At 46.2% G+C, this 226,320-nt stretch overlaps 4 protein-coding genes and 1 pseudogene across 11 annotated transcripts; 1 reads left to right on the top strand and 4 right to left on the bottom strand.

The window, feature by feature from the left end:
* Positions 1-351: 351 nt before the first annotated feature.
* Positions 352-5,804, bottom strand: FGF17 (fibroblast growth factor 17). 2 transcript variants are annotated; one of them, XM_032635742.1, is made up of 5 exons: positions 5,773-5,804; positions 5,567-5,603; positions 2,379-2,556; positions 2,038-2,144; positions 352-1,001 (listed from the first exon to the last, which is right to left on the bottom strand). In XM_032635742.1, exons 1-5 carry the CDS (start codon positions 5,802-5,804, stop codon positions 708-710), a joined length of 648 nt encoding a protein of 215 aa, XP_032491633.1. In that variant the 3' UTR covers positions 352-707. The 2 variants fall into 2 exon arrangements, with proteins under 2 accessions (XP_032491633.1, XP_032491634.1); XM_032635743.1 differs by having other exon boundaries at positions 2,379-2,523.
* Positions 5,805-11,268: 5,464 nt separating this feature from the next.
* On the bottom strand, positions 11,269-28,483 carry NPM2 (nucleophosmin/nucleoplasmin 2). Of its 4 annotated transcripts, none has more exons than XR_004350544.1 (7): positions 28,310-28,483; positions 27,963-28,043; positions 27,722-27,807; positions 27,430-27,555; positions 14,068-14,161; positions 11,608-13,275; positions 11,269-11,497 (listed from the first exon to the last, which is right to left on the bottom strand). XR_004350544.1 is itself a non-coding variant. In XM_032636449.1 (7 exons), exons 1-6 carry the CDS (start codon positions 28,018-28,020, stop codon positions 11,630-11,632), a joined length of 549 nt encoding a protein of 182 aa, XP_032492340.1. In that variant the 5' UTR covers positions 28,021-28,129; the 3' UTR covers positions 11,275-11,497; positions 11,608-11,629. The 4 variants fall into 4 exon arrangements, 2 of the variants coding, with proteins under 2 accessions (XP_032492340.1, XP_032492339.1); XM_032636449.1 differs by lacking the exon at positions 28,310-28,483 and having other exon boundaries at positions 11,275-11,497; positions 11,608-11,641; positions 13,103-13,275; positions 27,963-28,129; XR_004350543.1 differs by lacking the exon at positions 28,310-28,483 and having other exon boundaries at positions 27,963-28,129.
* An 8,055-nt stretch (positions 28,484-36,538) lies between these two features.
* XPO7 (exportin 7) lies at positions 36,539-123,437 on the bottom strand. 4 transcript variants are annotated; one of them, XM_032634794.1, is made up of 28 exons: positions 123,325-123,437; positions 74,313-74,459; positions 72,489-72,582; positions 71,784-71,950; positions 70,685-70,777; positions 68,049-68,153; positions 66,260-66,425; positions 64,340-64,413; positions 62,437-62,556; positions 60,586-60,732; positions 59,661-59,833; positions 57,135-57,328; positions 56,578-56,683; positions 54,138-54,273; positions 53,548-53,621; positions 52,301-52,381; positions 51,309-51,372; positions 50,788-50,896; positions 49,708-49,814; positions 47,347-47,435; positions 46,501-46,608; positions 44,254-44,336; positions 43,866-44,080; positions 43,491-43,629; positions 41,503-41,663; positions 40,059-40,157; positions 39,393-39,520; positions 36,539-38,150 (listed from the first exon to the last, which is right to left on the bottom strand). In XM_032634794.1, exons 1-28 carry the CDS (start codon positions 123,340-123,342, stop codon positions 38,057-38,059), a joined length of 3,291 nt encoding a protein of 1,096 aa, XP_032490685.1. In that variant the 5' UTR covers positions 123,343-123,437; the 3' UTR covers positions 36,539-38,056. The 4 variants fall into 4 exon arrangements, with proteins under 4 accessions (XP_032490685.1, XP_032490687.1, XP_032490683.1 ...); XM_032634796.1 differs by having other exon boundaries at positions 70,712-70,777; XM_032634792.1 differs by lacking the exon at positions 123,325-123,437 and adding an exon at positions 74,978-75,043.
* On the bottom strand, positions 64,643-65,578 carry LOC116755384 (annotated as a pseudogene).
* Positions 123,438-128,475: 5,038 nt separating the features above from the next.
* Positions 128,476-133,167, top strand: DOK2 (docking protein 2). The gene is made up of 5 exons (XM_032636128.1): positions 128,476-128,841; positions 129,851-130,132; positions 130,366-130,444; positions 131,331-131,515; positions 132,014-133,167. The coding sequence occupies exons 1-5, from the start codon at positions 128,779-128,781 to the stop codon at positions 132,638-132,640; spliced, it is 1,236 nt and encodes a 411-aa protein (XP_032492019.1). The 5' UTR covers positions 128,476-128,778; the 3' UTR covers positions 132,641-133,167.
* The last annotated feature ends 93,153 nt before the right edge of the window (positions 133,168-226,320 follow it).

Here is a 226,320-nt window from a genome sequence, read left to right as displayed (position 1 = left end):
GGACGTGCGGGGCCCGGCCTGGCCTCCACCTGCCGCGCCACCCCCGGGCCTGCGCGCCGGCCTCCTCTTCTCTCGGAGGAGCAAGTTTGTCCCCAGTTCAGCTTTGCAGTTGTTTCCCCCACCCCCCCCACCCCGCTTCAGATAACCCGTTTGCAGGAAAATGGTTTTATTCCGGGGCTGGGAGTTGGGGGAGAGGGTGCAGGCCTGGGCAGTGGAATGTGAAGAATGGCCAGCCCTCTTTTTTTTTTTTCTCCCTCTTTTTTTTCCTGAAACCAAAACAAAAGTCCCTTCCTACAGTCTGGCCAGGAGGAATTTGGAGGCTGGGGGGCAGACTGAGGGAGACAGGGGCAGCAGAGTTCGAGGAGAGCCACCTCCAGACCGTGTCTGCAGAGCCTTGAATCCGCTGACTTTGCCCACTTGGTTCAGGGGAGCCTGACCTCGGGTTATTCTACCTTCCCCTTCTGGGGGGCCTGCCCCGCCCCCAGGGGGCCACGCCAGGGTGGGGCCCTGAGGAGCCAGCCCGGGTTAGTGGCAGTCCTCCACCTTTCCGGTGGGGGGGCTCTGATGCTCGGTGGTCCTCAGCATCCTCCTTGGGGCCTCTGGCTCCCCTGCCTCCACCCCAGCCCTGTCTTTGGATTAGGAAGGGAAGGGGATGGGAAGGCCCATGAGTGAGGGGCGGCTGCCCGCCCCCCCGGGGTTGTCCCTAACTATGTCAGGGGCTGTGGCCTCCGAGTGCGCTTGGTCCGGCGGGTGGGGGCTGAGCCCACAAACTCGAACTGCTTCTGCCTCTCGGCATGGTTGGGGAAGGGCAGCTGGCCCTGGTAGAGGCGCTTGATGAAGTGAGCCTCTCGCTGGTTCTGGCGGCTGCGGGAGGCCTGGCGGGGCCGGCCCTGCCGCGTGAAGGCCATGAACCAGCCCTCGTGCCGTGCATTCTGGAAGGCTGTGTAGTTGTTCTCCAGCACGATTTCTGTGAACACGCAGTCTTTGCTCTTCCCGCTGGGCTGCAGGGGAAGGAAGGGGAGTTTGTCCGCCTACCCTGGCTGGCTAGTCTGCCTTATGGACCTATGTTGTAGGACCGAGGAGGGAGCGACAGGGGCTGTGAGCCCAAGAATTCCTGCCCGGTGAGACGGGCACCCTGCCCGGTGAGAAGGGCACCCTTGTTGGAGAGGCAAAGGAGGGGGCAAGGAGCAAGCTTTGTTGGAGTCAGATCTGAACTTAAATACAGCCTTGTCATTTGGAGGTTGTACACATTGAGCAAGGTATTTAGCCAGGCTGAGCCTCAGTTTACCCAGCTGTTTCATAAAGATCAAGGTAACTGCAGTTCAGTGCATATCCAGTGGGCACTCGTATATAGGAGAATGTTCCTTGGTCTGCGTGAATGGTGTTGCTGGGTGGAGGGGAGGGACGCGACAGTCTGATGGAAAGAAGGGGAAAACGTCTGTAGAACACCAACTGTGTAAAGAGCCAGGCAGCCACCCATCTGGCTCTATAGATAATCTTGACACCGTGCCCATTTTACAGATGAGAAGCCTGAGACTTGACAAAAATAAGCAAATATTTGAAAACAGCCAGAATCAGAAGCCAGGATTGGCTGATGCCAAAGGAAATGGAATTCTCCCTGCACAGCAACGCTGGACCCACCACTGTAGAGAGTGTAACTAGTGGTTACATTAGTAGGTGGTTAGCACGAATCTTTTTACTTGGAGCCCGAGGACCCCACTGACCTGAGGGGGCGTGGCTTCTGGCCTCTCAACCCTGATCAGCTCTTAGCCCTCAACACAGAGGCTGTGACGTGATGTAGGTGCTAAAATTCTTCCTCATTGTTGCTGGGAAAGTACCTCATACATCAGAGCCAAGGATTCTTATGGATCAGCCAGTGTCCTCAGAGGGCTTCTAGACCCACAGGGACTGGAGAGACCAGAGAAAGGCCGAGCGGTGGGGTGAGAGCAGGAGACATCAGAGCCCCGGGTGGGGCCCTGCATGCTGCAACCCCAGGAAGACGGATTCGTTCATGACTCCCTGCCCTCCAGGCCTCACCTTCCCGATGAGCTTGCCCCTCTTGTTCATACAGATGTATTTCTCGCTCTCAGCTCCCTTGATGCGCACTCGGCTTCCGAAGGTGTCTGTCTCCACTATGAGCTTGGCTGGGGGTGGGGCGGGGGAGAAAGACCTCTGTCCCTCGGGGCTGCTGGCCCAGGGGTGTGCAGGGAACGCCTACCAGCCTGCCCTCTGAATTTGGGTGGGGGGCCCTCGGGGCCTCTCCTCCTAGAGGCTTCTCCCTGCTCTCCCCCTGCAGCCTCCACCCTGACCCGTCTGGGGATGGACCAGGCAAGGATGGGTAGGGGTGTGGGTGGCCTCCGGTGAGGGCTGGGCCTCACCAAACTTGTTGCCGTCCTCAGCGGTGGCGGAGATGCGACGCCCAGTGACCTGCACGTGCTTGCCGCTGGTCCGGCTGTAGAGCTGGTACTCGCGGATCTGCCGCCGGCTTAGCTGGTCCGTCATGGCACCCTGGTCCCTCACGTACTGGTTAAAATTAGGAGACGGGTGATTCTCCCCCTTTGCGGTTACCAAGGGAAAAATAGTGTCAATTTGCTTTGGGTGACACCACCGCAGGTCCATCCAGGGGAGGGGTGCGGAGGCAAGTGTGGTGGGGCAGGTCATTTGCCCTGAGAAGTTGAGGTGCAGGGGGCATCTGGCCATGACCTTCCCAGGCCAGTGTGTGAGCCAGTCATTGTGACTTGGCTCTTCGTCTGCCCTGGAGCACAGGATTGGTAGCTGCCCAGCTCTGGGGACACTTGGTGATACAGCTCAGGCCTGGAATCACGACTCTGGGAGCCGAGCCGGAAGGAACATTCAAGCTGCTGGTATCTAATCCCCGTGGTCTAGGGAGGAAGCTGCTGGTATCTAATCCCCGTGGTCTGGGGAGGAAGTGCACAGGGCCGCACAGCTGATTAGTGGCAGACGCCTGTCCTGCCTCTAGGACGGAAGCTTGTCTCCTCTCCAAAACTCCAGGGGCTTGGCTCTGTTAGCCAGGGTGACCAGATGTCTCCCCGGTCCTCCGCACTGGCCTCAAAGGAGCCCACGCCCAGCACATGCACACACACACGTGTGCACGCGGACGCACACACATACGTGCACACACAGCAGCTGGTCTGTTAGAGTCACTGGAGACCTTTTGGGGGGCTCTAAGACCCTTCTCTGTAGGCTCCTGCAGGGCCCCTGGAAGCATTTCTTTATAGCACTAACAAAGGACTCCTGAGCTCACGCCCATCTCCCCTGCCGCTCCCCCTGGGTGCTCAGGGCCCTCAGAGAAGCCAGTGCCCCTTCCAGCGTTCCTCCCCCTCTAGGGGTGAGGCGCCTCCTTAGCTGAGGGCGGTGGAGGCGGTGGTGAGAGGTGCCCTCAGTGGTGGCCCCGTGGCTGCCCTGTGAGGCCACCTGCGTGTGCCACAGTGTAACAGAGGCTCGTGGCCAGCCGGGGGTGATGCTACCGCCCACTGCTTCCAGGGGAGTGGAGAGGGGACGTTTCCATCCGCACACGATACAAAGCCAGGACGAGTACCTCCTCCGGGCCTGGTGTCTCCTTACCCATCTGCAGTGCTGAGTAGGAGAGAAACAGACCACTTCCTGCCCTCTCTCTCCAGCAAGGTGCAAACCGGGATGACGTTTCCCAGCCGCTGGTGACAGCCTCAGCTCTAGCACTAAAAAGTTTCTCCATCTGGATCCTGCTGGCCTGTGCTGGGACAGCCTTTCCCTGCCCCATATCCCTAAGTCCGCCGTTATCCCAGGCCCAATCGCAACCAACCGGACAGAGCTAGACCCAGACCAGCATCTGTGAGGGGCCTCTCTCTCCTGGAGGGAGGGGTGGGTAGTATCGTCTTTGAAGAGCGGGGAGGTGAGGGAGCAGCTCCAGGCTACCATTCAGCAGAACCTGCTCAGGGTTAACCCTTCCCGGGTGTCACTGCCCAGGTCCGACCCTGGCTCATCCACAGCCTGGATTCCCAGTCTATGAGGGCAGGGTCTGCCCACCCCACATCCCGCCCTGGGAAAATCTGAGGCCAGCATTTTGGGTGGGGGACCTGCCTCCCTGCCAGGGGGTGGGGTCCGGCCTGTCCCCAGCCGCCCCCCCCCCCCCAGCCTCCTGGCCCAGGTTCAGGCCCTCCGCCCCTCTTGGCGGGCAGCCTCCTTCTGGCTGTCTGTTCCAGGTCGGGAGCAGAGGGCCCCCCCGAAGCCCCCTCCTCTACTCGTCCCCCTTCAAGCCCTGTACAAAAGCAGTCCCACGCCCCCCCCAGCCCACAGCCCACAAGTCGCTCTCCCCGCGGGACCTTGCTTGTCCCTTTCATGTTCCCGCTGCAGGGGGACCTCCCCTTCCACTGCCGCAGACAGCTGCTTGTCAGACGGCCCCTCAAGCATGGCTGCGGTCCGGCCTGCTGGCCCCCCCTCCGAGGGGGGGCGAGGGGGCACTTCAAGGGGGAAAGGACAGCTTTGCCACCTTCCCCGGGTCCTGAATGGGGCCTCAGCCAGGCCATAAACGCCGGCCCGCCGCACCATTGTGCTAATTCCCCCTCCAGAACAGGTTGGGCCCACCCCCAGACCCCTCCCGGCCAGGCTGGGGGCTTTCTTCTTGCTCTCCCTGGATGTGTGAAGCAAAAGGCCTGGAACGGGGGCTAGAGCAAAAGGGGGAAGGAAAGGGGGGGTTGTCTCTCCCTCTCTCCCTCCCACCCCCCCACTGCTTCAAAGGCAGCCCCTTTCCCTCTCCCAGAGAAAAGGCATTTACCTTCAAAAAAAGTCCCCACTGGATATGAAGAGAAGCGGGCCTCTGGCCTGGGAAAGCCAAGGGATCTCTCCCCAGAGCGGTTCTGGACCAGTGCATTTTAATAGCTGCACTTTTATGGAGGATCACAAAAAGGGACCGAGCCTCACATAGGGGGCTGAGGCTGGGGCGGGGGGGGGGGGGCGGGCGCTGACTTGGGGTGGGGGGTGTGGAGAAGCAAACCCTGAATCTCATCCCATACAAACCTCTTCGGGCTTGACCTCATTGCCCTGTGGGTAAGGAGTCGCCCACCCTGGCTGGGCATTCTGACTGCCCACGCGATCACCCAGGACTGCGACCCACAGGACCTCCGTGTTGGTGGGAGCGGGGTGGTGAGTGGAACAGACAGGCGGTTTTGCGTGGAAACCTGTCCTTCCAGGTACTTGCAAGTACAAGCCTCACCTGAGCCATCACCTCCGCCCTCTTCCGACCACTCCCGGGCTCCATCCCTCAGGCTTGGCTGCCCCATGCGCTTAGCCTTGGGGGGAACACAGTGTGGAGGGATGGAGGGAGCAGAAGAGACCCCAGGGCAACACGGGAGGGGTGTCAGAAGGAGGGCTGAAATAAAAACTTCCGTCAATCCCCCAATCTGCTGTGGCCCCTTCTCCTACCCCAACCCACCGCCCCCCCAAACCTCAGAGTCTTCTGGACTCCGGGAGAGGCCAGGATCTGCCTCTGTCCACGGAAAGGAGACTGACCGCCCCAATCGGTAGTGTGGGAGAAACGGGGAAAAGCTCATGGGGGGCGCCCGCCTACCTGAGTTTGACAGCAGAGAATCAGCAGCAGCAGGCACCTGTGTGGGAGACGAGGCGGCCCGGGTGTGGGTGCCAGCAGCCAGCCCCGGGGCGCAACAGGCACCCACCCCTGCCCCACGCGGTCCGTGTGCGAGTCCCAGGAAGATTGGGTCTGCCCCCGGGCTGGAGATGGCAACAAGACGGCAGTCCGAGAGGTAGCGCACTTACAGCGTGAGGTTGGGCAGGCGGGCGGCTCCCATCGCCGGAGAGATTTCTTGGGGCCGTTGCCCTCCTGCCCCCAGAGTCAGGAGCAGATGTGGGCAGTCCCTGGGGGCAGAGTCCCAGAGAAGCCAAGGTCTCTCCAAGCCACAGGTTTTCAGTGGGGAGAGGAGAGAGACGGGAGGAGGAGGAGAGAGGAGAGAAGGGAGGAGGGCGAGGGGGGAGGAGGGCGTAATTGGGAGACTGAGGTGTGAGGAGTCCACCTTCCTGGCCAGTGAGACTGCAAAGCAGCTGCTGGCGGGGGTCGGTGGGGGGTGCTGTCAGCCTCTCTCTGGGATACCCCAGCGCAGAGGATGGAGCTGCTGGAGGCTTCTAGACCCAGAGACTGGCTCCTGCGTTCTTACTGACCCTCACGGACCCGACGGCAGGGCCCCTCCTCCCCTCTCAGGGCAAGCTTCTCCTGCCCCACCTCCCCTAGGGTGAGCTGCAGGTATCATTCCAGGCCTGGGGTCGCTGGGTCTGGGTCTGGGGGTGGAAATTCCCAGCAGCAGCCTTAAAAGGAGGCGCCTCCTTCCAGGGGGCAGGAGGTGGGCTTGGCTAGGAGCGTAGCTTCCACTGCCTCTGTCATCCCTTACTCCCCCTGTCTGCTGTCTGGCCACCGGGAAGGAGGGGTTAAGGCTGTCCCGACGGGCATCAAACAGTGGGCGCCACAGCTTGGGGACCAGGGGTAGGGAGGCAGGTGCGGGTGGGGCCGTAGAAGGACCCCATGGCATCGAGGAGAGCGGGTGCACTGGTACCAGCCGCTTTCCTCCAGGCCTTGGCCGTTTCCTCTGGGAGATGGGCACAGTAGTGCCTCGGATGTTGGAGGACCCAGTGAGATGGCCGCACTGAGGCAGAAGTCAAAGGTATATGTTCTGGGCCTCACTTGTCATCCCCCCCACGACAGCAGCCATCCCTAGAACCTCCGGGAGCTGGGAGGAACCCAGGGCCTCCTCCCTGCGGCCCCTCAGCAGCGGTCTGGGATGAAGTGCCCAGCGGCCTCTTCTTTTTCTAACCTCCGGTCCCACGCTGCTCTGTACCACACCAGGTATCACCCCATTCTGCAGAGGAGGAAACTGAGGCACACGGTAGGTCGTTTGCTCAGGATCACCCAGCTAGTGAACGGCGTAGCCAGGTTTCCAAAGTCCATGCTCTTTCTCTCCCACACAGATTCCTTCTACTGTGCCCACGCCTGCCGGGGCCAGCATAGCGCCCACCCATGATGTCCCAATATTCCTGGTCCTGGAAGCTGATGACCAGGAACTCTACGCGGTTCCTTCCCCGCAGAAGGTGGCTGATGGTGACTGTAGAAGGGGGCTAGTGCGTAGTGGGGGAATCTCTGAGGGAAGCTTACACCTCAGCTCTGGGCTCCCTGGAGGTCTCAGTGCCTCCAGGATGGGAAGAGAAGGGGAAATGCTGGCTGTGGATTTATTTACCTAAAGAGATGAGTGGGAGGGCGAAACTCTCACCTCCAGGCCTCCTTCTCACCTTCCTGAGCTAGATCAATCCACAAAGTTGTCTGCCACCCTTCCCCACCCACCGACAAGCAGGGACACCTCCAGCCCACCCGGTCAAGCTCCACACTTGGCTCCCAGCTCCGCCCCAGGTGCCCTGCTGGGGGCTCAAGGGTGAGTTGAGCCTGAGCTGGCCTGGGGAATGCAGGGTCGGCTCCGGCCCTGACCTTTGTAACTAGGGGTGTCCCGGGTTGGAATCAGTTGGAAAGAATGTCAAAACTGGAAGAGAGGGCTTCCCAGGTGGCGCAGTGGTTGAGAGTCCGCCTGCCGATTCAGGGGATATGGGTTCGTGCCCCGGTCCGGGAAGATCCCACGTGCCACGGAGCGGCTGGGCCCGTGAGCCATGGCCGCTGAGCCTGCGCGTCCGGAGCCTGTGCTCCGCAACGGGAGAGGCCACAACAGTGAGAGGCCCGCGTACCGCAAAAAAAAAAACTGGAAGGGTATCTTAGAGATTCTTCATCTGGTCCAGACTCCTCATTCACCAATGAGGTCCAGAGAGGGTCTCACAGCTAGTTGGAACAAGGTACCAATCATTTCCATTTTCCACATTCGCACCACCATTTGGGGCCCCATTTAAACTCTCCCTCTTCCATGGAAACATCTGGAATCTACCTGTCCACTGTGGTCGGTGCTGGTTCTGTCTCTATTCTCTGGGAAGACCTTGTCCTTATGCCCACATGCTCACCAGCTCCTAGCTCCCTGGTAGGGTATTAAAAGCTATCTCCTCCGGACCTCAATCCCCAGGAATCACAGGTAAGAGCAGAGAGGCATGGAGGAGACAGCTCAGGCTTGGGGTTCAGGGGTGGAGGGGTCAGCTGGGAGACAGAAGGCAGTGAGAAGAGGCAGGTGTGGGGAGTTCCATCTGGGCCCAAGGTCTCTGAGCCCGAGAACCTGGTCCCTATCAGTGGGGGAAGGGCCTGCTGTCACTGCCAGCCCCCAGCCCAGCCTGGGTCTCCATGGTAACAGATGCCCACAGTCAAGCTTGGCCTTGGGGCTCAGACAGGGGGCTGGTGCCAGGGGGCTCAGGGGCACAGCTGGGTAGCCCATTCTGCACCTGCAGGCCTGGCTTTCTGGCTCCGTTTGCTCCTTTACCCCCATGGGAAGGCCGGTGGTGGGCCCCAATTGGGGAGTGTTCCAGTCCCAGACTCTGAATTTTATCCCCATTCCCTGACCCCGGCCCTTACAGGCTATGTGACCTGTGGCAAGTCCCTTCACCTCTCTGGTCTCAGCTTCCTAATTTATAAAAAGGCAATGGCCACTACTGATGCTGCTAAAACTGCCATCTTGTCAACTGAGAGGAAGGACACTTCCTGAAAAGTGTCAAGTGCCACAAGAACGAGGGAGAGGGGCAGAGACCCTCTTACGTGGTCCAGCCTCAGTTTGCCTAAACTTTGACTTTCTCCCCTCACCAGAGGGACCTGGGAGCTGGGGAGGGGGGCGGTGGGGGGAGAAGGGTAGGGTTCATTACCATTTATGGGGGGTGGCAGGAGGTGATAAGGGGAGTGAGGAGTAGTCAAGGCCGTGGTGGTTAATCCCATCCCACAGTGCCAAGTTCAACACCTCCCCCCACAAAGGGGGCGTCTCACGCCTGCTCCTAGCAGCCCAGCTTGTGTAGAACCAGAGTCCACCTGCATGCCGGCCACTTGTCACCACCTGCTTTGACCCCAGCCCACCCTTTTCCTGTTGACAAACAGAAGGGCTAGGGCTGGGGAAGGGTGAAGGGCAAAGAGCACTGTAGCAATGCGGACAGACCCCCCCCCCCATCTTTGCTATCTGATCCCCACCGCCTGCCGGCACGTGGAAATCAAATTGTCAGATGTCTAGCTGTTAAGTGCCCTTCTGTGCAGTCCTGCTGCGGAGCCAGAGAACAGGGGCGCTTGCCTGGGGCTGGCGGAGCGGAGAAGTACCTGCGACAACACAGGCTTTGCAATAACTTGGCTCCGGAGCTGCCCCTCCTGGGCTCCGGTTATACTGTGGACTCAATTCTAACTCCCACTCTCAGTTTGAGGCTTCCTGGCACCCTCAAACTTCCACGTCCCCCTCTCACCCACAGAGTGGTTAAAAACAGGGCCCTAGTGCCAGACCACCTGGGTGTGAATCCTGGCTGTGTGACCTTGGGGGGCAAGTTGTTTAACCTCTCTGTGCCTCACTTTCCACATCTGAGAAATGGGGCTAATAACACCCACCTCTAGGCATGGTTGTGAGGATTATAGGTGTGAATCCATGGAAGGCACTTAGAGCAGCACCCAGCTCACAGCGTTATCACTGCAATCATCACATCAGCCTTCTTTCTGTCCAAACCCCTGTGCTTGTTCTGCCTCAGGCCCTTTGCACCCTCTGTTCCTGCTCCTAGGAATGTCCTTCTGTCAGCTCTAAATGTAGCCACCACTCCCTTTTTGTCAATCGTCTCCTCTGAAGGACCTTCTCAGATCCAACTAAACAGTACTTCCCGGGACTTCCCTGGTGTCCAGTGGTTAGGACTCTGCACTTCCACTGCTGGGGGTGTGGGTTTGATCCCTGATGGGGGAACTAAGATCCCACAAGCCATGCGTCATGGCCAAATCCCCCACCCTCCCCAAAAAAACCCCACCAGCACTTCCCCACCCTGGAAATTAGCCTGTTTTACGTCCTCCAAAGCGCTGGACAGTAATTGAAATTATGTTGTTGGCTCCTGTGTTTCCACTAGACTATAGGCAACTTGAAGGGAGGACTTTGTCTTGCCCACCCTGTATCGCGGTGGCATGAAGCCATGGTCAATGCCAGCTGCCTACCTGGAACCAGACCTGAACCGATGTCCCTTGTCGCTCTGGGGGACTGAGGTCAGTAGCATGTTCTCCTTTGTTAGAGGGTGGGACAAAGCCCACATCTGCCTTGTGGGGTGTAGAAAGCAGAAGCAAGAATGCCAGCCCTGCCTTCCTCTATCTCTTCTGGCATCAAGAGAAGCTGAATGGGGAGACTCAAGCCTGCCTGCTGCCCTTCCCATGCAGGTGTTCAGAGACCTCCAACTTTCTGGGACCCATACCTGGGGGTCCTGGGGAGAGAGGGCAGGGCCAGTTCCCCACTGGCCCACTTCAGGCCTGGCCAAAGGGGGTGCTGGTTAGGGGCAGGGAGAAGCCCAGCAGAGGCCCTGCAAGTAGACCCCGAGGGGGGCGGCCACCTGCACGTCACCGTGGGTGAACCCGGCTTCAGAGTGGCTCTGCAGGCTGGGAGGGGGCAGAAGGTCAGAGCCACGCGATGGGTCATTCACCCCCCTTCCAATCCTCTGTTGGTCTCACCCCAACAATTTACTGAACCCCGTTCCTGTGGCTCTGACTGCTGCCCTTGGGGAATGCTAGCCCAGGAGTTGTTCACCTGCCCACCTCCTGAAGAGATACTTTATAGCTTCCAGGAAGCCTGCCTGTCTCCCCACTTGGGAGGTTTCCTTGAAGGTGCAGGCCTCTGGGCTCCTGCCTGACACAGATCCCACCAGTGACCTCCCTGTGAGCAGCTCACCTAACAGGACGCAAGCCTGGGAGAGCAGAGCTAGGCCCGGCCCTTGAGATGCAGACCCTCAGGCTGGTCCCTTCCTGGTAGGGGCGGCGGGCAGCTGTCACCCTTCAGTTCTGTATCTGGAGAGCCAGGCCCTGTCAGAAGGGAGTGTGGACGCAGGAAGACCCACCCCAGCCCTAGCTCCCTCCCTCAGGCCTGAGGGCTGAAGGCCGAAGCTGGGAAAGGGGCTGAGACACTTGGTCCTTCCCCCAAAGCTGGGGATGGGGTGGTGGTGCCGGGCGTGGGGGGTGGGGCGGTGGGGGCGGTGGGGGGAGAGGGAGATAAAGGGCAGAACACAGCTGGCTGGCTGGCAGGCAGGCAGGCCAGGGTGTGCTGGCACACGGCTGCCCTCTGCCGGGCTCACAGGCTCACTGCAGCCGGCAAGGACAGCTCCCGGGGAAGGGAGAGACAGCTGCAACAAAGTCCTAGCAAAGCAAACTTTATTGTGGGTCTGAGAGGTCAGAGCTCTTCCCTCCAGGTCCTGCTGCAACCGAGAGTTGGGGTGAGGAGCTCTTGGGTCGCCCCCAACACGTCCATCACATTCAGACTCAGCACGGTGGTCTCACGGGCCCTCCCTCTGTCACAGTGGCCAGGCCACTCCTGGCTCCTCATTTCTTAAATCCTGGCTTTTTAGGTCTGGGTGTGGTTTTGGCCTGTGAGAGAAGGCGTTGCTCCAGTGTCCCACCCTCATCCCATCCTGGCATCTTCCCAGAGAACATCCCTCCTCCCCCAGGAAGACCAGTCCCTTCTTATCAGTACTCACCTTTCCCACAGGGCTCCTGTCTTTAGGATGGTATCTGGAACGGGGTGGGGTTGGACAAGGAGTGGGGATGTGGGAAAGAGAGAGCTCAGTCTGATGCCAGTAGCCCTGGGCCCTTCTACTAATGCCCAGGCTGCAGAGCTGGGCCCTGGGCACTTCCAGGAAGCAGGGGGCTGTGACCTGGAGAGGTTTGCCTCTCCACCTGTCACCTGCCAGGGACCACTCTGACTCTCTTTTATTTTTTAAATTTTTAAATTAAAATTATTTATTTATTTATTGGCCCACCACGCAGCATGCAGGATCTTAGTTCGCCGACCAGGGATTGAACATGTGGCCCCTGCAGTGGAAGCCCAGAGTCTTAACCACCGGACCGCCAGGGAAGTCCCTGACTCTCTCTTTTTAAACAAGATGTTTTTTCTTCTTAAGCTTCTATCTGCTTTCCTTTATTTGTGTATAAGACACAAATGTTTCTTATCATAAAAGTAACGTTAACCACATTGCGCAAAATATAGCAAATAGAGAATAAATTGCCTATACTTTTCTTTACCTCCTACTAATATTAACATTTTGTTTCCTTTCAGAACTCTTTTGTTTGTGAAATAAAATGAAAATAATTTGGGACTTCCCTGGTGGTCCAGTGGTTAAGAATCCACCTTCCAATGCAGGGGACGTGATTCCTGGTCGGGGAACTAAGATCCCACATGCCGTGGGCTAATTAAGCCCGTGCGCGGCAACTACTGAGCACACGGGCCACACCTAGAGAGCCTGCGCACCTCAACGAAGATCCCAACCAAGATCCCGCGTGCCGCAACTAAGACCCAATGCAGCCAAAAATTAAATAACTAAATATTAAGATGAAAATAATTTAATATCCTGCTTTTTGAATTCTAGAAACACTTTCCAGTTTGCTATATTCTTCATGGGCATTATGTCACATGCCATTGAGAAGACGTGACGTAGTTTAAGCAACTGGTATATTGATGGACATTTACAATGCTTCCATTTTATACTATTATTTGAATAATGCAGTGATATAAGTTTCTTAGTGCATCTATTTCCCTCATCTCTTGGATGGGATTCTTTGGAAGGAACTGCCATAAGTGGGATGAAGTCAGAAGATAAGAACTGTTAAATGCTTTTCAAAAAGACTGTGCCAACCGACAGTGGCAGCACACCTGTGCACCTGTGTCTCCGTGTACCACACACCTGCATACACACGTGCATCATCCTCTTTCAAGCACGATGTACCTCAACTGAAAGCTTTTGGCTCATTTAATAGATGGAAAGAGTTACCTCACTGACACCTCCTCTTTTTCCACCTTTTTTTTCTGGAAACCAAACACAAGCGTTATTGGGAGTTCTGGCAAGGCCCAGGGGCAGAGCAGACTCCCACCGGGCACCTGGCAGGTGTTGCCCCGGGCCTCAGCGCACTCAACTGGGGAGGCCTGGTCCAGGTTTCTGAGGAGCCTTTGCGGGGGGGTGGGTGTCCCTCCCTCACCTTGGCAACGCTTGTGTGCTTCTGGGGCGCCAGCCTCTTGACTTGTTTGACAGGGGTCTCCTTCTCCAGGGACACATCTGTGTCTTCGTCGTCATCATCTTCTTCCTCTTCCTCCTCTTCTTCCTCCTCCTCTTCTTCCTCCTCCTCCCCCTCCTCTTCCTCCCAGGATTGGTCTGAAGTGTCAGCGATGGTGTGGGAGGAAGGCAGGGCCTCTGAGCCCGAGGGTCTCTGCCAGGCTCCCCTTCCCAGATCTACCTGCCCAAAGTGCGGCTGGCAGGGTGGGGGGGGCGGTGCAGTGAGGGCTGAGGCCGCGGCAGGAGGGCAGGGGGGGAAGTGGTAAGCTGTAGCTCTGGCCGGGCCGGCGGGGGATGCACACTGGGAAGGAGAGTGTGAGGGGAAGGAGGGAGAGGGTGGGGACACAGCAGCGGAGGAACTCAGGCCTCATCCTGAGGCAGGTGGAACCTGCCCGGGGTTTGGAGCAGGAGAGAACCCTGATGGAAGAGGCACCACTGGACAGAGAAGGCAGTTAAAGGTCTGTCAAAAGAGTCAAAAGCACAGCGAATTGCCAGGGTCCATGTTACTGCTACAGCTACATACTTCATAGCAGGTAATGTTTTGAGTGTGCTCTGGTACCAGGCGTTATGTTAAGTGCTTTTTCTGAATATGCCATTTATTCCTCACAACTAGGAGGAATACACTTGAAGATGGAACCAAATATAACCCCACCCTCGTGTTATGGCTGGAGGGCTGCAGCCCACAGAGGACGTGGTGGAGAGGTAAAGGAGAACTGGGGCTAGGACGCGTGCCCATGGCCTCCTGGTCCAGGCTGCTGGTGATTCTGTTGCCTTTGGGGATCTTCTCCAATAATTCAAGAATCCCTCAAGTGTTTGAGTACCTATTATGTCCTTGGCCCTGTGCTGAGCACTGTACCGGCAGACCTTTCTCGGGTCCAAGCTTGGACTTACCATAACATTCCTGGCCACAGAGGAACACGGGTCCAGAGCCAGCCCGGAGCTGGAACGTGACAGGAGGAGAAAGCTCCAATCCCGCCAGGACAACCTGCAGGGGTAGGGTGTAGAGGGTAGGGGCAGGAGTAGAGAGGACAGGCCACTCGGGCCTGGTACCTGGCTGGGGGTGGGGGATGGGGGCTGGCCTCAGGCAGAAATACTCAGTTTATTCCCTCCCCTCAACCACATATGCTTCAGGGCTTCCCTGGACCTCTCTGCACTCTCAGCCCCCTGGACCCTCCTGCTGAGGTGGACTCTGTTGGAGAAGAACATGGATCTGAAAATCTCATTCCTGCCAAGATCACAGATGGTCTTCCAAGCTGAGGTGCAGCTGTTAAATAGTCTGATAGCTATGGACTGAACTGTGTCCCCTCAAATTCTTACACTGAAGCCCCTAACCTCCAATGTGCTGGTATCTGGGGATGGAGCCATTGGGACCGTAACTAGGGTTAGTTGAGGTCATGAGGGTGGGGACCTTGTGATGGGATTAGTGCCCTTAGAAGACGAGACCACACAGTTTGCTTTCTCTCTAGGCCATGTGAAGACACAAAAAGAAGGTAGCCATCTGCAAGCCAGGAAGAGGGCCCTTACCAAAACCCGACTGTGCTGGCACCCTGATCTCAGACTTCTAGCCTCCAGAACTGTGAGGAAGAAATGTCTGTTGTTTAAACCACTCACTCCATGGTATTTTGTTATGTCAGCCCAAGCTGACTAAGGCATTGATCAAATGAGAAAAGCAGATGCAAAGTTGTATTACAGTCTTCCTATCATCTTATAAGTAATGTGTGAATATTCATAGGAATAAAGGTTAGAAATATATTACAGTGCTAACCATAATTTTCAGTGGACAGTACATTTATTTTCTTTACACTTTTCCAAACTTTGCAAATTTTCTAGAGTAACAATGATGATACTTAAATTTCTTGAGTTCTTACCATGTGCCAGGCCCCATGCTACACATTTTACCTGCTTTATCTCATTTAAATCTTCACAAGAAGCCCACAAAGGAGGTGTTGTTATTTTACAGAGGAGGAAACTGAGGCTTAGAGAGATTAACTTAGAGTTTCTGGTTCAGAGCGGAAGCAGATAAGTGAAAACTGATCACAAACACCTAGAAATGCTGGATAAAATGTAATTCAATGTTTTTACTGCTTGGTTGAATGGTAAGACAGAAAGAAGTGTCCCTGTGCATCAGAAAGAAGAGCAGCCTGTGCAGAGGCTGATGCCACAGCTGAAGGGAGGATGTCCTTGAAAACAGGAAGGACTTTGGGTTGTGACACTCATGTGGACAGGAGACAAACCCTTGGGGAGGGGACCTTCAAAGGGCTACATCTCAGTAAAAAGCCCCATGGTGAGGGTTGAGGAGAAGGGACTGAAGGACCCTAAGCCATCTAACTAGAAAGGACCCACCATAAAAGGAGGGAAACAAGAACCTGTGGGTGAGATAACGGAGTCTCCTGTGAGAAGCTAACAGCTGTGGTTGTACCTCTCACTTAGAGCAACTCTGAATTTACTCGGTGGGCACTGCCAAGCCAAGAGATCTGTATAAAATCCCAGGCTTGCGATATTCCTGGGGCAAATGGCAGATGCAAACACAAAACCAGTCTCTAGGGACACTCTGAATTCTTTTCACACAGAATTCTTTCACAAAACAGAACCAAACCAAACTGGAAGAGGTTTGAAACAACCCTGCTAGAGTCTGGCAGCAGAACAAAACAAAATGTACAACCAGGAACCTGAGATAAGAGAATAACAACCTAAACCACATGAAATGTTTGATGAAGATCAAATAAACATAAGAGTAGGAATCAAAATAAAAAGAACAAGATATTACAAAAAATAAAAAGAGGGTGTCCCTGGTGGCGCAGTGGTTGAGAGTCCGCCTGCCGATGCAGGGGACACGGGTTCATGCCCCGGTCCGGGAAGATCCCACATGCCAAGAGCGGCTGGGCCTGTGAGCCATGGCCGCTGAGCCTGTGCGTCCGGAGCCTGTGCTCCACAACGGGAGAGGCTGCAACAGTGAGAGGCCCGTGTATTGCAAAAAAAATAAATAAATAAAATAAAAATAAAAAGAACCAAAAGCAGCTTCTAGACATCAAAAACATTAGCATTGAAGTAAAGTGAACAAATGGTTAAAAAGCAGAGTGAAGCAGCTGAAGGAAGAATCAGTAAATTGGAGAAGTGCTGGGAAGAAATTACCCAGTATGAAGCACAGAGAGAAATGAACAAAATATGAGAGAGAAGCTGGACGTGGAGGACAGGTGAGAAGGTCCAACATGCATCCAATCAGAGGTAGGGAATGGAGAGAATGGAGTCAGTGTTCCAAGTGATAACGACCAAGAGTTCTCCAGAAATGATCCAAGACAGATCCTCATATGCAGGAAACCTCATCCCTGAAAAGATAAATAAAAATAAATCCACACCTGAACATACTATGGTGAAATGGCAGATGAGAACAAAGAGATGAACTTAAAATCAACCAGAGAGGCCAGATTTCCAAAAAAGGAACAATAACCAGGCAGACTGAGGATTTCAACAGCAACATCAGGAATCAGAAAGAGGTCAGGAATCAGACCTCTTACCTAGAAGTATATACACAGCCAAACTATCATGAAGGAATGAGGGTAAAAGAAAGGTATTTCTGAGCAAAGCCCAAGTAAGTTTACTACTCCCAGGTCTACAAAAGGATGTTCAAAAAGATGGCAATTAAATTAAGAAGTAGGTGCAAGAAGCAGTGATGAGAAAAAAAATTGGTATAAATAAATAAAGACCTAAGGAAACATTGCCGTAAAATAAAACAACACTAGTCATGACTAGTGTTGAGCTGGTTTAAAACACGTTGGAGCTAAAATGCTACATGATGACAATATGTATGTTAAAATGAAAGTAATTAGAATCCCCTGGTTTGGGAGGAAGAAAACATTAATTTTCGACTTTGATCATGCATGACTGTTAAAAAATTAAAGAGAACAAATAAAGATTAGAATGAGATTCTATAGCTTCTAAACCAGTAGAAGAGAAAAGGGGAAAAGAAACTTTAATCAATCTAATAAAAGACAGGAAAACTAGAAAAAAGAAACAAAAAAATTTAAAAGGCAAGGAAAATAGAAGCACAAACTACATGCTACAAGTAAACCCAAGTATATTAGCAAGTCGCAATCAATATAAACAGACTATACTGGCTGGATAGATTAAAACAAGGTCTAGCTACATACTGCTTATAAGAAACCTTATAAGGCCGGAGAAATGCTGGAGTAAAGAGATGGAAATAGACATACCAGGTGCAGCAGAGGCTTCCAGTTGCTTATCCAATAGCCATTCTTTCCTTCCATAATAACAGCACCCTGATATTACTGAAATACTATACCCAGCCCAAAACTGCATTCTTCAGTTTCCTTTGCAGTTGTGACTATGTTACTAATTTCTGGATCAATGAGCTATAAGCAGAATTTGGAAGGTGGTACTTGTGGGAAGACTCCTTAAAAGGTGGACAGAGAAGTCCCTGTGGTCTTCCCTTGCTGCTTCTTTCCTATTACATTAATTGTAGAAGTGAGGGCTGGAGCTGCAGCAGCCTTCCTAGACTGTAAGGTGATTTTGAGGATGGTAGGTCTGCGCTAAAGACAGGAGAAAGATACGAGGAGACTTGGTCTTTGGTGACCATGGAGTCATCTCATCAGCTCTGGACTGCCCATCTCTGGACTTCTATGCAATACAGAAATAAATCTTAAGCCCCTGTAGTTGGGTCTCTGTTATGGCAGCCGCATATAACTAAAATGAAAATGAAGCTAGTTGTACTTTCTGGTGAGTGATGTTGATAATGGGGGAGGCTATGTATGTGTAGGGGTAGGTGGTATATAGGAAATCTCTGTAACTTCCTCTCGATTTTATTGTAAACCTAAAACTGCTCTTAAAAAATAAAGTCCCTGGGCTTCCCTGGTGGCGCAGTGGTTGAGAGTCCGCCTGTCGATGCAGGGGACACGGGTTCGTGCCCCGGTCCGGGAAGATCCCACATGCCGCGGAGCGGCTGGGCCCGTGAGCCACGGCCACTGAGCCTGCGCGTCCGGAGCCTGTGCTCCGCAACGGGAGAGGCCACAGCAGTGAGAGGCCCGCCTACCACAAAAAAAAAAAAAAAAAAAAAAAAAAAAAAGTCCCTAAAAAAAAAAGTCCCTAAAAAATGAAGCTAGTAGTGTTTGTTACGATTAGGTTTGGTAATAAGTGACGGAAAACTCCATAACAGTGGCTTACACAGGTAGAAACTCACTTCTTTGTCACATAAACTAAGCCCATACATAAGCTATGGGTATACCACTCCTCAATCACCAGGGATCCAGGCTCTTTGTACCGTGTTGCTCTACCATTCTCAATACACGGCTCCCACCTCGCCCAGGATGGCTGCTCTTGTTCTAGTCATCACATCTACACTCCAGAAAGGGACAGAAAAGTGGTCACATGATCTCTCTTTAAGGACATTTTTCAGATGTTGTAGATCCCACTTCTGCTTACATCGCATTGGCCAGAACTTCATGGTTATGCCAAACTTAGAGGGAATATAGTTTTTATTCTCAGTAGCCTTGTGACCAGCTAAAAGTCATGAATCCATTACTAAAGAATAAAGGAATAATGGAGATTGAGGGACATCTGGGAAACAAATTAATATCAGACGATATAAGCTTTAATTCAATAAGTATTTTAGGGATAAAGAAGGTCACCACATAATGAAAAAATTTAGACAAGGAAGATATTTACAATTATACAAGGAAAGTAAAAATTTTACAAGAAAGCTAAACCTGTAAATTATATGCATCAACAACATAGTCTGAACATACATAAACTATAGCCACAGTAATCAAGACAGTGTGATATTAGAGGGTTAGACACATAGATTGACAGAAGACCTAGAAATAGACACACACAAATACCTGCAACTGATTTTTGACAAAGATGCAAACTCAATTAAATGGAGGAAGCTTTTTCAACAAATGGAGCTGGAGCAATTGGACATCCATAGGCAAAGAAATGAACCTTCACCTAAACCTCATAGCTTATACAACAGTGAACTCAAAATGGATCATGGACTTAAGTGTAAAACATAAAACTATATGACTTTTGGACAAAAAACATAGAAAACCTTCATGATCTCAGACTAGGCAATGTGTCCTTAGACTTAACATCAAAAGTCATAAAAGGAAGAACACAATGGACCGCATCAAAATTAAAAACGTTTGTTCCATAAAAGCTCATGTGAAGAGGATGAAAAGACAAGTTATAAACTGGGGAGAAAATATTTGCAAGCCATATACTTGACAAAGGACTAGTGTCTAGAATATATAAAAAATTAACAAAATTCAGGGCTTCCCTGGTGGCGCTGTGGTTGAGAGTCCGCCTGACGATGCAGGGGACACGGGTTCGTGCCCCAGTCTGGGAGGATCCCACATGCCGCGGAGCGGCTGGGCCTGTGAGCCATGGCTGCTGAGCCTGCGCGTCCGGAGCCTGTGCTCCGCAACGGGAGAGGCCACAGCAGTGAGAGGCCCGCGTACCGCAAAAAAAAAAAAAAAAAAATTAACAAAATTCAACAGTAACAAAACAATTAGAAAATGAGCAAAAGACATGAACACTTAACTGAACATACATATGGCAAAAACCACATGAAAAGCTGTTCAACATCATTAGCCATCAGGAAAATGCAAACTAAAAGCACAATGAGACACCACTACACACACATTAGAATGGCTAAAATAAAAGAGATAGTGACAACATGAAATGTCGATGAGGATGCAAAGAAACTTGATCACTTATGCATTGCTGATAGAAATGCAAAATGGTACAGCCACTTTAGAAAACAGTCTGGCAGTTTAAGAAACTAAATGTGTAACCACCCTCATATGGCCCAGCAATTGCACTCCTGGACATTTAACCCAGGAGAAATGAAAACTTAGCTTACGCAAAAACCTATACACAAATGTTCATAGCAGCTTTATTTGTAAGAGCCCCAGATGGGAATCAGCCCAGTTTTTCCACAGATGAATTGTTGAACTGTGGTACAACTATACCACAGAATACCAGTCAGCAGTAAAATGAATGAATCTCCAGGGAATTATGCTGAGAAAAAAAAGCCAGTTCCCAAAAAGTTACATACATCTGATTCTATTTCAATGACCAAATTTTAGAAATGGAGGACAGATTGGTGGTTGCCAGGGGTTAGGGGGAGGTGAGGGAGCAGGAGGGACGTGAGTGTGGTTATAAAAGGGCAACATGAGGGATGCCTGGGGTGTTGGAACTGTTCAGTATCTTGGCTGTGGTGGTGGAACAAACAAAAGGAACTTAGGTGATAAAATTGTATAAATAGATCCCTGCATTGTATCAATGTCAATATCCTGGTTTTGATATTATATTACAGTTTTGCAAAATGTTACCATTGGAGAAAACTGGGCAAAACATACAGGGATCTCTCAGTATTATTTCTTACAGCTGCATGTGAATCTACAATTATCTAAAATGATTTTCAATTAAAAAAATAAACATATATAAAGTAAACAAAATTATAAGAAGAACCCGAAGATCCACAATCATAACAGGAAATTTTAACACATTTCTTTTGCTAATTGATACACCAGGAGACAAAAACTATATAGGTTTGGACACAATTAATACACCTGATTTAATGGACACACATAGAATTCTATAATACTACCATGTAGTAAGCCACAAATTGAGTCTCAACAAATAACCAAAGAATTGATATGGCATATATATATATATATATATATATATATACACACACACACACACACACACACACACACACACACACGCCATATTTTCTGATGCAATTACACTAAGAAAAAGGGTGATGACTCAACCCACCCATACCTTTGGGAATTAAAACATTTGAAGTAACTCATTCATCAAATAAGAAATCATAATGGAAATTAGAAAATATTTAAACTAAGATAAAGTGAAAATACCACAAATCCCAAATTAAGGGATGCAGTTAAAAACATCTTCAGAGGGAAATGTGTAGTATTTAAAATAAATAAATAGAACTTACTTGGAAAAAATAAACTATAACATGAATGGGCTAAATATCTAACTAAGGAAGTAAGAGAATGGAACAAAGAAAGCAGAAAATCAGATAACCAGAGAAATTAATAAAATAAAAAATAAGGAAACAATAGAAAGCATCAACAAAATCAAAAGCTTTTTCTTTGAAAAAAAAGAAAAAGACTAATATCCAGTGATTGAAATGAAGGGAAAAAAGGAAAGATGATAAACACCACTGGGAATTTTAAAAAGAGGAATATAATAACAGATATAGTCATGATGAAAAATATTATTAGCAAATAGCATGAACAATATCTAGAAAAATATAAATAATCATAATTGACTCAGGAGATGTTTGGTTCAGGCCAACTAAGTAACAAGGACTGAATTTACTCTCCAGCTTGACACAACTAAAAAACTATAATACAGGCATACCTCAAAGATATTGCAGGCTTAGCTCCAGACTACTGCAATAAAGCGATTATCACAGTAAAGTGAGTCACATGAAATTTTTGGTTTCCTAGTGCATATAATTACACTATACTGTATTCTATTAAGTGTACAACAGCATTATGTCTAAATAATGTACATGCCTTAATTTAAAAATACTTTATTGCTAAAAATGCTATTCATCATCTGACAGTGCAGGGCTGCTACAAACCTTCATTTGTAAAAAACAAAAACAAATGAACAAAAAAGCAAAACTCCCGCAATATCTGTGAAGTACCATAAAACCAGGTATGCCTGTGTAGGAAACAACAGCTCTCAAGACACTGGATACAAGTCAAGGAAGAACAGTGATCTCTGAGAGATGGGACAGAGATGAGATGAGCCCTATGGTTGCCCAAGCTTACTTCCTGGACAGTGCAGGGAGGGGGCACCCAGACAAAGCCTAGTGGTCTCTCTGAGTTTAGGAAATAGAACTGGAGCCCAGAGAAGCCAAGGCACCTAGAGTTCACAAGAGAGGAAAAAGCTGCAAAGACAGCACTCCAGAGATCTGTAGAAGGCCCCCTTGAGTATTCAGTTAAGTAGTAATCAGAACATCCATGCAAGGAAACTACCTGAGGCTGGAAAAAGAATCATCCTAAAGGTGTCTGGAGCTCACAGAGTGGAAAATCTCATAATTTACGGGGCATCTATTGGAGTACTAAGAAGGGTCTTGCTACAGTAGTGGGGCAAAATTAGACTAAATTCAGCTTAAATCCCTAACAAAGCTTAAAAACAAGACACAAAAGGATCAAATGGTATGTAAGTAACTTCACTGCATCCCAGAACAAAATTCAAGAATACTTATAAAACTGTAAAAATATCCAGCATCCAAATAGTAAAATTCATGTCTAGCATCCACTCAAAAATTACCAGACAGGACTTCCCTGGTGGCGCAGTGGTTAAGAATCTGCCTGCCAATGCAGGGGACGTGGGCTTGATCCCTGGTCTGGGAAGATCCCACAAGCCATGGAGCAACTAAGTCCGTGTGCCACAACTACTGAGCCTGCACTCTAAAGCCCACAAGCCACAACTACTGAGCCTGTGTGCCGCAACTACTGAAGCCTATGCGCCTAGAGCCCATGCTCCACAACAAGAGAAGCCACTGCAATGAGAAGCCCGTGCACCGCAACGAAGAGTAGCCCCCACTCACCGCAACTAGAGAAAGTCTGCATGCAGCAACAAAGACCCAACACAGCCAGAAATAAATAAATAAATAAATAAATAAATAAAATGTTAAAAAAAACTTATGTTCATACAAAAATTTGTACATTAATGTTAATAACAGCATTCCTAATAGCCAAGTGGTAGAAACAATCCAAATGTCCACCAACTGAACAGATAAACAAAATGTGGTATATCAATACAATGGAATATTATTTGGCAATAAAAAGGAGTCAAGTACTGATACAAGCAACAACATGGATAAACCTTAAAAACATTATGCTAAGTGAAAGAAAGTGGTCACAAAAGACCATACAGTTTATGATTCCATTTATATGATTTGCCAGAATAGGCAAATCTATAGACATAAAGTAAATTAGTGGTTGCCTAAGGCTGGGGGTAAGTGAACGTGGGAAATGGGAAGTGACCACTGGTAGGTATGGAGTTTCTTTTTGGGTTGATGAAAATGTTCTAAACCTAGATGGTGATTGTTGCACAACTCTGAATTTACTAAAAATCACTGAATTATATACTCTAGTGAGTGAAGCTTATGGTATGTGAATTTTCTTCCAATAAATATGCTAATCTCATTTTTAATAGCACCCCAAATCATGAAATATGTAGGGGTAAACTTTACAAAGTACGTAGGGGACCAGGACCCTGAAAATTACAAAACATTCCTGGGAAAAGCTAAAGATGTAAACAAATGGAGAAATATATCATGTTCAATTATCGATGACTCAAAATTGTCAAGATGGCAATTCCCCCCAAAGTAATCTATAGATTCAATACAATCTCAATCAAAATCCCATCAGACTGATTTTTAAAGAAAGCTGATTCTGAAACTTACATGGAAAATGCTAAGAACCTAGACTTGTCAACCCAATTTTGGAAAAGAATAACAAAATTGGAGGACTCACACGATCTCATTTTAAGACTTATTATAAAAGCACAATAATCAAATTAGTCTGGTATGGAATGAGGGTAAACATAAATCAATGAAACAGAATAGTGTATAGACATATATGCATACACATATGGTCAACCAATTTTTGGCAAATGCCAAGGTAATTGTATCAGTGAAAGAGCAGTCTTTTCAAAGAATGGTACTGGAGCACTGGATATCAATTTGGAAAAAAGTGTCCTTCTATCCTCACTTCATACCATACAAGAAACTTATCTTGAAACGGATCATAGACTTAAATATAAGAGCTAAAACAACAGCATTTCTAGAAGAAAACATAAAAGGAAACCTTTGTGACCTTAGTTTAAGCAATGATTTCTTCGGACACCAAAAGGATGAACCATAAGAGAAAAAAATGTTAAGTTGAACTTTATCAAAATTAAAAACTTGTGCTCTTCAAAAAACATTATTACAAAAATGAAAAGGCAAGCCACACATTAGGAGAAAATATTTGTAATAAAGGACTTATATCCAAAATATACTAAAAAAACTCCTACAAGTCAATAAGAATAACTCAATTATTTAAAAATGGGCAAAACATCTAAACAGGTATTTTGCAGAAGAAGATATACAAAAGACCAAAACTCAAATAAGAAGACAGTTAATATCACCAACCCTCAAGGAAGAATAAAAACCACAATGAGGTGCCACTGTATATGTACTAGATTGGCTAAAATTAAGAAGACTGACAATGCCAAGTGTTGGTGACGATGTGGACCAACTGGAATTCTCATAGATTGCGGGTAGAAATGCAGAATGGTACAGCAATTTGGAAAATAGTTTAGCAGTTTTGTATAAAGTTTAACATATGCTTACTATGTGATCCAGCAATATCACTCCTAGGTATGTACTTAAGAGAAATGAAAACACGTCTATACAAATACACTCAAACACTCCTAGCAGCTTGATTGACAATAGTCCAAAAACTGGAAACTACCCCAAATGTCCATATGTCCATTAACAGGTGAAAGAACAAATTTTATATAAATTGTAGAGTGGCATATTACTCAGATATAAAAAAGGAGCATATTACTGTTTTATCAACAACGGGGATAAATCTCAAAAGCATTGTGCTACGTGAAAAAAGCCAGCACAAGAGACTACATATTGTATGGTTCCATTTAAATGAAATTATAGAAAAGGCAAAACTATAGTGACAGAAAGTAGATCAGTGGTTGCCAGAGGCAGTGGTAGGTGGAAGGAACAGACTGCATGAGGCATGAGGAACTGGGGGCAGGGCGGTGGAAATTCTCTACCTTGATGTTGGTGGCTATTGCACAACTTGTCAAATGCATCGAGCTGCACACTTAACACTAGTGAATCTTACTGTATATAAATTATATCTCAATACAGCTAATAAAAGAACTGACTCATAGAAATCGAAACATCTGAGAAGATCTAAACCTATTAAATAAATCACAATAGTTTAAAAATCAAACCAGTCCCACACAGTTCATTCACTTATTTACTCACTCATTCATTATATATTGAGTTCCTACCACATACCAGACACTAGTATAGGGGCTGTATGGATAATGCAGCAAAGCAGGCAAAATCCTTGCTCTCTTGGAGTCTATATCCTGGTTGGGGGGAAAAGACAATGCACAAATGAAACCTCATGTCAGTAATGGGTCCTATGGGGGAAAAAGTGATCATGGGTGGGGTAGAAATGAGGGTGCTGTTTGTGGCCAGGGAAGACCCTTCAATGAGATGACATTTGAACAAAGACCAGGTTGAAGTCGGGGGCAAGTGTGTCCCTGGTATAGGGGGACATGAAATTGATGAAAGGGGACCAACGATGAAGGCAGGTATATCTCCTGGGAGGCCCTGCAATAAACCTGAGCAAGAGGTGATGGTCACCTGGACCAGAGTGTAGCAGGGAGGTGTTGAGATGAGGTTAGATGAAGGTAGAGCCAACAGGATTTGCTGGTGGGTCAGATACGGGGTGTTAGAGAAAGAGGGTTTTATCCTGGCTAATTGGAGGAATAGCTATTTACTGGGAGAGGATCAGGTCTGGGGATGGGGGAAGAGATTATAGATAGAAATCAAGAATTTGGATTTAGACATGCTAAGTTTGGAACATCTATTAGATATCTGTTAAGTGTTTTGAGTTGGACAGAGGATCTGGAGCACAACAGAGAGGCTGGGTTTACAGAATAAATGTCAGAGTCTTCATTTGTATAGGTGGTCTTTAAAACTATGGGAATGGATGAGATTTAGGGAGATCTCATAGATAGAGAAAAAAAATAGGTTTGAGGGCAGTTTTACAGATCAGCCTCCCAGGTCTTTAAGGGCAGATAATTCTGGTCTCATATTCACTGTTCTGCTGCATGGAAGGAGGGAACACGCCATGCCTCGGTTCATGAGGCTAATACGCCTTGACATCCAAATAAGATATGGAATTTATAGGCCAACCTCACTTATGAGTATATAAGTTTAAAAAAAAAGTCTTATTAACAAAGCAAATCTAGAAGTTTATAATACAATCAGTAATGTTTATCTCAGGAATGCAAAGTTGATTGAATATTATTCTATTAGTATAACTTACCACATTAACAGATTAAAGAAGAGAGAGCCCCTGATAATATGAACAGGAAAGCATTTGATAACCAATTTGATAATCATAATTAAAAAGGAGAAAATTCAAATTTTCAAAGTAGAGTAGGATTAGACGGAGACTTCCTTAACCTGACAAAGGGTGTCTACCAAACACTTCATACTTAATGGAGAAACATTAGAAGCATTCCTTTAAAAAAAAATCAGGTATGGGGGGGACTTCCCTGGTGGCGCGGTGGTTACGAATCTGCCTGCCAATGCAGGGGACATGGGTTCGAGCCCTAGTCAGGGAAGATCCCACATGCCGCAGAGCAACTAAGCCCGCGAGCCGCAACTACTGAGCCTGCGTGCCACAACTACTGAAGCCTGTGTGCCTAGAGGACATGCTTCGCAGCAAGAGAAGCCACTGCAATGAGAAGCCCTTGCACTGCAACGAAGAGTAGCCCCCGCTCGCCGCAACTAGAGAGAGCCCGCAAGCAGCAACGAAGACCCAACGCAGCCAAAAATATATCAGGAATGAAACGAGGACATCTACCATTATCATTTTATCCAATATTATACTGGAGGTCCTAGGCAGTGTACCTGAATTTAAAAGAAAAAAAAAAAACAACAACAAAAAACAACACAAAGACTGCCATTACTCACAAAGAAGATCTGCATAGAAAACTCAAAATAAATTATTAGAGTGAGACTTTCTGGATACACAATCTGGATACACAGGCAGTATGTAAATCATCAACACCGGTCTCCAGCAGTAAACAGTTGAAAAATGTGATTTGGAGAGAGGTTATTTAACTTGCCCAAAGTCACACGGCTGGTAAAGAGTCGACTAGGAGGAAGTTCCCTGGCGGTCCAGTGGTTAGGACTCAGCCGGCCACCCCGCCCCCGGCCCACCAAAAAAAAAAATTGTGGACTAGGATGGAAATGGGGCTCCCTGCCTCCTGGGTCCAAGCTTTTAGTCCTGGGCTATATGCCTCTCTAGCACTGGCTGTACTTGTGCAGGAGCCTGTACCCCATCTTTGGGTCCGTTCCCACGCAGCGGGTGAGGCCTGAGCAGGGTCTCCTAGGGCTGGAGCCAGGGTGTCCTAGGCCCGCAGGGAAAGGCTCACCATGGGGAGGACAGAGGCCCGAAGAGAGGCCAGGGTGATGGGCTTCCTCTTTCTGTCGTCCTGGCTTGCTGGGGGCAGGATCTCCACGAGGTTCATCTCCTCTTTGGCTTTCTCCCCCAGGCAAATCTGAGAGGGGTGGAAAACGAGCAGGGCTCCTCTTCACCCAGAGGGCGGAGGAGGCAAACCCTGTTCCAGCTGCGGGCACCGGACAATCCCACCTGCTCCTCTGTGGCTGTCCAAGTCCCTCCCTGCTCCGTCCTTCCTCCCCTCCTTGGGGCTGGGGGGTACCCACCGTACTGAGCAGCAGCATACAGTCCTGCTTCCCCACCTTCCGGGGTCTGAAGGTCCAAGTCGGCTTCTCCTGGCTCAGCTCACAGCCTGCGAAGGGAGACGGAGGGCGGAAGGCGTGGCGTGGGGCGGGCAGCCTCCAGAGAGGCGCGCCTCTCTGCCTCCAGCCCTAACCGCCCCCCTGCCCCCGGTGACGTACCCCCAGCCCCCCGGGTGCTCCGAGAACAGCCTGGAGCCTCACTCACCCCAGAGCAAGGCCAGTGTCGCCTTTTCGGAGGTGCTGCTAGTACGGCTGCGATTCATGATGCGGGGCGGGGGCCGAGCAGCTGCGAGGAAGGGCGCGTTACAACCCCCGGCCGACAAGGCAGCCCACACCCGAGCTGGGGACACCCCGGCGGAGCGCTCCGCCAAAGGACGGTGCTTAGATCGCCCAGAGCGGGAGAGGTGAGCGAGGGGCCCGGCTGCCCCGCCGGCCCTCCCAGCACCGCGGGGGTGCAGCGCCGGTCAGCCGCGGGCAAGGCGGCTCGGTGCCCGGTCTCATGTCCACTCGGCCCCGGGCCCCGGCCCTCTCGCAACCCCTCCTCCACCTCACCGTCGCTACTCCGCGTGCGAGGCTCACGCCATAGGCTCCTCCTCGGATCGCTTCCCTCTTGGGCTCCCTCCCTCCGGCCTCATCCCGGCCTCACCTGAGGGCCGGCCGCCCACAGCGGGCGGTTATGAAGCCTGGGAAGGGGCAACGGGAGGTGTCTCATCAGCCCCATTCCGTCCCTCCACTCTTTCCTCCTCTTCGCTCCTCAGAAGCACCTGGAGAGCTCGTTAAAACACAAAGCGCTAGGCCTCACCCACCTCCATCGTTTCCCACGGGGAGGTCTGGGTTTGACCCAGAGAATTAGCATTTCTAACAGGTGCCCAGGTGAGGCGGACGCTGCTGGTCCAGGACCGCACCGTGAGAACCACGGTCCTGACCAATAGGGACTGACTGAGGTCTGCTGCCGGAGCCCGCCCAGCGCCCAGCGTGGAGATGCTTTGCTACCAGGTAGGAAGCGCAGCCTTGTCGGCTCTTCGTGCTCATCGCCTTTCTTCTTTCTTCGTGTCCTTTCCTTACCCTCTAAGTGTGGGCCTCTTGCCAGGCCCAGAGGGCCTGACCCTCAGGGCTGTTGTCCTCGGAGAGGAAGAGCCCTGTTTCCAGAAGGATGACTTCTCCCAAGGCTAGGAAGGGGTGGAATACACCACGGGGCACTGCGAGTGACCTTACGAGGGCGTCATTTCACAAAGAGCAGTTCACACAGCACAGTGATGCCCTTAAACGTTTGTTTGGGTGGGGGGTAGTGAAGAGGAGGAAGGTTTTCAGCTGACCACCGCCCTCAAGTAACACCTCTGTTTGGGAGACAGAAATAACCAGGAATCTCTCTCATTGCATTCATATCCATCATTCCCATCCTGGAAACTTCTCACCTGCATATAAGTTTCACTGATTTTCAACAAAGGTGTCAAGGGAAAGGATAGTCTTTTCCAAAAATGGTGCTGGAGGAACTGGGTTTATCTTTCTGCAACCCTGATTGGAGCTTCTGCTGTGCAGGAATCCGTTTTTTTTTTTCTTTTTAAAATACCAGCTTTATTGAGCAATAATTCATATACAAAAATGTACCAGTTTAAAGTGTATAATTTGAATTTTGACAGATGTATACACCATGTGGCCATCACCACAGCCAAGTTACAATTTGTTACTCCCCCAAATTTTCTCGTTTCCCTTTGCAGTGAATATCCTCCCCTTACTGTCTACTTGGCATCAGACACTTACCTGTTTTCTGACACTGTAGATTAGTACAGACTGTCCTAGAAGTTCATATAAGTAGAATCATACAGGGTCTTTTGGTCTGCCCTCTTTTGCTGAGCAGAATGTGTTTGAGATTTATTTATCCATAGTTGTTGTATCAGTAGTTTGTCTGTGTGTATTGTTGAGTAGTGCTCCACACTTGTGTATCCAGATACCTGCTAGTCATGTTTTGCATGTGGTCTGCAGCTTCAGCTCCTGCCAGAAAGCTTCCAGCCTGCTCTTCCTGACAACCTGTCCTACCGATCTCAGACTTGCCTAGCCACCTCTTATGATTGCATTAGCCAGTTCCTTGTGCTACATCCCTGACTGATAACACCTGTTGATGGATATTTGGGTAGTTTCCAGTTGTGGACTATTATGAATAAAAATGCTATGAACATTTGAGAGCAAGTCTTTGCATGGATATATGTTTTAGTTTTTCTAGGATAAATACCTAGGAGTGGAATTGCTGGATCATTTGGTGTGCATTAAACTTTATGTGAAACTGTAAAACTATTTAAAAAAATCCTGTACCAGTTTGCATTTCTACCAGAAATGTATGAAAATTCCAGTTGCTTTACATCTTTGTCAGCAATTGGCATTGTCAGTCTTCTTAATTTTAGCCATTCTAGTGGATGTATATAGTGACATGTGGTTTTTACTTATCTTTTTTTGATGACAAATGATGTTATTTTTTCAAATGTTTATTGGTCATTTGTGTATCTTCTTTTGCAAAAATACCTGTTCAAATATTTTGTTCATTTTAAAATTGAGTTATTCTTATTGAATTGTGGTTCTTTATATATATTTGGATGCCTGTTCTGTGTCAAGTATACGTATTCCAAAGATTTTTCACTCCCATATATGGCTTGTCTTTTCATTTAAAAAAATGGTATCATTTGGAGAGCAGAAATTTAAAAATTTGATGAAGTCAAATATTTCTTTCCTTTATGCCTTATGCTTTTGGTATTTTTTTTTTTTTTTTGCGGTACGCGGGCCTCTCACTGTTGTGGCCTCTCCCGTTGCGGAGCACAGGCTCCGGATGCACAGGCTCAGCGGCCATGGCTCACGGGCCCAGCTGCTCCGCGGCATGTGGGATCTTCCCGGACCGGGGCACGAACCCGTGTCCCCTGCATCGGCAGGCGGGCTCTCAACCACTGCACCACCAGGGAAGCCCCATGCTTTTGGTATTTTAAGAAATCTTTGCTTAACCCATTAAAATTTTTCCTGTTTCCTTCTAGAAGCCTTGTAGTTTTAGCTTTTACTTTTACAACTGTGATCCATTTGAAGTTAATTTTTGTGCATAGTGTTTGGTAAGGGTCAAGGTTCCTTTTTTTCCTCCTAAGTGGTTATCCATTTTTGGAAAAGACTCTTTCTCTATTGAACTACCTTGGCATTTTTGTCAAAAATCAATTAACCATATATGTTGGTCTATTTCTGGATTTTATTGTTACATTGGTCTGTCTACCCTAGTGCTGATACCATACTGTCTTGACTACTGTAGCATTATAATAAATCTTGAAATCAGGTAGTTGAGTCCTTCAACTCTGTTCTTCTATTTCAAAACTGTTTTGGCTCTTCCAGAGTCTTTGCATTTTCTTATAAATTTTAGAATCAGCTTGCCAGTTTCTAAAAAAAAAAAGCCTAAAAGCCTTCTGGGATTTTATTGGGATCCTGTTGCATGCATAGTTCAATTTTGGGAGAATTGTCATCCCGATTTTGAGACATCCAATGCATGAACACGTTGTAATCTCTTCATTTATTTAGATCTTTAATTTTCTCAGCGACGTTTTACAGATTTTAGTGTTCAGATCCAGCACATCTCTTATTAAATTTATTCCTATGTATTTCATGTTTTCAGATGCTATACCGAATAGTATATACTTCAAAATTTCATGTCCTAATAATTTGTTTTTAATATATAGAAATACAGTTGGCTTTCATATACTGACCTTGTATTCTGATTTTGCTAAATTCATTTATTAGTTCCAGTAGCTTTTTTGTACCCCAAATCACAACATCTGTGAATAAAGACAGTTTTACTTCTTCCTTTTTGATCTGTGTGCCTTTTATTTGTATATTTATTTATTTTTGTGCCTATTTGCTCTAGTTAGGACCTCAGGTACAATGTTGAATAGAAGTGGTAACAGTGGGCATCCTTTCCTTGTTTTCCACCTTAGGGGAAACATTCAGTCTTTCGCCTTTAAGTATGTTGTTGGTGGTAGGTTTTTCGTGGATGTCTTCTTAAGAATGTTTCTTTCTAATCCTAGTTTGCTGAGAATTTTTTTTTATTATGAATGAGTATTGAATTTTGCCATATGCTTTTTATCTATTGAGAGGACCAGCTTTTTTGCCTTTGTTTATATGGTGAATTAGTTACTCATTTTTTGAATGTTTTAAACCAACCTGGCATTTCTAGGACCAATCCACTTGGTCACAATGTATTATGCTTTTTAATATAGTCCTGGATTTGATTTGTTTATATTTCGTTAAGTATTTTTGCATTCACGTTCATGAGGATATCAGCCTGAAGTTTTCTTTTTTCTTCTACAATGTCTTTGGTTTGGGTATGAGGGAGTGCTTGTTTCATAAAATGATTGGGAGTGTTCCCTCTTCTATTTTCTGATTTTTTGTTGAATTCCAGGTGCTCTGCTTGCAAAAGCAGAAGCATACTACAATTGAATCATACTACGATCCACCTTCCTGTACCCTCCCAAAGTCCTGTGGATTCCACCCCCTGACCCCAGTATTTCCCAGCTCTCTCTCCACAGCCCTTGTCTTGGTTCAAATCTTTATTACTCACTAGTTGGTGAGTTACAGATTGGTCACTAGGCTGCTTTCAAACTTAATGGCTTTTAGGATCAAACCCCAACCTCTTGTGCCCCCCTTCATCCAGACACGTAGAGGACTGCACTCTCCCTCCAGTCATACTGTTTTTGCAGCTCCTAAAAAGGTACAAGATGTTTCATGCCTCAGGGTTTTTGCGCTGCTTGAGTGTTCTTCCCTGTCTTCTTCCGATTAGCTCGTTCCTGCGTTAACGCTCCTCTTGGTGTCTCCTCAGTTATCCCAGAGCAAACAGAGCGCGCAATGATCAACCTTTTCAGCTTGTTTGCCCACTCCCCTGAGTTCTTCCCATCCAGGGATCAAGTCCTTGAACAGTGCCTCTGTGACTATCACCGTGGATACCCGCACCGGGCACACGGCCCAACTCTGGCCTTGCCCAAGAAGAACGCCCCGGCAACCAAAGAGGACACCAGCCTTAAGGAGTCATGACTGCGCCTGCGCACAGCGGCGGAAGTGGGGTGAGCGTCGACGCGGAGAGGACGCGCCTGGGGAGAGTGCGCAGGCGCGGCGGGGACGGAAGGAACGCCCCGAAACGCCTCCGGGGCGCGGAGGCTTGTTCGGAAGTTGTACCGGGTTGGGGGTGAGTTCTTTCTCTTTCCTTCGCAGCGCGTGCGGCTGGTGTCAGAGGCTTCTGCTCTTTTCCTTTTGGTAGAGGCCTGTGGTAACGATGTGGATTTAACCCGCTCAACGCAGGCAGCCCAGGGCTCGCTGTGCAGGGGCTTCACCCAAATGAAGGTGCGGTTACTCTCCAACTCCCACTTCCCATCTTCTGCAGACTCTCCCACGCCCCAGATACATCCTTTCACTCATTATGATCTTTTCCGTGTGGCCCTGGCTCCTGAGGAGCACGTTTTGGTTGCTGGGACGAGGAGGGAGTGGGGTTAGCAATAACGCAGATAAACCCGTGAGACTTAGGGACAGTAGGGGGAGACTTCACAGAGGAAGTGGGACTCTACTTTGGGTTTGTAAAGGTGAGCAAAGGGCAAGAAAGTTTAGACCGAGAGGAGAGGGCCCTGCAGACGGGGTTAAAGGCACGAGGTAGGATGTGGAGGAAGATATGGCAGTGGCAGCGGCCTAGTTGGGTGGAAGCGTTCTCCTGCACCCAACTCCTCGGCTGGTAGTTTATGACTTGTTTGCTTTGTGACATGTCCCAGACTGCAAGGTGTTAAAGGGTGGGGAACTGGTTTCCTGGTAAATAGAAATGAGAATGGCCTGTTATATACTTAAACTGAAAAGTGATTTCATTGCCACTAATTTGCCAGGTGAACTAATTCAGCCTTGAGGAGGCTTTACTCTCACTGCAGTGTCATTAGTCTTTAAGAGCTGAGGAGGTATGGTGTGGGTTCTGGCTTCGAAGGTACTGCTCTTACCTTTGCCCACCCTTTTCACTACTATCAGACGCGGGAAGAGTGGCCCCTCCGAGCTTTACCTAAGGCCAAATCCATTGTCCAGTTAATCAGTTTTTATCCTGGGTTTGGTTGTCCTCCAGACCTCGAATCCAGATATGCATGGACTTGAGTAATTTGTTATCCAGTAGCAGGGGTTAGGAGATTCCCCACTTGGCACTCTTCATTCTTTTGTAACCCAATAATGGGATGGTTTGGGCCATACAGGCGATGCTGTTATGCTTAACATTTATTATGAGTTGTCTGTCTTCATGACTGTCAAGCAGAATTTAAGGTATAACTGTGCACGGTGCTTGTGTAAGTATTGTTCACTACACTGTTTTGGAATCAGTTTGTACTGCTGGGGATCTCACACAGAAGAGTGGCAATGAATTTGCCTTTTGCAAATGATGTTTTTTGCTTTTCTGTTTAGTTTCCTTTTCTGTTGCTGACCCTCAAAAAGATATTTGGCTTATAGTGGATGCTGATGAATGAACAGACAGCAGCAGTCAGGCAGTCCTGAGAACCATAAGGGTTTTCTGAGGAAGGGGGCATAATATTGCAAGCTTGATTTCATCCTCCATTCTGATCATTTGATGTCCCACTGTCTGGCAGCTGATTTGTTTAGTGACCCATTGACCCGAAATACACAAAGTGGCTGACCAGTGAATTCCAGGGTATCTAAGAAACCCAAAGTAGATGTGATGGACCCAGGAGACATGCTACGGAGGCAAGAATCCTCTTAGACGTTATTTACCACCTAACTGGTTGTTGTATTAATTATGGCTGGTGAGTACATTTTTATCCTTTCAAGTTTACTTTAAAAATATTTAAAGAACTAGGACTTTAAAATAGTTACAGTCATTTACATTTTCCCAGGCCCTCTTAATCAGTTATGGCTTTTGCAGTTTCCCTGTAATTATCTTTGCTTTCCTTTTCTGCTTTGGCACTTGGGTAGCTGCACATGGCAACTTAACGTTTGTAGATCTAGCTAAAAATCTTGGGTGGCGGGAGGGTTGGCTGGTGGTAGATAGGATATAGAGAGGTGTTTGGGCTCTCTGGAGTTAATTCATCTTACCCCATGACCATGGCTATTTTGAAAAGTGGTCTGTTTTTCAACTTGGTTGAAACTTCATAAGGTATTAGAATATTTTTCCACTTGGGGGGAAGAAAACAAGTTCTGAAGAATAAGTTTGTGTTTGCAGAATACAAAACTATTATTTCTTAGTAGGTTGTCATTTGTCATTAGAAAAATGATACTTGGCTGAAAGTCCTTGCTTCTTAAAATCTAAAAACCTAAAATTTGATCCTTCATCCTTTGTCTGATTTATACTTTAGTGGGAATAAATAACCCTATTTGTTGGCAGAGCCAGCAAACCAATATATACATACATACATAATACAATTTGATGATCCACAGTCAAGACTTTAGGTGTTTTGTCAATGTACGGTTTGTGTCAGGAAACACTGTCAAAAGACACTTGACTTGATGCCCAGGATAGCCTAGAAAGTAATAGACTCATGCTTCAACTGGATAAAACCTCCACAGGATTTCTTGAGGAAACCAAGGTTTAAAGATAACTGGCTTTCACATTTACTAGGTTGAGTCATGTGAGATTGCTGATAACTGATCAGAAAGAAAGGCTGTTTTCTGGGTAACCCTCTTGTAACTGTCAATTAAGAAAGGAGCAGCTTCACTGTTTAAAAAGTTTGATGTGGTTGGGGAGGATTCTACCTATGGCAGTTAGTCATGACTGGACTGTGGTTAGGGCTGCACTGAGGAGACACCAGCTCTGGTGAGTTTCTTCTGAAATTGTTTTTGTGGAAGGAAAGGGAGGGGGTATGGGGTATTGCTGGTCCATCAGCAGCTCAGGATAGTTGGGGGAGAGGGTTTCTTCTTCAAGTACCCATGAGAAAGTTATTTTTTTGTCTTATTTACTGCAGAATTAGAATTTCAGGTCACTGGAACGTGTGACTGGTGTGTTCTACATATTAATGCAGCCTGACCATTTTCTATTCGGTTTAGAGATAGACTTGGCTAAGATGAATCAATTCTATTTGCCTTCCAGCTATTAGAATACATTTTTTTGGCGCGGGGGGTGTGTGTGTGTGTGCTGTGAAATAACTTTGGGCCACAGACTGAAACAGCAGACAAAGGTAGCAGAATGTCTAGTGGACAAGAGTGGCTCTCTAGAGTCTGTGATTATTGAATACAACTCTGAATTAGGGTACAGGTAGGTATCGCAGAACCTTAATACTTTTCAATGTTCCTGGCAACTAAATTCTTTAACCCCTAGGCACTACATCAGCATGGGGGATGAGGAACAGTCCCTGTTCCTGGTAGTGTTCTTCATTTGACAGTTCTGGCTCATGAGGTCTGCCAAGTATTTTGGGGGATAACACTTATCCTTGAACTTGTCGGGGTCTAATGAGTGAAACCCAGCCCACATTGAGGAGCATATGTCAGAACATTAACTAAACTGGGATTTCTGCAATTATTACTTCTTTCTTGGTTACCACCTGGAAGCTCATAAAGTGGCTTCACTTTTATAACTGTGGACCCAGCACATTTTTTATATACAGATATATATCAACTAAATGAATCCTATTTTTAAATGACATTGAGTCAGACTTAGTCCGATGGGAAGCTAATTTCACAAGGTTGAGGGGTGCCTGTCACCCACTGGCTTTTAGGAATGCACGTTCCAAACATCTTCATGAGTTCAGAGTGAGACGTGTCCCTGCAGACACACTAGACTTGATCGCTGAAACCAGGTCAGTAGAAACCACTGAAGTTTATTGGCGGTCACAATGCTTACACTTGTATGCAGCAAACACCCTCACAAGTCTATCCGCAACCTGACCACGCAAGAAAGGATTCACCACACAGTCGCCAGAGGAGAAGGAAAAAAAATTAACAGGCTTGTTTCTGGGGGCAGAGGAGAGAAATAAAAAAAAAACCTAATTGATGAGTGTCCCATGGGCAAGAGCTGAACTAGAGATGCGTACAACTAGCAGCAACAATTGTGGAAAAAGTACAAGGCAAATAGCTTTCTCCATTAATTTTCCTCCGTAGGTTAATTTTTTTTAATATTCAAAACATTTATTATGGTTTTCATTTTATAAAAATGTATATTTTTAAAGGGGTGGGAGAATGTTAAATACTTCATGCTAGGTAGACCTTGTTATTAAGAACCCCTCCGCTGTCGTAACTTCCTCCAGTCCATACATTCACGAGTGCAGGGTACATATATAAATATCCACACGCACACATCCACACACACTGCCTCAAGGGCTGGGGAAGACTAAAAGTTATTGGCCACACACGACTGGGCCTCTGGTGGACTCATCCAGATTGCTCAACAGGAGAGCAACTGGCTCAATTCCTTCTCTCTGGTCTCCACTTTCACAGAGACCGAGAACCCTAAATCACAGAGTTACATCTGGCTTTTAAAAGCAAGAGGCATATGTCTGAGGATGGGGATAAGCGAAGTGGGAAAGAGGATGAAGCTAAGAACACCAAACACTTTTAGCTGGAGTTGTCTGTCACCGCAAGAGGCCAAGGGACCTAGGGCAGCATCTGGGTTGAAGGGGGAGGGATGGTGCTCCGCATGGCTTAGAGTTCCTAATAACAAGGGTGATACAGTAACAGGAAGTGATAATTTGGGGGGCAAGGAAAGGGTAATAAGAAAAAATATACATTTGGAATTTTTACTTTTTTTTTTCTTTTTTTTCTTTTTTGCCTCTCTACACTGTGTCACTAAATATATCTCTGCACGTTCACACATCCTCGTCCAGTAAAGCTTCAGGCCACCAGAATACACATTTTTTCCTCACTCGCATACATAACCCCTCACATCAGCATTGGTGCACTAGACTCTGTAAAAATTTTTCAGTCACACTTTGTTTTTAAACTTGAGTCAATATAAACCTTGTTCAAAATGTTATGAAAAAATGTACATGTTTATACAAGGCAGGTTGTGACAGGACACTGGGGTTCTTTCCCCGTGGGCGGCCCCAGGAGGAGGGGGCTGGAGTCTCACACATTTGTGTCTCTATCTCCTCCCACCACCCTTCCCACCCAATCCCCCAGGAACCAGCAGCGCCCTGCCCCCCCTAGTGAGTGCACTCACACGCCTATTCCCTGGGGAAGAAGCTAGTTGACCTTTGCCATTTTCCCCACACCCCTGGAGGAGGGGGCCGGGATCAGCCAGGCCCTCTCCATTGTAATTGTTCGCCCCTCTGGGCCAGACCAAAGGGACGCTGCTCTGTACAGGTAGAGTCCAAGGAGGTGTCAGCTCATCATATCATTGCTATTCACGCCGTAAGTGGAATTCTTCATCGAGTCGTTGACTTCTCGACGGAATGCTGACAGATTCTGGGTGAACCTACAGAGAGGATGCATGTAGGTTGGGGGAGCAGGGTGGAAGGGAAAGATCTTTGCCTAAAATGTTTCTAGCAGACAAGTGGCTACTGAGAGGCAGAACGTATGAATCGGTTGTTTCTAAGGTCAGTTAATCTCAGTCTTAAGACTTTAAGGGAAAGTTTGGGCTAGTTTTGCACCCCTTTCTACCTGACAACTTCATGGCAGGCCTCGAGATCTGGTCAAATCTGGGGCTCTGAGGATCACCTTGGGTTCATGGCAGCACAAAAGGAATCTCACTGACAGAGACGGGAAGTAACCCTCACGAAGTGAGAGCTGGGAGAGGATGAAGCTGTCTCATTTCTTAATGCCAAGAGACCCGTGCTGTCCAGTATGGCAGCCATTAGCCACACGTGGCTGTAGACACCTGAACTGTGCTCAGTGCAACTGAGGAACTGAATCCAATTAAAAGAAATTTAAAATTCAGTTCCCCAATCGCACCTTAATTAAAATGCCATATTTTAAATTAATTAAAATTAAAGAAAAATTAAAAATCAATTTAGAAAAACCTGATGTTCAGTTCAGTTATTGGACAACTTCTAAGTATGTTTGGAACAACTTGAGTATGGGAATCTAATTGCAACTGTAAGTTTTATGAAATCTAAATACAAATCAAGTATTTCCGATGAAAATGTAGCATATGGGGCTTCCCTGGTGGTGCAGTGGTTGAGAGTCCGCCTGCCGATGGAAGGGACGCGGGTTCGTGCCCCGGTCCGGGAAGATCCCACGTGCCGCGGAGCGGCTGGGCCCGTGAGCCATGGCCACTGAGCCTGCACATCCGGAGCCTGTGCTCCGCAACGGGAGGGGCCACAACAGTGAGAGGCCCGCGTACCGCAAAAAAAAAAAAAAAAAAAAGGTAGCATATGAATTGAGATGCCCTGTTCAGTGTAAAATACACAGGATCTTGAAGACTCAGTACAACAAAAAGAATCTTAAAATTCTCAATTTAAAAATATTGATTACACATGGACACATTATTTTGGATACATGGGTTAAATAAAATATATTAAAATGAATGCTGTCTGTTTCTTTTTACCCTTTTTAGTTGTGGCAACTAGAAAATTTAGAATTACTTTGTGGCTTGCTTTTCTATTGGGCAGCACTGCTTTAGACGGCCTCTAAAAGACTTTTAAGGAGTCTCCCTCATTTCAGTGATTTGAAAAGTAACACTTGCCTAGGGTTTCTTGCCAGAGCCTTCCACACTCACCTGTCTCTGTTTTTCGTTAGAAGATTTCGCTCAATGCCTTCCATCAGGTTTTCGAAACACAGATGCATAGCCTGCTGCTTCTCTGGTGGCTGGCTGTTCACGATACTGTTCCTTAGGTCAGAAAAATACTGTAGGGCAAAGTGGGGGGGGGGCAGTAAGGAGAGAAGATGGGGAAAGGCTGACTAGCCCTTCATCATCTGTAGAGTGGAAGGAGTGTTCTCCTCCAACAAATGGAATATCTATTAAAATTGGATACTTGGTTATTTTTAAAGTTCAAGCAAGCACCTGTAGGATAATATATCTTTATCTTACTTAAAAATCTAGAACTTTAAATTTGTAAATGCTGTGGGGGTCATCTGATCCAGATTCTTCTTTTATAGGAATCTCTAGACTTACTTATGTCTGTTTATGGCAGAGCTGGAACTAGAACTTAGGCCTTAGGTGCTCTGATCTCTAGGTATCTTCTCTCCTTGTCACACTTCCTCATCCTTTCCCTTTTGTCTGAACTGCCACAGGTGCTGACTTCTAACCGTTAAGTGATTATATGCTGTTCAGAGCATGAATAGGACATGCTCAGAGAATGGGCCACTTTCCCTCTTTCGCCACCGTAGGGTGTCGCTGTAAGTGTTTCTCAGTGCCCTGGACACCAGGGAGCTGTTCTCTTACCTTTTCATTAAGTAGTATCAAGCCGAGTAGGGGTCGGGACATAGACCACTGGTTCCTACAGTCTTCGAAGATGATGATGTTCAGCACCGTTGACAGCATCTGGAAATGGAGAATCTGAGGCAGTGACCTAGTGTGTGGCTACTCAAGATAGAATTACAGATTCCAAACAGAGGTGTTTATTAGGTTGAAGTCTTTTCTATCTAGAGTAAACCAGACGAATATTTCATGAAGCTTCATTTAAATCTTCTATTACAAGGTAAGTTTTGTTTCTAAGATATTTCCTTTCTTGTTCTTTAAATTGGTTTGAAAATTCAATTAAAAATGGGCCTTTCCAGTTAACCTAGAGTTTTGTGGGTAATGGGATGGGTCAAGTAAATGATTATAATAGGCAAAATCACCTTGCACTATAGCTCCCAGGATCTTTTCGCAGAAGAGAGAGCTTTATAACATTTTGGGAATGTTCACTACTCCTTTAGAGAACAACGTAGACAAAGATGAGATTGGTTAAAATATTATTGGCTAAAAGTCTACTTCCATTGATTCTTTTTCCTTATGTATTTTTATCTGGTATATTCCTGCAAATCTTATTTTTGAAAAGATGTTGCATACAAATAAAATAATGGTAAGCATATGGTTTGATCTCCACGTGGTCAGTTATCTCTTTTTGTCCTGCACTTTTTTTTTTTTTGGCTGTACGCGGGCCTCTCACTGTTGTGGCCTCTCCCGTTGCAGAGCACAGGCTCCGGACGCGCAGGCTCAGCGGCCATGGCTCACGGGCCCAGCCGCTCCGCGGCGTGTGGGATCTTCCCGGACCGGGGCACGAACCCACGTCCCCTGCATCGGCAGGCGGACTCCCAACCACTGCACCACCAGGGAAGCCCCTCTTTTTTTTTTTTTTTTTTTTTTTTTAAATTGAAAGCAAAGGTGGTACAATCTTTTTTTGGCCGTGCCATGAGGATTGCGGGGATCTTAGTTCTCCAATCAGGGAACGAGCCCACGCCCTTGGCAGTTAAGGCTTGGACTCCTAACCACTGGACCGCCAGGAAATTCCCTGTCCTGCACTCTTGTTTCTGTTTTGCAAGTGGCATTACAAGTTTTACAGCTGGATACTGCTAACTCACGCTCCATTTACAGCAATGGATGAGCAAAGTCACTGTCACGGAAGGAGGATAGTGCTCACGGGACAGGCCCAAGGCATGGGGGTTAGTGTGACACTCGGAGAACAATTATAATTTGATTTTTTCAGATTTTCTATATCCATATCCAGTGATTACTCAGGTAACTGAAAATCCACTGCAATTTTAAGGTGTAAAATTCACCTTGGCAGCATTAACCAGGTGAGATGTTAGCCAGCCTCTTCATCTTGCTTGGCCTCTCCTCTCTCACAGAGAGGTTCTCCCACCGTGGGACACCCGCACTGCCTCCTAGCCCTCATGCTCCTTACCTGCTGGATCATCTCTGGATGCTGCTGCATGATATGCAGAAAGCGGTCACTCTCCTGGTTCAGGGGCGTTGTCCTCTTCTTGGTGCTACGTGAAAGCTGCTTGAAGAGGTATGTCACAATGTGGTCCAGGCAGGAGCAGCAGCCTGTGCATACCATGGTGTCTGGAAGAAAGAGGGGGAGGGGTGGAATAGAGCAGAGATACTGAGCTGCTCATGGTGACATGAGTTGCCCGTAGCTGAGATCCCACAGAGGTCCCCAGTCAGACTGGGCACTGTGGTCAGTGCAGCCAAGACCACGGCTTGGGATGCTGCCTATTAACCTCTCACCCTCATCATACAGCAAGGTCCAATTCTAAGTTTGAAAATGAGCCTGTCATGATAGGTAATAGTATAAACAATATTGAAATTATTGACTCAACGTGCTGTGGATTTATGTCTTATGCTTCATAAAAAATATCAAATAGCTTACAATATAGCAAGTATTTTTTATTGTGCCAGACATTGTGCCAAGGACTTTACAGGTTATCATCTCTATTTTATCCTCTTGAGAACTCCAGGAGGTAGGTGTTCCATTTTACCAATGAGTAAACTGAAGTTTGGAGAGGTTATGTTGACTTGCCTCCAGGTCACACTGCTAGTCACTGGAAGAGCTGTGATTAGAATCCAAGTCTGAGGTGTGAGCCCATATTCTGAGTTACCTGGGGGACTGTCACTAAACTAATACAGCCTATCAACACCTACAGTTCGTTGCAGTGGGGCGCTGTACTATTTGTTTATCTGTAGCATCTCCGGGGGAGCGTGCGGTGGGAAGCTGCAGACTTGTCTGTTCATTTTATTAAGGGGACACTGCAGCACAGCCTGCAGACAGAGCTGACTAGGTGAGGCACAGGCCACAGGCCTAAAACAGTAAAGCATGCTGCTTCCGTTCATGCAGAGGTCCCTCTATTTTCAAGAAGCTAAAAAACAGCCTTCCAAAGCAGGGTCTGATACCCTGGCTGGACTGTTCTAGATACGGCTACGCCCCCTGCTGGAGGTAAGTGCGTATCAAAGAAGTGGCCCAGAGCAGAGGTGTGGCTAACTCACCACAGCGGACAATCCAAAGGCATTCTCTGTGCTTCGTGATTATTTTGCAGTTGACTTAATCTTCCTATTTATGTTTTGCTCAGCCTAAGATAAAAATGTACTGTATTCTCTGAACACATACACACTGACTAAGACTGCTGGAATGCAGCTTGGTAACAAAATGGTTGACAAGAACCAGGTAGAACAGGATGAAAAAACTTATGGAGCTAGCTGTGTAAAACCTTCCAGTGCCCTAAGGAGAGAACCCAAACATACTGATATGGCTTAAGGGCAGCCTTTGTGATCTCCAGATTTGCCCCTGCTTCTCTCTCTCCCTCTGGCTTCACTTCATTCCCCCTCTTCTCTTCTGCACGAGTGTGCCAGCCATCTGGATTTCCTGGGGGTTTTTTTGCCAACAGGTGCTAGTACTTGCGGTTCCTGCTGCTGGGAAGCGTCTTCCTCCACTAATCTGATAACGCCGGTTCACCTGTTAGGTTTACGCTTTGATGCCAACTCTTGCAGCCAGCCTTGCAGGACCCTACCTCCTCAAAGCCAGGAGTTTAGGTATTCTTCCCGAGCCCTCCCACAGCACTCCGTACTTACCCTACTGCTGTGTGTACACAGGTAAGGGTGGTAAACAGGCAGTTGTCCGTTTACATGTCTATTTCATCTACCAGATAAAAAGCTCCTAAAGGACAAGGACTGATTACTGTACCCTTAGTGCCAAGCAAAGTGCCTGGTCCACAGGAGGGCATCACTAAGTATTTGCTGCCTGAGAACGTACCCGTGAACTATACACTCTGTTGTTAGGATGCGCTCCCCAAAGCAGTAATCCTTTTGGATGCTGGGGCAAGACTCTCCCTTCTGTTTAGCTAAGTGGTAAAAACCAACCAACCAACTCACCCGCCCGCCCACCCAGGTGCTTACCAAGTGCAGTAAGTCCTTCAGAAATGGAAGAGAGAATATACATGATGACATGAGGTTCCAGGCTTGCAATAAAGTTCATGTGGTCCTGGGTCAGGACTTCCAGTAGTGAATAGTAAGACTGGCTGAGCTTGGGGTAATCCTGTGGGAGAAGGAGGATGAAGATCGGCTTAGCTGCTGTGTACCTCAGCATGTGTGGACCAAGATCTTCAATAAAATAGCTTAGCTCCCTTCAGACGGGAAGACAGAAGACCTAGGTGGAGCCAGCTTCTAGTTCTTCAGAGAAACATTCAATCATGGTCTCAGCAGAAAAAAAAAAAAAAAAAAAGACCGACATGACGTAGGGCTCGGATCCCGTCAACGACGCTTAGGGCTTACCAGGAGGTCGCTGTGGGGAATAGAGAGAAGCAGCTTGATGAAGGTCTGTAGAGCATTGTCCAGGGCGTCATCCCCATAGAGACGGAAGACTCCAAAATTGACGTAACTCCCACTGAGAGCAGCCTTCAGCATGGAGAAGCAGATGGAGATGCCCTTGAGCTTCAGCGCATAGACCTGATCCTTCGGGACCTCTCCTAGTGTCAGGATGCGATTGCCTGAGTAGACAAGATACAGATTTACTCAATCATGTGGTAACTGACAGCTCACATACTGCCTCAATCCTCTTGGCACCAGCTGGCGCTGTGACACGAGCGTATGAGACCCACAGTGCGGAGTGGTGACTGAGCTGGAACTCACTTCTAGGGTTCTGCTCCTCTTAAGCACTTACCATACATTGTTATCATCTTGCTGGTTTCTCTGAAGAGTAAGATGCCATTGGGGGAAGAGACATCAAACTGGAGTCGCTGGGATCTGAGCAGAGAACACAGAGGAGACAAAGTCAGAGGTATGTTGCTGGAAGACTAGGCTACCTCAGGCTCTCCCCTGAGTACGTTAGGTGATACTTTTTGCACGAAGACATGCAGATTACTTATCCTAATGTGAAATAACCAAGTTAACCCAAGATAACCAGTGATGTAGCTTGTATCTTGAAGACCAACATACTAGATTCAAGTTCTGCTCAAGCTGAAAACGTTTAAAAGAAACAAAGAAAATGAGGCAGTAGATAAAATTATTCTCTTAAAATTCTCAATTTGCTTAAAGTTTAGCTTTTATCACAGTCACTTCTGGGTCATACTAACTCACATCCCTTCGGACTTTAATCTACATTCACCTTTACAGCTTCAGTAGCAACTGAAGGAGGGGTACGAGCATCGTGTCCACTTTAGAAGAGGAGAAGCTGTAAAGGAACTGAGAATGTTACAAGGGGAGTGAGGTCAGGAGGGCAGACAATGTCAACCACCTGAGTTTTGGGTTCCTGACTGTGCCCTAGACCAGAGCTCCTCCTCCTTGGTTTGTTCTACTGCTTAATGAGCGTGAGGACCTCATGGCTGCTAAGGTCTCAAACCCAGAAGTCCTCTGGATTCTTTCTTCCTCCCCTCCCTACGTAGAATCCATCAAGAGCCAGCTCTACAATATGCCCTGAACCCACCCGTCTCCTGTGTGGTCCTTCTGCTTCCACTCCTGCCCCTGTAGTCTCATTCTCCACATGTAGCCAGAATGAGACCTTTAAATAATGTCAATGATATCATTTTAATTCCTGCTTAATATACTCCAGTAGCTTCCCGTGTAATGAGAGTACACGCCATTCTTCACTACTGCTGTACTAAGTCACCACACGATCTGTCTGACTCGTCGCCTACCTTGACCTCCCCTCCTTCACCAGGCTCCAGCCAGTGGCGTTCTGCTGTCTCAAGTCCCAGCAAGTTCATCCCATCTTGGGACCTCTGCAGTTGTTTTCTGTTTAGAATGCTTTTCCCCCTTATCCTTGCAGGGATACCAGAATCTTTCTGCTCATTCATATTACCTTCCTGAGAGGCCTTCTCTCCTTCCAATTCCCCTGTGTTTTATTACCTTATTTAACTTTTCATAGCATGTACCACTGTCTGAAATTATCTTCCACACTTTTTTTTTTTTTTTTTTTTACTGTCATCCCCCCAGAATGCAACATCTAAGTGGGCAGAGGTTTTGTCTGGCACAATCGATATGAAAGTACCTAAGTGGCAAAGAGTAGATGTTCTTAAATGTCTATTGTATAAATGAATAAGTCTTAACTATAAGCCTCATGGGAGGCTATAGCTTCTATGAATATTACCCACTTCTTCACTAAGACAGTTTTAAAAATTATTAATTCTCAGGGTGCCTTAAGAGGCAGATACAGACCTGAAATCCTAGTGAAGTCAAGGTGCTAGAGTTTTCTTTCCTTTCCATTCTTAAGTTGCTGGGCAAATCTAAAATGTGGTATTTTGGAAATCTTTCTCACTTTTAAGATAAATCTTTACCAATCCAGCTGTAATCTGCCTAACAAATCCCTTTCTGCAGAAAGAGTGTTCTAACATGTCTGCATCCCTCTCAATAGTCTCTATGAAATGTGAACTATAGAATGTGATGGACGTGGCACCATCACTAAATGTTAACTTTTATACATGTGGGCAGGGAAATCAGAATTTTGGTTGCCAAATTCACTTCTCTTAAGAGTGGCTATCTTGAGACTTTTTTTTTTTTTTTTTTGGGGGGTACGCGGGCCTCTCACTGTTGCGGCCCCTCCCGTTGCGGAGCACAGGCTCCGGACGCGCAGGCTCAGCGGCCATGGCTCACGGGCCCAGCCGCTTCCATGAATCCGCGTCCCCTGCATCGGCAGGCGGACTCTCAACCACTGCGCCACCAGGGAGGCCCCTTGAGACTCTTTTTAAAGTGACTTATTTCCTGCATGCAGCTATTGCATTGTGTGGTTGGGGACACCCTTCTTTCAAACAAATAAAAACATACACTATAATCTTTTAGAGGTTTTCAAATTTTGATAGCAGTGAATCTTAATATCTTCCACAATCTGCTGAAAACACTAGATAAAGCAAATTATCTTAGGGATCTCTCAGATAAAAGGGCAGCTGTACCCTTTGAAAATCTCCCTGCTTACCTATTATGAACCAATTCAGCCATTAGCTTGAGCACAGGTGTGGTACAGGCTGGATCATGGTACCATAGCTCAATTGCCCGCTGGAGAATTGGCATGTAGGATGGGTAGCTGTAAATGAAAAGCTAAGGAAGAATTCTGAATCCAGAAAGGTACAGAACTTACAGTAATTTCTCAGCACTGGTCAAGCACAATCTGCCAAATCCCAGTTCTCTAATTTCCCGTCTCTTGCTTGCTAATCTTAAGAGTCTTTCTAACCAGAAGGTGCTAAAGCGATGTGTGTCCTTTAACTCGTAATAGGCATCTAATGACACATTGTAATTTACATAATGCCTTTCTTCTGAGGAGCACAATGTATTTCATATTGTTCTGTCCTCTTACCACTTCTGTGATGTGACAGGGAAGCAGCTAGTTCCTTTACCCAACTATCCGAGAGACAGAGGCACTTAGATTTGAGGTGATTTGTTCAAGGTTATGAAGTTAGTAAGGTCAGACTTTCTAATTCCTAGTACAGCTGTCTTTTTTTTGTAGATTGTAATGTCTCTCTTTTCTAAGTGTAGCAAAATTCCCACGCGACAATTCCACAGGCATTTATATAACTGGGACCCAAAAGAGAAACTGCGAAGCCACCTCACTCATTTCCCAATCTCAGTGACCAAAGCAGGCGGCATCATATTATTGGACCACTGTGGAATGACAGCTTACAAGACATATGGCAGGCCTTCTGGGTAACTCTTCACCTTCTTTTGCCTCACAACTCCTTCCCCCCACCTTCCCTGATGACTTCATCACCCATTCACACTCCAGTCAAGGCTTGCTGTGGTACGCTCCTAGTTTGAGTTAGGATACATCCATTCAAACAGCATCATGAAGCTGGTCTTGGCATTGAAGGCGAAAGCTATCCCTCTCAGGTCTCTTACTAGGCCAACTAGAGTTCGCTGTAGTAGAAGGCAAAAATACGTTAAGATACAAGAAAAACCAAACCTGTAACCACCTGATGGGGATTTCACATATCTGTAATCAAATTCTTCCTCCCATCATTCAACAAATACTCCTTCCCAAATATTCTCAATCGATCTCTTCCATACTAGAATGGAATCTCTTCACTTGGAAAATTAGTTTTGGAAGCTTTTTATACCAAGAGAAAGGGATGGTTCCTGGCCCATCATGGCAAAAATAGAGGCTGATAAAATTTTAAGACATTAATGTGATAAATCATATGTAAAAAGTAGAAAAGCAAAAAAGCTTATTCAAGAATAATAAGGGAAAAAAAAGGCAAAAAAGTACATACAAGAAGAGGGAGAAGAGGCATATTCCTAAAGGTCTGGTCCACATCTAATTACAAAGGTGCCAGCGCCACAGGAATGCAAATGTAGACTCCGCCAGAAGCAAGACAAGAGTCTACAGGTATCTGCCCTTTGGTTGGGGTGTCTGGAAATTAGACTGATGTGCTGGATCTTGGACCTATAAAAGTACTAATACTATACTTTTACAGAAAAAAGAGTGAGCCCCAATGAGGTCAAATAATTTGCCCATAGTTGTGCTGGCAGGTGGCAAGAGGGCCAGGATTAGGACTTATAACACCAAGACTCCAAATCCAGTGCTCTCTTTCCCAGTAGAACTTTTACTAGTGGGCTCTGAACAGCAATAAAAGCACTTTCAAAAGCCAACAGTCATCAGTAGGCACAGTTGGGTATCCTGACTCATTTATCAAAAATGTCTGCACTTCTGCTAACAGTCTGCTTTAAGCAAACAGTTCTATTCCTGAACAGATAACCATAAGCTCAATTTTAAGTCTAAGACATGGGCAATCTAAAAGACTTGTTATATGAGGCATGACAGAGATATGGTGATGGTTGTAGTTCATGGCCAAGGTGGTTCTTTACTTGTTTTTTGATGGGGGAAAGGGCTGATATTCACTGATATCCCTCACTTATCCTTGACAGTGGTTGATACTCTATCCTGTTATTGATCTGTTCCACATTAAGCTTAGCTTTGAATGGTACCCATCTCAGACCCCAGCACGCTGGAGTAAAGAGGAGCGAGTCGGGCAAATGGTGTTGCTCTCTGACTTCACTGCTAATCTGGAGAGAGAAAACTAAGAGGCTTTCTAAAGATGAAAAAGGAGAATTTTAGAATGTCAGGTAAAGTCTGGCATTTTGGGGGGCAATACCCCTGAGCTATTTGGTGGGTCTAAAATTCAGTATCAGTGTCATTATGAACACTGCAAAAAAGTCCTACAAATATTAATAGTCTAATGTTTTCTGGTTTTGGTACAGAGATCTATAGGTAAAGAGAGCAGGTGTGCATGAAGTAAAAAGATGAGGAAAGCAAAAAACCAAGAAATGACCATCCTGACGGCCAGAAATCAGTAACTAAAGGTAACTTTAAAATTCCATTTGTATGGAAATTCACAAACCCTTCTAAATGACTCGTGGGTCAAAGAAGAAATCTTAATGGAAATTAGAAAATACAGAGAACTGAATGCTAATGGAAAATGTTACATATCAAAACTTGTGGATTCTGGAGACCTGTTCCACAACAATATGAATATACTTAATGCTACTAAACCATTCACTTAAAAATGGCTAAGACACTAAGTTTTATGCCAATTAAAAAAACCAAAACCAAAACCAAAAAACACTAGTGGAATAATACACCTAGAGGGATATTTATAGTTTTAAATGATTACATTAGGAAAGAAGGGCTGAAAAGTTAAGAAGTTACAACCACAGAATAAACACCAAGGAAAAAGTATGAAGATAAAGAGTAGAAATGAATGAAATACAAAACACAGATAAAATGGAGCTAAAACAAAGCAAAAAGTCACAAATCTCTGGCAAGTCGTCTAGAAAAAAGAGAAAGCACTAATAAGCAGTATTGAAAATGAAAAGGGGGCGTAACTAAATATACAACAGAGATTAAAAAGGCAATGAGAAAACATAAAATAACTTGATGCTAATACATTTAAAAACTTAGATAAAAAATCCTAAGGGCTGTTTAAGAACACACTTCAACATAAAAATAGAGTTTATAAACTTACACTGGTTCTTCTATTTCAAAATCCTTGGAGTCCAAGAGATTGAGTAAAAAGCTAAATTAGTGGGAAATTTATGGATAAGCACTATTTTCTGCAGTGCTGCCCAATCCAGTCTCTCTCAGGGACTGCCCTCAACCAGAAGCTGATCAGTCAGTGGGTGAAGGACTCACCTTTGCCTCTTGCTCGTTGAAACTATTAGTACTAAACATCTGGGCCACAGCCTCAAACGCTGCTGTGAGCGGCAGCATGAACTGCTCGTACTGATCTTCATCCTCTCCTGCAAGGAAAACAAGCCGGGGTGTGACCCCAATAGAAAAAAACGCAAGGCTGTGTATGCATGGAAAATAAGATGGTATGACAGAGGAGCAGACCCAAGGATAATTCAGAGGGGGTCCCTTGATAATCCCAATAGGTACTAGTAGCAATTTCAGAATAAAATGTATGTATAGAAATAATTTTTAAACTAGAAAAATCATCACGGCAGAAATCATCTAGTCCGGGAATGCCCCAATTTTTTCAATACTGAGATTCAATATCGGAGATTCTGATGTGTACAACGTACTATGTTGCTTATGTTTCCTTAATTGAGAACTACAGTCAGTTGAGAAAGGACTGAGGCTGGGGTATGAGAACTAGATGAGACTTGAACTTCAATCAGGCGCTTGTGGAGGCCCCTCTTTTTATACCTTTCTTTTTGTTTTTTTAAGTAATTTTTCGTAAATATAGAAGGTTTTATAATGTAATTTTAGTAGGATTAAATTTAAATAGCTAAAAAATTATGATACTATTAAGCTTCAGTTTATAAGTTGAGCCCAAACTGCTAATATCACAACCAGAGCCAGAAAGGTGCTTAAGCCCTCCTGGTTCACGTGTGCCAGTGAAGTGGGTACTGAGGAGTGCTGGCCGGCTCAGGTGGGTTGCACCTCAGTGTGGGAGGAGGGGATTATCTGGCTAACAAGATGCATTTAGGAATTCTCAATTCCCTTATTTTATAGATGAGAATTATGAAAAGAATTTTAGAACCACTGCACATCAAATGAAAACTTCAGACTCATACTGTTTTTCTCTTCCAGTTACAGGGACCATGATAGCATGATCTGTTCTTGGTGAAATCAGACTGTTATTTCAGCTAGTTTTGTTACTGTTGAAACAACAAAAAAGACCTCCCCCACATCTAGTTTTCTAGCCTCAAGTGAAAATTTAGAACCATGCCAGATTACTTCACGAGCCTCTAGGACTTATTGCAGTACCTAAATCCACCATGAGGAGACGCCCAAGTGCTGTGTAGAAGGTAGTTCGACACCGCATGTCTGTCAGGTTGGACTGATTGTTAATACCCAAAAATGAAAAGTGCTCGCTCTATTGAAAAAAAGAACACAAGTTAAAAAGATAAAAACATGGGTCAGAGGTAGAATGCTAGCCAGTAATTTCAGAATTACTGAGCCCTTTCAAGCTAATGGCTCTATTATCATTCCTTAAGGGTGTAAGGGGTATTAAAATTTAAAAAAAAAAACTATTGTTATTGTTACCTACAACTAACTTATCTCCATATGAGTAACAGTCGGTGACTTCACCATAACTCAGGTTATCTGGATCCCAAACAGCAGCTCTCACGACAGTAAGTGTAACCTGGCAGTGTGACAGGAGTCGGGGCACAGCCTTTGGCGGCAGCAGCGCCGAGGAGCTCAACTTAAACATCTCCCTTGTTTGCTGAGAGAGTGTGTGTGTGTGGCTGGAGAGCAGAACCAGGAAGAGGGGCTCAACCACTCACCGTGTGATTGTTCAGCATGAACTGTACCGCACTCAGCTTCACTAGTTTCCTTACACTACTGTATGTAAAGGCAAAGGAAGAGGGTCAAGGAAAGTGTGATGCAAACTAAGAATCTTTAATGCAGGATGAGCACTTTCTAGGTTAGAGTACTATGAATTCCATACCCAGCTATCTTATTTTTCTTAACCATTTGAGTATGACACTGCCAAATGGGAAAAACAGGTGTTCTCTTTTAAGCAGAATTTAACTGATTAGTGAGAGAATACCCATACCAAAGTCCTATCTGTAAGAAAAGAGATAAAACTCAGCAGTTTCCCCCAAGAATCATGATATCCTAGAGTAGCTTTTCTCAATGGGGCTTCTAAGAGAGAATTAAGCCCTAAAGCCCACGTCAGGCATCCACTGTGTGGTGAATTAACCTCTCTCCTAGGCATTTAGAATGAGACTAGCTATGTACGATCTTTGGGAGAACCGAGAAAAAAGTCACTCAGATCATTTTTATAGGGTTTACTTCTCTTGCAGACCCCTGGTTGTGAAAGGCTGTCTTAGAGCAATTCAACCTTTACAGTAGACTGAGTCCAAGTCAAAAGGAAGTGCAGTGGCTACTTTTATTGCAAAGTTTGTAATCAGGCGGCTTCTACCTATAAGCTGATAGAAAAATTCAGATGGACTTTGCTGCCACCTATGCTAAAACCTTGTTTACAAAGAGTGTGTACCTATCAGACAGACCTGTTGGGTATTTCTGGATCTTAGAGACAGACAGGAATAAATCTGTGGTAGACTATTAGCTTGTCGGTTGGCTCATTTTTTAGGGTCTGGAATTATATATTCCTGGATTCTGTTTGGGTATTGTCTTTGGTTCCTATGAGAATGGAAGATACTTAAGTACACATACAGCTAAATTAAAAGAGAAATGGAGGAGGCCATGATTTCTAAGACTGTGGCACTCCACAGTTCCCGTTTCGCCCAGAAGCCAGCTTAGAAAAGGATATCCAATGGAGAGGTCATTGAGAAGCTGTAGTGTCTTGGAGGTGATTGGTTCACAACGGCCCCAGTACTTCAGGTTGGTGATGCTGGAGGACAAAAAGAAAAAAAAAGCAGGAGACACTTTTGATATGCCTGGTATCTTTGAGAGTTGGGAGAAGAAGAAAATCATCCATCAAGAATCACCACACATCTGCATCACCAATTCACAGACATCACAACCACAAAAAATGGGTATAAAATCTCCGTACTTACATTTGGTTGACTAGAAAAATTATCCTTCAGATAATCTTCACTACTTGGTTCCAAAGCTACACTGGCCCATACCCAGGCCCTTGGAATTCTGGGGCACTCCAGGGCTGATTTCTGCAGCAAGGGTAAGAGATTTCTGCGGCAGTGATAACATGCAGACGTATGCAATTCTGCACCTGCACCATCCACTGTCAGCTGCAGAATTCTAGTAGCCCTTGCTTCTGGGTTCTTGGCTGGCAGAGTCCTTTAGACCCCCTTTGCTTTTTTCATCTTAAATGATTAACCAGCTCATGGATACGAGTGTTTAAGATTGGGATGGTTGGAAGGAGGCAAAACGTCACACTGCACACAGCCCTGGGTAATATATTTATTTGGCTCCTAATGTGTGCTTTGAGAAATTGAGCTCCTAAAAAGGGGGAAATGTAAACAAAGGGGCATAACTTAAAAAACAAACAAACAAACAAACAAAAAAACAAAAAAGGGCCAATCAGGAGCTCCAACTTTGATGACAATCCAAACAATAGCACTAGATTTTGGAGATTCAAGACTCTCGAAGGGTGTTATGCTTCTTGAGAGGAGTAAGCCTTGTTTTAGAGTGGGGCTCTGCTCCTGGGGGCACACCTAGTGGAAATCAGTGCCAGAAAGTGAAAGCCCACTCTGGGCATCCTGGCAGCAGGGTGATCTGGTGAGGAGCTGAGCACCAATCGCTGGGGAGGAAGGTCTGTTTTGCTAATGCCATGGCAGGGCTTCACCCGTGATTCCAGAGGCTGTAGATGAGATTCCGTGTGAACAAAATGAAATCCTTGCCTGTACAAGCCTGGAATGCTCTGGGGCCGGGCCATATCTCTAAGCACAGCTTGTCACACACTCAAATGCACAATTTTCTGACGCAAACGATCAATGCTGGAATACCAAGGCACTGGCAGCACAATGCCAAGATCACATCTTACAGTTGCAACAGGATTGCAAGGGACTCTTGCTGATGGCAAGCCAAAACACTTACATTTTTCCTATGAAGACGCTTAGGACCATGGTCTCATCATTCAAGCCCAGAACTTCTGAGAGTCGGCGGTACAGCTGGTGGTGTGTTTAGGGAAGAGAAAGTAACCAGAAAATATGGATTAGAAAAATCATATCCCAGTATTGTTTTGTCCTCGTTCAGGAGTCTAAGATATAAGAAGAAAATGGACAACAATGCTGGGGAAGTCTTTACTGAAGGAATGAGCTAGTTTCTAAGTATTACTAAATACTGGATAGATGCTGAGTTATCTTCAACCCTGAAATTACAAAAAGACTGTCAAAACCTTTTGTTGTTCTGAACATCAACTCATGTACAGAGACTGAGAATTGCCAATTTGGGGGAGACCAACAGATGTTTTGACTGGTCATTTATTAAGCACATGAAGTACTAGAAAAATGGACCCAATTTTTTGATGAGTCTCCCCAAATTCTACAGACCAAGAGGAACTATTTGGTTTATCCTGATACATGAAATCTGGAGATTGTATCTAAACTGCTCTCTGTCATTTCTCTTAATCAGAAATGCCACAACCAGAAGTGAGAACTAAATGGAGCCAACTGAGAGTCTGTTACCTTAGAGGATTTCTGCACCTGGTCCCCAATGTAGATCTTACGAAACTGTTCAAAAAAGCTCAGCATGGCCAATTCTAGTTTCTCGTTACCCGCCTGAGCCAAGCGAGAGTCTGTTAGGTTCATCAGCTGGAGCACCCTAGAGGTGGAAGAGCAATGATTCTCTCAACAGCAGGATATCCTGGTCACTGCAGAAAACCAACCTCCCCTGAAATAGGCACACGTCCCCTCTCCTCACCCAACCTATTGGAAAGGCATTCTCTGCAGGCTCTAAGCTCCACTGAGGGAACAAAATTCTCCATTTCTGACCTACAGGAACCTCAGCCGAGGAGTATGAATGACCAGTTACATGTTTAAAACTTCCAGTCGCCTGAGACTGTAGATGGAGGCAGAACTCATAATTGCTTAAAAATAGTGGAAAAACCACTAGTACCAGGGTAATGGTCATCCTTGAAACTTCTGTGAGACCTTGAGTAAAGCAATTTATTTTCTGAGCCCCACTTCCTCATTTATAAAATGAGGTCAGTTGGACTAAATACCAGTGGCTCTCAATCTTTTTTCTCATGGAGCCATAAAAGGAAAGGAGACACATGAAGGACGATGTTCACAGGCAGGTAACACTTCCAGGGACCAAGAGCAGATATGCTACCTGTGACTTCATCCCTCTTCCCTGCACCCATCCCCTCAAAAGAAAGCATGCTGGAATGCTGGGATGAGTAAGAATGATGCGATTACAAGCGAGTCATTTGGCATTTTGATAGTGAAAATAGGTAACAGACTATTTCTGACGTCATGAGCGAACTGGACTCATTCATCGTGTTGGAACACCCAAGTTGAGAACCAGTATATGAGACACTGTCTAAACTCAATCTATGTTATGACACACAGTATCACAGCAGGCTACAGAATCAGAAAGGTATTGGATTTCATCTTTATTAAATCTTTGATCAACTCTTCAAAAAATGCCAGTGTGATATGCCGTGGAGACTTTAGTCAGGATTAAGGCACCTAAGGGCAGATAGGCATCTGATAGATAAAGTGGGGGTGGAAAGAGACCAATGGGGATTTTCAGAATAAGAATAAAAATTATGGATTGAAATGTCTGGGGACCAATAAATTCTAAGGCATCATGTTAAAATGTGTTTATCTCTAAGGAGAGCATCTGCAAGTTTAGAACCCTTCAGGGTAGCAGTTCTCTGCAAGGTAACAAAACCACTTTCATAAAAATACTAAAACATTATTTGCCCTTTCACTCGCATTCTCACATGAGGGATGCAGTGAGGTTTTCCAGAGGCTGTAAGACATGTGATATCACAACAGACTGAATGCAGAAGCAGAGAGGAGAATCCAGCTGACTTCTACTATGCCAGACATTAAAACAAAGCCAGTTTTCTCATTCACTTCTTCTGAAAAAATAGTTATTAAAAACAACATATGGGGCTTCCCTGGTGGCGCAGTGGTTGAGAGTCCGCCTGCCGATGCAGGGGACACGGGTTCGTGCCCCGGTCCGGGAAGATCCCACATGCCGCGGAGCGGCTGGGCCCGTGAGCCATGGCCGCTGAGCCTGCGCGTCCGGAGCCTGTGCTCCGCAACGGGAGAGGCCACAACAGTGAGAGGCCCGCGTAACGCAAAAAAAAAACCAAACAACAACAACAAAAAAACATGTTGACATGAAATGGGCTTATTGTTATTTTTAAACAAATTCATAAATGTTTTAAAAACTTCTCAGTTTTACTTTCTAATACAATAAGTATCGATAGATATAGCTTACATAAACAGAAGCTCTTTGAGGGCCTCCATACTTTTTAAGAAGGTAAAGAGTCCTGAAGAAAAGGTCTGAGAACCTCTGCAGGCTATTAAAAAAGTCCTGCCTTTTTATTTCTATGTTAAGTAAAGTTTCAGAAATCACTAAATGCTCGTTTACAGGTTTTTAGTAAGATTAGAATCACAGACACGAAGTAACTTGAGATTTTGTAAGAGGGAAAGTGTATGGTCAAGAGATCTGAAAGGCTGTAGAAATTCTGTAATTCCATCTTTGGGGATAGCTGAAGACCCACAGCTTCCTATTAGACTTACTCTGGTAAGGCAAAAGCAGTCCACATTTCATTAACTCTGAGATGCTGCACTTAAACAGAACTGAAAGCTACTCTCCACTCTGTATCCAATATGCTTAATTCTATGTCCACCATTTCCTTTGCTGAATTACTGCAGATGGTTTTTTAGTAAGGACTGCAGGCATAGTTGTTGCTGTACTTAATAAAAGGTTTGAATTTGAACTTGTAACGGTTCTTCATGGGCAATCAGCTTCATGAGATTATATTTATATTCTGTAAATGGGGAGAAATGCACTAACAGAAGCATGTCAGGTTCCCTGGTCTCACAACCCAAAAGGGGGTGAGAGGGTCATAGCAGTGAAATAGGAAGCCTCCATGGGAGCACTTACCGACAGACAAGCTCACCGTCCATAGCATCTTGCTCATCAGTGCTGGCAAAAGAGACCCGGCCACCAATCACTGCACCAATGATATAAACCAGCCACGTCAGCCTTCCTGCAACAGGAAGAAGACCCATTAGTGTCACCACCAGTGTTCATTTCATGAAGAAATTCCACACTGTGAGGTTCATTTCTTACTATGAGCTTCCTTAATCTCAAGAAACTGAAAAAGTCATAAAGTTTAACTTTTCTTGCAGAGAACAGCTACTCCTCTGCTCCGGTAAGGGCGATGCCAAGGGCGGAATTCAGTCGGTAACCAAGGCTCCCCATCCGACAGGGCCGTTATTTTTACAGTGCAGTACTTTAAAGTGAAACATGCCCGCCGCAGGTGTGATCTCAGGTGCTCCTCCCCAGTTCCCTGTGGCATTTATTATCAAGTATTCTTTTGTGTGTATGGAGCTAACTGATGATGGAAGAATTCCGGGGGGAAAGGTGAAAGAGAGGTAGCAACGAGCGAAAGCGTGCTGACAGCACCTTCTGCCAGGCCCAGTCCACTGTCCACTCACCCTCCTGCACTGCAATGTCCATGGGGCTGGCGCTGGCACTCTGGAGCAGCTCCTGATAGGACTGGGCAGACTGGTCAAACAACTGCACGAGGAGTGCACACGTCTTCTCATATTCACAGCGCCCGATTGTAGACAGCTGGTCCAACTGCTGCTGGACCAGACCTGTATCCTCCAGGGGATCTTCCAGTCCATCTCTACTCCCAAGGGAAGAAGGAAGGCGCTCTCTTAAAATATGCCTACTGATTTCTCCGTCACAGCAGTTCTCCTTCTCCATTTATCCACCCCGTGCAGTTGTAGAGGCCCAGATCCCAACCCCACTTTTTACCAAGGAAGGAAGGTTAAGAACAGGTGGAAGGCAGGTGTCTCAACCTAGCATCAGTCTCCCGTAGGTATGCTCTGCCCATTGGTGTCCAGTCTTCCAATTCCCAGTGGCTTAACATTTGTCTGCCATGATCCTCTCAGTCCTATGCTTCTCACCCCTAAAAGCTCTTGGTTCTCAGCCTCTTGTTTGTTCCTGACTATAGTAAACTTTGTGACTACAAGTAACCCGTCCCTTGTGTGAGGCCATTGTGACCAGATGTGTTTTGGAATTCAGAAACCTTCAGATTTTAGGGAGGCATTATGATGCTTCTACCATGTAATATGAACCCTCCTTGGGCTGTGGCATGTCAAATACAATATTCCTGTAGCAAAATGTATAAATATTATGAATAGTCAAACGAAGTAGAATTAAAAAAAAATGACTATAGGGCTTCCCTGGTGGTGCAGTGGTTGAGAGTCAGCCTGCCGATGCAGGGGACACGGGTTCGTGCCCCGGTCCGGGAAGATCCCACATGCCGCGGAGCGGCTGGGCCCGTGAGCCATGGCCGATGAGCCTAAGCGTCCGAAGCCTGTACTCCGCAACGGGAGAGGCCACAACAGTGAGAGGCCCACATACCGCAAAAAAAAAAAAAAAAGACTATAACTGGTCTCGTATCAGCACATGTCAAGTTTTGCCACCAAATGAGTTTTGTGCCAAACTTATGAGAAAAATTAATTTTCACATCTTAAATTTCAGAAATGCAGATGAGGCACTGTGGCTCTATACTAGGTCTTGCCTTATCCACTGGTTCCCAGACTTGAAAGTCTTACCATAAGTTCGCCATGTACTGTTACATCATCGTATGACAGCCCAGCAGCAGCAGCACCACAGCAGCAAGCAGTTCAGAGCTGTGCGTTTACCATGACCCACACACGAGGCCGGGACATGGTAATTTAATCCTCATTACAACTGTGCCCAAGAGTACACAGCTATTAACCGGCTACGTGGGCCCAGAGCCCATACATGTAACCCTCCCCAGCATGGCCTTGCTGAAACTAGCTGAGTCCTCAGGAATAGAAACTATGAAGCTAACAGAACAGTGCTTTCCAACGGGCTTCACAAATACTCAGATTTTGAAATGATTCAAGTCATAAACAGTTGAGACTATAATTCTTATGACAATTAAATGTACTTGGGGCTTCCCTGGTGGCACAGTGGTTGAGAGTCCGCCTGCCAATGCAGGGGACACGGGTTCGTGCCCCGGTCCGGGAAGATCCCACATGCCGTGGAGCGGCTGGGCCCATGAGCCATGGCCGCTGAGCCTGCGCGTCCTGAGCCTGTGCTCCGCAACGGGAGAGGTCACAGCAGTGAGAGGCCCGCGTACCGCAAAAAAAAAAAAAAAAAGTATTTGATTCTGAGCAAATTAAGAATCTGAGTTAAAAAAAACCCAAAACACCCCAAACCTTCAGAGTCCAAGTAAATCCCCTGAGAAATAGCCAATGAAAAAAGTATACCAGATAAGTCCCTACACAAAGAATAGCCTCATTCTTTTTTTTTTTTTGGCCACGCCATGCAGCAGGTGGGATCTCAGTTCCCTGACCAGGGATCGAACCCATGCCCCCTGCAGGAAGCTCAGAGTCTTAAACCATTCCCCGTCAGGGAAGTCCCTAGAATAACTCCATTTTACATAGGTCATTTCTAAAGGGTCTGACATTTCTTTACTATAGATTTCTGGTCCAGTTAGTAGTCAAGGAAGACAGAAACCACGTGTCAGTATAATGCAGTCAGTGATCGGCTGCCTGGAATTCTTACATCTTCTAGTAAGCTCTGGATTGTGTAGCTTATTTATCTACTTATTTCTTTAGAAGTTCACATTAAGCACCTATATTTTACACTGTTGTCATCTATAGCTTATCAATGCTCCTCTCATGTTTAAAGGAAATCACTGGCAAGGACAAACATTATACTGATATACTTTGTATTCAAAGATACTGCTATGGTTGGTGAAGAAGGGACATGAATAGGATATTAAAGAGAAAGACTCTTCTTTTGGACTTTATGCTCTCCTCAGCTATTGTGCTAATGTGAAAAAAATACCCATTATGGTGTCAGCTCCATTATGACTCATATCAAGTACGCTTTTGCCAACTGGGTGTCTTGATCTCTGGCAAGTCAGATGCCAGGATACCTGTGGGGAAAGACGGAGGCTGGCCCGGTTTCCTTACCTCAGTATGATGTGCACAGATTCCAAACGGGATGTGATGTAGGCTTTGGTGACCTCAGGAGTGTAAGTCTCCAGCATGTGTGGCTCTGTGGCTTTCACGTATGGCACGGAGGCTGCCAGCCGCTGCCATAGGCTCAGGAGATAGTGCACGCTATTTGGGGCAAATTCCCAATGCTAAGGAAAACCAAGAGAGTAGGAGGCATAGTTCTCATTTTTGTACATAATACATTAGTCCCATGCCATCTGACACAAAGGATAAAGAGTTATCTTAAAAAAAAAAAAAAGAGAGAAGGAGGATAAACTTTGATGGGCTTTGTTCTGTGCATGGCAACTAGTCTAACGTGTTTAGTGGTATTTCAGAGGTTAAACATCCAGTGACAAGAGCTGTTCTGAGCTGGCTGAGTAACTGGCTCTCAAACATCAGTAGCACGAGCATCTCGTGGAGAGCTTGTTAGAAACAGAGACGCCAAGGCTCCACCCTGGACCTAGTGAGCCAGAAGTTATGGGGGTAGGACCCAAGCACGTGTACTTCTCATCAAGCTCCCCAGATGATTTTGATGCAAGCCATCGCCTGTGAGAACCACTGCCTACACATGACTAAGAGAGGGCGCTGAGTCTCTCTTCACTCTTCTGCCCAGCTCCCTGTTCCAATCTTGCCTTTTTTGGGGGACTACAAGGGAATTCTCCCAGTCTTGAATCTAAATATTACTTTTGCGGTTCCCTCATGCTCCTCTGACCACACTCCCTGAACTTTTGTAATGTGAATGAGTAGGCTGCAATAGTAAGCACTCTGTGCAGGGCTGCCCTATACTTACATTCACTTCTGCCAAGGGAAAAAAAAATTCTTACGAGGTTAAGTAAAACCAGTGAGTAAGAGAAGAGGTTCCAATGTTTAGGAAGAAAGGGACAAGCAATCAAAGACAAACCTGTAGGCTGGTCACTGTGAAGTTAGCTATCAATCGGATGACCTCAGGGTAGTTTTCCACCTTTACTAGTTCTCCCAGTTGGTAGTTACTCTTCAATCGGGCCAGTAGTCTGCAAAACTCATGGTAATTGTTTGGGTCTGATAAACTCTGGTGACAGCACAGGGAGGAAAATAAAATGTAAAATGTGGTTCATTATACTTCTTCCCGAATGACATCTGGGATGGCATGAGGAGAGGGGGCAGTCTGCTGCAGGTCATCATTCAGAATGACACATTTGTATAATGTTTAAAAGCAATTTTTTAAAAAGTCACTTTTAAAAGCGATTATTACACCTATTATCTCATCTGTCCATAATAATCATCCTGTGAGATGGGGTTATTAGCCTCAATTGGAAAAGTCTGAAACAGAAGCCCAGAAGGACAACACTACTTGCCCAGGGCTGTAAAGTTGATTAATGGCAGAAAATGGGCACGATCTAAGATGTGACTGGTCTGTTTGCTTCCCACCAATCAAATGAAAAGTAATGAGATTTTTATTTTCACATCTGTCAATAAGCACAACTAAACTACAGTAGCAAAGTTACACAAATATTTCATATATTATATCATTTTTGCTACAATAAACATACTCCTATATTAGTATGTTTACGTATTTTATTATATACTTATATCAAACACTTTTCATCTGTTTGCATACTACACCAGCATACTTGTTTCCTTACATACGTCCTCCTCTATTAGAGAAGGAGGGCAGGTTTTGTTTTGCTACCACTGAATCCCTGGCACATGGTAGGTGGCTCCATACAATTTGATAGAATAAATGAATTTTTAAAAAGAGGGAGAGAACAGAGTATATTTAAAAGTGAACTGTTTTTATGATATTTTCTAGTGTGAAGAAGAAATACTTAAAAAAAGGAGGTGTTAGCTGAGTCTTTGGGACTGAAAAAGACAAAAAGGGCAACTGAGTTATGGAATAAATATTTGAACGAGAAATAACTCCCCTCCCACCTAAATGTAGCCCTATACACTTAGGTAAATAATGTACATTCAAAAAAATGGAAATGAAAACAAAAAACAAATTTTAGATTCTTAATTTCTTTGGGAAAGATGACTAGCTCTGTCCTTGTTTTCCTTCAAAGTGATCCCTTCCCTAAAATAATGCCATTTGCAGCAACATGGGTGGACCTAGAGATTGTCATACTGAGTGAAGTAAGTCAGACAAGGAAAGACAAATATCATGTATCGCTTACATGTGGAATCTAAAAAAAAGGGTACAAGTGAACTTACTTACAAAACAGAAGTAAAGTCACGGATGTAGAAAACAAACTTATGGTTACCAGGGGATAAGAGGGGGAGGGATAAATTGGGAGACTGGGATCGATATATACACACTACTATATATAAAATAGGTAATAAGAACCTGCTGTATAGCACAGGGAACTCTACTCAATACCTTGTAATGGACTATGTGGGAAAAGAATCTAAAAAAAAGAGTGGATATATGTATAACTGATGCACTTTGCTGTACACCTGAAACGAACACAACATTGTAAATCAACTAGACTCCAATAAAAATGAACAACAACAACAACCAAAGGGGATCCCTTCCCACAATTCCTACATTCCTGAAGCTAGAGGATACAAGCTCCTCTTCTGGGTAAGTATTATTTAAATCTACAAATATACAGTCACTTAAATCTTCTGAAGATTTAAACAGACTGAACTGTTTTCTATGATTTCTGCTAAGTGTGACCTCTAGATTGATTTTTCTTTGGAGCCATAACAGATAAGCATGTACTAATCATACACACATATACACACACAAATAAAAATACATTCTCAAAAATCTTACCTGTGGGTTTTCCAGTATTCGTTTAACACCATCAACAAGATGAGAGAGAAACTTGGCCCTCTCTGCATTGTTAAACAGGGATCTTCTAACTGAGGCAATCTGTACTAAGCAGGATAATACCTAAAGCAGGGCACAACCCAAACACAAATGATCAAAAGGATTGTATAGCTATTTTCATTACCCTTTCCCCTGCTGTAAATATTCTTCTTTACATATGGCACTAATGCTGTTCTTTCAACCCCTGCTACCATTATAATGATATAAAAAAATGATCAAGGGGGATGTAGCTTAGGATATCTGAAACAGCTTTATTAAAAGAAAAATAAAAAGAGCATCAGATCCAGGTTGATTGTAACAACTAGTTAAATCCATAGTTTGGAAATTCATTTACGTTTTATTCTTTGACCACCCTGATGGCTTCTTTGATTTGTGTTTAAGATATATATTTAAAGCTTGAAAATACCAAGCAATTCATAGTTTAAATAATGCTTTAGATTTAGGTTTTTTTTCTGTTTTATTAAGGCCTTTTGGCTAATCAGCCTTTGCTCTGTAGTGCTATAATGAAATAACCAAGTCAATCTGTGCCCTAAAGAAAACAGATTTTATAATGAAAACATTTTCCCCTTTCCCCACTGTGCTAGATATTTATATTCTGTTTGCCCCTCCAGATCTATTTTCTGCCCTTCTCCTCCCTGCTCTGCTCCCTGGGAGGCTGACCTCTGTTGACTAACAACAGCCAAGTTCCCTTGCCTTCTTGCTTCTCATTGGCTTCAACCATTGGAAAGTACCAGCAGGAGATCAAGGGCAGGAAGAAAGAGGAGCCCCCTCCCCATCCCCAGCTGGGCCATGGTTGGCAGAGTTTCTCTACCTCTGGTGAACAGCCCTCCCCTAAGTCACAGCTTCAGCTCTCTCCAGGGTTTCTTTCCCTTGCCCCTTGAGGCTCCCCACTATTGCTAGCCCCAGGGGGTGTACATCACCACCCCTTGTTGGATTCCCTTAATTTTGCCCACCCCTTTACAAACAGTCCTTTCATTAATTACCCTACTTAAGTGTGTTACCTTTTCCTGAAGTAAACTTAACGATACAAAAAACACGAACTCATGTTTCTGCTAAAGTGAAGGTCCACATTAATTTGGAAAAGTACTACTACCAGGAAAGTAGTCTACTGCAGAAAAACTATGCAAAACACCCATTTACTTTACTGTATTTTCTTTGCATGTTTTGTACAATGGGATTTTATACCAACAATCTGAAATATCAGACCAACGCCTTTTAGGACCTGAATGAATTTTGAGATTTGAGGAGGTTAATTATTGCTTTGAAGGAGAAATGCAGCATTCCCAAGAGGTTTCAAATGTTATTCAGGATAAGTATGCAAATATGCCTTCCCAATACAGCTTCCATTTAGCACTTATGTAACATACGCTTGAGGGATTTTCAGAAATTTTCTTAAGTCTTGACAATCTTCAAATAGACAATATAAGGTGAATTCCCCACATTCTAGCCTGTGTCAATTTGAGGTATAGTATAAAGTCAGATACAAAGGGAGACCGAAAGAACTTGACATCTGCAGCAATCTGTCATTAATGACAGGAACAATTATTTTTGGCCGCACTGTGCGGCTTGCGGGATCTTAGTTCCCCAACCAGGGACTGAACCTGGGTCCCTGCAGTGAAAGCGTGAATTCCTAACCACTGGACCGCCAAGGAATTCCCAGGAACAATTTAGAAGGAATTAAGATTTTACTGTGAGAACCTTTAGGTGACAAGCTTTATCTCAAAAGGCTAGATAACTAACCCTAGTATTTCTATGCTTTACTCCTATGATTTTGTACAACAAAACGAACATAAGGCTCATTCACCATTGCTACGTTCTAGAAATAGAAATTGTGGTCCTGACTCACCAGAGGTGAAAACGAAGGAGGGATGGAATGATACAGGTCAAAAAACAGTTGCAGAGTTGAAGAATCTAAGAACGCTGAAAGACAAAAGAGCACTTTACTGAGCATGTCTGCACAATGCCGCTGGCACACTCTGGTGCTACACAGTCATCGGGGAGCATATCTTCCTGCTGGCTTGCTTTTTTTTTTTGGTAGGAGAACCTTATTTTAATAAAAACGTCCTCTTTTTAACCTGGCCCCTTCCCCCACACCACTAGAAAGCAGCTTTATCGCTAAAAAGCAATCCATTTATTTGAGCGTACTTTTTTAAGGCAATTTTAACTTTTGCCACCGCCGTAACACCACTCCGTATTTCTCACTGCTGGTCTTCAAACACTTTTTCCAGGAGAATCCTCATCACTGTCTCTGTTTCTGCTTCTCCATCCTCTCCAATTAGAAGATCCAATGTATCTCCCATTTTCACCGTTCTGCTTTTCTTCCATAATTTTTCCCCATTCAGCCTGAGTTCACCTTTGTAGAATGCATCTTCCACTTTGTTTCTCCCGATATCCAGGCCCGTCTTCAGGGTAACATCATGTCGGAAAGACTGCACTACTTTGCCCAGGCCCCTATGCTCTCTGACTGCACTGGGGTCGTCCTCTGGCTCCTCTTCCTGCTCACTCATCTCATGATGCCCACTCTCTTCATCAGAGTCCCCTTCATCTTCCACTTTTTGCAGTCTTTTTAGTGGATTTTTTAGGGCTTACATTACTTTTGAGTCTTATGGAAAAATATATTCTTGAGATATTAAAAGACCTGAGAGTCTCAGTGAGAAAATGTTATGGAAAAATGTTTTATAATTGGAAGCATTTGACTTGGTACTAGACAAATGTAAGTATCGATTCCAGGACGCACAGTGTTTATGTGAAGGTGTCCCTCGTAGCGCTCTGCAGAGCCCAATCCAGGCATCTGGCTTTCTTAAAACGCTGCTGGGCAATCTGACGCTAGTCATAGCCATGGCTCATTCGACCTTCCCTTCCCGGGTCCTCAAGGTGAAGGGAAACTGGACACCAGCGTCCTTGAGCTCGCGGTCTGCAGCCAACAGGAACGGCCGGGCCCGGGGGAAGACGGCCTCGGCCCGCCGGGTTCGCAAGGCCCCTAAGAGCCCCCAGATCCACGGGGCATCCCGAGCTGGCCCGGCTGGGGCAGGACGCCAGAGACTCACGCGGAGACCTGGCAGGAGAGCGGGTGGGGGACCGGAGCTCGCCTTGCCCGTATTTCCCATGTGCTTGCTGTGAAGCAACAGAAGCGGGAGCGGACAGGGGGCACCGCACGCCGGGCAGGGGTGCAGTTACCTGTATGTCAGCGCCTCTCCCCCCTCCCCACCCGCCCACCCCATGGCTTCGACGAGTGCAGGACTCCACACCTCTTCCTGCTTTCTTATCTTACAGAATGTTTATTTCATTTGAAAGTGATAAGCTAATAGGGGCTTTTTCTTTTCCGTTCTTTTTTTTTTTTTAAGCACTTGTTTTTAGCTCCTCTAAGAAATGGATTCATTCTTCTGATTCTCAAACAACTTAAGACAATCAGAACTCTGTTCATAGCAAGAATTTTTATCCTTAGGAATACAATACCAAGCATAAGCACAAGTTCTTTTATTTTGTTTTTAAAGTTAGAAATTCCCTCAAATGAGGAAGATAGCAGAAGTCTCTAGGTGATTAACATAAGGTCAAACTCACATCCGCCAGGAACCCAGTAATTAAAGAGTTCTCCCCGGCTGGAGGATCCTCCAACAGCCTCTCTCTGACTTTAAAAAGACCCATACTGACATCCTAAGTTTTCTCTAAGAGCAAGCAGGGGATTTGCCAGGGGTTCCTGAGACCACCCTGCAGACTCCAGGTAGAGTGGAGAGGCCACCTGTTTCAGAGGGCGCGACTGTATTACCTGATCGCCAGCTGGTGGGAATCTGTACCGTGCACAGGTCATCTGAGGACTCGTCAGTAGAAGTGCCAATGAAATCAAAGTTTAGGCAGTTATGAGTGAGTTTGAGCAGTTGCATCAGCAAGCCATGCTGACTTTCATCATTCAAGTTCAGATTCTTTCCAGAAGCCTGTAAAAATGACCACATAATGAGCCCCAAACAATCACTCCTCTCTTCCAAGCTTGCTACCAGACTTACTTACGAGGAGGCTGCTAAGCCAGAAAAGGAGGGCGGTATTCCAACACAGTCAAGTGACGTTTCTCTCCCAAAAGATGCTGCACTTCCATCACCTTCAAAGTCCTTCCATCACTATGAAACTCCTAGCTCCTTAATTACTATGAAAACATATTTACTATAAAAACATGACGCTGGTATTTAAAGAAATTCCCCCTTTGACACTTACTCTTTATATGCTGTAGGCATCGTGGCCACAGTGAATTCTGAAGCAATATGGGATGTTTGGTTACTTTATTTGAATTTTAGATCCTTATTATTTCTAGACAGGGCTGGGACTAAACTCTGGAGGGAGTTCTAGTAAATTTTACACCCTGCCCTATCTTCCTTCCTCTTTTTAACATTACCATAGCCAGCATCAACAAAAATCTTTCAAACCACAATCAAAACAAAATCACCACTGAATTTTATTTATTCATCAGCAGTGTACCGGCCTATAGCTCAATAGTGGTCCAGAGCTACGGTGACTATGAGATTCAAATTTCCACCAGCTGTGACCTCAGTGACTGGCTGGCTCATTGTTTTAGACAGAATCAGTATTAGAGGAGGTTTCAAGGCTCAATTTTCTCAAAAGCTTTTCCCCTCTAGAAACAGCTTTTGCGAGGCAGCTTGTGAGCTACAACAGCTTTTGCGAGGCAGCTTGCCCAAACTGAGAATTTTTGGGGAATTCTGAAGTAAAACTAGGTAACTGAAGGAAAAGATGGACATCATTAACTGGGACAAAAGAAAAATCCAAACCTGCTTCTAATACTACAATTGAGACACACTGGAAAATGAGAACAAGAACAAGAAAACAAACAAACAAAAAACCCCCAAATGAACACAAAGCCAGAGGCTAATTCCATTTGGCTTTCTAGAGCGACAAAGCATCCAAACATGGTTATACGTGTGTAGAACTCACAAGTTAACATTTCTTCCTCAGTTCAAGTCTATCAATAAATGAAATACCAACTTGCTACTTTAAAACTGGTAATTTCCTTCTGTGATACTGTCTACCCCTTCAGGTTATGAAGTCTAAGTGGATGTTAAAAATTCAAAATCTACTTTTCCTTACAGATGTTGCTTGTTTATTTGTTGCCTGTAACTCAGCAGGGGACAGGGAAGCCAGCCTAGTTTTAGTATGCTAACAATGTAGTCTGAGACTGCTTTCAAAGCACTGAGAATCCAAACACCATAAAGTGAAGATGCTTTTACTCCACATAGGAAGATCTTATGTGGATATAAAAAAAGCAAACAAGAAAAACCTCAAACTTTGTGGTAAACTAGTTCCTTTAAAATAGGAGCATGGGATAAGTGTTCACATACTGCTCTTTACCTAGGGGAATAGATGTGAAATAGGGAAATCACAATTCTTTCTTTCAGTTTGGTAAGTTCCTTCAACAGCTCGGACATATGTATTACGTGAGACATGACGATGATTAAAGAGATGCATAAACTCTCATGGGGTCATAACAAGTCCCCACTTATTCTCATCCTTTCAAAAGGATCTGTGAAGCAGGTCCCAACATACAATCTCACCTGTTTTAGCAGATTGCAGGAAAGAGTGAAGATATCAAATAACGATGAATCTCGGAAAGAAGAGGCTATTTTTCTGTGCTTGGTTAAAGGATGGGTGGTGTCTGCCTGTGCAGAAAAACAAACCAACGCAAGTTTTAGAATTAGTTGCAAAAAAAAAAATTTTCATGTAGACTTCAAGTAAACTAGAAGGATTTTCAATAAGACCAACGTAAATAACAAAATACATTTTAAACATTTAAGTTACTGTTAGACCATATTTAGTGAGAGACTGCAGATGACAATAAGCTGCTAATAACAGCTAGCCAGGATATCATGTCTCTACTGCATACAGAGGGAAGACAGAAGGAGAGGTGAGTATCTCCACTGCAAAATTTTAATTTCCTCTGCACTCAGGGAGGTAAAATTTAACAAACTGTTGGAAGACATTGCTAATAATTTCTATCATGTTGTATTGTGGCTTAGTCTCAAAACCAGACAGTAGCAAGGCTTGGGTTTTGGTAAACAATCCAGTCAGGGCTGAAGTTACTACAAAATTTCTAAAACAGTCATTGACTAACAGCCATGAACTTAAGATAGACGATAGCCTGTAATACTCTCTTCCTTCTCTAACCTATTTCAACATGTAGTCTATACCACAGAAGTGAGTACTTAAGTGTTTGTATTCGTCTCTCATTCACTCCTCTGTTCTTGTCTCTTCGTCATATTTTAAAGGTTTTTGTGGTCAAGGATTAAGTCTTTTACTTCTTTAGTATGCCCTCTATTTCTGACACATAGTAGGTACTCAATGAGTGCAATAAAGGAATTTCAAGGCTGCCTAGAGTAATTTCAGTCCAACCATTTACTGTAAGCTTAAATCTCTTCTATATACTGTTCAATTCAACCAGGAGGGAGCTCATTTTGCTTTTGGCACATTAAAGAAAAAATGCAGCAAGATTTCTGATAGACAACCAAGTTATGGAATGCCCCCTTAATTTTATTTCTAAGTTCAAATAGGAATGGTAACAGAAATATGCTTTCTGATTTAAATGACAACCAAAAAAAAAGCCAACAGAAAACTAAGTTACACAGAGGTTCAAAGTGTTTCAATTTTAGCTCCAGTGTCACTGTGTTATCATAAATGTCTTGGATAAAAAGGTGATGCTAGATTATATACCAGATGCTATATATAATCTGTTATACTGATCATAATACAGAGAATAATTACATCTTAAGTATGTCACACACATTTCTATTATTTTCTTAAAAAAGACAAAATTTCGAAGATTTTAAAAATACCAACACTGATGGATTTTCTGGAACCAAGCTTCAAAGGGGAGAGCATTAACCCCACAATCTCTGTACTTAGTTAACGCATGCTCTCTTACTACAGGGGTAATAGTGGGTAAATAATAAGTTAGTTTCGGGCCTCCCAGGTGGCGCAGTGGTTGAGAGTCCACCTGCCGATGCAGGGGACACGGGTTCGTGCCCCGGTCCGGGAGGATCCCACATGCTGTGGAGCGGCTGGGCCAGTGAGCCATGGCCACTGAGCCTGCGCGTCCGGAGCCTGTGCTCCACAATGGGAGAGGCCACAACAGTGAGAGGCCCGCATATAGAAAAAAAAAAAAAAAAAAAAAGTTAGTTTCTAAGAGCACAGGCTCTGCAATAAGCCTATCTGGGTTTGAATTCATATACTGTTGCCAGGTAACTGTGACACTATAGGCAAATTATTCAACCTTTATGAGCCTCAGTTTCCTTATCTAGGAAATGGGATAACCAGAGTCCCTATCTCACAGGACTATTGTGAGAATAAAATTATTATAAGTAAAGTGCTTACAACAGTGCCTGTCACACAGAAATCACTCAAAAGTGTGAGCCATTATTTCGATAATTACCAACCGCAATGGGGATTGCATGTGGCAGAGAACACAATATGGACTCCACATTTTAACAGACTCTAAGCTAGTACATTTAAGATAGTACCAACTCACAGTTAAAATTTCTCAGGGTTAATAGAAATGTCTGCATAAATATGAGCAGTAGCAACAATGATGCCAATGTAATTAATAGCTGACAACTGAAGGGTGAGATGTTACAATTAATATTAATTCTGGCCTGTTCAATAATTATAACATTTTAGCTGGATACAGAAGTAAATGACTAAAAATGATAGCCAGAGCAGAAGAAAGCCACTGGTGTTTCCTCTGTAGTAATCTGTGACGTCAATGACTATTTAAAACAATTACCTGGTATTTAGCAGAATGTTTCGTGCATTCTGAAAAGATTATCAGCAAAATCTTTAATAATAGCACATGAGAACTGATTTTTGAATCTTTACAAACACATTAATTTATACAGCAGAAGGGGCACACCAATGATGCTGGTTTCCTAAGTTCTGACTTAGGACCATTGCTCTCATCTCTAACAATGAACGTTAATACCACTGAGGAAAGCTGAGATGAGAGGAAAAAATATTCTGGAGACAGAAGGGGATCTGGATATTAAGAGTGAGGTAGACTGCACTTACAGAGGGAAACCCAATGGAACTATTTTGTTTCAAAAGGGCATTAATCACTTACCGCAAAAGCACACAACTGCCAAAAAAGATCATCCCACACACAGCAGAAAACACCAATACTAAGAAAAAATATGGCACTTACTTCAATGAGGAAGGCTGTAGCACTTACTTGATTAATTTCATTGGTTAGCTGAGATAAAATTGTGACACCAATGATGCAGTATTCAACACTATCCTGGTTTAAAAAAAATAAAAGGCAGAAAGAGTTGGCCTGTGCAGCTTGATTTCAGCATTTGGAATGCAGTCATACTTTTGAAATAACAGAGTCCTGTGCTGCTATTAAAACTGCCTAGACAATGTAGCATGAAACTGTAGTTTAAAACTGCTGCTTTGCAGGACATAAAATCTAACCTGTCATAAAAGAAGACTGCTAAATCTGACTTCATCAAAATTGAAACCCTATGTATTTAAAAAATACCCTTAAGTATCATACCATACATATCACAGGAAGAGAAACTAGCAAATCGCATTTAAGATAAATGATGAACGTGTAAGATAATTTACAAAGAGACTGTATACAAAAAAGGGCAAAGAACCCAATAAAAAAGTGTATGTAAGATATAAACAGGAAGTTCACAGAAAAACAAAAATAAGTAGTAAATCAGCATTTGAAAATTTGTTCTGTCTCATTTGTAACTCAAATGCTGAGCTACCAATTCTTTCTACCTACCAAACTGGAAAAATAAAAAAGCTGAGGTCACAGGGTGGAGGTACAGGGAAACAGGCATTCTTTTAATTGTGCAGGGAACAACTTTTTTTTTGAGGGTAATTTGGAAATATCCTTGCAAACCCAAAATACACACATCCCTCTGATTGAATAATTCAAAGGCTGGGAATTCACACTATAAACACACAACTCAAAGTATAAAAAGATATATATACACACACATGCACACTAGGATATTCACTGAAGTATTTGTTTAAGTCAAGATATAGATACTAACTAAATGCCCACCTATAAGAGTTAAATGAATTATGGTATTTTAAACTGGAATGGTATGTAAACATTTGAAAGAATGAAGCAGGTTTTGTGCTGACATCTAAACATGTAAAGCCGAGATACATGAAGAGTTAAAAAGACACAGAAGAATATATACCAAGTAATTCCACTTACAGATCAATATATAAGTAAGCATATATTGCTTCACCCATTTTTATTCCATGAAATACATAAATCATACCTGTAAAAACCTTGTGACATCTGTGATTGCATTTCTGAAGACATAGTCATCCTTCTGACAGTCAAACCACCCCAGTTTTGTGATTCTGGCATATAACTGAATAAGTGCTTGTGTCACGAAAGTAGCCAACTTTGGCCGAGTGGCAAGGTAGTTGAGCACATAGTTCCCTATAAAACAAAAGTAATCTACGTCGTAGAAGGCTCTGCCAGGGAAGGGTGTACATCTTTAAATGTCTAAGAAGTGGTAAATTTAAACTATTTACCCTAAACTTCCCTAATTATTCACACTACTGAGAAATGGGACTTGGAATTTAAGATTCATAGGCTTTCCAACTCAGAATATACAACGTGTCACAATGAAGAATCTGAGGTAAGGTAGCCTTGAATCTATCCCTCGATGGTTAAACAGCATGGTCTGCACAGAATTCAAAATCCTTAACAATGTTTTTCTTAGTTATTAGCGACAGTAAAGACTGAATGAAAGAAACCTTCTGAAAACCGAAGGGATAATGCAGGCTTTATCTAGAAGCAATTATATTGGGTCCTCTTCACTTTTAAGCCCAAATTCTGGAAAGAAACTGGATTCTAGATATTCTGTATGCTTAGCAATTTCAGAACATTATCAGACAAGCAACATAAATGTAACTATTACTAGAACATCACTAAACTAATTTCTTTACGAGAAAAAAGACAACTCTCTACTTACGAATATCTATTCGTTGTTCCAATGGTAGAGGGTTATTTGTGCGCGATACAAGCTTTGTAAGGCATGTAGCTGCCAGTAACTGGGAGTAAGATGACTGTGAAAAGAGGGGGGAAAGGACTTAGAATTCAATTTTATTGAGTTAGTCAGTCATAAAGTTTTTAACTTGGAGATCTGTTCTCAAATTCAAGAAAATTAATCGGTTTTGCTATACTTAATCCTCAGGATTTTAAAGGGTCACATACTAAGGAAAAATGAGCCCCACAAAGCATATGTGCTCATTAAGCTGATTTCAATCATGAACAAAGGGCAGGATAAAGTGGATGGCTGATCAAACTGAATCTAATACAGGTATCTGTATCACTTTGAGGGGGCAGAAGTTAGAGGGGCTATTTTCAGAAAAGAAGCTAAATCTCTTTCATTTAAATCAAGCAATCTTCTCCCTCCAACAGCCTTGTTATAATGATGTTTCAAAAAGTTTCACCTCATAATATTCCTATAGTATGGCATTAGAAAGAGGGGGGAAAAAAAAAGAAGACAAGAAGAAGTAGTTTTAGAAGGAACCACCACATTATGCTGGGTAGTTAATTCCCCAATTCTATCTTCCCATCAGCACAACTGCCAATCAGCTACAGCTTTGGGGAATGTATATGCTGGTTTTAGTAGTAAATTCATAACAATTATTTATGAGAAAGAAAAATTATGCCCTAAGCAATGGAATAGCATTATCATTCTCAAGTGTGGATTTTAATGAATTTTAAACTTACGGAGAATCAGAGTATTCTATCTGATCATAGTGTATAAGGAGGAGCCGTGTGCAAATTCAGATACCCCCATGTGGCTATATTATATAATGTCACGTAACAGGGACAGACTCAGAATCATCAAAATAATTTAATCAAGGGTCAAACATAATTTCCCATGAAACTATAAGTCCTTAAGACAGTAGGCTATCCATACACATTACATCATCACATCAGTTATAAAAATAACTTAAGTTTATGGAAAAAATCTATAAAAATCTATAAAAGTGACTTTGACATGTGACTACTAACCAAATTCAAAAATGAAGTCATCTAGAATTCTATACTTTTAACAAACTAACTGCTTTCCTCCTTTTCACATTTCCTTCTAGTCTACTCTGCTGGATCCCGGTCTAGCTGGGATTCTAACTCTCTTGATGCCCTTTCATGATACCCTGGTTGGATGCTTACCCTTCCCAAGACCTTCATCTTGCCAAGAATATTAACTTAATCAAATCATGTCTCATTAAGAGCATTATTGATCATTGCATGCCATTTTTAAGCTGGAAGAGGTTCTAATTCCGTTTTAAAAACTGTAACTTCCTGTAATTTTCATTGTCGAAGTAATTTCTTCCCCTACACTTCTAAGACAAGAAACAGCTGTGGTACAGGGGAGGAAAAACAGAGAAGACTAGGGATCTTACAAGGTGACATGAACTTTGTGGATAAGAAATGTCAATTATATACAGCCTTGTCTTCTTTGTAAAGGATACGAAGTGGTACTTAAGTGTAAAAAACAGAAAAGGAGTCCCAGAAATTTGATTCAAGACGAAAAATTACAGGACAAAAATATACGCTCGATGACATTTTTTTTTTTTTCCCTCAATGAGATTTTCCCTGATGAGTCTGTAAGGCCTTTTTTGCCAACCTGGCAGGTGTGGTGCGTTTTAAAAGTGAAATTAAGAAGGCAGAGGTACTTAGAAAAATCAAGGAACAGAAGTTATCCCAATCCACCCCTAAACTCAGAACCAGAATATATTTTCCTAAACCTGTTACCCTTTAGGATTTTTCAAATCTTACGTACACTTCCTCTTTCGAGGAGTAGCTGGCACTTGCTCAGGCAATCAGGGCTGTTGGTGAATTCAACCAAAGCTTTCTCTGCCTGGAGTCGAGTGGTTGTATCTGTTGTTTCATACAGCTGTTTGCACAGATTCTCTAGTTGGGCCAGGCTCTGGAAAAGATCAGTCAAAAAAGAAATCAGTCGAGCCTACTATAGATACAAGGTACTGTGCTCGAAATTACTGGATAAAGATAAATAGTAATCAATGAAGAGAGACTTGCTTCTCAACATGGAGGAGAATCTGGGTGACCTTTAATAATAACCATTTATAGCCTTCTTTATTTGATGCTTTAGAAGACAAAATGATAGAATGCCTAAAATATCTAGATACTTTTTCAGTCATTCCCTTAAAGATCAATCACAAATGACATATTTTTTTCCTTGCAAATACCCATCCTAAGCTTTTCCAAAAAAAAATTCAGAATTTACTTGCTCCACCATCAACTTCAAGATTATGAATAGAGTCATCACTGTACAATTAAGCACATAAACACACAATGTAAGCATCACACAGATCTTTACACAGGTTTAAGCCTTCTCCCTTTGCCTAGTAGTTATCAGCTCACAATTATGTGTATGCACAAAGATGGCCAACCTCTATGAGAAAGCTTCCGAATACAAGTACGTACCTTCCTCCCTGGATCCCTCATGTCTAAAGTTCAGCGGACTCTCTTCTGTTGCACTTTAAACTCTTGCTTTGGATCCAAATTTAAAACGCAGGGTCAAAATAAATTCAACCCTAGAATGTGCCCAGAGATAAGACATGGGAAACGCCCTCAAACAAACCCTCCTTTCCAAATCTTGAACCAGTTCCAGGGAGGCAGGAAGGAGATGGGTACGTGCCTTGGTCAAAACCCCAAAGGGATGCAAATCCACTTCCACTTAATGTGTTCAAGAGCAAAGAGGAAAGGAATGTGTAAGCGTTCATGTAACTGTCGCCTTTCACTGACTGGAGACAAGGGCAAACATCTGCTCGTTTTCAAAGGACCAGTTTGGACTTTACGAAGAAATTCTGAGCCTATTTTCTACAGTAGCGAGCAAGATCTGGTTTAAATAGTTTGATGGATCCTACTATTAGAAGAGACAATTCTGACAAGAACAACAACAACAAAAGAATAATTAGACAAACCAACCTGTGTAAATAGCCTAAAATACATTACACAGTCTGCCCAAGGCTTTTCATTATCACTTTATTTCATTATGCTGTGACTTTATAAATCACAGCTTTTCTACTAAGCAGTAAAGCCCTTAGGGCAGGATACCTATTTTATTCAATCTGATTAATAAATTTCAAACATTAACCTAAAGAAAACAAGAAAGACAAATACTGACCCACGAAGATCACCAGTCTCACTTCAGGGAGCCCTCTAAAAACCAACCACCTGCACTCCAAAACGAGATAAACAAACCACCCTTCAGAACATCTTGGGACTCTGATTAGGCTCCTGTTTAATCTGTTCCTCTCTGACTTCCAGAGGTCCCGTTTAATACCCTTCCTCAATTCAAAAGCACAGAGAAAACTGTACTTGCAAAGCCAGATCTCAAGTAATGAAAGTTCTATAAGCAATAGCTGATGTTTTCATATAGCATATAAATACAAGGAATAGAGAATAAGGCTAATAAACTACATTTATCCCATAAAACACATGTGAAAGTCAGTGTTACGCCTGCCAGTACTGGCCAAACATCCAATGAATCAGTTTAATTATAAATCCCCACATTCCTAAGCAAGGGATTAAATCTCTTTCACAACGTTTTTGTTTCAACCCAGCAGGCTGGTTCCCCCCTCCCTGCCCCCATGAAATGACTAACTTAAAAGGGGACAAATTATTTTCAAAATAGGTAACACAGAAGACCTCAATAGAAAGATACCCTAACTGAAACTGAAAGATAGCTACACAATCTGGTATTAGGTGTCAGGAAGCAGCAGCAGCCTCCTAACCTCCACAGCTACCACGCACTACGAGCTTCCCAGTATCCTCAACAGACACTCCCTAAACAGTCCGACTGCTTAAGGTATAGACTCTCCTTGAAGTCTGATCAATCAGTTCCGGTAGCTCCCCCAGTGCAACTCTGGTTTTCGTTTACTACAACAAAGTTGTTCACAAGACGATGGCCAAGCATCTGTCACCGGTAGTTCCTTACTGCTAAAAAACTACGTGCAGGTTACGGTGGGCTTTTTGGTTGTTGCTTTGTTTTGATTTGCTTTAATTTAGCAGACAAAAACATACTGCAGGGTAAGTCTGTTAATGAGTTCTCAGCTTAGGAAACAAGACCGTTTAAAAAACAAAAGAGTAATTTGACCATTTACACAAACAGTCTGAAGAACCGAAGCTCTATTTCTTTGTTTCCAGAAGAACGAATGGGAAACTATCTTGTTTTCCCAAACAATTAGTGAAAACATCTAAAAACCAAGTCATTTTAATTTGGGTTGCCAGTACTACGCATTGAAGGAGAGGGGAATGAGACATTTACATTTCTGTTCTCTTGGATCCTAATGTTTCGAAAGCAAATCTAATAGATTACTTTGAATCACCTTTCTTGGGGACCCAGAATAAAACAATTTATCCTACAATGTTTGATTAGCCATTGAAACTAGTTATTTCACATTTAGCAGCCAACACACCACCGTGTTTCCCCTTTGACGCAGTCCCTTCTTCCCTTCAACCAGTTCTTAATAAGGAAATCTATTACATGATGCCGGTTCAGTCACAGAAGAGCCTCCAGAGAAGAATGTCTATTTTCTATTCCTGAGGCTGCCAAATTGGTAATCCACAGAGAAACGTCCATCTGGTCCCACTGGAACATAAAAGCATGTCTGGGTGAAATACTTAACAGAACTGGAAAGTGATCTTCAACTAGCAAAGCACTACTTTAGTACAAGAAACTCAAGACAGTCAAACCTCCAAACCTAAACCACCTGGATTTCACCAACAATAGTTACCATGAAGGTATTAAATGAATATATCTTCCTTAATATTTAGCAACAACGTTATTTTATAGAGCTTTTTAAGCCTGGATAGAGAAAATGCAGCTCAATTACTCTCATTTCAATATAAGGTACAACCAGTTGAGACTACAGACCTCAGAATTTAATGATTTATCTGGAGAGTTACCTGTACGTTACAGGAAAATGAAGACTTTGTTTCTGCATTAGATGTTATACTACACCAGAAAGCAGAATACCTTGGAATTTATTTTAATTTGTCACATATTGCTTTAAAAAGCCCGACAGTATACACTTTTAGCCTCACTGCTTAGAAAAAAAAATCCACTTGGAGATTTCCAATCAGACACCAGGATACTCGCTTTTAGGAAGGATTTGATGACATTCCCAATAATGCTGAGTAATGAACTAGAAAACAAGCATAACCCTTGGATGACTAGGTTCTCTACAAAGTACATCCTTGATCTGACAGCCACCCAAACCACCTGAAATGATCAGAAGCACCACCCTATTACAAAGTGAAAAGTACAGGTTCAATCCAGAGAAGTTCTCACGAAGAATATGTAGTCAGAATTATCAATTTGGTAGCTGAATTTTCATGATTAGGATGCCTGAAATATAAAAAGAATTGCTGAAAAATCAAGCCACTTCCAACCTGTTCATAAACTCTATTAATTTAGATCTTCCTTAGTTGGAATTTTTCTGTGTATTCGGAAAAAAACTGTGTTGGGTAAATTAAAAGATGCATACTGAACCTGCCAGAAAATGAATGATTTAAGAGGTGTATAAGGCTAATAAAATTGATATACTAATTAAATTTTATTTTTTATCTATTCAATAAGGCGTTCCTATTGTCAATAATGAATATCCAATTATCATAGATAACGTTTTTCAAAACTCCTAAAAATCCAGTAACAACAACTACTGTTAGGTTAAAAAAGCAAGCGGCGGGTGTAGTGGTTAAGCATCCGCCTGTCAATGCAGGGGACACGGGTTTGAGCCCTGGGCCCAGAAGATCCCACATGCCGCAGAGCAACATAGCCCATGCGCCACAACTACCGAGCCTGCACTCGAGAGCCCGCAAGCCACAACTATTGAGCCCACGTGCCACAACTCCTGAAGCCTGCACGCCTAGAACCCATGCTCCGCAACAAGAGAAGCCACAGCGATGAGAAGCCCGCGCACTGCAATGAAGAGTAGCCCCCGCTTGCCGCAACTAGAGAAAGCCAGCGTGCAGCAACGAAGACCCAACACAGACAAAAATAAATTTAAAAAAAATTTATATGTATAAAAAAGCAAGTAGCAGAGAAAGACAAATATCATATGATATCGCTTACATGTGGAATCTAAAAAAATGGTACAAATGAACTTATTTACAAAACAGAAATACAGTCACAAATGTAAAAAACAAACTTATGGTTACCAGGGGGGAAAGCAGAGGGGATAAAAGTGAGTGATTGGGATCGACATATACACACTATTATATATAAAATAGGTAACTAATAAGGACCTACTGTATAGCACAGGGAACTCTACTCAGTACTCTGTAATGACCGATATGGGAAAATAATCTAAAAAAGAGTGGATATATGTATATGTATAACTGATTCACTTTGCTGTATAGCAGAAACTAACACAACAGTGTAAATCAACTATACTCTAATTAAAAAAAGCGCAAGTGGGAAAACAGTATGTAGAGTATATTATTTGTGATATATGTTAGCAAATTCATAAAGGAAAATCTGGATGAAAACACAGAACAATTATCTCTGGGAACTGAGGTTATGGGAGACTTTTAATTTCTGTCATGTATTTCCATAACTTTAAAATTTTTGACCACAACCAGATATTACTTGTAAGCAGAAAAAAACCCCAACAATTATACAGATAAATATTTTTTAAAAGGAAAAATTTAAGCTACCTTCTTTTTCTAAATTAACTCCTCTAATTAGTAATATTACCAGCTGATTGTTTCCAATCAGAATTCATAAAACAAATCCATGAAACCAAAAAGGCAATATATTCTAATGGCTGAAGTTTTAAAAAGTTATATCTGTATTTATTACTACTTTTATTTTGTTCTTTCTTACTAATAGTAAATGCTGATAGTTTAAATGGCCTGAAAAGAACATTCCATGCAAGGTTTCTTCTTGTTTATAAAGTTACCTAGAAGGCAATCTTGTGGGCCAAATCCATTTTAGTTTTATACATATATCAGCAGATCTCTAAGATGTTAACAACTGCAGTGGAGTCAATGCCAGGGGGGGATATTCTCATTTTTTGAATGAGAATATTTATATAGGCAGACTATTTATTTATTTATTTTTTTTTTGCAGTATGCGGGCCTCTCACTGCTGTGGCCTCTCCCATTGCGGAGCACAGGCTCCGGATGCACAGGCTCAGCGGCCATGGCTCACGGGCCCAGCCCCTCCGCGGCATGTGGGATCTTCCCAGACCGGGGCACGAACCCGTGTCCCCTGCATCGGCAGGCAGACTCTCAACCACCGCGCCACCAGGGAAGCCCTATTTTTAAAGAGTTAAAAAAAAAAAGTTTACAAAGCCAGTGCAGGAGACCTGAATCTGTACTTTACGAGAAAATATCCAAAGGGCCAATAAGTGAAAGGTGCTCAACTCGATAATCATCAGGAAATGTAAATCCAAACCACAAGGAGATATCCATTAGAATGACTAAAATGAAAAGGCCAACATCAAGCACTGGTTAGGATGCTGGAACTGTCACACAGTGCCAGTGGAGTCGGAATTGGTTCAAACACATTGGAAAACTGGCAGGATCTATTAAAGCTAAACATATAAATACCCTATGACCCAGCTATTCCACTCCTATGTATATACCCAACAGAGATACATGCTAAGTTTACCAAAACACTTGTATAGGAATGTTCATGGCAGCACTAAATGTAATACTTCCCAAATGTGAAAGCCAAATGTCCATCAATAGTAATATGGATAAATATGTCATTCCTTAATTTGGGTGCTGATTACAGAGGCACGTCCATTTTGAGAAAATTCATTGAGGTGTACATTTATAATTTGTGTATTTTTCTATAAGTATGTTATACTTCAATACGTTTTTTAAAAAGATGGAAGAATGACACACTTCTCCCCAAATTCTTCAGGTATTTACTCTCAACTATTTCTTTCTGATACTAATGGAAAAGAAGTTCATCAATAACTGACAATTGCACATTAGGTTTAGAATGCTTTAGTTTTACACCAATTCCTGCTTTTAAAACTGTAACTCCCATTATTTGCTCAGGAAATAAATAAGGTAAGACTTTTGGATGTATGTGGGGACATTCTATTTCTGAGGGTACTAAGAGGGCGAGTAAAGCTTTTTGGCTGTAGATGCTATGTAATGTCTACTGTCGTAAAACTAGATAAAATACGTATTTTCAGTAGGTGATAATGCAGTGCCAGAGCCTTGCGTGTGTTAGATAAGGACAGCAAGTCTGCTAACATATGAGACTGCAAAATTCTACACTTAACTTCAAAATATGTATCAATCCTAACTTGTAATAAACACATATGATGTTTGCATTGTGGGTAACACATAGCCAAAACACATGTAAAAAAATTATTTCATGAGGTAAACAGCCAGACTAACTGTGCCTGGCTTATAAATTTAACTCAAGAGTTTCCATTTAACATGTCACTAGAACCCAGTTTTGGTTCCTTCTCAGAGTCACTAATGGTGCAGAGAAATGAAAGCTGCAGTATGAGCTGAATCCTCTAAAGTACAGGTTTCAAACTGGTAGCCTCAAAGTGGCCCACAGACATTTTTGTTTTTCGTCTTACAGTGTCGTTTTAAAGTCGGACATAGTTGCCAATATTTCATAGTGATATCTGGTTTTCTACCTTCCCATGAAAAATTAGAAGATCTGATTACACTGCACCTGCATTTTCAAGTGTCACTAATCAAATGACAGTAACAGCACAGCGCTTCCCAGGGGGCAGGCGCTCTCTAGTTGACTCAGTTCCTAAGCGTCTGGCCCCTGTAGACAGCGGAGTTTTCTCCACCTGCTGTAATGCAATTTTGTCTCATATCAGTGGTTCACTCCCGGATGTCAAGGTTAAAAAGTAGTGAGCATATCGTATTACAATAGATTTTGACTTAACTCTGGGTACTAACTCTTTGTCAAACAACTCTGGGTACTAACTCTTTGTCAAACTTGGTTAAAACAATCTTTTGAGTACACGGGGCTACATAAAGCTTAGGCAGAGAAAAGAATTAGATTGAGAGTTAAGCAATGTGGATACTGGTCTTAGTAACTAACGGTGTGACTCCGGGCAAGTTTATTTCCTGGAGCTTCAGTTTTCTCATGGGTAAAGTAAGTGGATTTTATTATGTTATTGAACAAAGATACTCCCGGTTCTAAATTCTATACTTTTTTTTTTTTTTTTTTTTTTGGGGTACACGGGCCTCTCACAGCTGTGGCCTCTCCCGTTGCGGAGCACAGGCTCTGGACGCGCAGGCTCAGCGGCCATGGCTCATGGGCCCAGCTGCTCCGCAGCATGTGGGATCTTCCCGGACCGGGGCACGAACCCGTGCCCCCTGCATCGGCAGGCGGACTCTCAATCACTGCGCCATCAGGGAAGCCCCTAAATTCTATACTTTTTAATTATACAAGTAAATCAGATTTAAAAGTAAGCAAATACTAAAATTAAAAAGATCATGAAAACAATCAGGCAAATATTTTTAAAAGAGAGAATTCAACAAAAAATAAACCAGGTGAACACTCCCACACATCCCGTGACCTAGCAGCAGGAACAAGGATCCTTTTGGAGTGGAGGTTCAGTACAATCTGAGTTAAGACCTCAGATGTCAGGCAAATCCCCACTCCCCTCAAATCTTTCAAACTAGTTTTCATTTCTTTTAAGTAGAAATAATATCTATTTCACAAATCAGTGTAAAAGTCAATGAGGTAAGTTATGTAAACTTGATTACTGCGTTTATTACTTGCTCATATGGCATACACTGGTTACTAACAACTGGAGAACAGCAGCTTTTTAAGCACATGTATAAATGCATATAAAATCTGCAGTTTCTTCTAGAGGGGTTATAAATGCCTTTCCATGCAGGGCTAGGGGACAGGATATACAATTGACCCTTATTGTTTATGGGTCCCCTATTTGCAAATTTACCTACCTGCTAAAATTTATTTGTAATCCCCAAATCAAAACTCTCAGCAATTGTGCAGTCATTTGTAGACACGCACAGAATGGTGAAAATTTTGAGTGGCCAGACATACATGTTCCCAGCTGAGGTGGAACAAGGCAATGCTTTGTGTTCTTGCTTCAGCTCTCATACTGTAAACAATGAAAGTATAAGTGTCCTTTTTGTAGTTTACTTAATGCCACTTTTTTTGTGGTTTTGTGCTTTTTGTTGCCGATTTTGCCATTTAAAATGGTCCCAAGCACAGTGCTGCAGTGCTGTCTAGTGCTCCTAAGCTCAAGAAGGCTGTGTGAAAAAACGTGTTAGATAAGCTTCATTCAGGTGTGTTAAAAAGGTGTCTGTAAATAGAAATACAAATAAAACAAGGTTATAGGTTGTCTGATGAAAATGTGACCAGAGGTTGGCAGGAACTTAACCCTATATATCCTATAGGAGAAAGGGTTCAGTATTTGCTAATTCAGTGTTCTCAGCGACTTTATAGAACAAACTACCATAAATAATGAGGATCAGTTGTATTTCCACACATTTCCAGTACTGGGTGGTATTCAGTACATATTTCCCCATAGAAACAGAACTATATTACCATTGTTATAGGCATTTGTTCAAAGAGAGGTATTTATTAACTTACGTAACTACGTAACCCTCAAACTCTTGCAGATGACTCAAATGTTTGTTTAAATGGCCATTTATACTATTTAGGTACTGTGATTTTAGTAAATGAGCACTAACGCACACACTGCATGGAAAGGACAAGAGCATGCCTCAGTGTTTGGCACACAGTAGAAGTTTCATAAAAACGTCTTGCATAAACTCTTAAAAAGCTTCTAAAGGGGTCTGGATTAAAATGGCAGACTGACAACATATCTAATCTTGTTCCTTTCCCAAACCCAACTAAAACAACATTAAAGGGATTAAAAAAAATCATAATCCCACAAGGATTATGACAGGAGACAGGACAACAGCTGCAAAATATAGAAAAATCAGCATTATTAACTGACTTAACCGACAGCATCAAAATTAACTGACTTAACCGACTCAAGAAAGCCAAATATCTTGCCAGTGGTGAAGAAAACCTGAAAGCCAATCTGATTTACACTCCATGCTCAGATGTTAAGGTGAAGTGGGGTGGCCAAAGCAAGGAAGAACAGGGTAAAAGTATTTTTGAGAAGTTAAGATTCCCAGATACCTTCCCTTACTCGATGCCTCTGAATGACTGCCCCTCTTCCTCTGGACTGGGGGACACCAAGCCAGCCAAAAGCACCTTGGAGGACATGGGCACCAGACAGTTTACAGGTCGATCAGCAGCCTCATACACATCAAATGCTGCTGAGCCTTCCCTTACTGGGCTCCTTCCACCCAGAAATGCCTGTGTCCAAACTGTACTCCCTCGGCAGGTGTTTGGAAAATCTTCCCCGAGAATCTCATTAGTCACAAAGGAAATACCTAAAGATACACTGATATGGGGTTACCCAACAAATGACACAATTGGATTACCCGACTGTGATGCCTCAAGCAGACAAGCCTCACTTCCACATTTAGAGCTTCCAGTCAGCTTTGTAGTCTATCAATCTTGATTATGAGGAAATAATCAAGGATTACCAGAAATCTGACGAAAGCCTTTAACATGGAAGATAGTGTTAAAAAACAGAACAGTAGGGCAGAAACTAACACACCATTGTAAAGCAATTATACCCCAATAAAGATGTTTAAAAAAAAAAAAAAACAGAACAGGCCTAAAATGGAACTGTTTATGGTTGGTCAAAAAAAGGACTAAATTATAGTTTCGGCTCTCCCAGAAATGGAATCTTAAACCAGTCAATCAGGAATTGCCTGATTAGCACTAGTTAGGTAACCTGCCTGATAGACCCCTGCCCTCCCCTAAAGGAAAGCAACTCTGCAATAACTAACCTGCTTTTTTGCTTAGTGTGACTCCCTTGTTCCCACCTAAAGTCTTTTATTTTGTACAGCTCCTCGGACCTTTCTATATGCTAGATTGGATGCTGCCTGATTGGAATCGATTTTTGCTCAAATAAGCTCTTAAAATTTTTAACATGCCTCAGTTTCTCTTTTAACAATAGCAATCAAAACAAACACATAAAAAGCAACCTGGAACAAACAGAAACCATGCAGGGAGAAGGGAACTTGAAAAATGATACAGGGAGTAAAAAAGACAAAAATATTATTAAGCTCACCCAAGAGATAAAACATACTGCAACTGTTGAATAAGAACAGGGTGCTCTAAAAAAGAAACATTCAAGGAACATAAAAAAGAGATCTTAGAAATTAATAATATAATAGCAGAGACAAAATATTCCATCAGAGGGTTGGAAAATAAAGTTAAAGTCTCGTAGAAAATAGAGCAAAAGAACTGAGATGGAAAATAAGACAGCAAAGATTAAAATCAGAGGCCAGGTTCCGGAGGTCCAACATCTAATTAACCGGAGTTCCAGAGAGAGAGAACAGAGAATAGAGGAGAGGAAAATATCAACAAAATAATTCAAGGAAACTTCCTAGAGCTGAAGAACATCAGTTGCCACAAGGAAAGGGTCTACCAAAGCCCAGCATAATAAATGAAAATCAAGCCATACCCAAGGCACATTGCTGTGAAATCTGAGAAACCTGAGGACAAAAAGAAGATTCTATAAGCTGCCCAGGCGGGTGGGGAGATGGGTGATGGGAACCAAAACCAAAAGCAAAACCCAAGCCAGGTAAACATAAATGATCATGAATCAGATGGCTCTGGGCATCACAAAAGCAACACTCAGCAGCAAGCCAACAGAACAATGTCTGCAAGATTCTGAAGGGAAATGATCAACACAGAATGTTTACTTAGTTAAACAAGTAATCAAGTGGGAGGGCAGAACAAAGCTATTTCAGGCACATAAGGCCACAAGAATTTATCACCCATGCTTCTATTAAAGAATGCGCATCACACCAAAATAAGAGTAATACCATAAAAAGGTATAAGCATGGAGTGCAGCAAATGGGAACTCCAACACCGGAAAGTGATATCGAAGGAATTCTGGGAGGATGGTGAAGGGAGATACTAGGATGACAACTGAGCTACCCATGGAGAGCAACGAGGCCTTAATCAAGCAAAGTGGCTCAAGGGACAAGTCATGCTGAGGAAGTCATCACCAAGATCCCTGCTGCCATCGAGGACAGAATTCTCATGTTAAGACAATTTCACCTAAATCCATGTTGAAGTTTAGCTCACAGAAAAGCCCTTAACTGACAAAGTAAGCATTCTCCATTAAACTTTGGAAAGTTTTTTTTATAGAGCTATGAAATCATTTTTTTTTTTTTTTTTTTTTTTCTTCTTTCCTTGCGGTATGCGGGCCTCTCACTATTGTGGCCTTTCCCGTTTCGGAGCACAGGCTCCGGACACACAGGCTCAGCGACCATGGCTCACGGGCCCAGCCGCTCCGCGGGATGTGGGATCCTCCCAGACGGGGGCACGAACCCGCGTCCCCTGCATCGGCAGGCGGACTCTCAACCACTGCGCCACCAGGGAAGCCCGCTATGAAATCATTTTAAACTAACATTCCAAGGACAAAGGCAGTTGTGCAACATAAAAGATAGCTTTGAAATGAATACTGCACAGTATGGTTACTTACAGCATTTAAAAGCTGTAATAGACTTCAGGCATAAAAATTCTGCATCCTATGATTTATAAATGGAGTTCCAGTAAGAAAAAAAAAAGAACATACTTGGTTTTTGCCACCTTCACTTCCTTTATAAAAAAGGTTGTTTGTCTCTCAAATGCCTTTTATGGAACTTGATTTTGCCATGCTGACAGTATTAAAAGACCAAAACAATGTACTTTGCTATGAAAATGGCTGAGTAAGAGAGTAGATTATGAAGGCCAAGTAGATCACCTCAGAAAAGGAAGTCAACACCTAGCCATGTGGGAACCCAAATTTGCAGTTTGAAACAATCATACTTGTAAATAAGCTTTTCTGCTACATTATCATTTCCCTAAAACCTCATTTTTAAAAGCAGGTCTATGCAGGGAGAAAAATCCTGTAATAGTTCAATACTCTTGTTAAGAGTGTTAAATCACATCTCTAACAATTTAAACTGGAATGACACTATCTACTGATAATATATTTTTCCTTACAAATTTAGTAATTTTTTTTTTCTTTACCACATAGCAAGTATGGTCAAACAAGTGACTTCTAAAGGTCATAAAGTGATGGCTTATTGGTTAAGTATTAAAGGGACCAAAATGGGAGAGTTGTATAGTCTTTCACTTCATTTAGTCCTGGTTTCCAAGAGCTATTTGTCTTTGAGTTCTTTACCATTTAAGCTACACTGTAGAGGGATACTGTTGGGTCAGTGTGTATTTATTATTTCAATTTTATGTTCTTAAATATCAATACGGTACAAGATCCAAACTTTAGAGTACTGGGGATATTTTATGCAGAACCGTATTAAAATATTAGACGTGCCATTAAATACATATAATAGAGCAAAGAAAGTGATGAGGCACACAATCATCAATTATCTGATGCCCCCAATCATCAAGCTTCATGACTATGTTTTCCAATGACTAAATAAAAAGAATTTCAGGTTCAAGCACTATACTTGTTTTATTAATAGCACAGCCAAATAAATGCAACTGGCTGGGAGAGTATTCAAACAACTTCAGGAATCGTAGGGCTTCCCCCATTCTTTTTTTTTTTTTTTTAAATTTATTTATTTATGGCTGCGTTGGGTCTTTGTTGCTGTGCATAGGCTTTCTCTAGTTGTGGTGAGCGGGGGGCTACTTTTCATTGTGGTGCGTGGGCTTCTCATTGTGGTGGCTTCTCTTGTTGCAGAGCACAGGCTCTAAGGCGTGAGGATTTCAGTAGCTGCAGCACGTGGGCTCAGTAGTTGTGGCTCACGGGCTCTAGAGCACAGGCTCAGTAGCTGTGGTACACGGGCTTAGCTGCTCCACGGCATGTGGGATCTTCCCGGACCAGGGCTCGAACCCGTGTCCCCTGCATTGGCAGGCGGATTCTCAACCACGGCACCACCAGGGAAGGCCCTCCCCTCTTCTTTTAATGTTACTAGTTCTTTCGGTTTCCATGGCTGAAAGGAATTGCAGTTACAAACTGAATCTAATTTGCTTAAGAGAATGAAAAGACCAGCCAAACTGGTAGACAATCTTTGCAAAACATATATCTGAGAAAAGACTGGTATCCAAAATATACAAAGAACTCTTAAAACTCTACAGTAACAACCCAATTTAAAATCTGGCAAAGGATCTGAACAGACACCTCACCAAAGTAGATGGCAAATAAGCATATGAAAAGATGCTTAACATTGTACATTATCAGGGAAATGCAAGTTAAAACAACAGTGAGGGCTTCCCTGGTGGCGCAGTGGTTGAGAGTCCGCCTGCCAATGAAGGGGACACGGGTTCGTGCCCGGGTCTGGGAAGATCCCACGTGCCGCGGAACGGCTGGGCCCGTGAGCCATGGCCGCTGAGCCTGCGCGTCCGGTGCCTGTGCTCCGCAACGGGAGAGGCCACAACAGTGAGAGGCCCGCGTACCGCAAAAAACCCCAACAAAACAAACAAAGAAACAAAAAACACAACAGTGAGGTACTACAACACACCTAAGAGAATGGCTAAAAAACAAAACACTGAAAACACCAATTACTGGCAAGGACATGGAGCAACAGGAACTCTCAACTCATTGCTGGTGGGAAGGCAAAATGGTGCAGCCACTTGGGAGGACAGTTTGGCAGTTTCCTACAAAACTAAACATACTCTTACCATAGCATCCAGCAACTGAGCTGCTCGGTATTTACCCAAATGAGTTGAAAACTTACATCTACAGACAAAACCCTGCTCATGAGTGTTCACAGCAAGTTTATACAGAACTGCCAACACCTGGAGGCAACCAAGATGTCCTTCAACAGGTGCATTGAAAAATAAACTGTGGTACATCCAGAAAATGGGATATTAACCATTGCTAAAAAGAAATGAGCTATCAAGCTGAAAAAGACATGGAGGAACCTTAAATGCATTATTACTAAGTGAAAGAAGCCACTCTGAAAAGGCTACATACTGTATGATTCCAACTATGCAAATTTCTGGAAAAGGCAAAACTACAGAAACAGCAAAAAGCACAGTGGTTACCAAGAGTTTGAAGGGGAAGAAAGGATGAAAAGCCCAGAGGATGTTTAGGGTAGTGAAACTACTCTGTATGATAGTTTAATGATGAATACATGCCCTTACACATTTGTCAAAACCCATAGAACATACAACACAGAGTGTACTTCAGTTAGTACGATAATAATGTACCAGTACTGGCGCATCAATTGTAATACAGCACAGTAATGCAAGACGTTAGTAACAGAGGAAACTGTCTTGAGGATAAGGAGGTATATGGGAACTCTGCACTTTCCACTCAATTTTTCTGTAAACTTAAAACTGCTCTAAAAAGTAAAGTATAGGGCTTCCCTGGTGGCGTAGTGGTTGGGAGTCCACCTGCCGATGCGGGGGACACGGGTTCGTGCCCCGGTCCGGGAAGGTCCCACATGCCGCGGAGCGGCTGGGCCCGTGAGCCATGGCCGCTGAGCCTGCGCGTCCGGAGCCTGTGCTCCGCAACGGGAGAGGCCACAAGAGTGAGAGGCCCGCGTACCAAAAAAAAAAAAAAAAAAAAAGCAAAGTATATTACAAAATACAGTCTATTAAAAACAAATCTAATTTGTCAATTTATAAAAATTCCTACTATTCTTCCCCAAATTTTATCTTAATATTGTCTAGTTTACTAACCAATGTTCTATCATAAAACATGCCATTTCATATCCTAGCTTTCACCCTGCTGGTCCACTTGACAGGGCAATAAAACGGTTAAAATTCTCTAGTTTAATACATAGGCATTATAACACTATCATTCAGAGACGATGTAATTGACAGTGGTTCTCTGAAGATATAAATTAGAATCCATACTGTATCTATCTGGTATAAAATATTCTTCTGCTAGAGGATGTATACAGGAAAAATCTTCAAAAGTTAGATTTATAAGGTCATTTCAAAGTAATGCTCATGTTAAATAACTTGGTGTTACTCTTCTAAATCATCCCCCACCACTCAAAAATATGTCTATATGGGAAAGGTCAGCAAAATGTAACTTGGTTTGCCTTATGAGCCTTCTATTTTATGTAGTATCTCTGGTGTTCTGCTCTCCTTCAAAAATAGGAATACAATTCTGGTGCACGTTGACAATCGAAAATATCTTCTCTGTAAGTTTCTTCAGCTTAATCATGCGTTTGTCTTCATTTTTTTAAAAAAGCACCCCACCACCTGAAGAACAGAGTTTACAGTAAATTTTAGCAGATTTGTTGCCACATATGCAACTAACAAAATGTGCTACAACAGCAAAAAACTAGTGTGTGCAACATACCAATAAAGTTATTTTTGAACAGCCCTAATATCTTCATTCACAAACTTGTAGGAAATGACTACAGGTATTTTACCATCTCTCACATCCTGAGTTAAATTCTTAGAAAAGAAAGAGGCCAAATGCACTTGATATTCTAGAAGAGAAGAGACATCTGCTAAACAGGTCACTAATACCAAGGAGGAACTTTCTAACAATGTAGGGATGGTATTGGATGATCTTTATTTAAATTTGTTGAGACTGGGTTAGGTTATTGATAATCACTCCTATCTTGAACTATTATGTCTCCATCATCCCAGTAGGGATTCCCACTGTTTAAACAGCACAGGATCTTCTCTTTCACAGTCAACATAACCACAGGACTCATATTTAACTATACTCATAATTAATACATGACCTTACTGTAAGTTCTAGTACCACAAATACCATACTCCTTAAACGTAATTTTCCAAAAATACTGGGCTGACAACATGAGGCTCTGAAAAAACATTAGCAGTAGCTGGAGACCCTCAATAACAAAACAGCTGATAACACACCTATATGGTTACAGGCTTCTCCAAGTGTGACCAGATACTGACAAGCTGCATCGATGTTTTAACTAAATAGGCAGAATGGCAGACAATGAAAAGAAAGGAGGGTTTTAACTGGTGGTGTGCATGCATGTGTGTAATAGTATATAAAGATATGAATAATTGGTTTTTTCAAGATTTATTTTTATTAAAGTAACACTGAGTTATAACATTAGGTAAGTTTCATGTATACATTGTATTTCTACTTCTGTATACTCTACAGCGAGCTCACCACAAATTTAGTTTCCACCCATCACTATACAGTTGATTCCCTTTACTCATTTTGCCCTCCTCACCTTGACCTCCTTTCTGGTAACCTCTACTCTGTTCACTATATCTACATTTAGTTGGTGGTTTTATGTGCAGCTCTGCTTTAGATTATTTATGTGACACTGAAAGTTCCCTAACTCTTGAAGGTCTCTATTCCATCATATAGGAAACAGGGGCACTCATTTTACAACAAATATCTGAGCACCATTCTAAATGTTTGAAACATATCAGTGAAAAAACAAAGACACCTGCCCTCTCGGAGCTGACATTACAGTGAGGGAAGACAAATCATAATAAACAGAATGAATGAATTATAGGGTATGTTAGAAGGTGGTAAATACTACGGGAAAAAAACAGAACAAGGTGACGAATAAGAGAGTATATATGGGGATGGGGGCAGGATGCAGCATGCAATAGGGTAGTTAAGGTAGGTCTCATAGAGAGGTGAAAAAATGAAATAACACGTTTAGAAAGGGAGGGAGTTGACCAAAGAGGTAAGCACATCTACTTATGATTCTTAACAAGGATTTGCTATGAATAAGACGATATACATTAAGTCCTCAAAGGGAAAGACTATCATTTTTCTGGGTACCGGGTATGTGTTAATCCCTGTGCTATACACTAATATGTGTCTCATTTTCTATAAAAATTTAAGGCAGAATATTAAAATCCCATTGGAAGTTATTCTCATTTTTAAAAAAGTAAAAGGTAAATGTAAATTTTATGAGTTAAAGAAAGACTACTGAAAAAGAAATAGGGATAAATGTGTATATACTATATGTAATATATTTAATTCATCCTTCTAATGCTGTTTTTTGAAATTAACAATGGTATATTGCAAGATACTTCAAACTGAATTCAGCCAAAGAAAGTCCATGCAACATTTGCAAACTGATCAAGGTAACATGAAACTGACAATCCAGCAGCTGAAATGAAAACAATAGAAATAATCCCAGAAAGAGACATGATGTAACCTAAACTTCTCAGCATAACCTCACTAACAAATTTTACTTATTTGATGGGGAGAACAATTTACTCTTCTCTTTAGGAGAACAAAAATCAGCTCATATAATTTAGGAACATGATATATTCCTTCGATGAATGGTACTAATGATAATTAAATCTTCGGATAAGTGTTCCTTTGAAAATGTCCTTAAAAGCCCGTGAAACAAATAAGATTAAAGAAACTACTTCTAAGGAAATGAAATAATTTCAGATCCATTCAGCCCACTGGATTCTGAAATATTTCAGGGTAGGGCTGTGAACTAAGTCAAAAACAAACCCACCTACCTAAAATGTTTGCTTTTTTTTGCGGTACGCGGGCCTCTCTGTTGTGGCCTCTCCCGTTGCGGAGCACAGGCTCCGGACGCACAGGCTCAGCGGCCAGGGCTCACAGGCCTAGCCACTCTGCGGCATGTGGGATCTTCCCAGACCGGGGCATGAACCCGTGTCCCCTGCATCGGCAGGCGGACTCCCAACCACTGCGCCACCAGGGAAGCCCTCTTTTTTTAAAAAAAAAAAAAAATTAATTTATTATTTTTATTTATTTTTGGTTGCGTTGGGTCTTCGTTGCTGAACGCAGGCTTTCTCTAATTGCGGTGCGTGGGCTTCTCATCGCGGTGGCTTCTGTTGTGGAGCACGGGCTCTAGGGTGTGCTGGCTTCAGTAGTTGTGGCTCACGGGCTCCAGAGCGCAGACTCAGTAGTTGTGGCACACGGGCTTAGTTGCTCCGTGGCAGGTGGGATCTTCCGGGACCAGGGCTTGAACCCGTGTTCCCTGCATTGGCAGGTGGGTTCTTAACCACTGCACCACCAGGGAAGCCCTCATTGTAGTTTTGATTTGCGTTTCTCTAATGATTAGTGATGTTGAGCATCCTTTCATTTGCTTGTTGGCAATCTGTATATCTTCTTTGGAGAAATGTCTATTTAGGTCTTCTGACCATTTTTGGATTGGGTTTTTTGATATTGAGCTGCATGAGCTGCTTGTAAATTTTGGACATTAATCCTTTGTCAGTTGCTTCATTTGCAAATATTTTTTCCCATTCTGAGGGTTGTCTTTTCATCTTGTTTAAGGTTTCCTTTGCTGTGCAAAAGCTTGTAAGTTTCATTAGGTCCCATTTATTTTTGTTTTTATTTCCATTTCTCTAGGAGGTGGGTCAAAAAGGATCTTGCTGTGATTTATGTCATAGAGTGTTTTGTTTTCCTCTAAGAGTTTTATAGTGTCTGGCCTTACATTTAGGTCTTTAATCCATTTTGAGTTTATTTTTGTGTATGGTGTTAGGTGTCCTGCTTCTAAGTGAGAGTTAGACTTCACTTTTAGATCAATATATTGGGGTGATCCATATTACAAAGTTGGTAAACTATCTGACTTCAAATGCACCTATCTACTTTCCATTACCCCTCAATGCAAACCTTCCGGTCTCTGGCTTTCAGATCCATCACTCACTCTTCTTCTGTGCTTATAGGATCTGCTTACTATTCATACTTTAGTTTTTTGTTTCTTGTTCATTTCTGCAGATGTCCCATGTGTGCTTGACAAGAATGTGCTGTCCATCAGATCCACCCTGTAATTTGTGTTAAAATCTTTTGTAGCTTTATTCTTTCTGGCTCCTTGTCCAATCAATGACTGAGTGATTTTTAACTACGATAGTGGATTTGTGGTTTTGCCCTATACTTATCAGGTTTTACTTTATATATTCTGAAGCCATTTCATGAGGTGCATACAAGTTTAGGAGCTGGGTCTGTTTGCTATTTAGTGACTATTTTGATCTCTAAAGTTTTTGCCAGTTATGTGCATAAATCTTGCCTCCCACTTTGTAGATTGTATTGTTACTCTTAATGATGTCTTTTGATGAAGAGAAGTTCTTAATTCTAATACAGTACAATTTATCATTAGTTTCCTTTATGATTAGTGTTTTGCTTGTCCTTTTTTTTTTTTTTTTTGCGGTACGTGGGCATCTCACTGTTGCGGCCTCTCCCGTTGCAGAGCACAGGCTCCAGACGCGCAGGCTCAGCACCCATGGCCCACAGGCCTAGCCGCTCCGTGGCATGTGGGCTCTTCCCAGACCGGGGCACGAACCCGTGTCCCGTGCATCGGCAGGCGGACTCTCAACCACTGCATCACCAGGGAAGCCCTACGTTATCTTTTAAATGTTGGTTTCTTTTACTTTTTAAATTTTAAAATCCAAGCATCATTTACTTATTTATTTATGGCTGCATTGGGTCTTTGTTGCTGCATGCGGGCTTTCTCTAGTTGTGGTGAGCGGGGCTACTCTTTGTTGCGGTGTGCGGGCTTCTCATTGTAGTGGCTTCTCTTGCTGTGAAGCGTGGGCTCTAAGCACGCGGGCTTCAGTAGTTGTGGCACGCAGGCTCAGTAGCTGTGGCTTGCGAGCTCTAGAGCACAGGCTCAGTAGTTGTGGCGCATGGGCTTAGTTGCTCTGTGGCATGTGGCATCTTCCCGGACCAGGGCTCCAACCCGTGTCCCCTGACTTGGCAGGTGGATTCTTAACCCCTGTGCTACCAGGGAAGTCCTGGTTTCTTTTACTTTTAACTTTAGATCTAAAGGCCAGTTGGAAGTGACTATCTTGCATGGTTTGTTTGTTATGTTGGGGGTGGTGGTGGTCAAGCTTTATTTCTCTATGTTATTACTATGGACTCTTCCTTTGTGCTGTGTTTGTCCTCTTTTTCTCTGTTTGTTTTTCTTTCCTTGACCTTTTTTGGATTAAAAAATTTTTTTTGGTTTGCTAATTCTTGAATTCCGCCCCCCAACCCCACCCCAATACTAGTAACCTCACATTCTTAATAAAGCCGAAAGTTAGCAGTATTTTATCCCCCATCCTGAAGAAAACAATGCCCTTAGAACATAAACTATGATCAGTTCTCTCCTGTGTTGGTCTGTTATTGCCCATTACTTTGGTTTCATATTTTTATTTTTTCTTATTGTTTAATTCTATTGGAGTATAGTTGATTTACTGGTTGTGTATTTTTAGCCCTAAAAATTAGACACTACTGTCATTTCATATAATGTTTGTTTAGATTTACTTATGTTTGCCAACTTCTTGGCTGTGCTTTACTTCCCACTACCCTTATTCTAGGGTATTTTCCTTCTTTAAGTGTATGCTTCTTAAAAGTTCCTTAAGTAAAGATTTGCTGATGGTAAACTCAACTTTTCTTTATCTAAAAACGACTAAGAATGTCTTCATTCTTGAAAAATTATTTTGTTGTGTACACAATTCTGATATTGATTTCTCTCTGTACTATTTTTTGGGTTCTAGATTGCTGTTGAGATGTCTCTATCAGCATGATTTTTCTTTGTAGGTGATGTTTTCTTTCTGAGAATTTAGCTACTTTCTTTCTGAGAATGTAGCTTTACTACATGTGTAGGTGTGATTTTAAAAAAATGTATCTTGTTTTATATGCAAAGCAACTTTAACTTGTTTCAGAAAATTCTCAGCCAGCATTCTTCAAATATTTGTCTTTCCTTCATTCTTTGTAGGTATGTTAAATATTCTATCCTCCATGTCTCTTGACCCTTCATATTTCACACTTTTCCTGTCCTTGTTTCCCTGTGCTGTATTCTGAACAACATCTTTAGATCTTCCAGTTCTTTAACACTCTTCCTCATTGTCTAACATGCTAACCTATTCACTGGGTTTAAAATTTCAACGATTATATTTTCAACTTATATTCTACTTGACTTTTTTTCAAATGTGCCTCATCATTTTTGATGGTCACGTTTTGTTCTTTAAAAAAATTCATTATTTTGTTAAGCATTTCATAGATAGTTTAATTAATTTTTTATTCTGCATTTGATGATTTTCCAATATCTGAAGTATCTGGTATGTATGTGTGAGGGGGCATGATAGGGGATGTAATATCTAAATCTGCTCTTACAGTTTCTGCTCAACCTCACTTATGGGGGCTTTTCCCATGTGGGGGGATAATATAAATTCACAATTGGCTGATATAAAGCTGTGGAAATCCTGAATACCTACGTTTTCCTGTTTCTGCTAGTGGCAAGGGAATGGTAACAACTCCGATTGCTTTCTAGGGTCCTGGATTAATGTGGAAGTTTCAGCTTTAGATTCCTTACTTTGCAGTGGGCACAAGTGTTTAGTTTCGGGATTTGACCCTAGAGCCACTTCTGCTTCACTACTGACTCCCCACACTCCAGTTAGAATGGGTTCATTTAAATTAATCGATAGGGGTGGAGGACCTGGAGATTTCCCTTATTTCTTGCAAGCTTGTCAATGCTTATTCAAATTCAACAGGATCCACTTATGCAACTCTATCTTTCTACTTATTATTTTTTTTGGCATGCGGGATCTTAGTTCCCTGACCAGGGATGGAACCCGTGCCCCCTGCAGTGGAAGCTCGGGGTCTTAACCACTGGACCACCAGGGAAGTCCCTTCCTACTCATTTTTGCTCCCAAGGAATTTTTTTTGGGCTAAGGTCAACTACGTATTTGAAAGGAATTACTTTAATACTTTACTAAGCATTTCTAGGTGTTATACAGAAGAATTTTCAAGTAATGTACTCTGCCACATTGCTAGAAATTTCAGGAGTCCTCTTTTCTTCAAACATGTGTTTAAACTATATCTCTCCCATTTTATACCTATGTAGCTTTTCTATACCTACATGTAGGATCATGCATTGATCTATATAAACTTACCTTGTCACGCTTGGAGAATTTCTCTAGTCTATTGAGATCTTTTGAGCTCCTGTTATCATACAGTTTACCCGTTCACTCTGTATATAAGCAGCCCATTAAACTTTTATTACAGCAGCTATTTGTTTATATGATCGCTTCTTTTATTATCCGTTGAGATTAAAGGATAGGATATATGTTTGTTATTTTTGAGTTCTGAGAGCATGTTGGAATATAACTCACAGGCGATATTCAATAAATGCATACTGAATGGATGTCCTTACCTAAGTTGCTAATAAAAGTACTGAACAGGATAAGCCCATGGTCAGAGCCCTGAGCCATAACAGAGACCCTGTTCCTAGCTGTCAATGACTCATTGTTTAGCATGCTTGTGTATGGCCATTCAACTAGTTATTCAGTGATTCAACAAATATTTGAGACTGTATTAAATTTTACATTTCAGCCAATTACCTAATGTCTATGAGGATATCCTGATTTCATCCAGTGCTTTGCTGAAATCCAGATATATTCTGTCTATAGCATTTCCCTTTTCTACTAGCCTTACTGACTCATCTTAAATCCTTCATGAAGCCATTCCAAACATTCAGATCATACTGATTTCTTTAGTACAACTCTGAACTCAGCAACACACATTTTTACACTTCAACTATATGCTGCCTATTTATTAACTGTTTAATGAGTTTATAACTTATCTTCCCACGATATTTAACAGTATTGTTCATATAGCAAATTGTCAGTAAATAATTGCTTTTTATAGCAGAATGCCTTTTAAATGTGTGATATTTGGGGAGAAAAGGAGAACTCATCTCTAGTCCCACCCTCACGGGAGGAAAAACTGTAGGAAAGAAATAGGATTTTGTATTTAGTTACCCTCAAGGGAAGTAAATAAAGAATACTGTGTATGTTTAATAAAATTACTCACCCTCTGATACTACTAAAATCTGCTTTTATATCCTTAAAATCTTATTTCTTCAAACAGCAGAGCAACAAACACTTGTGAAAGAAATGTATTCAGTTACAGCAACCCAAAGAATGAGGGCCTATACATTTTACAGATGATGTGAAATAGAATCTTTTGAAACATACTGTCAACCACTGTAGCATATTAACACTCCAGTCCTAAATATTTTATCCAATTGATGATGCCCAAAAAGGAACTTCCATAAATTATCAAGTACTTAATTACTGACAAGCCTAGGAAAGCCACATTGTGTACCAATTCTTGAAAACACAAGATAAATTTTCATATCTTTCTCAAAAAATGACAAAGACGAGTGCTGAATATTACAGCCAGTGAGAATCCACAAAGTTTCCCAGTTCAGTGTTTCTCACACTATGATTCATGGACCTCTGGGGGTTACTGAGACTCTCTCAGGAGGTCTATAAGATCCAAGCTATCTTCATAATAATACTAGGACATTATTTACCTTTTTCACTGTATTGACATTTGCACAAATGGTGCACAAAGGCAATGGTGGATAAAATTGCTGGTAACTTAGTACAAACCAAGGCAGTGGCATCAGAGTGTACTAGTAGTCATTGTATTCTTCACTGCCACACACTTATTGGGGGGAAAAAAAAAGACAGTTTCACTTAAGAACACCCTTGATGGAGGGAACAGAAAAATAATTATTTTTATGAAATCTCAACCTTGAGGGCACTTTAAAAAATATTCTATGTGATGAATGGGAAGTATGCACAAAACATTTCTCTTGCATACCAATGGGTTTTCACATAACAGAGCAAGGAAAGTTCAGACCCGGTTTCAGATTCCATACTGCAACTAATCTCCATGAAACTACTACTTGTCAAAGAAGTATCCAAGAAGAATATCCATAATTATCTGAAAAGGTTATTAAAATATTCCTCCCTTTTCCAACTGCTTACCTGTGTGAGGCTGGATTTTTTTAAAACACATTTCAACCAAAACAATGTATGCTAACAGACTGAATGCAGAAGTAAATATGAGAATCTGGGTGTACTCTATTAAGCAAGGCATTAAAGAGATTTAGAAATAAATACAGAACAATGCTACTTTACTAAATTTTTGTGTTTTGGGACATTTTTTCATAAAAATGTTTATAACTCATACAACTCAATAGCAACAAACCAAACAATCCGTTTTAAAAATGGGTAGAGGACCAGAATAGACATTTTCCCAAAGAAGACATACAGATGGCCAACAGACACGTGAAAAGATGCTCAACATCACTAATCATCAGGGAAATGCAAATCAAAACCACAATGAGATATCACCTCACACCTGTTAGAATGGCTATTATCTAAATAAATAAATAACACATAAATAAATAAATAGCAAGTGAGGTTGTGGAGAGGATGAGGAGAAAGGGGAACCCTTCTTCACTGTTGATAAGAATGTAAGTTGGTACAAACACTATGGAGAACAGTGTGGAGGCTCCTTAAAAAATTAAAAATAAAACTACCATATGATCTAGCAATTCCACTTCTGGATATTTAGCTGAAGAAAACAAAAACACTAAATTGAAAAAATATATGCACCCTCATGTTCTCTGCAGCATTATTTACAAAATATGATACACACACACACAGAGGAATACTACTCAGCTATAAAAAAGAATGAAATCTTGCCATTTGCGACAACATGGATGGACGCTGAGGGATTATGCTGGGTGAAATAAGCCAGATAGAGAAAGACAAATACCGTATCATCTCACTTATATGTGGAATCTAAAACAAAGAAAGAAAGAAACAAACAAACAAAAAAAATGTCAAGCTCACCGATACAGAGGACATACTGGTGGCTGCCAGAGGCTGGGGGTGGGTGAAATGGGTAAAGGGAGTCAAAAGGCACAAACTTCCAGTTTGTACATGGTGACAGATGTTAACTAGACTTATTGTGGTGATCATTTCACAATATATAAATATATCATTATGTTGTACACTTAAAACCATATATAATGTATGTCAATTATACTTTAATAAAAAATTTAAAATGTTTACAAGTTATGATTATTGTATTAAATGAATTAAATACACACTCTAAAAATTTTGCTTTAATTTCTAATCTGATAAATATAAACCACATAGATGAAAGCTCTTTGTAGTCCTCAATAATCTTAGTGTAAAGTGGTCCTGAGACCAAAATATTTGACAACTGCTCCTGCAGTTGACAGAAAGCGTCATTTTGGGAAGCCCTGTTCCACTTTCATGCAGGACTTACAAACTACCTCGTTTATCTTACTTACCAAGAAATACTTAGGACTACTATTTGCTACTTGTACATCTTCTCCAACATTGCGATGATGACCTAATAAACTATTCTAAGGTGAACATCGGTCACGTCCAGAAATAGAACTTTGCCAACCACCCCAGAAGCCCCATCCCAATCACACCTTCCTTCTCCTGCTGTTATGTACCATTATCCTGCTTTTACATTAATCACTCCCTTGCCATTTTCCGTTTTTTGTTAATTCCCTAGACACTACAGTTTAGTTCTCCCCATTAAAAAAAAAAAAAATTGGTGTCTTCTAGGTCTCTTTCAATCCACAGGGTTCCCCAGCTTCCCTTTCATTTACATATAATGTGTCTACTGAAGAACCCAGCTGCTCTAGAGAACAGGAATCTATAGAGTTCCCCAGGTTTGGGTTTTGCCAATTGCATATTCTTGGTGCAGTTCAGCATGTTCCTGTTCCTTGGTATTTCCGAAAAATTGACAGATGGATCCAGAGACTGGATTAGACTCAGGCTCTGTCCCCCTGTGGCAAGACAGGACGCACATAACGCCTAATTATCTCTCTTCTGTGATGTTAGGAGCCACTGATAATTACTGCCACTGTCAGTGGGGATTATAAAATGGTGATACTTTAATTCTACAATTTCTTTTTCACTTGTTAGTTGGAATACATTTATAAAGCGATTCCACCCCTCATCTACTATTTGGTTATCTACTGGCTCCGTTCACTTAGAAAAGGCAGGGGTAATACTTGATTCTTTTCCTTTACCAGTTTTCAAGATAATGAATTGGTTTCCTATCACCCTCTGAAGGTGACCAATTATTTTTTTTTTTTGCTGTACGCGGGCCTCTCACTGTTGTGGCCTCTCCCATTGCGGAGCACAGGCTCCGGACGCGCAGGCTCAGCGGCCATGGCTCACGGGCCCAGCCGCTCCGCGGCATGTGGGATCTTCCCAGACCGGGGCACGAACCTGTGTCCCCTGCATCAGCAGGCGGACTCCCAACCACCGCGCCACCAGGGAAGCCCACCAATTATTTTTATTATTACTTTTAAAATACGATTAAGAATTAATGGACTTAAACATATTTGATTAACTTCTCTGCCAAATTTTCAAACAGCACATTCTGGCCACCAAGGGCTAGATTTAACTACAGATTTAGCTGTGTAAAGATCAGCTTAACATCTGAAAAGGTCTACCCCCATTAGCAAAGACATTTTAGTTATGGAAGAGGCTGGTAACTAATTACTTCTCAAATATATGACAAAATTCAGGGTACATCTAAAAATATGATTTTCTTAACACAAATGCTAAGATAAGTTCAGACAAAATATAAAAGATTAGGAAATGTTTGCTAATTATATATTTTATTTTTTTTTATTTTTTTTTATTTTTTTTTGCTAATTATATTTTTAAAAATCCTTCAGTGACTTCTTGGTTTTCAGAATAAAGTTAAATCTCATTAACTTAGTTCATAAGGCATGTCATGATTTGGTCTCTTTAGCCTCATATTTTGCCACTCTGTCACACTTAATCTTTTTGCGTAGTATAAGTTTAAAAAAAAAAAAAAGTTGTCTGTTTTGGTGATGCTGTTTTCCTGATACAATGTTGAAAAATTATTCATAAATATCTAAAGATAGTTCATATTACAATTATTTATTTTTTTATTTTTATTTTTTTGCGGTACGCGAGCCTCTCACTGTTGTGGCCTCTCCCGTTGAGAAACACAGGCTCCAGATGCGCAGGCTCAGCGGCCATGGCTCACAGGCCCAGCCGCTCTGCGGCATGTGGGATCTTCCCAGACTGGGGCACGAACTCGTGTCCCCTGCATCGGTAGGCGGACTCTCAACCACTGCGCCACCAGGGAAGCCCCTACAATTATTTTATAAGAATCTGACTCAACTTTTGCATAAAAAATACGGCTCAATTGTTGGAAGTAATTTCTCTAAAGCAAATTTTAAAATCTGAAAATAAGTTACTGCTTGAAAATCATGTGCACATTCTACAGGAAAATCTATATCTAGTTACAAAGAATATATACGGAACAAAATAATAATCAGAAGGGCAAAAAATGAAATTTCATTTTATTATCAATTTGAAGTTTCCAAAAGGGAGAAAATATTTTTCATGTTTCCAGTGAGCAAAATTATGTAAATAAAAAGTTTGTTTTCACCAAAATGAGACAGGAATAAGACTTTCCCAAAAATTATTTTCACACTGCAGGGCAATTATCTTAAAAAATTTCAAGTGTAATAAGAGACTTAAGATGCCCATGCTCCTCATTCTCATTAAGTACACACAAGACCTCAGCGATTACATAAACCAGTGTTCTTCAATTTGGGATCCTCAGATATAGTCTCAGTTGTCCATAAGTGCTCTAGGAGAATTTTAGTGATGTACTTTCCCTTTTAAGATTGTTTGTAAAATAATATAAGCCTATTTTGGATCATCTGCCTAACCACCTTAGTATCAAGTACTACCTCATGATTTTGGTGCTCATGTACTTGGTTAAGGATATACTTGGGTCAAGCAGTTCTACTTGAATAATTGAGGGCTAATAAAAAAAGAGCAGAGGTAGGCTTAATATGTAAATAATGCATTCTGCCAAGTGAAGGCCAAGTTACAGTATGAATGAATGTTTCCCCTGCAAAAAATGGAGGGAGAACTGGGTCATCAAATGGCACACAATAGTACCGGCATGTTGAACTCAAAACAGAACTTAGAGAAACTTCTTAATGGGTATAGAGTTTCTTTTTGGGGTGATGAAAATGTTCCGGAATTAGATAGTGCTAATGGTTGAACAACACTGTGAATATACTGGAAGCCACTGAATTATATATTTTCAAAATGGTGGATTTTCTATTATGTGATTTTTACCTCAATAAAAAAGAATTTAGAGCACAGCAGTTGGCATTATAGACATCATCACCTAGCACTGTAAATGTATGTTGCCAATTTGAATGTAATTGGTCTTAAGGTTTGTTTTAAATTTGTAAAATCATTTACAGTTGCCTAAGAGTGATAACTCTGTGAAATTTATGTCTAGTTTTATGTTTATTCCTATTTGTTACATTAAAACAGGTTAAAACAGATACATTAATTTATATACTAAATTAATACTGGGGATCTGTGAGACACAATTTGCCTTTGAAAAAATGGCTACATATTAAGAAAGTTTTAGAAAAACTGATATGTAAGACTCATAAACATTATCCATACCTTATTTCTCTGAAGCTTTAGCAATAAAACAGTTTAATAAAAATGGGAACTTAATACAAATTTTCTATCTTCTTTAGAAATTAATCCAAGACCTTTCAAGATTCTCATTTATCGGGCTTCCCTGGTGGCGCAGTAGTTGAGAGTCCGCCTGCCGATGCAGGGGACACGGGTTCATGCCCCGGTCTGGGAAGATCCCACATGCCGCAGAGCAGCTAGGCCTGTGAGCCATGGCCGCTGAGCCTGCGCGTCCGGAGCCTGTGCTCCACGACGGGAGAGGCCACAACAGTGAGAGGCCCGCATACCGAAAAAAAAAAAAAAAAAAAAAAAAGATTCTCATTTGTCCATATATCATTTATACTTGCAAAAACTGAATACCAATTTGAACACAGTAGTTGTTCAAGAAATACACACTGCTTTAAGAAAGAGGAACAAAAATACCAAGAGTCAGGCACTGAGAAACAGAAATGCAGGTTTCTGTGTTGCTCCAGGGTACTTCAGTTTCTGCTTGATCCGCTACAATTAAACAGAGTTACTAGTCAATAACTTCCAGTGATTTTAGTGAGTCTTTTAGTAATTAATCAACTTAAAAAAGGAATACCTTCCCTGTTCTGACAACTGGTAGGCTGTTTCAGATAGTGACCCTGCAGTGAAAGGAACAGCGACGGGAATAGGAAGGAATCGGCTAAGAGCTACTTCTGAATGCTAAGGAATTAGACAAGCACAGCTTGAAAAGTATACTAAGCTCAGATCCTGAGGAGTCAGGCAGCAGAAGAGCAGATACAAGTCTTTCCTATTATACGAGTACTAAGATGTTTAATCTTGGTAGTAGAGAGATCAAAAGTAACTTCTGCCAACAGATCAAGATGTTTTAAAAAGCAAATAGTTTAATGACAAGTGTATTTTGGAAGTACATTTAATAAGCCCAAATAAGATTCATTCATTCATTCATTCAACCAAAAAGAATTTGTGTATTTATAATCTACCAATAATTATATATAGATGTCAATCTAAAATTTTCCTAGCCATATTGAAAATTCCAGAAAATATGTAAGTTTAAAATTTTTGGAGCCCTTATTGTATAGGTATTTAAAAATACAGTCCAATTTTGAAATTCATAGATTTGGTTTTTTTTAAATAGGAAAATACACTTTTAATGCTATATTGATTCCAATTTTACATATTACAAAAACTGGATGAAAATACAACAAAATGTTAACAGTGTTTATATCTAGATTGTGGGACTATGGATGACCTAAAATTTTTCTTTTTTATATTCTTCTGGTTTTTCACATTACCGTGAAATTAGAAATTTTTATTTTTTTCTTAAAAAATTATTCCTTTTCTAATATGATTTTTAAAAATTGAAGTATAGTTGATTTACAATATTGTATTAGTTTCAGGTGTACAGCATAGTGATTCAGTATTTTTGCAGGTTACATTATATTACAGATTATTACAAGATAATGCCTATAATTCCCTGTGCTATACAGTATACCCTTGTTGCTTATCTATTTTATTTTATTAAAAAAATTTTTTTAAGCTTATCTATTTTATATACAGTAGTTTGTATTTGTTCATCCCATACCCCTAATTGTCCCTCCCCCTTCCCCTCTGGTAGCCACAAGTTTGTTTCTGTGAGTCTGTTTCTGTTTTGCATATACATTCATTTGTATTATATTTTAGATTCCACATATAAGTGATATCATATAGTATCTGTCTTTCTCTGTCTGACTTATTTCTCTAAGCACAATATTCTCTAGGTCCACCCATGTTGCTGCAAATGGCAGTATATCATTCCTTTTTATGACTGGAAACTCATAGATTTGATTAGTCAAAGCCTGTGTCTATCAAGAGTGACCCAAAGGTTGATGACAGAGTAAGTTTTCTATTTTGCTGAGGCTGGTATATAGTAGCAAGGCACTTACGTAGGTAGCAAGTAGCCTAGTTAACTGCTCAACACTGACCTCTTAACTCCCATTTCATCCTCAAAACCACCCTATATGAAGTAGATATTATTCCCCCTTTTCGAATGAAAAACAGAAAATTCTACCTACAGAGCACTGAGTGTTTCACACTGGCTACTTAACAGAATTACACGGATAAAAGACACGAATAAAAGACATTCCAGTTTGTGAACTGCCAAGTTAAACAAAACAAAAAGAATTTTTTAACTGAAAAACTTGTAAGAGTACTTCAGTATGCAAATGTATACCATGAATTTCTAAGAGAGAAATATGTAAGCTTCGTAACTTCTAAGGCCACATAAACCTTTTGGGTGTGTAGAACAGGTGACAGACCAACGAGCCATGAAATAACTTAAGACATGCTGCTACTGTGGTCTCACAAAATTTGACGATTCATGGAAGTTTGGGAATTAAGCTTTTGAGACTATCACAGAATATGTATGATTCAATCATTATAGTATTGTTGGTTTGGACAGGCATCATTCACAATCATTCTCTACAGAACCGAAATCTAGTGACCTGGATGTTATGAAGGATTGTAGATTCTGAGATTCAAACAGCCTCTGTGAAACAAAAGGGCAAAAATCAACTACTCTGTTGAGTATATCTTCTGGGCTTAAAGGGAAGTCATGGTGGAAGAAATAAGTACCAGTGATCCCTAAATGACTGCTAATCAGAATCACTTGGGGGGCTATTAAAAAAATTAAACTGCCACAATCAAGATTTTGATTCAGCAGGTTGAAGTGGGGTCCCAGGTGATTCTAATAAAGGTAGTGTTCGAAAACAGGGAAGAGATTAGAGAGCTTGGCTTTCAAGAGGACAGAATAGAAGGGGAGATGCCTCCAGCTGCCACCTCAGAAGGAAATCAAGAAACATTAGGTCATGGACCATGACCATTAGCACTTGGTAACCGTTGGAGCTTTACGGTACAGTGTATATTGCAGGATTCTATGACTTGGAATAGTTCAGATTTGGGTTCCTACTCAGATTTGGGTTTCACCTAAGTGTGTGAAACTGGGCAAGTTATTTAACCTCTCTGCCTGCTTCCTCGTCTATAAAATGAAAATAACAACATATACCTGATTGTGTTGTGAGGTTTAAGTCAGATAATATATAAAAGCACTTAGCAAAGTGCCTGATATATGATAAGAGCTCAATATATACCGTTACTATAGTTACTCTTGGTCAGTCTTCAAGTAGTGAGTAGGAGTAAAACTGTTAGAAAAAAGGGCCCTATGACACTGTTTCAGGGGGATATAAGCCATAAAAATGTTTGGGAAAAGAAAACCCTAATGGACAGAAAAGATGGGGGCAACATGAAACATGAAAATGAAATAACAAAAATGAAAGCAGACTGAGTCCCCGGGGTTTGCAGAAACTGGAGAGAGAAAAATCCTGCCCATACATACTCTTCATAGGGACTGCAGGGGGCATGAGAGGGGCCCCGGATTTATTTAGAAGGAAGTCTCAATACCCCAGACAACACCTACACGTAAGAAAACTAAAGCCCCGACGATTAAAATTATTTGCCCAAGGTTATGCTACCATTAAATAAATTAAAATTTAGGTGTTGCTTCAAATCCAATGCTCTTTCCACTAAACCATACTTCCTGAAAAAATAAATTCCTTTTAAATCCTAAAGAAGCAAAAGACCAAGCTATTTAGTAAAAACAAATATACATTCCAATAAATACATGAGTTACTACCTGTATTTAGTAGAAAAGAGGGAGTTTTGGCAAGAGACCTAGACTTGGAGCGTAATACTAGAATTTTAATTCTGGCTCTCACTGATTTGGGCAAAAAGCTCAATTTCCAATTATTTTGCTTTCCCGGAGGAAGCTTGCACCTTGATATGGAAATCAAAAGAAATAGTGCATCTAAAAATACTTTGTAAATGAGGTTCATACTTCTGGTTCCGGCAATATGGTCAACTAGTTAGCTTCAAACCTTCCTGACACAAACATCTAGAGCTGCTATTTAAATAAGACAAAAATCATTTTAAATGCGTGGCTGTGGTAACTAAAGAGTAGGGGGAATCAATGAGGGCCAAAAACTAAGAGAGAACTAAAAACCAGAGAAGTAAGCATGAAAGATAACCTGTGACTGTCCTGGTGCAGATGGAGGGTGGGGTGTTGGTTTTCGGTCTTGGTAATCTAGGGGCTTACGTTTCGACATCTGTGCAAGGAAAAGAGATGCTCTGGGCCTGCATTGGGTCCAAGTTGGAAATGAGTCCCCAAGGATTCTTGATTCATACTAGTAAATAAAATATCTCAGAGAGAAGGTAGACTAAAAAAAATAGAAGATATAAAATATAAGTTTAAAATCTGCCCACTGTATAGGGACAATAAGGAAGCGTGTCTATCTTAATCTGGACTCCGGGTAAAAGGAAAAAAATCTCCTGAGAATCTGTAACCAAGGATTGGTGTCAAACTCTGGTTCAGGAAATCGCAGGTAAGAAAGTAACATATAAATTGACCTTGGGCCAATGGTACTTCTTGACGGGTGGAGTTAAATATAAAACCTCTCCACTAGAGGGCACATCTGATCCAGGCCACACAAGATTTCCACAGACAACTCTCTATTCCAGTTTATCTCATAATCTAAGACTGAAAACATGAAGAGAGCAAGAATCAGCAGACCAACAGAAGAATTAAACCTGTAAGAAATTCACGTAAGATAACATGACAGAGATGAGTACAGATGTTGAAATAATCAAAACTTAAGAGAACAAGACACTTGAAAAAAAGAAGAGGCAGATTTGAATAAATACGAAATAAAACTTTGGAAAATATAAGCCAATTAAATCAAAAAGTTCAGAAGATGAGTTAAACAGCTGAATAATCACAGATGAAGAATGAGTTAGTGAACTAAAAGAGAAATCTGTGGAAATTATGCAGACTAGACAAAAAAAAAAGACATGAAATATGAGTGGTTAAGACATACAGGAGACAGAACAAGAAGATCCAACATATGTCTAAAAAGGTTTCCAGAAGGGAAGATAGAGAATGCAAAAGGCAATATTCAGAGAATTTTCCTGAACTGATGAAAACTAGAAATCCCCAATTTCAAGAAATATAACATGTATCAAACAGAATCAATAAATATCAACCCATCCCACTTTGCAGTAAAACAAAGAGGAGAAGATCTTAGATCTTAAATAGAGTGAGCACATAATTTATTTTCCAAACTGGGACACTTTTTTTTTCTGAGACAAATGTTAAACCAGATGGGATCCCAAGACAATAGGAGTAAAAAATTGGGACTGTTCCAGACTATATATCCCAGCCAAGACATACAGTAATTTTACTAAAGAAACGATAAGGAGACTGACAGAATACCTGACAACAAAAGATGGAAGACAATGGAATAATCTCTTCAATGGGTGAGAGAAAGCGACAGTATTGTATTTCTATACTTCTATTTCTAGCTACACTATCTTTCAAAAGTGAGAGCTAAATAAAAACATTTTCAGACAAAAGCAGACTGAGTTTCTTATTCAAATTGCTGAAATAATTACTAAAAGATGCACATAGCAGAAAGAAAGAAATTCACTTAGAAAGACAGCACAGAAATTAAAAAAAATAACAATTCTATGGACATTATGTGAATTAATTAGAAAACTTTGATAAAATGAAAAATTTTAGAAAATTACAACTTACCTGAAAAGATCTACTGCCCCACTGCAAAAAACATTTACGTAAATGCTACCAAACATTTAAGTACTAATACCAATCTTATTTAAATTGCTCTACAAAAGAAAGAAAGGGAGGGAGGAGGGAGGGATGAAAGAAAAATAGGAAAGCTCCTCACCTGAGTCTAAGGCTAGTATAATCTTGATACCAAAACCAGATAATGGGAGAGCAAAGTATGACAAAAGAAAATTATAGGCCAATTTTCATTTATGAAGTTACAAAAATCCTAAATAAAATATTAGCAACCCAAACCGAATATAATAAATTTGACCAGCTGATCCTAAAATTCATGTGGAAGAGAAAAAGGGCCAAGAATAATGGAGAATATTTTGAAGAAGATCAAGTTTGGGAGAACCTGCCTTACCAGAGACCCAAATTTATTATAAAGCTACATCGATTAAGAGTATGGTATAGGCAGAGGGACAGAGAAACATATCAATGGAACAGACAGAACACCAAAAGAAAACTTGTATCACAGTCATGGTAATACAGATCATGGGAGAAAAGCTGAGTGGACTACACAATAAACAAGGTTGAGAAAAGCCGCATGGGAAAAAGTGAAATTAGATCTCTACCCGAAAATGAATTTCAATGGATAAAATGAAAAGTATAATAAAAATGTGAGTTTTTACTTTTTCATGTAAATGGCAATATATTCAGAATAGAATGATTTAATCAAAGGGCATTAAATATTCTTGGAGAAAACGGTTTGATTTTTGATGAATACCAGAATAAATGTTCCAGCTAGTTGGAACTAAGGTTACAAGGTTATATATGTATAACATAATAAGGTATACACACACACACACACACACGATATACCAAAACACAACTTTTAACGTATATACAACTATTATAGTTCTTAGAGATAACAAATTATCTTGGGGAAAAAGGTATTTTATTCAAAAGACAGTCCCCATTTACTAACACAAATATGCTTATTTTAGTCATATCATTTCTCATAGCTCTAATAAATAGCCAAACTGAAAACATAGGAAGGAAAAAAAATCACACAGATAATCACGATCTCCTTTGTGGTGTGCTTCCTTCTTGCCATTACAACTTCCACCCTGGCAACCAAAAATCAGAACTGGAACACTACACAAAGTTTCACTCCTTGCTCTTTTCATTTACTTTATAGAATGAGCATTCTAATAAGTCATTTAAATCTCTGAAAATCTGATCTGAATACCTGAAAAGCAATCCATCATATGCTAGGGATTGCTAATCTCTGTAGCGTCATCTTTCCTGGTTCACTAAGCTGCAGCCAGGATGATCTCTTCCGGTTCTGTGAGGGGAGGTCTTCCAGACCTCAGGGCCTTTAAACATGCCCTTTCTTTTTGTCTGGTACACTGTCCCCTTCCTTTCCTTAATATGCCCACCCAAAAATCAGAATAAGAAATCACTCTCAAAAGATTTCAATGCAACCTTTTTTCTTCGTATCACTTACCACAAACTGTAAATATATATTTATTGGTACAATTCCTGAGCATCTATCTCTGAGCAAGTGCCATGCCTATCTCCTTCACTGCTTTAAATCTCTAGTATTTAGTGCAGTGCCTGCCCCATCGAAATGAAATACGCAATTAAAAAAAAATTTTCTCGTCTAAACCTATTCTTGTCTAATAAACCTTCTTTAAGCATGATGACGTGTAATTTTTCTTTAATTCTGCTGATTGTATAAAAAAATTAAGATTTTAATGGTTGGGATAGTTAAAATTCTTGCATTATCTCTAAAAAACAATAATATACAGCTAGCTATCCTCCAAAAAGAGGGCATATGAATTATAAAAAATTTTATCATCCCACTCTAAGATTCTTTTTAGCTTAAAAATTATGTGATTCTAATCCCATTTCATTAACCTGGTAACACTATTATTCTCATTACCATGGACATGTCATACAATTATAGCATTCATAAATGAAACATTAAATACTCAGTTGTAGCTAAACAAAAACAGTATACTTGGGCTTCCCTGGTGGCGCAGTGGTTGAGAGTCCGCCTGCCGATGCAGGGCACACGGGTTCGTGCCCCAGTCCGGGAAGATCCCACATGCCGCGGAGCGGCTAGGCCCGTGAGCCATGGCCGCTGGGCCTGCGCATCCGGAGCCTGTGCTCCGTAACAATGGGAGAGGCCACAACAGTGAGAGGCCCGCGTACTGCAAAAAAAACCAACAACTCCAAAACCCAAAAAAAAGCAGTATACTTGGTGGAGACATGTTAACTGGCTTTAAAACGCTTTCTTAAATAAAATGTAATATTAAATAGGAAGCAAGCTACTATTGTACATCATTAAAACAGCTGTCTATTTAAACACAGGGGTCAGGGCAGTATTCCAATCTTAAACAAATCTGTACATGTGACTGGGGAATTCATGATTGATATAACCCTGAATCCTTGAATTACAGGAATTTTTCAAAACAGCACATCAACCATTAAATAACAGTCATGACGATAACATCATAAGGAGACATTTTAATAGTTTTCTAATACCTCAGAATGTCAGATACACCTATAATTGTAGCAGTAAAGTAGTACAGTATATCTCATGCCAATTAATACTTTCTTGCCCTACAGAAAAGTGTCTTTGGTTCTCTAAGTCAATGGGTATATCAAATACACAATATACAATGTGTATAAGACGACTTTCCTTAAATTCTCCCATTTGTATGTTCTTTCTTTATACTTGTGTATTACAGGTATCAAGAATGAACAGTCTGTTTGTATCAAGAATGAACAGCCTGTAATTTCTGAGCCACAGTGAGATTTAATATTCTGAGATATTAAGACAGCATCTCCTCTAGCCTATTGACTAGCAGTCTAACTGTTGTTAAAAAATGTTTAAAAGCTTGTTAGTAAGAATGAAAGAAATGTAAGAAATAAAGGGATAAAGAGAAAAGAGAGTTTTTACTGGCCTAAAAATTCAAAGAAAGCTGCTCAACTCTCCTTATCTCTCTTCCCATGAGAAAACCCCAAACACCGTATGTACTCCTTTAGAAGACTCAACAGAAAAGTATAAGAAGCTCAAAACAGAATATTAAAGGAAGAAAGATAAAGGTAATCACAAATACTTAATCTTGGAACCCTGAACTCTGATTCAGAGAGGCAAGAATTTAGAGTTCCATATTTACCCTCTGATAAAAAAAGTATAAAAGAGTTTTTGAGTAAATGTTTCCTAAGATGTTTTGGCATACACACCCCGTACATGCCAGTTTTCTGATTTTCTGGAATTCTAAATAATTTTTCCCTTAACAGTTTTGTAAAGTATCTATTTGCCTTTTAAGTTTACACTATTATATGATCTATGAAAAATGTTTGCCAAGAACTCATCAAGTCACCAAACAAGGAAGACCAGGCAAGCTGTGAAATAGAAGATTTAGGAGAATCCTCTAATAGAAGAAATTACGAGTTTTTAAAAAAGAAGTCTTTTCTGGATACCCCTCAAACACTAGTTCCAATGGGGAATAAAGAAAAACTAATCTGGTTTTCCAAAAGATAAAAATGGGATGGGGAGACAAAACAGACCAAGGGCTATAGATTTACTTCAAGCTCAAGCAGATTTAGTTTTAACTGCCTTAACAATAAAGAAACCTTTAAGACATATTGATGGCCAGAGTTGTCAACATTGTAAGGTTTACTCAAACTCCTTGGAATATGACCTATTTTTCGCATTACATGCATGCCAATTTCACTGCTGATTGTCAAAAGCCTTTTACTCCTGCTGCTGGTAACATAATATGAGGGTGTTTTAGAAAACAAACTAGAATAAAACATCAGGGTTTCACTCAAGTTTTACAGTTGCTGTAAAACTTAATAAGAAATATGATAGGTGTATACTGTGAGCAGCTAACATTTTACATATTTACAATATCTAAACGCTACTGAAATGGACTTTCACTATGAAAACATGAGTTCCAACCCAAGTGGACAACAAGTAAGCAAATGCCTACTGGACATCTCCACTCACATGTTTACCAGCACCTCAAAATCTGTATATTCAAGACTGACCTTACTATCTTTTCAACATCCTGTTCATTCATTTGCTCTCAACTTTGCTGCCCAGAAATGTGGGAGCCTGCCTTCTCACTTTACACATTCAACTGTTAGCCAAACCCCATAGTATAACCTCCTTAACATCAATCTCCTAATTCTCCATCCTTACAGCTAAATTATGTTAGTTCAAGTCCCAATTATTTCTTGCACAGACTACTGCTTCATCTCCTACTTTGTCTACATCCAATCAATCTTTTATACCATCATCACAGTGATGTGATTATTCTGTCACTTCTACTTAAAAACCTTCAACTACACATCTACTGTACAAATTCCTTATTAAGATATAACAGGGTCTTCATGTTCTGCTCTCTTCTACCATTAGAGTCTCATTTCTTACCTTGCTCCGCTTTATTCCCTATACAGCTGCAATATTTTATTGCTTTCACTTTCCTGGAATGTTCCATGAACATATATAGCTTTGCTTATGGTATTCTCTCTGCCTGGTATACGCTTACCAACTGGGAGAAAGAATACCATGTCTTTTTAGATCTGGCTTAGGCATTCACTACTTTAAGAAGCCTTTCCTGGCTCTCCAAAGGAGGACTAACATTTATGTCTCATTATGTTCTATGCATACATGTGTCACATCGCCTATATCACTCTATAGTCCTTGTTGGTATACATTTCTAGTTATTCAGGTCCTTGAGCATTGATGCTGTACCTCACTCATTACACATTTCCTTATATCTACATACAAGAACATCACTAGAATACCAACATGCTACTTTCTTACTGTTAGCTGGTGTATTTATTTTCTTACTTCAGCAAAACATTTCTAGGTTGTACTATATTGACATGACTGAACAGTCAACAAAAACTTATAAACACTTCTATTCATGTTAAGAACAAGATAATTCATCTACTATAATAATTACATTCTTTTTTGCTAAAGAAGAGGGTGACTATTTGATAATATATTTATTGACCCATCACTTCAGTATTCAGAATTGGTTATGCTTGCCTCCAAGAGTCGAACCACAAAAAACAGTTTTCACCGATGTGAAGGAAAGCCTTTAAATACAACCTTAAAATAGGCCATCTCAACCATTTTAATTTAGAATATTTCTGGGTTATTTTCAAAGCTAACGCTATAATTATGAGATACTTTAAGGTCAATAATATTTTAAAATTAGTAGCTGAAGGGAACCAGAATTGCTACTACATCAAGACTTAGCACCTTGAATAAGTGATGTAATGGCTTAATACCTTCCTCAATATTCTCCCTCCATCTTATCTGTAAAATGGTTACAAATACACAGGGATTTTAGAAGGTTTGTTTTTGCAAAGTGCTTTGAGGGAGAATACATTTAGGGTACTTTTTAGAAGTTCCTAAAACACTACTTCCTATCAGTAGAATTCTGAATTTCTTTTATGGTTTGACTGCTTCCTCTCACTCCCTTGGCTAAGAGAACAAACATATCATAGGTTCATAGCATAAACAGTAAGTAATCTTAAGTAAATTATTTAATATATCCATTTACGTTCACATACCTGGGAGAATGAGGATTTAGCTTATTTTTACAGGCATACAGGAAAGCAATTCTATAACCTATGCTCCACCTCTGCGCCCAATCTCTGGTTTTGTGGCAAATTTTTATTATTCTAGAGTAGCACTGTCCAAAAGAAATTTCCATGATAATGGAAAGACGTTATACCTGCACTGTGCAATATGGCAGTCACCATGTGACTACTGGGCACTTGAAATGTGAGTGAAGAACTTAATTTTTAATTTAAATTAAAATAGCAAAATGTGGCTACTGGTTACCATTTTGGACAGTGCAGTATAAATGCCACAGTCAACAAAATGGATCAAGTCTGATCTGGTTCCTGTCAAATTGGGCTTGGGTTAGAACCATACTGGGCTAGCCCTCTCCCCACTCAGAAGTCAGGCAATAGATTTGAGGGGACAACCCCCAGGAGTCTGCAAATTTTTTCTCTCGAAGGCCAGATAGTAAATATTTTAGGCTTTGTGGGCTAGTAGGCCAAACGGTCTCTGTTGCAACTATTCAACTCTGCCATTGTAACACAGAAGTAGCCATACACAATGAACGTGTAAAGGAGCTTGCATGGTTGTGTTCCATTACAACTATTATTTATGAATTAAAAAAATCAGAATTTCATGTAATTATCATGTGTTATGGAATATTATTCTCTTTTAGATTTTTTCAACCATGTAAAAACTGTTCTTAGTTTTTAGGCCATACAAAAACAGTTTGTAGGGCCAAACCACCAGCCTGGTTCGCGAACCTCTGAGATACAAGAAAGGTCAGTGAGCGCAGGAAGAGACAGTCAACACTGTTAGTCATCAAGGAAATGCCAACTAAAACCGCAGTAAGGTCCCACAAGAATGGCAATACCAAAGGCTGGTGAAGATATGGATTCTTTGTAACTGTTCTACACTGCTGGTGAGAAAGTAAAATGGTACAATCATTTTGGAAAATTGACAGTTTCTTTAAAAAGTTAACCATACCATAGGACCCAGTCATCCTACTCCAAGTATTTAACTCAAGAGAAAAGAAAATCTGTGTCTACACAAAGACTTCCATATGAATACTCAGTCCCTTTATTCACAGGGACTAAAAACTGGACACCAACCCCCCCCCTCCAAGGGGTGAATGGATACATAAAGGGTGGTACTTCATACCATGGACTACTACTCAGCAATAAAAAGTAACCAGCTACTAATACTATGCAACAACCTGAATGAATCTCCAAATCACTGTGTTGGGCAAAACAAGTAAAAAACCAGAGTACATAGTAAGTTCATTACATAAAATTCTAGGATATACAAACTAATTTACAATGACAAAAAGCAGATCAGGATTGTTGGGGGCTGAGGGTTCAGGGAGGGGTAGACTGCAGTTAGGAGGAAATGTTCTGTATTTTGATTGTGGTGAAACAGTCACAGGTATATATTTGTCAAATTGTACACTTTAAATGGATGCTGTTTACTGTACATATAAAAGTGATTTAAAGAAAGTCTTGATTCCACTGGCATCAGATTTACTCACAGCAATCTCTGTGAATTGATATATTCACTTTTGTAAGTGCTGTTTAAATTTGAGGAGATGGGTAAGGGAGGGATAGATAAGTTACTCTGAAGTCTCACACTATCACAGCGGATGGGATCTGCAGGGCACATTAATAGTAACCTATATCAAAGAGCTTTGAAGGGACAGGCTTTAGGAATTCTGTGAATTGAAATCTTTCCTGTTCACAACATTCTGATCTCCCTGTTTGGAACATGTATTTTAAGTTAGACTAAAATGTAAGATTCCAAGAATTAGTAATAATGCTTTATGTTAAAACAAGCTTTCATTTGTAACGCCTCTGAGATACTGTCCTTATTCAAAAACAACAACAACAAAACAAAACAACAACAACGAACCTGTTGCTCAGATTCAATTTGTTTAAAAACATTTGTTATATGCTTACGAAGGCTTGATGAAACTTGCTCAACTCTGGAATGACGTTATCAATTCAAAAATATTAAAAGGAAAGAAAACAAGGTCCCATTTTCTAGCAAGTTTTATTCATTCTTTTAAATTCTAGACTAGTTTTTGACAAGACCTTACAGCGACTTGTCAGATGGGTCAATGACAAGTTAATGATAAAAAAAAAATCACCCACTAACACAAAATAAATAATATTTTAAATAATTTATGGCTATACATTGGGCAAAATTGGGATGGAGTTTTCTTTTTTTAACTGAGTACAGATATGTGAAATGCAAATATGGCTTCCCAGATTCTTTTCAGAGCAAATGGTGTTACAGGTTCCTAGAGTCAAATTAAATGTCATGCTTGACTTTAGACAATGTCCTTTTGGAAGAGAGAAATAAAATACCAAAATTCAGGAGTTAGTGGAGGTGACTCAGTTAAAAAAAAAAAGAGATTTGAAATGATTTGCCAAACTTAGGACACAAGCTTTCAAAACGCTGCAAACAATACTAAATACACTTGGAAAAAATCCTTTAAAAAACACTGCTTTTCCCATTTCTGACCTTAAATACACCCCATTTAATCATAAACTTGACTCAAATTTTAGGGCATATGTCTAGCATAGCTCTCAATTCTTTCTGAGACTACACACTTCAAATACCATAATTTCTTATCATACAAAATAGAAATGAGATCAGCTTTTGTGACCAACATACATTCATACACTTAAAACTTCTAAAAGGCCACCAGAGCTGTAGGATCACAACTTCCTGATGTAGTACAAGGGATATTCTATTAATCTAATTGTTTTCCAAGGTATTTATAGGAAAGCATTTTGACTGCTTTTCATCTAACTAGTTTCTCTCTAAGAGAGGCTTAAACCCAGGGACTTTTAAGTGAGAATCATTTTTCAGTCTACAAGCAACAACATCTGACTAATAATGTTAATTTCTTGGCCCACAGAAAATGTCCTTCACTACTTACTGTCCAACTAAGAGGGCTCTTTACTTATTATTTGGGGTATATCAGAGCTCAGTTTGTGAGATGTGTTACAGACTATTAGTACCCCCACCCAAAAAAAACACCACCTCTGAGAGTTAAGAAATTGGGAGGTGGGGTAGAGGAAGGCATATTTAAGATAGAAGAAATGGAAATACTAGTACGAGCATAAATATTTTAGGAAAATTTATGACAATGTACATATGAATTGAGAACATGTAGTTTACTTGGGAGAGAACGGTAAGGAATGACAACTGGAAATGCCGACCACAATGCTGGAAGTATAAGGGACTTAAGAGATCACCTAATCCAGGTTCAAGGAGACTAAATGAATTGCCCAGTTAAATGGCATAATACAAATAAAGGAGCTTAGCATCATGCTGGCACATAACAGATGTTCCATAAATGTTGCTGTCACCCTTTCATCTACCCCCAACCAAGGTCCCCCACCAGTAAGCTGTACAATAACCACCACCACAACTGTCACCTAAATCTTCCAACAGTTCTCCGGTCTTCTGGAGACACTAAGTCCTTTCATCAACCTATTTCAAGGAACATTCCATTACTATTATCTCTATGATACCTACCTTACAGACTGGCTGTGAGCATTAAATGAGATCATGTAAAATGGCAAGCAGCTAAAAGTCCAATAAATGCTAGCATGAAGTTTCCAATGCTGCCTTCTCTCAAACACATCTTTTCCATTTATGACGGTAGGAGCAAGTGTGTATGTGTGTTTTCGTGTGCGTGCGCACAAACATGTATGAAGGAGTGAAGAGCGACGGATGCAAATATCAGATATACTTAAGACCCAATTTTTGACAATTCCCCTCCTTTCCGCAAGATTTTGATATGACTCCTGGGTACCAATCTCATTCCATTGAGAATTCCCTGTCACAGTGAGTCACTATAAGTGTGGGGCATGAACTCAGATGTACTGGAATGGAGGAAAAAGGTGATGGGAGCAATAGTCCCTTCATTCAGAGACATGCTGACAAAAACCAATGTCTCACTGCAAATTCACAACTCAACCCAGGCTCGTTATCTCTCCAATTAACATGCAACGCCCCGAAAATAGGGCATTACATCTTGTACTTTCTTGCATGTGTCTAAGAACAGGCCATCAGATGCTTAATAGTCATTAATTGTTTTTAATCGTCCTCAAGAATTCAATATTTAAAAATTCAGCCTGCATGTAACTCTCCAGGAATACATAGTGAGACCGAGAACTAGCCTTTCATACAGGTCAAAAGAGAAAGACTTGTAAATCAGTTTCTCAATAAAATGTGGTAAGCATTTCATCTAAAAAGGAATGTATCTTTAAACTCGAGTTCTAAAGTTCATGAATGGCCTGAAAACTGTAGGCAAATCTTTGTGTAGGTATACTTTCCCTCCTTAGAGAGCACACAGCTTCCATTACACTCTAAAAAAATAAAAAAAACAAACCAACTCCCCCCAAAGCTGAAGGACCACTGCCCTATACAGCTTCTCCCCTGGCTCTGAAGTTCAAGCTCTCATGGACAGGCCTTCCTCAGCTGGACTCCTAAAAGCATACTTAAAAATCAAATGGCAGGATAGTACAATAGTTACCCTCAGGCAGAAGGATCTATGGGTAGTTGTTGAGTGGGGGGCACCAGAGGGACTTCTGAGGCATTGAAAATATTGTGGGTTTCGGTCTTGGTTAGAAGAGTGTTCACTTTGGGTTTTTTTTTTTCTTTTTTTTTTTTTGGCGGCACTGTGCGGTTTGTGGGATCTTAGTTCCCTGACCAGGGATCGAACCTGGTCCCTAGGCAGGAAAAGTGTGGAGTCTTAACCACTGGACCACCAGGAATTCCCAAGAGTGTTCACTTTGTGAAAATTCATCAAGCTGAACAGTTACGAATTTTGCACCTGTCCGAAGGTATATTTCAATAACAGGTTAAAAAAAAAAACAGTAACAAAGATGGGTCACTTATACATAGCAGACATCATTACATAATGTAAAAAGGAAGTTCTTAAAATTTATGTTCTAGGAAGGGTCCATGTGGTAAAGAGCTGAAACCTCCAGACAACAGCCAGTGAGGCACTGTGGCCCCTAGCCCATCTGCCTGCAAGTAACTAACTGATGATGCCTGCCAGTGAGCATGTGGGTGAGCTTGGAAACAGGTTCTCCATCCTCAGTCAAGCCTTGAGAAGGACTGCAGGCCTGGCTCACAGCTTGAGGGCAAATCAAAGACCCTGAACTAGAACCATCTAGTTAAGGCACTCCCGGATTCCTGACTCAGAATACCTGTGAGATAATATATGTTTGGTGTTAAAAAAAAAAAAATGATGCAACATCTAAATACTATCTCCCTTAGTATACTAAAGTGAGCAAAGTGGCCTCAGTAGTTGTACCTACAGAGATATCAGCTTATCGGTTTAAACTGGCAACTTTCCCTTCTCGAAGGTCTGTGGTACAATATTGGTTTCAAAACCCAACCAAGAAAAAAGAAAATACAGCTGGTGGTTATGAATATCAATTTCTGGATCAAATGGAAGTTAATTTATCTGTAAGACACAGACCAGGGATCATCTTAATGCTCCTTTCTCCTACCTCCATCTAAATAGAGATTCCATTACAGTAATATATTTTGTTTTATTGCATAAGTGTTTGAATGATACTACATGCATATATACAACCCTTAATTTTTCTGAAGGTTTTTCTCACAAGAGGAAGTAACACTAAATCAGAATTATCAAGTACATATAAATATGTTCTTTTAAAATACAGACATATTATTTATACAAATCCACAGAAGAGGTAGCTGGGGTGAGTGAGGGGACGTAGCTATTTCATATCATCCAACACAGACGTAGCATGCTTTGAAATCAATGTATTAAGTTTTTGTATCCATTTGCCTTCTGAAGCCTGCCCAACACAGCATTAGAATTTGACACTTCAGCAGTCTGGCTCCCGTATCTTTCTCAGCCTGGAATCCTTTGCAGTGCCCAGCACAGCAAAGGGCCTTGCACACATTAAACTTTATGGTATTAGCTTAACTGAAAGAAAGTTAGAAAAGTAACTGTTCTTTCTTTTTTTCCCATTAAAAATGTTCGAAAGTTGTACAGAATTCTCTTCTCAAAATGAACCATGGGTAGATCCTCTGATGTTTCCTAGCATATTTTTAAAAGCTAAAAAGACAACTATCTTTTGCTCTAATCAGGCTAAACTTTTGCACTCTGTTAAATTTTAACCTGCCAGTTTAAATGATTCTTCTTGACTCTCTAGAGTTACACTGGTGGTCAATATTTAAACAAATATGACTATCTGAAAATCGTATTTTCTGTTACTACACAGTCATAATATAGAGCCCAGTAAATAATACTGTAAGACTGTGGGTAAGGCCCAGCATAACAACATAATAAATCCAACGAACTCCAGAGTTATCCTTCATTTAATATATTTACATATAATTATATGTTAAATATACTTAATATACAATTATTATATACGCTTTCCTTTTCCTCTCAAGAGCCTGAATATAGCTAGCACTATTAAAGCTAACATCTGATCCTTAATTTTTTCATTACCGCTGTACACTAAGCCATCTTCATTTCCGTACAATAAGTAGTCAGCAAGTGGAAATACTGAATTCTCATTATCTTATCTAACTTTAGATATTAAAAAAAAAAAGGAAGGAGGAGTGTTCATTTTATGAAGATAAACACAAATGAGTTTGATTTTCTTTTTTTTTGACAGTTAATCACTGCCTCTATGGTGGGTGTTAGAGTCATCTAAGACCAAGAATAAGAAACTCATCGCAACAAGGAGATTCTTTCTTACAAGTCTCTCTTCTTAAGAGGCTTGACTATGACACCAACAGAGCTAAAAGACACAAATATTACAATTTTCCCATTACTACCATTTTGTGACTTCCATTAAACACTTATCAGAAGAGATGCTCAGGACTCCAGCCTGAGAATCATGACACTTGCTTAGTGTCAATAGAAAAAAAACAAAACAAAAAAAACCCGCTCACCCTGGTGGTTCAGACAAGCACTAGATACATAATGAGTCAACTATTTAGTATTACTATGAAACTTTCAAATAATCAGTCTTGAACCTTTGATAGGCTCCTTTATAAACTTCATGTTCCAATAGTGTTTTCAGAAATATTCCCCCTCAACGCACTTCAGATTTGTCTTTAATCTTTTCGTTTATTTACTCTTTCCACACAGGGGAGAATCTATCTTTTTCTTGGGAAGGTTTTCTGCTACAATAAGGTACCACGTTAAACTTTCCGAGTATCCAATACTAAAAGTAATCTAGTGGTCTAACAAAGAAAAGCAATATGCCCCATTCTATTTAAAGAGAAAAAGCTCTCGCAAACTCACCCTGTTGTTATAAAGACCGCTAATTTAGAGAGTAACATACTACAACTCTCCAAAGTCAAATAAAACAATGGACTGGCATAGTCCTCTTTGTTTTGAAAAATTAATAGATTCTTACTTTGGTAGATTTTTATTTGGGGATGGGTGGGGGAAAAAAATCCCCTTACTAAAAATAAGGCAGACCCTCCTTTGAGACATAATTGCTATGAAGACTGCTTTGACCCATCTTGACTTTCCTCTGGTGAGGAATGACAACCTTTTTGTTCAAAAGGTGGGAGAGATCACATTAAGAGAAACTTCTTTGCATGAGATAAAACAGATGTATATTCATAAAAGTACACGGACTTCCTCTGCCTTCCAAAGCATCACTCAGAAAGGCTATCTATTCAAACCATGTTCTGGAATGCTCACAGTCACTACTTTTTTTCCCCCAACAGATAAGAGCACGGAACCCAAAGTCAAAAGCCTTTGATCCACTTTAGCCTTACCCTAAGCAAATCTCATATAAGTTCTGTGCTTTGGTTTGTTTCTTCAAAATGACAGAAGTAGTTCTTGCCTATCTACTCTTTTAGAATGGAAGAATTAAAAAAAAAAAAAAACAACACATAAAAAATCCTTCACGCTTCTTAGAAACGGCTGCTATAAAACTCAAGGTGCTCACTATTATTATTACTATCACCTTGTACCAAGTTTTACTGCTACTTCTGAATTAGGCCATGATACTGGCTTTGAAACACAAATCCTGTGGTCTTCCATCTGTGATTACAATTTTTGATATAATTCTGTCCTGATAACTTGTACCTCATACTTCTAAGATTTACTCTACTGATCCCTGGCCTGAGAATTTATTTAGTCCCTTCTCTCCCAAAGAAACTGGTAGAAGTCACACCATCCACCTCCTTGTAGACATAATGTGAGGAATAAGATCATCCTCTTTACTCGAGGAATGATAACTATACAGTATGCAAAATAAGGCGACACTTGTTATCCTCTTTTCTTTCTACTTCCCACAATACAAAACCTCTGCTAGAAAATCCAAAGGTTTCTGACAACAGATTTGTAACAATAACTGTCACAAAAATATCAGATCTAAAGCACAGAGAGGAAAAACTTTATCGAGTTTGCAAGAAATAACCCTGAGTCCTACAGCTACTATTAGGTTCGGTATGGGTTGTCCCTTCCTAGGGCCTGTGCCGTGTCTTTGAAGAAAAGTGGCCTGGGCCCAAAGCACGCCTGGGGCAGCCCTGGAGCCCGATCAGGACCCTCCAGAGCAACGTCTGCACCCAACGTTGCATCTCTCGTTTCAGACACACCCCCTCCACCCCGTGTTTCAGAGGAGGTGTGGGCACTCAACTCCTTCACTGGGGATAGGGGCACCGGAGGGAGGGCGGGCCCAGGCCTGAGCACCCATTTTGGAGGACGGGGGAGCTCGGCCCTGCAGGCTGTGCGATCAGCAGTGGGGGAGTGTAGGACGCATCTGTGGGAGGGGGGAGGAGGCCGGAGGGGGGTCTCTTGTACTCGGGGGCGTGAAGAGGAAGGCGGCGGGAAAGACTCGGTAGAGCGAGGTTTGTCAGTGCGAGGTATTCTTTTTGTTATCTGTTTAGGGCTGGCGGGTGTGATGGGGAAGTTCCCCTCAGGACAGAGTCGGCAAGGGGTCTCCCTCCCCTCCCCGTCTTGGGGGGCACTGAGGACTTGCAAGAGGCCTCCCTCCAGTGGGAGGGCAGTCACTGATAGCGATGTAGGCTGTACCAGCTGGGGCGCCGATCCCTGAACCTCCAGCCCAGCGCGAGAGGCGTGGGACGGGGTGGGAGGGGATGGAGGAGGCCCCCGGCCCAGGAGGCGGGAAAGGCCCCAGAGCTCCGGGACGGGCGGCGGCTCCGGAGCCCCGTGTGGCGGCGGCGCGGGCCCGGTGAGCCCCGAGCCGGCCCGAGCTCCTTGGGCTGCGTGCGACCCCACTCCCCACTCTCCGCGGCCGCCCCCTCCCCGCGGCTCCTCTCACCTGCACATGATCCGCCATTTTGCTCCATTCATGCTCCTCTCCGGCCCCCCTCCCCCCCAGCGCGCACCTCGGCCGGGCCGCCGCCGCCGCCGCCGTCGCCGCTGCGCCTGCGCGCTGGGGGCTCGTCGCGCAGCGCTCGCGGCGTAGCACCGCCCGGCTGCGTAGGCCCGGGCGGCCGGGGCCGCGGTTGGAGAATGCGCAGCGCCGTTGGGACGGCGTAAAGGCGCGGCAACGTCAGCGGCCCGGGGACGCTGCGGGCGGGTGGAGGAAGGAGCGGACCGAGGGGCGCGAGGGGAGGGGGCCGGGGGAACAAAGCTTTGTTTACATGGTTTTTAAAGGGGCCGTGCTCGCTCCGGCGGGCGGGCGAGAGCGGTAGCGGGAGTTGGCGCTGCCTTAGCTCATCGGCTTTGCGAGGGCTCCTCGAGGGGCCAGGACCTGTCCCCGCCCAGACCCCTGCACCTGGCGGATTCCTCTCTTCCCGAGTGTCCTCACGACGTGCCCCCGGACGCTCCCTACCGCTCTGCGGCCGCGCCACTGCTGTAACACCACACCCCCAGGGGGGTCTTCCGGTGCGCCCACCGCCCAAAACCCCCGCTTGGGGCGCCGACATTATTCTTTACTTTACACTGCCGACGGTGGCCGAATTTGTTTGTGTCTTTCAGCTCCAGTGGACAGGAGCCACTGCTCTCTGATCCTGGGTTTTACCAGCAATCCAAATCTCCTTGTTTCCATTTCTATCCTTTTCTCCACGATGAACATTCATGGAAGTAGCCGCCAAAGAGTGGTGATGTTGGAAACGTGCAGAAGGCACGGTTCCGATCTTCCCCAATAGGTTGTTATCTTAACCAGCAGTCTAGGCTGCCTCCTGAGAGGGGTCAGAAGCTGGGGGAGGTGGTGGTGGGGAGTGATAAAGTTTTAGGACCCCTGGCTCAGTCTGAGTGGGGAAACCATCCCTCTGGGTCAGGTCAGATAAGGAAGGCTCTGCCTGCTGAGGCCAATTCCAGCCTTTCCCACTAGGAATGATCCGTGTTAGATAATGCCGGATCCCGTTTTCAATTGGATTCCACTCTGGCTTCCAATCATGGCCCCCAGATTAGATTTTAGCTGGATTCTGAGAGTATTGGTTGTCTGAAGTTTGTATTGACTAGGGGCCACCACGTGCGATGGAACTGATTATAGTAGTGAATGACACACACTTTATGTTGTGGATCGAGAGGACTGGTACTCAGCATTCATTTCAAGCTTCGTCCTCCTCCGAGTGTGTCTTCCTGATTTGCAGAGGTAGGACACCTAAAAACTACATTACCCAGACTTCCTTGCAGCTAGGGTTCTGTATGCAAGTTCGGCTCCGCCAATTAGATTCACTCAGAGAAGACTTTGGAGGCAGAGCTTTTGACTGTTGCTTTTGGCAGGTCTAGACCCTGAGATGTGGGATTTTTCTGTTTTTGTTTTTCAACAACTTTCCAATGTCCAATCCTTAGCTCCCTGAGGGTAGAGAGCAGGGGTGGTGGGTCAGGTGCTTCCTTGGTATCTTCTTGACGTGATGATTGCAGTGGCAGTCTTCGAATTCCCTACTTGCTTGATTGCGTAGAAATAGCAGCTCCCTGTGGGCCAGGCCCAAATCCACCCCCCACCAAAACCCTTCCCCATACCTGTTTCTCTCCCTCTATCTTCCCTTTCTCAGTAAATGATACCGTCATTCATCCAGTTGCTCAAACTAAAAACCCAGGAGTTGCCCTGATTACTTAGTGTTTCAACAGTCCCCCCATATCCATTGCAAGTCCTGTTGAATCTACATCCGGTACATACCCAAATCTGGCCACTCTTCTTCATCACCACTGCTAGCACCCTGATCCAGGCCATCATCACATTTATCCTGGGCTCTGATAATACAGTCCTTTCTTTCCCTGCTTCCTGTCTTGCCCCATGATAATCCATTTTCCCTATAGCTGCAGAACATCCTTTTAAAATCATAAAGCAGATCATTCACAGCCCTGCTTAAAAATCCTCAGGTGGCCTCCCATTACATTTAGAGTACATTCCAAATCTTTGCTATAGCCCAAGAGGCCATGAGATGGGACCCTCTCTCCGTGTCCCCTCTGGCTCACAATGCTCTGGTCATTCTGCCCTTCTTGTACTTCCTCACATCCAGCTGTACCTGCCTCTGGGCCTTTGCCCTTGAAGGAACTTCTGCCTGGAATGTTTTCCCCTCAGATCTTTAAGTGGCTGGTTCCCTCTTATCACTGATGTCTTAGTTCAGTTGTTATCTCCTCAGAGAAGCTTTTCTCACCGGCTCTATTGAAAGTTGTCCCCGACCCCTTCACTGTCATACTTACATCATTGATCACTGTCTGTACAAAACTATTTAGTTACATATTTATTCTTTTCATTGTCTGAGTCTTCAACTAGAAAAGAACCACGATGAAAACAGGGATTCTATATATGTCTTGTTTATGCTCTGTCCCTCCTACTTCTGCACAGAGTAGATGCTCAAAAAAACCACAAAAAACCAAAAAACAAAAACAAAACTTTTGAGTTAATTCAATTCTTCCTATCTCAGTCTCATTCTAGGGTGCATTTGGGGTCTTATGAAAACATAAAGAGTTTGAAGTGTTATCACAATGTTAAGTAACATTATTATTATGTTAATAATGATATACGTAGTGGAGAAAGGATGAGGACTGGGGATGAAACTCAAGAGACTGGTCCTTCCTCCCCACGGTCAGGAGCCACTGGGGTGGGAGGAGGCAGGGATGGAATCTTTCATGAACCCCACTCACGTTTTTTCTGTGCTCAGTCCTCCATCCTTCTCAGGACCCCCCCAGCTCCTTGCCCATTCTATACCTTCTTTCCTGTTTTGTGTCCAGAGCTGCCCCTTGAGTAGCTGCACCTCCCTGTTCATCCTCGGGCGGGGGGGGGTTGCCTAATCTCCAGACATGTCCAAGGAATCAGTCTCTTCTGCTCCTTCCTTTCTTGCCCCCAAAGACAAGCCCAGAAGCCCTTTTGTGTTAAAGATTTAGTTGCTAATCACTGGTGAGGATAGTAACAAAAAGTTGCCAAGTTCCTGCAGCTGTGATCTCTTGATCTGTATGGTTCCTAACTCCCGCTGAGAGAAATCTTTGTTAAGGAAAGCATCCTGGTGGCGAATATTGAGGCACAGATGAGGTGTGTGGGGGTGTCCCTTTCTTTCCAGTAAGAGCCATGAGGAGCCAAGGGGCACCCCACCCCCACCCAGACCTCAATATAAACCACTAGGACCCTTTCCTCTTTGCTGCTTTCTCTCCGTATCATTGGTGCCTGGGTAACCTAAGGGCCTCTGGTTCTCTGTCCCTCTGCTGTGTCTTGGAGCTATCTCTTCTGGGTCCCTGCTCACAGGATTTGCCTGTGGCCAGACAGAAAGTTACTGGGGTTAGTACTTCCTCTGTGGGTTTCCCACAAGTCCTGCTAGGAAAAGTGGGTGTTGCTCTGAGTTCATTCCTGCTGCAGACAACAGCCACAGGAAGAGAACTTTTCTAGCTCCCACGGGCAAGGGATGGCATGCGGGGTGTCTGAAATTCCTGGGGCTCAGGCCTCCAGGTTTAAATAGTTTCCAAGTAATCTGGCAAGCTCGGGTGCCCCCCTGTGGTTCTGAGTGGAATGTGTCCAATCGACTTCGCGGGGAGGTGATCAGAGAACGTGGTGGGGGGAACATCCTCTGTTGTCTTGCTCCTCAAACTCAGGTCTGGTCCACCCACCAGCAGCATCAGCATCTCAGGTCTCACTCCACATCTACTGCATCAGAATCTACACTCTTCACAAGATTTGCACATTGAAGTTTGAAAGGCACTGCTCTGGCAGCCCCTAGGATGGCCCTAAGAAAAAAAAACAAAAGCTCTTCTTTTCTCACTCCATAAGGAGATGCGGAGTCCACCACACACCATGCAGCCCCCAGGTAATGTTGCCTCCCCTAAGGAACTAGAGAAATGAAATAGGCCACCCATTTCCATACTCCTAACCACTTCCCAAGGAGCTTTTCCTGCACCGACATCCTTGGTTCCCCCTTGGTCTGTGGATTCACCTGTTCAAATCCAGGCAGCTGGGCTGAGTGCCGTGACTCAGTCCTCTCCTCCCAGAACTCATAACATTTATCTTTTAGAGCTGTTCTGGTAAAGCACATGGCATGTACAGCAGAAGGTCTGAGCGGTGTACTGTTCTGCTCTCCTTCCTAAGGCAACCGAACCCCTGTGGTAGAGGAAATGGCTCAGTTACATAAGCACCCATTATGGGGTTACCCCAAGAGTGCTGGTCTAGTTCTCTGGTTCCCCCAACATTTCTGCACCATGCCTCCTTCAGATTGCTTCTCTAAACCATCTGGATCTAAGTTAAATATTCTCTGGGGAGCTTAGATTTCCCCAAAGCAATGCATCTTCTTGCATGGAGTCTGGATCCCACTTAGGGGTCAGCAATAAAAAGACTTGAATTAAAGATCAGTTGCTCCGGTACTTCCTTCTCTGCCCCCGTGACCTCAGGAGGGTTGCAAACAGGTGTGTTCATACTTGCTCTTCCTTCTTTCAGGGTTAGATAGGGTGCCTGGAGACAGTGTGTGCCTGGAACCTTTGGTAACTGTGAAGCACTTTTGATAATTGTAAGGCTTTTTTAAAAAAAATATAAGAATTGCTACTGTAACTTAAGAAGCTAACCTTCAGATGGAACTCCAGTGTCTTTATAAAGCTCTCAAAGGTTGGAAAGAAGGTGAACTCCGACAGTTGAGATGTGCTCAGGGAGCATAGCATGTTTCAGTGTGGGAATGTTCATGTTTCTAGAAGCTCAAGGAGGTGGTGTAAGCATGTGTCATTGTGGGGGACAGGGAGTGCTCCCCACAGACTGAAACTGTTGCGGTGGAGTGTGTGAAAGTGGTGAGGCTCATGTGTCCAGTGTGTGTGAGTGTGGCTCAGCTCCTACTGAGATGAGAGACCTGGGTTCTGGTTTGGTGGCCTTGAACCCATCCCTCAGACCTTCCTGAGCCTGTCTCCTCATTTTTAAATGACAGACTTGGGCTGATTGATTTCTAAGTTCTCTCCTAGCTCCGTAACGCTAAGCATCCAGCTTGAGCACGGGGGGCCTTTGGCTACTGGTTTTACTGTCTAATTCCATTTCTGGGTCTCTGTACCTGAGTTGCTGCTCACCAAAGCACTGGAGTTTGGCTTTTTGGAAATTCTCTCTTACTCACTGAAAATGCAGGAGGCTTGAGCGTGAAACTCACTCATCAAAAAGAAAACACACACACACATACACACAGAGCAAGAAACCACAGGGCTTATCAGCCTGTCGTCATTGAGCAGACGAGAATAATGCAGAACTCTAGGCAGAGAGGAAATGAACTTGAGAGAAGGGGGAACATAGGGCAGAGAGGAGAGAAAGAGGGCGGGAGTGGAAGCAGAGAGCTGAAGCTCAGGGGCCCAGGATGGTGGGAAGATGGAGGACGTGGTGGTGAAGCAGGGCTTCCTGTACCTCCAGCAGCAGCAGACTTTTGGGAAGGTAGGAAGAGCACGGCTGGGCTGGGGCTGAGCCGAGGGGCTGGGGGGCTGCTAGAGACTTCCCCGGGGAGGAGAGGAGGCCCCGGAATGTTCCAAAACCCTTATGGAATGGTGGAGACTGTGCCATCTACCACATTGGGCCCAGAGTAAAGCTTGGGAGGGCTCTTTCCTTAGCAGCTGTTGCCTCTGCGAGCTGGTTCCAAACTGTGCTCTTTGCTGACAGCCGTTGCCCCGGGAGGAGGGGGGAAAAAGAGGGCTCTGACTCTGCTTTTCTTGCCTTTCTTGTTCTGTGGTGATGTCTTCTCACCGGGACACCTTGGGAGGGAATGGAAGGCACAGTGGAGGGGATACTTCAGGGTTGCCGTGGAGGTTCCTTCCTCCTTTCCTGCCCCAGTGGGGTACGTTTGGCTGCTATTGGACTTGAACTGGGGTCTCTGGGAGCCAGGGCCCCATTGTGCCCAAACTCCTTTTCCTTCTTTGGCCTCCTTGAATGAGGACGTCTTTCTTCCCTCAGCGGACACACCCCGGGGTTCCTCTCTCTGTCTCTTTCATGGCCTAACTTGTCAGAGGATGAGGCGGGAAGGTTCAGGAGGGTCAGCTGAGGTTCCGGGGGACAGGGCCTTCTATGGGGCCTCACAGAGAATGAGAAGCATGCTCCCCAGTCTGGGCCCTTGGGCTGCCCTCCTCAGCCCTCTGGGCCCCGGGACTCGCAGGTTTTCTGCCTCTTGACTTGGATCCCCTGGGTTGGGCCTGCCCGGCCGCCCTGCAGTCGCCTCCATGGGGCTCACTCCTGTGCCTTTCTTGCCTTTGGCTTCCTCTCTGCTGTCATTGTAGGCCTCTTATTGGGTTGCTTGGGGTGCATCTCCAATGCTTTCTAACTCCTAAGGCCTCTGTTAGGCTCTCTGCCTCCTTGGGTCTCCCCCGATCTTCACCTCTGTCTCCCCCGGGTCCTTCTCTCCCCGCTGGGCACCATCTCTCCATCTCCCCACCTGCTACGCATCTGGGGGCAGAAATGGCGCCGGTTCGGGGCGGCGCTGTACGGAGGGTCGGGCTGCGCCCTGGCCCGGCTGGAGCTCCAGGAGGGCCCGGAGAAGCCTCGCCGGGGAGAGGCCCCCCGGAGGGTCATCCGCCTCAGTGACTGCCTGCGGGTGGCTGAGGCCGGAGGGGAGGCCAGCAGCCCCCGGGATACCAGCACCTTCTTCCTGGAGACTACGGAGCGCCTGTACGCGCTGGCGGCCCCCACTGCAGAGCGGGGTGACTGGATACAGGCCATCTGCCTCCTGGCCTTCCCCGTGAGTCGCCCAGGGCTGTAGAAAGGGCACGGGGCACTGGATGCTTGCCGTGGGCAGATGTCGTGAGAGCCAAGGTCAGGATGCTGGAGGTGGTTCCTTGGTGGGGGTGAGGGATCCCAGTTCAGAATAAAGATAGGGCAGTAGGCTGAGTGTGTTTTGAAAGAAAGCTTGCGGTGGTCAGTGGTGGGGCTTGGGATTGGCCATGGTGGTGAGTCTTGGGCCTTCCCCGCCAGGGCCAGAGGAAGGAGCTGAAGGGGAAGGGCGGCCGGCCCCGCATGGAGGAGAATGAATTGTACAGCAGTGCGACCACAGGTGAGGGCCCTGCCTTTGCTCCCGGGGTGCTCTCTCCAGGGCGTGGTGGGGAGGAGGTGAGGGCTGGCCGGCTGCCGGCTCAGTCTTCCTGCCTTGTGGTTGCCCCCGGCCCCCGGCCAGCCCCCTTATCAGTCTCTCCGCATCGCTGCTTCCGGCACAGCCCAAGGTCGGGGAGGCTGGCCTGCCTGAAATGTCAGCCCTGCACCCTTGGCCCACTCCCTCTTGTGCAGGCCCTGCTGGTGGGAAAGGCCCCGGCTGAGGGGTCCAGGTGAAGGTGGGGCTCTTGAACTCTCCCTTGTTGGCATCCGAGCGATTGTCTGTGGAAAGAATGGTTTTCTTTCTGTGGATTTGAGCTGTCCTGCGGCAAGGGAGCTTTTTGCTGACTGGGCAAGGCCCCTCCTGCTATCTGTCTAGCCCTCGGGGTGGGCGCGTGGGGACAGCAGGTGAACATGGGGTGGGGGGGACATCCAGGCTCCACCTCTCGGAGGGCACCTGATGGCATGGGCAGGGGCTGGGTAGGCTGAGAGCTGGGAGGGCAGGGTCAGCTGCGACAGTCGGGACTGGGGAGGCAGCTGGCTTGGGGAGAGAGATGAGATGGAGACAAGGCTGTGGCTCTGGTGAGAGGGGCAGGAAGGATGTGGGTACGGGGTCGGGGTGCGAGTGGCTAGGGCATGATGCCTCCTGAGGGAGGGCGGGATGTTCCTGGCATTTTAGGGAGTCTGACCTGGCGCGGGGCAGCTCAGCATTCAGGATGCAGGCTGCAGGGTCATGGGGCTGTGGATAATACTTTTTCTGGAGACCCGGCATGCTATGTAAAGCAGGGCAGAGTTGAGACAGGTCGGCTGCTTCCCATGAACTGCCTCCTTGTCTACCCTCTTCTCTCCAGGGGCCCCCTGCAAGGAGTTTGCTGTGACCGTGAGACCCACAGAAGCCAGTGAGAGGTGCCGGCTCTGGGGATCCTACACCCTCCGGGCCGGGGAGAGTGCCCTGGAGCTGTGGGGCGGCCCTCAGTTGGGCACCCAGCTGTATGAATGGCCCTACAGGTTCCTGCGGCGCTTTGGGCGGGACAAGGTGAGTGGGGGGGGGGGGGGGCTGCCGCGGGCAGGTGAGAGGAAGGATGAGCTGTGAGAGAAAAGAGAGCGTCAGGGAGAGGGCGAAGGGGCCCTCAAAGGAAGAGAGAATGGGGGAGGAAGAAACGACGAGATAAAGGCCGGCAGAAGAGAAACAGCGCAGCCCAGGGGCTGGAGGAGAGAACCACGGCAGGGAAAAATGGTGGTCGAGGTGGGGGAGAAGGAAAGGAGAGGAAGAGGTGGGGAGAGGTGGGAGGGTGGAGAGTGGCTGGCGTGGTGGAGGATGAACTCTGCATCGAGCTTCATACTCGATGGATGGGAGGAAGAAGGAGAAAAGATGAGAGAGGGCTTTGCTTGTAAGCAAAAGCATGGCAGGAGGGAAGGGGAAGCAGCTTGGGGAGAGGTTGGGGTGACAGGCTTGTGGTTGGGAGCTGGATCCAGGAGTAGCAAGCAGCCCCGCCCAGTGGCCTGCGAGTCATCGGCTTTCTTCTCCACCCAGGCAACCTTTTCCTTTGAGGCAGGCCGGCGCTGCATCTCAGGGGAGGGCAACTTTGAGTTTGAAACCCGGCAAGGCAATGAGATCTTCCTGGCCTTGGAAGAGGCCATCTCTGCCCAGAAGAACGCCTCCCCTCCTGGGCCCCCAACCCAGCCAGTCCCCAACCCTGCGGTGCTGCCCCGGCTGGAGAGTCCCTACTCCCGACCCCACGACTCACTCCCACAACTATCGCCCACCGTCCGGGTTCCTGCCCCCCGGCTGCAGCGGGGCCCAGAGGGGGAGTACGCGGTGCCCTTTGATGCAGTGGCACAGAACCTGGGGAAGAGCTTGAGGGGCATCCTGGCCGTCCCTCCCCAGGCCCCATTCGACCCTCTGTACGAGAGCATCGAGGAGCACCCGCCCTCCCGACATGACCACATATACGATGAGCCTGAGGGGGTGGCCGCCCTGTCCCTGTATGACAGCCCACAGGAGCTCCGGTGTGAGGCCTGGAGGGGGCAAGCCACAGCTGACAGGGACCCCAGCGGCCTCCAGCATGTCTACCCAGCGGGACAGGACTTTGCTGCCTCTGGCTGGCCACAGGGGACTGAGTATGACAATGTCATGGTACTTAAGAAAGGCCCAAAGTGATGGAGGGTGGAGGAGATGCGGACTCCGTCAGCTGCCAGGGCTGAAGTGGTCCTGTGCACGCCGGGCCGGGCTTTGAGGCTGGTGAGAAGGCTGGGGGGGCAGGTGAGCCTCCCCTTCTAGCTTCTGCTGCGACTCCTCCTGGCCACCGCATCCCAGGAACCTCCCTCCGCTCCTTCCACAACCCTAGTCTTGGCCGCCTTAGTCTGGCCTGAGGAGTTGTCCCTCCCAGGGCCAGCTGGGTGAGTCACCATCCCAAAGCAGGAAGAGTACCCTGAAGAGACCCACACTTCTCCTACCCCTTTTCCACTTCCTCTTCCCCCCGCCCCCCACCGGCCTAAATGGAACCTCCAGATTTAGGGCAGAGGACAAAAGGATGTCAGCAAGTCGCCCTGGCTCCTTGGCTTCTGCAGGCCACCTGCCTGCTGGTGTCCCCTTCAGGGGACATCCGTGGCTCCGGGCAGCCTGGAGGATGGCTGCAGCTTCCTGCAGGTTTTGGACTTCTCTGTGGCATAAACATTTCTGAAATATTTCTGTGCGGCATGAGTGTATGAGGCGGGGATGGGACAGGCACAGCCCTGCTGGGGGTGAATGCTTCAACCAGCCACCACTGACACCTCCTCTCCCAGCAGCAAAGTCCTCTCTGGGCCTAAGCTCCATCCCAAGCGTCATCTACCCACAGAGGTAGAAGTCTGTGCAAGTCAGGGCGCCCCAGGAAAGATCTTCAAGCATCTCTAACCCTTTGCTGGGGTAGGGTCAACACCAGAAAAATAGCGGGGAAGCTGTGTGTGTGTGTGTGTGTGTGTGTGAGTAAACCTGGACTGGAAGATAGGCAAGAGTTGCGCCTCTTCAGCGTTAGAAATGGAACTACTCCCACTCAATCCCTTGCCTTCCTGAGACTTGCCCTCTTCGTCTGTAAACTGAGGGGGTTCCTCCATGTAGGCACTGAGAACCCTTCCTGCTCTGAACTTCCCCATTGGCCCTTGTATCCCATTTCCCCACAGGCAGGCTCTGTGCTGTCTCCTCTCATCAAAACCCGCTCCCATGGAAAGGGATGTCAGTATGTTTCTGCTACAGGCCAACTCAGCCAATATTATGGGGCACTGCGTGTAAGGCCTGCCCTGGCCTCACGGTGCTTATAGTCTAGAGGAGGCTGAGATGGGGGCACACACGTCTGTCACAAAAGGTGGACATAAGTGCCACAAGATGTGAATCAAGGCCTTGGGGATCAAGGGACATAGCTGTTTGTTGGGGGACCAAGAAAGTTTTCATATCGAAGGTGGCATTTAAGGTGGACCTTCAAGGGTGGGAAGCAATGTGAAAAGAGCATCCCAGGTAGAAGAACGTGAATGGAGGTGTAGGGGGAGGTACGTATACACTCAGGAAAGACTTCTACATTAAGAATGGAGGGGACGTGGGACAATCTAGTTGGGAAGGCAGATCCTAACCGTGATGTGGAGGAATTTGTACCTAATTAAAGGGGAAGGAGGAATGACAAAGTCTTTTTTTTTTTTAACTTTTTTATTATGGAAAATTTCAAACATACACAAAAGCGGAAGGAGTAGTGTAATAAATCCCCATGAATCCATCAGTTAGCTTCAAGAATTATCAACACATGGCCAATCTTATTGACAAGGCTTTTGAGCAGGGCGTTGCGTAGAGCTGTGTGTTAGGTCAATAACCCTGACAACCCTTGGAAAATGGTCTGGGGGCAGAGTGAGCTTAATTGGGAGGGGTAATGCAGGAAGACTGGGGATTCAAATGCCATTGTAGAGATAGGGCCTGCAGATCTTAGATTCACATTGGGTGTGGAACACAGAGAAATAGGGTTTCGGGAGAGATTCAGTTCTGGGGAAGAAGGTGAGCTTAGTTTCTGACTGAGGCTAAGATGGCCTTACTCTATCCCACTAGAGGAGTCTCAGCAGCAGCTGGAAAGGGGCTCTGGAGCCGGGGAGGGAAACAAGATAGAGACCTGTGGGCTTCCCAGCCTCCCACGTGGGTTGTGATCGAGTATTATGTCACACCATGCCTTTGCTCCTTATTAAAGGAATTTGAGGCAATGGGTGAGCAGGCTGGAGACAGAGGGAGAAGCCTTCCAGGAGCCCTGACTCTTGTCTGTGCCAAAGGACTATTCCGGTTGCCACCACCCAATCCCAGCTTTAGAATACACTGGAGGCAGGCAGGCCTAATGCCTCTAAGGGGTTCAGTAGTTCCCCTCTCCAGGTGGGAGTTGGGAGCTCTTAGGCAAGGATGCCCCCTAATTTCCTTCAGAGCACTTGAGACAGACATCCCAGCGCATCCAGCAGGGGGGCAGTGTTAGCCTGTGGAAAAGGCCACTGGGGGCTTAGCTGCTGCCAGGCGTGGGGGCTTGGTCACGAAGGAGGGAACTTTAGGATTTACTGCCCAAAAGAATGCGGGATAATTGGAAGAATCTGCATTTCAGGGCTTGTCCCTTCGGAACCTCAGAATCCCGCTTGGAGGACTGTGGAGCCTGCCTCCGAGAGGTGTGGGACCCTACGCTGAAAATTGCTCCTCTCCTGGCCTCTCTCCTCCCTGCTGGGATCCGAGGAATTCGGAGCTTTTCCTTCTGAAGCTAGCTTTGCTCGAAAGGGAAAGTGGTAGATTGGGGCCCTGGGGAAAGGTGGGGAGGGCTGGTGGGGGCAGGGGAAGGGAGCGTTTGGGGAAGTGGGCGGGGCCATGAGTGTCCTGAGAATGCTGACCAAGCCCGCAGGGTCCCTCTCAGAAGATGTGACCGGGCAGGCGGGTCTTCCTGCAGAGAGCTGGGTCAGCCCCATCCTCAATGGCACCGTCGCCTCGGACACGTGCATCATTCCTTAGTTTCCCTCCCTGGGCCAGTCCCACCCCCCACGTGCGTGGAGCCTGCGCGCCGAGTGGCTATACAGAAATGGATTCATGCAGGCGTGAGCCTCAGTAATGAATCTCCGCAAACAGAAACACAGAGATGAAGCCCTTCTTACAGTGTTTCTCTGGCAGCCTGCTGTCAAGGGGCAAATTCATACAGGAGGAAGCAGATTGGTCTCGAAGGGGAGGGGGCAATGTAAGACCAAGAGACAGCTCCACCAAGAAAGGGTCTCCTGGCTCCAGGTCTGCTACCTGGCAGCTCTCGATACCACGAGATCCTCTGCCGTGACCAGGGCACTTAGGGACTGCTTTTATTTGCTAATTATTATGCAGAGGTGACATCAGGGCAGATAAGAATGGCATCGTGACTGGTGCCCAGCATAGAGATGCGTACACAGATTGGTGTAACTGTGTGTTCACACACACAAGCATGCTATATCATTCTTCATGTTTCTTTTTTTTCCCTCTCTGCCTCCCCTTGTATAACATTTTCTTCCTTCCAGAGCATAGCAGTGGTGTGTGTGGTGTGGTGTGTGTGTTGTGTGTGTGTGTTTATGTGTGTGCATCTTGGCCCCTGGTCCATCCCATAAGCTTGCTCCCAGGCTGTGGTGGGGGCGGCCAGGGCCCCCTGGTGAATTCCCACCTTGGAGCTTCAGAATAAACCAAGACCCAGGTTGCCTGGGCCTCTCTGCTCACTCAGACTCCTCCCTGATGGCTGCGCGTAAGCTGTTGCTGCCACCACCTTTTGGCCGTGATGCTTACCAGCCTCCTGCCTCCTGCCTCGTGGGCGCTGATTCATTTAGCCAAGGTGCCCACCTCCTGCCAGAGCCCTTTATAAAATCAGCAGGAGCAGCTGGAGATCTCAGGGAGGGTGGGGCTGGGAAGCGAGCAGGGAGGTCAGTGAGCCGGGAGGGGGTGGGGGAGGAATGAGGGGGTCTGGGAAGGGGTGTCTGATCTCATTAGGCATTAGGTTGGCTTCCCCCTGGCGGGCGGGGCTGTACATCACTGCCCTGCTTCGCTCCTTAGCTCCCAGGCCCACCTGACACTGGCCAGCATGGAGCAGGGCCCATCTATCTCCAGGCTCTGGCCAGGCCCTGCCTCTTCCTCCTTGCTCCCTCCCACCTCCAGAGCCCTCTTCTTTTTTTTCCCCTGCATCACAAGTATTTATTTTATTATTATTATTTTTTAACATCTTTATTGGAGTATAATTGGTTTACAATGGTGTGTTAGTTTCTGCTTTATAACAAAGTGAATCAGTTATACATATACATATGTTCCCATATCTCTTCCCTCTTGCGTCTCCCTCCCTCCCACCCTCCCTATCCCACCCCTCTAGGTGGTCACAAATCACCGAGCTGATCTCCTGTGCTATGCGGCTGCTTCCCACTAGCTATCTATTTTACGTTTGGTAGTGCATATCTGTCCATGCCACTCTCTCACTTTGTCACAGCTTACCCTTCCCCCTCCCCATGTCCTCAAGTCCGTGCTCTAGTAGGTCTGTGTCTTTATTCCTGTCTTACCCCTAGGTTCTTCATGACCTTTTTTTTTTTTTTCTTAGATTCCATATATATGTGTTAGCATACGGTATTTGTTTTTCTCTTTCTGACTTACTTCACTCTGTATGACAGACTCTAGGTCCATCCACCTCACTACAAATAACTCAATTTCGTTTCTTTTTATGACAGAGCCCTCTTCTTGACACCAGCTCCCGGATCCCTGGGCCAGAGGTGGCTGGTGGGTTCAGGGAGGGGGCACCAGGGTCTGAGGGATTTGTTGGGGAGCTGGAGTCCCAGAGCTGGGTTAAGTAATTCTGGGACTTGCAGCCCAGGACCGGCTCAGGCTTGTCCTTTCAGGTGTCTGATCAGAAAGGGCTAGGCGGTGCCCGAGGGGTGCCTGAGGGGGCAACAGCATTTGGGTAGTAGTAATGTTCTTGAATTTGTGCAGCTTGCCCTTACTTATAAAGCGCTCTGGGGGCAGCTGAGTAGAGTTGGTTAGACGCACACACACATTCAAATTCTGGCTCTGCTCCTTGCTAGCTGTGTGTCTTTGGGTATCTGCTCTGTGCCTCTGTTTCCACATCTGTAAAATGGAGATAATACGTTTCTCAGAGGCTTGTTGTGAAGACTGAGTGAACGGATGAATGCATAGCTCCTAGAACGGTGCCTGGACCACAGAGCTCCGTGTTACCCACGACTGCCCTTTACCTCCCAGGGGTTCCGCCAGGTGGGCAGGCAGAGATGTCTGTCTCATAAGCCAGGGGATGGAGGCCCGGAGAAGCAGAGTCCTTTCGCTTTGGGGTGAACTCAGGCTTTGTGGAAGTGGGAGGACCTGGTTGGGATTCTGATAAGAAGGAAGAAAACCAGATGACCATTTGAGGAGAGGGGAAGGGAGCAACGTCAAAGACCTTTCAGCCCCCAACTGGGTGGCTCCTGGCCGGCAGACTCTGTACACCTAGGCAGAGTGGGGCTTGCCTGCACTTTCCCAAGCCCAGAAATGGGAGAGCTTGGGAGGGAAGCTGCTTCCTAGACTAGAAGGCCTTTGGCCTGAGGAAAGGCCAGAGAGCAGAAGCCACAGGGGAGATTGCCTCCTTTCATCTGAGCTGCTGCATCCCCTCATGGTCTGGCAGCTGGCACATCTGGGCGTGGGGGCAGGTTTCTGCCAGATAGGAGCACCTGGGGGTCCAGTTGTCAAGGCCTGCCAACGGGTGCGATCACATACCCCCCGGGGGCTGCTGCCCTGCAGCAGCAGCTGGAGGCTGGGCAGGAAGGAGGTTTACTGTCTCTCCGCTAGACTGTGAATGTGCTAAGGGTGGGATTTGTTCTTAACCTAATTCATCCTTGTACCCCTAGCACTTAACGCACTGCCGGGCACAAGGTAGGCACGGATAACTATTTCAGGATGGAAAGAATAAATGAAGCCCACTTTACTTGCAGTGGGGTGGACACAGGTGATTTGTGGAGCCCTGTGGGGATTCCACATCCAGAAACATTTCCCCCATCGGCTCCAGGAATCCCATCTTCAGCATTTTGGTCCAACCCCACCCTCCCCCCACCCACCCACCCAACCTCTCCCAGCAGCCTTCTTTTATTTGTTTATTTTTTATTTTTATGGAAATTTTATTTTTATTTTATTTTAAAATTTATTTATTTTGGCCGCGCCACGTGGCTTGCAGGATCTCAGATCCCTGACCAGGGATTGAACCTGGCCACATGGCAGTGAAAGACCCAAAGCCCAGAATCCTAACCACTAGGTCACCAGGGAACTCCCCAGGTCTCTTTTTTTTTTTTTTTTTTTTTTTTTTTGTGGTACGCGGGCCTCTCACCGCTGTGGCCTCTCCCGTTGCGGAGCACAGGCTCCGGACGCGCAGGCTCAGCGGCCACGGCCCACGGGCCCAGCCGCTCCGCGGCACGCGGGATCCTCCCGGACTGGGGCACGAACCCGTGTCCCCTGCATCGGCAGGTGGACTCCCAGCCACCGCGCCACCAGGGAAGCCCCCCCAGGTCTCTTTTAAAATGCAAATGTCCTGGGGCAGGGCATCCCCGGAACCACTAACAATCCTTGGGAGAGGGAGTGTGAAAGGAGCTGTCTTGGGACTGGAGGCAGGAGGTCCCTGTGGTGGCAGGAAGGAGGGCTGAAGGTGAGAGGCCCTGATCTGGTCTGGAGGCATGGTTGGTTGGTGCCGCGCCTCTGATGAAGCCGGAAACCTGGCAGCCAGGCCTGTAGGTGCAGGAGGTGCAGGCAGGCCCTCGGCATGGGATGCACTTCTTGGCAGACCAAACTCTTAACAGAACCGTGAATTGGCAGGTTTCCCCCTCTTGATGCCTGCCTGTCTTCCTGTGCCCCTTTCCATGCCACGTCACAGCCCTGCTCCTCCACAGCCGGGGCCCTGGGGTGCCCTGGGGACCGAGAATCCCCTCTACCCTAACACTTCAAGGAGCAGAATGTCTGAGCCAGAAAGAGGCCTTATAAATCCTCTCGCCTGAGTCCTTATCTTCCACTTAAAGAAACTGAGGCCAAGTTGATTTTTAAATCCCTCTCAGATGTATTTACATTTTATTAGAATTTGTTTACCGTTGTGCTTAATCCGCAGGAACAAACCATTGATGTTGACACTGGCGACATCCACAGGGAGGTCATTTGTAGCCTTTTAGGTAGACAGGGGAGGGACAAAGGGGAGGGGACTCTGGATTCCCCTACTTCACTATCTCTGAGCAAAGCTTTCTTCCCTTCTCCAAAGTCACCACTGGCAAGTCCCCAAGCAAACGCCCTGAGCCAGAGGCCCAGGTTAATTAAGGGTAGCTTAGACTGAGGCTGTTCATTTTCTGCTGGTTACCTCCCTGGTCCGTATGGGAAGGGATGCTATGTGGTCCTATTCCCTTTCTAGTTTCCTCCAGTAACTACTCCACCCCTCTCCCAACCCCCGCCCCCAACTCGCTCACCCATGTTATCCTTGACCCTGATCCTCAGGGGCAGCTTTCCTGCCCAGACAACTCCAAAGCAGGGTACAGCAGCCAGCTCCTGGCTCCCAGGCTCCTGTTTCCACCTATAGACAGGAAGCACTTGGTCCATGAGTATGAGGTGAGGGCAGGGGGGAGGCTGATGGAGAGAAGATGGAGGATGGAGAGGAAGATGGGTTGGGTGGGAAGGTGTGGATAAGAGAAGGAAAGGACTGAGATGGTGACTGGGTGGGGAAGCAGAGATTCCAGTGGGATGGGAGGAGTCAGGATGGAGGAGTTATCTAGGGCAGCTTCCGGGAGAGCAACTGGGATAAGACCACCCTTCCTGCTCACAGAGGAAGGAGAAGTATCAAGAGGTTGCAGCTTTTGGGCTTTCCTGGTGGCACAGTTGTTAAGAATATGCCTGCCAATGCAGGGGACACGGGTTCGAGCCCTGGTCCAGGGAGATCCCACATGCTGTAGAGCAACTAAGCCCGTGCACCACAACTACTGAGCCTGCGCTCTAGAGCCTGCGAGCTACAACTACTGAGACCACGTGCCACAACTACTGAAGCCCGCGTGCCTAGAGCCCATGCTCTGCAGCAAGAGAAGCCACCGCAATGAGAAGCCCGCACACCCAGCGAAGAGTAGCCCCCGTTCGATGCAACTAAAGAAATCCCGCGTGCAGCAGTGAAGACCCAACGCAGCCAAAATAAATAAATAAATAAAATCAATTTACAAAAAAAGAAGTTGCAGCTTTTGAAAGCAGAGTGGCTGGTGAAGCCAGGTTCCCGCGCTGCTGGGAGGTCTGAGAGGTTGGTTTGTCCAAACCTGGGGTTACGCCTGAGAACCAGTGAGAAAAGCCCTGGTTCTCTCCAGGACTGTTGGCTGAGAAGGAGTGGGAACCTGGCTGGCTCTGGACAGCAGGGAGGTGGTGCTGGGGCAGGGGTTGAGGGGGCCAGGCAAGATGGGCTCAGCTGTTGAGTAGGGACGTACAGCACTCAGCAGGCTTTCATCGGCAAAGTCTGGGAGACTGGTGCTGAGCCTGCAGGAAGTAAGAATGGGTGCTCAGAGCCAGGCATCCAGTGTCTGGGGCCCGCAGGGCCAGCGGACAGAAATGACCAGCCAAACCCAGCCTGAGCCTGAGGCAGAGACTGGGCCAACTTCCTGTGGGACATTCCAACCTTCAGGCTTTGTCACACCCTGAGAACCAATTTGAGCTCTCCTGGTTCTACCTTCTGGTTTGGCTGGCCCAACGCAGGATCCTTCCTCCCAGTGGACAAAACAGAACTGCCTCCTTTAAAAAAAGAAAAAAAAAAAAAAAAAAAGCCTTTTGATTTCTTTGGTGGTGAAGGCAGTGAGGCCACCAGTGGTGTCGAGGCCTCTGTGCTTGGGAAACCTTTGCTTGTTCAGCATCTCTGTGTCCTTAAACCTCCATCTGTTCATGAGGAGGGATGCTAGACAGAGCACTGAGCTAGGAGCCCTAATCCCTGCTCTGCCACTAACTGGCTGTGGACTGTGGTATGCTGGGCAAGTCTCTTATCCTCTCTGGGCTTATTCTGCCATCTGCAAAATGACAGAGCTGCATAAGAAGAACTTCGAAGTGTCAAAGTTCCCCTTAACTGTACAATCTTTTGTTTTGGGGAAATCGCCAGGACAGCAAGGAAGCAGAAATTGCTTTCAAAAGAGGAAGTGTGGAAAATATGGCTTCAAAGTCTTAATTTAAACATGTAGTGGGGCCCACTGCTGGAATTCAGAAATGTCTGGAGAATTGGTGGGGTGGGTCCCATCCTGTGAGGGACAGAGGAGCCTCCGGGAGAGGAGTTACCCTATAGGAGGAGATGGCATTGCAGGAGCTCTGTGCATGATTGTGCAGGTTGAGCAATGAACACCTCTAGGGGGCACCGTTCATAATGAGGGCTCCTGTGAACCTGACATGCTTGACCAAGGAATAAAGCGCAAGTTGTCAGAGAGATGGGGTGCTTTGAGGAGCGTATAGTATCTACAGGGACATCAGGTACAGTGGCACAGGCTGTGCACTGCACAAGTGCAGGGGGTACCATTCACACAGACCACAGTGGAGCCATGTCTGGGTATCTATTTCTAAGACTTGTCTCTCAGCATCCCTGCTTTCACTTAGAGCACTGGCTGCACACTTGGGCATTCTTATAGTGGAGGTTGATACAGAGAAGGGAAAGGAAAGGGAGAGTTTCCTTCCTTTGCTACAGGTTGACAGGCATTGCTAACAGATCCAAGGGCTCTGGGTTTTTTTTTTTTTTTTTGCCATTTACAACATCATGGGTGGCCCTGGAGGGTACTAGGCTTAGTGAAATAAGTTAGACAGAGAAAGACAAATACCGTATGTTATCACTTATATGTGCAGTATCAGTGACGGAAGACAGAGAGCCAGCACCTGGGGACAGCCATAAACAACACCCGGGAGGCACTTTTCATGGACTGGGGTCCTCTATGAGCAGTTGCCTGCAAGGGGCTGTAAAATCCTGCTTCTCCTTCCTTGCAAGCTGGCCTCAGAGCTGTCCCTCAGTCCAGCCACCTCTTCTCCCTCCCGTGGTCCCAAGCTGGGCTCACCCTTGTTCAGGTACCAGGAACACCCTTCTCCAGGTCCAAACCATCCCTGACCTGAGCCCTTCCCTGCTCTGTGTAGCCGTCTTTCTTGCTTCTCTCAGCCACAGGCCTGGTACTCTTGATTCCCTTCACAAAGGGAACCATGAGAGGAAGACCGCAGCTTTTGTTTACAGAAGTCAGTCAGCCATGGAGGCTGCTTTGTCACAGTAGGTCACATTGTGTCAAGCATGAGGGTGTGGGTGCGTCTGGGGGTGTGGTGAGCACGGCCCCTCTCTTGGGCACATGGCTTCCTAGAATCCAGAGCATCCCATGTTCTCTGTTCCTCTCCAGGCGGTGGGTGTTTTCTCTATTTTACAAATGAGAAAACTGAAGTTCAGACTTGAGACTTGATGACTTGCCCAAGGTCACCAGGCTCCTACGTGACCGTGTTGGGCTCAGCCAAGCCCTCTGTAGCCTGCTAGAGCGCCTGGCGTGGTGGGGTGGCAGTGCCTGGCGGCTGCCTGCCTATGCTATTCATCACAGTCCCTGCAGGAAAGTCCTCCGTGACTTGAAGATTTCCAAGAGGCAGTGTGGCAGAGTGGAAAGAGCACTAGGTCCTGGTTGGGCAAATCACTTCACTTCTCTGGGCCTCGGTTTCCTCATCTGTAAGATAGGGTTAGTGATACCCACAACCTCATGGGGTTGTTGGGCAGCTTAAATAAGATCACAGGGGGCGAGTGGGAATTGTGTGCTTCTTTTCAATGGTAAGTCATGATCATCTTCCAGGGTCCCCTATGCAGACAAATGCCTAAATTCTTATCAGCACGTGTCTCAGGAGTCATCTGAGCTTCCAGGAGGCATCAGACTAAGAGCAGTGGGAAGAGGACGCAAGGTGGCCCCGTGGAGGAGATGAGGGGTGGAGAACTCTCAGATCACCTGATCTCGGCTCCACAGTCTCTCTCTGAAGCTCACTGGAGGCAGCACAGATGGCCAGACCCAGTGTCAAGGTTCCAGGGCAGAGGGAGGCTTTGGTACCTGTGGGCAGCTGGCAGGGCACCTGAGGGCTGGGCCCAGCTCCTTTAAGAGGCTGCCCCTTCCTGCTGCCCCAGGCAGGTGGACAGATGATGGATGGCCTGAGGAGGAAGAGATTGGAGTTGCAAGAAGAACTGGGATAGAGAACTGAACTGTTGGCAAAATCTCCGGCAGATCAATGGAGACCATCTGGATAAAGGGGCTGCACTCAGGGCCCTGGCGGTGAATGCCTAGGTTCCCAGGAGCCTATTATATGCTGCCCCATCTCCAGAGAAGACGGTAGTTCTGGCTGGAGTCCCAGTGCCCCTGCCCACCCCCACGTCCCACCCCAGGACCGCCCAGAAGTCCTCCCTGCTGACCTCACCCTAGGCTAGGCTCTGTCTGAGTGGGGCTGTGGTCTCCACCTGAGCTAGCAGTTTAAGGTGCCCCAGATAACGCCGATCAGGTGGGGTGGAGAGAATGTACTTCTGTTGTTGCGTCTGGATGTTGTCACATTCTAATGTCCCAGGCTTGTCATTGCTGGTGCCTGTGGGCACCCTTAGATCACTGCTGGCTTGGTCTTCGGGGTCTCCTCCTGCCTCCAGAAGGTGGGGCTGTAGGAGGTTAGTCCATCAGTTACTCCTCCCGGAGGTCTGGACCTGGGATGGGCCCCCATACAGAGAGCCCCCAGGAAAGGTGATCTGATTGGCTTAGCCAGCTGGGGTCCCGGGATGGGAAAGCTCAGACTCCTGCTGCATGGGATCTTCCTACATGAAGGGAAAATCTAAAGGACTCCTTCAGGGGTCCTCCCGGGCTAGGCTCTGGATTGGCTTCCTTAAAGCAGCCTTAGCCCTGGTCAGATCAGAGCTGATGGGGGCCCTGGGGGCAGGTGACAGTGGCCTGGGGCATGGCATGTTCCTCTTCCTGGAGCCCAAACACGTGCTTTACACACATGAGGATTTCCTCAATTGACTCACTGACCCCTGCACTCTGCGGGGTCTCTGCTTCATCCATAATCACCTGGCCTTTGTTTTGGGGGCCGTGCCCACAGTGCCAGCCCGCCAGCTCTTCTGCACACCTGAGGTTCCTGGCCTAGTAACACTTAGCTGAAATGCCAGGGGGCCTGGCCTGGTTTGGGACGGCTGCTCTAGACAGCCACGCTCCCCTACACTCTAACTCCAGGCCCTGGCAGGCTGGGAAAAGCCAAAATAAAGCCTCAGTGAGAGACAGGGAGAGGTCAGGATGGCTGATACAGCTTCCTCAGGAATCAGAGGGAGCTGAAGTGGGCTTCAGAGGGGGTGTAGCTGTGGGCTGTGTGCTTTGGGGGCCCGACTTTCCCCTATATGCTCATCTGCTTTGAGATACTCTTGAGTGGGGCAGAAGGGGTCCCTCAAGTATCTCCCCCCGTATAATTCACCCATCATGGCTTCATTGCATTTGCTCATGAAAGATTTTATCATTTCTAAAGGCCTCCTTTATAAAATGCAAAAACCTCTACAGAGTGGTCATGCATTAAGTTCATTATCAGTGAAACCTTCCATTATTATTCTAGTAGGAAATAGATGAGAGCCAGAAATTTGGTCTGGATAGAGGTATCAGTGTGTGTGGTGAGTGTGTGTGTGTTTGGGTTGAGGGTGGGAGATGTATTTTTCCATTTGTCCAAATATATATCGAGCACCTGTGAAGAGCCAGTGTTCTTGGTCCCGGGGATGCAGAGTGAAGGAGAGATGAATATATTTGACCTTGTGGAGTTTACATTCTTTGGGCGGAAGGGGGACAATAAGCAAACCAAAGAAAATGAATACAATTTATGGGATGTCAGATGGCAGTCTGTGCTATGGGGAAGAATAAAGCAGGGGAGGGGGGAGGATTACTGCTGGAGGAGGTGCAAACCTCTTCGTAGGGGGCTTGGCTGTGAGGGAAGGACTAGCCTCTTGGCCTCTGCAGGTTCTGGGACTTAGAAGGAGGCTGTTGCTCTCAGGGGCCCGCAAATGCCCTGGGGCCTGCCCTCTGTGCTTGCCTGCTTCCTCCTCTGCCCAATGTCCCAAGAGCCACAGAGCTCTCAGGTCCCAGTGGAGGGGACCCTGGGAAGATAGCCCCCTGGCAGACCACCAGCTGGAAATGTTCCCTGAGCTGGCAGGAGGAGGGAGCCTGTGGAGCTGGCAAGCTCTGGACCAGCCAAGATTAGTGAGAAATATGGTGCTTGCTCACCTGGCATGGCTCATTACCCAGCCCTAATCTGAGCAATTTCTCTCTTTTTTCACACCAAGATTTGGAGGGAGCAGTGCAGCCGTGTGGAGTAACAGGGGTCACTCTGCAATAGAAAGTCAAAGCTTGGGATAATGTTGTGGGGGGAGGGGAGGGTGTTGTGTGGGGGAGGGGATGGTGTTGTGTGGGGAGAGGAGGGTGTTGTGGGGGGCAGGGGAGGGTGTGTCCCTTCCTGCCTCCCTCCCTCATTCCATCAGTCCCCCATAGGGTCTCCTTTGGCCAGGTATAGGGGAGAGAAGAAAATGACAAATTCCCACCTCAAGGAATTTCGTGGGGCAGGTGCTCAAGGCCAAGTGCTCAGGAGGTGAGGTGGGGGCTACAGACATAGCACTGGAGTTCAGGCACCCGACAGGAGGAAGGAGGCATCAGGGAAGGCTTCCCGGGGGAGGTGATGCAGCAGCAGCACCCTATACCGGGGAGGGGAAAAGGGCCCTCCAGGCCGAGAGACGGAGAGTTTGGTCACTAGATAGACGGCAACATGAGTGTGATTAGCGAAGGAAGTCCTGTCTCAGAACGGAAAGGACCCCCTCTCAAGAAGGGATCCTGAAGAGGCCATCCTGGGCCTGGTGGGCGGGGCAGGGAGGAGGCCCAGAGCAGGCGTTCCTCTGACAGCTGTGTTCATCACGGTTAGACCCAGCAGGATCAAGGGACACTGGCTCTAGAGAAGGGGAGGAATGTCAGATATGTTCTAGAGGTCCCAAGGCCCCACAGCTACAGACGGGGAGGTTCCCCTCCCAGGATGCTCCTCCGGTGCGCTTGCCCTGCAGCTGCAGTAAAAGCAACAGTAGCCATCACTGAAGGAGGATCGTGCCAGGAGGTGTTCTAAGGGCTTCCTGTGGATTCACTCATGCATCTGCAGAAAGCCCCTTGAGGTAGGGACCATGGTTATTGCAGACGAGGAACCTGAGGCTGCGTGGTTACTCAGAGTCACACAGCTAGCATGTGAGAGCAGGAATCTGACCCCCACGTCTGCCTCAGGGTCCACGCTCTTAGCCCTGGAGGTAACGTGGAGCGTGTGAACAGCTGCCTGTCTGCGCATCGTGCAGGTACTGCGCATGCTCGCCTCAATCCCGGAACCCTCCACGCTCCCGGCGAGTCCTCTCAACGCAACTCCCCAGTCTCCGCCTTGCCTGTGATTTTCTGCAGACCCTCCAGCAGAGGTCAGGTGGTAGAGACAACCGTCTCTGGGGACAGGAGGTGGGGATGCTGTCATTTGTAACATTTGCTGATTTCCGTGGTGTACATGTTCCCACTCTGGCCGCTTTCAGCTATCACTCTGACATCAGTCGGCCTGCAAAACTCCCGAAAATCTCACCATCAGCTCTCAGTACGGGCCAAGTCCAGCGCTCCAGTGCAACAACACCTCCCCCGCCCTGCCCCCTTCGTTCTGACACCTCTACTTAGACTAGGTTCACATAATCGGGTATGCTTTAAAAGTTCTCATCTTGGGAGGTTTGAAAATGGTTTTATTTCCTCCGCTCAAAAAGAAATAATAATAAAAGATTCATGGAGTGCTCCTCACTATAATTATTTCCTGTAAGAGACCTTGGTGATTTAGTTCAAATCTTGGTTTTAGAGATACGGAAAATCCGCCCAAGAATGGAGGTTCTGGCCCAAAGGCACAGAGCTGGTAACTCACAACCACTGTGGGAAGCCAGGTCTCCAGACTCCTGTCCCCTGGCTCTTCCTTGTGACACATCTCAGCACTGTTCCAGTTTCAGGGGGGTGATGCAAGGCAGGTGAGAGAAAAATGCAGGATGGAGTTTGGCTTTGCCACACACCAGCCTGTGGCTTTGAGCCAGTATCTTAAATGCTTTGAGTCTGAGCTTTAATCATTTAAAAACTGTGGATCTTATTAATACTTGCCCTCTGTATCTCACAGGGGTGTTGCGAAGACCAAAGGATATAAATGGGTAGCAAAGTACATCTAAGGGAAGGAAATACAAATGGCTATTAAACGTATACAGTGATGTTCGATCTCACTCAAAATAAGAGAAATGTAAATTAAAATTACACCGATAAATAATTTTTCCTATCAAACTGGCAAGGGTCCAGAAATTTGATAACACACACTGAATGGTGAAGTTGTAAGGAAACAGGCACTGTCGTATTTCTCATGGGAAGGGAAGTGTGTGGAACCTGCACGGAGGTCAGTTTGGCAGGAGCTAGCAGCATTGTAAATACACAAATTTTCTGACCCAGCAATTCCACTTTGGGGAATTTATCCCACAAATACAGTTGTGTAAGTACAACAGGTCTATGTGTATGGCTATTTGTTGTAGTGTTGTTTGCGATGGGAAAAGATTTGAAACAACGTAAATGTCCATGGGGAGGAATCTCTCTGAGAGACTATGGTTCGCCCATGTGATGGCGTATTATGCAGCTGTAAAGAGGAAAGAGAAAAAAGCTTTGTATCGATGAATAAGACAAACTGTTAAGTGAAGAAAAGCAAGATGTAGAACAGTATGTACAGTAGGTTACATTTTGTGTTTAAAAAAGGAGGAAATAGGAGTATTTGCTTGTGTCTACGTAATGAAATTCTAGAAGGATCTCTGAGAGACTAAGAACAGTGGTCGCCTGTGTGTGTGTGTTGGGGGTGAGTCTGAGTTCTGGAAGGGCAGGAGATGGGTAACGGAGAGTCTTCACTGTTTGCCTCTTAATATGTATTTTTAATTTTTTGAACCATTTGAGTATATTAACAATGCATACCCGCAAACTAAAGGTGGCTTTGTAAACTGTAAAGCACTGTGCGCGTGCTAGTTACTTGGGCTATTACTAATATACAAATGACCTAAATTGCATGGTTAGGACTGGGGTCTGCAGGGGTGGCAAAAGGAACATGGCTGGAGGTTCTGGAGAGGGCAGAGCACTCGGAGTGGGGGGTCTTGAGAGAAAAGTGTTCCTCTGTGTTTTACTGGAAAGTGGTTGGTTGGTGTGACGTGGTGGGCTGGGGATTGGTGGTGAGGACTGCAGTTCCCGCCCATATCGATCACATTGGCTGTTGTCGGTCACAGCCGAGCTCTCTCATGCACGACCTGCAGCCTATTTGGGTGATGGTGCCAAGGCTCCACAGTCGTCTGAGGAGTGCCGGCTCCAAAGCTCTGGCTGAGAGAGGCATGCTGGGCTGGAGAAGCTCCTCTTTGTTGAGCTCTTACCGTGTGCTGGACATGGGTGTGACTGCACTACCTGTGTTAGCGATTAACATTTTTTTTTTTTTTTTTGGCTGCGCCATGCGGCATGTGGGATCTTAGCTCCCTGACCAGGCATCGAACCCTTATCCCCTGCATTGGAAGCGCGGAGTCTTAACCGCTGGACCACCAGGGAAGTGCTGTGTTAGCCCTTTAAACCTTCTCCCCGGTCGTCTTCCACCTCTTGAAGCAGAGGTGGGTACTGTGATTATCTCCATTTTACAGATGGTGAAACTGAGGCCCAGAAAAGTCAAGCACTGTATCCAGGGTGCAGCGGTGGTGGGGCTGGGCTGTGATTCCAGGCAGTCTGGCTGTTGGGCCGTCCTTCCGACTACTATGGGACACGACCTCTCGGGAGAAGGCCCTTGGCTTCCTTGTCTCCTTCCTAGTGCTGCCCTCAGCCCTCTTTGTCCCTCCTCCCTCTGTCCTTGGATTAGGACACCATCGCTAGATCAGAAAGGTGCGCCCTGAGTTTTTGTTAGGTGGGGATAGACATCACCAGCGGGAGGACTCCTTTGTTTCTACTGGATCTCATTTAGGGCCAGCACAGTGTGGGCACCATCCCGAGGCTGCTGTGTCCCATGCCATGCTGCTTCTGTCTCTCCTCTCAGAGGGGCAGTTAAGCACCCCTCCCCTTGTATCTCTGAGATCCCAGAAACAAATCCTAGCAGACAGAGGCCTCTTTGTCAATTAGAGTGAGCCAAGGGCCTTGCTATCTGTAGAGGGATCTGGGGGAGAGGCGGAGCTGCTGGGCAAAGTGAGACCATCATGTCTCCAATTAAAGTTGAGGGGATTCATCTTCTAAATCAGCCCCCCTCAGAAATTGACATTTATTAGGTTGTCAAAGCTGATTTTTCTCCTTGGCCCTTTCCTGCCCCCAACTGTGTGTGTGTGTGTGTTTGTACAAACATGCATATAAATAAATACCTATGTTTTGCTTTAAAAAATTAAACATGCAGTATTCAGCCCTATTGGACATTTGGCTTTTTGACTCCTGATAGAGTGGAAGGCAGAGAGCCTGGGGGCAGGGGCATGCTTGGTGGGAGAGGAGGAGGGGTCTGAGATGATGGTAGGCACCTCATCTGGGGGTTGGGGCCAGGCTCCTGTAGAGACAGAGGGTGCCTGCTGTGTGATTTTAGAAGTGCCCCATACCACCACCCTGAAAATCTCTCTCCTTCATGTGCCACTGAACCTGGAATTCCTCCAGTGGGGAATCATTCCTACGAATTTAAAGTGAGATAGGAGTCCCTAAGAGGGAAATGCATTAAATCACTAACATCCCAGAAGCATAGATTTCAGAGTCTGAAGATAGTTTTATCTTCTCTTGTAGAGAGGAAGCTGAAGTCTGGGGAGACTGAGGGATTTGCCCAAAGGTCACTTATCAGGTTAGTGGCAGCAATGTGACTGTCACCCACATCCTCTGACTCCAAGCTCAGTGGGCTGTAGTTTATCAGATCAGTCTTCTTTGGTGACAAGAGGGAGCCTGGCCATATGTAGGCCCTGGCCCCCAAATGAGGAAAGGCCAAGAAGGTGGGTGGGGATGGGGTGTGATGGAGAAAAGGTGTAGAAAAGCAAGACCAATGTGACAACAGTTTCGCTGTGTCATATTTTTTCTAATCGTATGTGTTGTCATTTTCATTTTATCCATTTTGCATTTATGATTCATGACATCACAGGCAGCTCTATAGTGGCTACAGCTGGGCCTGGCTTTCCTTGAGACTGTCTTCACTTACCATCACTACCTTTGCTATTTCTGCCATAATTTTATTCCACTTTTATTAATATGACATAGCTATTTTTCTTTAAATGAACTCTTTTTAAACTTTATTTATTTAAAAATGAAACTTTGGTTTTCTATTGTGCAACGAAAACCAGTTATCACTTGCCAGAGAATAGATGGTAATCATCAAAATAAATATAACGAGATCAAAACAAGGTTATTAAAATTTAGTCAGCTGCCTTTCCTGCCAGAAGCTCTTAGCCCGAGGACTGCTTTTCCTTTGTAAAAAGGAAATTTAGCAAGTGTTGGAAAGGCATTAAAAACCTGCTAGCCCCCAGATGAGACTTTCTCCTAGGTAATCAGGATCTGTGTTAGTTGCCTAGGGCTGCCACAAACTGGGTGGCTTAAAGTAACAGAAATTTGTCATCTTACAGTTCTGGAGACCAGAAGTCCAAAATGAAGATGTCGGCAGGGCCGTGCTCTCTCTGAAACTGTAGGGGAGAATCCTTCCTTGCTTCTTTTTTTTTTGCGGTACGTGGACCTCTCACTGTTGTGGCCTCTCCCGTTGCGGAGCACAGGCTCCGGATGCGCAGGCTCAGCGGCCGTGGCTCACGGGCCCAGCCGCTCCGCGGCATGCGGGATCCTCCCGGACCGGGGCACGAACCCGTGTCCCCTGCATCGGCAGGCGGACTCTCAACCACTGTGCCACCGGGGAAGCCCCTTTCCTTGCTTCTTATATATTCTGGCGGTTGGCTGGCAAACCCTGCCGTTCCTTGGTCTGTAGCTGCATCCCTCCAATCTCTGCCTCTGTTGTCACACGGTCTCCTCCCTGGGTCTCTGACCTCCCACGGCCATCATCTGATAAGGACAACAGTCATGTCGGATCGGGGTCCACCCTACTTTCGTATGACCTCATCTTAACTAACTACATCTGCCACAACCCCATTTCCAAATCAGGCCACATTCTGAGGTCCTGAGGGTTGGGACTTCAGCGTATCTTTTTCGGGAGGCACAATTCTTCCCATAACAGGGTCTTTGAAATAGAAGTGAAAAAGAACTTTTTCATCGTGTGGTCAATGCTATTGGATGCCCGTCCAAGGGTCAGCAGTGGGACTTGACCCACATATGGAGAAATAGTACATTAAGGGGGGTGGGAAGGCTGTGAGGTGCCCCCTGCTTCTCCTTCTAGGCTAAGGAGCATGGGATCCCCTTAGCTCTCAAGAGCAGCTGGTGTTCTTGAGGCCTGAATGGGCCTTTGATAAGTCAGCTCTGGGGCCTCTAGGTGCTCCAGGGTTGGGGTGGGTGTATTTACCGAGGACTCTCAGCCACCCCTTCCTCAGCCCCGTGGATCCAAGATCAGCATCATAGAAACCTCCCTGCAAGCAGCCAGCATTTACTGAGATCCCACTGAGTGCAAAGCCCTGTGGGGTTCCCGGATGTTGCCCTGGAGTGGCTGGTCTCGTGGGCTGGCCACAGGCAGCCCAAGGCAGAAAGACAGTGGAAAGGGCCAAGCGGGTGGGTGAGGTAGGTGGGGGTGGGAGGGGTAGATGCCGTGGCTTCTAGGATGGAGAGGCAGCTGCAGGCCCAGGGGGAGTTTTTCAGAGACATGGGCGGGAGATCTCTATTGGGTACCACCGTGAGCGGAAGTGGAGAAAGCCCCGAAGCTCTACCGAGTAGGGGATGGAGAGACAGACAGCCGGACAGACAGCAGGTGGTGACAGTGCTAAGGAGAAAAAGCAGGCTAAGAGGACAGGGAAGAGGATTCCTGGCAGAGGGAGCAGCAGGCATAGAGGTTGGAGTGGAACAGCAGAGGCCAGTGGGGCTGGAGCAGCGCGGGTGGGAAGAAAGAGGCAGGAAAGGAAGGTAAGAGGCGCGGGGGGTGAGGGTGGGTGCCAGGTCTTGGGGCGGATGGGGGTCTGGTGATCCCATGTAGGTGAAGATGTTGTATTTTATCCTAAGTGTCCAGGCAGAATTTTGAGCAGAGAAATCAGTCATTGCACCTAATTTCAAACACATCACCTCACTGCTGTGCTGAGAATAGACTCTGAGAAACAAGAGGAGAAGCAGAGAGGAGCTCGAGCAGTAAGTAACCCAGACGAGGTGATGCCGGTTTCCACCAAGGTGATGGCAGGAAGGTGATGGTGAGCGGGGAGAAATGACCGGATTCTAGATAGTCTTTAAAAGCAGATCCAGTGAGATTTCCTGATTGGATGAGTGTTGAGAGACAGGTGTCAAGGTGGGCTCCAAGGTGTCTGGCCTGAGCTGCTGGGAGCATGGAGTTGCTGTTTACTGAGATGGAGAAGGCTGCAGCACGTGTGGGTCTGGAAGGAAAATCAAGGGCTCCTAGTGGGGTGGCTTAAGGTGAAGATGGGACTTTCAAGTGAAGATGGCGGGTGGACAGGTGCAGGTACGAGGCAGGAACTTAGGGGAGAGTCTGGGCTGGAGATGGAAATTTATGGGTTAGTTAGCAGAGTTTAGATGGTATTTTAAAGCCATGAGACACAATGAGCTCGCTCTGAAGCAAGTGTTTGGAAAAATGATAAGAAGGCGAAGGATTGATCTCTGGGGCGTTGCAATCAGTACGGCTCTGAGGACAGATCAGAAAAGACAGCAGAGACGGGCAGTCAGGGAGGTGAGAGAAGCACCAGGAGGGAGAGTGGTCACCCTGGAAGCCGTGGGAAGCCAGTGTTTTGAGGAGGAGGGGTGGCCATCAGTTCATGAAGTGTTGCTGATGGGTAGGTCACTGTCACAGGAGGGAAGGCGGAGAGAGGCACGATGGCAGATCCTGTGGTGGGAGCCCTTGGAACTCTCTCCTGGTTGCTTCTCTTTCCTCAGTGAAATAAGAATCACGGCTGAGGGTGAGGTGTAGGGAGGAGGTGTTGGAAGTTTGAAGAGAGGAGAGAAAGTGGACTCAGGAAACCTAACAATTGCACCAAGGGCCGCCTTGACTGGTGGCAACTCCAGAATTTCTATATTTGAAGGATGTAGGAGATGTAGAGCTAGTCAGAAGGGGAGCTTGACAGTGAACCTGCAAAACACCCACAAAAGGCTGAGAAACTTCAGTCATCCAGGTCAAAGAGAAGGGGAGCTGAAGGGGGAGAAAAATAAGGCCAACACCTGAGAACCCCCAGGTAGGTCCTCCATAAGCAGGGGAAGGGGAGGGAGAGCCTTCTAGGCCAGCTGAACCTTACAGCTGAGATACAAGCCATCCCCTTTGTCACTGGCTGTGTGCAGCCACCAGAAATACAGCCAGTGGGATGAGATGGAAGAGGCAGGACTAGACAGGAGGGCACCAGGTGATGTGGTGGCCACGCCCCCTCATCTGTCAGGACAGGAAACTCCTGGGACCCCTTCTTCTTGCTCCCACCCTTCTCAAAGTGCCAGGTCAGACATTTAGGTAGGTTTGTCTAAGAGTATAACCTGCATCTCTATTTTTTAATTTTAATTTTATTTTATTGAAGTATAGTTGATTTACAGTGTTGTGGCCCTGCATCTCTAAAGTACCTTGGCTAATTAAACACACACACACACACACACACACACACACACACACACCCAAGTTCAAACATCAAAGTAGTCATCTTGGGCCGTGAACTTCTTGCAAAGATGTTGCCATGACACAACGTATTCCTGGAACTCCTTTTTGGGAAATCCAACTTAGTATGTGACACACTGTTCTCTCTTCTCTGTGGGGGTCACTCTTTGCATTTCAAGGGTAGATTTGATTTCTGGAAACAGCCTAAAGTAATTTAGGCCAAGTGTGATGACTAAAATTGGGGATTGGAGTTTTGCAGCCACTGATGAGGTTTGGTAATGGATAGAATAAAACTAGCTTTGTCTTGTTTAAAAAGGGACAATACTTCTTTTCCAGGATTTATTAAGGTATAGTGGTAAAGTGCCTGCTATAGTTTTCGATCCATAACAGGCTTTGCATAATTGGTAATTATTAATATTCCTAAAACAGAGATCCTGAAATGAATTGTTGAAATAAGAGATTCATCCCCAAGGTGATGGCTTTGAAGGGACAGACTTTATCTAGAATGATAAATTTTGCTAAGTCAGTTAAAAAAGCATAACTCTGTAATCTGTTAATTTCTTTATCAGCCTTGCAAGTCAGAGGATAGAGGGCTCCATGTCAGAGAAAAGAGCAGCTGGAGGAGATCATGGGGAGATGAATAATGCTGACCCCTTGGTCAGCCCTTAGGACCACCCTTGTCTTTTGGTAGTTCCTGGTTAACCAGCACTAGACACAGTGGGTCGTCAGGTACTAAGGAGGTCAAGTGTGTTCTCCCCTCCCCCACTGGTGTCCTCAATGCTTCTCTGCTGGGTTGCTGATGCTAGGGAGAAACTCTAGGATGAGGAATTCTTGTCTTTGGCTTAAACTTTCAATCCTTCAGTACAAGAGCAAATAATCAGGAATAAGATAGCATGGGAGTAACTTACAGCTTTGTGTGGAGGAGGATACGAACTCCTTTCCTGAGACCAGCTGTTGACAGTGGGAGAGGAGAGACAACAGAAGGACCACAGGTCTTTTTGTAGAAGGAGTGGGGAAGGAGGAGGCATCACCGAGCCAGACTTTCTCTGTGCTTCCCTCTCCAAGGGGCACGCAAGGAAGCCTCCCAGCCTGGAGCTGTGCATGGTGTAGGCTCCCAGTGCCACCTTGCTGCCACGGGAAACAACAGAAAGTCCTAGCCCTTGTCTGGACTCTGTCCTAGCCAGGCCAGCAACTGTGGCTCTGCTCTCTCTCTCTGGACTTCAGTTTCCCATGAAACAAAATGGTGACTTGGGACTATATCAGTGTTTCCTAGCCTTTTTGTTGTTTTTTGTTTGTTTGTTTTGTTTTTGGCCATGCCGTGTGGCTTGCAGTATCTTAGTTCCCTGACCAGGGATTGAACCCCGGCCACGGCAGTGAAAGCACCGAGTCCTAACCACTGGACCACCAGGGAATTCCCTCCTGGCCTTTTTGTTTTATAACCTCAATCTGCAGTAAAAAATATGTTTTACATTGAGACCCAGTATATGTATTCATATTGTGTGTGTATATGAGGACGGAGATATATTTATCTATCATTTATTTATCTATCATCTCTCTCTGTCTGTCTATCTCTATATATCTCCTATTCTGTTTCTCTGGAGAACCTTGACTAATATATATATATATATATATATATATATATATATATATACACATCACATATACATTTGTGTTTATATATATGTGTGCACTTTTCTCTATCATCTATCTATGTATCTATCTACCTATCATCTATCTATCTAACTGGACAAAAATGATAAGACTTGCAGTTTGAAAAGCATGAGAGTAGGCGGTCTATAATGCTCTTCCCAGTTTTGCTATTCTAAGCTTATTTCTAAGCCAGTCATTGCTTGGTGGGTTGAATATGCAGCAGAAGGTTACAGGGATTTGTCCGTGTAGAGCCGTTAGCACGGAGTACATCTCATGGTAACCCCTGTGGCTGTCAGTTGTTACTTTTGCTCTCATTACCTGCATTGGCGTCAGCACCTTGAAGCCCACCTCACTTCTCTCCCTTTGGCTCTTCCTTATAGGTACTTCTCATTTCCTGTTGTATCCTGTAATTTTTGATTTCCCTAAGCTTTGTTAAGGTATAATTTACAAATAAAATTGTAATATATTTAAAGTGTACAATGCGATGATCTGATGTATGTATACATTGTGAAATGATTCCCATAATCAAGTTAATTAACACACATCATCTCACATAGTTACCTTTTTTTTTTTGGTTTGGTGAGAATGCTTAATATCTACTCTTTTAACAGATTTCAAGTACACAATGCAGTATTGTTAACTGTAGTCAACACGTGTACATTAGATGCTCAGAACTTATTCATCTTATTACTGAAAGCTTGTACCCTTTTACCAACCTTTTCCCATTTCCCGACTCCCCAGCCCCTGGCAACCACCATTCTACTCTGTTTCTATGAGTTCTGTCTTTTTTTTTTATTCCACATGTGAGTGACATCATACAGTATTTGTATTTCTCTGCTTATTTCACTTAGTGTAATGCCTCCAGGTGCATCTGTATTGTTGCAAATGGCAGGATTACCTTATTTTTTAAGGCTGAGTAATATTCCATTGTATATATATACTGCATCTTTTTTTTTAAACATCTTTATTGGAGTATAATTGCTTTACAATGGTGTGTTAGTTTTTGCTTTATAACAAAGTGAATCAGTTATACATATACATATGTTCCCATATCTCTTCCCTCTTGCGTCTCCCTCCCTCCCACCCTCCCTATCCCACCCCTCTAGGTGGTCACGAAGCACCGAGCTGATCTCCCTGTGCTATGTGGCTGCTTCCCACTTGCTATCTATTTTACGTTTGGTATATATATACTACATCTTTATCCATTCATCTGTCAATGGAGACTTGGATTGTATCTATATCTTGGCTATTGTAAATAATACTGCAGTGAACATGGGAATGCAGATCATTTCTTTAGTGCTTTTTTGCAGGAATTCTTTGATGTCTAAGCTTGAATCGTGTTCCTCCAGAGAGGGTCTGTGTGTTGGCTTTTTTTCCAGCAAAACCACTTTAAAATAATTTTTTGTTGTGATGCTTCACAGCTGGTACAAGTTTCACCCCAAATCCATGTCAGGGCCATTTTTGAATTAGGAGTTACCAGCGGAGACTCTACCCAGTGCAGAGATGGGCAGGTATCCCCACCATATCCAGGTGTGGGGTGGGTTTATTTAGGGTGTAGAGGTGTTCTGGCTTTGTGACAGGATCGCTCATCTGCTTTCCACTCTTCTTGAGCCCATTTTGTCTCTTGAGCTACTCCCCTTCACGTTGATCCATTAAAACCCAAGCTCTAGGTCAACAGGGATCATCTGATCCCCCCTCACCACACCCTGGGCTTTAGTGGGCACTTACCTCTTGAGATGGGGCTTTCTGATGATTTTTGACCTTTGGGGATTTTTCTTTTCCCCCAGCTCAGCTATGCATTTACAACATTAATTGATTTTTAGTTATCGTATTTTTGGTGTTTTTTACTGGGAGAATTTCCGGGATATCTAGACTGTCGTATTACCTGAAATGAAAGGTCTTAATGGTACTTCTCAACAGAGAAATCCGACACCTCTCTTACAACACGGAAGGAAGGATGCAGATCTGGGGTTTGTGAAGCAGTACATCCACCAGATGGCTGGGGTAGGCTGGGGCAGTGGAATAAACTGGGCAACTTGAAGGAGCACCTTGATTAAGAGCATAGCTTCTTGAATTCCTGGTTACTTATTAACTATGACAGTCAACTTGGACACTTATGCACTGCTGACAGCTTAACCTCTGAATTCTCATCTGTGTATTGGAGATAAGATTTGGTGCCACCCGATGTTTAGAAGATTAAGTGCTCTTGAGCATCTAGCATGGTGCCTGGCATGTACCAAGTCTTCAATAAACATTGGCTGTGATTGTTTTATTTCTCTTCTTCTTTGGCTGCCTGGTGGCCATGGTATTTCGCATCATCTGAAAAGGCTCTGTTCTCTGCACTGGGAGCCTAGGGACCCGGGTCACTGTCTAGCTGTGCGAATTGGGGCGTGTCACTCCATTTTGCTGTTCTCTCACATGTAAACGTTTTTCTCGTCTGTGTGATGAGGGGGTGGACTAAGTGATGTCTAAGGATCTTCTCACCCTCACAGTCTGTGATTCAAGTAAGAATGGTGTGAAAAGCAAAATGTACCCCTGAAAACACAGCATTTTTCCAGGCAGCCCTCAGTGTATTAACAGACTGTACTTCCCAGAGCTGATCTGTAAAAGTTGGATCTATGGAATTTGGCACATTTTCCCCATAGGAGTAGTTTTTAAGTGGTGGTTAGCTTCCTGGGCTAGCTCATAAAACCCAGCTTAATCCACCATGAAGCAGAAACACTGCACATTTGCATAGGAAATGGTAGAAAAAAATACTGCCACAATACTAGTAATTAAACAAAACGGAAAAACAATTCCATTGAATAAGAACTCTTTAATTTATCTAGAATCCTGGTGCTTGAGGGAAGCTGGTTAATTTAGAAGAGTTGGAGATCTATGGAAATGTATTGAGGAGAGTCTGCAAAGCTTCTTCTGGGCTCTCTCGAGGGATTGGGGCTGATGGTACAAGTTCTTTAAATGTCTGATTTCGGTGAAAAATTCAAGGATTTCTCCTGTACCACTTTATCTTCTCCTTGAGATAGCATTGACCTAAGTCCTCTCATGTCTAACAGTCGTTGTAACCATTAGGCCTTGGCAGGTAGAGAAGGAGAGAGAAGAAAGGGAAACAGGGGACAAGAATTATCCTAGCATCACAAGCTGCTGACCCTCTGGCATGTGCTATTGTACCCGTGTCATGCTGTCCCATATAACAATTATTTTTCTGTATTTTTTTTTGTGTGTGTGTGGTACGCGGGCCTCTCACTGTCGTGGCCTCTCCCGTTGCGGAGCACAGGCTCCGGACGCGCATGCTCAGCGGCCATGGCTCACGGGCCCAGCCGCTCCGCGGCATGTGGGATCTTCCCGGACTGGGGCACGAACCCGTGTCCCCTGCATCGGCAGGCGGACTCTCAACCACTGAGCCACCAGGGAAGCCCTATTTTTCTGTTTTTTAAAAATTTTATTTTTCCATCTTTATTGAGGTATACTTGACAAAGAAAAACTGTATATATTTAAGGTGTATGACGATGTTTTGATACAGTATACATTGTAAAATAATCACCACAATCAAGGTCATTAACGTATTCGTCCCCTTGCATAGTTACCTTTTCTTGTGTGTGTGGTGAGAACATTTAAGATCCACCCTCTTGGCAAATTTCAGGTATACAGTGCAGTAGCCATATAGCGTTTTAAAGCATAAAAGAATTACTTGCCAGGATATTAAAATGTCATTTAAAAATATCCAGATTTCTGGCAATGGGAAGCCCTAGCAACCTGGACTTGTGGCACTAAACTTCCACAAGGTGACCGTAGGCTGTTGCTTACCCACCAGGTCTTCTTCACTTAGTGAAGGTATTTTCTGGTTAGACCCTGTAGGCATTTGAGTTTGAAAACCCTAAGTGATATACTTTAATAAGAGGAAGGGGATTAAGGAGACTGTGTGTGTACTTGCATGGAAGAGATGATCTCAGACGGAGTCGACTGACAGAAGTAATAAAAGATAAAAAGAGAAAAGGAGGTGAGTCACGCATCATCAGGAAGAGTCAGACGGTTCCTCCTGTGGCCACCAGGTGGCCTCGCAGCTGCAGCACTGCTTGGTTGCTGTTTGAGGGGACTTCTGATTGGCTGGAAGAGGTAGTATGCAAATATCCAAGATACTTTGATGTACATGAAGTTTCCAAGTTAACAATCAAGATTTCCATGCTTGGCTGCTTACTACTATTCTTTGAGCTAAATCCTGGGATCCCCAGTGAAAAGGGCGTGCCTATATTTCTGATATAAGGGCAGTTTGGCTGTGGTACTGGTACTCACTAGGAGGACTTGGCTGACCTTGATAAATGGGTGGGGTCCACCTCCACCCTCATTGTTCCATGTGAGACTGTCCATAAGCTCTGTGCTGGTCACAGATGGGGGACTGCCTCCTCTTACCATGTCACAATTAGATGCTGCCTCTCCCTGTCCCTGTGTCACTTGGGAGTTTCTGAGTTGCTACTGCAGACCTCTAGGGCATCATGCTCAAGTTTTGGAGGGGACCAGTTCTACCTGGGGAGCTTTTTAACATGCTGGGTCCATCTCAGACATTGTGAAACAGGCTCTTGGTGTGGGACTTAGGAATCTGCCTTTAGAAAAAAGCAGCCACGGGGGTCTTTAGCCTGTGCTTTGAGAAACATCGCTCTGGCTGAAAGAGTTTTGGGTTATGGGTTCATGAAAGCCAGTAGCACATGGTGTTCAGACCAGTTATAGCTTGGGCAAATCCCTTTCCTCAGTTTTCCTATCTGGGAAATGAGGGCTTTGGATGGGCTTGTCTCTAGGCTCCCTTCCAGCTGTGCAAGTTGGAGTTTGATAGCTCCGCCTCGGTTTGGCTGATTCCAGATGTGGATATTCATTTCTCCTCCTTTCAGACCCACTTCTCCAAAGGCTGTGTTACTTCCTGCTGCTCTTGGACCATGTGTACCCCCAACCCCATCTACAGAACTGGGGAGGGGCTAAGGTGGCAGGCTCCTGAGTACCAGGGAAGAGTCTGCCTGTTAGCCTTCCTGCATTCTGACAGCCTTTCTCCTCCACGAGCATATGCTACAGACCTGCAGAAGGAAGCTGTATCCAAGATGCACGGCAACTAGGACCCTGCAGGGGCTGTTCCTGGGGTGAATGTTACATGGAACTCTTTCTGTGTTTCTATGTTCTGTGTGCCCCAGAGCTAACCTGTAGCTTATATATGGAGGTGTTATCAACTGACTGTATCCCCCAAATTTATGTTTAAGCCCTAACCCTCAATGTGACTATATATAGAGATAGGGCCTTTAAGGAGGTGATTAAGGTTAAATGAGGTCATAAGCATGGGGCCCTGATCAATAGAACTGGTGTCCTTATAAGAAGAGGAAGAAAAATTAAAAAAAAAAAAAGAAGAGGAAGAGACACCAGATCTCTCTCTCTCTCTCTCTCCCTCTAGCTCTCTTTCTCTCTCTCTGTATGAGCACATAGGAAAGGCCAGGCCAGGACACAGTGAGGTGGCCGTCTGCAAGCCAGGAGGAAAGGCTTCACCAGAAACCAACCCTGCTGACACCTTGACCGCAGACTTTTAGCCTCCAGAACTGTGAGAAAATGAGTGTCTGTTGCTTAAGCCCCCTATCGTATCTTGTTATACACGCATATCTTGTGTAATTGCACTTTTTACAGATATTGTGTTTTTGACAAATTGAAGGTTTGTGGCAACCCTGCCTTGAGCGAGTCATTCTCCCCACAACATTTGCTCACTTCATGTCTGTGTCACATTCTGGTAATTCTCAGACTATTTCAAACTTTTTCATTATTGTTATATTTATCATGGTGATCTGTAATCAGTGATCTTTGATGGTATTATTGTAATTGTTTTGGGGCATCGCAAATCATACCAATATGACCGCGAACTTAATTGATTAATGTTGTGTGTGTTCTGGCTGCTCCACTGACTGGTCATTCCCCCATCTCTCTCCCTGTCCTTGGGCCTCCCTATTCCCTGAGACACACCAATATTGAAATTAGGCCAGTTAATAACCCCACAGTGGCCTCTAAGTGTTCAAGTGAAGTGTCAATCGATGTGGCAAACTTCATTTTTGTCTCATTTCGAGAAATCGTCATGACCACCCCACCCTTCAGCAGCCACCACCCTGATCAGTCAGCAGCCATCAACATCGAGGCAAGACCCTCCAGCAGCAAAAATATGATGACTCACTGAAGGCTCATGTGATGGTTAGCATTTTTTTTTTTTTTTTTTTCGGTACGCGGGCCTCTCACTGTTGTGGCCTCTCCCGTTGCGGAGCACAGGCTCCGGACGCGCAGGCTCAGTGGCCATGGCTCACGGGCCCAGCCGCTCCGCGGCATGTGGGATCTTCCCGGACCGGGGCATGAACCCGTGTCCCCTGCATCGACAGGCGGACTCTCAACCACTGCACCACCAGGGAAGCCCCAATGGTTAGCATTCTTTAGCAAGAAAATATTTTTAAAATTAAGGTATGTACATTGTTTTTTTTAGATATAATGCCATTGCACACTTGATAGACTACAATATAGTGTTAACTTTTATATGCACTGGGCTTTTTAAGAAGCTCATGTGGCTCGATTTATTGCGATATTCACTTTATTGCCATGGTCTGAACCCGCAGTATCTCTGAGGTCTGCCTGTGGTAGCCTGAGCTGACTAAAGCATGAGGGAACATTCATTCATTCATTCATTTATCCACTCAAGCATGTAGCACATTCATGCATAATGGATTATTTATAAGGAATCTTCAAATTTGTTTGGGCTTCAAGTCATCACAACAAGGTCACTGTGGGTCAAGTTTTTCCCATCTTGGTCCGAACTTCCCCAGAAGCCTCACATGCAGTCCAGTGCTCCAGGGCCCAGGATGAAGTCCCTTAATCCCCGTTTTGGCCCTTTAACTGCTCTCCCCAAATTATCACTCTTTGGCATCAAAAGATAAAAGCCCAAGAGTGTTGTACATGAACGTGGAGCTGTATCCGTGTGTGGGTTTGTGTGTGGACACCAAGCATTTTTGTAAGTGTAGGTGGTCACACAGGGATCTGCAAAATGAGGCTGTGGGTGTGCCCGTGTGTTCGATCACTGCATACATTTGTTCACATAGAAAAGACCAGATTTGGAGTCTGAAACACTGGGTCAAAACTAAGTTTTTGCTTATCAGCTGTTATCTTAGGCAAGATGGCTTAATTTATTTGGGCCTCAGTTTCTTCTCTTTAAAACAGGGAGAATGGAAATGTTTGTCAGAGATGAGCTGTGAGGCCCACAGGGGAGTGAATGTGGAAACCCTGGTAAGCTTACAGCTGCCCACAGATGTGAGGACTCCAGAAGCTCTCCTCCCCTGAGGCTGTGTGGCCTGGTCCTGCTCTCTGACTGTCCCCTCCCGTGGTCCCTTGACTCTCCTCTCCCCGAGAGGAGGCGTGACCACAGGCTGGGCATCCTCTGCCAAGTCTGGGCTCCCACGGCTGCTGGTTTGCTCCATTTTCTTCTCTTCCCCCATGTGCCTGGCCCTGGCCTGTACTGGGTCCTCAATAATCATGTATGAATATACATAAATGAATGAATGGCACGTTGTGAACAATACCAGTTACTGAATGGAACGAGGTGTCTTGTGGGGCCCATTGAAGCATCCTACCTAGGTCCTTGTCGGCTGGAGTGGAGATGGGAAGTTAAAGACAGAAACTTAGATTCCTCAAGTGACTGTCTGCTGAGGACGATGCTAATCTACCCCCAATGTTTGGGAAGCAGAGAAAGGGAAAGAAACCTCCCCAAGGATGTATGCGAGCTGAGTGTTCCCTGAGTGTCCCCAGTACCAGTAGGGAGAAAAGCAGATGATTGGAGAACTGTCACCTCTCTGCTACGGGGTCCTTAATAGCTTCTATTTATTGAACAACTACTATGTGCCAGGCACCATGCTGGATGCTGGGGTTAAGGTCATGACCATTAATTATCTCCCAAGACACCATTATCTCATTTAATCTTGAGAACAGCTGTGTGAGGACCAGGTGAAATATTGCACAGGAAAAGAGTTTATAAACTGTAGAGTGCTATAAAATGTCAGGATTATTATGGGGATGCTTTGTTTTCCTCCCCCACCTCTGCAGCTTGCCCGGCAGCCTCCCTCTTGGTACAGCATTGGTACCCACCTTGCCTGTCTCCTTCCCGGCTAACTGGGGAGGCTCTCCAGGGCTGATTTATGCGGACACTCACACGTTCTCCCACTGAACATTATTCTAATCAGACACCTCATTATTGGAAGCCTGCCTCCTCGGGCTGCCTGGACAGGGTTATTACAGGATATTATACAGACCATTTGCATGGCCACCTTCAGGTCATTTCCATCACTTTAAGCTACTTACAGGCCCATTTTCTTCCCCATAATATTTACCTAATTCGATTACTCTGTGGCCTCAGCTGGCTCAAAATGGAATCAGAAGTTACATGAGGGAGCAAAGTCAACTGGATCCTGACAATCCTGACACACCCTCAGTACTTTGGGGCCTACCTGGTCCCAGGTGACTATTGTCACAACCAGGTTTCCAGATCCAAGGGGCCACGTAGGAGCCTGGTGGCGGGGGGTGGGGGACTGGGGTGGGGAAAGGGCAGCTTGTTGGATAGGCTAATATTTTATAGTTCAAGATGATACAAAGGATCCTGTTCCAGTCCCAGAGTTCATCTTCTTTAAATTCATTCAGGGCCTCCTGTACTTCATCATAGCTCTTAACACACTTTATTATAATTGATCGTGTAATATCTGTTTTCCTGCTAGAGATTTAGCTATGTTGGGACAAGGACTCTGCTTATCTACTTGATCCTTGTGTCCTCAGCATCTAGACCAGCACCCGGTGTATACTAATGGATCAGTAAATAGATACATTTGTTGATTGGCTGACTGAATGGATGGGTCCTTCATTGCCTTTCACCATCTCTGCTAGGAATGTGTGTGTCTGTGCCTGCCCAGCAATTAGTCTTGACTCAGGGTCAGAGCCCCTATTCCTGTTATATTGTGTGCGCTTCCCCTGGTGTCTGTTTCTGAAGGGCCCAGTCTGGGACTTCTGCTCACGTCCTGACACTGTGCTGGGTGAGAAATCTGGGGCACAAGACTCTAGAGCAGTGCTTCTCAGCTGGAGGCAAATATGCCTCCACGTGGCTTTCAGCAATGTCTGGACACGTTTTTGGTTGTCCTGACTGAGGGGACACCACTGGTATCCACTGGCAGCCCAGGGATGCTGCTAAACATCTTACAGTGCCAGGACAGCCCCCTCCTGCAAGGAGTGATCCCACCCAAAATATCAATAATGTCAAGGTTGAGAAACCGTGCCCTAGAGTTAGCTCAACAATAGGAAGTTCAACAGTAGGAAGGACGTCGGGGTCCCTGGCAGTCAGGTGGACTCTTGTGGCATTTCAGGGGATCTTTATATGACACCTTTTTTCCCTGCCCAAGTTCTGAACCGTGAATCAGGCAGAAGGAGATCAAATACCTCTTTTATTACTGAAAACTGTTGGAGGACAGAGTTTTGCCTGGTAGAACAGAGTTTAGTCTGTTATCCGAGGGAGAGAACATTCCTGAGTTGAATGTATTCATCTCCCTTGAAAACATCGGCCTCTGTATAGGGCCTGGCATGGCAGGCAGAGGAAGAGGGCGTGCACTGCATTGAGCCATGGGTGCCCGGTCCCCCTCCCCACTCCAATAAACTGTTCTTTGCCTAAAATGGCAGCCAGAGCACCCCAGACCCAGATGAGGTAGAAATGGAAACCCCACCGAAGATGAGGATTCACAGTCTCTCCTCCTGGGGTCTGACCCCTGGCATGGCCTGTGGTTATGCCATGAGGACTTTGGAGTCAGATGGACCTGGTCCCCAGTCTCCTTCCCCGAGGCTCATTGGCTGGTCAGTGTTTGAGCTTTACTTTTCAAATCTACAAAATAAGGCCGATAATAGATATTGTTCAGTTTTGTTGTAAAAACCAAAAGAATCATGATTGAAAAAGTGCTTAATATTAGTATGGGACAGGGCCAGGCTAAGCTCTGCAGTGACCACAGAGGTGGGCAGAGCGCAGGGAGGTGGGTAGCCAGCAGTGCAGCAAAATCACGCACAGAAATAACTGCAGCCCAGACGGAGGAAGCAGGGGAGAAGTCTGACTCCCAAAGGCTTTCAAGGGCAGAAAAGGCTCATGCATTCACCTGTTGGGGACCAACATGGGGAGTGAGTGGCTTTGGATTTGGGCCCAGAAGAATGGCAGATATCTTCAAAGTTCATAAGTTACTATTTTCAATTATTGCCCAAGCAATTCGTGTTCATGTAGAAAATTGAGGGAACACGGATAAATCAAAGCAAGTACAATCCCTTTATAATCCCATTGCCCAGAGATAATCATTGGTAACATTCCCCAGATTGGCTAAAAATATGGTCACGCCATCCTTCTTCTTATAGTAGAAAACCTAGTATCTCCATCCTGGGCCTCCCCCTCCCCCTGTCCCTGGGGTGTTTAATTCAGACTAAAGGGGTCAACCTGATCCAAAAGCCCAGTAGAGTAGCACAGGAAAGCCACCACACAGGCTGCAGAATGTCCCTTGCCTAGATTCTAGGATTGCTGCTTTTAGTTCACACACACACACGCTTAGCTGTTGTATTAGTCTGCTAGGTTTGCCATAAATACCACAGACTGGGTAGCTTAGACAACAGAAATCTATTTTTCACAGTTCTGGAGGCTGAAAGTCCCAGATCCAGGTGCTGGCAAGGTTGGTTTCTCCCGAGGCCCCTGTCCTCGGCTTGTAGGTGGCTGCCTTCTTGCAGTGTCCTCACACGGCCTTTCCTCTGTCTGTGCACATACCTGGTGGCTCTTCCTCTTTGTGTAAGGACACCAGTCACATTGGATTAGGGCCTGACCCTTATATCCTCATTTAACCTTAAGTACGTCTTTAAAAGCCCTCTTTTCACAAAAGTCCCATTGGGGGGTTAGGGTTTCAACATACGTATTATGGGGGAAGACAATTCAGTCTATAGTAGCTGTTTCCCCCCAAACTCAACAATATGTCAGAGTAGTCATCCAAAGGGGTTATACGCCCGTCTCATGCTGTTTTGTAATTGATGGTTTGGCGGGTGACCCAACCCCAGAGGCAGCTTCCTGCTGTGGGTTCGGGGTGGCAGTTTGCTGTGGGTCCCAGGGACCTGCACTGGACTCACACAAGGACTTGGGAGGTGGCTGGACCTCTGATAGGGTAGCTTCTAGATTCCAGGAGACAGAGCTAAGCAATGTGATCTTGGGAACTCTTCCTACGTCTGGCATGAAGGGCATGGAGCTTGTGCCTTTGAAAGGACCATGGCAGCTGGGACAACGGACATCTCAGTGGTGCCCGTGACAGATTGAAGTTCAGTGCCTCTTCCCCCTCTTTTTTTTTTGCGGTACGCGGGCCTCTCACTGTTGTGGCCTCTCCCGTTGCGGAGCACAGGATCCGGACGCGCAGGCTCAGCGGCCATGGCTCACGGGCCCAGCCGCTCCGCGGCACGTGGGATCCTCCCAGACCGGGGCAAGAACCCGTGTCCCCTGCATCGGCAGGCAGACTCTCAACCACCGCGCCACCAGGGAAGCCCCCCCGCCCTTTTAAATGTATAACCCTCCCAGGGCTTTAGTATGATCTTCAAGAGGGAGAAGGGCCCTCAAAATCATGACTTAGATTGAATATTTTTGCCAGTCCTGGAGAGTGGGGGCTTGTTGCCAAGTTTAACTGGATTTAGACAAATGAGTAATGTAACATTTCTTACACTGGAATGTTGCAGAACAAGGTCATACCTGTTATATTGGGCTGTATCAAACATTTTAATCTTTTGTCAACCTGGCGGATGAAAACTGTGTTCTTCTCTGCCACAACAAAGTGGAGAGGAAATGTGTCCAAGTAGATATTGGAAAGTGCTGAAGACCAACGGGGGAAAAGATCAACAAAGGCCAGCCCGAGACAGAGGAGGGAAAGGAGGGCTGGGGGAGCCACACGCCCAGCTGCCAGCTCTGTCCCTATCCACCAGAGGCTGGAGACTCCTCCTAACCCCATGCGTGACCCTGCCAGGCTTTAGGGCTGGTGCTTGCCATGGGGAGGGCTTGGGGAGGCCCACCCAAGCTCATCCCAGCCTGTGACCTCTTAGTTTGTTGCCTTTGCTACCCAACCCTCATGCACCAACCCTCTTTTTTTAAATTAAAAAAAATTTTTGGGCGCGTTGGGTCTTCGTTGCTGCACACAGGCTTTCTCTAGTTGCAGCGAGTGGGGGCTACTCTTCGTTGTGGTGTGCGGGCTTCTCTTGTTGTGGAGCACAGGCTCTAGGGTGCACAAGCTTCAGTAGTTGCGGCACGTGGGCTCAGTAGTTGTGGCTTATGGGCTCTAGAGCACGGGTTCAGTAGTTGCAGTGCACGGGTTTAGTTGCTCCACGGCATGTGGGATCTCCCCGGACCAGGGTTTAAACCCGTGTCCCCTGCATTGGCAGGCAGATTCTTAACCACTGTGCCACCAGGGAAGTCTTTGTTTCACATTAAAAAAAAAAAAATTACACATCTAATAGAAACCCCCTGAGTATCCCTCCCCAATCCCATTGTCTCACCTTCTTCCCCAGAGGTAACCCCTCTCCTGAATTTGGAGTTTATCACCTCCCCCACTCATCATTTTAAACTTGTGCTACGTATGTATGTTTCCATATACATGTGTATATAGTTCACACACATAGAGTATATACACATGTACATATAGAGTTTTGCATATTTTAACGTGTATATAGACAGTTATACTATATAAATCTGCTAATTGTTTTTCTCTCCCTCAGCATTATCGAGGCTCATCCATGTGATTCTCGTAACTCTGGTTCATTTGTTTTAACTGCTGTACAGTATTCATTGTGTGGCTGTACCAAACTTATCTGTCCATTTGTCTGTTGATGGACGTTAGGTTTTTTCCATTTTTTTCATTGTTACTCTTGGGTACCTAAGTATTCATTTGTACAAGAAGACATGGGTCTCCTTATGCCATGGGTGAGAGAATCGTTCTAAGATGTGTACCAAGGAATTGAATTGCTGGGTTGTGGAGCATGTACATCTTCTACTTTACCAAATAGAGCTAAATTGTTTTTCTGAGTGATCTCCCATCAAACTGTATGACAGTACCTGTTAGTCCACCATCACTTGACATTGTCAGACTTAAAAAAATTTTTTTTTCATTTGGTGAATATAAAATAGCATTGGGACTTTCCTGGCGGTCCAGTGGTTAAGGACTCCGTGCTCTCAAGGTGGGGGCACATGTTCAATCCCCAGGTCGGGGAAGTAAGGTTCCGCATGCTGCATGGCGCGGCCAAAAAAGAAAAAAAAGGAGCGTCTCCTTGTTGTTTTAGTTTATTTTTCAACAATATTAGTGAGGTTAAACATCTTTCATGTTTATTAATATTTGGGTTTCTTCTGTGATTTGCTTTTTCCATTTTCTTTTCTTTTTTTTGCTGGTACGCGGGCCTCTCACTGTTGTGGCCTCTCCCGTTGCGGAGCACAGGCTCCGGAACGCGCGGGCTCAGCGGCCATGGCTCACGGGCCCAGCTGCTCCGCGGCATGTGAGATCTTCCCGGACAGGGGCACAAACCCGCGTCCCCTGCATCGGCAGGCGGACTCTCAACCACTGCACCACCAGGGAAGCCCGCCTTTCCATTTTATTTGCCCATTTTCTCATTGGGTGTGTGGGGATTTCTTATATATTGTGACTACAAATTCATTCTCAGTGCACGCATGGCATCCACCTACTCAGAGTCCACAGCGTATCTTTTCATTTGCTCATGGAGTCTCTTGTTCTGAACAGGTCTTTTTAGTTTTTTCAATTTAAATCAACCCTTTCCTTTGCTGGGGGAAGTCAAGGGCTTCTAGGGGATGGTAATTCGAGAAAGAAAGAATCTGGGTTCTGCGGGGAGGGGAGGCTTCTGGTGGGAATGAGGCTGTGCATGGGTCTGGCCTGGAAAGGCTCCCTCGGGGTGGGATGGGAGCTGCATGAGCTCAGCCCCCCTGTTAGAAGGTGTGTTAGGGCCTGTGGGTGTGGTCGGCCACTGTCCAAAGATCCTTTTGGACTGGGGTGACAATACAATTTTTCATTTAACCTGGGAGACTTTTGAGGGTGTAAGGGTAGCACCATTAATAATTACAGTGGGACAGTAGGAGTAAACTGGGACTGTCTCAGGCAAACTAGGACATAAGGTCACCGTGCCTCTGGAGTTTGCATTCGTAGTCCTTACATTCAGTCTGCCTCTGCTCGGTTTCTGCCAGTCTCTGCCCACCTGTGTACTTGCCCTTTCCCCATTGCCCTGGAGGGCTTTGGGGTCGTTTTTCCAGCCTCCTCAGAGCCTTAATATCACCTCTCTCCACAGTCCATTGGAAAAGTCCTTTTAGAGAGGACAGGTCCCTTTGCTATCCAGATCCCACGCTGCTTAAGGGCCCCTGCTGGCCACCAAAGCTCGTAGTCAACTCTCCTCTGAGTTCCTATAGCACTTGCTCTGCATGGCTTATTTGGATATTTAACTTGTAAATTTCTTGCGCATCCCCTCCCCCATTAGCTTGCAAGGGACCCTAGAAACAGGGACATGTATTACATTTCTCTGTCTCATTCTTCAAACCTGTCCCTGTACTAAATGTCCCCCCCACCCCTCAGTCTGTTCCACCGCTCAGGTTGGGGGAGGGGTCTTTCCTGCTTTAGGAATGATGTCCTGAAGCACATCGTCTTGACTGCGCTCCTCACCGTGTCTCATGTACACCTCCATTGCGGTCGTCTCTCCCCTCTCTAGGGTGCTTGCAGGGGCAGTTTTTGGAAGCTGGCATAGTAGACGGTTCAGCACATCAGCATGTGAAAGTGCATCTTCAGGCTGGAAGATAAGCATATAGTCGTAAATGATGAACAGAGCCTCTAATTTCAGGGATGCATTACGTTGTGGCATAATAAGAGGGAAGCCTCGTCCTTGGAAAAGATTTGCAAAAAGGGTTTATAATTGCAAGGACACAGAATTAGTTTTAAGGCTTCTTGACTTTTGTGATAATCTCTAGGGCTTCTTTATCAATTTGTGCCCAGATGATGTTACTCAAGTCAAAAGCAATTGGCTTATCTGTTCTTTCTGGCATCTCACGGCTGAGCACAGCCCAGGTGGGGTTAGGTAGGGCATACTGATCAGAGATGGTGGATTCTGTTTATTATAATATGCCCGTGTGGACTTAGAGGTCCATAATTGCTTGACATTCCTGGAAGTGTCCCCAGAATGGTAAGTCTAATACCACGGATGTCTTCTTAGTAGGAGTTAAATTGGTTTTGTGATGCTTTTCAAGGAAGGAAAACAACATAGAGATGGCGTTGCCTCCTGAAGGCTGGAGGCTATTGTTTAGTTTGGAGAACAAACACATCACAGATTGCACGGACGCTGCCTTTCGGTGGGAGAGGCCAGCGGCAGCTGGCTGCAGCCCCGGTGGCGTGGCAGCCTAAGAAGGCGGCAGTGAGGTTCGCTGTCACATTTCTCTCCTTTTCCCTTAGGTTGCCTGATATGTGCAGAAGGTGTGGGATCTTATGAAAACCTCTTGTGAGTTTATCTCCTGTTGATTTCAAGATCGGGGCAATATCAGAATATGGTTCTGCACCCAGAGTTCTTGATGCCTGGGGAGTTCTAGAGGTAGGACATGTCTTACATTTTAAGGTGCTCAACTCTGGGTGTTTCTCAATGAGTGATGATGATTTGTGGGTCCCTGGCAGTATTTCTACGGATTCCCTGTCCATGGACTTGGATGAGGTTTGCGAGAGGGCGGAGCTGACTCACTGCTGGGCTGCTTTGTGTATGTTCTACTGTGTCACACGCCTCAGTCACAGGGCACTGCGGTCTCCACAGACTTATCAAACCATTAGAACCATTAGGCGTTAGCAGCGACAGTAATACTCATTGAGTTCACAAAATGTTTCCAGATCACCTGATTTAATGATATCCCATGCTTTGTCTTTTCAAAGACACGTTAACATTCTGTATTCTAAAGATCTTTAATTATTCGTCCATCAGACAGGGAGTGGGTGCTGGGGACATGGCAAAGAACAAATCAGCCAGGGCCCCTGCTCTCATGGAGCTTACGGTTGAACGGTGGGGACAGAGAGTCAACAATAAAGCATGATGATGGCTGTGAGGAGGTGAGGAAAGAAAGCAATGGGTGCTTATTGCCAAGTAGCCTTGGCTCTGATTTTCCTCAAAAAGACCCACATCTCTGAGGCTATTTGGAGAAATCTGTTGGTACTGGCCTCTGGTTGGGCTGTTCTAATGCAAACCTAGACCTCCATTTCCTTTCTAAGAAACTTTGGCCCTGCCCCATGGCTTCTCCCAGAGCGGGTCACACTGTAGGTCTCTGAGTTTGCTGCCGGCGGGCAACAGGAGCACCGGCCTGGCGGTCTGGATTGAGCACTCTGGCCCTCAATGGCTGTGTCCACGGGCGGTCGGGGAGCTGGGGAGGGCACACTTGCCGGTCGTTGTGGGGCCCTGAGCCCAGCTGATGGCTACCCGGGAGCCACACCACTGTTAAGCATGAGTGGATATACCTGCATTGTGTTGTAAGGAAGGCTTTTATGGTGGAGGCCACTCCAGGAATGTCTGCAACATGGGGTTGTCAGAGAATAAAGCACATTTGTTGAGGACTTTTTGTGTGTTGGGCACTGTGCCAGAGCCTCATGTATGCCATTTCAGTTAATCCTAAAGTGCTTTGATGTCAGTACCTCCTGTTCCTTCCATTTTAGACAGGAGAACCTTGAGGCTCAGAGAGAATAAGTTACTTGCTGTCGGCAACACAGCCTGTACATGGCTGAGCTGGGACAGATCGCGGGCTCGGCAGAGTCCAAAGCCCAGCTCTTTCTGCTCCCCCGTCCCCGTGTCATGCCGCATCCTGAAATCTTCCTGACTGGAGGCTTTCCTTGGACCCCGTACATGTCAAGCTTGATGACGTGACAATGGAGGACTTTACTGTGAATTCTGCACTCAAGGGGGATGGGCAATTTATCAACCAGGAAATCCCCCAGACTGCAGCGTGGAGACGGATGTCATGGCTCCAAGGTGTTGTAAGTACAGCTGCCCTCAGCCAGGCACCTTTCCTTCCAACAGGATGTGACCGCTGAGTCACTGGCATTAACATTCTTTGTCTGGCTCCTCCACTGTCAGAATGTGTGTCCTAGGTGAGTCCCTGGTGTCCCCAGGTGCCCATGAACCCTGGCCTTCCTCTGAAACCTGCTGGGCATAACAGTCCAGCAGTCTGGCCACGGCAGTCTGCTTCTCAGTGGGATGGAGCCCGTCTGAATCCCAGTCTCATTGACTGGAGCACTGTCTCTCTGACTAACTTCTGCCAACTCTTGTCTGCACCTCCAAGCACTGGCCAGGGTTCTGCTAAACCTAGACGGACCTCTGCAATCAGTGAGGACTCCTGCTAGGTGAGTGTATCCACTGGATTCATGGACATCAATAGTAGCTTGATGTCCAATTGGACTCAAATTGGATTCTGTGATTTGGGCCCAGGATGGGGATGGGGCCCACTCTACCTCTGAGTTCCTTCCCTCAAATCCTAAATTGTCTTCCTACTCTTTCTGGCCCACGGATAAGATTCTAACACATCTTGCGTCTGAGCTGAGGCTTGTGGATTCTACAAGTTGATTCCATCACAAGGTCCAAACTTCTATGCAGTGAGTGATGGTACCCAGGTTGAGCATGGCTTTAATCAGGCCTTAAAAATTCATTATGTGTCTTGTTCTCAGCTAAGGTGGAGGGGGGGGAGGTGATGGGAGAGAAAACCTGGGCCTTTCTCATGGTCAGGGGTACAGCCTCTATCTTTTCCGGACACTGTCTTCCCTAAACCTTTTAGGCAATGTTTCTTAACTGGGTGAGATTTTGCTTTCCAGGGGAGATTTAGCAATGTCTGGAGATATTTTTGGTATCACAGCTAGAGACTTGCTATTGGCATCTGGTTGATTGAGGCCAGGGTTGCTGCTCAACACCCTGCAATGCACAGGACGGCTCCCGCAATAAAGAATTATCTTACCTCAAGTGTACAAAATGTAGATGGTGCCAAGGTGGAGAAATGCTTCTTCTTCTTTTTTTTTTTTTTTGCGGTACACGGGCCTCTCACTGTTGTGGCCTCTCCCGTTGCGGAGCACAGGCTCCGGACGCGCAGGCTCAGCGGCCATGGCTCACGGGCCCAGCCGCTCTGCGGCATGTGGGATCTTCCCGGACCGGGGCACGAACCCGTGTCCCCTGCATTGACAGGCAGACTCTCAACCACTGCGCCACCAGGGAAGCCCAGAAATGCTTCTTAAAGTGATGGTGGAACATCTATACTTGAGGCCAGGGGCCAGCATGGATCCAAGTCGCTTGTGTGCAGAAGGGTCTCCTCTTGTTCAGGTGCATATCGAAGGAGTAATTTCAGTAAGCCCAGACTCTTGCATCTTCCCGTACATAGAAAAGTGCTAAGTTCATTAACTTGAGATGTCTGATTTTTCTTTATTTAACAGTAATCTTTTGATGTTCCGACTACCTGTTTTTTTTTTTTTTCTCAGAAACTCCTATACATCCTGGCTTCTCCCTTACCTCTTCGGAGCAGTCCCTCAGAGCTATCTGAGAGGCTGCCTCCCAGGCTTAAGTCCTCAGCAAGTCCGCTGAATAAAACATAACTCTCAGCTTTTAGGTTGTGCCTTTGTTTTCAGTGGACAGGACCCAGGGTCCAGACCCATGACCAGGGTCCCTTCTCCCATTTCCTCCTCTCTGTCCTGCTCAGTGCTTTTTAGGCCCATTCTGTACCCTCCAGGTTTCTTTCCATGATAGGATTTGAGAGCCAGACAGAAAGGACCCTGCACTTAAGTCACCGAGAAAGACCTGTTGACCGCTCTCCAGGAAAGGCCCTGTTCTTAGAACAGAAAGGCCCACCCTCTGCTCTTTGAACCGGAAGTGAAAATGTTTTCCATTGCTCCATGTAGTGCAGAGAAGAATTTCTTGCTAAAGAAGCAAAAACTAAAATCAAACCCAACTTGAGTTCTCACCCATCAGCCTTAGGGTTCAGCGGGATTCTCTGTTCTGCATTAAAAGCAGGCTTCCCTGTTGTGCCTCAGAGACCATCAAGTTCAAAATCCTCATTCTGCACATGGTGAAGCTAAGGCCCAGGGAGGGGAGTGTCTTGCCCAAGGCCACCCAGGTGACCGGTGCCAGAGCCCAGACCAGAAGCCAAGCCGCTTGGGGTTGACCCCACCCCAAATCACTGGGTATAGGAACTCAAGAGGTGAGAAACGTTAGGAATGAATTCCAGCACATCCCAGCACACTTACTGGCTTTCAGCGGTGGGGAGGACACTAACCCTCTGACCCCAGCCCCCTGGTTGATTCAATACCGACAGCGCCCATTTGCACGGCTTTCACATCCAGTATCTCGTTTGATCCTTGCTTCCTCTGTGAGGGAGGCAAGGCTGGAATCACTGGTTCCCACTTTACAGAGAATAAACCAAGGTGCAGGTTAAGTGACTTGCCCAAGGTCACACATCTATTGCAGAAAGGGAATCAGAGCCCAGGTTTTTCTATTCAAAATTCCTGGAGGCCCTGCCCTGCAGGTGTGTGGGCTGCCAGCTGCTTCTCCCTCCTTTTCTGCTCTGCTCCTCTCTGGGAATGCCAGGCGGATGCTGCGCTAGACCCCTTCTCCTCCTGGCGCCTGACTTCTTCCCCTTCCATATCCATGAGCATGTTATTCCCTCCCGTAACTTCTTCCTGCTCCTTCTTCCTGGTCCTTTTATCTTTCAGGCCGCATACTTTTCTGCCTGATGCAGGCTTGGCCCCTAGATGGGGGCTGGGTCGTTTGCATATATGCATCTGTACTGTGGGGCTTAGACTGTAAGCAGATTCCTGGGGGTCAGTAGGGGAGGGGCTTTGGCATGGGGTTCTGGACTTCTTCTGAGTTTGGGCACTTGGTTGCTTCTCTGGTGCCCACTCGGACACTCTCCATGGCTGGGTCTCAGTTTTCCCCTCTGCAGAATGAAGAGGGCTGCTCCTTGCACCCCTTCAGCTTGGGGGTTAATTCTGCCAAAAAGGGGTTAAAAAATGTAACTGAGCTTAATCCAGATAGAGGCCTGGTCTTCTCATTTGCATATAAGCATCTCCTCAGCAAACCCCCCCCCCACGCTACCCCCACCCCTGGCAATTTGCATCTCATTATCCAGGTGCATCCTTGGTGATTCCCCCCTAGACTGGTCTTGTTGGGTTTAGTTCCATCTCCTCTTTGGCCCTAAGAGCCTTTCTCCTGCTCTCCTGGCTCCAGAGAGGCTCTTAGCCATGACCGGCCTCTGCAATCCTGGCTGCAGGCTGTTTCCCAGTCTCTCAACTTTCCCTCTGCCGAGCAGCCTCTGCCCAGGGCCCAGGGCCCAGCCAGGGAAACGGCGAGCCTGAACCGGGGCCAGTGTGGGTGTGTTTAGTGAGAGGGGGCTAGCAGGGCAGGAGGGGCTCCACCTGCACATGTGAACATAAAAGACCTAGGGTGTAGTTGTATGCACACACACAGACACATATACACACTCACTCATGCACGCACACGCATTCACACACACACACACACACACACACACACACACATACGTTCACCTTGAGCCCTCTGCTCTGTTGCCGCCATGCCAGGTCATCTTTGTGCAACCTCTCTTTTGCTTTAAAACAGAGCTTGATATGTGTTTTATGTGAAGTCGCCCAGGTAAAATGTTAGGGGGAGGATGGTAGAAAGGCAGGGACACGTTTTATGCTTTATGGCCCAGCCCTGCTCCCCAGGGGCAGACTGGGCCCTGGGATTCTCCAGCACAGCCCTGTCCTTCCTAGCACAGGAGTGTCCCCGGGGAAGCCAGTCCTGTAGCCTCTCCTTTGGTCCTACCCCTGAAAGCCTGGACAACTGTAGTAGGGGCTGCCACATCCAGAGACGAACAGAGGGCCCTGGGGAGAATGAGGAGAAGAGCCCTTGTGGAAGGTGGTCACGATCTGCCTGGAGCCACATGGTTGGGCTGGACTCCCTCTGCTCAGTGACGTCCCCTGATTAGCTGAGTCAGAATGGGCTCTGCTACTGTGGAGACTGAGGAGAGGGAGTGAGGGGCAGCAGATGGGGAAGCAGGCCATGCATACTGGTCACTAAACAGCAACGTGCTGGGGCAACAGCACTGGGAAGTGTCAGGCAGTGACATCCAGTCCCATTTGTTCATCCGGTGACTGCTTATAGAGCACCTCCCGAGGGCAGGGCATTGCGTTGTGTGGTTCCCTGGATAGCAGTGAATCAGACAGATGCATGACCGCTGTAAGAAATGTGCAGCCTGGTGGCAACTCAGACAAGTAACCATGGCGGAGTCAGATACAGGCAAAGAAGGAGAAGTTCAGGGTCTGGGATGGTTAATTCTGTGTGTCAACCTGACAAGGCCACGGTACCCAGATATTGGTCAAACATCAGTCCAGTGTTCACTGTGAAGGTAGTTTTCAGAGGATATTGGTATTTAAATCAGTGGACTTTGAGTAAAGCAGATTACCCTGTGCAGTGTGGTGGGCCGCATCTAATCAGTTGAAGGCCTCATGAGAAAACAGTTGGAGGTCCCCTGAGGAAGAGAGAATTCTGCTGGTAGATGGCCTTCAGATTCGAGTTGCAGCATCATCTCTTCCTTGGGTCTCCAAACTGGTGGCCTACCCTTGCAGATTTTGGACTTGCCAGCCTCCACAACTGTATGAGCCAATTCCTCTGTTTCTCTGGAGAACTCTGGCTAATATGGGGTCCTCTGGGAGTGCCTAGGAAGGGATTGGGAGCACAGAAGGCTTCCTGGAGGAGGCAGGCCTGCAGCTAAGGAGGAGGAAGGAAGGGTGTTTGAGGTCATGCACCAGGAGGGCAGGAGTGGTGTGGTTGGATTAATGGCAGCAGGTCAGGCTGACCAAGTCTAGAGTGTGAACAGTTGCAAACTAGCTCTGTGGCCTCAGGCAAGGCCTTTGACTTCTTTGAACGTCAATGTCCTCCACTGTGAAATGGGAACATAGTCCCAATGTATGATCAGGCCATCCAAGATGGCTGTTCTCTTGCTCTCTGTATGTCCCCTGCTCCACCAGAACCTGCCTCACCTACACCCTACTCACCTGGCTGACTTTCCCTTTTAATCAGTAAATGCCTGTGTACCTGCCCCTGACCCCAGCTAGTGATTATTCTAATCTTTAGATCAGAACTATCTCCACTATGATAGTTTATCAAAAGCATGGTGAAGGGCATTCCCCTCTGCTGGTTTCCCTGGCAACCAATGAGCCAATTCCCCTATAACCAGTAATCTCCCTCTTCCCCTGCTGCCATGTCCTGCCCGCAGCCTGGGCCGTATGTGGTGGGGTATCGCCCCAGGACCTTGCTCCAGACGTGTAAACTCTCCCTTCCATTAAACCATTGATGTCTTTGTGGCTGACTCCAGGCTCTTTCTTAGGCCTTGAGGCTGGGCAAGTGCAGGGCTTGCAGGCCTGTGGGATGCAGCCCAACACCCAATAACCTCCTTCAAAGAGCTTCGGGGAGGATGCAGATAAGATGCTGGAGGTGAGCGGCATGGTAGGTGGTGAGAAGCTGAGGGATGGGAAGGGTGCTGCGGCCCCTTTGAGGCTCTGGTCGGGCAGTACAGTGGTGGCTGTGTAGGCCGGGGACCTGGTGGCGCTTCGTTTAGGCCTGGGACATGCAGGGCAGCAAGAGTGGTGCAAAGGGGTCCGCCTGGCTAAGGAGGCAAGAGAAGGAGCTTCTTCCCTGATTTGCTGCAGGGACCCTCCGGGCCTCTGTGTCCCCATCTGTCAAATGGGGATGGAAGTTGTCTCGAGAATCAAATGAGTTAATGTGAAAATGAGTGACGTGACAGAATGCAGCATGCTATTCCGGTCAGGGGAAGGGAGGAGTGGGGTGAGCGGCCTGGGCCAGGGCTGGGTGCGTCCCGTGTGACCCTACCTGGGGTCCCCTCAGCTGCCACCCCTGCAGATTTGGCCCCGAGAGGGAGTGCCTCCTTGACTGTTGCTTCTATGGGCCTTACTCAGCTGCCCCTAGTCTGGGCCCTGGAGGTGAGAGCTGCCATGAATTTGTGCAGGTGGGGTAGGTACTCTGGGTGGCCCGGTGTATTTTTATGTTCTTTCAATGGCTTGGGTGGTGTTTTCGCAGGGGGCTCACTGCCCAAGGTGACCACGCAGCACTGGCTGGGGTGGCGAGCTCCTCTAATGCCGGGAGAGGAGGGCAGACGGCAGCATCAGGGCCACTGGGGAACTTGCTAGAGATGCAAATTCTAGCCCCACCTCAGCCGGTGAATTTGATTTCAGTCAATCAAATTCAGCGCCGCCCCAGACCCAGTGACTCAAAAACTGGGGATGGGGCTAGAGAGCTGCGCTTTAACAAGCCCTCCAGGAGGTGCTGATGCCACCACCGTGTGAGGGCCACTGCTCTGTGGGCCTTTGGCAGGGGTGGGAGGGGCCTTTGTCAATTGACTGAAACAATTCACCTGCACAGAAAACAACTCGCTCTTTCTTTTCTTACCCCTCTGCGCCATTTCCCCCTTCCTTCTTCATCTCTTCTTCCTCTTTTTTTTTTTTTTTCCCAAAGACGTGAAATCAGCCTCCACCACGGGAGGTCCCAAAGCTTCTCAGACTTCCTGGCTCACCTTGGAGAGTGGAAGCCTGTTCCTAACACCGCTTCTACCCTGAAAAGAGACCAAATGATTAACAAGTATCTGAAGAGAGATTCAAATACTATGAATCAGAGAAATGTAAATTTAAACAATCGAGGGGCGACCTTGAGCCCCAGAATGGCGCAGGTCAGAAAGCTGGATGAAGCACGGAGTTGGTGAGGATGTGCAAAGGCGAGGCCTCTCCTGAAACGCAGGTAGGAGTGTAGGGTGGTACCCTTCTTTGGGAAGGCAATCTGGCAATTTAGAGCTATTTATTTTCTGTAATTATTTGAATCGAACACACCTCACGTAGTGCTTACTGGGCTTAAGATACTATTCTAGGCAATTTACAAATTCTGACTCCATCATTACTAAGTTACTTAATTGACTATGCGTATGCCTTACGATCCAAGGATCCTACTCCTAGGAATGGATTTTGGCAAAGATCTCCCACAATGGATAAAGGGACATAAAGGGACACACAGGTATAGAGGGACAGGTATGCTGTTTGTGGCAGAGGGATGCTGGCGGGCCCCCTTGGTGTCCATCAGTGTGGGATGGACAAATGGACTGTGATGGGTGTGTCCTACACAGTGTTGCAATCATCGAACCAGCCACCTACAGCAAGGATAGGTCTCAAAAAAGCGTTGACCGAAAAAAGTACAATGCAGACTAGAAATTCATAACACAACACCATTTATGAAAATTCAAAACACATACTTATAGCAATGCTCCATAATTTACAGGGACATATGCACAGTTAAGGACATGCAGCAAACATATCGGAGCAGGTGCCCCTGTGGAGGAGACGGATTTGGAGTGGAGATGGGAATGAGGGGACAGGAAGGAAGACACGAGGGGACCTTGTTTTATCTGGACGCTGTCTTAATAACGTGCTAGGGGTGGACGAGCGTGATGAACCTGACTGTCTGCACCTGTGCCCTAAAACAAAAGAGAAAAATGAAGCTGCCTCTCCCCGTTGATGGCTTTAAGCTGAAGAAAAGCAGGTCCAAGGGCAGTGGGCTGAGCATGCAGGGCAGGGTGTGGAGTGTGGCCAGAATTTGACTCAGAACTAGTCACTCAAATCTCTGTAAAATGGGAGTAATGGTAATAATAATGGCAGTGATAAAGTGGTTATGATACCGGTGTCACATGTTCTAAAGTGACTGACCCACAGCAGGCACCCAATAGCGGCCCGTTTCCTGCTTTTCTCGTGAGCGGCACTCTTGGAGGTTGGAGATCAGAGGTCAGAGGTCACTCATGCCTTGAGAGTCCTTCAGAGCCGCACATGTGAGTGCAAGGATCTCAGGGCCAGGGCAGGCTGTGCAGGTGGAAACAGAAACACAGCTGTGTTTCTTCTGTACAAAAGGAGAGAGAATAGCATAACGAGCCCCCCTGCCCCTGGGATCAGCAATTATCAACATGTGGCCGGCCAGCCTGGGGGATTTTTGGCCTAAGGGACTGTAGTTAAGAAGGAGAATGATAATGCCTGATGTTTGTATAGAATATTGTTAAGTCCTGTACACAAATGTCTTTTGCATAAAGTATTTGGTTCAATTTTTACAACAACCCATGAAGTGGATATTGTTAGTCCCATTTTAGAGATGGAAAGACTGAGGCCTGGTGCAGTGAGGTCACTTGTCTGCCAGGGGCAAAGCCTGGCACTGACCCTGGGAGTTCTGGCTTCCAGTCCAGCTCTCTTACGCTGTGAGCAGGCGTTGTTAGTCCTACCTCTACCACTCATTAAGGGGGTGGTCTTGGGCGAGCCCCCCTCCCCTTCTGGGCCTTGACGCCTCCAGCTGACCCTGAGAGGCCCTTCCTTGGCCTGGGGAATGTCTGCACATCCTCCCGGCCCCTCTTTGAGCTCCATGCTCTCACTCCCTGGTGTGTCCTACTTAACAGGAAGTGGAGCAGTTTAGGAACAACCCAGAAAGCAGAGCGACGCAGCCCATGTAGCCCGGCAGCCCCTGCTCCAGGGGCCCAGCGCTGGCTCTGGGCCACTGGTCGGAGAGAGGAGCCCCCGCAAGGTGGCAGTGGTGGGGGGTGGGCCGGGACAGGCTCCCCTTGTTTCTACCTAGAGCTCATTTTGGCTTCTGGGGCCCAGAGACTGGAGACCTGGTGGCTTAGGAGATGCCGGGGAAGAAAGCAGGGAGATTTCTGAACTCCCTCAGGGGACACTCAGCTCCCAGCCAGCACTAGACCAGTTTCCAGAAACAGATTTCTTTTTTTAACGACTTGTTTCCCCCATGGTGACCCACTTTTGTAGCTGAAGGCCCAAAGGCACTCCAGCTACCTCTTTGAGGCATTTTTCTGAAGGACAGGCCCCCTGGCCAGTCCTCACTCCCTGTACGCTGGTTGGGAGGCAGGGACACCCAGCATCTTCCGAGGTGGGGAGGCCTCCAGGGACTTAGGGTTCCTGGAGCCTCCACTCCCTTCCTCAGTCTGGAGCCCTGGCTGAGTTCCTGAGACTCCACTGGGAACTTCTGCTCCTGAGTTCTCGGTCACTGGCAGGTGCCCTTGGGAGGTGACCACGGGCGGAAGAGGGCGCGACAGGCAAAGAAGTGATGGTTCCAGGCAGAGGTGCACGATCCAACATCTACACATTGGCCACTCCCTAAACACCCAGCCCTGGAGGATGCAGAGGGGCTCATGGAGCTGCAGGTGTAGCCGGGGGCTTTGGGGGTGGGGTGGGAGCTAGCGGCAACTCCCATAGCAGCAGATGTACAGTTACTGTTTCGTGACTGGAATGGACTGGAGAATACTGGACACTCAGGAAGAACAGGACCACGTTACTGCCCTCAGGGATTTACAACTTAGTTGTATACACACACACACACACACACACACACACACACACACACACGCATATGCACGCATAGACATGCCCACACTGTTACACAGATAAAGACACACACACAGGGAAGTCATGAAAGAAAGTTAGGCACTTGGGTTCCGCTGGTGTGATTGAGGATTTCTGAGAAATAATCAGTCCAGCTGGATCACACGAAGAAGGCTTTGCAGTGGGAGTAGCGTTTGCATTTTATTCTTTGTGCACGGGGATGTATAGGAACAGCATTCTAGGCAGGGGAACAGCATGAACAAAGGGGTGGAGACTCACATGAGCCTTGTTTGCTCAGAGGACCCCGAAGGAGACCTACCCGCCTGGGATCGTAGTATCTGGTACAGTCTTCCCGAGGTGGCCACGAGTGCCCAGCCTCGGGAGGTAAAGGCAGGCAGAACTGGCTGTTTCCAGACCCAGGGAGCCTGGGAGACCCTGTGTTTCAAATGCTACTGCGCTTTGGTTAGTCTGGGCGCCCGGGGGATGGTTCTGAGTTATCTAGTCAAGCCCAGAGGTGGAAGCAGGTGTGGGAGGGAGACCGGGTCACTGTGGAGGCCTCGGTGGGACAAGCAGGGCCCGTTTCCCCTGGTTGCTGTGAACCCAAGGTGCCTCTTCCCAGCCTCTGCCCTGTTTCCCGTGCTTGTCGGCTCCTCTTTGTCCATGGAATAGGGATAATGAGGGTCATTGTGTATATTAAATGAGGAGGGCATCTAACCTCCTAGCACGGGGCCAGGCCCTCATAGGTGTCCTGTGATGAGGGCTCGTCTGTTTATGGAGTGCCTTCCTTCCTCATCGGGCTAATGCCTTTGCTTCTCTGAAGCTTAGTGTCGTCGCTAGTTAGAACTGGGCCCTCTGCGCTCCGACCCACCTGGGCACACCTGTTACATAGCCCTGAGGGTGATGCGCCCAGGCTGATTGACGTCTCCCTGGGGGAGCAGGGACTGTGGCTTATTTGGTCTCCATATCCCCAGCGCCTGGCGCCTGCCTCGCAGGAGAGGCTCAGGAACGTTTCTGAATGAATGGAAATGTGTACATGCTTTGTAAGTTGGTAAGAATTTACAAAAGTTAGTTGATATGCTTCTCCAGAGAGTGAGCCTTGGGCAAACACACCATGGAGTAAACAGAGCCCAATTTCAAGGTCGAGGCCAGATTGGAGCCGGGGCCTGCAGGACAGTTTGGGGTGGGGAGGGACGGGGGCCACACCCACCGACACCCTCTCCTTGGCAGCCCCTCTGCCAGCCCAGGGCCCAGGCTCCCCTGGCATCGCAGAAGGCAGCCTGTTGCAGCAAGACTGTCATCTTTTCATGGGAAATTTGCGTTTCCCTCCCATTTAAGTTTTTTGTCCTGATTATAAAATCTATCATTGTAAAATACACAAACTTCAAACAGGAAGGAAATATTGAACATATTTAACATGAAAAGCAAAAAATTCCCTTCTTATCCCACCCTGCGCCCTGTGAAATAGCTAGGGTACGTCTTTACAGTTGTTTTTCTGGTTTATCCACTAACTTTGATTATGTATCATCTATCTATCTATCTATCTACCTACCTACTTATTTATTCACGTTACGAAGGCAAGACCTTGCTAAGTGTAGTTCTACAATTTCCTTATTGTGGACATGGCGGTTTTTTAAAATCTATGCATAGATAGATTTTTAATGGCCAGTATTCTGTGATATGAAGGAGGCACCACTTATTTAACCAGTCCTAGACTGATGGACTTCTAGATTGTTCTGAATGGAAATTTCATCTCCAAGGAGGCCTGAGTGGTGAGGGCTGATGCAGGCACAGCGCTCTCAGGATTTTATGCGTGATGCTTTCGTTCCTTCGCCCATCTCTCTCTCCGGGTGTTGCCTTTATGCGATGACAAAACTACCGATCCCTCCCACCCACATCCCAGCCCTACTCGTCTCCCGGAGCCAGTGACGGGGCCTCACGTGTCCCTCGTATGCTCCTACCCACATCTCTTCACTCTACAGCTTTGCCAACCTAATCCCACCCCCTGGGATTGTTTGTCCTGCTTCACGGGGTCTGGCAGCCCACCTCACTGGCTCAGACCTCCTTGCTTGCTCAGCTTGGGGGGTGGAGGGGGTTCCTTGGCCGTGGAGGGTCTGACACATGCCTGGCACCTTGGGGAGGGCCTGGGTCGGGGCACACGGCAAAGGCCAGGACGAGAGGAGGTGGGCGGGTTGCAGGAGTGATGATGATTAGGTGGGCAGGCTCTCCTATTCAATGAGAGGGGCAGCCAGAGAGGACAGAGACAGCTGATCCTCGTGGCATTTGCGGATATGGATGATGCAAATGAGGCCTCTGGTGACTATGAATATTCATTAGGAGTTCTCCCTTCTGAGCAGTGGGGATTCCTCCAGCCTGGCCGATGAACCTGGAGAGGCAAAGGGTGGGATACGGTCCTTCTTCATCTTGGCTTTCCTCTCTCCCACCCTCCTCTTGCCCCCTCCTGACTTACAGAGTTGGGCAGAGGCAGAACCAGGGCAGCCAGGCCTGGGTTCTATGTTTGGTATCCAGTTTGTGGGTTTCAGTCTGACCTGTCAGGCCTTGGATTCATCCCTTGTCCTTCCCCCATGACCAAGGCCACCTCTGGGAAAGAGCCTGGGGTAGGTGCAGGAAAGAATCACAGGGAGCTGGGTAGAATCCTAGGTACTGATGGGGAAATTGAGGCTAAGAATGTAAATGGCTTGCCCAAGTCATATGGCAAGTCGGTGACAGAATCAGAGTTAAGCCCAGGTATTCTGACTCTTGACATCTTACCTCCTTGCTCACCCCTGAAGCCTGCTTAGTCAATTTGCTGAGCCCCCCACATATAGCCAGTGTAATCCCTTCTTGGTATTCTCATGTATCTGGGAACCCCTGGTCACCTCTGCATCCTGGATGCCCTGAAACCCTTGGCTAAAGTACTCACTCCACACTTGGCATAGGTGTCCTGGCTGGGTTGTTTATCTTTTCAGGGGGACACCTGTTTCCTGAACCTTAAGGTGGGACCTATGTCTTATACACCCAGCCAGAGGCTCGGGGAGACCTACTTTCTGAAGTCAAACGAAGGCACGAGGCCTGGTGACTACGACTGTCTTGTAGGGACCACCGGCAAGAATGTGTGAAATCCAGGTTGGGGCAGCTAGTAAAAAATGCATTTGCATCGATTGAACCACAGAATGAGGTAGAAGAAAGGAAACACAGAGGTCATTTCTAGGCCAATGGATTTAAACTACTTTTTTTTTTTTTTTTTGACAGCCACCAAACCTTTTATTCAAGTGAAATCTTAGCCGAGGCCTTGCAGATAAGAGAGGTAAGAGCAGGGCTGTTCCGGTTCAGGATGAGATGCGGGGCCACAGTCCCCTTGCTAAGCCCTCCCCTTGTTTCCTCAGCGACAACCACTGAGCTCACTCATTACACAGATAAAGAAACTGAGGCCCAGAGGGGGACAGGATTTGTTGGAAGTCACACAGCTCGGGAGTGGCAGAAGCAGAGTTAGAAATCGCATCTCAGGTGCTCCTGGGGGGCTCTGCTCACCAGACCCTGAGCTTTTGAAGTGCCCCTCGGATCAGTTCTGGGTCAGCCAGGCAAGTGGATCTCCAGTCCCCTCCACCCGCCCCCTGAGAGCCAGGGCCTTTCAGGTACCTGGGCTGCGACTTTCGTCTCCGTTGGCATCTCCAGGAGTGGAATGGGAGGGGGGAGCGGTTAGAAGGAGGTGTGTGGGCAGAGCAGAGGGAGGAAGAGGGAACTGTTCCCGGTGGAATTTGATCTGGGTAACAGTGCTTGGCCTCTGGATCTCGTTTGGGCCAGGATGAAGGGTGGGGAGAGAGGGTGGGGGGTGACAGTACTGCTGTTTCTTCTCATTGGGGGAGGGGGAGGGATCAAGGATTTGCATGGAGCTTAAAACCCAGCCCTGTGTCTCTGAAGACTTTATTGCCACCATTAGGGGCAGCTGGGGGATGGAGGGAGGTCGGGGGTGGGCCTGTCTTGTGGCCTCTCTTGTTATGCTCCTAACACGCTCTGTGGACATCTATAGGCCTTGATAATTTACGCTGAGCCCCATCGTCTCCCTCCCTGTGCCTCTGTTGCCCTCCCCAGATGCTCCCCTTCTTCTTGGGATTTATGGGGAATTCCATGTGAAGCTCCTTCAAGGGCCCCATGAGTGCTCAGAAATGAAAATTAGTAAATAGGAGGATGTGGATCTGGAATACGAGAAGAAGAAGGGCTGATATTGTCTCTCAGGGAGAATTTTCTTTCAGCTCAGCTGTGCCTCTGGGCTTTGCCGAGACTCAGGGGGCGGGCAGGGTTGGGTCGGCTGGGACTGAGAGGCCCTGGAGTCATGGTTGTGTCTCTCTTTCCTGGGTGAGCCTGAACAAATGGCCCAAGCTGCACAGTGCCTGTTTACCCATCACGGGGGCCCAAACAAGCACCACAGATGTGTCTGGATACACTGCCCGTGTCCCCTGGAGCAAAGGGCAGAGTATAACGACAACCCGAGAGAGAGGGTCCCTTTGCCCCCCCGAGGGCAGTTGCCCAGAGGCTGGACCGAGGGTGGCCTGGAGAAGCTGATGTGGCCGGGGGTTGTAGTAGCCTCTGAGGATGGAGGCAGGTGGAGTAGATCAAGAGTCCTTCCCATGCAGTCCAAGACTTGGGGTCACACATGGTAGCCTAAGGGGGCTGCACTGCCAAGCCCCCTTTGGGCTGGGCAAGGATGCCAGCAGGGAGAAGATGCAGCCCCTTTCAGTGCCCTGGGCTTGGTGGTCGATTGTCCTGGCCGTCAGGGACTTCCCTTGTATCACACCTTTCCACGGTCCCCTCACAAAGGGTCTCCAAGAAGAGGTTCCTGTGATCAGAACACAACATTGAATATCATCTAATTCATCCAAATGACTGCCCTCTTGTATAATACAAAAGTCACTTTGTTGCTATAGAAACTGAGTGCCTAGAATCACCTTAGCTGTGTGGTATTGCTTGTCATTTCCTCTCCCTGAGAGTCAATTTATTCATCTGCAGAATGAGAGGGGAGGGGTGATGAGAGGTTGGACCTCATTATCTCTAAGGCTATTCCAGTTCAGTGCTGATGTTTCAAGTCTAAGAATCCTTGCCACTTGCTAAAGTGGCCTTCTCCTGTCCTGGCAGTACAGCAACTTTCCACCCACTAGATTCCACGGTGACGCCCCCATCATCACTTCTTTCCTAAGACTCCGTTGAGATGTTGCTGGTGGCTGATTATGATCCCTGGGGTGATGTGCAAACCCCACTCAGCAGATGTCATATGGAGATGTTATACTCTTCTGTCATCCATCCACCCACCCACCCACTTACCCACTCATCTATCCATCCATCCATCCATCCACCCATCCATCCATCCATCCATCCATCCATCCATCCATCCATCCATCCATCCATCTATCCATCCATTCACCCACCCACTTATCCATCCATCCATCTATCCACCCATTCATCTATCCATCCTAAAAATGGTTATTTGGAGTGCCAATTATAAACCAAACACTCTACTGGATTAGCTAGCCATAAGATATAAGAAGGCATAGCTCCTACATGAAGGAACTTACTGCACAAGAGGTTGTGAATGAGCGATATACAGCAACTATAATACAAAGCACAACAGGGTTTTAGGGTTAGCTTTAGATTTGATTTCTGCCTCCATCATTCATTTAATAGTTAGCTGTGTGATCTTGGGTAAGTTACTTGACTTCTCTGAATCTGTTTCTTCATTTGTGAAGTAGAGATAATGATACCAGGCGTATTGAAGGTAGAGCTAAATCTCAATAAATGTTACTTTCCTTCCTCCGTAAAAGAGGTACCAAAATGTGGCATGGTAGTACAGGACAGGGAGAGCTTCCTGAGGCCCAGGAGCCTCAAGGAAGGCCTCCCAAAGTAGTTGACATCTGAGGGTAACACTGAAGTGAAGGGGATTCCAGTGTGAGCCAACATGGGAGAGCACAGGTTGTCACCATACTGCAAGGGGTAAACTTGATCAGGGATATGCGGGGAGCATTAGTGGGAGGCAAAATGGAGAAGAGGTTGGACCAGGTTGGGAGGGCACTGACTGCCAGGCTCGGGAGGCAGCCTTGGTTGGGGAGGCCATGGAGGCTTTTTGGGCAGGAGACGAGACATGGCTTTTTGGTTCCCAGGGCAGAGTTAGACTTCTGGCCCCTTGGTAATTAAGCCATGAGCTTCCTCTTGGAGTCATACATCAGGATGTGACGAGGGGAGTGCTATGGGAGGACCCCATCCAATAACGGGACTAGCTGGGTGACCTTGGGTGAGTCCCTTCACCTAACTGGGTCCTTATGGGTAAAAGTAGGGGCTTGGATGAAGTCATTCCTTCAGCTGTGAATTCTATCACCGGTGTCTCTTCTCCAGTCTCTTTCCTGCCTACCTCTCCTTGGTTCCCCTCCTTTCCTCCATGCCTCTCCCCCTGCCTTCCTTGCCAGTCCACTTCCTGCAGGCAGAGTGGAGAAGCTGATTTGCTCTCTCCATTGCTGCGCCAGAGCCGAGGTAGGAGGAGGGCTCAGCACCTCCTTCCCGGGCACCGAGCATCCCAGCTTTGCTGTTAGGAAGCTACTGCCTGTGGAGGTGAACGGCTCTCACCTCCCTTCAGGGCCCCTTGGCAGAGCTGTCTGTGAGCTGAAATGGGCAACCCCTCTGTCTTCCCCACAGGGGCCTGGGAAGGTGCTGGGCGGGACAGGGGGCCCTCGCCAGACCCTCATGGAGGTCTGGCGGAGTCAGCGAGCGCCCAGCAACTAGGCAGGTGGGGATTGTCCTGGACTGGGGCCCTCTGAACCCTGACCGAGGGCAGCCAGGGAGGACAGCTGAGCTGTTTTCAGGAGTGATCAGTGGTTCCTACCAGAAGCAAGGCTGCCCCTGCTTCTGGGGAGAGGTTGGGTGGGTCTGGCTGGCAGAGCTTTCGAAGCTTGTGCCTGTGGCTGGGAATTTTCCATGGGCGGTGGTGGGTGGGGGAGGAGCGCAAAGGCAACAGGTAGCAGGTCTCCAGATATCTTTTCTCCCCACCCGGTCAGAGGTCACACAGCCAGAACTAGCTTGATGAGTCAGTATAGGAGGAATCTACCCATGTTGGGTTACTAAAGGTTACAGGGAACCCTTCCTGTCCTTCAAATGTCTCTCTTATTACTCCCTGAGCCCCCCCTGGCAGAGGCCATACCTTAAAATGACATCAGTCCACACTTTGGAGATCTACTGATGGCCAGCTGAGAGTTGGAGAGGCCTCCACCGATGGCAAGGGAGAGTGCCAGCGGTCTCAGAGAAGGGGACAGAGACCAGGAAAGGTGAAAAAAACACAGTCTCCTGACCGCTCTCCACGCCTACAGCCACCAGGACATCTTCTGTATCTGGCCTGCCTGGGGAGCCCTAGCCTGGGACAGATTCACTGGGGCTGAACCCAGGAGGGGCCCCTGCTAGTGTGGTGGTGAGGGATGGGGCATGAAGTCAGGCTCCACCTGGGTTCACATCTGGCTCCTTTGTGTCTAGGTGGGGCTCCTTGGGCAGGTAACCTGTCCTCTCCAGCTCTGGGTTCTTCACCTGTAAGATAGTATATTGTGAGGAAGAAATGAGGTAACGTGGAGCATTTAGAACCGTGCTAGGCACACAGTGAGTGCACAGAGGAAAAAAGAAATCTTGCTGTTACTGCAGGAGAGGGCCCGGCCCCGTTCCACGAAGCTCCTATCTTCCTGTCTGCTTGTTCTTCCGGCTGCCCGTCCGTCAGTAGGTCTTTCTGTGGCCTCTCCCGAAGCTCCTATCTTCCTGTCTGCTTGTTCTTCCGGCTGCCCGTCCGTCAGTAGGTCTTTCTGTGGCCTCTCCTGTTGCGGAGCACAAGCTCGGGACGCACAGGCTCAGTGACCATGGCTCACGGGCCCAGCCACTCCACGGCATGCGGGATCCTCCCGGACCGGGGCACGAACCCGTGTCCCCTGCATCGGCAGGCGGACTCTCAACCACTGCACCACCAGGGAAGCCCTCACTAAGCCTCTTTTTATCTGCCCCTTTCTTCCCCTCCATGGCTCAGCTCATCTCTCTATCTTTGGCTGTTGTCATGTTATCTCCCTGCCTATCTTGCCCTCGTCTCCCACTCTCTGCCTGTCTCCATCCCTCCCCGGTCCCTCTAGCCCCATCCTCCCGCCTCACTCTGGTTATGTCACCTTGCCATCTGTTTGGCAGTCTGGCAAACATCCCATGGCTCCCTCTTGCCCCTGCCTAACCCCTGCCCCCTCCCCACGGCCCCCTCTTCTGGGACGTCCCTGGCTGAGCCCCCTCTCCCTGCGCATCTCCCGCTGCCCCTCCTTGCCTTCCACAGCCCTGGCCAGAGCCCCTTCCCGGCGCCCCCCCACACCCACCAGCTAGGCGGCCATCGAATGGAGCCATGCAGGCAGATGAGGGCGGAACGCCGTCTCCACAGGCGAGGGTCGGACTGCTAATTCCCCCGCTCTGGGTGCAGGATGTGTAGGCCTCATTCAATTATGTCACATCCACTCAACCACTCCACCCAGATGATACAGAGCAGCAGCCCGCTCGCCCTTCCCTGCCCGGACCTAATGGAGAGCCATCTCCTTCCACCTGGCTGACCACAGGGGTCCTCCTGGACCGGGGATGGGCCCCGCCTCTCTGGCCTTGGGGTTCTCAGCCTGCCGTGATTCGCTTCTCACCCTAATTACACCAACAATCGGCCTCTGGAGTTTGTCGCCTCACCTTAATCGCTGTGGAATTTGATCTCAGTGCCTCTCATTCCATGACTGCACCCCATTTGTCTGCTGCCTGCAGGAGCCAGGATGGCCCTGCCTCTCCTATGAGATGTGAGGTCTGGGGGTAAGTAGACCAGGGAGGTGACCAGAGGGACGCAGGGCCTGGGATCCAGGCCGAGGCCGCCTCTCTGGTCTGAAATACAGATGTCTGGGTGTTGCCGTGGAGTTTATCCCAGGCATCAGACCTCTACTGACTAAAGTCTATGTCAGGTACCGTGAGACACTCCAGAGAAGGCTCACATCCTGTTCCTTTCCTCAAGAAGGTTAACCTGGGGAGATGAGAAGCAAATGATGCAGGGCAGTGCTGGCCGTAAATGGAACTGGATTCAGAGAAGGGAAGATCAAATAACTAGAGGACAAACATTTACTGGGCATTTACTGGGTGACAGAATCTCTCATGTGTATTGTTCCATTTACTCCTTACCAATCTGTGAGGAAGGGATTGTCTCCATCTTCAGGTGGGGAAACTGAGGCCCAGAGACATTGAGAGGCGTGTCTAAGCTCAAGCAGCTGGTACGTGACAGAGCCAGTGCTTAGGGCCTTGGGGCCAGGTTCTTCCTTCCCCACCATCCGTCAGGGGCTGGAGTGGCCGGGGAAGCCTCTGAGGCGGGACCCGGGGGAAGAAGGGAGGACAGCTCGGGTAGGGGGACAGCTTGAGTAGGGTTTATTAACAAGAACGAGGACACTGAGAGGGGGGAACGGAGTAGACTGCTATGGGCGAATGCTGTGGGGAGCATGTGGAATGGGGCAGGGTAAGTAGGATGGGGAACCTTGAATAACTCATAGGAGAGTCTAGACCTCAAAGCTGGGTAGAGGGCGTCACCTTCAAGAAAATGCCCAGTGAACCAGTATAGTGGGAGGAACTGTGTCCTCCCAAAAGACACATCCAAGTCCTAACCCTTGATTATCCAGGAATGTGACCTTATTTGGAAATAGGGTTTTTGCAGCTGCAGTTAGGGATCCCGAGATAGGGTCATCCTGGATTTAGGATGGGCCCTAAATCCAGTGATTGGTGTCCTTATAAGAGATAGGACAAGGAGATTTGAGACAGGGACACAGGAAAGGCCATGTGAAGACAGAGGCAGAGGTTAGAGTGATGCTACCACAAGCCAAGGAACGCCAGGAGCCACCAGAAACTGGAAGAGGCAAGGAAGTATTCCCTCCTAGAGCCTTTGGAGGGAGCATAGCCCTGCTGACACCTTGATTTGGGGACTGCTGAGAAAATTTCTTTTGTTTTCTGCTACCTAGTTTGGGGTAATTTGTTACGGCAGCTGCAGGAAACTCATGCAGCCAGGAATTCTGTTTAGAACGAGGGACATGACAGGCAGTGAAGTCTGGTGGGATCTGCTTCCCCAAGGGCAGTTTGGGGCCCACTGCACTCCCCACTGGAGACCCCTGAGGCCTACTGGGGTCCTCCACACTGAACTCATGGCATCAGGGCTGGCCAGAGAACTCAGTCTCTTGCTCCTTGCCTTTGCCCGGGAGGACATGCTGAATCCAAGTACAAGGGGTGAATAAGGGGCCCCAGGGAGCTGATGGAGGCAGTTTTATGCCAGACGGAAAGCTAGTGGATGGAGCGTGTCACCCTTGAGAGGAGCCCTTCTGGAATTATAAATGGGTCCACTCAGAGTTTCATCTACTTTGTGGGTGCTGATGGCTCCATGACACGGTATTAGAGGAAATTAAGGATGTTTTGGGATGAGAGTGTGGGAGAACAACCACCCCCAGTGTGTTCACTCCCAGAAGTCATCCCTCGAGGCCACTTCCTGAGTAGAGCCTGAGCCCGATAAAGCAGTTTCACCTCGGATGGGAAATAAAGCCCAGGCCAGTTGTTCTGTAAGAATTAGTTGTGTGATTTCCATCCCTACTCCCTCCCTGTGGTCCTAACTTAGGACAGGACTCAACGTCTACAAGCAAGAAGCCTGGTCCCCTCCAAACCCCCAGCGGCTCCTGGACTCCATTCCATGGCGCGGAAAGAGCAGAATTAACAACATGGGCATGAGTCTTATTTTGAGAGAAGTTTGTGAGGGATTGAGACATCCCTGTGGAGGGGGACTTCGGCGAGTGAGGCCTGGAGTACGTCTGGGAGTCAAGAGAATAGCGCCCTAGATTGAGGAGTAGGAATACAGAGGTGAGGGCTTGAGTCACCCCGGAGGGCTCCTCCTTCTAGAGGTTGGGCACATGGAAGCAGACACCAAGGAGGGGCCAGGAGATGAAGCTGTGGGACCATTTACTGGACCGCAGGCCTCACAGTGCCCGGAAGGTTGCTCTTTCTTCCCTGCTGATGGTAGCTCTGTTTCGTTGTGGCTTTTTCCTCTAGAAAGGGTGAGATGTTTTCCATCACACCCTCCATCTGAGCCATCTTCATTTACCAGTCTTCTGGCCCAGCCCATTGTGTTTCCAATGAGGCCGAGGGGGACTGCCTTTCAGTCCAATTGAGACCCACCCAGACGACTGTCAGTGCCTGAGGCTTCCGTCCTGCTTCCGCCTTCTTCTGTAAGAGGATAGTCTCCTGAGGGCTGCCTCAGTTTCTATCTCTGTAAAATGGGGGAAGTTACATGGATTTGTGCAGGACTGAAGCGGAACAGGGTCTCCTGATCTCCCTCTTCGTTTCCTTCTCCACAGCTCCTTGCCAAGCCCCTTCCTCCCCCCTCAGCTGGGATGGCACATTCAAGACAAGTGTGCACCAGCTGAGTGTGTGTGTGTGTGTGTGTCTGTACACGTGCACACATACAAGTGAGCTCAGCCTGCTAAGCACACCCTCTGTCTGCCAGTAGCCCCATTTGCAAGGTCACTGTCCTTCCCCTCAGCATCACTCCCGTACCAAGCTTTCAAAGCAAACAAGCCACAGTGAGGGTTTCTGGGCTGCATCCAACTGGCACTCTTTCTTGCTCCCCTCAGCCCTCCGCACACCTCTCAGGCCGCCACAGGGCCCCCATTATGCCCAATCTCTCTCAGCCTTCCCCTCCCAGAATATTACTGCTGGAAGGGCCTGACCCAGCCCTTTGTATTTCCAATGAGGATGCTGAAGCTGAGGGAGGGATGCAGCTGTCTGAGGTCACACACTAATGCTTGGTAGAGCTGGAGCCTGGGCCTGGACCACTTATGTACATATCCAGGCAGGTTATGTGTTTGGTGTGCTACAAACAGGCTTTGGGAAATATCCATACCACCCTTTTTTAGTGGGGTTAGAGTTGGTGCCCGAGAGGAGTGTTGGGGGTTCCTACCCAAGACTGTTTCAGTGGGAGTGGGGACCAGCTTACTGAAGAAGCTATGTGGAGAGACCCGAGTTATTTGGTACTAATTTACTTATTTATCCCATTGATGTTTTTGTGTCCTTTACAGACTCGTGCCCAGTCAACCAGCCCTGTAACGCAACCTGGTGGCATGAGAACCCCAGGTCCCTGACTCATTTCTCCGTGCCACTTCCCTTCAATGCCAGCATCTCCCTCAGGGCACCAGGAAACTCTGTGCTGCAGGGACCTGTCTCCAGGGGATGCCAAGGTGCCCCTGTGCTCCCTCAAAGCCCCCTTCCCAGTCCCTGTCACCTGGCTTTCCTCCTCTTTCAGCTGCCCCTCTTCTCTCCTCTGATACCTAACCTTTCATTTTTATTTTATTTTTTAAAAAAATATTTATTTATCAAACAACCCATACATTGTTAGTATAGACATCGTGCAAGGTTAAAACATATTCAAACATCAAGATCCACATTCAGGGCTTTCCTGGTGGCGCAGTGGTTGAGAGTCTGCCTGCCGATGCAGGGGACACGGGTTCGTGCCCCGGTCCGGGAAGATCCCACATGCTGCGGAGCGGCTGGGCCCGTGAGCCATGGCCGCTGAGCCTGCGCGTCCGGAGCCTGTGCCCTGCAGCGGGAGAGGCCACCACAGTGAAAGGCCCGCGTAAGTTCTAGAGGCTGGAAGACTGGGGTCAAGGTGCCAGTGTGGTTGGGCTCTGGTGAGAGCTCTCTTCTTGGCTTGCAGATGGTTGCTTTCTTGTTGTGTCCTCACATAGCAGAGAAAGAGAAAGAGGAAGAGGAAGAGGAAGAGGAGTAAGAGAGAAAATGAGAGAGAGAGAGAGAGAGAGAGAGATGATGCCTAACCTTTTAGAGCTCTCTGGCCTAGAATCTTCTGCTACCTTTTCTTTCCACTTGTGTCTCTAAAGCTCATTCCTCAGACCCACCCATTCCCAGAGAGATGACAGCTCCATCCACATCTAAGTCCCAGCTGTGTCTCCTGTTCCTCATGCAGACTCTCTGGTGCCAGCCCTCCAGCCCTAACACCCACCCTCGTGTGGAACGTGTGGAACGTGGGTGGTGCTGCTGTCCTTCTGTTCAGTGTGTCTGACTACCTGAAAGTTATCTCATGTGGGATTCATTTCTTTGGCTTGAATGCAGATGCCCCTGGGATTGGTCACACAAAAACTCAGTTGCCGGTGCTGGTGTCTTGAAGAATAGGAAGGGCTTTATCAGTGAAAATGAGAGGGCGCAGCTTACCCTTCCCCCTCCCCATATCCTCAAGTCCATTCTCTAGTAGGTCTGTGTCTTTATTCCTGTCTTACCCCTAGGTTCTTCATGACCTTTTTTTTTTTTCTTAGATTCCATATATATGTGTTAGCATATGGTATTTGTTTTTCTCTTTCTGACTTACTTCACTCTGTATGACAGACTCTAGGTCTATCTACCTCATTACAAAAATCTCAATTTCGTTTCTTTTTATGGCTGAGTGATATTCCATTGTATATATGTGCCACATCTTCTTTATCCATTCATCCGAGGATGGACACTTAGGTTGTTTCCATCTCTGGGCTATTGTAAATAGAGCTGCAATAAACATTTTGGTACATGACTCTTTTTGAATTATGGTTTTCTCAGGGTATATGCCCAGTAGTGGGATTGCTGGGTCATATGGTAGAGTGAGAGAGAGGCATGGACATATATACACTACCAAATGTAAGGTAGATAGCTAGTGGGAAGCAGTCGCATAGCACAGGGAGATCAGCTCGGTGCTTTGTGACCACCTAGAGGGGTGGGTTAGGGTGGGAGGGAGGGAGACGCAAGAGGGAAGAGATATGGGAACATATGTATATGTATAACTGATTTACTTTGTTATAAAGCAGAAACTAACACACCATTGTAAAGTAATTATACTCTAATAAAGATGTAAAAAAAATAAAATATACTAACATGCAAAAAGTGAAAAAAAAAAGAGGGCATGTAAGTTTCAGCAGGAGCTCAGATCAGCAATAAGAAAGGGAAGTGTGGTATTGGGGGGATCTTTAGCAAGCACAGATTGTTTTGGGGGGTGTTGGTAATCTTTTTCTGTAGAGGGCTGTATAGTAAATAATCCACAGATAGTAAAAGTCTACCTGTAATAGTCTTTGGGGACCACATGGTCTCTGTCACAACTAATTCTGTGGTAGTGAAAAAGCAGCCACAGACAGAGTTATAGGCTGAGTTGTGTCCCCCCAGATCTATTTGTTGAAGTCCTAACGCCCAGTATCTCAAAATGTTAATGTATTTGGAGATGGGGTCTTTAAACCGTGATTAAGTTAAAATGAGGTCCCTGGGTGGGCCTTGATCCAACATGACTGGTGTTTTTATAAGAAGAGGAGATTAGGACACGGATGTGTTCAGAGGGAAGGCAATGTGAGGACACAGGGAGAAGACGGCTGTCCACAAGCCAAGGAGAGAGGCCTCAGGAGAAACCAATCCTGTTGACACCTTGATCCCAGACCTCCAGCCTCCAGAACTGTGAGATAATAAATGTCTGCTGTTTAAGCCCCCCAGTCTGTGGTACAGTTTGTGGTTATGGCAGCCCTAGCAAACCGATACAAGCAGTCTGTACACGAATGAGTGCTGACTGTGTGCCAATACAATTTTTTTTATGAACATTGAATTTTGTATTATTCTCACATGTCATGAAGTATTATTCTTTTTTATTGAAGTATAGTTGATTTATAAAGTTGTGCTAGTTTTAGGTGTACAGCAAAGTGATTCAATTATTTATATATATATATATGTTCTATTTCAGATTCTACTCCATTATAGGTTATTACAAGATACTGACTATAGTTCCCTGTGCTTTACAGTAGGCCTTTGTTGTTTACCTATTTTACATATAGTAGTGTGTATCTGTTAATCCCAAACTCCTAATTTACCCCTCCCTCCTCTTTCCCCTTTGGTAACCATAAGTTTATTTACTATGTCTGTGAGTCTGTTTCTGCTTTGTAAATAAGTTCACTTATATCATTTTTTTTAGATTCCACATATAAGTGATATCATATGATATCTGTCTTTCTCTGTCTGACTTTTCTTCACTTAGTACGATAATCTCTAGGCCCATCCATGTTGCTGCAAATGGCATTATTTCATTCTTTTTAATGGCTAAGTAATATTCCATTGTATATATAGAGAATATATACATCTTCTTTATCCATTCATCTGTTGATGGATACTAGTTTGCTTCCATGTCTTGACTATTGTAAATAGTGCTGCTATGAGCGTTGGGGTGCATGGATCTTTTCAAATTAGAGTTTTTGTCTATTTTGGATATATGCTCAGGAGTGGGATTGCTGGGTCGTATGGTAGTTCTATTTTTAGTTTCTTAAGGAACCTCCATACTGTTCTCCATAGTGGCTGCACCAATTTACATTCCCGCCAACATGAAGTGTTTTTTTTTTTTTCAATTTTTCCACACCATTAAAAAAATGTGAAAACCATTCTTAGCTTGTGGGATGTACAAAAACAGGCGGTGAGCTTTGTTAGGCCTGTGGGCTGTAGCCTGCTGACCCCTGGCCGGGGCATCGGATGTGGCAGTGGGGTGGTGGGGTGGAGCTGAGGCTGGGAGGGGAAGCCAGGTCCGCTTCAGGTAGGCCATTCACAGTGAAAGAGGGAGCCACGGAACATTGTAGAGCCAGGAGTGATGTGACTAAAACTGGATGTTCAGGGCGAAGATCATCCTCCTTGTTGTAGAAGGAGGTAGGAGCTTAGTAATTCCACTTTCTTGCTGAAGCCAGAGAGCTTCTAGCGCACCCAAAATTCTTACTGTCTTCTTTAGATTTCTCTCTCCTCTCTTGCCCACTGGAATATTTTGCAGTCACATAGTGAGCAGCTTGATTCCAGGAATTGTTTCCCATCTTTCTTGAGCTGTCTCCCCCTTTAGAGTCTCTGGTCACAGAATTATAGCCACCTTTTCTCTGAATGACTTGAAATTAGACTTCCAAAAGTCTCTGCACCAGTGTTCTCTCTCTGGGCTGCTCTGAATGTTAAGATGACGTGTTTACTTACCTCTAAGCTTCTGTGCCTCTGTTCATGGCTTCTGTCGTTTCCACTACTCGGTAATTTCTTCTCGGTGGATTAGAATTAAGTCTGAGAGGGCTGCTGGCCTTTGTTACCTCCTAAACCTTCTGAGGATGAAGTTGTGAGCCAGGCGAGTCAAGAGGTTATGGAATGCTTTGTTGTTAGCAGAGTGAGGTTTCTGTGCATTTGAATCATTGCTGATGTGTCCCGTTCCCGTGCTGGGTTTGTGATCTGATTTAGGGAAGCGCCATTTGGTCTGATACCTAAACCTGTGGAAGAAGAGTCCAGGGACCCTCCCTATGTCCCCAACCTGGCACGTGGTACCATTCGTCCCTGAGCTGGTCCCAGAAAGGTAGGTTGGGAGGAAGCAGGGGTGAGGGTGATGTTCCTCACTTCACAGAGAGAAGAAAATTCTGCTCAGAGAGAAAGCATCCTGCCCAAGGCTACACAGACAATCCCCAGCAAAGTCAGAAAGCAGTACAGTCTCTGCCTGCTGTAGCGTTCCAACATGCAGTCCCTGCAGGGCCTATCGGATTCCAGAGGAAGTCCAGACCCCACGCCCGCACTTCCTATTATCAACAGGCTTCTCCCACTCCATCTTCTCTACCCCTTTTATGGACCCTCTTTTCTCTTTAGGCAGAAAGGCATTCTCACTATTTCTTGTGTCCAGACCCCTGCATGCGCTGTTCTCTCTGCTTGGAATGCCTCTCCTCTTCCTGCTGTCTTCCTAGATGTCATCGTATTTAAGGCCCAGCACACGCCTGGGCTCCTCCATGAAGAAGACCTTCCTGCCCGCCTGAGTTTCCCCTTCCTCCCCTCCGACTCAAAAGCCCCTGTTGTCTGGAGTCCTTGTTGACCATTGACATGAACTACACATTGTCCCATTCTGTCCAGTGCAGACCCTCAGCGTGCCCTGAGTTCCCTTGCTTCCACCAAAAGATCGGGAGTCGAGGAACTTCCCTGGCGGCGCAGTGGTTAAGATTCCACGCTCCCGATGCAGGGGGCCTGGGTTTGATCCCTGCTCAGGGAACTAGATCCCACATGCATGCCGCAACTAAGAGTTCACACACCACAACTGAGGAGCCCGCCTGCCGCAACTAAGACCCGGCGCAACCAAATAAAAAAAAAATTTCCAGGGGCAAAAGAACAGGAGTTGAGTCTTATGGGTCTTTGTCCCCATCACTTTTAGCACAGCCCTAGAATATGGAGCTGGGAAAGAAGGAAGGAGGAAGGAGGGAGGGGGGAGGGAGGAAGGGAGGAAAGGAAGGAGGGAGAGAGGGAAGGGGAAAAGGAAAAATGCTCAATGCTGAAAACCTTCATGTCCTGGGACAGGCAAAAATGCTGTCTCTAGGAAAGGAAATGAGTGGGGAGTTGGGGCTGGAGTGTGGGTGAGTGTCCAGGAGGGACGTCGGCTCTAGATGGCCGGGGATCTGGGAAGGACCAGCTCTACCCTTACGGGTGCAGAGTCTGAGGGAGTGTGTGGGGGAGGGGAAGGGAGGGGGGCGGTCCCTTCCTCCTGTCACTGTATTTCTCCCGTAGTGGTGGGGGGGTGGGGTGGGGGGGGTGGGGGGTGATGGTGGTGATGGTGGGATGTTGATGCCTTTGGTGACAGGAGATAAATGAATCCATCCTAAAGAGCAGCTCCTTTTCTAGAAATGTAGTAGTTCAGCTCTTGACTTCACTGCCTTGGGGTTTTAATTAAATGTCAAATATAATTTAGGACTGGAGTGCTGATAGGTGTGTGAGCATGAAGTCTAACGCCTTATCTCTGTGGGTCTCCCTGGTACAAACCTGATTTGGGGGGTTAATTGATCACTGTTTGAATGCCACATGAGAAAATATTTGATGTCCCCCCTCCCCTCATCTTTGGTTTTGAAATAATAGTTGGAAGAGTAAAAAAACAAAACCCCCCAAAACTTGGGTATATGTTATATATAAAATACCAAACCTATAGGGATCAGAGACCTATAGAAATGTGTAAATTCGATCTGTAGTTTATTGACCTATTTTCTCTGCTCGGCACTCCGTGGCTAAGGGCCTTGATAAAGCTGCCCCACCAACCTCTCCTGCCCGTTCTGTGGAAATAAAGAGGGTGGAGCTCAGACACCTGTCCTGGTCGCTGCATGCAGTCTGTCCACGTCCCCAGGATTATTCAAGAAAGTGAGACTAAGTTCTACACGTTCCTTGTGCAGGTGAGGATGCTGAGGCCCGGAGCAGGAAGGGACACGGCCAAGGTCTTAAACTGTCTCTAAACTGGGTTAGTGGCGGGGCCAGAAACACACCTGAAACCTGCCTGAATGGCTTTAGCAATTGATGGAAGCAGTGTGTCATGGGAAAGTAATTAGGGTAACTTCATTTCAATTCAATTCAGTAAGTATTAAGTGGCAGCTGCCTCAGGAATTGCAGAGAATGCAAGACAGTACTGGACGCTGCCCACAGGAGATCATCTATATCTTTAAGGGGCTGGGAGTTCTTCCTCTGTATGATTTAAAATATTTTTAAATTTAATTTCTATTTTATATTGGAGTCAAGTTGATTCACAATGATGTGTTTGTTTCAGGTGTACAGCAAAGTGACTCAGTTACACATACACATATATCCATTCTTTTTCAGATTCTTGTCCCGTTTAGGTTATTTCAGAGTACTGATTAGAGCGCCCTGTGCTCTGCGTAGGTCCTTGTAGATTACCTATTTTATATACAGTAGTGTGTGTACGTGAGTCCCCAACTCCTAATTTAGTCCTTTCCCCTTTGTATGATTGCTACAGTTATTTTCTAAAACACAAATGATCATCTCACGTCATTGTGCAGGGCTCTGTAAACCTCTCCACTGAATCCCTTTGTGTGGCAAAGTGGACCTTTGATATGCTATTCTTAACCTTCCTCTGCAGCCCCTTTCCCTCCAGTCTGTAACACACACGCCGTCCTCCAGCCAAACCAGACCTCTCACCAGTCCCACGCGTGACCTAGATGTGCACAAAGTTCTCTCTGTCTGAAGTCTCCCACTTGGGTTGGTTAGGATTGCATTGGGCTGCAAGTAGAGGGTGCTGGGGTAGATGGGGCTTAAGTCTGGAGGACATTATCCTTCTCACAATGCAAGAAGACAGGCAGTTGCCAGACATTGGCTGTTCAGTGATGCTGTCCGAGTTCCAAGTCCCTTCTCCCCTTCCACACCGCCATGCTTTGCTTGTCAGCGTTTTGTCCTTCTTCCCAACTCCTGATGGTAGCAAGCTGCCTATGGTGGCTTAAGGCATCACATTTGCCTTCAGGGCAAGAGGAGAGGAAGGGCCAGAAGCAAATCCATCTGTTCTTTGGTGCGAGAGAGCAAATGCTGCCCCAGAACCCTTGCCAGCAGATCTCCTTTTACTTCCCACTGGCCAGAACGGGGTTACATGACCACTGCTAGGTGCAGGAGAGCCTAGAAGACCAAGAATCCAGCAAGGGGATGAGGATTTCATAACTGGCTTATGGGAATGGGTTGAGAAGTAGCTGAGCTCCCTAACCCTCAAGTGGGGACCATTTTGAGATGTGCGTCACTCTGTTTTCCAGAGCTTCTCCATGGAATTGACCTCAGACACCCACCCAGGTAGCTGGCTTAATAAAATTCATCTCCTGGGTCTCTTCCCTCTTTGCAGCTGGTGTTTCCTGCATCCCCTCAAGTTGGCCAGGTGTGCTCTGGTCCCTGGCTCAGGGTCTGCTTCTGGGGTGATCCAAACTAGAACATCATCTTAGTCATCTCTGTATTTCCAGAGGTCGGCACAGTGCTTACTTGAGAGCAGACATCTAGAGCCCAGTGGAATGAATAATGGGACAGATGGGGAGGATAGGTCTATACACAGAGTGAAGTGTAGTTAAGCAACAAGGCAAAGGGGGTCACACGGTGTCTTGTTAGAGACGTTGACTGCTCACCAGATATCTGCGTGCTTCTCTGTATTTCCCATCCTCCTGGCAGTTCGGTGGGAGCTATATGACAAGGCCCGGCCAATGGCTGGGAGGGGAAGTGACGTGTCACTGTGTGCAGCCCTCCAGCCCTCTCTTTCCTGCCACAGTTACCTGGAATCCATGCATTGATGCAGCAGGCAGTGTGATATGATGCAAGCAGCCCAGATATCTGAGCTCCTGTTTGGAGGACAGCTACCCAGAACAGACTTTTCATGAGTGGGAAATAAACCACATCAAGCCATGGAGTTTCTTCTTTTGTTACCAGAGTAATCTAGCCTAACCTGCACCATCTATTCACTAACGCTTAATTTTGAACTCCTGCTCTTTGGTTCTAGGTGCTAGGGAGAGAGGTAAGTTGGGGGTGCCGAGGCCCTACCCTCTTTAGCGTGTCATCAGGTCACTCACTCCAGGTGGTGGACAGTTCTGACCGTGTTTTGCTACCTCACGTTTTCTCTCCCAGGTGGGAGAGGCTCCAGCTTAGCTCCCCCTCTTCCCTTCTTTTTTTTTTTTTTTTTTTTTTTTTTGCAGTACGCGGGCCTCTCACTGTCGCGGCCTCTCCCGTTGCGGAGCACAGGCTCCGGACGCGCAGGCTCAGCGGCCATGGCTCACGGGCCCAGCCGCTCCGCGGCATGTGGGATCTTCCCGGACCGGGGCACGAGCCCGTGTACCCTGCGTCGGCAGGCGGACTCTCAACCACTGCGCCACCAGGGAAGCCCCCGACTCTTCCCTTCTTGACGGCCTCACTCCTGGCATTGGTGGAGAAGTTAGGCAGATCATAGGTTTGTGGTTCTATTGAGGATGAAAAGCATTAATATGCAATATTTAAAAAAAGTTTTGACTGCAACTCAGAGTGAAACTTTTTTTTTTTCTGCTGCCGCCTCCACCGGGGTCCCGGAGCCTGTGAGCCCAGGCTGGGGAGCACACACTTGGGCAGGGGCAGCTGGGCAGTGTCCCTGGGCTCCATGTCCTCACCTGCACCTTCCCCTGAGAAACAGATCTTACATTACATCCGTACGCAACACATATATATACGTATACTTGCATGGGTATGCCAGCTTCAATACCTATCACTGGCAATATATTCTGATAATTTGTATTCTTTTCAATTTTGTTAAAGAATGCTCATTGTGACCCACAGAATTGATTTCCATGACCCTTAAGGATATACAACCTGCAGTTTGAAAAAAAACAAAACAGAACAGCCTATGCAGTAGAGCCTTTAGGGAGCTAGAAAGTGGTGGTAAACACTGTGGGCTGGGGTGGTCTAGGAGGGCTTCCCGTAGGAAAAGGCCCTTGACTGGAATCCATGAGGGTGGGCAGGAGCTGGATTAGTAAGGGTAGGTCTTTCTAGCAAGAAGGTTGAGCAAAGCCTTGGAGGATGAGCCTGGATGTTTGGTGAATGGTGGTCAGCCTACCTGTTGGAGAGTGGGCAAAAGGGAATAATGGGAAATATGGAAACAGGCAGGGGTGATATTCAAAATAGCTAATACCTAGAATAGCTCTGATACCTGGAGGAACATGGGCTTTGACCAATCAGAACATGTACCAGCTGTGACCCCCCTCAAAGCAATAATACCAGTGTAAGCCTGGCCATCTTTCTGGAAACAGGCTAGGCAAGGAAAAGGATTAGTTGTGAACAGGGGTAGGGGCTGGTGGCGGAGCTGGCAATGGCAGGGTTGGAACCAGAAGCCCCTGTGGGATCTGTATTATGCTCCTTTTAAAAGAGCAGTCTTAGCATCTTTGCGTACGATTCCAGACCCCTCCAGATTCTGAACATCTCATTTCCAGGTGAGGGTCCCGTCGGATTGGGCTGAAGCCTGAGACAGCTGCAGGACTCAGTAAAGGGCAGGGGCAGGTCATAAATAGAGCCCCCTGTGCCTGCTGTGGTGGACAGGCAAGCAGTCTGCTCAGCTATCTGTGTTCAGTGTCTTTGGACTGTGGGCTGAGCGGGACATCAGGGACCTGGCTTTAGGTCCAGCAGCAAACTTTCTTTGCCATGAGTTTCAGCATCTAATAAAGGAAGTGTAACAATGTCTGCCCCACTGACCTCAGCATTATACTGTGAGCATATGATGACGAGCAGTCAGAAATCACCTTGAAATGAAGACGTGTATTTTATGGGCATAGGCACTGCCCTGGGGTGGTAGAGGGAACACTTTCCTCTCCACTTGCTCGAGAAGGTAAATTTTTGTTTAAATAACACAAATGTAATAGAACTGTCCAAATACATGATTTTGGCAATGAAATTTGTGGGACCTGACCTGTGGTTTTCTTAGTTTTATAACAGTGTAAAAATAATACATTTCTTATCAAGCTAGAAGTAAAGACAATAATAAAAATCTAACATTTATTGTGCGCTGATTATGTGCCAGCCACTATAGCTGGTGCTTTGCGTCTTATTTAATCCAACCTGTGTGGTGCATGCTATTATCATCCTCATTTTTCAAAGAAAAACGATGAGAAGGTTGGTATAACTCAACTGCTGATGACATGGCAACTGTTTCATCTCATGGAGAGAGCTAAGAAAGCAGTGCCCCACCACCCGTGAAAGTTTCGGGGGGCGTGCCTAAGTCCCTGAAGGGAGTGGTCATCCCCTCGGGCCATCCCCAAGTTGTGTCGGGCTCACAAACAGCCACTTTCTGCATGCTCCCCTCTACTCCCTCTCCTCTGACTTCTTTCTGCAAAACCTCTTAACTTCCCAAGGGCTTGGGTAGGCGTGTGGTGTACGGAGCCAGTGCCCCAGAAGCAAAACGATCCCAGCACTTTCTCTGAGGTCTGATCAGTCCTCCTGTCAATCCAGGAGGCAGGGGATGGAAAACGGGGAGGGAGTGGGCAGACATCAGGGAGCTAGACTGGGAATCTGTGTTCCTTCTGTTTCCTTTACGAATAGCCACCATACCCAAGGGAGGCTTACGGTCTTACTAGGTCTGCCTTGAGATTCCATCAATTCCAGGGTTCTCCCTGCTTCCATCTGACGTTCCAGATCCTCCTCGTGGAAGGTCAACCTCCGGGCACACCTTCTCCCATGTGTCCTTTCTCGTCTCTTATATTCAGGTGCATCTCTCCTTCCTGACCCCACCTTTGATGACGTTTGGCCACATGTGGTCCTTACTGTGAGGGACATGTTGAGTTGGATGTTATCAGTGGAGCCTCAGAGTCGGGGCATAGCCTTCAGGACTTCTCCCATTGGAGAGAGAAAAACACTCTTATGTTCACAAACCTACTTAGACTTGCTTCTGTCTTCTCTTGATAGCTATTTATGAGAAAGAATGGGGTAGGGCTTCCCTGGCGGTGCAGTGGTTGAGAGTCCGCCTGCCGATGCAGGGGACGCGGGTTCGTGCCCCGGTCCGGGAAGATCCCACATGCCACGGAGCGGCTGGGCCCGTGAGCCATGGCCGCTGAGCCTGCGCTCCGCAACGGGAGAGGCCACGACAGTGAGAGGTCCGCGTACCGCGAAAAAAAAAAAAGAATGGGGTAATAAGCTTGAATTTCTCATCTACCATTTTCGATCTATGTGACCTTGGGCAAATCACTCCATTTTCTCAAAATTAGAAATAATTTATCTAAAGCCCCTAGCACAGTGCCTGGCTTCAATCAATGGCCCTGAGGTAGTGGAATAAACCAGGAGTCAGGAGAATTGAGCCCTCCTTCTGACCCTGTGACTATTCAGATGAACTTGAGCAAGTTGCTTCTCTCTTTGGAGCCTCAGTTTCCTCCTTTGTGGAATTAGCGGGTTCTGATGGTACTGAGGTCTCTTCCAGTTCTGACATTGTCTCTGACACAGCCCCAGACCCCAAGAGACCAGCCCAGGAAGACTCAGCGGCCTCCCAAGAGCTGGTTTTTGAAGGCTCCTGCCATTCTAGGGGAATTGGTTGGCCTCTCTTTGGTGACCGGGGAAGGCTGGGCCCTTGGCTGTCTGAGGCCTGGCTTGGAGAGGAGAGAGGGGCAGGAAGGAAAGAGAGAGGACATCTGGGAGGAGGACAGAGTGACCTTGAAGTCGGATCCCCGTCATCAGCCCAGAAATGACAGGTTAAGGAGGGGCCCTGTCATGCTGCTCTTCTCAACTTTAATTACTATAATTCTGAGAAGACTTGAGTCTAAGACTTAGAATTCCTCCACGGAAAACTGTGTCTTTGCAGCGTCCACAGACAAGGACATTAGTGAACTGGCAGTCAACACTCCATCAACTCCCCAATGCTTCACCAACTCCCCACGCAGGGAGGGCGGCCACTGACAGATGGAGGTGTGTGCACGGCACGGGTCAGAGCCCGCCTGAGCACTTTCCCATGCGCCTGGTTCCCCTTTCCCTGCCATCATACGGCTCCTCAGCCACAGTCACAATTACAGAGATATGAAGATGTTTATTACCACCTGTGGGGGGGTGGGGGTGATGGACAGAGGACAGAGCAATTCTGAATGAGATGAAAAGATGGGGAAGAATCAGGAAAGTTGAACTTTGGGTGTCTTTGTGCTGGATGGCATGTCCGTGTTAGAGAGGCTGTCTGTCCTCTGAGTGTAGTCTGGTGTGGGGGGGTGCCTCACAGGTGCATGTGCGTGTGTGCGCATGCGTATGTGCACGTGTGCGTGTGTGTGATCATGATGGCGAGTGAGAGGGGAAGGAACAACTGTCAGGGCTTGGGGAAGCCTGGCTTCCACTTAAGGATCTTATTCATCAGGCCCCAGATAGCCTGAAACCTTTCCTGATTCTGGAAATGATTATTCAGTAACTTCAGTGTGGATTCCTGGCAAAATTCTAAAACCGATACCTGAAATTCTTTTTTTTTTTTTTTTTTTTTTTTGCGGTACGCGGGCCTCTCACTGCTGTGGCCTCTCCCGCTGCGGAGCACAGGCTCCGGACGCGCAGGCTCAGCGGCCAAGGCTCATGGGCCCAGCCGCTCCGCGGCACGTGGGATCTTCCCGGACCGGGGCATGAACCCGCGTCCCCTGCGTCGGCAGGCGGACTCTCAACCACTGTGCCACCAGGGAAGCCCGATACCTGACATTTTTGATTTGTGAGTTCTTAGAAAAGAAAGGTGATTTCTAGAAGCCAGCGTGAGTTCACTTAGAACAAAGTAGATCAACCCGCCTTCTTTCCTCTTTTTGACAGCTGTTAGATTGGTCAGCAGTGTGGTACAGGGCGCTTCTGCTCAGCCGAGGGTGGTGGGTGGGGGTCACCCTTCTCCTGATATTGTCCATGTGCACCTGGGACTTAGGTATGGGGTGGCCTTGTTGATAGCACCTCTCTCAAGTCTCTATTTTTATCCTGAACATACACAGGAGTAGAGGGGTCCTCACAGACATGGGGAATGGGACCCCATGTCCACACTGATGTATTGGATGGCTGCCGCTCAGGCCAGCAGGCAGGAAAGAATAGCATGGCTCCACGGGTGGAAACTCACCAGTAAGGCAGGGGGAATCAGGCCTGGGGCCAGGCCTCCAGGACCATCAGTCAGGGATGTGGGGGACGGCTCTGGAGCCCTAGTGGCCCAGGACCCTGGTGATTCTGGGGAAAAGCTGCATACTTCCAATTACAGGTGCAAAACTTGGGTCCTGAGCAGATTTGATGTCTTCCCTCCCACCTTAGAAAGCCATCTTTGCCTCCACAAATCAGGCAGAGGTCTACAACAAGGTCAGGGAGCTGGTCTCTGGGTTTCCAGTTTCTTTGCAGGTAAAGCAGCCAGGTAGCCTTGAGGAGGGCTGTGTTTTCGATAAATGTACACAATCCTGGGTATTCTTGGGAATATTTGGGAATCAGAACCTTAGTTAAGTGAGTAAGGACTCAAAAGGCGTCCTAACTTGGGTATGAAAGGAAACGTGAGCACACATTTTATACTGAGGGGCTGACGAGGCTTAGCTACTTGGGTTGGTCAGCCCTTGAGCAGACAGTGTAAAATCATCCGTGGCAGCCTTGTGAATAAATGAAAAAATGAAGTGCAGTTGGTATGCACTTGGGGGGACCCACAGATGCTGAAAAATTGTTCCCTAAAGGGGATTGATTAAATCTCAAATCTCAGTTTAGAAGGGGGTTCCTAGTATTGTGCCACAGAACTCAGTTCTAAACCCTGTTCGGTTCAACCATTTCATCTATGACGTGGGTGAAGACACAGAGAGCAGGATTATTAAATTTTTAGATGACAGTTAGAAGGGATAATTGAGGTCCAGAGAGATAGCTGAGGGTTTGAAAACATCCTGATAGGCTTAAATGATGCCTGAAACAAACAAGATGAAATTTAACAGGGACAAATATTAAGCTCTATATTTAGGTAATAAAAATGAATTATGTCGGTACAGTATGGGGAAGCGTGACTTGGGAGAATTTCAAATTAAAATCCCGGGGCTGGGACACTTGAGTGGCAGACTGCCTGATGGGGGCAGCAGAGAGCAGCTGCTTTGGAGAACTCACCTGTGGGGGAGTGGACCAGGCAGGTGAGGGACCCTGTCCAGGGCAGCAAGAGGCCTGGAGGCTGAATGGGACAAGAGTGACTGGGCAGGCCCGACACGGGCAGGTGAGGAAGGGTTCGTGGCACACAGGCTCCAGGTCTGTGGGGTGTCTGAATCCAAGTGAGGCTGGGCTCCCGATGCTTTGGGCCATGTCTGTCCTGGGCCTGCCTGCTCTGGTCAGTCCTCTTCTCAGCTGGGGTCTGCCTGGTGTCTGAGGTGTTTCCCAATGGGCACTAGCTCAGTGGGGCAAAGACCGGAAGTGACAGAGACAGAAAACCATTGGTGACAACCTGGAGCTGGGGAGGTGAGGGGGAGGAGGAAGAGGGGGGACCTTTGTGGCAACAGAATGGTTCTGTATCTTGGTTGCATGAATCTGCACCTGTGAGAAAATGGCATGCACTGTAGTTGTACTGAGTCAGTCTCCTGGTTTTGATGCTGTAAGAGAGTTATGTAAACGGTAATCCTGAGGGGAAACTGCATGAAGGGTCTGTACTATTTTTTACAACTTCCTGTGAATCTGTAATTAATTTTTTTAAAAGTGAAAGAAAACAAAAGAAGCTAAGGCCGACTCTGCAATGAGCGTCCTAGGGGTGGGAGTGGAGGGGGCAGATCTCCGTTCACTCCTGGAACGGAGCTGTTAGGACAGCCTTTGGGGGCATGTGGAGGGGGAGGCTTTGTACGCAGGAGGACCCCAGGATTTCTGGCATCTGAAGAACCTGTGACAAGGGGCCCGGGACTTTGGGAATATAAAGGGCTGCTCCCTGAGCCCACCTCTCAGCCCAGCTGGACAGGGGACTGGGGAGACTCCACACGCTCGGGCCCTGCCCATGAGTTTGCTTAGAGTTTGGTTAGTGGAGACATTCTTTGGGGTTTAGTCCTGGGAGGAGCACTCAATTATCTCGCTGATCCAGCCTGGGGAAACCCGCCCCAAGTTCTCTAACAGAGGGAAAAGCGGACAGGTAAGGTCTCCTGGCTTGGGAACTTAGAAGGGGTTATAGCTGCAGGGAAGACCCTGCCTCGGTTGGGACCTCCTGCAGCACTGGCTGGGCTGTGGACCAGCTGTGATGCTGCCTTAGAGGGAGGCCAGCTCTGCCTTCTGTTCCAGGGCAGACGTGAGGCAGAGAGAGCAGAAGGACACTCCACAGGGGCCCTGGTGGCCTCCAAGGAGGTGGCTGCAAGCGCATGTTCCGTCCTGGCCCAGCTTGGGGGTTTGGGTCTGTCCTGCTCTCTGCATGCTGCCACCCTCTCTCCTGGGGGCTGGGGGCTTGAGAGGCCAGTCCAGCCACTGTCCTGTTCCCAAGACAGTGGGATTTGAAAACGGATTTTCTGGAAAGGGCAAAAGTGTCAAATATTTCTGCAAGGCCATCAAGAGGCAGCCCCCTCTCCTGAGGTCCTGGCAGAGGCAGGTGCCTTCCAGGTTTTCCTTCTCCACGGGGGTTGCCTGGTTGCTGGGAGATCCCCCCAGTCCCACCAAGACTGGTACCCAGGGCACAAGAAGTACTAGGTGTGTCTGAGTGCATCTCTCACCTCATTCCTGGGGCCCCTTTCCAGGAGCCGGGGCCTTGGTCCTGCACCGCCTCCTCTTTGTGCCACAGTGTCCCAGAGAATTCGGCCTCTGTAGCCGACATTCCCACCAACACCATCGGCTCCACTGGATGCCCTCAGCCCACTCTCCTGACGGCATCCTCCTGGGTTCTTGGCAGTGCTGCAGTGCTGCTGAGAGGGGGGTCTCTGAATGGCAGCCCCTTTGATGCCTCCCTTTTCCCCCATCCCGCTGGGACCTGTCATGCTCCCGCCCCACCCCCAGGCCACTCCTTTTGCATCCTCAGTGTGCCAAGGAGTTGGCACCAAGTGGTCATAGATTTTGACCTATGCTGGCAGCAAATGCTTAGGATGGACTCTGCCTGGGGAAGGGAAGGACTTGAAGAGATTGGGGACATCAGTATGACACAAAAGAGCAACTCTAAAGCTCCAGACCAATTAAGGGAGGAGGGGAGAGGGAGGGAGGCTGACCACACCCAAGCTAGAGACAGCCGTACCTGGTGAAGAGGGGTGGAGAAGGACTGTATGTTTTAGGTCATTTACACAGGAGTCCAGAGTTATACACAGCAGCAGGGAGCCTGTCTGGGTTTGGGGCACCTGTGTTCATCAGAGAAAAAGCCAGCAGGGAGGCAGCAGTGGGACTGTTGTGTCATCGGCTCTGTGCTTCTTGTCTTGGTTTTTTTTTTTTTTTTTTTTCCCTTGCGATACGCGGGCCTCTCACTGTTGTGGCCTCTCCCGTTGCGGAGCACAGGCTCCGGACGCGCAGGCTCAGCGGCCACGGCTCACGGGCCCAGCCGCTCCGCGGCACGTGGGATCTTCCCGGACCGGGACACGAACCCGCGTCCCCTGCATCGACAGGCGGACTCCCAACCACTGCGCCACCAGGGAAGCCCCTTGTATTGGTTTTTTAATGGAGATTGTGAGGCTCACAACTTCTCCTGGTTGGCTGAGCTGATGAGAGACCTCGGCTGGTTTATTTTGTTGCCTATGTCACACCATGTGTTGGAGGATGATCAAGGAGGGTAAAAAATGTGGTCCAGTTATGCCCAGGACTGTAGGGGTAAGCAGCCTCTGGGGTCTTTAAGGCTCCAGATCCCATCACCTGGTTCAGGGTCTGCCTGACCGTGGCAGAATTCTGTTGCTGGGTGACGGGGGGTGCAGTTCGCATTGGCTGTTCCCCCACTCCCCTTCCTGTGTCTCGTACCTAAAGATCTCTCCCATCCCAAACATCCACTGGGCTGCCCAAGGAAGCCCACTGCAAGGCTGCTGTTCACAGGCTAAACGGGTTGCAAACTCAAAAGCCATCAGCATCCGGATGGCAACATAACTGTGGACAGCGGGGATTGATGTGGTGTGGCCTGTGTGGGGCTGGGGAGTCTGCACCTCAGCTGAAATCATTCAAAGTGCTTAAAAACTCTATGTCTGCCAAAGACGATACATCTGCAGATAGAATCTGGTACCTGCTGGTGCAAAGTTTTCTCTTTGCCTCCTGCCCTCAGAAGGGACCTCTCCTGGTCCATTTCCTCAGAGTTCTTCCCGCATCAATCCAGTGATACCAAGGAAAGGACAGATAGTCTGAGTCAGGCCCGCTGCTCCTTGTTCAACTTTGGGCAAATACTTGACCTCTCTCTGCCTTGCTTTACTTCTCTGCCAAATGGGTATAATAATATCCTTCTCATCCTCTTTGAAGCTTTGTTCTGAGGACGAAATGAGATAGTGCATTTTTAAGACGTATCCCCTGCTTTTTGGTATCGTGTCATGGCACAGTGTGTGGTATTGTGTCATGGCAGCCTTAGCAGACTAGTACACATTTACCCAGGAAGGTGTAAATTATTCACTCCTTTAATAAATACCTATTGGTACAGGAGGTATGAAGATGAACGAGAGATGTGTGGTCTCCGCTCTCGGGAAGCTTGGAGTCCAATAGGGATATTGCAGCAGCCTTCAAGACGGGGAGACAAGACCGATACTCAACAGAACACACGATGTGACATTTAGATTGAATGGTGCTGACTTCAAGTGGTGGAAGCTCAGAGAAAATGAAAATGTAAGAAAGTATTTAGGGGAAGTCTTGTGGAGAGGAGGCTTGAAAGTTGGGGGATGAAGATCTGGGCAGCCCTGAACATTTGTAGGGAACTGATCGGTCCAGCAAGAGGTGCCCTCTCTGTGCTGGCTTACCCGGAAAGTGCCACTCCCGGGGGACTTCTCAGTGCTCCAGGCGACTGGCCGAGACAGGCTTTTTCCCTGGGAACCACTGCCACCAGCCTCTCAGGCTGAAAACTCCTGCTCTCCAGAGGCCGGAGCGTGGCCGGCCCTTCTATGGTTATTTGCTGCCATTTCTCCAGGCAGATGGGGACTACTGGCTGCTCATCAAGTTAGCAATTAACAAGTAATTCATTAGGCGTCTAATGAACAAATTATTAACCTGGCAAGCCATGTCCAGCTGCTGACGGGGGGGAGAAATGGCTATTAATAAGATCTTGGAGTGGCAGCTGTGGTTTAGTGGTTAAGGCGTGGGCTGGGCGACAGGATATGTGGGTTCTAGACTCTTGGGCCAAATGGCTTTATCTCTCCAGGCCTTAGTTTTGCTGCTCATGTGGTGGGAGTAATAAAGCCCTATTAGTGGGCAAATTCAATGTCAGAAAGTCTGTATAAATTCAGGCCATTGGGTTATACACACTCCAATGCCCCTTCATTCTAACTTCCAATGATCTCCCCCGCCTCCCCCGCCCCAGCCCAAGCCAATGTAAAGTATACCAGGGCCGTCCCTGTTACTGGAAATCGCTAAGTCTCATTCACAACTTCGTGTGTGCCTGGGGCCCTGATGTATGCAAAGGGCTATGCCGGGGAGGGCAGATGCGGATGACGTGTCCGTGTGTTCACAGCGTTTACGGTTTGGTTGTGGGTATCAGACATTCACAGGCAGTAAATTAACTCGAGTACAAAACAATTTGTGATGGGGCTGAGAGCTATAATATTTCAGAGGAGAAAGATAACTGTGTGCTAGGGTGAGGGGTGTGCCTTGCAGGAGGGCAGGGACTTGAAGCAGGACTTCATTGTGCTTTTCTGAGTGTAAAAATAACATGTGCTCATTCCCCCAAATCTCTGAAGAGAGAAAATTGGAAAGAAAAATATAAAGATAATCTGTAATCTCATCAGCCAGAGATAACCGCTGTTGACTCTTTTGTGTGTATCGGGGAGGATCTGACAGGCAGAGATGATGGGAGGATATTCTAGGTGGAGGAAGTGTCTTGACAGAAAGCTCCGGGCTGGGGAAGGGTAGGATCTGTGGTCAGCACTTTGGGGGATGGATGTGCGGACCAAGCAGGCTGGAGCCGGGGTCCTGGAGCAGAATGGAATTAGAGGCTGGAGAAGGGGGACAGGGCCGGCGAGGGCATAAGGGCCCAAACTGTCGAGGGGGAAGGGTGTGTGATACAGTGCCTTGTGCACTGGACCAGAAGCCCCAGCCAGCAAGCCAGACACTCTGCTCTTCATTACATTTGTGATGCAATGGAACTTATTGATGTAGCTGTCCCACTCGGGAGATATATTGCAGAAACCTCTGTAGGAAAAATAAACAAATATGAAGCTGTAACAGAGTTGCCAAAGGGAGCCTGGGGCCAGAGGAAGAGGCAAGGAAGGTCTATACCTAGTTGCAGTTGGCTGGTTGGCTGGGGCTGTTTCGCGTGTCAGCAAGATTCCTCGGGGAATAAGGGATCTGTCCTGCTTTGCCCCCATCCAGCAGGTGTGATCTTTCTTCAGACTCTTGCCTGGTCCCTCAGAGATGTCTAATCCACAGCTATTTTTTGGTCATGTATCAGCAGAGAAGTGTGTAGTTGACAAAAACTCTTTTCTCTAAGATAATTAAGAGATAATCTTTTGATTCTCTCAACAATCCCATGAGATAATGTATTTCTAGTAATCCCGTTTTACAGATGAGCAAGTTGAGGTTCAGAGAGGTGAACTGACTTACCAGAAGTCATATACCCAGTGAGAATCCGGATCTTGGGACTACAGTGGGAGACAGTATAGCTTGGTGGTAAAGTGAATGGTTTTTGGAGACAGAGCAGTTCTGCATTCAACTTCCTGCTCTGTTATTTTACTCACTGAAGAGTATGAAGAACTCTGGACTTCTCTATTATCTTCATATATCAACTGGGGCTAACAATACCGTTTACCTTCCTGGGTTATTGTGAGGCTTAAAGGAAACAACTTAGGTGCTATAGACTTAGCGCATAGTAGGTGCTCAATAAATGTTAACTGTGATTATTATTAACTCTGGGCTTATCTGAGTCACCGACATAACTCAAATATTGTGGTTGTCCCTGAGTTCTCTGCCATGGCTAGTCACTCTGGAGATGGGTAGAATTCAGGTCCAATCCCCCTGAGACTGCTTGGCCCCCAGGGGACCAGACACAGAGTTCCCTAAAGGACTCTCTGATTAGCCCAACACCCAAGATGGAGAAAGGTTTCCTTTGGCCCCTGTGATAAGGACATTGATGCCCACTAGACATCCCATCTGTTCCCCCACATCTACCAGTCCCAGTGCTGTTAGACAGTACCATGTAATTGGTTCTGGCCAATGGGTTGTGGGCAAAAGGGACACCTATCACTCTTCCTGGCTCTCCACACTTCAGCTCTCTCTCCTCCAGCCTCAGTGACTGAGAATGCCCTGTGTTCCGGGAGATGCAAGATGACAGCCCGTCAGTCAGTCTGGATCCCTGAGCAGCTGTGTGGAGCAGAGCACCCTGCCAACATACACGGAGCATGTTGCATGAAGAAGAAACAAACCTTGGTGGCATAACGCTCAGAAACTCTGCAGCTGTTTTTTTTTGCTGTAGCATAGCCTAGCTTAACCAATACACCCCATCTTGCTTGGGTGAAGTATGACATTTTACATTAATAGTATAATACCTTGCACTGGACAGCTTTCCGCAGTTTATTACAGAGAGGCTCACACCTACCATCATTTTTGATCCTTGGAACAATTACATATATGGGAATGCCCCTGCTAAGAGCTTAGTGTTGTTTCTTTATGCATTGACTGCTCTAAAATCCCCATTTCTATACATATCCAGTTTTAAATCAACCCCTCTCCCCACTATACCCTAATTTTATACCGTAGCTTCCAAACTCTGTTGCACTTAACTGCTTGTCCATCTGCCTCCCCCAGCCAGGCTGGAAGCTCTTTGATACCGTCTTATCTAAGACAGAGGCAGCGCCTCGTTGATTCGGTTTGCCTGTTGTCTATTGCATCAGGTGCTTTAATGATGGCTGATGGACCACCGGTTGTGTGAGGGAGACAGGGAGGCCTTACTGTCCCCCTCTGGAGACGCATCTCGGTTAAAGGACTTTCTCAAGGTCACACAGCTGGTAAGTGGCAGAGCCAACCAGCCTCCTTCTGACTGGAGAGCCTGACCTGCCTGTTGGTGCACAGGCTGTTTTGAGGATCAAATGAGATCGTATGGGCCAGGGTGCCTTGTAGGCATTCCACTACTTTTGCATTTCCTATTTCCAAAGGCCAGTAAGGAGGCCCACGTGGTGGTGTCCTAACCGGAGAAGGGCCTGGCTGGCCCAAGGTAGTGTGTCCAGGAGAGGACTGGGTGGGGCTCCCGGGGGAGGAGGCTTGTCTGCTCTACCCTCAGCAGCAGGGTGGTACCGGGAGCATAGCAGGTGCTCAATACAGCCTCCTCTTGAACCAACGGGAAGGAAGAAGCAGGTGTGGGGAGGCAAGAAAGGAAACTGTAACTTGAATTCTGAAAGCAGGGGTCTGGGATGGAGTGCGTGAGGTGGGGAATGTGTGCCCTCTGGCTGCCTGCATCCCCTGTCTCCTGCCCCCGGGGCTGGGGCGGCGGCTTGGTGTGGCATTTGTGCAGCCCGTTTAAGCGCTCTCAATCACTCGTTAACAGACACAGCATCAGGCGCGCCCTGTGGCCTCCCGACTCCTGGCTCCTCCTGTCGGGGAGGCCGGAGGGGAGGCCCTTTCTCATCCTCAGGTGGCCTGAGTCACACCGGGGAGCCAGGAGAGAGATGGATGGAGCTTCTGGGTGTGGTGGTCCGGTAGCGACCAAGCAGCACCTCAGGGAGAAGTGCCCCCTCCCTCAGGACTGATGGGAGGTTGGAAGCACTTTTGTAGCAGGGATCAGATTCCAACAGGGACTGATGGTTTTTCTCGGAACAATAGGTCTGCTCCAACACACCCCTTCCCTGTCCTCCTTCAGGGAGTAGGAAGTTTTCTCTCTTTTGAAAAGCCTTTTGGACACCCCCATGGGACACTCCTGGCATGGCTGGGCATACATGGGGGTCAGCCCCGAGTGTGATTTGAAGGGCGGAGGGAACCTGCCCAAACCCCAGATCTTAGAACCAGAGGGCATTCAGAATTCATGGAGCCGCACTCGCAGGTGGATTAGCTGAACTCATGTGCCGACTCAAGTGACTGGTTATGGCTGCCTGGTGCGTTGCACTGAGAAGTCTTAGCTGCAATCAACGAAGGGCATCCGCCCCAGTGAAGAGAGGGGAGTGGCTGACATGCCACAGATGCAGACTCATCTTCTCGGATTCTCATCTCAATCTCCTCCTCCTGGTGCCTCATTTCTGCTATTAGAGAGCCTTTACTTCGCGTTAAGGCCCGTCTCTGTTCATATTTCTTTAAAATGCATATGTGTCAGAGAGGAGTACCAAGAAGGTATTAAAGAATTCAGTAATTGATTGATTGGGACTGATGACCAAAAACAGATCATTATCAGTTTTGCTAGTTCTGGAAAATGCAATGATGCACTGGCAACTCTTCAAATATGTAGATTATCTTTTGGCTTAGGGTGGGTTATCAGACTGCGTTGCAAAGTGGCAGCTGGCTGAGAGGAAACGGGAAACTGGTTGGATGTGGCGGAAGGCAAGCTTGGACACTGGGGCTCCCCCATCAGGGTTCACCCTGCAACAGGGATACCAGGGGGCCAGAGGTGACCAGGGGCACTGACCACCTGGGGTGCGGGCACACGAGCTCAGCTTTACTCTTTCTTCTGTTCAGAAACTCCTTCTTGGGGGAGCCCCGTGTTCCCAGCACTGTGGTCTGTTCTCTGTGGGCTGTACCCCTGCCACCTGCTTCAGTGGGGTCAGGCTGGGGGAGGACCAAGGTTTAGTTTTCAGACTGAACAATTACTGGGGTCACTGGGCAGCGTGTCAGGGGGTGGGGGACTCACACGCTCTCGAGTAAGAACCAGGCAGTTCACTGTGTAGATCGGGAATTCTAACGAGTCCGACTTCCATTAATGTACTAAGTCTTTGCAGAATTAGACTTTGAAGAGTATAAGCCAATCTAGTGTGAATGAAAAGAACTTAAATGGTCAAAAAATCCTCTGGTCAGATTTATCAATTTTTTTCTAAGAAGAACAGAATAGGAGGAAAGAGAAATATTCATATAAGGGTCATTTACCCCAGTGAATCCAGTGACAGGGGATAAGTGCTTTGAACCGGGTCAGCGATGCCGGCCCGAGTCTCTGTACTAAGGTTATGTCAGGTGAAAGGAATCATTGGTTCATCCATCCATTCATTCATTCAACAAGCACTTACTGTGCCAGCCTCTGATGATATATGGATGAAGAAGACATAGGTCCTGTCTACATAGAGCTTGGGTCAATGAGGAGTATAGACAAGAAGTAGGCATTTTTGACAGAGTGTGGTAGGTGCCGAGCTCTGGAGGCCTCAGTTTTCCCATCTGTGAAATGGGAATGTTTATCTTTACCTTGTCTCCAAGTCACTAGAGCAGCAAGAGCTGTCCCAGCAGTGCTTGGGGCGTGGGCTGCTGGTCCCTGAAGCAGGTGGGAGAGGGTGACCCCAGACATCCCCCTGGGGTGTGGGCTGCCCCCAAACAGAATGGCTGTTGCCTGCATCTGCAGAGCACCGCACAACATACATTTCCAAGCACTGCCTTGTTCAGCATCTCATTTGATCTTCCTTTTTCGTTGTGAGGCTGGAATCATCATTCCAGGGGACCTAAAGTCACATGTGTAGCTGGGGGCAGAGCTAGAGGCTAGAACCCGAGGACACTTTGCTCCCTCATTCCATGGGGTGCACTGGTGGAAGATGAGTTGGGGAGTTAGTATGGAGACGGAGACGAGGAGAGGACAGAGATTCCAATAGTACATAGCTCAGCCTTCCTCTTCCTTTTGTTCTTTCTTGCAACGTGGAAACCCTTACTGAGCATTGACTACGTGCATGGTGCTACAGTACTGAACTCCTTCCTGGGCTGCCAGCAAGCCCAGGTCAAAAGTAGAACTTGAACCCTAGTTGGACCCTCTTTCCAAAATGCCACACTTAGAAAAGGGAACCCTCTTGCACTGTTGGTGGGAATGTAAATTGATACAGCCACTATGGAGAACAGTACGGAGGTTCCTTAAAAGACTGAAAATAGAACTACCATATGACCCAGCAATCCCATTACTGAGCATATACCCTGAGAAAACCATAATTCAAAAAGAGACATGTACCAAAATGTTCATTGCAGCTCTCTTTACAATAGCCAGGACATGGAAGCAACCTAAGTGTCCATCAACAGATGAATGGATAAAGAAGATGTGGCACATATATGCAATGGAATATTACTCAGCCATAAAAAGAAACAAAATTGAGTTATTTGTAGTGAGGTGGATGGACCTAGAGTCTGTCATACAGAGTGAAGTAAGTCAGAAAGAGAAAAACAAATACCATATGCTAACACATATATATGGAATCTAAGAAAAAAATAAAAAGGTCATGAAGAACCTAGGGGTAAGATGGGAATAAAGACAGACCTACTAGAGCATGGACTTGAGGACATGGGGAGGGGGAAGGGTAAGCTGTGAGAAAGCGAGAGAGTGGCATGGACATATATACACTACCAAACGTAAAACAGATAGCTAGTGGGAAGCAACTGCATAGCACAGGGAGATCAGCTCGGTGCTTTGCGACCACCTAGAGGGGTGGGATACGGAGGGTGGGAGGGAGGGAGACGCAAGAGGGAAGAGATATGGGAACATATGTATAAGTGATTCACTTTGTTATAAAGCAGAAACTAACACACCATTGTAAAGCAATTATACTCCAATAAAGATGTTAAGACAAACAAACAAACAAACAAACAAAGAGTCATGTACCAAAATGTTTCATTGCAGCTCTATTTACAATAGCCCGGAGATGGAAACAACCTAAGTGTCCATCGACAGATGAATGGATAAAGAAGATGTGGCACATATATACAATGGAATATTACTCAGCCATAAAAAGAAACGAAACTGAGTTATCTGTAGTGAGGTGGATGGGCTTAGAGACTGTCATACAGAGTGAATAAGTCAGAAAGAGAAAAACAAATACTGTATGCTAACACATATATATGGAATCTAAAAAAAGAAAAAAAAAAGGTCAGAAGAACTTAGGGGCAAGATGGGAATAAAGATGCAGACCTACTAGAGAATGGACTTGAGGATAAAGGGAGGGGGAAGGGGAAGCTGGGACAAAGCGAGAGAGTGGCAGGGACATATATACACTTCCAAACGTAAAATAGATAGCTAGTGGGAAGCAGCCGCATAGCACCGGGAGACCAGCTCGGTGCTTTGTGACCACCTAGAGGGGTGGGATAGGGAGGGTGGGAGGGAGGGAGACGCAAGAGGGAAGAGATATGGGAACATATGTATATGTATAACTGATTCACTTTGTTATAAAGCAGAAACTAACACACCATTGTAAAGCAATTATACTCTAATAAAGATGTTAAAAAAACCCCAAAAATACCCAAACCCCCCAAAAAAAACCCAAAATGCCACACTTGCCAGTTGGGGTATCATCCCAGGAGTCAGGTAGCAAGAATATGATGAAATGGGACCCACCCTAGGTCCAGGATGATTGCAGAATCGTGGAGCGCACACTGCTCTCTGCAGTGCAGACCCTGTAGTGAAGCCAGCCCCGGACTCTCCAAGGAGCAGGGACTCACCCATTTTGGAATAGGGAGGCAGTGGGTGCCTGGACCCCGGAGTGGCCCATTCCGGACCGAGCCTGCTTTGGGGGTGTGGTGACTTGGGCTGTGGAGTAGGAGGTGGGGACTGCACCTGACGGCTTTGACAGAAGCGGACCCGGCCTGCTCTGCCACAGGCAGACACCGTCCACGCAGGCCTGCCACCAGGGAGGCCGACGGGCAGCTGGCTGTCCAGGGATGCGTGCGGTCTGAGGGACTTCTGGGAGACTCCCTCAGGCTTCCCATCTGTGTGGACGTGGAGTTATGGGAGGCAAAGGAACAGCTCAAATACCCAAAGCTGTCTGGAATCAGGGAATGGGGGCCCCGGGAGTACCCTGTCCTGGGAAGTGTTTCTGTGACATTGTCTTAGTTTTTGTAATTAAAAGGATTTTATTTTGATTTTATTTTACTGAACCGTTTAAGCAAAGACCACTTCCCAAATCAGGGAGTTTGAAATCCGTCAGGCCTGGGTTCAGGTCCTAGGTCAGCCACTCACTGTGATCACGGACAAGTCACTGGGTGCCTTGGCTTTAGGTTTTCTCGTCTGAAAAATGCCCACCTCAAGAGGCTGTTTGGGAGGCCTAAGAGAGACGAATTTATAGAAAAAAGCTTTGTGAGTTGTTGAGTGCCATGCACTTGTTGGCTGTTCATTATTGTTGTCAAGGAAGGTTCCTTCCAACTCTAAGAGCCTGAGGGCTGATGATTGGAATTCATTCTTTCTGGTTAAACGTTACCCCTCCCCCTGGGAGCAGTAAGAGAGATAGGATAACAGGAAAGCACTAGTACCTGGGGACAGTGAGCATAAGGAAACAACCTTCTGGATGATGGGAAAAGAAGTTCTCAGGACAAGAGATTGGGGTGAGGGAGGTGGGCAGGCAGGTAAACGTGCTCATCTGGCCAAACTCTAGGGTGGGCCTAAGGAAGGCATGTCTGCTCCAAGAGGGACATTCTGGTCCCCATTTTCTGTCCAGAGCCCCTTGTGAGCTGCCTTCCAGGCCCTGGAGACCAAGCTGGGCCCTTCAAGTGACAGTCCATCTCAGACCCAGGTCTGACGCTCCACCCACCTTGCCAGGCCTGTGGGGAGCCGCTGGGGCTGAGAGCTCTCCTGGGGGGCTCCACGCAGCAGGAGCCGGCTCCCCACAGCTTAGCAGAAGCAATCACTGCTCCTCTCCCCTGGCTTCTGCCTCTGACCTTGGGTAACCTGGCAGATCACCAGCGCCTGAGAGCTGGGGTGGGTGGCACGCTCAGGAGAGAAGGCAGTTGGGGTCTGCCAAGTGCAGGGTTGGCATGAGGACAAACGCTGGGGCGCGGCCGGGATGGGGCCAGCATCAGCTGAGGGCAACGTAGCCAGTGCCAGTGGGGAGGAGGCTTCCACAGTAGCTGGGATATTTTAAGCTGACAGTAGCTCATCAGAAGGGCTGTTTACCAGCTCAGCTCCTGCTGCCACTGGGGAGTTGTGAAGGTGGCAGGGGAGGTGTGGGGCTTCAGTTTTCTCAGGACGCCTGTGACTTTTGGGGAAAGAGGAGTTTAGAGAAAAGCCCTTCCCAGACCCGTCACAGATGAAAAGAAAAGCCCAAAACCGCTGGGTGCCTTCTCCCTTTCCTCCGTGATCTCCTGCATGGGAGAAAGCAGCAGAGAGCCCTGGAGCCCTAGCTGGCTGGATGCTTGGCTTCTCTGTCGGAAGGTGTAAGCTTACTAGACCAGGGTGTGGGAGGACCTACTTTCCAGTCCTGGCTCTGCCACTTGCTGGCTGCGCTGTAACCTGGGCCACTTCATAGGCCACCTTCAAGCCTGAGTTTGTTCACTTGGAAGGGATGCTGATTTGGCCACGCCTTCTTCCCAGAGGGAGGGGGGATGGTGTAAGGGCTTCAAGATCTGGGAGGAAGAAGTTGTGAAACTGTGAGGTGCTATATCTACATAAGGTGGTACTGACAGCTTCCTGACCGAGTGACTCCCCATCTGTATCCCTGCATCCCCGCTGCAGCAGCAGCTTTCTCCCTTTCTAATGGGCTACCCTGGGGCTAGGGGGGCCTCTCTGGCATGGGTGCAGCTGCAGAGAGGTCTCTGAGGCCCTGGGGAGAGGCTAAGTAAAGCCAGATTCCCACCTCTTGCTGGTGCCTACCTCTAAAGAGAAGGATGAAGCCCGGGAGCACAGACTGAAATCAATTAGAGAAATCGATGCCCCTGACTGCGGTATGCATTTCTTTCCTCCTAGCCTGGTGCCACCCACCCTGCCCCAGCAGCCCTGTTCACTCTTTGGGAATCAGAAGCTTTAGTTAAATCCCTGCTGGTCTCCATTCCCAGACTAGTTCACTCTGGCCAGGCTGGGCCTCAGGGATCTGGAGTGGCCCCTGTGGGAAGGTTGGTGAGTGGGTCAGCCTGCCATTAGGAGGGGGGGACGGGGCTGGAACGGGCCTGGGAAAGCTCATGGATGATCTTGACTCAGGCCCAGGGCGCTGAGTTGGACACTGTGGCACGTGCCATGGGAAGACAGGATCCTTTCTAGGCTTTAGATTTGAACTCCAAGGATTAAGGCCAGACGAGGCCATAGGAAAGGTAAAAAAGAAATTTCAATTCTCATGATTTCTTTACTCTGTTGCTGGACAGGGCAGGGAGAAAGGGGGTATTTAAGATGTTCTGAATTGGGACATGAAAATTTATAGCCTGGAGAGCTGTTACTTTGCTTATTTATTCAGGGCATAGAGGTTAGCAGGGTGGGGCCTTGGATCAAATCCTGGTTCTGCCACTTAAAATATGACCTTAGGCAAGTTATATCACCTTTTTTTTTGCCTTAGTTTTCTCATTTGTAGATTGGGGCTATTAATAGTAACTACCCCATAGAGTTATTATAGAAATTAAAGGAATATCCACATGTATCTTGCCATAAAGTTGGCTACCTTAATTATTTTTTCCAATGACAAAGTCTGAGAAGTCAGGACTGTCCCCTGGCTGGTCACTGTGTGAGTAGAAGGTGATTCCCCTCTTCCTTGTCCCCTGTGTTGAAACTATCACATCTTGCCGATTCATCTTAATAGAGCCTCTGACAACCCTCTCCTCGTGTTCAGGCCCACCACTACTTCATGTTTTGGACCCTCATTATTTCAGGCTGAGGCTGTTAAAATCGCTTCCTAACCCATCTCTTGTCTCCATCCTTCATGGAGCTGTCAGATCAATCTTCTAAAACACTGTTCTCATGCCACTGGCCTGCTCGAACACCTTCAGTGCCTCCTAGGGGAACAAGGGCTAAGCCTTCTATGCTTGTCCTCCACCGTACCTCCCGATCGGACCCTCCAGATCTTCTCTGTCAGGCCGCTCCCCACCTGTGCCCTTCGTTCCTCCCAACGCTTGGACTGTTCCTCAAACCTTTCCTACCACTGTGCTTGACCTATGCTGTCCCCTCCCCAGAGTGCCCTCCTCTGTGCTCTGCCAGACTCTACCATCCTTCCAGGTCCATCTCGAATCCTACGTCCCCCTGTGAGTCCTCCTGAAGCCCACGGGTACTAACCTCTCCTTTCTCTCACTTGGCCCCAGTGTGCCTTTGGGCTGTTCGCTCTTTTCATGGGTACCCGATCTAACTCTACCTGTGCACGCTTCCGTGCTTCCTGCTTCCTGCTCAGGACCGTATTCCCCACAGCCCTTGGCACTGTGGTGCGGGATCCAGTAAGTTTGTGCTGGTTGATGGCTTGTGGGAGGCCCTGGGCCAGCTGCTGTCCCATGGCTGAGGGCACCTCCGCTTGCCAGCTCCATGGTTTCTGACACATCTTAGTTGCACCTCCTTCTTTTTATTCCTGGTTGGATTTTTCTCTCTGGGGCAAGGGAATCCTCAGCGTTCTTTGCTCCACAGAAGGAAAAGAGGGGATGAGATTCTGCTGGGAGTAGCACAAGTCTGGTCTGTTGAGCTGTGTGGCTAATGAGAGTGTGTGTGCCCATGCGTGCATCCTCGGGTAGGCCTGCAACCCTCCCCGCTTCCACTAGTCCTTCTGCTTCCCTACTGTTCTTCCCCTCCAGAGAATCCACTCCACCAGACGACTAGACCTAGAGAGAAGAGGGAAGGGGAAGAAACTAACGGCTCGAGTGTCCTTTCTCCCTCTCCCTGCATGTTATAACTCCCGGGTCTGTGATGGCGGACGGGCCATCTTGGGTGGGCAGGAGATTCATCTACTCATGAGCTCAGCTGGGATGGGCCCTTAAAGTCTGAGAAAGTGTGTGCGAACGTGTATCCGTGAACCTAAGGGCAGCTCTTTACACCTCCTGAGAGTCTCTCTCTTGACCCTCTACAAAGCTGTCTCTATTTCCCTTGAAGCCCCGTAGTCTTTTATCTCTGGTTTTCATTTGCCACTTTGGTGTTTACGCCTTGTCATAGGTTCCGAATTCTTCTGGATCCTGGAGGAAAGGGGTGACATTTTACGAGCAACTTTCTAAGGGTCAGGCATTTGACTAGCTGCTCTGTGTACAGTATCTCATCTGGACAAGGTTGGGTTTTTTTTAAAAAAAATCCCCATTTTATAGATGAGATAACTGAGGTTCAGAGAGATTAAATTGTCTATGGCTAGCACATGTCCATCTGTGTTTCCTCTGCAGATCCTGGCATGGGGCAGGGGTGCGTGCATATGGGAGATTCTTGGGAAATCATGGGGTGACACTTGGACTCTGCCATATCTAAGGGCAGTTCAGGTGGGTCAGCAGAGACTGAGGTGTAGTGGGAGATGCTTGTATAGACAGGAGGGAAGAAAGGGCCCAAGGTCAGAGGGCCTCATGGACACAACAAGGTGAATGTTGGCCTGGCTGGTGTTGTCCATTGTCCTTGTGACGACTCTGTGATCTGGAGTCCCTGAAGGATCTCAGCCACTCACCTCCTGCTACTAGATTCCCCCACTGCCACCATGGGAAATCAGTGGGCACCACCCCTGGGTGTTCATCACTGCTTTCTCAGCAAAGCTCCCATATATGCTTCAGAGAATTTTCCTTCTTATGCCCAGCCAGGATTAAAAGAAAGTTACAGAAATTGTTTTTGAGGTGGGGGAAGTAGAGAGATGTGCCTAGCACCAATTTTGGAGCTTGGAGTAGGGCCTTAGGAGAGGGAAAATCCGAGGTGGGATACGGAAATGTGGGAGTGGTGGAGGGCATTTGGGCAGCCAGAAGGCCCAGGAAGTAGGAGAGGAGAGGGGAAAAATTTATTCATACCAGTCTCCCAGCCTCCAGCCTCTGATCCAAGAGTCTAATTCCTATCAGGTTTTCAACCCTTAACCTAAACTTTTCTGAAGCCGGTTCCTTAAGTCTCCCAGCTTTTGGAGTGAAAATGTGAAGTCCTTTCCTAGAACTGAAGAGGCCCGTTGGAATGGCAGGGAGGGCAGCCCCGAGGCGACTTTCCCCAGCTCCAATCCCCAAGCCTTCCTGCCCCAGGTTCTCCACTCACTCTCTAGGGCCACGCCTCCAAGCGGGCACCACTCAATGGCAGGGTGACAGGATGGAGCGAGGGCTGATGCCCCAGGATGGGGCAGATGTGAGGCGTTCGAAGGAGACCCTCAGCTCTGCGCTTCCAAGGCTGGAGAAGCCGCGTTCCCGCCTGAATCCGCAAGATGGAAGTTGCTCCCTCTAGCTTTTCCACTAGCGAAGGCTAGGCTGCAGGTTTTGTAAGTGACCCCTCCCTTCGCGCCCAGGTCCATTTCTAGCATTTACTCTTTTCCAGAGTTTTGTTCATTTAAAAACGCATCTTAAAATGCACTAACACCTACACCTTCGATCTAGCCCAGATCCGGTTTTGGGTAGCGCGTAAACTTTACGAGGCACTGGGTGTACCACGCCCCGGCACTTCGGGTGCGCGCGCAGAGCTGAATGTGTACGCGGGAGCCGAGGGATGCTGGGCAGTTCTAACGCAGCTGAGGACGTGTCAGATGGCAGCGTGAAACTGGGGTGCCCGGGGTGCGTGGGTGTGCCTGCGCGTGTCCACAGCCCACC

The sequence above is a fragment of the Phocoena sinus genome, chromosome 6, assembly GCF_008692025.1.
Source record: "Phocoena sinus isolate mPhoSin1 chromosome 6, mPhoSin1.pri, whole genome shotgun sequence".
Classification (NCBI taxonomy): domain Eukaryota; kingdom Metazoa; phylum Chordata; class Mammalia; order Artiodactyla; family Phocoenidae; genus Phocoena; species Phocoena sinus.
This window is presented reverse-complemented; position numbering and strand designations above follow the sequence as displayed.

What these genes read in the sequence shown, in the direction of transcription:
- FGF17 (XM_032635742.1), bottom strand. Translation starts at nt 5,804, where the DNA reads ATGGGAGCCGCCCGCCTGCCCAACCTCACGCT. An exon ending in CGCCTGCCCAACCTCACGCT is followed by an intron (nt 5,604 to 5,772) that starts GTAAGTGCGCTA and finishes TCTCCCACACAG; the next exon opens with GTGCCTGCTGCTGCTGATTC. An exon ending in TTCTCTGCTGTCAAACTCAG is followed by an intron (nt 2,557 to 5,566) that starts GTAGGCGGGCGC and finishes GTAACCGCAAAG; the next exon opens with GGGGAGAATCACCCGTCTCC.
- NPM2 (XM_032636448.1), bottom strand. Translation starts at nt 28,020, where the DNA reads ATGAATCGCAGCCGTACTAGCAGCACCTCCGAAAAGGCGACACTGGCC. An exon ending in GACACTGGCCTTGCTCTGGG is followed by an intron (nt 27,808 to 27,962) that starts GTGAGTGAGGCT and finishes CTCCCTTCGCAG; the next exon opens with GCTGTGAGCTGAGCCAGGAG. An exon ending in AGCACACAAGCGTTGCCAAG is followed by an intron (nt 12,933 to 13,102) that starts GTGAGGGAGGGA and finishes TTTGGTTTCCAG; the next exon opens with AAAAAAAAGGTGGAAAAAGA.
- XPO7 (XM_032634792.1), bottom strand. Translation starts at nt 74,998, where the DNA reads ATGAGGGATCCAGGGAGGAAG. An exon ending in TGAGGGATCCAGGGAGGAAG is followed by an intron (nt 74,460 to 74,977) that starts GTACGTACTTGT and finishes GATCTTTTCCAG; the next exon opens with AGCCTGGCCCAACTAGAGAA. An exon ending in TCTCCTCATGGTGGATTTAG is followed by an intron (nt 49,815 to 50,787) that starts GTACTGCAATAA and finishes TTTTCCTTGCAG; the next exon opens with GAGAGGATGAAGATCAGTAC.
- DOK2 (XM_032636128.1), top strand. Translation starts at nt 128,779, where the DNA reads ATGGAGGACGTGGTGGTGAAGCAGGGCTTCCTGTACCTCCAGCAGCAG. An exon ending in GTACAGCAGTGCGACCACAG is followed by an intron (nt 130,445 to 131,330) that starts GTGAGGGCCCTG and finishes TCTTCTCTCCAG; the next exon opens with GGGCCCCCTGCAAGGAGTTT. An exon ending in GGCGCTTTGGGCGGGACAAG is followed by an intron (nt 131,516 to 132,013) that starts GTGAGTGGGGGG and finishes TTCTCCACCCAG; the next exon opens with GCAACCTTTTCCTTTGAGGC.